Raw genomic sequence first — 225,740 nt, 5'->3', positions numbered from 1 at the left:
AGGAGCCGCCGGGAGGTGCCCGGGCAGAGGCGCGGGGCTCACCGCCGCCACCACAGCCACAGCCCGCCACCACAGCCACAGCCCGCCGCCGCGCTGCCCTGCCGGAGCCCGCGAGGCGCCCCCAGCCCTCCCGTGCAACGATCGCTCGCTCGCTCCCTCCCTTCCCCGCCCCCACAGCGACAGCGGCGACGGCCGCCGCGCGCGCGCCCCGCGTGATTGGGCGTGATTGGGCGTGATTGGCGTCGCTCCCCGCCAATCCGACTGCGAGGCCGCCGTCGTCCCCCCACCCAGGAGCCCTAGGGGCGGGGTGGGGCGGGGGCGGCTTCGCGGCGCCCCCTCCTCTACCTCTCCCCCCCCCCCCCCTCCCCGTCTCCCCATCGCCGCTCTCCTCTGTGGCGTGCCCCGGCGGCGGGGTGCGCGGTCCCGGCGGGCGAGGGGGGTCTGGCGAAGGGGGCGGCGGTGAAGCGGCTCCCGTGGGGGCTGATGGCAGGGGGGCTGTGCCCGCCGGCCTTTGTCTGCGGCGGCGGCTGCCAGCTGGGTTACGTAAGGGGGCCGGCGGGCCTCCGGGTGGCCGTTGGAGCGGCCGTTTGGGGCAGAGCCGGCGGGGGGCGGGGGAGGGGTGTCGGGGCCCGCACCTGTCAGCGCTGAGGTAAATGCGGTTCGTTTTAGTGTTAGGTGCCCGTGAGGAGCGGCGGTATCGGAGTAGCCCGTCGCTTGGCTGCGGGTGTGTAAGGCAAAGTCGAGGTTTCTTCCGTTCTTTCTTCCTGCGCCACCTCCCCCAGCAAAGCCCCCGCCGGGTTGCCCCAGCCGTGGCTTCGCACAAAACGCAGAGGTGCCGGGCCGGGGGGCTCCCTACCTCCGCCAGCCGTGGGGTGACAGGGGCCGGCCGGTGCCGAGTCACTGAGCGGTAACTCGGCCTGGCTGGTGTGAGGGAGGAGACGACAGCGGTCCATAGCATACACGGGGAGAAAAGCCAGGAGAGCAGCGCGGTTCTAGGTTGGCTGCGGTAATGAGAAGGAGCAAGACCGCAACTGCACTGTGGAGGTTATTCTGAATGGGTGCCTTCAGATCACCTCCCACGTGAACTCATATGCATTACACGCACAGGAACACGTGAAAAACTGTTTTACAATGTTTTCTAGAGTTTAACAATAGTCTGAATTTATATTGAACCTGCCAACTGTAAAGTTACGGGGCTTAGTTGTATTCCTATGCTGTTTGGGATTCAGAGGCTGCATGGTCCGCTGGCGTTAACAGCATAATTAATAGCATGTCTTTGCTGAAGAATTTCATCATTTCATGTTTCAAGTTTTTGGAGTTTCCTGGTCCAGCTATAAGTGCAATACTTTTAATTCAAAAGATGGAGGACTTCTTTGTAAAAAATTACATTTCCCATCCCTACAAGGCTGCAAGATAACATGCTTCCAGAAGTCTGTCAGGTCTGGTAGATGTTGAGAAGAAAAATCATCTGCTGAAAAGATCTGTGAAAAAAAGCAATGTTATTGGCAAATGAGAAATTAGTGCAACACGTCTATACAATTTTAGTATGACTGTATAGTTCACCACATGAACGTTATCCCTGTGTCTATTGTTAGAGAATTGTTAACGCTGTGTCTTTGCAAGACCATCCATGGGAAGAGGGGAATAATTAGTAATGCGTAGGTTCTGTACCAATGAGTAAAAGCACATCACCACTTACAGTAGGGTATGGTAATAATGTATTATATTAAGGTGCTGTTTTTACAAGTGGCTTCAAATATTGGTGACAACCTGTACAAACATTTATAATATTACTGTCATAACACCCTACTAACACCACGTGTTGGCACCCTTTAGCATTTTAATGCTTCACAGGCAAGAGGAAAATATTGCAGAGTAATATTTATAATGATAAATTCAGTAACAATCTCAGATGGTTTACCTATCAATCCATTCATTCCCAATCAACAACCTAAAAAGAAATGCAACCTACATCAACTATAGCATCATACTACATGACATCACTCGCTTTCTCAATCAAGAATAGCATTATCATTGTCAAGTGTCATTTTGAAGTCAAAAGCATTTCACATTGTCCTATCGTCTGATCAGCTTAAAGAGAACTTAGGACGTCTGGTGTTAATGGTTAGACTGCGCGTTTGAAGAGGGTATTGAACACAAAACCCTGCTCTTTTTTAATTCACTTTGTGTGTAGGGTTCCTGTGCAGCCTCAGAAATGAGCAACCAAACAGCAAAGGCAGCAGAACAGCTTTGATGTAGGTAATTGATCTTTCAGAATGCCAGCTGGAACAGAGTCCTCTGCACCTGCAGCAGCCTCTGATTTACAAACACATTTTGTCTCCCATCCTAAACAAACAGGGATAAAAAAACCCATCCTTTGGCTTTGTGCCATCTCTTGTGGATCGCTTCTTACATGCTTTGGCCACCTAGGTCTGGAAGCTCAGCAAGATGACTGACAGCACTTTAAATTCACTGTTAGTTACCAGTCAACACTGAGTTCCAGTGTGATGTTTTGGAACAAAAGCCTGAGGCAGTATTAAGCAGGAGCGATATTACCTTTTCTTGCAGTATGGCAAGACAGTTATTCAAATTCTGTTAGTTTATAATTCATCTGACTAGTCACAGGAGTACTAATGGACAGTATTTCAATGACAAAGCAATGTTTCTTGTAGCACCATGTTTCATAACACCAGGCAACGCTTTGATTTACTACCGACATCAGAGAAAAAGTCCCATCCGGATGATTAAATCTACTTCCTATCTCTAAGATGTAGATATCAGTGGACTTCCTCTGACCAAAGACTGGCAAAGTCTAATGCTAGTAAGTGCAGGAAGTTTGAGAAGTTTGTATCTTCAAACGGGCATAGTTGCAGACTCTGAAATTCTTACTTCCCACCAAGTAGAGAGCTCTCATCCCAATTCCTCAGTTCAATCATTTCTTAGATCCAGCACCTCTGTCTTTGTGTCAGCTCCTGGTTTTTGATCTATGAATTCTTTGACATTTTCCAGGGAAAAAAATGCAAGTCTGAGTGACTCAAGATGAGAAATGGCTAAGCAGCACATTGAAGACTGTAGTTCCATGAGTTATCGCGTTGCTAATCTCACCACGTGATACATTTAGTGAGATAAAGAGTTGTGGTCTAAGAAAAGTTCAAGATCTGTGTCCCTAAGTCTAGTTATTTTCTAGACACTTCATTTTAGTTGAAATTCATAAGATAGCAGTATTTTTCCATGGGGAAGCTGTAGAGCTTTCTGACACACAACAAGATTTATAGAGTCAGAGGTATTATCTACCTCAGAATATTTTCCAACCTAAATATCATACTAGCTTGTAATGCTATTTGTATTCAGTTGATGGGTTTGCAACCATGAAAACACTTTGTTTTCTGCTTAGCAAATGAGTGACCACTGATGAGGGGGCACTTTTTAGGTTTAAAAGGAGTTCTGAGATAAGAATTTCATAGGACCAAACTCAAGTGGTGATACAAGTTGTATTGGCCTTGGTGGAATTTCAAGCCGTGTCTCAGCTGTGAACACAACTTCAGCTTCCCACAAGAATAACACAAATATTTTCAGTTAATTCACAAGTGCAAGTACTGACTAATTACTGGTATGGCTAACACTGGTTAGTGACTTTCTGGTGAGTATTGAGCTGCTTTTTTAGTATGAAACTTAAGTCTCAATCCTGGGTAGTGATATCCTCTTGCAAGACCAACCCAACATCATTGTAATCTGATAGCAACAACATTGTTGTTAGGATGATTCACAAAGCATTAAGCTTGTCTATACATCTACAGTTAGAGGCCAGACTCTGAAGCTAAGGCGTACAAAATAATAACTGATAACCGATTGCATTATGTCTGATTTTACTTTCTCAAGATAATGTGTATCTGAGCCTTAATTTTCTTTCTGCAAATGCTGTACTTTCGGTGTAAGGATCCATTATTTCATGTGTTCTTAAAGTAAGGATAACTGTATAAAGAAACTGCAAGTTGTATTCATGCGAGTTCCCACCAGCATTTGGCAAGTTTTGGCACAAAGATGATGAGAGCTACTAACCGGGATGCAAATTACTTACAGAGAATTACCAAGTATCAGCAATAATGGTCACAAAGTCTACTCAGCCAAGTTCTACTGCTTGCAGTCTGCAAGCCGGTTTATTCAAGATGAGCCCGGACAAGTCTTGCAGCAGTCTAAGCAGATAGACATGAAAGCGCAGCCTCAGAAGTCCCTTTGGAGCAAACATATGCAAAATGAGATATGCAGACCGCTAGTGCCAGAATCGCTACTTTGAAACCGTAGGGAAGAATAACGCACCCTGCTATTTCTTTCCTGTGAGAGAAGGAAGAGGTATTTTTTGAGCCAAGCACCTCGAGCCAGGAGCTGCTACCTCTGCTGCTTGGGAGAGGAAGGGGTGGGAGCGGTGGCACACTTGCTCCCTCATGCTGTGCGGTCAAAGGCAAAGGAGCAGCTGGGGCTGCAGCTGCAACATGGTGGTGCTTGGGGCAAACATTCAGAAACACAATTCTGTCTCTATGGTGGAGTGCCTCAGCAAGCCTCTGTTCTGGAGATTCTTACAGAGCTCTTTCGTATTAATTCCCCTGACAAGTCTATACAATGGTGAAGCAGGAATAGTATGGCATACCATAGCTCACTGTCACACAGTGACTGCAGGTGTGGTTCCAAACGCTCTTGCATCCAAACTGGCTCCAAAATGCATTAACTATAAGGTACTTCTTACAACCATTTTATACACAGAACAGTGATGGGGCTTAATAAGATAAAACGTATGCATTATTCCACAAAAGAGACACAGATTTGCAGTCCTGAATTAGGGGTGGCCACAATCAGAATATGGGCAGTTGCCTCCCCTTTCATTACTGGTGCTACATGACCATGGTTGTTAATATGAATATAAACTCAGACTCCAGTGCCAGATTTATCCTTCTAACTTTGTATTGCTAAAGGCACTGGACAAACTCTGCAACTTTGGAAACTGTTCCCTTCCCAAACACAGACTATTGCTTGTGTATACTTGAAGGTTCTGTCTGGTATAATTCTTGACAATGCTCTGTCCAAAAGGGCAACCGATGTTTATCCTATGATGAAGCACCATATGATTTTCTCAATTTAAGGTCCATTAGGTTTTTCAAGGCCCTCTGAGTTCCTCTCAGCCATTCTTCATCAAATAACACAGGACACCCTCACTTCACAGCTCAGAGGTTTAACATATGGTGTTTGCTCTGTAAGAGCACTCAGGAGAGTGAGGATTTCTTCTGAGTGTGCTTTTAATGGTGATAAAATTTTCTGCAAATTCACCATTTTAAGTAATCTTTGAACATGTTTCCCTTCAAGGGTCTCCTTTACTCAGCCCTAAGCCACCTGAGCTTCCCCCATCCCCCCTCCTGGGCAGATTTTTGTTTTTTTCTGGGGTCCTGGATCAGAGTTGTCCACACAAACAATCCCTCAGGAATCACTCTGGCATGTCCTTCCAGGCAGATCTGTAAACCTGTCAGAAGGTCAGGGACTGGAAGCAGGAGGTAGGATGAGAGAGCACTAGACTGCAAATCTGGTTGTTGCAGGCTTTAAATGCAAGTTGCAGTCAGAGTGGTGGGAGGAGAGGCTAGCAGACCATTTCATCTCAGAGCCCAGCTTTTAGAAAAGCTTTCAGCCATGGCCTGGCCAAGAGTTGAGCTAAAGGGTGTTGGAGTAGATGTTTGGCCAGCCTGCTTGGGAGTTCAGCCCCCAGACCTCTGTGCAGGCAAGGCCTTAAATCATCTTGCTGAGAACAGAGTGGGAAAAGCCAATGTGCAACAAGCTCTCATTTTAAATCTAAGCAATGCTTTTTCCATTGTTTTTTGATGCAAATGGCTGTAGAGATGCTGTGACCTGAAGGGACTCTATGTCATTGCCTTCACAGCAGAGAGTTGATCCAAAACCCTCTGGGGAGGGTGATGAGGTGCTCAAGGGAGCCAGCACCTGCTGGAGAAGGCCCCAGATCTGCAGTGCAGTCCGGCAGCAGGGAGCCACCTCCTAACCTCTGGTAGGAACATGCTTGCTCATCTGAGCTATGGCAATAGCAGTGGCAAAAGGGCTGCCATCTCTGCTGTGACATCGGTGTCTTCTGTCTGTCAGACTACACGACAAAGCACATTCAGGGCCTCTAACAGTTTATTAGGACTGTACAAGAGTTCTGCAAGTGAGCTGATAAGCCCAAAGGAAGGTGGTTGGTATGTTCAACCTGATTTCCTCACAATTTTGTGCCTGGTTCTTCATACGTATCTTCTCTGTTCACATGTGACAACAGTTACCACATAGCAGGATCAAAGATACCAGAGTTTCCTTTACCTTTGGTATTGACACTTTTGATTTCTCAGATGTTACGCAAAGACAGCTGCCACAACAAACATAGCACTTTTAATAGCACCAGTGAACAGGTATTTTACAGCAATATTCTGTATTGTTTATATCGGTGGACCTACTTAGGAACAAGGTACATAAAACACATTTTTTAAACATTCCCCAAAGGCATAAAAAAGCAGTACTAGAGTCATTACAAAACCATGCTGTGTTGTTAGGGCTTTTTACTTCCCACGGTGTCATGGGAAGAATACACGATGCCTGTGGTAATGCTACATCTTTGGCAGATAGTCCTCTGTGCTCAGCAATAGCATGCCATTTGTGACAGGATCAAGTAGCAGAAGATAAGACTCAAGCTAGCCACACGATTCCTCTACTTACTTGGGAACTCCAGTATTTTGAAGAGTTCAAAGAGCAAGTAAACTGGGTCCAGACTTTGTTTCTGGTCTACTTCCAAGTGCAAGCTTACACTTCATAAATAACCTGCATATATTACCCTTCAGGCACCTTCAAAAGGATGGCACTTCAGAAAAATACACAATTTACTTGTTTGCAAGTACAGTAAGTGGAAATTCCCAAGCCTTTCTTACTCTCTCCTGTTATATTAACAAAACCAGAAACCTTCCTGCAGATGAGAACAGAGTAGCCGCCAATATTCTTGTTGGCTTGAGCAATTACTATTGAAGTCTGGTTTTTTTGGAGGCTTGTCATCTGCTGTATGCTTCACTACCCATGTTTCTCTGTGAGTTTGGATGGGTGGAGTTCATTTCAATTTCCTGCTCTTCTTCTACCACACTAATTATACCATCAGCTTTTTTTGCCGTCATAGTGCTTTAAGAAAATTGAACTGTGAATGACTGGTACCTGAGACAATATTTGGAAAAGAAAAGAAATCCCAGCCCAGACCTATTTCTAGATTCATCTCCATCTTACCATTTCATGTACCATCATCTTTAGGCACATCTTCAGCATATCACAAAGCTGTTAAAAGTGCCCTGAGATTTCCAGGTTTGATATTTTAGATTATACACCTTGGAGGCAGGGACTATGTCTCCTCCTTGTTCCTGCAAGTGGCAAGCACAAAACGCTTGTGTTGTGACAGCAAAACAACTAAAGTAATTTTAATTAAAAAGTGTACCTCTCTGTTGTTTTGAATTCAAGGATACAAATATATTTATAAACAAACAATGTGGACCGAGTAAATACAAATAATGGATCTGAAAATGTGAAATAAAGGCTGATAAGGGGAAAAAAAAGTGCTATCTTCAAGAAACAGATGCATACTTCATCTATTCCTCTTGTCTGCTTTCAGGCAGGAGACATCTGCCTTTTGAAGTAGGCCTCTTTGCTCTCTATAATATATCAGTCTGCAGTCATCAGGAAAGTTGACCTTTTTCACCTAGAAGTATTAACCTTTTTGAAGAGACTGGCCATAAGCAAAATATTTTTCTTAAAGGAAAGCTAATTTTGCTCAGGACAGACATTTCTGCCCCAAAAAACAGTGACATAAATATCTATATCTACAAGTTTTACAAATTTTACGCCACCAAATTCACCAGACCAAAATATGCAGCTGCTATGTCATGATTTCTCAGGACTTCATTATGCTATATCCCAGTCTGAGTGATGAACTCTTAAACGTGTCACACTTAGGCATACACCTGTGAAACAAAAGACCCAATGAAAGTTGTATTACATGTGTAATGGAATGGAAAAAGAACAGGAGTGGGGACCTTTCTTGTCTTGCAAAACATCTATCATTTTCTTAGATATTAGCAGAGGTCTTTCAGTATGTTTGAAAAGTTTGAACTATTCATCATAAAGGTAAATTTGCTAAAAGCATCAGCTGTTTAAAAATATTAAGCTATAAAGGGGGTGGGCAGAGAGCTTACAACGATTCCATTGTTCTGCTCTAAGCAGTGTCACTCTGAGCCGGGAACAAAACCGAGTCGGCTGGACAAAAAGGAGGACCAGCCATCTAGTGGCAAATTACGCTGATGTGCAGCTGCTGATGTCTGCCTTCCATGGGGATGTTCACAGGGCCTCCATGTGCTCTGCAGAGGGAGAAAGGGACATTTCCCAAATTTTGATAGGTGCAGGACTCAGCAGCAGTGAGACGTCTAGGGAGCAAGCTAAAGTGTGTAGGACCCTGCAGCCCAATTGGGAGAAAGGTTGGCAGGAGAAGTAACCATATCGAACACGAGGTCAGCTTTTGCTAGATTGACAAGAGCCTGCAGTCCGTGTTCTGCACTATAGAAGGACACCTCTCTACAGCTGCCTGCTTACAGCGCTTATTCAGTCTTTTTTTCACAATATATCTGTGTCCTTGTGAGCTTGCACTTGCCACCCTGCCTGCACCTGTACAGCAGTACTCAGGGAATATTTGGGGCAGTTTTCTGTAGTTCCATAGCAGAAAACAGCATGTCCAGAGGATACGAGCAACAGAATGGCGCAATGCACTCAGGTTCCACTTCACACAAGGAAAAGCGAGGTGTGAGCCAGATTGTCACAACTGAAACAAGAATGATGCAATCAAACAGCTATACAAAGCAAGCCATATGCTTAGTCCAAGCTAGGATAAAACACTTACCTACCAAATTTATTGAGAGTGAACTGTTTTATATTTTCTATATGATCACAAACTAATAGAAAAAGCTTAATTCTGGCAAGGCCTGAAGAGACATCAAAATAGTAAACCATGAAATGCTTCAAGGAAAGAATAAAAACCCGTACAATGTGTATGCCTGAATACCTCTTGGTATTCAGTCCAGTGTGCCAGAGCTCCCATTCCAAAAGTGATCTCAGTGCTTAGAAGCCCATGTCTCCTTGAAAGCAGTCAGATGCAAGTCCTGTGGGGCCTAGGATGCAATTTGTTTAGGCACAGAAAAGAGGTATCCAGTGGGATAGCCTAAGCAGTCTGGACATTAAATGACCATTAGTTTCAATGTGAATTGAACCTCAGTAAAAACATAAAACCGATTATCTGTTTACCCAACTATAGTTGTGAAAACTTTATTTACAACGACCAAGATTAAAGATACTGCCTCTCTTACATAGTGACAAGCAATTGATTTCCACTTAATGTTTGTTAACCTATGGAGTAAGTGTGATATTAAATTCCCTGTTGCTCCATTTTACTCCAAGCTATTTTGACTGCTACTGAACTCTTTTGAAATATCAATTTTTGTCCAAGGCACATCCCGTTCTTGGCTTAGATATACATGAAACTGCACTGCAGGTTGTACTCAGCTACCAAACACTAGCCAAAGTACAGTCATAGTTATATCGGGCATAGCCAGGTAAATATGGAATAATTCTGAGAAACTCCAAATAGTTACTTTGTGCTGTAAGTGAGAATTTTTGTATGTGAAAACAAGGTTTCGTTCCAAGTAGTTACTGCAGCATGAACTGATTTTAGCAGACACATTTGTTCTTTATCAGAAAACACAGTACTGGAGGGAGTACAGACGATAATGCTTCCCTTGAGGTAGAAGATATCCAAAGTCAGCTCAGTCAGTGTTACTTGCTGACAGCCACTAGTGTAGAAGAGAAATACAGCTGTTTCCTACTAGAGAGATATCAGCTACTATATCTCAAACTCTCACTTCTATTTGCATAATGTTTCTATTACCTACAGTGGATAGCTAAAAAAGCAGTGGGGACATACCTGGTTGCTACTTTGAAGTGGTATTTGCCATTGATTCTCCTACCAAAAACTGGAAAGTTGATAGGGATGCAAATTCATCATGAATGTTTTGTCAGAGTTCTGTTCTAAGGAGTGTTTGGCCATGGAGAGGTTGAATCTCCCAATGAGTGATTATGCTGATTTTTCATCTGGTCTTTACCAAACATGCTCTCTCACCTGGCTAACAGGAGAAATTAACTGCCCAGTGCCTGCAACACTGTGTTCCCCAGTGGGATGGTTGCCTCACGCCATCTGGCTTTGCCCCTTATTTCACTGATGGAACACACCAGATATTTATGTTAAATCCTACACCACAACACTTTCAGAGCAGTCTGAAACAACAGATATTAGAACGAAAATGAGCAGAAAAGCTGTGCTTTTTACTTCTCTGTTTTACCCACTGGGAAGTTGAAGCAACGGGTAAGCTGTAATGGACTTTCTTACAGCGTCTCAGTAAGTCAGTGGCCAGGTTTGCTGCTTGTTCCTGTACTCAGCAGTCAGTAAGAGAGTAGAGCAGAATGCTAGACATGAGCATCCTGCTTCAAAATCTCTCAGTCTGCTTTTCCTTTTTCCCAGGTGAACAGGGCCTCATCTTTGGAATGGAGTAGCATCCAAATCTGCATTCCTCTGCCATACGTTTTGGATATTCATTGTAACAGGGTTATTTTCTAAAGATTTGAAACTGGAATTTAAAAGCTGCTGACTTAAGAAAAAGGAGTCAGGAAGGAGTGCAACAGAGAAGGGATCAATGTTCTTGGGCAGTAAATATGGAAACAGCACCTCCTTCAATTTGTAAAACACCCACTGGGGTCAGGGTGGGGTGGTTTGGCAATGAGTACAAATGTACACAATCCTGTAGCCATTTGGGGCTGTCTACACTCAGAGCACCACTGCTGTCTTACTTTCTACTACTCTGCAGGTTGCCTGCTGAGCTCTGCAAACACAGTCCTCTCCTGTGGTTATTTTTGAAGCAGCTCCTTAAAACAGATGTCCTCATATGTGTCTCTTCCCTGCTACATAAATAACAGTTTGCCTCATGCTCCTGCCATGCTTTTGAACTAAATAAAAAAAAAAAAAAAAGAGAGAGGGAAAGAAGAGTATCCCTTCCCACTGGTGATTTCTGTTGTAGCTTTCATGGCACTGTCACTCTGGGGCATGCATTGCCTTCATGCCCTCCTTAGGGTAGGCTACAAACATTTTTTTCTTTCTGGCCTTCCTTGCCCTTCCCAGGACTCTTCCCTCTTAAGTCCCTTTCCAATTCTCTCCCACTTCTCCTTCCCTGACTTCTGGAAGAACTGCAAACACCACAAGTCTCACAGAAACTTCCTCTTGAGTAATACTACCAAGGAAGCATCCACACGTACCACTTACAATTTGTCCTCCTTGCCTAGTCTTCATTCAGCTAGCGATATCATTGCTTGCCACCCAGGCATGCCTGTTTTGGGCATCCTAGGCTCTTCCCTTTGGAATGAATCATTCTTCCTAAATACTTTGTCTTTCACTTCTCTTGGTGATACAAACATTAGTATATTCCTAAAGAAGAAAACAGAATGTGTACAGAATGGGCTAGTTTGAGATGCATGGATGCCAACATGTTCCTGTGAACCTGATAGAATCAAAACAGTAACACCCACAAAATCCAGCTGATCATGTCACTGGAAAGAGCTGAATCAAACTACCATGCTCCCTCTTGGTCTCTCTTTAGAAACCAAGCCTGGCACAGCGTTGCCAGCTCTCAGAGGATCCACTCTGCTCTCCCAGAAAGCAGCAAGTCCCAACTGAGACTTCTGGCTTCCAAAGAACATGCAGACTGCAGCCTTAGCTCTAAGATTATGTAACTTTTACACATTTATTTTTAGGTGTTGAATCTAGGGGAATCAGCCAAGCAATCAATCAGTCTGTCCATTCCAATGATTAAAGTATGTGCTGAGTTGTGGAAAAACATATGAAGTAAAATATCCCTGATAGAATATTTGGCCTGAATTTCATTATCTGGTACCTTTTATGCACACAGGGACTGATTCTGATAGCCTTGCTCACAGAGTAGCCAGGAAGTATTGTTATGGGTTTAAAGAGAACTGATCAATAAGGTACTTTTCATGAGCAGAGGAAGCAAGCACAAGCCAGCAGGGGTAGAGGAATTACATAGGCTTACCAACATTGAGCCCACACATGAAATCCCAGCTCCAAGCAAATCAACAGGAGTTTTGTGATTTTGGCTGGGGGTGGAGAGGTTTTACCACACAGCTTATTGGGTAATGTTCCTACCAAAGTGCAAAACAAAACCAATCTGCAGAGTCAAGGGCTTAGAACAAGAGAAGAATATTTTCCTCTGTAGCCAAGGCCCTGTGTACAATCACCAGTGACACCACTGGAAGCTAAAACAAGAGAGTACAGTCTATAAAATGCAACATCTCAGAGACAGTGCTGGTGGTGTAATAACATTCCTGAATGGCTGTTGTAGCACTGTTGTCAACAAGGCCTCTGGAATGCCAAACAAGGTTTCAACAATTGCTAATGCCACTCAGTTATATTTGCTTCTTTCTAGGTGACTGAAAAATTAGCAGACTGTTCAGTTCTACTCCTCCTTTTTGCCTGATGTCTCCAACAACAATGTCCTGCAATCCTGGGTGTCTGCAGAAGCTTTGTTACTGGTGGCATGGCGATTCTAAACAGATCATAATGTAGGGACAGGGTTTAAATTGGACTCATAAGGTTCAGAACTTCTTCTGTTTGTATCTTTTCTTTTTAACCAGGTAGTCTCTTTCTCTTGACAGCTGTGCTCCCCCTAATGCTAGGAAAGGAAAACAGCCTGCTACTATTCAGTGCTGTCTAAAAGGAGATTCAAAGATGCTTCACACACAAACAGGCCTTCCACACCCTGTGGAGGTTTTTAGCCTTACATTAGATCTCCCAGCATGACTTGGGCAACAGAAGAAACCGAGAATGCAAGTGTTGCCCGCTGGGCACAGCTCTGTGCTACACTGTAGGCTATTACACCATCGCTGTTTTAACATGGAAAATGGATCTCAGTTGTTCAGGAGGAGGTCACTGGCCCAACTGCTCCATAGTGGGAAAGGGAAAACTTTAGGTACTGTTCTGCCAAACAAAACAAAAAAAAAAAGAAAAGAAAAAGAAAAAAAGAAAAAGAAAAAAACCCCACAAATCCAAACCCAGTGTGACATGAGCCTGGAGATACGCACTAAAGGTACACTACAGGGTTCCACACAGTAGGTGTGTTAAACACCCACACTCAGACAACAAAATAAAACAATGTAATTAGAGGAGACAAAGTAAGATCAAACACCCTCAGCCCCACAGAGCAGCTGTGTTGGGGCACACACAGGCTCCATCCTCCTTTTGCTGGCATACAGAGCCCATGGGCAGTGATACAAATGTGGTTACACAGAGCTAAAAGGATGCAGTGACAAAGGGTCAAGTCCTGTAACAAGAACATGTTTCCTTTTCATGGCCTGTGGGGTAAGGGTGAGCTCATAGTGTAAGCCTTCAGAAGGACCAAGAAACACTCAGTCTAGCTACGGTACAGCATCCTCTGTCAGAAACATTGAAGCTCTTAGCACGTTAGCAGGGGAGTGAAGGAACAAAGACAGCAAAGGCCTCTCAGTGTCCTTACCCACTGCAATGGGCAGGGGCTTCAAATCTCCAACATACCTGCTTCACTTACCACTCAAAATAAATAGCTCACTGTCAGCGCAGTATAGGAAAGAGGAGAGTGCCAACAGGACATTCTCTTCAGGGGAATAGGTCGAGGATGGCAGACAGTAGCACAGGACACCTGCTGTTGCTGGTCCTCCACCAGCTCTAGGACATCCTTTCCCATCTCCACCAGGATGACACCTCTCCCTCCCTCCCTCCCACCACAGCCCAGATTTCACCTTTCCCATACAGCCATCCTGGCAGCCAGGAGGAGGGTGGACCCCATGCGTCCGGCAATGGAAAGAGCTTGCTGCAGGTACCCTGCCACAAAAGCCTGAGCCACCTCCTCCAGACACTTTCTGAGCCCTACTGCCACCAGCTGAGAGAAAAAAACCCCTAGTGCTGTTTTAGTTAATTTTAAACCAGTGAAAGCTGATTATTGCTTAGCAAGCCTAATCCATGCCTGCTTACTAAATACAAAGGGAAAGTATGTGTTTTCCTTTAGAGAGCAAAAGTAGACTAGGACAAGAATCTCTTCAGGAATTATGAATCAGAGGACTTGATGAGAGCTGTCCAGTTTGATCCTTTTTCTTTCAAACTACCATTGCAGCCAAGAGTTGAAATTCTGCTGTACTAAATCTCTCAGCACAGTGTGGTCAGCTGTGTGCTATCAACACTCCCATCCTGCAGGCTCATTCTCACATTGGAAAAAAAATAAATTCCTGCATTTCAGAAGCAGTAAATTTCAAAAGCAGCAGCAGCCAATGAAAAAAATCATGGAAACTTAGGTGCCCATGACAGCTGGAACAAAGGTTTAGCAATACACGTCATGCTGACTGCATCAAACCATGGGTAACAGATGTACTTTGACACCAAATCCTCTTTCTTCACATTTAGGTGTATTAACTGTTTGAGTAAGGGCTTCTCCCACGTACCTATGTTCTATCTCCCTTAACGCATGGCATTCTGCCACCCAGAGAGCAAAATTAGTTCACCACCTTCTTTTGGTCACAGAACTCCAGTCATGCTTGAAGCTAAGCCATTTCCCAGCTGCCGCCACTTGAGTCTCCCATCACATGAAGCTGATTTAAAGGCAGCAGACATCAAAGTCATGCCAAGCAAAACTGATCCATTTCTCCTCCAAAAATTACTCAGGGAAGGGCAGGGGCAGGCAATAACAGTCCACAGCTGTTCTACAAGAATTTGGTGTGAGGAGCAGGGCTGTACTGAAGTGAAAGCAATGCAAGGAGGGTGCTAGGTTGCCCACATCCCCTAGAGACAGGGCAAGGTGTAAGCTTCACCTGCAACCGTTACCTGTCTTGGCTCTCTAGCAATAAAGCCAGAGAGAAAAAAGCAATACCTGCACTCTAATTCCCCTTCTCTCTTTCTGCAGATGGCTAATACTCAAATTTTCAGACTGCTTTTATGCCTTCCCATGCTTCATCACAGCAAATATTTGCAGGACACGCAGTGCTTCTCTGTTTGACCCATTTTGAGCTGTCTCCTCCTGAGACCCAGATCCTCCCTTCAGCCTCTTCTGCTTTGTAGTCTTTGCTTTTCTATTTGCATGGTTTGCTGGGAGGATGAAGGTGTTGCTCTCCTTACCTCCCTGCAGTGATGAAACCTGACAGGTTTCTTCTAAAGCCATAGGTTCTCTATTGCTGTCATTGTAATGAGAAAACAGATCTCTGCTCTTCTCAGGGTTTTCATTATAGATGCATACCATATAAACTTGGCCTAGCTGTACAAGGTTGAATGACAGTCTTAAAATACTTGAGGCCCTTCAAATTTGATCTACAATACAATTTTTAAAGAGCAGGGGTACTAGCAAAATGGCACCAGCATGACCTTATAGTCTATATATTATATTAGTCCTGCAAGGCTTAAAAATCAGTTTCTGATACAGATGGAACAGAGTTAATGGAACCAGCAGCTCCATGGACGAAGCTGCACTCAGACCAGGTGCCTTGTACTAGGGACAGACACCTTTTCTTGTACAGGCAAGATCTATAGGAGTATCCCTTTGATAAGCATCACCCAGACTGGTCTGGAAGGAGCTTAGTATCATTCAGTTTGTTGCAAAGAGCCATGGAGAGTTTCTTGCAGGCTTGCAAACCAAAGCAGTGATTCTGATGAGAATGAAATAATGAGCATCTGGGGCTTGATAACATACAGTGACAGCAGAAAAACTGCAGATGAGTGCCATCATCAGTAACAAGATGTTGCAAATGTTCATAAGTTTGTAAGTGCTTTTCTTTAGGGGTAGTCATGTGCCAGAGCAGTGCTAGTCTGCCACTAAGAGCCTTGCTCCCCTACAGACATCAGCATCTTCTAATCATCTTCAGTGCAGTTGATTTATCATTATCAGCAGGGCCCACAAAATTGTTAGCAGAGGAGCAGGCTGGTCAGGTTATCTGGCAGCCTTAAAGACTGTCTCTTTCTGACAAGTACCACATGTTCTGCTGTAGCAAGGGGCTAACCCTTACTTGGAACAGTAAAACAAGCCTAGTGGTAAATAAAGCTGAAGTCAGATCCAATGAATATATCCAAAGAGAAGACTGGTAGTGTCAGGCAGCCAGGTGACTTTGAAACCTGGACTTTCACAAAATACTGACAGCAGCTGCAGATCAGATCCGTCATCTGCTGTACAGCTCCAGACTGGCAGGAGCCACGTGCACTGTAAAAGCAAGCCTTGTCTTTGGTTGTAAGAAAAGATGCAATCTTAGTTGATATCATCTCAGGCAAGATAACTAAAGCAAGGTAGGTGAGAGAGCAATCCAGCTGTACTTTTAACATAAGTTAACAGGATGAAACAAGTGATTAGCACCACGCAGTGCTTAGTCCCATGTGACTCATACCAAAGTGCAAACAGCTCTATCCTTGATAGGATATGAACTATCACACACTAACAACATCTTTTTTCCCTAACTAAATTGTGTCCATAAAGTCAGCGAACAGGAAGCACATCCTTCCTCCCTTGGGTAAACCCACATAAAGACATGGAACATCCGTCACTATGTAACTTTTTTTGTGGAGCCGTTTCCCATGGCAGATGTACATTTGCAGAAGGCCATCCTGTGACAGATACCACAAATGATTGGCTGGAGGAGAAAACACTTTTGTCTTGTGGTTTCATGTCCCTTTTCCATTGGCTTTCCATGAGCATGACTGAGTTTTAACCTGACTGGTTACAAGAAGAAAATAAGCTCATCCATTCGCAGTACACTCACGTTTTAGTAGTATACTATATGTGTTCCCAGAGTCCCTTAGCAGCAATGGCAGCCTCCAGTGCAAGAATGCCTAATCACTTTTAGGGAAAATTACAGAGCAACAACAAGCCATGCACTTTGGGCACAATCCCTGAAGACAATGAAAAATTGCTTACACCCTCAGTGATATCTGACAGCAAAGGAACTGTTCAGATTGTTTTAATAGTATGTTATGTGCAGAGTCAAAAAGCCAAAGCCCTAGTTACAGTACCAGAAACCTGAGGATCAGAAGCCAAATCCTTTCCCTTACTGTCAGCTCAGAGACTCACACAGCAGGTTCAGCAACAAGCACGACTGGGCACCAGCAGTGCCTGCAGGACTTCCTTGGTCTTCTCTCCATGCTCAAAAAGATGCCATGTTCCCCGCTGAACTTTCATTAAAGCTAACCAGGCTGAGCTGTCAGCATGACTCGGCAGCAGTCACATCCAGTTTTACATTTAGCTTTCAAATCTTGTGCACGGAGTTTACCGCTACATTACAGGTCTCTCAAGAAACTTTATGTAAGATAAAGACACTAGATGCAGCCTATGCAATTAGATCTAGGTCCATAAAACAAACACAGCTACTGCAGTTAAACCTGAGGACTGAAATAAAATGCAAACTTGGTGTATCTATAAATCTTACAATCTTCCCCCCCTACTTTTTTCAAAGGAAAGTAGATTATAGCTGAAATTTTCTGTTACTTGAGCTTGTCTTCTATCACTTCTTGAAAGATTTATGTCCCCCTTGCCCCTAGAATGTAAAAAATGTATATTAAAGAAGCTATTATGTGGCATGGCTGGCATTTTTGTAAGCTTAAGAAAATGTTTATTAATAAACTACAGTAGAGATGTATGAAAGGTAATTTTATGAAGGCAAGATGAGGGAAGTTAATTAAACTTCCCTTATCGGTAAAACTTGTGCACAAATAAAGCACAATCAGTTTTGGAAGTATTTCTATCTTAATCTAAATTTGTCTAGGAAGGAGTTAAGTTTTTCAGGAGGCAACTCAATATATTGAAGTCTGATACAACATTTCTTTGGCAGAGAACAATTAACAGCTCTACCTAGGAGAGTTGTAGCAATTACACCAGGGTCAGGCTTTTACTCCTTTGCAGACACAGACTGTCAAACACAGAAACTCTATGAACCTGAAACTCAGGCTCCAGTAACAGATCAGATTCCCTAAAAAGTAAATTGAATACCTACGAGAAAGTGAGGGGTTTGTATATATTGGTATTTATCAGTAACAGTAGTTCCTTCCTTTTTGCAAGCTTCACCATGAATTAATTTATTCTAGAACAATCACACACACAAAAAAAAAAAGGACCCTTCCCATCAAGCAGATCCAATTTTTACTCTTGTGAATTCACACTTCTGCTACATTTCCAGGCCTGCCATTCTGTAATCCAGGTTAGATAATATCTTAACTGGTGACATAAAGAGCAAGCAGAAAAGAAAAAAAATAAATCAGGACATCCTTAAACATCTCTCTCACTTCAGCCATTCTTCATATAGCACAAGGTAGACAAAACAGGATCCAGCTGACAGCATTTATTCCTTTGAAGGTCAGCTTTAAAAGAAAGAGCTACTGTAGCTACCCTAAAAGCCTGTGAAGCATTTTTTTATGGAGGAGGGAGCCTGACCCCTGGAAGAAGGCAGCATGAAGACACACGCATGCGCTCACCTGGAGAGCTGCCCCCGTGGAAACACACCTCACACTTCAAAGTGAACCTGCCCTGCACCCAGGGCCGTGCTGGTTGGGTTGGTGCAGTTCCCGGTCTGCAGAGCCCAGAGAGAGGGGAACATAAAGCTCCCTCAGCATGACAGAAAAAGATGAGTTTACATGATGAGTCATCTCTCTCCCAGTACCTCTTCTGTTTGACAACAGAGTTGAGCCAGCTAACACTGACTTTCCATGGCAAAATGCCTGACGTGAAGAAATTAAGCTGGCTTTGTTTATGGCTGTTTCATTTGTTAGGTCACAAGGTTCTTGAAGTAATCAAGAACCCATGGGGCTGTTTGAAAAGAGCTAACAACAGGCACAAGCACAATAGAGAAGGTTCCTTTGCAAGTGTACGCCATTTGAATTTGCTTATTTTTAACTGAAAGAGAACTTACAGCAGCAGCAAAGTGAAAAAGCACACAGTAACTATGGTCAGCTCTGCCAAATGAAATCTGGACTTCATGATTCAACTATTACTAGGGTCAAAAAGACAAGGCTTGCATTTGAAACAAACCTGGTCCTCTTTATGAGGTGAGGTGCACTTGGAGGGAGACAGCTGGTACTGTTTTGGAAAAGTGCTGCTAATTATCAGAAAGAGTTGCTTCTTCTAATTCAAAATCAGATTTTCTGCTTCTATAATTCCATTCTTAAGGCACAGTCTGCTAAATTGCAAGACTTGTTTACATACTGTAACTGTATGGTTTGCATTGCCCTAGGTGGAAGAAATTAAGTTGTTAACCAGATTTCCAGTACTCAGCAACTGAACAACCCAACAGAAGGGGAGATGCAAACTAAGCTGTGAAGAGGATTGGTAGAGAGCATAGTTAAAAAACAGAAAACCTAAAGAAAAGATCAGTATTCTCCACCTTTTGTGAAGTGGTAGTTCTGACATGTCTGCCACCAGACTGAATTGGGAGAGGAGGCTCAGTCTGAGACAGGTTTGTTTGTGGGAAGCTACTACAGAGGATGATATAGATGGAACTGCCTTCTCTCAATGCTTTGTTTATGCTGGAAATTCAATTGCTATGAGAACATCTAAGACCAATACTATAAATTTGTTCAGAAAGGGACTCGCCAATTAATGGAGACAGGTCAATCAGTAGCTATTAAACACAATGGTCTAGGTGCAGGCTTTTTTGCCAAAAGCTGACAAGGTGTCCCAGAGGAAAGATCACATTACAGATCTTAAATTTCTTAAGCTGTTTTCTAATCATCTGTCATTAGCCACTGTTGGAAACAAGGCACAAAGTTAGGTCAATATTTTAACAAAGTCAGGTCAGACACCTTTGCTGTCAGTTCCAAGTTTAAAATAAGCAGGGTCAAGAATATAGTATGTGCCAAAGGCAGGCAAACAGCAGAGCTCCTGGCTTCCAAGTGAGCCAGAAAAGCAATTTTCTGCATGGAATTCTCTAAGTAATAAAGTATCTTTTTTTGTAGCTCTACTAGCAGTAACCAAACCCCTGTGTTCTGGGGATTGTTTCTTTTTTAAACTGTCTCCAAAGAATAAACAGGCCCTGGATTTCACCAAATGGAAAAAAGCAAAGCACATCTCTTTAGTGACATTTTAGTCTATAGAACATGAGATTAACGAGAGAAAATTTCCATCAGCCCAGTCCAGTGTTATAGTTACACATAGTTAGTTTTTCCTATTTATACCACAACCCATAGTAATAGATAACAATTAACCATATGAACAAAAATACCAGGTTTTTGTCCTCCTAAACCGAAGGGAGAGCAACAGTCACGTCAAACTGAATACTGAAAACTGCTATCAACACTTCCAAAAACATCTACCATGGTTTAAGAGTTACCTTTCTAATCGGGACAGCTACAGAGAACTGCTGTAACTATGGCATTTCCTGCTTTGGACTGTGGCAAGGCACAAGAACATTTTCTGTAATAGTAATTTTCCTCTTGCACTTCTCATGCCACTAGATAAAAGAAACAAGCTCTCGAAAGGACTCAGTGCAAAAGCCACCTCATGCCACATCCCCCCGCAGCTGAAGTCTATTTATGTTTCCAAATGTGTTGTTTAAGTCCTCCTTGCTGGGGCAGATATGAACAGCTGTACAGGAAAACACAGTGAAGGTTTTATGTGATCCTAAACACATGACAGATAAACACAATACCAACTGTTGGGAAAAGGCAAGGCACTCTTGGTTTCTACCTTGCTTCGCCTGTGGTTTTTAGCGGAGTTCCATTTGGGACACGCTGCCTACTGCCCCAGTGCAAAGTGCCTACCTCAGCATGCGTTTACCACTTGAAGTGTTCTATGTTACTATTTTATTACTGTGTGAGCAGATGATAGCTGGAGGCCAGCACCTGGAAAATGCGCTCTTGCAAGCGCTGGAATTAGCATCCAATCATTTCAGTCAGGAAGGAGGTGGGAACAGGCCCAGCTGTTAAGCCTTTCCAGAGCATATCTGGAAATGATACACACACCTGGTGAAGCTCTCAAACCTCCTTTGTGTGTGATCCACAGCCCACTGCAGGGAAATACGTGGCCACATTCCCTCCGCAGCTCAGCTCTGCTTCGTGTGTGGAAGGGAGAATGCCCAAAAGCCAGGGATGGCAGTGGAGTCAGAGAGGGAGTTTGCAGCCCAGCTGGACTGGAGCTGTTCTAATCTATGCCACTGGCATACCATCTCCCTGAGGGAGCACATCGTCCTGCTGGATCTTCCTAATATCTGCCAGTTTTGTGCCACAGAGGAGCTCCTTTATCCAGGGCAAAATTCTTAATCCACACATTCCTATCCCTGCCCCTTTTTATAGCCTCTGCATCAAAATCTAGACCACAATACACTGTCCCCATGTTGCTTAATGACAAAGCACAAAAGAAACTTTGCTGAAAGGAAAAAACTCCAGTCGTCTAAGTTTAAGCTGTCAATGACTGTTTTCTGCATGGGTAACAACGTGGTAAGATCAGAACAGAGCAAATGAACTTGAAGCTATGGGGCTGATATTACTGGAAAACAAGAACTCCGTTGTCAGTGTTCACTGATATTTGCAAAAAAAAAAAAAGAAAGAAATCGTTATGTCTCACTAAACGACTGAAACAAAAGATTTAAGTAGCAGGTCATCTGAATTGTTTCTCCTCCTTCAAGATCTCAAATTCAGTTGCAATTCTCCCTTTGTAAAATACCAAGGGGCACAGACAGAAGACAAGTAGGGAAGCCCATGGATTGCATTTTCTACCCCAACACTCCCCACACAGATACCAAGACCTGGATGGGCTTAGGCAGACTATCGGGAAGTCACAGAAACTTTTTTCACTGCCTTTCCTACATTCACGTCACCCAAGAGCCACCTGCTAACACCTGAGGAACGCATTGGACAGAGCTTGCCCCAGCATTAGTCCAGAGACCGACAGCTTTTTCTTTCCTGGCTGAGTACTGACGTTTACTCAGGGACTTTGCTGCGCAGAACTGCAAGCTTATTTCCCCCTCCCCTATTTATTCTTCTGCAGATAGAAGGCCTTTACAGTTAATTGTCTCAAGCCCAAGGGAGAGCTCAGATTACAACCTGGAAAATATGAACTGCCCCGTCCAACAAAACCATTTGGCGAACTCTGTCAGCTTTAGTAAGGGAGCAGCATGGGGAAAATCAGAAAAACCTGAAACATTGCATTAAGGTAAGCAACTGATGAAACTGTTACATGCACAACAGTCACCTCACAGAGCAGCTGCTGTATCAAACGGATTTGATACCCGTTGAGGATGAGTTATAAAACTTGTCCAATCTCTATCATGTCTGATTCCAGGTTCAGCATCTGCCCAAGGACCAGGGAAATACTTTGGCTCAGCTGCCTTTGATTTGTCTTCATCACCATCACGAATACTTGTTTCCTCACTGGAGTTAATGTTGGGATGATAGTTGCTTGCTGAATACTCTGGCACAAAAACTACTGTATGAGTCATGCATCCCCTAATGCCATTACAAGGCATGGAACAGCTCACACATGCTATGCCTCTGAGCTGTTTTTAAACTTTACGTCCAGTAGAGAACTTTTTATTGCTTACAGCCCAGCAGCTGCATTTTAACTAAGCAAAAGACTACCTGAAAAGAAAATGGACAGCAAAGGCAGCTGGGAAAAGCCCAGTGCTTGAGGCACTCTGGCTGGCACGAACACGCTTTACACACAGCTCCCCTTGTACAAGACAGCACTGTGCTGCTGCCCATCTCACACAAACAGCTCTTTTGCTACGTTAGCAAAATAGTGCCAGTTGTAAAAGCACAGTTTATACCAGCCTCTGAAACATGCAGAGCAAGGTATGAAATGTTTCCTTGAAAGGTTAACATTCTGAGGTATTTAGGCTCAGACCTATAAAAAGGAGGAATTGCAATGTTTAGGACAAAACCTACAGATTTTAATAGTATTTTGGGTTGATCTCTTAGATTCAGCAGGGGCTGTTCCACTGCCCCAGCAGCTCAGTCACTGCTGAGTGATAGTTTCACTGTCCTGTGGCACGCTCCTGTGAGCCTCCTCCTCTGCCAGCTGCTGGCCATCGCCCCAAGAAGATATTCATGGGCACAACTGAAAAAACTACTGTAACTAACTATGTGTGTTCTCCATTTTAACATCATAGCTCAGTTTTGAAAAAAACCCCAAAACCTAAATGGATGCACCAGGCAGCGAGGAATCTCTTCTCTCTTCCTTTCCAAGCAAGCCAAGCCCAGCTACAGTGAGCCCAGCCTGCATGCAGGTGCATTAACCAACATGCTGTTCAAGAACTGTTCAAACATTTTAGTGCTCTGGTGTTGCCAATACAATTATTATTGAGCACAGCTCAACAACGCTGGGGAAATCCTTAGAAACCGTTATAAAACAGGCAAAAAATAAAGCCTCTCAGAACTGACACAACATGGGGAAGAAACCGTATTTCTTAAGCCAGAAGCATTACTCAAGCATAGTTAAACATCTGTACAAACCTCCTTACAAACTCTAGGCCCAGCACTGCAAGGCACAGCAGCCGGCAACAGGACAGCCAGCACATGATCGCATTGCAAACAGCTCACGCTGCCCAAGCGTTCTATTCCCTTCCTGCCACCTGCCAGGTCTGCTGCAAATTCCAGCAACTGCTTCCTTTGGGGGCAGGAGGGCAGACCTTGGCTATAGTTAAAACTTACCTATACTATAATGAAGGTCTATACAATACAGCATTTAAGAAAAGCCAAGTCTCTGTTGTTCAAACCTAGAAAAACTATAAAAAAAGACAAGTAGGAGGACTGAGTGGCCTCAAGGTAATTCTACTAGAGGTGGCCCTAAACTACGCACTTCAGCGCAATTAAGATGTAGCCTCAAGAGCACAAATGAGGAAAAGCTGTTGGGGTTGTGTTCAATTCAGAATTAATCATGTTCTGGCAGAACACCTAGAATTTCACATGAATACTCCTGCTGGATTGTACCACAGTATTAAAAACCATGCAAGTGACAGGGGTTAGCACAATAACACCAGGTGCACCAGAACTGGGAACGTGTTTTTACACTGCAATATGCCTATAGCTGGAGGAGATTACCTCAGAGGGCAGAAGTGAAAACCTCATCTCTCAATCCTGGGGCTTACTAAAGATGACCGATAGCACCCATAGCAAAACACAACCAGCTGCCAAGAGCTGTATCTCAGTCAGGGCATCCCCTCAGCAATGACCACCACTCCCGCTGCAGGAAGAGACCCACCGCACGCACTGCTGCACAACTGCAGAGGCATGTCTCAACAGCACTGCCAGCTACAAGGAAGCAACGGCCAAGGAAAAGCATCAAAACTGTTAGAAAAACCCAATTCTTCCTTTTCATCATTTTCACATTTCACACAAATGCGGAAGAACCGTCTGCTGCTTAAGAAGTCATCTATATCCAAACAGGATTTTTCTTCTGCAGTACGTTCCCAAAACAGTTCACTGCTCTCGCAGCTTATGACTCGTCTGCACCACTACTACAAACCCCCAAATCATTGGTAAATCCCCAGTTTAATGAAGGTAAAATGAGACAGATCCCTAAGAGCTAAAGTCACAGTCAGAAGCTTTATAAAACATTTATTTGAGGATTTGGGGCTACTTTTGCAATAGTTAAGGAATACCAATTCCTTGCAACGAAGGGAATTGACCTTAAAATTACATTGCTTCTCAGCTAAACCTGTTGGTGCTTGAATCTCACCTTCATTTCTCCCCAAAATACCTTTGAACAACCCTCATAGCCTGAGAAAATAAAATCTCAGTTCTGCCCTTTATCCCCACCTCCCTCCTACCCACCCCCATTTGTTGGTACAGAGAAGATACACCTCTACTGATGAATTAAGAAACATTTTCAGCTTTTTATTTTTTTACCCAACTAATCTGGAAGGCATATGTCCCCACATGGCAACCTGCAGATATTTCTCCCTTGCCTTTAGGAAATGAACTCAAGGATGAATTTTCCAGGTCCAGGGAAACTTTGAAGCAGCATCTCCACCTCTGGAAGTCAGTAGTCAGCATTTCCTCACCACGCAGGAACACTCCCATTCCAAAAGCACAAGATGAACTCAGGCCATGTAGTGAAATCAGTTTACAGCAGAGTTAAACATCTACTTTTGCATCCAAAAAACCTCCAGTATTAAGTGTACAGCTGTGCAATGACACACCTACAATTAAGTTTCTTTCTGGCTTTAAAGCCCGCAATGGGTAGCACAGACAGACTAAAACCCCTCCTGCAAATTCAAGGTACTGTCTCCAGCTGTTTTAACACCAATGGGGTGGCACAACTGCAACAGAAGAGGGCCTGTTCGGAGATCACCTGCAATTTTCTGCTAGCTGGTACCACTATACAAACATATTTAGACTACTCTTTCCGACTGGGGAAACTAGCAAACAAGGGAAGAGCAGTCAGTGGTATTTTGGAATCACGTGACATCAGTTTTGTTTAGAACACGGCTGATCTGTGGGTGAGCTGCAGAAGCCCTAGCTACACACAAACTCTAAACTGAAGAGTGAACACGCATTTCCAAGCAGTACCTTACTCATTTATCTTTAATTTGCATTTCTCTCCATCCCGTACAGAGTCAAGAAGCTGAGACGTTCAGTTCCTCAGAAGCTTTATTTTCATTCAAGCTACAGAAATATAGTACCTTCCAATTTCCCATTATACTTTCTGCATATTTGTACGGCTCAGGGCAAGATGCACTAGGATAACTACCCTGTACACGGAGGAAGATAAGGCTCAAAAACTAGCTTTACTTCAACGAGTGCCAAACCTTACCTATGAGGTTGGCTCCAATTCCTTGATAACATTAATAGGCACAACATAAGGAAAAAAAGATTGATCTAAACTACCTCTTGTAAAGCAAAATCCAATAATTCATTACAGAAAGTCATCCAAAGAAACCTTTTAGAAATAACAAGTTTTCTACTTTGAAAAAAATAGAAAAATGAGTCATTTTTGCTTTATATATGATATATTCACACACATACTTTCAAGTATCATTTTCACTATTATCATACTTACATGGCAAGAGATAAAGTAAAAAACCCATAAGCAGATTATTATGCCAAAGAAGTCACAGTCTTTATCTCGGTTTAGCAACACCTGGAATTCTCCATGGTATCACAGTGACCAAAAAAGCAGTGACTAGACTCAGAGCAATTTTTCCCTTTATTAAACATGTTTTAATAAGGCTTGAAAAGTATCAGGATTTAGAAAAATGTAGATGGGAAAAGTACAGACAGTCATAAACCCCCACAAATTCACAGCTAAGCTTGTTACAGGCTCAGTACTAGCAGGGAATAAAAAGATCTGAGTTACGTTCAGTTAGCACACAAACCGATACCAACAGACTGACTTCAGCTAGGATGTTTTTACATTTAAGGCATCACACAAAATAACAAGTTAATGCTAGGAAGCGTAACAATCATCCTGTGCTCAGCCACAACTCACATTTAGCTCTGGACATCAGAAGTTGCTTTATTTCAAAATAGGAAGGCTTAGCAGGGTATCCCATAGTCTTCTGGGAAAGTGCCAGGCAGCCACCAGGCCAGAGCAGAAATGACCATGGTTTTTATCACCAGGGAAGGAAGTTACATGCTTATTAAAGGCTTTCCTGCAGTGCCAGAGCTGGACACCTGAAAACAAATCCTGATGGAGTACAAAACTTTAAGAGCTAAAAGGCAGAAAGTCTGTTCAAGCAGCTATAGTGACAAGTGTCCTGCAGAGAGATCAAAATGGAAAGTCTTCAAGATTTAACAGCTTCTGGAGCTTTGAAATGATGATGGAGAGGTCCAGCAGGTGTATTCGATAGCCAGGACTGGGACTGGTTCCACGCTGCTTGCTAATACACTCTGTGCTCCTGCTCACCAAGTGTAGTTTGGATAGACAGATATGAAATGTCTCAAAGTGAAATAAGTATAAACTATTTCCTTACTTATGTCATTTTTCATTTGTTTGTTCCTTGCCGAATATGAAAAGGCACAAGTTTTGCATAAAAACTTTATTGTAGCACCTAACTAAAACCTACTCACAAAAAAAAATTTCCAGAAACCATTGACTCTTAAGAGGGCAAAGTCATCTAAAAGTTAAGTGCTAGGTAGTCTGAAAGCTCTATGGGTTTAACTATGAAGCTCAACTATTTGGTTTAGTACTTCAGTGCAGGATGTCCTTAAAATCTAGTTTTAAAACCATCAGGCCCAGACTCAAAAGTAAAGCTTCTTGGAAACAAGGGAGGTCACAAATATCAAAGGGAAGATCCATGTCACTTCACTAGGCTGAAGTGCAATTATTTTTGCTTTAGTAAGGGTCCCATGGAGTCCAGAATATTTTTTCCCCAAGCATTTCTGTAGGGAAATATTCCATTAGGTAGGATGGAAGTTTTGAGCTCAGTCCAAGCTTTGCTAAAAGCTACTATTCCAAGTTCCCAGAATTTGGGTAACATTAAGTTTCCTGAGCTAGAGACAGCCTGAAACACAAGACAGTGACAGTGCAGCAGGACAAAGAGAAAGTGACAGTGAAAAGCATTGCACAGCCCGAGACTTACAGTACACCCAGAAGCTGTTAATGCACAAATATTCCTCATCCGTTACCCCTTCTTCCCAGGCTATATTTTGGCACATTCTTACACCTCTTTGAACACAGCAAGTTTCTGCTTTCTTTCCTTGCTCTGCTGGTTTTATATCATATAAAACCACTTCTGAACAGATGCTTCAAACTTTTCTTTAGTCTTCTCAGGCTTACTAAAACTATGCATTGACAATGGCTACCCATTTAGCTGGAAGCTTAAAGACACTGAATATTTTATACCAAAACTAGATGTTTAAATTTAAACATTTACTGCCTTTTTTTCCCCTCTTACGAGCCTGTAGCTGTTTTATTAATACGCAGAATGGAGAGCTCTCAGCTTTCGCCCATACTATAAGAGCAGAAACAACACCATTATAATCAGAAGAACATTAGTATGCAGCACAAAGCGATTTGCAAGTTGGGAGAGACTGAGGTTCATGGTCACTTGCTTCTTCCAGCAATGACGTAAAGGCATAGGTTCCATATTTGATAAAACAAGTCTGCCATTTAATTTTCACTCAAGTCTTCTAGAAACATAGCAATTCTTATTTGAGCAGTGAAGAGCCTCAAACCAACCTACTTGAAGGTTTCATATTACAGTGCAAGTCAGTTGGCTGCTTAAATAGGCTCAGGCTCAAAAACGTGAGACCATACCAAAAAAATATCAATCACTTTTCTAGATAAACAAAATGCTGCTACCCTGAACAATATTTAAGTCAGTCTTGTAGTGAAATTAAAGAAAACCAATACTAAGTACTTCTCAAAACAGCACTCAGGTTAATCTCAACAGTCTTTACAAAAGAGCAGCAGTACCTATGTTTCTGAATTACACTCATTTTAGTGAGCCTTCCCCCAGTCCTCCTAAGTTCCATACACCTAGACAATCTAATGTTACCACTTGGGAAACTGATTCATCTTTACCTTCCCATCGTACAAGCATTACTGGTTTATTCAGAAATATCAAAGCCTTTATAAAGGCTACTCAGCTTGAGGCTGATAAGAGAACAGACAGTTTAGAGAAATTTAGTTCAAAAAAGTTTACTTTTAATTCCAAAGATGATTAGCTGAAGCAGTAAGCTGGAAAACAGGCAGGGACTGCTATATTCTACTATGAATGGTTCTCTATTAACCAAACCCGACTTGCTTTGCACACCTGCAGAATCAGGGCAGGCAACTAGTTACACCAGAATCCACAGAAACCAGCATACAAACAGCCTAATAGCTCTCTCCACATCCAACATCTATCCTGGTTAATGACCAATACTGAAGGCATAGTATCATTAGATATAGATGCCTACTGTAAGTGTTTCTATTAAACAGACATAAGAACAATCCAGAAGTTACTGTAGTACTTTTCGGTATAGTCTGATACACTATTTAAGACAAATTTCTGATAAAAATGTGCAAGAAAGTGTTCAAGTCTGTCTTAGCACATAGAAACACTTCAGTGCCTTAATCAGGCAGATTTAAAAGCCGATTCAACTGAAGCGTCACTGCCACAGTGACTAAACTTGCATTAAGGAGTTATCACAAAGATCAAAACCTCAATAAGCATCTGCCTTTAAGTTTAACTAAAGAAAGGCTATATAGCCCTAGCAAGATCTTAAAGTGCATCACACACTAAAAAATAAGAAATCAGTAATAAAGCATTGATTTTGCTGCATGCTCTCCAGTTAAAGAGTAGAAAGAAAAAGCCTCTCACATGGTGCTTAAAACAAGAAGTTAACTCAATGACCTTCAAATTCCCCCCTCCAATCCTGCGAGTCAAGCAAACTGACAGCTCCCACAGCAACTTCCAAGCCATTGAAAGCTTCATTTCATTATAAGACATAAATAATAGCAGACTATCTAGATCATCGTATACTTTTATTTTGTAGCCATGTCGCTAGTGCGCTTTACTTGTACTTCATACAGGAATTATATACTTAAAGTAGAATTACTCACTTAAGCGCTTTTAGTGTAGTTCCTACCTGAAACTAGATGGCTTTCTATGTACCCTTGAATTTCTTGGTTGGTATAAGCCAAAGTCAAAAGAGAAACAATGCAAACCATGATCAATTAGACCAACCACTAAGAAAAAACAGTAGCCACATGAATATAATTTCACTTTGATTTAGGGTGCTATCTAATAGATTTATTAAAAGTTTCAACAGACTATAGCTCCAGACTTTATCTTTCTCAGAAGACACTACAATAGAAGCCACAGTAGAGACTGCCTTGTCACAAGAGGTACAAATACTTGCTGTATAGATGGAGAAATAAAAGGACAAATCTAGTTGTCTAAAAGACAATTCACTGTACACATTTTATTTACAGTTTTGTACACTGTCTTAATATGAATGGGACCGCTTTTCTACTTGAGCCATTTTAACCAAAGCAAAATAACCTAAGTAATACAAAGTGTTAAAATACAGCATAAGATACAAAAACAGACATACTATTTCTAGTAAGGAATGTAAATTATGGTGTTACATTAAAAAAAATCCACAATTATGTTTAGGAAATCACACAAACAGATCACTGATTTGACTGAAATGCATAAGTTTGTAGCAAAGCTTTGATGTTACAAAAAACCAAAAAATTACCAAAGAATGCACAAAATTAATGTTTATTCCACCTTTGTCATATTCCCAGATTCTTCACCAAATGTTACATGAGCGAAAACAACTGAAATCAAAATATCACTAATGTTATCAAATAGGGAAAACAAATAAATTAATCTAGCAGCCATCAGCATAGGTTACAGCAAATATGATGCTGTATAAAAAAATTGCTAGAAAACTGTATGCACCATACTCTTTTCCAAACCAGCAATGTTACTGCATACAATGCAAATGTAAAACAGAGTAATTTCCTGCAGGTACAGAAATGCAACTTCTTTTCAGAATACTGTGGATAAACAATTTTTTTTTTTTTTTTGTAATAGTAATGTTTCTACCAAGCTATTACAGAGTGGGCCAGGAAAACATTTATGGATTCGGGGGGTGAAGTGTACTAAAATTCTGATTGGTAATGGTTACTTCAGCCAAAATAGAAAAAAATGAACACAGAAGTACAAGACAAAGGCGAATGAGACTTCTCACAAATCTTAGCAACACTTAGATGGAAATCAAATTTAAATGTAGTCCACTCTGCTTTTGAAGAGGCTTTGGTTCAGCTCCCAAATCTCGATTGCTTGACGCAGTCTCCTATGAAAGAATACTCACAAGGTGTCTTCTTAAACAACAAACCTATTTTTAGTGGTGGAGCCGCTCTTAGTAGCTGTGTCTGCATGGGACTGATAACCAATCACTATCTTTGGAGGAAGTCCTAATCTTTCCTTGTATACTCTCCTGGAGAAAAGAAACAGAATAGTTTAAGCAAAGCCCTTAGGAAGGAATTAGTAACAGGACAGCTGCTTTTAAGATGTGCTGACACCTTCATGAAAAATTGTTTCTAAATAGGCAACTATTTCTCAGGTATGAATAAAGGACTTGAAACAGGATTTTTCTAGCTTATTGCATCTAAAAATCAGCTTATAGTCCTGTATGAACAAGGACTTACCATACAAAATAAGACAAGCTCTTGCCAAAAAATAATTCACAGGTCTACAGAAATGTAGAACACAGGGATTCTACTGCATTCATGTGGTATATCATTAGTATCAGCAAGCTGTATTCCCACATATAGCAACAAAAGAGCTATGAAGAAGTCATGGTCCATGATTCCATAACTACTGAGATGATAAAGTCACCTGAACCAAACAAAACAGCAATTCCCTGGAACAGTTTTTATTCACCACACACATCTCAGTTGCAGAGACTTGCTGTCTTTTCTTTAACTACTGATGGAAAGCTGACCCCCATCCCCTCAATTCATTATGGTACTGGTCAGGCGCAGCTACCCAACAGCAGCTTTAAGAAAAAATCAGCTTGGATCTTATGCCTTAAGAAAAAGCAGCAGCAGTACCCACCTTACACAGAGTGTTCCTTAGGAGAGTGAGATGCAAGCCACTAATGGCACTAGGCTGTAAGCTCTGACTACACCACAGAACAAGCCTGATCAGCTGCAGATTGTTAACAAAACTACGTAAATTTTCTTTTTTTAACCCTACCCTAATCATAATGGAGCAGTTTACAGGACCATAGCTTACCCCAGTTTCAAGTGTTAAATAAAAGCTTGACATATTGTCTTTGGAGTTATGGCAATATGACAGCAGGTAGTCAGCATAACTTACCTTAGTCATTGTGTCAATCAGTTTGCAAAAATCTTAGCTTTTTTACAGTTACATCTGAGCTCCTTAGTTCATGTTAATACCATTCTGAAAATGCTCTCTGATGCCTACTAGGTTTGATATAAGGTTATTCTCTACTAGCGGAAAATGCGTACCACAGTTCTGTTTATCATTAAACACTTACCTTTCAAGTCTGAACATGATTGCATAATAAAGTTGTTAGTATAAGGCAGACCCCACCAGATTCTTAAAGGCCCAGATGAGGAATGGGTCAAGAGAGCCATCCAATAAGTGAAAAACATGAGCAAGCTACTATGCTTGACAGTTAAAAGTTTGGCCCAAGACAGATGGGCTAGGCTGGGAAGATAAATATTTTCATGGGTTCACACAGCTGAAGTGGCCTACAATGACTGAATTTAACAGCAAATAGTTTTGAAGCATCAATACTACCGCATAAGGAATCCACCAGCTTTAGCAATACTTGCTAAATAGCAGAGCACAACAGGCATTTTCCATAGTACAGACTCATGATCATCTGAGATGACTACTGTTGCTGACTGGAACGAAGACTATAACATACACATAAGTAATCCATGAAACTCAGCATTATTTTGTTTGATTTGTACTTAAACAGAGACAAAGAGGTAGGAAAACATCTGTAGAGTTTCACAGCACATCACTGTCCAGCTTTTTTCAAATATAAGGACATCCTTGTGAGCTTAAAATTTACAGCACCTTTCCTCTCTTATTCATAAGCATCACTTTCCTAAGAAAAATCTTACCAGTGCTCTGTTACTGACTACCCACCTTTACAAACTGGCATGTTGCAGGAGAATCTACACAATCTACAGGTATTAGTTACAATGCCTCATTGTGAAATGTAAAAACTTTTGGCAAGATTTGTGTTCAATTCTTCATAATTTCTAAACTACAAAGGTAGTACAGCAGTACAAAGTAGTAACTAACATAAGCCCATATAAAAACCTACACAATAACAGAAATAATTTGGCACTGAGTTACTTAAACTTGGGATACAGCTCTGCACAGCCTACATTTGCCTGAAGTGCATTATCCATCAAGTTAGCTGGCTTTAAATGCATTGTCACACTTCATATATTCAAGACACCAATCACATTACTTACCCTATATGCGTAACAGCATCCCTGTTTTCACATTCAGTTGTCCATATTGCTATTTTATCACCCTTAGTTCTAACATTAACAACAGCACCACATACATCATCACTGTAGTCATCAAACGACTCCCCAATAAGGCACAGCAGCTACAAAACAAAGATGAACTATTAAAAGTGGCAGTTCAAAGTCAGAATCCTGCTTTATAGGCAAACACTCAGTGCACACAAAGGACTGAATACTACATTTTACTGCTTATAGCCACTTGCCATACAGCGATCATTTTCTGTTTATTGCAGTATCTTCTTGAAGTTCCAAATGTTACAAGTGAACTTAAGCTCAGAGTTTTCCATCTCTGCTCCTGTCCCAACAGCTGCAAGTCCTAACACAGTTGATCATTTATGTAGTGTTGCCTCCCACCCCATCCTCCCAATCCAAACCCAGGTAAGAATTAAAGGAATTTATTCTTCTTTCTAAGGTATATTTAACACAGGTAGACAAGTCTGAAGTTTTAAGTGTTCACATTCATTATCTAGGAAGAACCTGTGAAGAACTATTTGGGCAATATGTCAGCTATGTAAGGCCCAACTTCAATTCTGAAGTATATTAATTCAGAGGCAAATCAGACTGCAACTTAGATGAAAAGTGCTATCTAATGAAGCGTTACTTCCTATCAACACACTCAGAAGCTTCAGAGTTCCCACAGACTGTAAAGTGGGAATCAGTCATCCTGAACGGCGTGTAATGCAAGGGCAACAATACAAGTAACACAAGATTTCTTCCCCTGCAGATTTCTAATGAAGATGGGAATTGGCAAAGGTGGTATACTTCAGGAACATCACTTTGACTTGGGTGACATCCTAAGCATGTACAACATGCTAACTGTAAATGTGATATTTAAAGTCTTCAACTTGCAACTTGTAAAACAAGCAATTTTCAGATATTCAGAACTGAGAACTTCTTGTGGTTAAGACAGATTAATCTAGTCCATGCTGAATTAAAAATCCTTCTGCACACTGAAGTATTAATCTCCAAATGAACACTTGTTTACTTCACTCGCACAGTACGTTAAATACACTGCCATTACATTAATTTTCCAGATTCACTTACAACATTTGGAAATTCAAAGCATTTGCAACTTTTTGAACAAAGCAGGTCTTTCAGTACTCATGAGAGCTGCAAGGGCTGACTTCATTAAGGAAATATAAAAAGGACAAAGTGTGCTACTGAGTAAATCAGGTATAACTACACATACTTTAAGTGTTACACCCAATTGCAGGCTGCACACATTCACTGAGTAATGAAAGCCACAAATGTTTAAGTTTAAACCACACACAAACATTCAAAATATTGAACAACAGGCTTAGTACATACACAAGCAAAGATGACTACCATGCTCAGTAAACACTACAGTCAAGTACATACTTCATGAACGCTGCACAAGAGGGGAAAAAAAGTCTTCTCAAATGAAGTTTAGTTTACAGTTAAGAACAGCAAAGATCATTAGATTACAATAAAAATTTGTTTCAAATGGGAGTGATAAAGGAAGTGGCTTTGATTTTTATTGGAGAAAGTCATTACTACAATTAGAAGCAACAGGGTTGTTTTAGAGCATATCCCAGTCACCTGGGTATTCAGGCTCTGTGCCATTGCTTGCTGCTAAACAAAAAACTGAGCCCTCTAGTCTTAAGTCTGCAAAGACTATCTACATGTTTCCAATCCATATATAATGGCTATTAAGAATCAGAAGGACTTATACAGGCATTTAGGTGGAAAAGCCAAATGCACCCAGCAAGACATTAATTTACTCATGCAGTTGTATTGCCTAGTAGTATAACACTCACAATCCTTTCTTCAAATCACTGCTACAGTGACTAGAAAGATCCTAATAGCTCTGGTATTTTGGACACCTCTGCTTTGATCCCGAAGGCTGTTTCTTGCTTTCAAAGGGGTGCAATACTTCTTGCCTCTCACACACAGAGATTTGGCAAGATCGCTTTGCATTGTACTGTCTGCAATCCACGCCCCTAAACCCCAGATCACACTAGACTGTTTTAGGCTATTGTGAGTCAGTTGCTAGACAGTACAGTTGTATCCTTTTCTACAACATGTTTACTGCAACCCATATAATCTCTAGAAGTATATATACCATTCAAAGAAATCTATTCCAAAGAGATAGAAGCAATGGAAAAAAGTATTTTTATAGTGTACATACAGGAAAGACTGCTATTACTTGCCTATCCTAGTGTTGAAATAAGTATAGAAAGAACAAAAATAAATCTGAAACTCCCTTGTTTCAGCAAGACCAAAACCTGAAAACTAGTCACTTGTAAGACTATTTGTAAAACAAATTGTTACATTTAAGCACTTAAATTTGGGAGTTGCATTCATGACAAAGTATTATTTTCCCAGTAGCTTCACAGCTATTCTGTACATTCCATAGGAAAAGGTTAATCTGTCCTGTAGAATTATCTCTATTGCTGCCCATTATAAGAAGGTATTCAACAGAATCCAACTATGTTGAGCATCACTATTGAAAAATGTTTCAAATACAGCCTGTCAAGAAAAACTTACAGGACACTGTGCTGCCAGGAAGTTAGAAGTCTAGTGTGGCACACAAAGAACAAACCAGTTAAAATACTAGATACGAATGCAAGATTCTTCAGTTGCAACTTGTAAGGCCATAGTGCTTACTGTCTCTAGCCAGAAGCGATCAAGGTCACTTCGTCTCTGCTGTTTGTTTAGTGTAATTAGCCATCGTCCTCCTCGCTTGTTTTTTTCATCTTCCCACATGGGTTCAATCCCATCCTGCAAAGGACAGTCAGAAGTTAAATCAGATTTCACAGAATCATAGAAAGGTTTGGGTTGGAAGGGACCTTAAAGATCATCTAGTTCCAACTCCCCTGCCCACTAGACCAGAAACGCTTCCACAACCTCTGTGCAACCTGTTTCAGTGCCTCATCACCCTCACAGTGAAGACTTGATCTGTATTTTTCCTAAAGAATAACCACCAGGCCAGTGATAACTGAAATAGCAACTTAAGAAGAAAGTGTATAGTTCAAGATACATACCTGTCCAGAAATAGTGTCTCATACCAATATCAAAGTTCCAAACCAGCTTAACAAATGCACTCGCTTTAATGAATTTTTATTTTTACAGAAGAATCACAGCCCAGGCCAAAGTCTTGGCTACACAACATTACATACAAAAAACTGTGGGAAGAGGCAAAGTCAACCACCCACTCTGCCCTGTATGAAACCAGATAAAATTAGCAGCTACATTCTGGAGTCCTTATTTTAAGTCTTGACTCAGTGCAACATTGGCCAAGTGCTTCACTTATGCATAAAGATTACTTCACTGAAACAGACACCCTTGGCAGTCTATCTCAGTGACTTCCTGCACACACAAGGTGAGAATAAGAGGGTTTCCATCTTCAGGGCCACAAAAATCAACACACTATTTAGAAGCAAGTTGCATTCTGATTCATGCTTTACCAATGGTCCTACGCTGAACTAAATTACTCCGGATGCGCTGATCCAGGAAAGCAGCCAGCTGCCACTCCCATATCCACCAGCTACATAGCACTTCAGAAAAGTCAGTCATTAAAAAAACCCAGGTAACTGTCTAGACAGAGAAATTCAGTTAAAAAACCTGTCTATTAAGAGTCAGACTACAGAACTTTGGCTGAAAACTAATTAAGTGTTCAACATACAAGATGGAGTGGTGTCAGCTCACGTTAAATTTAACACCCTCACTGGCAGCTGCAGAGCTCAAACTACTTCATCACCTTTAAGAGGCACTCTTACGAGGTCACAATTGAAGGACAACAGCAAGAGATTGCTCAGATGCCTGCAACAGTTGCCAATTCTGTACCTGTTCCATGCATGTAAATACTTAAATTATTGCTGATTGGTAATAGGCAAACATAGAATAGATACACAAAACACAAATTTAGGATTCATGCAAAAAATGAAAGCATGATCCATAGATAACCTAACCTCTGAAGGGCCTACAGCTTCTTAAAAGTTTACTAGTAAGGTTTCTCAGTCACCTAAAATATCATTACCTTCCCAAACCAAAGCATCACCACCTCAGGCTGCTGGGGTTTACAAACTACATCCACAGTCTACTGAGGAGCCCCAGCCAGTAGCTATGTTTTATAAGCAAAGGAGAAACCAGGCACCAGTAGTTAGGGGATTATTTAGGTATTTGAATCCAGAAAGGAAGCTGTATGTTAGAAGTACTTCAGAGAGGTTAGAATTTAATTTAGAGCTCCAGTTCTGATCTCCACTCCAGCCAAGGCAGGATCTCATGTACGCTTTCTCATCAGCATTTCCTTTTTGCTAGTTTGAACACTTCCTCAGCTAAGTGTCAGTGTTGGGTACAATCTTCAATTTTATACATAAGTAATACAGTATTTAACTGGTGGTATAAAAATTAATTGTAAGAACACTGTGCATCTGGCTAGTAGTGCTCATAAAGAATACTGGAGAACATTGTAGCCTCCCACAGAACCTGGACATTTTAACTCATTTCATGTCACACCAAGTGACAGAGCTGGAAAGTCTTTCATATTATAAAAATTGAGAATTATTTGCACACACATCTCAAACATGGAACAAAACCAAACATAGTAACATTAAAACACTGTCTGTGAAGGGTGTTAAAGCAAGTACTTGCATTTTCAGAACTAGTGACAGCCTGATTTTCAAAGGGCATGTGTCTGGGACTTCCTAAAAAAATTAACACCTTTAGAACATTCCCAATTATGTTCCTAAATATCTGAAGTGAAATATTTGGACAGTGTCTTGCTTAAGTCAGGAAACCATCCATCAACATCCGTAACTGAAGAAAAAAAGGTTAGCAAGCATACCTTAAAGAGCGAGTAGTCACAACCAGGCATTAAATTACTAGAGAGCTGGATATGGTTGTATAAACTATTGGAGGGAAAAAAGTAGGATTAAAAACTAAGCATTATTTTAAGGTACAAAATTCTTGAAGAATTTAAGACATATGACCAAACAACATACAAAAAATTAAAAAAGCATTAAAGTTATTTCAGAAGCAACCCTATTTAAGTATTTTTCAGCAGTATAAAAGCATTAGCTTTAAAATGTTCCGGGCTTAAAGCAGCAGAATGGAAACTGGTTTATGAACAATTGCTGGGTTCCTATACCAATGCTTCTTTTAAACCTATTTCTAACAAAGTTATTAGAAATATAACTCACTCAACTTTCATGGCAACAAGTTCTGTGTGCATGTGTATTCTGTACATATGCATACATGGAATAAGGATAATTGTTTATATTTAAGGCTACTCTCTCTGCAGAGAGAGGTTTTAGATTCAACTTTGCTATTTAATACAATACTCTGAAGGCTGTAGGCCTGATAATTCAAATTGAAATAAGGACTCAAAAGGCAAGAACAGCTGATTGAAACAGCAAAATATAAAATATATACTCTGAATTAATTTACAACTATGCAATTCAGCGAAAAAAAACCCAAAGCAGTACATACTGTCTCCTCCTCTAGCAAGAAGATAGATGCTTTTTTTCCCCTGTACTGTTAAGGTCAGACTTCAGAAAAAGACCTGCACATATCACAGTAACCTGCAGTCCAAGACCAACTAACATTCAGGCATGATCCAGCACCAAAAAGGAAATGAATTACTGCAGTGTTCTAACAATTAGATGTCAGGCATAGGAATTTACAAAGCCAGTTACAGATTTACCAGCTTCCCTCCTTTAAGTTTACCTTAACAATATTTTCTCCCCAGAACAACACACCTATTTCCCACTATGACCACAATGGAGGAATAACTTCTCAATTGCTTGGGACTTATTTTATACCTTCACTGCAGACATCTAGATCAAGCACTTCTTTGAATTACGCAGACTATCTTGGTTATAGGAGCTCAAAAAACTTACCCTTAAAAAACTTTTAATAGTGAGCTTCAAACAATTTAGCCACCCATCAGACAGCCCAAGACTGCAAACTACTGTTCACTCAACCGTTAGTCACCCCCATAGTAGGAATGGGAAAGCTGGTTACAAGCACAGAATCCTATTCCCCTCCCTCTGACAACTGCACTGATAAACACTTGTTCAACATTTTCAGTATCTTTATTTCTTCCCTGTCAGTGCTAATGGGTCACTGATGGGTCTTAGTATTCCACTAAGACACCATCTCTCCTTCACTGACCACATCCAAAAGAAGTTATGCAACAAAAACCTTAAGAACCCTACCACTCAATGTAGCATGAAACACTAAGAAAGATCAAATACATAATGCATTTTTTTTCCACCCTCAATTTCAGGCCACTTGCATTTTCCCTGTATTTCATCATTATGGCAGGCAAAATCTTCCAAGTAAGCCACCTGAATTTGACTGAAGCGAGTGTTCAGAAAGCACAGGCCTACCTTCAAATGCTTTGTTATTGCTATTTCAGTCTAACTGCTTTCACAGCCCTTCAATTTACAACAAAGGTAGTTTCTTCTGTAGCTTCTAACAAACTTCTTTCAGGGATGCCATTAACCTGCATCAACCTCCCAAGTACCATGCTCCAGATTCAGGCACTCTTGCACATTTGAAGCTGAGAATTTAATCAGCTAGCAAAATTTGGGGCCAAGGAAGTGACAAACAGTTGGCTACAAGAATTTACAAATTCATGTAACTGAGATAGCTACTGCATAGTTTTCTACATGTATGTCATGTACATATGAATATAAGCAGTGTTGCAGTATTAACAGCAAGACAAATTGCATTTAAAGTACGAAGAACTTCTCCAATCACATTTTCTACAAAGGTTACATTCTACCACATTCTGAAGAATTGGTTAGACCTCACCTTCAATTTTGCAGACATTTCATATTACACCCCAACTTTGCAGTTAGAGTACTTTATGGTTTTTTTTACTTTGGCATAAGCTTTTCCAACATATGCCAGGATTATTACACAGACTGAAGAATCTTTACTTACGCCCAAAAATCTTCAACAGTATCAAACTTTGAGATAAGACGAAGATTTGCTTGCCAAGTTTTGCTCTTGTCATTTTTAAAAAACCAGAGTGCCCATCTAAAGGAAAACAGAATAAAATAATATCATATAGAAATTAAAGTATATTAAAAATATAATTCATTATTTGTATTGTTATATCCAAACTAATTGCAAGCCTTAAGATCAGCATGGAAGTCAGTTTTCATCAATAAGTTACATGAGAAACTCAGTTCTCAAATATAACTCTTTGCAGATCAACAATATTTGTGTTCTCATTACAACAATCATGGCAGACTTGATGAACCCATTTAGGTAAATATTTTAAATAGTTTTGGAACATTTCTAAGACTCTTAACCACTAAGCCTCAGATGTTTCTGCTTGCTGCCCCAGCTAAACTGCAATCCCCTACTGCAAATAACTGATTACAGTCTAAACCACCAACAGCTATTCAAACTAGGAGCACAGCTCCCTTTCCAGTAATTTCCTTGTAAAGGTTACAAAAGCTAATTATATCACTCCAAAGCTATACGTGACATGAAAGTTCCCCAAGCACTCACATACTAGGAAAGCATAAATTTTAAAAGGGAAGCTGCATTAAGCTTACTAATGGCAACAATTTTAAACAAAACCCCACCAACTTTGTTTCAAGTTTTTAAATCTGCATATATAAAGACAAGACTAAATGACAAATTTTCCATCCAATTTTCTTCATCATCTCCACTGAGTAAAAATCTCAACACATAATATAAATTGAACCTTTCACACAAAAATGCTCTTTCTGGATCTAAAAAGCATCATTTAAAATTCTGGAACAGGATACCTGATGAGGAATTTAACAAAAGAGGCTTATTTTTAATTCTTATAGTTTCAGTAGTGTTGAAATCACTCAGGTTAGCACTAGGAGTAGATTTATCTTCTCACATCAGAGTACTCTAACTCACTAGGTGTCAATCTATTGTTTTGAGACCTTACCCAACATTTCAAACCTCATTTTAGACGTTTACTATTTTCTAGTAATAGCCCCACTACCACTTGTAAAGGAGTGTCAGCACCAATTTAATCAAAGTGTTTAAAGGAAAAAGAGGAAGGACAGAAGAAGTTGAGAGAAAGACAAGGGAAAGCAGGATGCACACAGCATACCACTACAGTGCAGAGTGGTTTTCCACACTTGCTCAAAACTTAGAAAAAACAGTAAGATGCCACTTGGTAAAAGGATTCCTTTGGGGCAGGACCTACCTACCAACATCAAGTACTGAGCATTCCACATCAGCTCTTCAGCTTACTTGGAGAAAATGACTTCCTAACTGCTGTTTTTGAAGTACATGTATGCTGCTGGAGTAACTTTTGTGCACATTTAAAGGAATTCAACCTATAAGCTTATAATACCTGTACTGCAGAAAAGTAGTTCAAGTTGAGGTTTTCAAGTACAAAGCTTCTTGTTAAAGTCCTCATTGTCTCTATAGCTCAGTAAAAACCTGAGCAGTAGCTTTTAAAGACATACCTGGTTTTGCACACTGGTTTTGAACACTGGTTTTGAACACAGAATTTAGTAGGAGGGCTTTGATTTTTCAGTAACTTTTCTTAACTATACTTTTAACTACTGCTCCATGTTTTTCTTGTTAAACAAGAAAATTTAAGTGCCATACAGTTGTGGGTTTTTTTTAGTGACAACATTGGCACAAATGTGTGCATTTGCACTTTACAGGGTTTCTTCTACTGTGCTTCCTACAGATAATGAAAACAGTATTACTGTAGACACCAACCACTCATATGACCAAGTCTAGTAAGCTCTTTGGCTGATCAGCACAGCTTCTACTACTTTCAGTTCCAAACAGGAGGAAAAGAAATGGTAAGGTATGAAGAAGTAAGACTCTGATAAGAAATAAGTCTTTGCCACTGGCACCTTAATTGCCCAAAGTACAAGGCAGAATGGAAGGTTTTCCAGTTCTGCTTGGCAGCAACTTCATCTCAGTGTCAGTCTCTTAAAATACACCAGACAAAAGCAACAAAAGCTCTGCTTGCCTCCAACTAAAAGCAAAGACATGCTCTTTCCAATTACCTGGCTGCATTATGAAAATCTGTAGAGATTTTCAGCTTCTGTAACAATCCTATATGAAAAGGCTTAAAATTACAACAGGATCAGATTCTATTTCCTCTGCAACCTCACTGCAAAAATCTTCAAAAAAAAAAGAGAACTTTCAAAATGCTGCTAGAAAACATCAGGTAAACAAGAGAGCTGTAAAGCCACAGGCATTCTTCTACCTTTGGTAAAGTCACAATCATGCTTCTGTACTATTTACCTGTTCTGTAGTGGATGCTTAATATACTGTTCAGGGCTGGCAACCTCCTGACTAGGTGCTGGCTCAGTTTTCTCCTCTTCTGAAGGCTGAGGGTTGGGAGTGGTTTCCTGTTTGAAGAAAGGAGTTATTAATAGATTCCTTCTCAATTTTTACTGAAGTAATTTAGTTCTCTGAAGTAACTTTAAGAAGGTTGAAGCTAAGAGTTCCTCTAATTCATCTTGGACTAGGGGCCCAAATCACATCATGGAAGCACAAGCCACTTCCCTTTATTCTTCAACATCTGAACAGGTCCTACAAGAAATACTAACTGCAGGAATTCACATTCTGCTGTTCAGCGATTTGCTTCCCATGTCATTTGTTTCCAGAATGGTTTACTTAACATACTTGTCTTATTTTGAAACAGTTCTGAGTTCAGAAATACACAACATGCTATGTTCTCTAGAATATGCATGTCTAAAAAATTAATTTCCAGAATAATAATTTCAGAAGGAAAACTTATCAGTTTCTGACAAAGCATCATTGGAAACGGATGTACAGGCCCTGTTTATTTAGAAAAATCTGTTACTACCACATGCCTACAACTCTCGGGTCCAAAATCAGCTATTACAAGCAGCTAGAAACCAAACCAGTAAGTAGTTATCTTCTTATTTGCAACATTACTACTAACAAAGCTTCAGGCACCAAACAGCAGAATTTAAACACATACCCGTTCAAGTTTCAAACTCAAATAAATGTAATTACACATTTAATACAGATTAGACTGATTCCAAGTATTATTTTTTCAAATCTCTAGAGACAGTGCTACAGATGTCAAATATACTTAACACAAAGCAGTGAAATAATATATTCAGAAGTAAAATAATATATTCCCTTTGCATCCAAACCCCCTCAAGCTTGTCATTCAGTTCTAGAAGCCACTGCGTCAGGTTTGAAATTCTAATGCCATTCCTTCAAACCAGGCAACACAAAGCTTCATTGTGAGGCCAAGTGTCCCCGCCAGTTACCACCATCTCTCCCTAATCTGCAATCCATGCTAGAATATTACAGAGACAAGGAATGAGGACTATAGCTCATTCCCTACAGCTAACACAAAAATGCCTGTACAACTGACCCTGTGAAAGAAAAAGCACTTCAGTAATATAAACAAATACTAACTACAACAGACCCAACGACTATACACATTCCTAATGCAGCAATACAAAACTAGTACTTAAATTAAACTTCGTGGTCTTCAGAGAACAAAGCAACGTAGGGGTGGATTAAATAACAGTAAGTAATCTAATTAATGGAACAGTTTACTTCAGTCTTCCATGCTACTCAGTTTATCATCACCAAAGCTGCTGAAAAGTGCAATGGATTTGAAGTGGTAACATAAACACTGTTTAACTGTTAACAGTCCCAGCTGGCAAACTCTTCTGATAACACCTAAAGATCCATCTTAATGGGGATTTTCTTTTCATTATCAATATATTTAGCATTATCAAGCATGATACTATGTTTTACTTCAGAGAAGTTACAACTTTATGCCTGAAAATAATTAAGTATGCTTTAGTTTAACAGCTCACCCAGAAAAAAAGACCCTCAGTTTGAAAGCTAATTTACATCACGTTTAAGAATGCTTTCATATGCTCCCACGTTCACAGGGAAAAGAACTGAAATGCAAAGGGGCAGTGACAACTACGCTAGTGCTTTGATTTACACAGTACAAGGGGAAGTTAGTACAGTTTCCTGCCCCTTAATAAAACTAAATGCTTTCTGAAGATTCCCTAATGTGGAACATTACTGACAAACCCACACAAGCAGTGTTGAACAATCTGTCAAATCTCCTTCAGTGTAATACTATAAAAAGCTAAACAGATCTTCAAAAAACCTATTAAGTGCTTCAAATTCTATGTAGAATAAAATTTCTAATGTTAGCCCCATTTATTTTTAAGTTGATGGTATCAAATATACACCTTTCCCCTTAGTCACATTCAAGAACCCCACAGAACAAATTAAGATGCTCAATGCACAGAGGCTGTAAAATACATTAAAGAAGCATTTCAATATTTCCTCCTCCAAGTTATCTTTTCTATTATACCACAAAAAACCAAGTACAGACAACTACAACTTAAGTGTTGCCCCCCTTCAGGGACTTCTAACTAGAATGAGTTAGAAATATTACATGTGCAAATACAATTAGCATACAAGAAAGATCTTGTTGATATTTTGGAATTAAACTAAGCACTATGTTTTGTGATAAAACTTGCTTTCATTCACAATGCTCTGCAGTAATGACATCTAGTACTTACAATTGATTTACAAATGCTATTACACTGAAGATTTTTACATCCAATAGACTCACTCTTGACAAATGCAGAGTATCTTCCAAAAATAATTTCATTTGAGTATCTCATTCACATTTGCTCAGCAAATAGCTTTCAGTATACAGAGAGCTAATCCTAAAGTCTCCCCGGTCAGTCTTCCAGAAGTATTGTAACTACACAAACTGGAAGAATCAATACAAAACTATTGAGCACATGCAGGGCTATGCCATTTCCTAACTTCTAATACAAGACAACATGAGGAAGGATTAAGGCAGCACCTCCAGACAATTAAAAAAAATAAAATGCAATGAGTCTCAATACCTGCCCAGTATACTGATGGCAACGCTTCACATAACTATGTGACAATCCGTTTCTGGACAAATGGAAGACACCTGACTCAGCACAAACATTTCAGTTAAGTCACCACAGTAACAAGTCCCTTAAGGTATTTTGAAAGCTACCTAGCATTAATGAAACTCAGACTAACCATTATTTCAAGCTCTTGCCCAAAACAGTACAGGACAACTCACCTCCAAGGCCCAGGTATGATCTTGACCCAGGGTTATGCCACTCCCCTCAAAAACTAACCCACACAGAATATTTTTTTTTTTTTTTTTCAGTACCAGGCTGCCCATCAAGGATGGGTACAGCTGTACACACCAGAATGAACCTGGAAAAAGGTGTAAAGTTGGAAGCAGAGCTTATTACCACAAAACAGTTTCCTGGCTGGTCTCAGACAGAAGCCTAAAGGAGCTTCTTTTCACTGCCTTTTATTTCCCACTGCCATCAGGGAAAACAGAAAAAGGCCATTTTCATTTTTGGCTGGTTAATCATATCAGCTCCCATTTCCTTTCATCTTACCTTTATCTCACTATTCTGACCACCAAGCTAAAGTATTTGCATACCAAAGCACTTTTCATTATTAGTCAAATACAAAGTATGTAAGTTCACTAATTGCCATTCAAAGTCCATTTCTTGTATCCAACCTCTTTCCAGCTACTGAAATTCTACCCCAAAGCACAAGCATGCAGGTTTTAAAAGTTCCTGTAAATGCAACATGAATTAAAGTTATATCGTCCCATTTTACCAGTTCACACCTTGAAATCTTGCAATTGTTACACTAACTTAGCAAAGTTAGACTGTCTCCACCAGCAGTTTCTAGACTACTAAATTTAAAATCCTTTGTAATAATTTACTATTGCTCATAACCAATGCATTCTTTAACCTAAAATAGACTTTGCGTCTACTATTAAACAAAGCCACCACTGGGTTTGCTGCTTTTAAAATAGATGTAATAAAAAAAGGGTAGTATTACCAGATAAACTGGAAAGCTTCACATGGCCAATCCTACTCCTCATACACAAGACAGCACATAATTAAAAGTGACATTTATTCAGTACACACGTGTTTTTTGATGTAGGAATCAGCTTGCAGAAGTCCACAAAACAATTGCCTACTCAGCATTTAATGACTGTGCATATCTGCACGTTACTTGGATTCTGACACTTGCAGATTTAATTAGCATTATTTATTCTTTCTCCACAGCACATAATGACCAATATATCAAAGGAAGGTGTGTATGTCACCAGGACAGGAAACAAATACCACTTACAGTAAAAACTGCTTAATCAGGTTTGACTATTGAAGAGAACAACTAACTAGCTTGACTAGGTTTCACAGAGTGCTGTCAGGTGCTGCCCAGACCACATCCATGTCATCTAATTGTCTACAGAAGTTGTTTAGGAGCTCCAGTTGAGAGAGCACAACATTTACGTCCCAAAAGGACATAATGTAGCACTGTTGTGCTTTTTAGGTGAAAGTAAAGAGAATTAACTAGTGGAAGAGGCTTCCAAAGTTTTCTTGCATTAAACCAAAATAAGTTCATTTTTGAGAGTTTCTACCTTCTTTTCTAGAGTTTCCAACAAAACGAGAAAACTGCATGTCCCAGTTATCAGATGTCTAAGGAAAAAGCATGTCAACTATCTGCTGGTCCTTATGCTTCTTGCAGATAACTGCTACTACACTACAGTTAGGGTAGCAATTCACAAGGCACAAAAGTAAAGAGCTATTTATTTCAAAATATTCTGGACAAAAAAAAGATTTGAGACCACCCACAAGCAAGTATTATGTGCTGTAAGAAAACAAACCAAGTGATGATCTGATATGCAACTCCGAGGAATGAATATACAGAGGTAAAAATCATACATAGTATATGTAATATCAACTGGAAGAGAGGTACCAAGAGCCACCTGTTATCAATTAAACAGTGTTAAATAGCTTTCGCAGACACCAGGACAGAAAAATTTTCTAGGCATGACATAACAAGGCCTAATGCAGAGCAACTATTCTCACTGCATACATTATTACTTAGAACACCACAGATTTTTAGAAAGGCATTCACTATTAGAACACAAACATGGGACATGATTTTAACTGAGTGACATCCCACCAAATTAGAACAGAAATGCAAAACATGTACAGGAACAAAAGACCGAAGTAGAAGAGTCACACGCTTCCTCCAGGGTCAGAGGGGCACACTGTTCTTTTAGGAAATAGAATCTCAGGTTTTAAAAGATGCAAAGAATATTTACAGCCCTTTTGACTTTTGAAAAATGGGTTACGTGAAAGTACCCTTCAGATTTTCAACATTTAACTTACAACCTTATGACTATAATTAGAAAACAAGTTACAAGGTCTATCAAAATACTTACAGTAACTTTGTGGTTTTTTTCTAGCTGCCTAAGCAGGCTGCCCTTGCACTAGCACTTCTCACCCCAGTCTAGATTCTGCTGCCTCCTTCACTACTGGAACATGAAACCTACCCATGGGATACAACGACTTTCACATTCAACATTGTTAGTTCTAAGGTATTCGGACAAGAAAACAAAAAAACTTCCCAAAACTGCTGAGGAGAACAGTTCAGATGACTGGAGGAACAAAACACCTCTGATCTCCCTGCACACTTATACACAATAGACACAAAATCACTGCAAATTACTGCAAGTATACTGAGCCACTCGTACAGCCAAGCATAGTATTTTACACCAGCTGAAAAATTAAGACACATTCAATCTTCAGAAGAGAATTAAAAAAAAAAGTTGTATAATGTATGGATGCTGAAGAAATCAGTCTTTAACCAAAAAGATAAAGTACTGGACATACTACCGGTATGCCTGATTATTGTCAAGCATGTGATGTACACGAGCTACTTTGATAAACAGCACTGAACATGAGAAAAACTGACCACAATTTAAAAGTTTATTTGTTTAAACAACTGCTTTGCACACTTAGGAGAAAAAGCCTTTTAAACAGTTAAATTTTTTCTGCCTTACTTTCACTACGTAAGAATCAAGGACAACTGCCACTTTCAGGCAGCTAACAGAACACTTGTATTACACAGCACACTTAGATGTGTGGATCACACGCTTAGTACCTTCATAACATGAACATTTTAAAGAGGAATAGGTTTTAGGACTTTAAGAAATGAGTGACTGCTTTAAGTTTCTATGTTAAAATAGTCTCTAAACTTATACTTAACCTTGACTTTAGAATATTTCAAGTGAAAGACAAATTTGAGGAAAAAGTCACATTAATCCACTTTTAAAACCTTTATTTCTCTTTCACAATGCAGGCTCTCTACCAGCATCCCTCATTTGATTCTCCCCTCTATCTGCTCAAAATTCACACTGATCTTTACAAAGCTGCCAAAAGGGTCACATTTTCTCATCAAAATTTCCCACATACCTCCACACCTGCGGGTAGTATCAGTAAATAAAACACAACTCAGTCTCATATGCTATTTTAATGCACTACCTCGAAATAAGCTTGACATTTTTTACACTGTGTGAAATGTAATTTTTTAAAATTGCTTTCAGAAAAATGTTTATCTCAAAAAAAATTTACAAGTTGTCCAACATCTTCCTCCTCTCAGAGGAAGCTTTGCATTCAGTCAGAAATGTAATTTACATTTCAAAAGTTTATGATGGGCATTCTCAATTACTAAACAGCATTCAAGATACATTTATCATATATCATTTCAGAAAAATGCAAAGAGCAAGCAACTGTGTACACAATACTACAGCTGAATACTATACTCATTTCAACCATAGCGGGTCACTGACTATATTACTACAGAAATACCTAGTAATAAGAGTTAAGTCCAAAGTTGAACACGGCCTGCACTGAATTTACATGTTAACTGCCTGTCAGTAACACAAAAGAAATACCTTTCAGCCTACCTTGAATCTTAGGAGCCATTTTGAACTTTTCCAGAATTTCAAGGCCCTACACCACTATGTTTGTAACCCTTTGAAATAATACCGTTTCATTTAAAGAAAGTTTAGAGTCCTATCTACTGATGATTAGCTGTTTAAACAAACATTTTTCACATTATACACAAGTGAAGTTTCACCCATGTATCTTAAAATGCGGAGTTAAATTCACAAGAACTACATTTGCGCAAGTGTAACAGTAACCATCATGAAGCAACAAATAAAAGAACGACAATGCCCATTTCCAATTTAAATGATGAGGGATCAGATGCTCACATGTAAGTTACTTCCACACGATTTAGACGCACCTAAAAGTTACAGGCTTTGTGTGGCTACATTTTAAAGTCACCTTTGGTAAACTACTGTTTACTAAAGCCTTACTATTGGTTTTGTTGTTGACTTTGTGGACTTTTGCACAGTGTTATCTGCTCACATTTAATCCTCAAAGGCTAAAATGTGAGCACACTCTAACAGGACACACTTCTGCATATTCTCACAAATTAATCTAGAACAGTCTTGAAAGTGAAACAATCTGGATAGCACAAGAAAAACCAAGAGTTTTCACCTGTCAATGTTGCAGAGGTTTAAGTTTTTACTGCAGTGGAGAAGTAAACCACTGCGCAACAGGTCTATATTTACTTAGAATAATCTTGCTTTTCTTAGCAACTTCCATGGGACTCTCTACAGTACCCTACACTCAAGTTTCAATATTCCTACAGTTTCAAACATTTTTTTCCGGCCTCTTAACAAGACTCAAAATGCATGTTATGTTTGACAGCATGGAAGCAGTAGACACATCACTGATTTTAGTAGGAACCTACATTAGAAAAAAAAAAAAGACACAGTCAGTCATGTTTTGCATTTTCACACCAGGGAAGCATCGCAGATGACGTCTCTACAAACCCAGGCCAGCAACAGAAAGGCTTCCCTGTGATCAAGAAGTAAGCCAATCCCTAACCACACATACAATTAAATTGTTCAATTGAAAAGCACGTAGTATTTCTACAACATTAAGCATCTATGACCTCAGTCACTATGAAAGTCTAACTTTAAGCTTTGGTAAGAGAAATGTGAGACACTTAAAAGAACAATAAACAAAAACTGTGTTATTTATATAAATTTGAAAAGCTGATATTTGTTTTCCTGAGCATACTTCAACTACGGCAGAACATTCAACAACAGCCCTACTTAAACTGTTTTAAGTGTTGCCCTATCGTCCACTTTTACTGGCTCAGCACAACTGTTTTGTCACTGCATGGTGAACTGGATCTGGGAAACCAATCTTGCTGGCAAATGGCACGGCAAAATCAATTGTTTATTTTTGCCTAAATTGGGCCCCAGATCTAGCTCAACGTACAACCTCAGGCTTATGTAAGAACAATGGAGAGAATGGTACAGAGACAGGCTTACGCCAGCACCCATGCCTTTAGAGTAATTTCAATTTCCAACGGCCATCAGTATTACAGATTATGTATCACAACCCCTGCTAAACTCCATGGTCATCACAAAACACTGAGCTGACAGGGTATATCTCATCTTCAGATATGTGGGCTACAGCTCGGAAAGATCAGCTTTTGGATGGGAAAACAAGTGTTTAACACTGTGGCCGGAGAACACGGAAATGGTGCTGCTGGTGGTCCAGCTCACTGCCTTAACCACTAACATTCTTCTTGTTCAGAACTGATAGTCATGCAATTTATAAATGCTGACCGATTTCAATCTCTTCCTTGTTAGTAAAGGTGAGGTGTTTTGTTTGGTTTTTTTTTTTTTTTTTTGTTCATGGAAGAAAATCGTAAGAGGACAATCAATGTCCCTTACACAAAAGGGTAAAATTAATATTTATTTAAACACAGCGAAGTGATTTTCAAACTTAAATACTTTTTGTCTAACCATTACAAAGCCTCTCCAAAGTACGCACTGGCTACTTATTCACAGTTGGCAAGCAGCAGCAATAAACTAGCCCTCCTCAATTTTCTCATTCCCTTGAAACCCTAATACACAGTCTTCTGCTGTCCACTCCTCACGATACACAAGCACGCGGGATCAGAATAACAACTACACTTGGCCCACTTCCAGCTGCTTCAGTTCTCCATGGAAGTGCAGGTTGGGATAAGGCTTATAAAACAGAGCACAATATCACAAACATAACTTAGTACCTAGAAAAAGAAGAAAAAAAAAAAAAAGTACTTGATTACCCTGAAAACGCCGAAAAAGCTCGAGCAGAGACACCCTTTCGATCCGGGAAGGCGACATAACCGGAAAAAGCCAATTCCGTTCGCAACACGCCTCGAGCCTTACCCGTCGCACCGTTTTCTCGCTTCAGCCGCCAAACCGCCGGGCAGCGCACCTCCTCCCTTACAGATCCTCGCCCCCGCGAAGCGACCCCGCAAGCCTCCCACTCGCCAGGCCCCTCTCCCCGCAGGCTCCCTGCTCTGCCGTCAGGCGAGACCTTCGCCGCTCCCCGGCGGCCGGGAGGGCGCTCGCCGGCCGGCCGGCCGCGAAGAGCCGCCCCCCCTCGGCGACCGGCCGGCGGGTCGAACCCACCCGGCCTCTCCGGGCGGAAAGCAACATGGCCACCCCCACCGCGCCACATGCGCCGAGCAGCCGCCCGCCAGGCGGCCGGGCCGCCTCCCGCCGCCGCCCAGGGCCGCCGCTCCCTCCTCGCCGCCGCGCCTTCCGGCCCCGGCGGCCCCGTTCCGCCGCCGTCCTGCTCCTTCCCCCCCCCCCCCCCCCACCTCGCCCCGCCGCGGGGGCGGCGGGGTCCGCGGGCGGGGCGCGGCACAATGGGCGCCGCCGGCCCGCAGGCCTCGCTCCCGCCCGCCCGGGATCGCCGCCGGCCCGGCCCGGCGCCCCCCGCGGCCGTGTGGCGGTGGCGGCGCGGCCCTCGGGCCGCCGCCTACCCCCTCTACCCACCCCCCCCCCCCCTGCGCAGGCCGGCGCCTCCCGCTCCCCCTCCCCCCGCTCCGTCCCCCTGCCCGCCCGCCTGCGTGCGCTCCTCGCCGGCCTCGCCGCCCGCGCCCCGCCGCCCATCCGCCTGCCGCCCGGCCGGGCGCCCCCCGCGGCCGGGGGAGCCGCCAGAGGAGGCGGCGACGGCGGCGGGAGGGCGAGGAAGGAGAGGGGCTGGGGGGAGAGAGAGAGGCGGGCGGGAGAAGGGAATGAAACACTCACCGGTTCCACCGTCGCCATCTTAGATCGATCTGATCGCAGAAGCGCTGCGGGGAGGGGGAAGGGGCGGATAAAAAAACCCAGCGTCAAACCCGGTTGGCCGCCCGGCGGTCACGTGAGCCCGGCGGCCGTTTGGGAAGGGGGAGGGGAGGCGCCGGCCTTCGGGCCCCCGGGCGGGGCGCGGTGCCTGCCGGGAGCTGTAGTCGCCGAGGGCGGCGGAGGCCTCCAACCCCTCCCCCTCCCCGGCCCGGCGCCGTCACGTGGGGAGGAAGAGGCGGGCGGCGGCGTGCCGCGGGGCACCGGTGTCAGCGGACGGGGGGCGCCCGGCGCCGGCACGGCCCGGCCCGGCTTGGTTACGGCCCGGCTTCCCCCGAACGCCGGGCCCGGGGACCGTTCAGTTCGTCCGCCCGGGGCGGGGGTGGGTGTCTGGTTCCAGCTGCCCCGCTGCTCCCCCGGGAAAATCTACCGGCGTCTGAGCGCCGATTTAAAGGCCTCACTCACCACAGAGGAGTCCAGTGTTTCAGATCACGGGCTTTATTCGTCTCGTTTAACTCGAGATTTCGCCGACTCCGCATTTAATTGACCCGGTACTCGGACCAGACCGAGACACGGCCGGTGCTTTAGCCTCACCAGGCAAAAATAAAAAAGGTAGCCAGCAAGAGGAACCCGCTCCTCCTCAAACCTGCCGGCCAGGAGGCAGCTGGGGCTTTGGCACGGGAAGGCCACCGCGTCCAAAGCACGAGGCTGCCGGCGTCCGGGCACCGCCAGGCTCCTGGCCGGGACGTACAGGGCAGCGGTGAACGAAGCCAGGAGGGGGGACGCCTTCCCCGCACGGGGAAATAGGAGTTCCGCAGGGCACGAGGAAAGCGGGAGGCACTTCCCATCCCTTCGCCTCGCTTTCCCAACTCTGCAGGAAGGCCCCTGTCAGCAGAGGTAGACCCAGCCCGACTAAGACCTCATTTTTCTTGTGAAAGGATGCAGGCGTGCTACCCTCAGCCACCATGTCCAGCTTCCCAGGCCCATCAGTGGAGCTCGTTTGAGGTGCGTGGGAGAAGAGAAGGGAGAGGTGCTCTCCAGCCAAGCAAAGATTAGACAGGTTCGACGATGAAGGGTGCTGAAGCTTTGAATGTTATGAGGAAATTGCCAAGCCCCGGACACCTGGTCCAGTCACCTACATCAGGAACTTGGTCAAAGTGTGCTGCAGATCCCTCTTAGCTCACGGGCCCCAATTTCCCTCTTGCACCACGGGGAGCCAAAGAAGGTAATACTTGGCCAGAACTCTTCCCAGCACAGAAACGCAACGCAGTCAGGCTGGGCAGGCACAGGCATACAGCACTACCAGCCGAGCGCTTCGGTTGTTGGCAAATGAGGCACAGAAGTTCACAACTGTCAGCCATGTCTCTCTTGTCTGGCACAAAACAGACTGTACCCAATAATTCAGAGTCCAGAATTGTACTTAGCTCTAAGGACATGCCTGTACAAGGGCTGCACGGGCACTGCATCTCTTCAGGACAGCTCCAGACACTGTCAGCTCCCACCCTCCTGAGCACACGGGACACTGTATTCCTAAACCCGTCTGGCAGTTTAAGGCACTGTGAGGCTCACCTGGGCACACTGTACTCTAGCCAAATGTCTACCGCTTGGCAGGCCACAGAACATTTTGGGTTTTATCTGCTGTCATGCCTGCACACAAACTGCCACGCGCACGTGTCGTCTTCCCTTGGTTGGGATGCATCTGAAAATAGAGGGGCAGGCTTACATTCAGCATGTGCGTGTCAGTAACAATTCTAAAGCTAGTTTACTAAAAAGCTGTTTCTGGGAGATCAATCATGTCTGTCCCTATTTGCTCAGAAGACAGTATCTCAAAATACAGAATCCTGAGAGGTGGAGCCCTCTCAAAGAGAGGAAGAGACAAAGAAAGAAGGGCTATCATTTTAAAACCAAGAGGCCTTAACACTTGAGACTGCTGATGTTTTGCTCCGCTGTTTCAACTGACTCGGTCTCTTTCCACCGCCAGTTAGAATTATATTTCTGACCACAATAACTACGGGGGTTGCAGCAGTTATATTTTCCCCAGCCCTTGGCCTTCGATTAAATGAATTAGAAGTTATGAGAAATTTATTCCAGCCACTATGGGAGAAAACTATCGCTTTGCTGTGTGCAAATAGCAGGGTGCAGCCCTGCAGAAATCAAGCACAAAATGAGACTTAACCACAGCTGAAATTTTTTATGGTTCCACAGACGATTGGAAGGCTGTAAAGGATATCTGAACTGCCACAGCATTCCAAATTTACAAAAGAGGTCTAAAAATTAAATGGCGCTATTTTAAGAAGGTCTTCAAGCAGTATAGCAGAGCCCCTATTTTAGACTGCTATTCATGAGCAAAAATGACACCCAATCAGAGGAACAGTAGAAATACAGTAGTACAAGAGGGACAACTACTTTTGAGCTGTAAGTTGGTTCCACGAGAAAAGGCTGTAGCATTCCTGTGAGCCTCTGGAGAGGCATTTCATTTTGCTTCTGTCACAGAAAGTCTGGTAGGGGATCTGCACGCACCCATTCTCCTTTACCTGCTAAAAAGTTCGTTGGCAAGGAGGGTATTTTCAGGCTTTGAGAGCAGGTTCATTCCTGCACGTTCATGCAGTATCACTTCTTCAGGGTGACCTAGAAATGGAGGCACAGCATGAGGAACAGAGCGTTTGTAATTATAGAGGTTAAAATGCTTTCAGTTCCCCCTAGAAATCTACACTTGAAAGTTCTCTCCCTTGAAATCACTTTCCAGAGTCAGGACAATATTGCTCATCTCATGACAGAAAGGAAAGAAGAAGTTACATTCCTAACAACAGAGGAAGTTAAGGGAGGTGACAGAGGGATTGGATGCACCTTATTCAGCACTAAGTCTTAAGGTATCTGAGGAAGTTGTTGGGAAGAGGTGAGAGAAACAGCTATTTCAGGCAGAAATGTGTGACTGGAAATAAATATTCCAGATGCTTCAGACAGGTATGCATTCCCTTATCTGCTCCAAGCGGATGACTTACCCCTTGGAAACGCAACTAAGACTCCTCAGGGAATTCAGTACATTTGTAAGGCAGAATTTCCCTCTACAAAAGTCATGTTGACTCTTCCAAGTAGATCATATGTGTCCACTAGTTCTATTGCCACCATATTTTCTACTGATTTGCAAGGGAGAGCAAGCAGGCTTCCTGCCCCAGCCCATCAGGCACCCTGTCTTCCATGGAACTCTTTTTAAAAACTGACATCCCATTTACCATCCTGCAGACACCAGGTATTGGTACACTTTTAAGACTGTAGTTACACACACCAGTTAGCAATTTCCATTTGGTCCTAGTGGTTTCTTATGGTTCATTTTATTGGTTTCATCCATTCTCTCTTCAAAATCTCTTCCATTTCCAGGATATCCACTGGTGAACACTGGCTCGAATATTTTATGAACTTCTCTGCAACAGCCTTGTTTCCTTTGAGTACTCCTGTTGATACCATGGTTATCAATTAGTCCAGCAGACTTCTGGAAGGCTTCCTTTCCCTAAAGGTTGAAGAAAGATTTATTAGCCTTGATTCCTTTGGGGGCAGACCCAATCTAACTATTTTCTTACATTTAATCTGCAGGAATATGTGGGTGTTTTCTATTCTTTTTCATTTCAGTATTACTACTTTTTTTTTTAAGAAAGCTTCTTGTTTCTAGTAGCCTCCTTTAGCCTGTTGTTCACCTGTGCCGTCTCCCTTTTGCCCATTCTCAAGCCTTCCTTAATAATCCAAGTGCATATAGACTGTACGTTTCTAAAATGTGCCTCTTAAAATAGCTTCCTTACTGCCTCTACGAATTTAATTTAGCAGCACTTTTACAGTCACTTTTTAACAATCTCTCTTAATTTTTACATAGTTCCTCTTTTTGAAACTGAGGACAAATTTGCTGAGTGTTTTGGCTGCTGCTGATCCTGTATGTGATACCGCATCACAGTATGCTAAGGCGGTTGTCACAGAATGGCTCTTCAAATATGAGTTTTCAAACCAGATCCTGAATGCTACTCAGGGTGAAGTCAAAAGCTGTCTATCTTCTCGTGGGCCTTCTAACAAGCTGTTCCATGGAAGAGACACTGAGAATGTCTAAAAAGTCTGTCAGCCTCTGTGTTACATCTAGGTGTAACATTTGTACAATCTACATAGAAGGAACAGTCTCCTGTTCCTGCTCTATTTTCTGCCCTTGCTGATCAACTTGATCCTCCTCGGCATTTCACTATTAGTAAACCAGACCCAATATTGGGTTGGTTAATTCTGGAAGAAGTCAGTAATTATTTGTACTCCTCTAAAATCTCCCTGTTTAGGCTTGACATACTAACCCATGCAGATATTATCTGATTTCTAGTAAGTTTGTTACTTTGATTTAAAGAGCAGCTTTTCCAAAACCAAAACAGTTTTAAAGGGAGGTGAACTTCCTATCACTCTGAAATCTGACCAACGCTTGACGAAAACGTTGCCTGGCTCAATAACTCCTACAGGGGCTGGGGTACTGTAAGACTGTTCCTGGAACAATGTTTATAGAGGTACAAGTAAATCCACATTCACAGATACACTGTGCCAGCAGAAAAAGTACCGGGAAGGGCTTATGGTACTCAGGCAAATGGTTTTGCTTCAGGACTTCAGGATTTTTATAGGGCTCCAGACAGGGGATGGATATGTGAATGTTTTAATGAAAAGTATCTATTACTGGCAGTATCAGTACACAATCCTGAAGAGAGGCCATAGTCTCCAAGCCAACAGGGTGGTGCAAGGTATCGTATTTGTTGTTTCTTTACTACTACGAGAGAGAATAAAGCTGCCTTGTACTATATTTGTTTGGAGATCACTGAATGGCCATTGGTTATAATGAAAATGTATTGGAACAGTAAATTTTCTGATGTATTTTTTCTGTCACAGAATTAATTTTAGTGTTATGATTTGATTTTTATTTAACAAAGGCAGAGGGTTGAATAAAATAATGTTTTATCTGCCACCTGACGTTTCTAGAGGAAAATACAAAAAAAAATTTATTTAAGTTCTTAACCTTTTATAATACTGTCTTATAAAATAAATACTGAAAAAGTTTTCAAAATAAAAGAACAGGGATAAAACAGAAATTAAGAAAATACTTCTCCCTATTCTGTATAATGTTAAACCATGTTGTGATGGCAAAATAAGAACATAATTATTAAATTTGTACATTCAGAAACTACGTCAATACCTGCAGAAGCATTATTTTTTGTCCAGTGACATACTCTTCATTTTATTGATTTTATAAAATTTGGTTCCTAGTAATTGTTTACAGACTGTTTAATGTGACTACAGTAATTAATAAGCCTTCCTAATTATTTGCCTAGTATGCTGCCAGATGGATCTGATATTCCATTTTACTTGTTTGGCAACCACGCGCATTCTTTGACTGCCTGTTTTAATCCTGCCTTTAAGTCTCTTAACATAAATAAAGACAATCCATCCAGAATCCTTCTCTTCTGTGATCATTTTATCTTCAGCTGCTTCTGCGTTTAACTTTGTATTTTTATGCTCAGTTAACCAATTGTACACATCTACATTTTATAGCTTTGAATGTCATTTTACTGAGAGCTGTGAATGAGTGTTAACCACCAAATGACTCTGAATGTCATATGGCATTTGGCTATTTCATTTTTCTTATGCAATACAGGGATAACAGCATAAAGTCCCCTACAAAACAGGTATGCTTACTAACAATGTTTAACAAGACAGACAAATAAAGTACATCTGAGTTCAGAACATGACCTACCTTTTTACCACACAAATAGGAAGTTAAGCATGTGTTGTGATTTGGTACATGTTTTTCTTTGATTTGTTGCGTTACAGAGGCACAAAGCCTCTAAAGATGACATCAGAAATTATCCAACAACTTATAATAGCAATGAGAGGATTATGAGCTACTGTAATCTTTTCTTCCAGTCATTGACACACATAAACAAGATCCTCGGAAGTGATGTGGCTGCTTTGCAAGTGATACCACCTTCAGACTAAAAGGAAAATCAAGATAGACGACAAAGAGGTATCATAGATAAGTCCAGAAAAATCACACCTTTTGAAGTTATACCAGAAAAAAAGAAGGGTCTGAAGTAAAGAAACGTTGAATATCTTTTCTTCAGTAACCCTCCCACACTTTAGGGCTCTATCAGTTTTCAGTGTGAATTTAAGTGATTGTTAGGAACATCTGTTTCATTCTGCAAAGTGTGGCATCAAAGTCAGAAGTGTGCAAGTATGAGCTCTAATTGATCTGCACACCTGTATCTCACTGATTTCAGTGGAAATGGAGCAGATCACTCACATCTGGGATATAACACTGTTAGAATCACTGTGTTTTATGTGATTAAAAATCTGATCATCTTAGTTCGATTTTGAAACCTGAAAATAAAAAGAATTTTTAATGCCTCATAGTATTGTCCATGATATCTAAAGTAGAAATAAAATACTGTTACTATTTTACTACTATTAAGTCTACTTTTTTTATGGCCTTGACTTTGATGACAAAAAATGGGTGAAATCCCTGTTGGTATCAGTAACATTCCCATTGAATTCAGTGGGCCAGAACTTTACTCCATGACTTTTACTGTGTTTCCATAGCAAAGAATAAAAATTTTTATCACCGCAAGACACATTCATGGATTCTTTCAAATATTACAAGTGGTGGAGTTTCTCTCTTCCAAGCTTGCAACCTATTGGTTAAATAGGAATGCTTTTTTATAAAATACCCTGTTGTTTAAAAAGATACAGCTTGTTTTCCTTTGTTCTTGTCCCATGATAAACCACCAGTTTCATATGCATATATTGGAAAATGCTCAGATTCTTGGATACTGGAAGAGCGTTCTTGAATTCAGAGGGAACCATTCTTATATCACAGCAGAAATTTTGATCCACTGTATTAATACATATGCTGCGAGAGGCAGTGAGGCTTGAACAAGCAAAACAATACAAAAGAATGTGCAGGATCTTCCTTTTCACCACAACTAGAGTATGCACGCTTGGAATTAGCTTTGAGTAAGCCTGCTCTAGTCTGAACTGTGTCTGTAGTGGGCCCTTCAGTAGTTTAGTTTTTATCTCCACCAGTGGAAGGAACAAGAGTGATGCAGGGGCTTACAATATATTGCAACCTCTTTTGACTTAGAGAATTAGACCGACTTTGAAATCCCACATCATTTTTCTTTGAAGAGGAAAAATGGAGAGAGGTATTTCTTTAACGCAACTCTGTTCATCTACAAAGGATGCTTATAAAGTCTCTTTTTCCTCTGGCCATAGTAACACTATTTTGCTTTGACCACAGGTTTGTTTTTTCTTCTGGGTACTGCTTCCTACAAGGGCTCTCTTTCACTCTTATTTTTTAAGATCATGCTACGTTGGGTTTTTTTTGTGGCCATTTTTGAGACATTTGTCTTTGTGCGCATTTGCGATGGCTTTGCAGTTTCTCTTTTCTACATGCACATACAGACACACACAACCTACATAACTGTTGCGTTTGGTATGAGAATCTCAGTAAGTGCTTGTACCATCTGGCCAAGCCATTATAGTGCACATTTGCATGTGGTCTAGCTCCTGGGTGGTATTTTTGCATTGTTTCAGTTATCGCTAAACAAAGAGGCATTTAATTGTGTCTTCAATGAGCCTGAACACAAGACAGCTACTATACCCAAGAGCTTTACTGGGAAAGCGCAACTGTTCAACCCCCACCACTGCAACACACTGAAGCAAAGTGAGGAGGGGGAACATGAGCTAAGGCACTCTCTTAATTAAGTAATGTCATATTCAGTGGCCATTTTCTTCCTAACCAGCAGCTGTCTTAGCTGCCAGCTGCTCTAGCATTTTTGCAGCAGCTATCTGACCCATGAGACATTGCTGACCTCTCCTTCTGCCCTTGTTTGCTAACCTCACACACTCCCAGCCTTGCATCACTTTGGAGAAGTTGGGAGGACAGCAGGAATACAGCATTGCCATAAATCAAGGATCATGAATGGGCTATAAAATTTCTGCCTCATGTGCCTCTGTGAGTGTTTGTCTGTGACAGAGGGGGACAGGCAGCTAGAAAGTGACATGAAAAGCCTGACAGAGACAAAAGAGCTCTACTCGGGGAAGGTCACAGCAAAGGTCAGTGAACTTCCCTGGTGAGAATGAGTGTGCCACCAGATAATGGGAAATGGCAGTGGACGGACTTCCAGGAGGCGTGAAGCGGTTCACTTACCAAATCAGAAAATCAAGGCCAAACTGGAAAAAAAAAAAAAAGCACTGAAATACCACAGAATCCGCATAATTTTTACTATGAGGATGATAATATAGGGCTGTTTAAAAACCATCATGACAACCATAAAAATGTTAGGTCAAATCTTTCAGAGTTAGTTATTCTAGGCTGGTCCGCAAATGCAGTCTGTGTTCTTTCCAAACAGTAAGGAGGACAAGTGAGCAAGTTTGTTAATTCCTCAGTTAGGGGGCTCGCTGTTCTTTAAATTACATATATTCTTAATTTTCTTAATTAATATATGCATCCTGAGCTTCTCCAAGTAAGCAGGAAACAGCATGCTTTTATTTTGCGCTACAGAAATGCAGCAAATAAAACTGAGTAACAGAAGGAACCCTATCTACTAGTTAGAATGGGAGTCCCCTTTTTTTTCCGACCTGCATCATTGTCAACCACTACAAAATGAGCACAAACATATACAGACATTGTCCCAATAAGGATACTGAAAGACACAACTAGGAATAAACTGTAAAGTTATACTCAGACATGAAATTAAACGTGAATTAAATACTCATAAAATTCAGTAAAGTATCCTAAATTATTCACGATGATTATACTGAAATCTCACGAAAAAGCACATGATGACATTTGAGCAAAAGATGCTGGATTAGATCAACCAGTATGCTTCAGGTTTTTTATACCATGTCAGTGACACCCAAGTACTTGTAAACCTTGCTTAACCAGGTAAATGAGGTCTACAGCTCCTCAGGTTTCTTTAAATGGCACAAAGCAGCAACTAAAGTGTATGAAGGTATCTGTCCTGCGTTGCTTGACAGCTTGATTTGCTGGTTACTTGGAAAAGGAACACTTGATTTTTCATGGGCTGTACATGGCACAATACTTGCTAGCGACATGGATCGTTTAAGAGTGAGTCTGCCCATTCAGTAACATTTCACTTTAAGAAGGTTAAACCAATCCTTTAATCATGATTTGGACTTGGAATACGTAAAATCACAGTCTGTGAATGTGTTCTTTAAAGATATTTCATGATGTTTGTTGGCAATTGATTGCCTGTTTTCAGAATTTGGGCTTAAATGCTGTCACAGCATGAGCTGCATGAATCAATATGTAACTATTTTGACTCATTGAAGAAAATAATAGTTGTAAGCGTTGCGTTTTACAAGCATCCTGCCTGGAAATGTTTCCTAATTCACAGTATTCTCTTTCTACGAACAATAGGCAGATACAATTATTATCAATACCAGAGAAATTAAGGTGAGAACTGTCAGAAAGGCAGGTGTCCACCTGCAATTACACTTCAGTAATAGCACGGCATCAAATTCCTTCAGTTGTTTGACCATGCTAGTGAAAGTGTTTATCAGACGACAAACCAGGATCAGATACTTTGCTATCTGTCGCCCTGGTCCCCTAATCAGCTGGGCTACTTAGCCACTTTTTACCAATTACATTGTCGTAAGATAGCAAGTATGTTCATATGAATACACTTATTCTGACAAAAGAACAGGATGTACGCTTCTCTGTTCTGGAGTCAGTAAGTGGAAATTTTCACTTAACCTCTAAGCCTAGGAGATACATATATATATAAATATTTTTTATTAAAGATGGGGCAAGAAGACCACACGGAATAGAACACAATTAGAGAAAATACTGAGATTATAGTCTGGATTTTGAATCGCACTTTCCGGGGAGTTATCTGGATGCCAGGAACTGAGGAGAATATTTTGAGTACTAAGATCAGAATAAGGATTGGTGTATTTTCATTGAAGTCAGTGACATCGAAGCAGGAAGAGAGAATCCGATCCTGCAAAGTTTTGACTGAAATCATAGGCTGTGCCTGCCAGCTAGCGGGAAGACAACAGAGATTTAAACCGGGAGTGGGATCCCAGCACTAATGGCTGGATCTAGCAAATACGTGCTCTGAAGTCTTTTGCAGCTGTTCTCCTGCTCAGTAGGCATCTCTCTCTCTCCACGTTTTTTTTAAAAAGCGACCTCCTCTTGACTTGTGAGCCAGTAAAAAGTGTCTTGCAGCGATATTGAGTTAGAGATGTCTTAGTACATGTTGGTAATAGCTTTGGCATCAATACTCAGAGAACATAAGCACAATTAGCTTTATAGGCACAGGCAGTACCTTTTTCGAGATCAACCCATGTAAATGGGAGAAACGTAGCGTACGTATTACTCACGCTTACTTTTGTGACAGATCATCGGTATCTAATCTTTCTCTTTCCAAGAAAAACAATTAGCATCCTTCCTGTGAGAATGCCAGCCTGACTCCGCAGCCTGTTTTTCTAATTTTAGTTACTGCCTTACCAAATATTGAACTTGCGATGGTTGTCGTCCCCCACCACCACCCGCTTCCACGCGAGAGCTACCAGCAGAGCGAAAAGACCGATTACAAACCACGCAGGCAGCCCGCCAGACCCACCGCTGCCCTCCATGATACAGAAGATGTGCTCGGAAGATCTGAGGTACAGCCTCCCTGGTGAGGGGGGAAATAAAAAAAGGGGGGGGGGGGGGGGGAACCAGGCGGGAAGACCGCGCCGAGCCGGGGCAACGCGACCACAAAACACCAAAACCCCACCTCTCGAACACCTTTTTACCAATTAAACGGTTGGTAGAAGCGGCCTGCCAAGCGGCTCGAAGCCGGGAAGGTGAGGAAGCATTCAAGGAACCATGGCGTTCTTCCCCTTACCTCCCTCTCAGCGGGCCCGCCGGGCGGGTTAGCCTTGTCGGCGGCGTCTACCAGCTCTCCTCACCGCTTTCTCCGGGAACTTACGGTTTCTCCCAGGGCACCTGCGGGGCCCGCCGTCGTTCGGCCGGCGTCTGCGCCGAGAGAAGGGCGGAGCGGGGAGAGTGAGGGGAGGGGAGGAGCGGCGCGGAGCGGCCCTGAGGGGCCGCTCCGCGCCGCTCCTCCCCTCCCCTCACTCTCCCCGCCCGCCTCAGCCGGCGGCACCTCCGGGCGGCGGCTCCTCCCCCGCCGCTCGCCGCGCCGCGCCTGTGGCAGCCCGGCAGCATGGCGGCGGTGGAGACCCGCGTCTGCGAGACGGCCGGCTGCAGTAGCGAGGCCAAGCTGCAGTGCCCGACCTGCCTCAAGCTGGGCATCCAGGGGTCCTACTTTTGTTCTCAGGTGAGGCGTCCCCGTCGTCGTCGTCCCCCGCTCCCGGCGGCCCGGCTTCCCTCCCTTTCCCCCACCCCGCGCCCCTGCGAGTCCGCCCGTCCCCACACGCTGCGGGCCGGGTTTTGGTTTTTTTTTTATTTTTTTTTTTTTTTTTTTTTTAATTTTTCTCTCGCCGGCTGCCGTCCTCCGGGGGAGAGCTCTCCTTTCTCAGAGGGGAAATATGGGGAGGGACGGGCGGTAATGAGATTTCCAGTCAGTAAATGGGACCCGCTGTGCGAGCGCGGGGCCGGGCTCCCGGCGTGAGGCGAGGCGGAGGAGCCAGCTCCCCTCGCCTGCCCCCGGCCGCCCGGGCCCGGCCCTTCGAGCCCGGCTTTCCCTCCCTGCCTGCCAGCTCCCTGCGAGCTTCGAGGAGGAGGAGGAGGAGGGGGCCCGGCGTTTGTCCCCGCAGAAAGTTCCCCCACACGGGGGTGTGTGTGTGGGGAGTTGGAGCCTGGGGGGGGTGCCGGGCCGGCGGTCACGGGTGGGGCGGGAGCCGCTCTGCTCCTCGTGGCTGGGGGTAATGCGGGATATCCTTGCTAAGGAGCAGCCGTAGCCGTCGTGAGAGGGTGCACGGGTTTGTTTGGTTTTTTTTTTTTCCCTCTCCCTGAAGGTTTAGGTGGCCCGTGCCACCACCCCCACCCCCACCCCCCCCCCCCCCCCCCAAAATAAGGGCTTAGTGGGACAAAATGAGACGTGCTCATCAAATTCCAGCGTGTGCATTTCTGTGTCTGCATCAGCTCTGGCTCTGGAGTTGCTTGGCTTTGATAAACACCGGGAGACTTGTTGCTCTGAAAACAGATTTTCTGTTTCCTTGAACTAAATTAAAAAAAAAAAAAAAAAAAAAAAAAGCAGCGCTTTTTGGGAAAATGATTTGGTGCTCTACTTTTTTTTTTTTTTAAATATCTTTGGATATTTTACTTTAAAAGTACCAAACCAGGGAGATTCAGGTTAGGCCAGTTGTCATACAACTCCTGTTAAACATATTCTGTAGGCCTCAGCTATCCTCACTTATTACCGCAGTGGAAATATAGCTTGGTCCTTAATTTAAATAGAAAGGACTCTCTGATAGCCGTTGAGTGGGGTTTGGTTTTTTTGTTTTTTAATAACTTTAAAATGCACAGTAAAATACATAGCCTAATCCTTCAAACTTTTTGCATGTGTAATTTCTGTCAACATCAGTGAGGAAGTAGGTGTTTAATTCGGAGATTAATGATCAACTTCATTGTCAGAATTATAATTCAGGGTAAAATCACTGAAGTTTTGTTGATAAGCTGAAAAAAATCATTCGGTCACATCAGCTAGATTAACTTACTAATTGGACAATTTTTTTTTTCTGAGTCAGGATGTAAACCGATAGTTACAGTTTACATAGGATAATGGGAAGACTTCCCACGTGCATGTAACGCTCCCACTGCACAGTTTCTGGTACCATCCCCTGAAGTCTCTGGTGCCAGGTGCTGGGAGTCAATGCTAAATTAGATCGATTGCACCTCAAAATTGTTCTGACCATTCTGTATCTCTGGTTCCCACGTGGTGCTTGTAGTTGGTTTGTAGGATTTGCTCTGCATTTTGCTAGCTGTTTTGATGTGTCTGATGTAAATCTAATCATAAATGCATCTTCAGCATATACAAATATTAGTTGGTGATGACAAAACCATTTGTTAACAGACCAAACAAGCCGATGTGAGGAGTTTTAGTAACATCTTCACTCCTCTCTGTCCCATCCCCAACTCAGCTGATTTTATATAGGATGCAGAGGTTCTTGTTATCTATGTATTAGGTTTAATTCTTTTGAAATATCTGCTACTGCTGTAAGGTAAAAGGGGAATTACCCAAAATATTTATTCGCTTGTTAAAATAGGCTGCTGGATAACTGACTACATGCTTGTAAAGCTGTCCTGCCTAGAAAATAAAATAGTGAACTGGGAATCCCAGTCATCTTACTACTGAGTGACCTTGGGTGTGTTGTTCCTCCTCGTTGTCCTGATCAGTAAAGTCGGTAAGCGTAGTTATTCCGCATATGAAAGATGCTTTGAAGGTTTTGGGGCAACACATGTTACAGAAGAGAGAAGGAAGGTAATGGCAGCCTGGTTTCAGGATGTGCGAAAAATGTCACACACTGAGAGAAGAGCCCCTGTGTTCAGCCTGCAGCAAGGACCTTCAGCCCCCTTAGTACCTTCTGTGGGACCCAGCATGGGGCTGCCCTGAGGTTCCAGCTCTCCCCGTCATCTGGTGTGTGCAATGGAGGAGACTGACTGCGGTTCTCCGCCGGTGTCTTGCGAGCACTGTCAGGACGGTAGGTGAGGTGTTGCTGACAACCTGACTGTCTGTTCAAGTAAGCACGTGACAGGCAAAGGAATTTTAAAGGCCAGGAAATTTTCTCTGAACTTCCGGCAAGTTTCAGCTGACAGTACTGGACTGGTTAACATTTGGGAAACTTTTCCAAAGTTCTCTCTTCGGTGGTTTTCTTTCCATTGTGGTATTGGATGCATAAATAACTGTTAGATAAGCTAGTGAGTGGACCTAGGATGTTATTCCACCTCACAGCGCAGCCTGCGTTACAGCTGGCGTGGTCCTATTCCCTCCTTCCAAGGATGCGCGTTTCTACCCTTTCCATTAAGCTGGCCCAGATTCCTTGGTGAGCCACTTCTGGGGTTTTTTAGGGTTTTCTTTTAATGAAGGAAAAGCAGTTGGATTAAATTTTTTGCTGGTTTAGCTCCTCAAAGCTGGGCACTGCAGGATCATAAAACACCAGTGCTTCAGGAGCATGCTGCCAAAGAGCAGGCTTGCCCGTTGTGGCCCGGTTTGGCATCACCGTAAAGTCAACCCATCCTTATTGAATGCAATGGTGTTAGCTACAGGTATGCAGACACTTACTCTGGGCTGAGTGGAGGATGGGAGTGACAAGCTACCTGGCATCTCTTTCAGGGGTAAGAGCATCTGTATGGACATGCACGCTAGGTTAATTAATGTGCTTGGAAGCCTACGATGACTCGTTCATACAGCCAAAACTTAGAGCTAAAACCAAGTTTGTAGGAGTTTATTTTCTCCAAGGCTAAGAATAAACAATAGAAAAGTGTGAACTACTGTAGAAAGGTAATTGGTACAAAGCAATGTGTTTGGATTATAAATAGTAACATATAGTTTGCTAAGAAAAAATAATTCGGGAGGTATAGGACTGAGAATCTTGGTGTAGTGAGGGGATTAATTAAACATTATTTTTCATCACTGCACAGAGAGAATTAAAGTGAACTTTTCAAGTAGATTGTATCAAGACAGTGATTTCCCCAGCGGATTTATCATTTGTGCTTCTCCTTTCCTTGAGAAAGGGCATTATTCCGGTCATTTATTTTTTTCCCCCCTTTCTGCATCAAAAAATATGCCTCAACAACATGCCCTGAAAATGCTTATTCTGAAGTAATACGACATCCTCTGAAATTCCTTTGAGCCAACCTTGTTTCATCTCTGGGTGTTGTGCACCTTGGAAACTGGGTACAGCTGTTGAATAACAGCTGTGCTTGTGGGTCGTGGGTGGAAAGGGGGCCAAGGCAGCCAAGTTCTGGCCTAGCGGAGAGGTTCTGAACTGGTAGTGGAGATGGGGTAAAGATGGCTTTTAGCAGTGAGGGAGCTCTGAGGTGGTGTGTTGAACCCCAGCATTATTTTTTTTCTTTCACTCCAAGGTGTAACGAGAGGGACTATTCTGCTGAGGGATTCTGCCTGCTGTTAACCTTTAACAATATCTTCATTTAGGCTAGTAAATCAGGTGCTGTCACTGCCAGCTACCTTCTTTCACTGTCTTGCTTTCTCTTTTGTAGAGATTTACTATGCATGTTTTATCATCTTACAGTGCGATACAGTAATTCAGTTGATCTTCTGAATGTGGAAATAACACAGATGCCCAGCATTGCAACTCAAGCATGTTGTTCCTCTTACTAAGATGAATTTGCTATTGTGAAACCTGCCTTTATAGATACACACATCACTTGTGTGTAAATGATATGTAGTATACATAAACAGTTTGTGTTTAAATACGCAAACAATTTACATTTTTTCTATGCCTTCTACAAGCTGCTGAATGATAAACAGAAAGTAGTAACTGTTTTTGAGATCTCTCTCTTTTATATGAGCCTTCTAATTGTAAATTGATCTCTTATTAATAATTTTCTGTTGCTTTCATGAAAACTTCCTCTCATACTATTTATATCTGTGTAAGTGTCTCAGACGAAACAGAGTAGTCTGAGGTTTTCTGTGATGTGGACTGGATGCTGGTGTGGGGGCATTTCTTCAGCCAAATTCAGAAATATTTATTTATAGCCATATACTGGAAACATTCTCTTATTATAAAGTCAGTGGCCTGTGCTGCATCTTTTTTCTCCAAAAGGTGGAGGCCACAGATTGCTATCAGAATAGTAGTCCTAACTTATTAAAGGAGAATGGTTGTCCCTTCCTGCTTTGTGTGCCCATGTGTTGTCAGTCCCGAAGAGGCCCAGGTATATCAAGAGATCTGGTTATAGAGTCAAAAATGAGGACTGTGGCATGCTGAAGCTGCCGCACGTGAGCAATGGTTGGACATGTGTTTTAGGTGTTTGAAGGGAAACTATTTCTCTGAATTGTACAGAGGCAGCAGCATCTCTCTCACAATGGTGGATACCCACCAACAGGGCTCTTTCCATTTGAGGTGGGGTATGACTTGTTGAATTCCAGTGATGGGAAAGAAATGCTGCTCTCTTTTCTCGGTGGGTTTGTATACTGATTTACTGCTTTCTGGGGGGCAGATTTTCACTGATACTCAGACCTGGGCCCTTGACAGCTTTGGATACGGAAGGTCACAGAAATTTGTGAAAAAGAAGAGGACAATGTTGTCCCATCCTCCACTTTGCTGTTTCGTTTCACCTTCAGTGCATTGGGGGCGGGGAGCAGGGAGCAGTGGACCTGGATGAAACTATTTTTTGTCCTCTCTCGTTTCAGACCATAGGACGCAAGTGCCATATTTCATTCTTGGTTCACTGTTCTTTGCTGTGCCTAAAATAGGCTAGAACCTGCTGCTTGGATCCAACTGCAATACGTACAGGTTTCTTTTGGTATAAATGGCACTCTGCACATACTGCCTTCTAGAAGATCTTTCGACAGATTCCCTTCACCAGGAAGCTGGCATTTTTAATTGCCTGTAAATCACCATAAATACCCGTGTCTGTGGTAAATGCCTGGTTATTGTTGAGGCACAAATGCTGAGCCCTCATAACTTTCTGAAAGTAAAACTTCAGGCTCCTATAGGCAGGCTTTCCGAGCCTGGTCTGAGGATGGTCCAGTTTGAATTTCTCTGGTCTGTTGTTCCTTTGCTACACTCAAAAATCACTTGTATATGTCTGTAAACCTGAAAAGTTGCAAAATGCAGTCCCTTCCTCAAAGGAAGGGCTCTGTCATGTGGGGGACTCGGGAGTCTGGGCAAAAATCAGGCTTTAGAGGAAGGAGAAAGCTAACATTGCTGATATCCAAAGGCAGCACCTACAAGCAGCACCTTGATTTGAATCTGAAAATGCATATTCAGCTCTTCTGAAAAACTGACTAGTCATGTATGCTGCTTAGGCTAGTTTGGGAATTTTGTACTCAGTTTTTCAAGCCAGAGGCTGTCTCTGTGTGCTTGTACCATGGCTAGAAGAATAGGGTTCAGCATGCTAAAAAGAGGCAACTGTTTTATTGTAACATCAAATGCATTAATAACTGTATTCCTCAACATACTTGTACTTACGGTTAATCTGATATTTTTCTTAAGCTAAATGCTGTACTCAGGCTTTTTTTGTCTCCTGTTTTGCATACCTTCAAGGTAGTTTTGCTTAAAAATAAGAACTCATTTTTAACCAAACTACATGATCTCAGATTAAGACAATTTTACATTCCAAAGGACATGTTTAAATTCTATTAAAAAAATTTGCTCAGAGTGTTTTTAAATACAGTGTACTGCTTGGCGCTGTTTCCTAGATGCTTGCCTATTACAATTGAGGGTATAATGACATGCAAAGAGACAGCCAGTCTGTCCCCACAGTCTCGATTCCAGCTGTCTTTTTTTTTTTAATGCTGTAGAATAGGTATTTTTGGAAATTCATCATAGTAGCTCTAAATAATGAGCAGAGTGGATAGAGAGGCGTAGTTTTGTGGAAGTTGGACATGAATTGGAGTTTTCAGTAACTGTACAGTGGAGCAGTTTTTGCATACCTGCTGATAGGTGTATTTACAGTGTCACATGCCAGGTTGTATAAAGCAGCAACACCTGAAGGTGAAGGGGAGCCTGAAGAAGAGTGTCAGCCTTAAGGCTGGAACTCACTGGTGGAGAGTTGGCAGGGCTAACTTTAAATGAGCTGCTACCCAGCAAAGGCAGTTCAGAAACACAGTCAATGAGTATGCTTTGAATTTGGTGTTGTGGTGCCTGCATAGCTTCCTGTACTTGGGTAGCTCATTTAAATCTAGTTTGGTTATGTCTGTGCTATACAAAGGTTGGCAGTGTAGTTATATCCTAATCTTGGTTGGCTTAGCACCCTTTTCTCCTCTGGAATTTGTAGTTGGCTGTGCTTTTCTACCTCTTAATCAGGTTGCATGGATACATGAACCGAAAGAATAAGAAGCTCCCTGTTATTACTGTAAAGATGACAATAAACATGGGGGGAGGAGGGGGGGAGCGGAATCCTTGCTAAGTAGCTCACTAACTGTTCTAAAGGGTTTGGTTTGGTTTTGTTCTTTCGATGGCTGATTTTAAAAAAAAGCCTAAGGTATTTGGTAGTGACCATTGCATTCATAGTGAAAATGCACTCTACTGTAAACCAAATTCTGCTATGCTGCATGATTCTGTCAATATTTCAACCCGTAAATAGATGTTGGACCAAGTCCTTAAGGTAAATATAATTTACAGAAATAACATGGCTTCCACAAGGTGATCCAAGAGGGATCTTTCTAGATTGTAATGCTGATTGTGCATTTGGTTACCTTTTGGTAAATGCACAGGTTCTGGTGAACACTGGGTTGAACTTGTCTCTAAACACAGAATCAGTGCGATTGGCTTAAGAATGGCTTGAAGCCAGAAATGTTGTTAAAGGTTTAAATGTTGACAGGCTCTGTTTAAAAATCACAATTGTATTTTTCTTGCTGATAGAACAGTTGTACCTAAGATTGCTCTAAACAAATTGAGGATTACCCCTCCACTCCCTGCCTTTTTTTTGTCATACATTTGACCTCTCTTCTCATACAGTCCTCTTCAGCGTTTCCAAGTCTGTCTTGATTGCTATATAAAAAACCGCATGCAATAAAAAGAAAAATGCTTTGGGTGAGAAGGGTGGGGATATTAATATCAGACATAGTAATGGATAATGTAGTGTTTGAAACGAAATCCAGGAAATCTTCCAAGAAACTTGAAGCCAAATTCATATTATTCCTGTGTACTTTCCCCCTGAAGCTAATTAATGTTTTCAAGTATAGCCATGCAAATTCATGTGTTCCTTTTTTAACTGTATCAGAAAAAAAATTCTTTAATTTCTTAATTTTAATATTAAAAATCACCCTGGATACCTTTTTTTTTCTGGATTTTGTTAATTTAATAATTGAAAATTTTCTATCCTGATCTGTATATGGCATAGGAACATGGAAGAATCAGTAGAGGCAGGAATGATAATAGGAAGATTGAAGTAAATGGCTCAGCAGAGAAGGCTCAGCGAAAAGCAGAATTTTCTCCAGAAAATTCTCCAGAAAGTGGCCCAGATGGAGAGAAAGAGTGGCTTTCTTCCATGGCTTGTCAGGAAGTCTGCTGTATAGAAGGTGAGGGTGTTTGCAATATGCAGTGGTACATTGGAAGTGCTTTGTCACCAGAGCTATGATTCTCCAACCTGTGAGATGACAGCTGCCATATTTTTATCTGGAATTGCCAAGGCAGAGCTCTGCAGGCATGTGCAATGTAGTGCTTGTGCAGTAAGTTGTTGAATATAAATAGTTTGTGTGTACCCGGTAAGTCCGGTGCTTACAGGAAGCATATGACTGATCCTACACAAAATACATGGATTGTAGGTGGATGTGCAGCATATCCTTTGAGTGCCTTCCAAAAGTGTCAGACCAAGACAGAGATATTCATTGATTGTATGCTGCATGTGTAATAATCTGTGCTTACAAAATGCTTTGGATTTGCTGTGTGTACTTGTTGCGGTTGATTGATGTGCTTATAGTGCAGGTGTGTGGGATGTCCTGGTGTGCAGTGGCTTGTTTGGAGCTATGCTGTAGTAGTTCTGATGGAGCTGCTGTTCCTCTGGAGACAGAGGGCAAGTAAAATCTGGGAAACATAATTGGGAAAACTCAGACATATGGCAGCCTTATGCAGGATCCTCTTAGGTTGTTTACAGCTGCAGGAAATAAAAAGCCAAAATGGAGCCTGTCAGGTTATGATACCGCCAGCAGTGAGGTGTTTGCCTGGTGTTTTCTGGCTGTGGGCTGGCAAAGAGGAAAGACTGTTAGTGTTGTGGAAAGGAATGGCATTGGAGAATACACCCCAAAATTTCACGGGGAAGGAGACAATCAACTACAGCAGTAATTACCACAGCTGATGTATGTCTTCATTCCTCGAATGCTCCTTTATATCCCAAGAAGGGGATTCTAGATTTGCAGACTGGGTAGCTGCTCTAAGTCCTTAGTTGTGTAATCCTCCTTCTTCTGCTTCAGAACAGAGGTCTGGTGTTTAAAAGGGGATTAAAACCACACTGGTGCTTCTAGTGTCCTTGAAATAAGGGTTTTAGCTTTTTTATTTTTTCTTAAAATAGGCCTCAGTTAAAACCTGCTCCTTTTCTCCCAGCTCTCCGACAGAAAACAGATAATGGTGCAGCGGGTTATACAAGTGTGACAGTAAAACCTTCTGCTGTTTGTTCAAAAAGATGTTCTCTCTGGTAATCTAAAGTGTTGGTTTCAAAGCTTCTTGTTGTCCAGACCATTATGTAGCACCACGGCATGGCAAGTGCCAGTCCGGAGAATATGGCCACTTCAAGGATATGGTGTAGGAGAAGACAACAAACAACTGGTTTTGGTAGTGAGGGAAATGGCACACACCAGGCTCTCTTTGAACGTAGGCATACTTGTGCACTACTTTAGTGTGGTTTTTGTGGATACAATTTGATAACTACTGGTTGTAAGACTAACGAGAAAATGGGGAGAAGGTGGCTCTACAGGAGCAGACAGTTAGGACTGTTCAATTGCAACCATGAAGCAGGGCTAGAATGTTATACACCGGGCTTAGTTTACAGATCTGTTGTCTTGGACTGGTTGAGTGTTGTATACATTAGGTTGAATCAGTTATTGGCTCTGGATGGTAGTTTAACAATGATGATTCAGCATTAGCATTGTCTTTCCTTATAAAGGAAAACAGTTTGCTTCCTGCCTCTTTCTTCAGAAATTCAGCTGTTATTGTAAATGATTGGAATTAGCTGTTTCCTAATGGTTGTTTTGAGTGCACATAGACATTGAGTTAGACTTTCTGCTACAAAACCAAGTAATTTCCTAATTAGCACCTTAAAGGATCACCTTTAATGCTGCCTTCTGCAGCTTTTCTACTTCAATCTCTCAATTTTTCATGTCTCTCCTTCATTTTAGTCTTTCTTTATTCTTCTCCAGCTGCCAGCCATTTCCATCTGCCCCTTTGCTGATTCATTGTTCGTCGCATGAACTGCTCTATTTGTGCTTGGGGAGAGGAGAAAAAGACAAACTCCTTCACAGTCACGCTTTTCTTGACTTCCATTTCAACTTTTCATTTCACTTTTTTAATTTCCTATTTCCATTCAGTAGCCCTCACTTCCTCCCCTCCCCCCCCCTTTAGTCTATTTAATTTGTTCCCCTGTGATCGTGCTGATTGGCCTCTGTTGCTTTCCAATGCCGGGGAAGGAGGCGAAGGACGCAGTTAGTAGGAGGAGATGGCTTCTTGTAGGAGCCAAGGGAGGACATCCTGCCTGCTGCAGTGCTGTAAGATCTGGTGTGGAGATAGGCTCTGTGTTTCGGCCAACCTGGAGCAACCATGGTGTTTAGTTACTCATTAAAATGATAAGGGGACAATACTTAGTATATAGGATTAGATCAGTGTATTTCACTGTGATGGGTGCGTCTGTTCAGCTATGCTTTCTGTCTATTCTGGCTCATAAGCTGTTGAATGTAGTATTTTCTATTGTTAAGACTAGCAGTTACAGTAGCATTTACTGCATGTTGCTACAAGGGTTAATAAAATCAGTCTTCAAGTTTTCTTTTAAAATACAGTTGCTTCTCTGTTTTGTGGGGACGGCATGTTTGTCCAGGATAATGCTACTTAAAACATACATATATATATATTGTTTGCAATTCTAGGAATGCTTTAAGGGAAGCTGGGCCACTCACAAGTTACTACACAAGAAAGCAAGTAAGTACATTTTTTTTATATCCATTTTAACATTGTTTTGAATTTGTTTTGTCCTGTGCAGCCAGCTCTACATGGCCCTGCTTCAGCAGGGGGTTGGACCAGATGACCTCCAGAGGTCCCTTCCAACCTTAGCTATTCTGTGATTCTGTGTTTAAGAATGGTATGGATTTTTCCAAGATATCTGGCACTGGTTTCTGCATATCTGAAATTTTGTCCAGTTCCTGGTAATCTAAAGATCTATGTAAAATTTCAGAGACAGTGGTGCGGAAATCTCTGTTTCTGTTCCCTTTTCTGTTTGTATGAAGTATTTCTTGAGCTACATTGCCAGGTATATGAACAGAGAAAGGGGGATGCTGAAGTAAAGGGCAAGGAGAATAATAAACCATTATTAAAAGGCATTGCCAGGCTTGTTCCATCCTAGGATTTTGATGTCTAATGTAGTAAAAGGCAGTAAATTGGGAAAGGTTCTTGTGAAGTCTTTGTGATTAGGCACTTGCTGGAATGCAAGGGAGCCAGTCAGAGTGCAGCTGTTCTGTACGTTTGGGGTGTACCCCTTTGGGAAAAAAAAAGGAATACTTTTGTGCCCTGATGCAGCCACTGATAGGAGGATTTTGCTGAGTTTAGTCAAAGGTAGTAAGAGTATCTGTATGTCTTAGTTACAGCTGGTAGCTCTGGTGCAGAAATACCAGTAGACTGGTAGATTCTCCCTTACCTGAGTAGTAAAAATAATCCATGAGTTTAAAACCAAATGAAAAGAGAGAGCAGGACCCAGTTCTGCCCTCCCTTGCCTCCTCCTCTCTATCCCCCTGCCTATCTTCATCAAGTCCTGCTTGAAAGGGAGGTGGGATTAAAAAGTAAGTGGCATGGCAGAGATCCAAAACGTCAAGTAATTTACCTCCTCCTTTTCTAAGACCCAGTAAAATTCCTTTTTCCATGATAAACATTGCATGGTTAATAGTTTGGGGTAGCACAGGCAATTACAAATGTTTTCCTTCTTTCTGCCTTCCCAGTGTAGGGGTCTCATAGTTCACACTTAACATTCTGTATCCTATTACTTTGTACCTGCGCAGATACACAACTGTCTTTGTTAGTAGTTCTAGTAATCCTCTGGTGCAGTCTTCTAATGCTCTTGTTTATTTGACAGCAAATTTTTTTTATGATTCCACTAAATCCGTGATCTTGTTGGCTTCCTGGATAACTGCTGAGCCCAAGCTGAGCTGGCTTGGATCTGATAGCCCTCAAGAACTCAATGCAACAAACTGCTGAAGCATGTCAAGGGAATCCAAAATATCGCTTTGTTAAAACTTTGGATTTTTAAAGTATTATTTCTCAGTGGTTCACCTAAACTGAATGTCATGTGAGCAGATGGCTTAGATGTCAGCCACAGAGGTTCTGAGGAGCTCACATTGGGGCTTCCTATGGCAGATCTTTTGCCATCGCTTCATTCTTGTGAGATATAAAAAGAGAAAACAAACTTATCAGGCTGCGAGTTAAAGATTAATGCTACTGTGCTCTTTCTTAACCCTTACCTCTTCTTTCTGAGTAAATATTTTTCCTTTTGATAGTGCTCACAATCTACTTGCTTCATTCCTTTATGTAAATGCCTTCAATCTGCCCTGTTAGGACTGTGTTATTTGTGAATGGAGTCAGTCACTGGACCTCATCAGACATGTATTTCACAAGGTTGAGAGAGCTGGGAACTTCCAGCAGATTGGGACCATCTTGTAAGGTGCATGCACTGCCCGTCCTGAAATGCAGAAGCGGCAGCACCTGCACACTCTCCATCACATCTGGAGGGGTAGCAGGCTCCATATATTGAAACTAAAAGTTGGATACCCTCCTTCCCACCCCAGGTCATTTCTGTCACTGAATGCTAAGAGAAATCACAGAAAAGGAATATTCATCTACAGTGCAAGACTGTTAATTGAAGGGATAATGAGTGTTTCTGTAGAAATATGCTTTTTCACAAGAATTAAAACAAGCACAGAACTATGTTTCAGAACTACAAATGAAGAGCAACTTAAATGATTACTACACTTCATTTGTGCATTCAGTACTTCTGTCCTGACATTCCCCAGTTTAATGTAGAATAAAGACAGAGTTGGCAGGATGTGAATTTTGAATGTGGAAAACTTAAGGGCAATACAAGATGATAACTGCTAAGGGCAATACAAGATGATAACTGCTAAGGGCAATACAAGATGATAACCGCTACTTACACTTTCATATACCAGTATCTAAAATGCCAGAAAGAGTCAAATCTAGACTTATGTACCTCTAAGTCACTTTCTGGACCCCACAGTTCTTATTCTTAGTAGGACTGATTTTGCTGCTGCAATTTCTTTTTCTTTTTCTTTTTTTTTTTGGTCTTTTTCAGAAGATGAAAAAGCTAAGCGTGAAGTTTCCTCTTGGAACCTGGAGGGTGACATTAACACAAATCCCTGGTCTGGTTATCGATACACTGGTAAACTCAGGCCACACTATCCACTGGTAAGCAATAGGTGCCACTCTGTACTCCAGCGCTGCTACATTCTGTAGCAACTAATGGCCCAGTCCTGACCTGATTACCTCCCACGTTTTAGCTGAGAGAGGAAAGCTTCTTCAACAATCGGAACCTGATGGCAAGGACATGTATGACTGTGTCCTTATTGTGGTTCATTTTGATTTAACTTGATCTATTTAAAATTAAGGAAGTGCCTGTGAGGTAACACGCATCAGTAACAGGCTTAAGCTCGTACCTTTTTGGCTGTACATTTTGACATTTATTCTGCAAAAAGCTGCTGCTAGTTCAGATGATGTCTTCTCCTAGCTGTTTACTGTTCTCATCAACAATGGAGCAGTCTGTTTCAGGAAAATTCAGGTAAATTAATTTAGAATTTAAATAAATGGGTTTATATTATTTTATGTAAATGGTTTGAAATAACCTGGTGAGTAAGCTGGTGAACAGCTCTGCTGAAGGAACAGTGGTTATAGTAATCTCCAGTATTGGAATGGTGAAGAGTAACTGAGGTCAATAACATATTCAGCTGTGAAAGGTGGGTTTAGAAGACGACCTCAGTATAGCTGTATTTTGAAATTGGTACAAGTTTGTACATGTAATAAGCCAAAGTTTTTACAGGAATAATGGCACTTTATTTACATGTGTCTTTTCTAATTGGCCTCTGCTAGAAATGCTGCCCCTGTGGCATCCTCTCTATAGTCTTCTCCATCTGTTACAGGCTCATCGGAGAACAGATTAGCAGAGCCTGAGCCCATGTGTGTTTGTTAGTGTCATTGGAGAAAGGGTGTTTTGGATATGTCACTGGCCAAGTAATTTGGTAGTGTTATTGCTGAACATTTGCTTTTTTGTCTTCTGACTGCTGTAGGATTGATGCAAATGAAACTATAATAAAAAGTGCTAATGACTAGGGTGATGATTAGAAATAACAATCTTGCTAATAATCGCTAATAACCAGAGAGAGGAAGGTTGTATTTGGAACCAGTGCATTTGCAGTCTGGAACGTAGCAGAATGAACACTACAATGTAACAGGGATAATACATTATAAAACCAATTTCGTTTACTTGACACATAAAAGTTTCATTTTTACAAAGCTGTGAAGTTGGCTATTAGATGTTGTATAATATGAAAACAATAAAGAGTAACAGGAGAATCTTTGAGAAAGGAAAACTGGAACTGTTCTGGAGTGTTTGCATACTTCACAACTTTTTTGAAGTGGAATTAGCTGTATTTCACTGTATTTAATTTTGCTGCATGAGTGTCTGTTTTTGTGACTATAGTAAGTACTCTTGTAACCTAACCAGCTTTGACTATGATTTATTTAGACGCCAACAAGACCCGTGCCAAGTTATATTCAGAGACCGGATTATGCTGATCACCCACTAGGTAATTTGAAACAAATCACAATTATGGAGTGTTAGGTTTGCTTTCTATTTTTCTTTTAATTGAAAAAGCCTTTAAAGCATGAAAGAGATACTGGGGAAGGGAACCTCTTCTTTTATCTGTTCTTCTCACTCACCCCCACATTATCATACTGATTTTTCAGAAATAATGGTTGCAAGTATTTTTTGGAAGTCCAAAGTTTGTAATACGATAGCTTTCAAAGGTGCTCAGGGAAGAAAAGATTTTTTAAATCTTCAGTCATTCCTTAGTTATTCTTTACAGAATGTAAATATTTAAACAACACAAATACTGTCTTCTAGGGGGTCATTCAACTATAAAACTGAGCTTCCACAGAATTTGATAGGATGTTTTCATCAGCTAATTATTGCAGTAGTATAACTAGAGATATTCACAAACTTATATAATCCTTTATGGCTCTTTTAGAATATTATTTATTACCTCAAAAGCAGCTAAAAAAAAAGAACAAAAAAAAGACTTTTCTATGAATAAAATAATTTCCCTGTAAACCTGATTTTTTAAGGCTGTGTTTTGACTAACTGGACATGATGATTTTATGCAGTAAGTGAACGGCCATCCTGAGCACATGTGGGCATTATGATTTTGTGGAAGGCTTATGAATTCAAATTAATCTGGATAATGACGATAATTCTATGACTTGGTGGTTGGTTACTTTCGTCTCTGGTGAGAAAGTACATACTTTTATTGCCATTGGTAAGCTAAGTAAGTTACTTGATTGAACATGTGTAGCAATCACTCCTCTGTATAACGGTTTTTTTCTTTCTTTTTTTTCTCCTCCCCCTTTTTTCTTTTCAGGAATGTCTGAATCAGAACAGGCTTTAAAAGGAACCTCTCAAATAAAAATACTCTCATCTGAGGATATAGACGGGATGCGAGTAGTGTGTAGGGTAAGGGCATTTTGGTTTTTGTTACAAAGTGCCTTGATTCTTGAAAAATCTATAGTGATTTACCAGTTTGTGACAGCACATTTGAGAGTACAAACTTTCAAACCACTTTTGAGCACTGAAAAATAGTTTAGGAAATTTGATATTTTCTTGCTTTTTCTCTTCTTGTGACTCCCAATTCACAGTATTTTGCAAGCAGAAAGAGGACTTTTATCTGTTTTCTGGCTTTGTTGTTACTAGCAAGATGACCTGTAGCTGAAACATTTTTACTCTTAAGAATGTATTTTATACTGCATAAATGAGAACAGAACGTTTTCCTCTCCTAGAGTTAGTACTAAATAAAAACTAAAAAGCAAAAGCAAAACAGAGCCTCATCCCTAACAATTTTTGGAAAAGAGCTGTTCAACTGTAATCACTTCCTTGTGCATAAAGTCAAACTTTGAAATGTATTTAAGTAGTCTGATTTAAGTTTATAATATTCAAGGAAATTGTGGTCCAAATCTTAATTGGGTTATTTTCAAATGTCACAGAGTTGGCTTAGTAATATAACCGGTGGACATATCGAAGTCTTTCTAGAGCCCAAGTACACCCAGCTTTCCTAGCAATCTCGGTGTTGCTATAGAAAATAGGTTGCTAGTCTTCTAGGGAGTAGTCCTGATCTTATTTTAAATCAGTACTTTTGTTTCATTTGCAGCTTGCTAGAGAAGTATTGGATGTTGCTGCCATGATGGTGAAGGCAGGTGTAACTACTGAAGAAATTGATCATGCTGTCCATTTAGTAAGGTTATTTTATTGTTCTTCTGGTTTTCATAAGTGCTTTCTTCTATCTCTTTATTTTTTAATGATTGTTGTGTGGTTTTCTTTGTTGTTGCATGAATTCCTTTTCTTTATTTTGAACTGTTTCCCAGTTTGAAGCTAGTGGGTAGTGCAGATGTTAGAAATATGTTACAGCGCAATGGTAGATTCAAAATGAGTTAGGAACTCCTGGGCCTTTCCAAGTTTCTTCACCTGTTTTCTCAGTTAACATCATAGAATTTTCTTTTTTCTAAACCCTTTTTGCTCCACAGATACCATTACATAAAGAACATCATATATAGGCCATGGACTTTTTGTGCTCTGTGTTGTTGGTTAAGACGTACAGAGGAGAAAGTTTAATTATTTAAGATTGGGAATCGGAACTGAGGAGCCTGAGAGAGAATTGAAACAAGATGTTTGATGCAGTCAGGCAAACTAAAGCCACAATCCAGTGAAGTATTTGAAGTACATGTTCAAGTATTTTCCTGGCTTAACTGTTCCTAGATACTTGAATTGTGTAATTTTTATTTTTCTTTGCTGCCTTCTGTATAAGACAAGTAAACTAATAATTGAGGATACTTGTGTGCACTGTGGGGAAGGCAATGGTTTTGGTATAGTTAAGTTCATTAGAAAGCTTTCTGGTTGCTGTTTTTTTAATCTGCATTTGCAGCTAAAGAACGAAGATTGTAAGGAACTTACTCTGGTTTGATTAGGCCGGAGGTTTCTGTTGAACTGCATTAAACACTAAATTATTTCCTTATGTATAATGTCTAATATGAACAGCTAGTAGTTAAAATGGTGTTATCCCTCCAGCAGTTTTTGGAAACTTTTTCACGGCAGGTTGTTGATGGCAACCGATATCCCTAATTGGTACTTTGCAGATTTAAAACAGCATTATTTCTTAAAATAAAAAAGGTTAACACAGTATTATTTTTCCACAATTGCCCAGTATGTCACATAGTGTGTATATGTATGTATATGTAAGTATACATAAAATGTATGTGTCAGTTTTGCAAAAATCCCCAAAAGGTTATTAGGGTGCAAAGGAAGCAGCTTAAGATTTTAAAGCTAGGGGTGAAAGAGTGGTGCTAAATGTTATTTTGTCTAGCTTGTGTGTTTTGCAAAAATACTTAAAGCCTTAGACCAGGTGCTTAAAAAAAGTCATTGAAAATGGCTGGGTTTTTAACTAAATAAATATTGTCATGCATTGTTTTAAACCTGAATATTTCAGCATTGGTAGTTGAACATAAAAATGAGTAGAAACGAAATTAAAGTAGCTTTACTTTCTTCCTGGTAAGAAACCCAAAGCATAACAAAATACCGTAATGCCAAAAAATGCTTGAAGAATCTTATTTTCAAGAGCCACTGCTTTTCAACCTATCATTCTTACTGTAAAGCTGTTGCACATACGTTTTTTCTTTGTACAAAACTTACTAATGTAAAGTGTAAATTGTATTTTCTGAAATAGGCTTGTATTGCGAGGAATTGCTATCCTTCCCCTCTGAATTATTATAATTTCCCTAAGTCATGTTGTACATCAGTGAATGAAGTGATCTGTCATGGAATTCCTGACAGGAGGCCATTGCAGGAGGGAGATATTGTTAATGGTAAGTGCTATGAAAATTAGCCCTCAATATTTCTACCTTCTATCCAGTTAAACCTTGCAGTAATGTGAGGTTTCACTAGCAGGCAACATGATTGGAATAGCTTCTTAAGAGAGGCTTTTGTTCTCGTTTACCAATTAACCTGTGCTATTTACATGCTTGAAGTAATGAGTTTATTTAATAAAATAATTTTAAAGTTTGGTCCACTTTAAGAGCTTTATAATTCTTCTACCTTGGTCTATGCATTAGTATAGTGCCTGAGTATTCCACTTGTGGGCTAGTTTCCAGTTGTTGCAGACTATGTAAACAGTGAATAAAATGTATATTGAATTATTCAACTGGATTACTTCTGTGTGAATTCTTAATTAGATGGCTCTAGATCCTTAAGATTTTGCTATGGGCATGATAATTATGATGACTATAAAGGATCCTAATGGTGAGGCATTGTATAGGTACATATTAGAAAACATACCCTTTTTTTGAGCATCTTGCAGCCTAACAGTACCAGCTGCTTCTTGTTCATGGTACTTGAGGTGCTTATGCCTTCTTGGGTGGTGAGGATACTTTTATAAATTACTTGACCATTTTTTGTTTGCTCATTCATTTCTTCTTAGTTTGGCAGTAAAAATTAATGACATGCGTTTTGTACAAACATTTGCACCTTTGTTTATTGCATTGGTTTCCTTTTCTCTTATCTGTAAATAAATTCCCAGCCTATCCTAAGGTTTGGCCTACCTCTAGAAGCAGGTTGGAATCCCTTTAGATTGTCAGGTATTTGATATACATTAACGTGCAGTAACAGCTACTAAGTCTACAGCTCAGTGCTGTGGGTACCAGCCTTTTGAGAACAAGCCTCACAATTGCTGCCCCGTTCTAGGTCAGGTTTGGTCTGGCCGATAGCTCTGAGCTGTAGCGTACATGTAACCATTTGGCCAAAGCTCCTTTATCTTAATTTCAAAGATGATGCCTTTGCACAACTCTACCGTTTCCAGCTTTCTGGCATTGCTGGAATCCAAACTAAGAAGCCCACTTGAGATTACTAGGTTGGCTTCATCTACATGGTGCCTTACCTCTTCACTATTTGCATGCCAAGTACCTCAGCACTAGAAAACGCCTTTTATAAGAGGGTTTAGTCATACCTTTGTTCACATCCCTGCCCTGACTGCACCTGCCCAAGGTTTGAGCCTTCTGCTTTGATTTGATGAGGAAGAACTAGTTTACTCTTTTGAGGCTGAGTAGGTCTTGTTACAAAATGGTCCACATTTTGTGGATTGAACATGCATTCCCCATGGGCTCAAAAGGCTTCCAAGTCTTGTAGGCTTCCTTTTGGTAAGGTAGTGGCTCAAAAGCCTCTTTAAAAGAATGAACAAAACAGGGTACAAAGGAGGAGATAGAAAAAGTACTTTGGAGGGAATGTGCCCAGCGAACAATAGAGGAAAGTGCCCATCTTTCTCTTTACTTAAACTTTTTAGCCTGCTGGAAGCAAAAGGTAGCCATGTCGGAGTCCAAAACAGGGTTTTAGAATGACAGGAAAACATCATCCAGAAGGTACTGGCAGGTGATGTCTAGTCCAACCCCCTGCTCCGAGCAGGTCATCATAACGTTTTGTTACCATAGTGTTCCCTGGGAGCAGATTCTTAAACAAAGCTGATCACTTTGCGAAGTGAGATGTTCTGGCCAAATCTGGCAGCATCAAGAGAAAGTCTTGTAATCACATGGCCTGCAGAGATAGCCTCTTTGTAGCAAGTAGTCTGGACACTGTGCTAAGGAGCTCTGGTACACAGTTCACAAGAAACTTATCTGGGTAAGGTACCAGGGTGCTGGTTTCTACACAGTCCTGTTGTTGTGTTACTAGATATGGACACTGGTCAAAATTCCAGTAGTCCCATGGAATCATGCAGTGACTATAGTATAACCCTGCACATGCATGCATCCACAACAGGCAGTATTGTTTTTGTGCATTGTTAATTTCATTCTTAAATGTCTGCCAGCAGTACAGATTTACTGTTGACACCAGGTTTTTTTTCCCTCATGTTTTCCTATCAACGTTGTACTGGTCTCTCTAAGTGGCTCATATACCATATTCCTAAAGTATTATTGCTTAGTACAATTTCCTTCATGGCTATTTACCTGTGAGGAGGTCTGTTGGTGGATTTCTTCATGAACATCAGTTCAATAACTATTCTAGCAGTTTTGGTACTCTCCAGCTATTAGACCTACCAGACTGCTGACAAAGTCTGTTAAACACAAAAGTACTGATTCTACCACAGGAAGTCAACTTGATATGCAAATCTAGAACATTTTGCATGTATTTACTATATATAATGACTATATGATGGCAGGTTTTCATTTTTTACGCATCTGCCATGAGAGACAGGATACTAGAATAGATGACAGCTATGTCTAAACTGGTAGGCCTGTTCCCATGTTTTGTAAAAAGACTGTTTTCAACAAGCATCTTGTATGGATGCTCCTAATCCAAAAAAGCTTTTTTTTTTTTTTTGAGTTAAGCTATTTTTCAAGAAAGAGTTGTATCACTTTTAGTTTACAACCAACTTTAAACACAAAGCAAATGAGTTTTACTGCAACAAAATTCTAAACTCTTATTATATGTTCCAATAACCTTGGTTCTTTAAGCACCCCCTTCTCATTCTTGCTCTTTGCCTGATACTGAACTTCTAAATTCTTAAATTTGAAAGAAAAAAGAAAAAGTTTTAAGTTATTTGGTGTATTTTTCTTAGTCAGTAATGCTATTGGAAAGTTGCTGTATATTTAATGTTCAATAGATGTTACCTTTTTGGCTGGAATTGACGGGTTTTGGCATTACATTTTTTGCAAAGTTGTGACTTACTGTTCTAAACATGCATAGAAATTACTGAAGTTAAAATATGGGTTGAAACATGATTACATACCTTTTTAAATTCAATTTCCCCGTATTAGTGCTGGAATTAATTCTAAGAAAATATTTTAACCAGGCAAATCACCATGGAGCAAAGAGCTTCTCTTTCCTGTTTTTATATTCACCTAGAAAACCAGTCATAAGCTTGCTGTGTCTGTCTTGCTTTGGTGTGGGTTTTTTTCTCTTCCTTTTTTTTTTTAATTAAATCAAAGTGTTGGCCAGTGAAACAATATCTTATTAATTAATTCTATAGAATCTACAGGATAAGCATGAGAGAACTGATTCTGCTGGAAGAGTTCACGTCTGGAATTCTTCCAAAGTAATCTTATAACTTCACAATTACAATACTACATTTTCACGTGTTTGTTGTCCTTTCACGAATCAAGAGACAAGAAGTGAGGAATACAGTGCTAATACTACAATATGTCTGGAATTCTTTGCAGTGGATATTACTGTTTATCGTAATGGCTACCATGGAGATCTGAACGAGACATTTTATGTTGGAGAAGTTGATGAGGGTGCAAGGAGGCTTGTCCAGACAACTTATGAGTGCCTAATGCAAGCCATTGATGCAGGTAAACCCTTTGGCTAGTACCTGAAGCATTATGGTTTTGGTTCTCAAACGTGAGTGCTCATACTTGCTATTACCCAGGGGTGACTTCTGTTGTGGAACACAGAAGCGTTAGTGTGTGTCACCAGCAGATGATGTATATTGTATAATACAGTGATTCTTCAAATGGCACAGTTCTGTGGGTGGAGGTTGCAACTTTTATTTGAAATGTGGGTTGACAAGGAAAATGTAATTGATGATGAGCTGATCCACATATGATGATATTTACATGGAAACAGCCTTTTCGGACTATTAGATGAATAGGGCATCCTTAATCTGAGTAGTTTAGAGAACATGAAGAACAAAGTGTGTTTTGGAAAACCAAATCATGGCTTCCTACTTTTATAATTTGTATGGCGTTGCACAATGAACCGATAAGGTAAAACTGTGTGAACACTTAAACATATCTCTTTACCCCGCCAAACCTGATGGTTATTTCATAAATCTAATTATGAGCTCCTGATTTTTTCAACTGTGGGAGTGTGCCAGAGAAGACAGATCCATATCCTTCAGTACCCACAGAACTTTTAATTATGTTGCTTAAATATAATTCAGGACAGCTTCATTGAGACATACAATGAGATAGAAAGGTAGCTAGAGAATGTCATGTTCAACTTCATTCACGAAGGAATATACTTAGTTCTCTTAGACAAACAGAGAAGACAAAAATCGCCCAAGTCCCTGGAAATATTTGTATTGTCTGTATCTTTTATACCCTGCAGCTTCTTAAAATCCCAAATAAAATTTACTTACTTCGTGGCCTCCAAAGACTGAAGTTTAAGGTGCTATACATGAAGGCTTTAACCTTGCATTGAATCAAAAGTAAATGGGGAAAAAAATTATAATGAACTTTGGTTAATAATTTGGAGACAGCTAAGCAAGCTGAAAAGACAAAAATCCATATGAACAATGTCTTGTGTATCCTTTGTGTGATTAAGAAAATACTGCAGAGTTGAGCTGTGAAGAAAATAGATTACCCATTTATGTGGGATTACTATTCTGAAATGACCACTTTGTTTTGCAGAGCTGAATCAGAATAATGTTTATCTTTGCTCCTGTACTTTGTAGCAAATGTTATATGTGCTGTCTCTTATCTTTCATATTCAGGCTTTGATGTATAAACTATGACAGAAATTCATCTTTGTGTTCATTATAATGAGATTTAAATTCTTAGTGTAACTTTTCTTTACCAACTTTTTAGATGCTGTAACAGGTTTTAATGGGTTTTAGACATTCCCTGCTAGTAGGAATTCTGGCAGCAAGTGTCTCGGCTGTTAAAAAGGGTTGCCTCTCCTCTGTTTAAATCATCTTAATTTCTTGGATTTGGACCAGCAGAGCTCTAACTAGGAGAGCTGTATGAGAGAGAGAAGCAGAGGGCTCCTTGATGCATTGAGATGAGTTGCTTGGTATTGTCAGGCCTGAAGGAGGTGGTACTACTTCACAACTACTTAGCACAAAACCAACAGATTAACTTTTCCTCTCTTCCCCACCTTGTCTGTTTTTTGTATTTTGGGAAAAGCATGCACTTTCCAGTAATCTAAATTTGTTGTTATTTTCTGTAAACTCAGCTTACTGATTTCAGTTGTAGTTGTTTATATTAGCAGAGAATTGAACTAAATGGCTTCACATAAAGTTTTAGCTATGTATGTGACCTCTGCTCAAGATGGCTCCACATAACCACACAACATCTGACTCCTGAAGGAACTGCATGTATTCAGGGAGTTGTGAATGATGAGGCATTGTTGCTTTTATGGTATTATTGCTCCCTTGTCCAAGTGCTTAAAGTGAATTTTTCACACCATTTTCATCTGTTTCAAACTCTGTCTTTTAGGGCTTCCTAAAAGGATCAACAAAAAAGTTAGTCCTGCATATGAACATTGTTATTTGGTGTAGCATTGCCACTAAAAATCTTGTCTAAGAGTAGAGATACCCATTTTGTCCGGTCCCGTCCCCCCCCCGTCCCCTCCCCCATCTTGGTCCTTCACATATAATCAGTTTCCTGTTGTAGTAGAGATAAATGTATATTAAAATACTGTTCATACATTCATTGAAAGAAGCACTGCAACTCTAGGTATGAGAAGTTACCCAGTACTTGGAAAGTCTTTTGTTGTCTTTAACTTCAAACTTCAACATCCTTTTAATATATGAGCACTTACTTCCATGGAAGGAAGGAAGTAGTGTTCTTGTGAAGAAGTTTTCTTCTTTCTCTCTTTTTCTTTTTTTATATGAGACTGTTTTCTCCCTCTCTCATGTTAGTGCGCTCACTTATATACTTGGTGGATTAAGTGATCATAAGAAGTTGTATACTAGAACAGATGGCCATACAGGCCATGAGTGCTACAGAGATAGCCTGAATGATGTTTGATGGTTAGTTATGTTGAAAGAAAGCTCTATAAATTTCCATTTGTATCTCCTTAATTTTGCAGTAAAACCTGGTGTTCGGTACAGAGAACTGGGAAACATTATTCAGAAACACGCTCAAGCAAATGGATTTTCAGTGGTTCGGAGCTACTGTGGGCATGGAATCCATAAACTTTTCCACACGGCCCCTAACGTGCCACATTATGCCAGTGAGTATTCATTCCCTTTGGGTTGTCCTGTAGACAAGAAGTGGTTTGCAATGAATGCACCCAATTTACTTCTTGCTTATATTCCAACAAAGTAGCATGTTGCCTGACAGCCATCAAGTTAGCATTTTTGCACTTGTGAAATAATTATTTTCTAAACTCTGGACCATAGCATGCTTTATGAACCTAAATAAGGTGAATATATTATATATTAGGACAGTCTGTGCCTACACTAATGGTTAGTGTTAGCTCTCATCTGTACTGGGTAAGTGCTCAATGTTTTTGCCTGAATTCCCAACTAATCTTTTAGACATACTTGTCTGACATGAGTGGGTAAACGTTTTTATCCTTAGAAGGCCTAAGCAAAAACTTACTGCCATTTCCAGATGTCTATACTATTCAGAAAGCCTTTTATTTATGAGTGTTGTGCCTGAATCTGGATCCTGTTATGTTTCACTTTTCTTCATTTGAGTCTTGTGATCTGATGTTCTTGGAAATTTCTTTGTAGTGTGTGGCAGAGGAGGAATGACCCTTCTCCCATTAGGGTCTTAGCTTTAGATTTTGGAAATGGCAATGTCCCCTTGCCAATTTTTGCCAGCAGGACTAAGAAACAGCATCCACAGAGGCAAAGGAGAGAAGCCAAAGTGCCAGTGGACAACTAAGGATAGAACAAGTATCAAGAAGCAGTGATGAATGGTTCACATCCACTTCACTTGCAAAGCTCCCCTGATAGGACATTTATTTCTTCAGACCTGACAGATGCCTCCATCTTCCCATCTCCTAACAAGCTTTAACACAGTTTATGGTTATAGATTATAATCTAGCAATCCCTGACTTTTCATGTCATCATTTCTCTTAAGTTACTTTTTCAGAGAACAGAGAAAATATATTAATCACAGGGTAGAAGGGTATAAGTTCCTGGTATTTACTTTTTGTCATGTAAAATGAAGAAAATCTGGATTCTTTGGAGATAGAGGGAATTTTATACCAATTAAAATGCAAGCCAAGAAAAGGAAAATTTCTGTCTTTCCTGGCTGTGGGGAACTTTGAACTTTTTTTTATTATTATTATTATTTTTTTTTAATTGAACCAAAATGTCTGTTCCCCAAAAAAAAATATGCTGGGGTTTTGTTCTGGTATTTTAAAATACAGATTCGCAGCAAAAGCAAAGTGTAAAGACCTGAGGGACTTAAAGCCTCTTGAAGGAAAAAAATTGAAAGCTCCTGCATATTTTTGGCTTACTATGAAAGGATTTTTAAAAGCAAAAAGCTCATTTTATAAGCCTTTAAATTATTTAGCAAAATCTTAAAAACTACAGGGAATAAAGGGCAAAATTTCTTCAGATGCAGAAGACCAGAAACTTAAATGTGAGAGTAAGAAATACCAGCAGATGATGGAGGTAGAGGCAAGACCCTTTAAGTAAAAGAAAAATGTTCTGGTTGCTGTTGTGTCATCTTGATGTCAGATTTTTAAAGCATCTAGATGATTTAGACAGTTCAATAAATCTACACAATTAGAGTGGGGGATGGGGAATCTGTATGTAAGAATTGATGCAAATTGTCTACAGCGGCAAAGTAGCTTGGAGCTAATGGTTCCTGTGCAATACTGGAGCTTGTTGCAGCTCTCGCCTGCTAGGCTGGGTCAGATCTAAGATGCACTGCCGTTCAAGGTGAAACACGGCAGAGGAAAAGGGCTGAAGCCTTTCTTCAGTCAAACTATGCTCCTAGAGACGTGCTGTGCATCAGTTCACGGGCTGCCACATAAACATTTTTGGTGTATATAACATCAAAAAGTTCTGGTATTATTGTCCTGGATGCCTTGAAATTCTCTGCCTTTTTATGTTAACTAAAGAAATACAGCATTATTACCCTGACACTACTATGACCCCGTTACCCAGAGTAATGACGGGGGGCAATGTGTCCTTCAGAAGTGGAATCATGGGATTACTTAACCGCTATCATATTTTGACAATTTATTGGAGCTAATGGTTCAATGGAAACAAATTAAATGGTTTCAAGCCTTCTCTGAATATCTTAAGTGCTTCTTATTTTTATTGATTTTTTTAAATGATGTTTTCCATTCCATCATAGAAGTCTGCAGAAATTCCTGTATTACATTCACTCAGTGTTTTTATAGAACTGGGGTTGAATTCCAGTTGTTGGAGAGAAAGACAGCAATTAATTTTAAGCTCCTTGAGTAAATATTGCAGTGTTGGGGGAGGGGAAGAAGGAAAGAACTAAGGGAAATCTTAACATAGCATTAAAAATGGACAAGTGAATGGCTCATATCTGAAGGGCTTTTCTAACTTTACCGTATTCCTGCTGTATTTGTCTAGGACAAAGAATCATTCATTTACTAAGATGGGATCACTTTTTCTAACTTGAATGTTTATTTTATTGCAGAAAATAAGGCAGTTGGAGTCATGAAGCCAGGTCATGTGTTTACAATTGAACCAATGATCTGTGAAGGTAAGCAATTTAGCAATAGAGTAAAATGGTTACTCTTGTTTACTATTAAGTAGTGATGGAATAGGATGCTGGTTCTATTCTGTATAGTTGATAGATTTTTTTCATTTCTCTTTGGGGAACTGATATCTGTTAGTTAAATGATGACTTTTTGACTGTTTTTATGTTTTTAGGTGGTTGGCAAGATGAAACATGGCCTGATGGTTGGACTGCGGTAACAAGAGATGGAAAGCGATCTGCCCAGTTTGAACACACGCTTCTGGTCACCGATACAGGCTGTGAGATCTTGACCCGGCGGCTGGATAGCATTCGTCCCCATTTCATGTCCCAGTGATAGATAGTCTAGACTGAGCAGGTGGATCAGAACGATACATATATTTTTTATTTTTTTTGTCTCTGTACTATGCATTTTTTTAAAGAGTACAGAATAGAGAGATTTCATCACTTGCTTTGTTCTCCGTGATTGTAGATACAAGGAGTATCTTGAAGAACCTGACCCAATGTCTGGAAAAGCAGAGAAGAATCTAAAGAATTTCCTGCTTTCCTCCTACCTACAACATTCATGCTATATTTTTCTTTTTTCGTCAATTATTTCTTTAGCACCTTTCTTCCAGTTAGACCCACAATTGCTTCTGTTACTGCTATGGTATTAGCTAGAAAAGTGTGGGTAACCTTTCCCACTGGGACTTGATATTTTGGCATCCAGGTTTTTTTCACCACTTCAGTGTGCACTGTCGCTCTTGATACATGAGTGGCACCTGAGATTTTAAGCATTTCTAGTTCCAAAGACTTGCTCCTGCTTCTGCAGATACTGTTCTAATAGGCTGGGCCTTGTTTGTTTATCAGTTGAGAAGGGGGCAGAAGGGAGAAAGACATGCATGTTGCCAAGAATAGGCTACCCTTACCTTTAATTCTGTCCCCATCTCTCTGCTGATGGGCTCTGTGGTGATTGCGACTGTATGTGACACACGGTGTTAATGGCAGGACTTGTTTCTCTTGCCGGAGATTTGATAGTATGGGCTTCCTACAGGGAAAATTAATAAATTCTGTCTTATATGCAACTCCCTGGAATAAGCTGCTTCTCGGTGAAGCAGTGTTTGCAGGTAGTCTCCTGCTCCAAAAGCTTGGTGAAGCTGATGTACCAGACTTGCCTAGGTAAAGGAATGAAACAAGAACCAAAAAAGATCCCATGATTCATGGGATCCCTGTGTGTGTTAACTGTGGGGCATTTTTTAAAGGTACATCCACGGTAGCTGGGGGGGGATTGGATTTGCAAGACTTGCAGTGGAATGAGTATATATCTCAAAACAAGTCTGAGTGTGAGAAAATGAAACACCTTCAATGCTGTATTCATTTTCTTCTGGTAATTTTTAAACAGGTCATTTCCCCCCCCCCCCCCCAGTTATGTGAGTTTCATGCTTTTGGAAAGTCTTAGTGGGGCAGCTATGAAAACTGATCTTTTTTCCTCAGACTGGGTATAGAGTCAGCAATGTTAGTATATATACCCATTTGTTTTCTGTTAATGGGTCACGATGATCTGGAAACTGTCATGTTAAGGAGTGTGGATTGATTAAGCCTCTCTACCCTTTTTTTTTTCCCATGCCCACTTCCTTTCCGTCATCCTTGGTGTCTCTGCTGAGGGGAATTTATTTTTTCTTCTGAGTTGTAATGAAAAATTTTTCACACCCCATTGCAGACTTAGTCTTACACCACTGTAATGCAAGTAAGAGTTAAACCAATGCAGACATTAAATCATACAATCATGGGCATAAAATACACCTTTTACAAGGTGTCTGGTGAATTTGTTGCTACATTAGACCCAAGCACATGAGGTACTGCAGACCCTTGGCTCCCCTTGGCACTGCAGAATTTAGGTGGGGGAAAGGGGTTAGTGCTTCATAGAACTGGACTTGTGTACTACCAAATACCAAATTTGCCAGAAAACGTCTTTTCTGCCCTGAGTGCCTCAGACCTCTGTTGCTCTAAGAGTATCATTGCGATGTTTTCATTACCTTTATTATTATTTTTAATTATGCAGTAAAGTGACCTGAAATGATGCATATAGAGCGTGTGTGCGTGCGTATGTGTGTGTGTATCGATTTTAACAGAACAGACTGTAGTACTTGAGTGGAATTACCTGTGTTGAATGAGATGTAATGTATTGAGGAGATGACTGTCCTGGAGGTTTGCCCACCATATCATTCACTTGAATGGTTACAACAGTCTTGCCTTTTCTATGTGTGTGTATGATGTGGGGTGGGGGCTTCATTTTTGGTCTATAAAATAAAAGTTGCAGCTGCTTTTAACAGAAGTAACAGGTTTTTTGTGATCCAAACCCAGACATAGCATTCTCAATTATATCCAGGTTTGCTTGCACTAGCGCTAGCCCTACTAGTAGATGCATACAACCATGTAAAAATCACCCTTAAACCTGCATGTGCCACTTGAATACCTCTTTGTCCTTGCACCAATACAACCACATTTAACACTGCACATTTTTAATATAGGTAATCTATGATGCTATGCATTGCTGCCCATAAGTTGAAATCACAGCATGAAAACTGTTCATACTGAGTTCATACTACCAGTATTTTTCAACAAGTGGGAAGCTTAGTCAGCATCTACACCAGTTCTTTCAACCTGAGATAGCACATCAGTCTGGAGAACAAAACTTATTTAATAAAAATACTGTGAAAGGCCATTTTTTCACCTATCTAGCCATAACTTTGCTTGCACATGACATATTAGACTTGTGCTGACTGGATTTGGGAAATTGTATTTTATTGTTACAGAAGTTGCTATCCACTTAAGCAACTTTTCTGTAACAGCCAGCAGAGTACATACATACACATTGCATGTACAGTCATTTGGTGGAAACTTTTTGTCCATGGAAGTCCTTACAGTTGTCAAGACTGTACGGTTCAGTACAGTACCTTGATCACCAAGAATGAGGTGCAAGCTCTTTTAAGCCCCTGTTAGCTGAGCAACTTCAAAGAGACTGTGTCAAACATGCTCCATTCAGTCAACTCCTTTGCAGGACAAAGGAGTCCGAAAACTCTGCTATGTAATGGCTAGGACATCAGTTCTTCAGGCTGGGAAAAAGCTGCAAGTCTTTGACCCGAGTGCTCTGGTATCACTAAATGTCTCATGGACTTACCCTGGTATTACAAAACTAGCTTTCCACAAATACTCTAAGGTGCAGATTCTCTAAAGTAATAATGTAATGCACACAACATGATAGTATGGTCTTGATTAGTCTGTGCAGCCTAGAGGAACAACTGTTAGAGTGTAAGTATTTTAAATCTGTTTGTTAGATCCAGTTCAGAGGTAGTTTTGCTAAGATGGTGAGCTAATATTCTATTGATACTGTCTTGTAGTTATGGAGTACTTTCTCTGGAACAGCTTGACAGCAAGTTTTCTACTGAATTCTCTAATATTCAGCCAGTGTTTCTGGAGCTACAAGGTGCTGAGAATCACATCACTGCTGTGTTGGAGGACTCATTTTCCTGGTACAAATTCACTTTTTATTTCTTCTGGGTACTTGAAATTGAATACTTATGACATTCACAGGAGCTAACTTTGTTGTTTACTCCATCTGAAATAAGTTAGAAAGGCAGCTACCTCAACTATTTTCAGAATGCCCTAGGGATATCTTTCCAATGACAAATGGAAAAGATGTAATTGTCCTCGTTGTATAGCAGTATCTTGGGGTAAGGTAGTTGTTAGTGGTGACAGGGAATTTCTTTTAATAAGACTATGTGCATTCAGAGTTCTCTGTAACAGTTGTTGTGACCAGGCTCCCTTAAAAATATTAAACTTCTCTCTTAATTAGTGTTCCTGGTTTACTGAAAAACACTGACTTTTTATGTATATAACTCTTAACTGGGTAGCCTTTCTGCCTTTGCTTTGCAGTTTGTTTTCTGCTGTTCCTGTGTTTTTTCTGGACCTGTAGACCTGCTTACAGGTTTCAATTCAAAGAAATTTTATACCATCAGATCACTTCAACTATAGTTAAGAAAAAAACCCCTGCAACTCCAAAATTAAGACTTAACCCCTCCCCCTCCAACAAACAAACAAAAAAATTCCCACAAAATGCTGAAGCCTTCATTACACAATGCTCTTTATTGTTGTTCCCCTGCACCCCTCAAGAGCAGACTTTTGTTCTAACAACAGTAACGTTCACTGCTTCAGTGGCATGACCCTGTTTCTGACTAAATAGAGGTAACAATCCCACCCTGTTCATTTTCGCAGCTTTGCCTGCAAAGGTTGTTTCAATTGCTAGCAAGTTCAAGGAAATGGCAAAACTGTGCCACTGATGTCTTGGAGGACACCACTCTGGCAAGTAACTGGAGTAAGCTACGCTATCATCTTTACAACAGGCTGCCTACTGCTACTGTAGTGATCCAAATAGGAAAGAAGGCAGAATATGGACTTCCCAAGTGAACATGGGTACACCTGGACACTTAGGTCATATATATACAACCCCACTCTGCTCTGCAGTTGTCTTCAAGGTCAAGCTGGACGCTACATCCTTTGTGGTCCTAGAATAGCCTCAGAAGCCTGACAGCTGTTGGAGTTCCTGCCACTCTCAGTACAGCTACAGCACCTCAATGCTGCTTCTCGACACACCTGTGCTTAGCAAACTGCCTAGTGTAATGAATCCCACACCATTCACTCTTCCTCTGTCACATACATACATACTGTAAAACCACTAGAGGAAAACAGTAAGACACAGCAATCGGTCACAGTCTTAATGCTCAATAATTCCAACACCGTGTTTAGAAATAAGCTTTTATTAAGTAGATTGAACTAGGCACTATTGAATTTGAAGAACAAGTACAGAAAAAGAAGTTCCACAACCAGTGCTAATTCTGTAACACTATTCAGTCGTTACCGATTTTTTGTTATTTAATATTCAGAATGCTCACCCTAAAATACATTGTCTTCCTAGTCCCAGTGAGTTTTCATTTGCTTGATTCTACCCTCTGTCAGAAATTCCATTATAAAAGGACAGTTACCCTGTTGCTGGCCAACTGGAAGGTCCACATTTGGCTCTAAAGCTTCAGGACAGTTCGAATGCTTAAAATGGAAAAGAAAAAAAAAGTTACCAATAAGCCCATTTTCTCCCCTTCTCTGCCCTCCCTTTCATTGCCAAGACATACTTTAACATCTCTTGTAGGAATGAAGTTATGCTTATGCCTGTAATATTAATTAAAAATCCTGGTTAAAAAGTAATGCTTGTTATAATTGGGGTTTTTTTAGTTTCTCCCCCAATAAGATATACTGAAAATGGAAGCTTTTTCAAACTACATGTTAGTTTTCTGTAGGTAGTCCAGAATATTGATCAGGAACATCAGTATTTACAGGCATTCCCTCTTTCAGCTGCTTGGAGAATCTTAAGCAACTTTTGCTATTAGTTTCACAGAACATGCTCATGTAGGAATAAAGCATTGAAATGATGCAGAAGTTTGTAACTGGGAAAGGGGATCAAGTGCTGAATGAAATTTGCATAGATGCAGTGTTTCCAATTGTAAAAAGTACAAATGCAGTTACTGTCAACTGACTCATCCAAAATAGGAATACATACGAGATAAAGCAGATAACGTTATTACTTTTGAGAAAGTTATATACTATACATCAATATGGATTGAGATAAAATAAAATACAAAGACCGTGCTGGTTTCTGAAGATAATGCTGGTAACTATTTATCCATCTGAAGATGAATCTAAATATGGATAAACAGAGTTGCCTGCATTAGTGCAAATATGCAGGAAAAGATTTTCTTTTTTGCTACAACACGTCTCCAATTTTTCCTCTTGTCCACCTGCTGATTCTTCTCTTCATTCAAAACACATTCTTAAAAAAGTATGTGACCTAGTCTGCTAAATAGGCTGGTTTCTACTCTTAGAGGCACTGGCAGCTATCTCATTAAGAGTCTCTGAATTTCCAACAACTTACAGAGTATCTCATTAAAACTCTCATTTAGAAGAGGCCTGCTCTTGAAAAGACACAGCAGGACAAGCTTTAGCACACCTCAGGCTAAAACTGTCTAATCTTTTCCCTTTTTGGCGTTAGATTTTAACCTGCAGATACCAAGTTCTGCCACAGTATCCCCATGTTGGTCCCCATTTTCCCTCAAGCACATCCATGCCCGTATCTGTACAGGGCTTTCTTTACAAGGATCAACCAATATATCCTCTGATAAGAATACCCTACCTTGCACTGCTGTTGCAGGCTGATCACTACTTGCAAAGTATACTGCTATAGGGGCAGCAAGGCTCATCACACATCCAGCAGGTTTTTTACCAGCATGTCAGGTCACTTCAATGTGCAGTGGAGTTGGGCCTCACTTAGGAAGTTAAATACAGCTATGGCCTAAGTCTGCAGCATGAACAGTCCAAACTGCCATTTATCTTAAGAAAGGCATAAACTGCTATACGTTAAGACGTACAAACCCATCATATGAATGTTTTACCCCAGTTCAAACTAGAGAAAAAAATATTTTAAAATGTAGCATATTAAAAGATCATTCCAAGTGACTGATTGTGCTGGTAATCTACCCTAGATAGTTTGAAAATATACTGAAATCTACTATTTAATTAAAATAGACTAATAGCTTAATGACTTGTAAAAATGTATTAATGTGAACTCCCCTTCGGTCTCTTTACATTTCTTTTTCTGAGGAAGAATGTGTTAGTGATGTCAGAAGCCTAAGACTGACTTGTCCCCTTTATCAGCTTTGTATACTTGTGTATTTCCCTTACACTTTGTTTCTTGCTTTTTACTCTCTGCTTGTGTTTTGGCACATGCCTAGAAGCTCAGAGAAAGTGTATTTGTTTATCTCAGAATGAATATGTGTGGTATATGTCAGCCTTTATCCTCCCTATTTAAAACATGACAGGGCATAAAACATGGGCAGGGAACTTATATTTTGACAGTGTCTCATCAAGAAATGTCTTCTACGCCTTTCGGTATTATGAACATTACCTCTTTCCTGTATGCATCAGCTCAAAAGCCTCATTAATTTTGTCAAAAGGCAGTGTGTGAGTCACAAATTCATCAACCTTGATCTTTTTGGACATGTAGTCAGTCACCAGTTTTGGTACATTGTCTACGCTCTTCCAGCCTGAAAGAAAGTATGCATTTGTTTTTCCCCTTTCCACCCACCTTGGAAAACAGAGAGAAAGAAAAAAATACAACCCTTACATGGGTACTTGTGGGGTAAATACAGAAAGGAACTGAGATCAGCGACATATTTGTCCCTCCTGCTCTAGGGAGGCAGTGAGTAAGGAATGCAAGAGGACAGCTAGGTCTGGCAAGAGCACACATTATTCAAACATGTAAGTGTGCTAACCTTTCACTAGGTATTTCAGCATTCAACATAACAGCAGCCCTCACCTAGGAAAGCATGCGTGAGGCGTCTCTATCAGCCCCTCTATCTCTGTAACAACTAAATTTTGTATTAGTTGCAAAAAGGACAGTGTAATAATAACATCAAGTTTGGATACTTCATGAACTTCAGCAATTACTGAATCCCAAGTTATCAGTAGCTGTAAAGTCTCAACAAGTTTTTAGTTTGACAGCAGAAAATGTGTATCAAGCACTTGTTGCTTTTTATTTTAAAGCTCTCCATAGCACGTTCCCATGTTAGCCCCAAAATTTGCTTAGTGATTAAGCAACACAAACATGTTTAAGTGAGTTCCCACCTCCCCAAAGACTAGGTCCTTTCACTGGACCGAACTGAACCAAACCTTCACTTGGTGATAGAGCACTCGCCCTATACCACTCCCTTAGTGCTGAATAGCATATAGTTATATTCTCTCTTCAAAATATGTGAGGTATCATACCAATGTGTTTATTTGTAGCCTGTCTGTAGGAATATTAGATTTTAAAAGTGTTTATCGTAAAAGTCAACACAGCATTTACAAATGGCCTGTCAGTAGTACATTTCTTGCACAAGCAAAAGCAAGGCAGTGTGTTCTTCCCAGCTTTAAGCCATAGTAAATTATTTTTAGACCCATACCAAAAGAGAGTTACCTCCAAATGCGGTCCCTTTCCATGTCCGCCCAGTTACTAGCTGGAATGGCCGCGTGGCAATCTCCTGACCAGCAGCAGCTACTCCGACTATGACACTGACTCCCCAGCCTTTGTGGCAGGCTTCCAAGGCAGCCCTCTTCACAGATGCATAGGACAAAGCAGAGCGTTTATTGTTAATGTTTATGCTGCCTAGACTGGCACAGGTTGCGCTTCCTTTCCCCCAGTTAACGAATCACCACATTAGTATTTAAGGAACAATAAATACACTGGAAATTACATTAAATTTCCCATTCGTTCAGGCTCCTTATACTGTTAAACTTTGCTCTTTCTATATCCCTTCTGGCTTCCAGAGAAGTCACTCTGAACTCCCTCTGGGAACTGGGATAAACTGTAATCAGAGACAATGTAGACCATGTTACCGACAGGTAGGAATGCTGTTGTAATTCCTGAAAACCTAGCGTTATATTCAGTAATACTTCTGCATTTCCAAAGGTTAAATTCATTATTTGAGGAATTAGGGAAATACTGAGTGGTCCTTGAGATTTTACTGTTCATCGCACAATATATTTCCTGTGGGCTTTGTGAATTTTTGAACTGTCAACATATGAAAACTCAGGATTTCAAACAACTCCCATTAATGAAAAAAGTTTGTAAATTATAAGTACCATTTTCAACCTCAGAAGTAGCATCTGCTTTCATTACATAATTAAGATTGGATGTAAATTGGCCTTTTTAGTCACAGCAGTTATCGTTACTATTTAAAAAAAATAAATAAATTAGTATGATGTGTTCTGTAACAAGAAAGCAGCTCATTTTGCTATTTAGCTAAACAACTAAGCGGCAGCTAGCTATCCCCTCCCTCTACATACTACTGTTACGCGAACACTCACCATGACTCCAACATTACCAATGCACTCAAATGAGTAGTCTACACCACCATCAGTCATCTCAACCAGCACCTCCTGTATGGGCTTCTTGAAGTCTTGAGGGCTAATGCACTCAGTGGCTCCAAACTCTTTGGCTTTGGCATACTTATCCTTGTTAAGGTCGATGCCAATGATGCGGGACGCTCCTGCTATTTTACAGCCCATAATAACTGCCAGCCCAACTCCTCCTAAACCAAAGACAGCACATGTAGAGCCAGGTTCCACCTAGGAATAAGAAAAGATCCATGAGCAACACAGAGAAAATTCATCCTTCCACATGAGTGGGAAACACAGGGTAAGTCGTCTGTAATGAAGGAAACATGGAAGCAAACATATATGGCTATGAGACTTTATCATGAGGGATGATACTTCCCTTTTAGATATGGGAAACTACACAGAAATTCCATCCAAAAGCTCTTTAGGTACTAAGCTTTTCTTTTTGCCCAAAGACAACTGCAGCTCTGTCTCACCCTGAGCTTCAAACTATCAGAACAACTTGCAGCAAGATTAAGACAACTTGGAAAAGTAATTTATATATGGCTGGTATCAAAAGGGATAGAGAACCTTCTACCTGGATTTCCTCTAAGGGGCATCAGGTTCCTTTAACCTGATCTGGCCTTTATGGAGAAGTTACAGTTTCTTAGCTAAACTTCACCAGTTGAAGAGGAAGAAGAAACAGAAATTTGGTTATCATGTTCACAGTCCTAATCTAGTCCCCAAGCTATCTGTGTACTTTGGTTCAGGTATAGTGACAGAGAAGAGCCAGAGGCAACCACAGCCTTTACCTTAGCAGTGTTAACAGCAGCCCCATAGCCAGTAGAGATGCCACAACCCAGAAGGCACACTTTATCGAGAGGTGCTGCAGCATCTATCTTGGCTACTGAGATATCAGCCACCACAGTATACTCGGAGAAGGTGCTAGTCCCCATGAAGTGGTAAATCTGCTTTCCTTTGCAGGTGAATCTGCTGGTACCATCAGGCATGAGTCCCTTCCCTTGAGTAATTCTTAAGGCAAAGACAGGAAAGTACAGTCAGAGTCTTAAGCAGTAAATACTCTCACCAGACACTACCCGTTAAGTAGCCCAGAGATGCTGTTGCATACTTGCACTGTTATTTTTAATCATACCAATAAACCCAGGAGTTCACAGAAATCAGATGCTAAACTCCTTAAACTTTATGTTGTTAATTCCTCCATGGAAGCACTGAAAGAAATGAAATTTATCAACATGCTGACCTTGTTAGCTACCAATGCTAACTGCTTGTGCCACAGTACCACACCCCCATCTTCACCTCCTTCACTACATTTCCCTTGAATAGCACCTGTCAACTATGTCACTGGGGTTTTTGTTTTGGTTTGGGAGACTTTTATTTCAGAATTTAGCTGGTAAGCAGGTGTTAAGGAAAAAAGAGCTTTCTGTATAATTCTGTACCACTTGACAGCTTTGGTGTTGACTCCCAACAGCTAAATTCCCTGAAGTGCTTCCCTTAAGTATGGATTAAATACAGAGTATTTATGTTTTCAAAGCTGTGGATACAAGCTAGCAGTTTACACCTTCACACACATGAAAACAGAGAAACAGGTTTATTTAAGAGAAGAAAAGAAAAGAAATTTTAAGGAAGAATGGAAAGTAGTGCATAACTGAGTCCCTAAAACATGTACTCTCCAAGTCATTAAATGATGCAACAAGAGATTTATTCTTCAAAGATAATGCCTGTAAATTACTTTTCATAACTAGAATAGGCATACACTGAACAAATACTATACTGTATGTGAAAATAAAAACCATACAGACCTTATCTTCTGGCACAGATTTGTTTTAGGATTCTTACAGAACTTGCACTCTCCACACTGGGGGATGTATAGAGGGATAACAGTATCCCCTAAGAAAAAATAAAAAATATTCTGTGGCTAGTTATCAAGTCAAGCAAGGCATTAGGTAAAAACCAAAGTTACTCAATTTTCATGGCTTTTATGTGAGCTTGTGCTCACTTAAAACCTTCTTTGTTTATTAAAAACTGTTTATGGCATAGAGTAGCATTGTTTATAGAGAGTGCTAGATAAAACACTTTTCTCATGTCTGAGCAGACAGCCCATCAGATGTTCATCATTCCAGAACAAATAGGAATGTTACTGTAAAACAAAACAACCCCAAATCAACAGTGAATAACACGACTAAACTTTTTAAGCCCGTAAATTAAACCAAGAGTTAACAACTGTAATTTGAGAAAAATCCCTCTTGTAACTATATTGATGCAATTTCAAGTAACAAGTTGGTACGCTGGGCTGTTTCAAGCATTAAACCAAGAGCACATTGAATTGATTAGTGTTGTATCTCACAGACAAGGAAAATCTACCCAGGCATACACCCCAGAATAAGACAATATATGAACTCTTGCAATATAGCATTTCAGTGGCCCAATTTGACAGTTGACCTTGTAGCAAAATAACACTTTCAAGGCAGGCAGAAAACTTGTAAGATATTTTCTTACCCGGCTTTACTTTTGTTACTCCTTCACCAACACTCTCTACAATTCCTGCTCCTTCATGACCCAAGATCACAGGGAAACATCCTTCAGGATCAGCACCACTCAGAGTATAGGCATCAGTATGACAGACAGCAGTGGCGACTATCTGTGAAGAAATACATAATCTGAGGCACCTTGGAGAACAGAATAGTGGCACAGACCTAATTATTTCCCTTTGGTTAGAAATTTAGAATAATTACCAGGACAAATTTGCCAATCCTGGCAGTGTTTGTGATATGGCCAACCTACTTTCACTCCTGGCAAGTCACAGGAGTGCCAAAGTAAGGCACTTTTTCTTACTTTGAAAAATTAAAGTAATGATAGTACATCTTTTCTCATTCTCATCAACTAAATTCTGATGTTGAAACAGGTAGATGACGACATCTGGTTTCCTAAAGCTAGAAATCAGTACTCCAAGTCATCTCAAAGTAGGTTGGTATCTCAAGATTTGAAATAGCTAGACTCTCAAAGGTAAAATGATCAGAGAGACCACACGGAACTCAGTACTGCATAAACCCAGTTTAAGTCTTAAGCACCATGCAGAGACCCTTTCCACAGACATAAATTTCACTTTAACGTATACTTTTTGGCAGATATGGGCTACTGGAAAGTCCTGATCAAATCAGAAACTTTGGTATGGGGAATCCAAGAGACCAGTCACAGCTCAGCACCCAGTAACTTATGGCCTGACTGAAGTAAAATCCAGCATGTTACACAGCTGCAACAGGTCACAAGCTGCTGCCCTTCAAACAAGATCAAAGGTGTTCCTAGCTCAGATGGTTTGTGGGAGCTTAGCCTGTAACAACTGAAATTGATCCCAAAGACTAGCCATAGTCTTTAGACTGGATTCTGAAGTGAGACCAGTAGAAATTAAGTGTTTTTCATAAACAGAACATCTAAATACCATAATTTTCTTCTTTGTAAAGCCAGCTGAGATACTAATGAACTGATGCTATCCATTCAACATTTCTTCTGTTGGTAAACAAACTGTTCAGCTTTAATACTTAGCCTCCCAAAATACAATACATACAGCTAACGATTGATTTAATTACCTTGATACGAACTTCATGAGCTTTTGGTGGAGCAACCTCCACCTCCTCAAGAGAGAGAGGTTTACCTGCCTCCCAGGCAACAGCAGCCTTGCATTTAATAACCTAAAAGACAACAACAAAAAAAGAGGACATCTGTTGTATGGTTCATTTAAAATAATTCTTGTTCAGCCAAGTGAGAAAATAAGAGAAACACTACTGGCTTTTGGAAATAATCCCAGATCTGAAATTCGTAATTTCAACACAAAGGTTTAGTTGCCCTACATTTGCTTTCAGGAAGCCAAATAATAATGAGTATGCCAAGATCTGAAATTTGGATGTCATTCTCTTATTGACAAAAAAAGGATAATAAACCCAGGAATGCTTAGGAGATACTTGAATACTGCAGTGAAATGAGCAATAGGAATGGAAAGACTGCATAATAAAAATGGTGGTTTAAAATAAGAGACTGGCATTCATTTGAGATGTGTTCCTTGAGCACAGAGTGTTCGAAGTTAAAAAAAATTCAGAAAGCAAACTGGAGGTCGCATAATGGTCCGAGACCCATATTGAGAGTGAATTTCTTGCTCCTTATCAGGATGGCTTCTGAGTACGATTTTGGCAAGGAGATGCACGTGCATACAGGTGACATGCAAAGCCCTCCAGTGATGCATAGGGACCAGAGAGATTTTGCTATACAGTTATTGTCAGCCAGTTGTTGTGCACCCACACCTCTGCAGAACCTGCGTGGGTTACTGTTAGCAAGTCTTCATTCACTGCTCTCAGCACCGTGACAAATCCTGCTCTGCAACCACCCCTATACATCCCAGGAAGCTTTTCAAGCCACATGGTGTAGAGCCTGGATGAAAGAGCAGGATTTGTGAATCTGTAAAACCAATCCTACCAACAGGTATGTATGCGCAACTGACTGAGGAAATCGGCAGGCATTACAGCTACACAATCACAGTAGCTTCAGGTGCTGCAAGGGTAAGCATCTGGAGTACCCTTAGATGTTAGTTTGTATTACAGAGCATGACTCCAGGTCTGTCCTTCAGGATAAAATGGGCAGGGTATCAAATAATCTGAATTTTGCTTTCTGACAGACACATCTTTCAGCAAATGTGATATGCAATAGCTTCCTGCAGGACACACAGATGAATTGTGAAATCAAATCAAGACCTTATCTACATAAAACCTGACGAGGAATGCTGTCGAAGACTTGACTGCTTTGGAACAGATCCCTTTGCAATCTACTCCAGAATAGCATCTGTCTATTTTGGAATAATTCAGTTATACTAAAAGACTTGCACTGATTTTCTTCCATGCAAACAAGGTCTAAGCCATTGCAATGGTAGTTGGAAGTATGAAGCATTTCATAGCATGCACTATAAAGCGATAGAAGAAAATGCCATTTTGTGCATGCAAACTATCTGTTTGTTCCTATGGCATCACTGAAAGAGGACTAATGCAAATTCCCAAGACCAGACACGCAGTCATCCAGCCTCTTTGAAATTTCACTGCCTGGAAGCAATAACAGCGCCAAGACCACCGATTGAGCTTGCTAGGTCTGATTCATCACCTGCACGTATAGGAGAAAATAATGGGCAGTTCGTGACTTTCTGTAATATTTTTGTTGTACAATAAACACTATCGGACTTTGCCAGAACCAGTTAACACCCTGCTGTACCTGTAGTAGCAGAACTGCAAATGTTTACCTTGGCTTAAACTTGCTAAAATAAATACTGCCAACCCTAAAAGGCCTGAAGCTTTGTAATACAAAACAGGTACCCATTCCTACAGCCGGTGGGGGCCTGGGTTGGACAGAAACACCCTTCACCTAGAACTGTGAATTCCCCTTACCCCGCTTTTTATTACCAGGGTAAATATTATAAAAATGCACTGAACGTGGCATAGTAACTAACTGTGGAATCACACTACAGGCATTCGGTCATAATCTCTAAATGTACCAAAGATTCTGCCAGAAAGTCTAAATTCAAGGCACGAAGTGCAAGAGAAGCCATCATTCAGTAAATAATTTACTGGTTTTCAACCCATCCCTCGTCCTCCCCTCATGAAGTCACTTGCTCTCGCGCAAAAGACTGCGCATTCCTAAAATCTGAATTTCCACAAGCTTAGTTAAGCACACAATTAAGACAAGTCTCCTTATGGGATAAATTCTGAACTAACATTATACATCTGGAAGCATATTTTGAAACAGTAACTTCCAATTCGGAAACTTTTTAAGCAGCTCGCTTTTGAAACTGCAGTCAGCGCATACAGCCATAGAGGCCCCTGGACTATTCAGAGTGGATATCAGAAAAGCCCCATCTCCTGACCTTTCGATATTCAAAGCTTTATGCCGTTGCTTTGCTGAAAACCTTGAAGCCAACAACTGGGGAAAAAAACCCCAACTTTCACCAGTTCTTCATTTTCTCTTATTAATATATTAGCACGGGAACACAGCTGCTGAGTTGCCTGTAGCTACACGCACGATCTACCTCACCCAAGACGAAATGGAGCTCTTGGCAGTGACAGAACCTGCCCTATCCACTCCGAAACCGCTGCTGGCCCCAACCCGCCTCCAGCGTCTAGACAAGCAAGACCACCCAGCCTGCTCAGAGCCGGGGCACTGAGCAGCCCCCAGAAATTAAAGTGGTATTAAGTAGGTTTGGACTATTGTGGTGTTTTGAAAGCAACGCAGTACGCTTGCCAGGCAATGGTTTTGAGAGCCAGCAGGCTCCAGCTGTACTGAAAACGGGCTGGCACCGCTGCTGGAGAGCGGCCTCGAGGATCGCTCTTGCTGCGAAGCGGCAACCTTCTAAGCACGCACCCGTTCTTTCTCCACGCTCGCAGGAAGAAAACACACAGCGTGAGCCCTGCTCACCGGTTTCCCCCAGCCCACCCACCTCAGCCGACGGTACGGGCAACCCAGCACCTTCCCGGCCCCCTGCGCAAAGCCAGCCGGTTTCCCCTTCCTCCGAACTCGTTAAGTCACCCCTGCCCAAAGCCCTCAGGAAACCGGGCCAGCTCAAGGCCTTCTGCTTGCTCTTCCATCACCGTGACTAACCAACGCTCCAAGCACCCGAGCGGAGCCCCCAGATCCAGAAAAGGCGCACGGGGCTCGACTACAACGCGCGGCGGGCAGCAACGCACGTACTTTCGTCCCTAATCCTGCAAATACTGCCGGCGGGAGCCTCCTCCCACGCGAAAATAACGGCACCGGTGGCCGCCGCATACCTCACACGCGTAGGGCAGGCGTAAGGAGACGCCAGGCCAACCCCCGCGCCCCGACTTTTCGCTAGCAGCGCCGCCGCCGCTCACTCGCTCGCTCGCTCGCACCGCCGCCGCCGCGTCCGGGCGGCAGCGAGCAAAACCGCCGGCGGCCCCGCAACCCCTTGCCTCCGGTCAGTCACCGGCGCGGCGGCGGGCGGGCCGCGGGGCTCGCCCGCCTCAGCCTCAGCCTCAGCCTCCGCCTCAGCCTCCGCCTCAGCCTCAGCCTCCCCCGGCGCGGGGGCTGCGGCTGCGGCGCGCGGGCCCCCTCCGCGCGCCCCGGGCAACGTCCCGCCCGCGCGCCCGCGCCCGCGCCCCCCCCCCCTCACCCCGCTCGCCATGGCTGCGGCGGGCCGACCGAAGGGAGCGGGGACGGGAAGGGAACGCCGCCTCGCCCGCCGGCGCGCATGCGCGCTGCGCGCCGCCGCCCTCCCCTCGCTCCGGCGCAGGGGTTCGCAGCCGCGGTGGAGGCGGAGGAGGGCGAGGCGGCGGGCGGGGAGCTCCGTGAGGGGGCCGGCGCCTTCGCTCACCTCGGTCCCCGCCGGGGTGGGGAGGCAGCAGCGCCCGGCGGGGGTTACGAGCCCCCCCGCGGCGCTTTTCTTCCGACAAGCCCCGGTACGGGCGGAGATCTGGCCGTTTCCTCGCGGTGTCCCGTCGCGTTGCGATGCGGCTGGTTTTGTGGCTTCCGACCGCTGCCTCAACGCCTTACGGCGCAGTCCCGGCAGCCCGGCAGGCAGATTCACGCTGTTCTGCCTGTGAGGGAAGAGACCCCTCGGCCTGGGTAGTGGGTCCCGCCGACACCGGGTTCCCCGGGTTCCCTGCCGAGCGGCGGGATGAAACTGACGCGGCCCCCGCCGCTCCCTGGAGGCCGCGGTGTGCGCGGCTACTGCGTTCCCTTGGCGGGGCGTGTGGGGGGAGTCCGCCTCTTGCAGCCGGCCTGGAGATACGCGGTGGCTCCTGCGTCTCACCTGGGCGCGGGTGGGAGCTGTCCTCACGTCTCCGGCGTGGGCCCTTGGCACCTGGATCCGCAGGCGGCGGGCTAAAGCGCCGCGGTGGAGGCTTTACCGGGCAGCAGCGTGCTTCAGCCGGGGAGAAGGCGGCCCCCTCCCCGCGTAGGCCAGGGGGTCTGGCGTAGTGAGAGGGACGTTTCGGCAGGCTTGGAAGCAAAGGGGCTGTTGCTACAAGGTGGGATCGTTAACCTGCTCACACTGTTCTTCCATTTCCTGAAGAACCGTCTTCCTCCAGGCAGGGTAGGAAGGGCTTCTCGAGAGGTCTGCAGACGAGGTTAAGATCAGGTGAACAGTTCTGCCGTGGGCTGTGGGACTTTACGTGAGAGGTGCTGGTGCCTGAGGAATTGCAGGGTGTAGCTAAGCCCCCCTCGGTAAGAAATGGAATTTTTATTTTCCAGTGACATGCTAACAAAGCTCAGCAAATACCACAGTTAGACAACAGCACCAGCTTCGGGAAAAATAACCTTTAATAGCGCAACATAAACAACTCTAGCATTTAATAAATTACGGAGCATTTAATAACATAAATGACAAATCTGTAGGTTCAGGAAAGCTGACACCTAGCTGGAAGGTAATTTGGGCAGTGAGAGTGCTATATGGGTTTCACGTACAGTGAAAGGTGTTGAGAAGGAATGAAAGGACGTGTGATCAGGCTGTCTGTTCCATGGCCTTCTCGAGGCTTTCCACTAGTTAATTCAGTTTGTGTTCACCGGCTACCGCTAAAACCTTCTTGTTGAGATCAAAGCAGGCCTTGTCCATTTCCTTGGTTAAATTCAGCTCTGCCCACCTCTCCCATGAATTTCATGCTCTTGGTCACTCCTTGTTTGTCAGTGCTTCCAAAAAAACCTCCAGACTTTTTATGTTTAGCTAAACTCTGCAGGTGCTCTGCTTTTGTTAGTATCTCTGACATTCTGGAAACTGCAGGTACTGATTCTGGTAGACCAAAGCACAGATACATAAATCATAACTCCTTAATGCTCATTGTCCAATTTCAGAGATTAAAGTGGTTCAGTTTTTTTTTTTTTTTCATTTTTCCTTCTCTTGCAGTTTTGTGATGCTGCCTCCAGTGTTGCTGTTGTACTATTGGAAGGCCCTAGACATGGTAAGTGGTTTCACAACTTTCTTTCTATTCTCAGTACCATGCAAGTAAATGAAGTTACCACACTGTGCTCTTGACTGAACTATCTATGCTTTGTCAGGTGTGTTTCAGGTTTATATGTATAAGTTCTGTAGGTGAGGGCTCCCAGTGCTACTGTGGCTTTTACATTGGGTTGGTTTTGGTGTTGTTCTAACAGATGTTACATGCTCATCAGGAACGTGAGTTTGGATTGAGAAAAGAGGAGGGCTTGGAAGCACTGTGAGCAGGTGGGAGAGAGGCCTCTCAATCATGTTTTTGCTTGGAGGATGTTCTCTGTTCTGTGTGGCGAGTAGGGGGAAAAGCCCAAAACAGCTAGGGATCTACATTACTTCCCCTCCCACCCCCCCTTTTTTTTTTTTAGATTGTACTGTTGTGCCCACGCTGGAGGCATTAGTTTTTAGCAAGGGTTTTCTGTATCTTAATTTGACTTTGAAGTACAAGAAGATGCAGGGCAAGAAGTCACTTGCAAGCTTGGCAGCCAGTATATGCTGAAAGAAGATGCAAGTGATCTGCTAGGGTGCTTGTCCCGGGGCAGCGTGAGTGCCAACAGCAGAAGCTGTCCGTATGCCACCATCAGAACTAGGAGGTGATGGTTAGGCACTGTAACTGCTAGCTGCAACCTCACACGCTGGTGAACAGATTGGCGAAGCATAGAGAGGCTGGAGGGCACTGACATGCCTACCCATATGCAAAACTGAAATGCATTCACACAAATGTTGCCTGGTTTATTTTCCCCAAAGAGAAATGGTGCTAGATTGACCCAGAGGTAGTTTTTCTCCCATTAATACAGTTTGCCAAATAAAGCCAGTGTAATTTAAGTGGTCTTAATAGATACATTTAATCAGAACAACCCCATTAAACCCGGGATAAGCTGTGCACAGGTTTCAGCTGTAGATGCTTCAGTGTAGCAGTCTTTTTGTGGGGCATTGCTCTCAAAGCCATCCTTTTGAATTCTGATTTAAGTTTCCTACATTTTTCTATGATGTACTGAAGGATAATACTTGCATAACATTCAAAAAAATGAGAAATTCTTGTCATTCTTCAAATCAGCATCAGTTTATTTTTGTAAAGTACAAATATAGCTGGTTGAAAAATGGAAACATTTAAAAAATCAAAATTGTTTTCATTTAAAATGTTCAAAGCTGGTTGATATTTCTTTGGATAATTCTTAGTTAATTAAAATATTCTGGTTTTGTAAATACAAATATAAATTTAAAATATTATCCAGTATTTCAAGAAATGGTTGGTTCCAAAGGAAAAACTTTAGGAATAATTTCACTAATTAATCCTTGTATAATACTAAAGTATACTAAAGTAAAATAACTTTTCAAAATGAAGGCCCAGGTTAATTAGATGTATTCAAAATAAGTATGAAAGTGACCGTGACAGTTTTGCAGCAGAGGTACATGAGGCTGAGGTACTGAAAGGTTTTAAATATTTTAGATTTGGAAATAAGTCATTTGGGGAGCTTGGTGATTAAATATTCTCTCTCAGGAATTTGCTTTCGATGAAAATCAAAACACAAAAACCTGGTCTTTTATGTGCTGATTCTAATACGTTAATATTAAACTAACTATGCAGGGGAAATTTTAAAGATAAAAGTGGAAGAAGGGTTATGCTGGCATGTCCTTGCTTGCACCTGACAGCATTTTCTTCTGGTGTGCATAAATGTCTTTGCTAGTCTTTCAAACGTAATTATTTGGTCAGCTGTGAAACCAGTGATGTTTTAGGAATCAAGCAGAATTTGAGGAGCTCTCTAATAACCTGCTGAAATTTGAAGTCCTGCCCAGTTAGTGGTGGCTATCAAAGAGGCAGGAGAATCTCCAAGTTACTGAAAAGTTAGCAGTAACGCATTTGCTGGCTCGAGGAAAGGGACCCCTGAACAGCTTCCCACTGGTGCTCGTCACGTCGCGGCTGGTAGCAGAGCTTAACCATGGGGGTGGCAGAACGTCCAGTGGAGCCGGCAGCTGCCCACGCGTCTGCCCACACACACCGCTCTGCGCAGGGCAAACCTCGGCCCCGGGTGTCTGATCTGGTCCAGGCAGGTGCCTGAGCTGTGCAGAAATCAAACTCTTCCAGCATGTTCAGAAGCTGGTGGGCAGCAGGGACAGGTAACCACCAGGTGGCACTGCTATAGTGACAGAGCTTGTCACTGTGCAGAAGTGCTTACACAATTTTTCAGGTACCGACAGTTCAAAATAATTGGTAAAGTGGAAGTTACAATGGACTTCAGGCAGAGTTATTTTATAGCAATCAAATTTTGTTTCATCTAGGTTTAGATCTTTCTCAACGAGGAAAATATTTTTTTTTGTTCCAATCGTGCACAAATCTATCTATGTGTTTTTATTTATGACAGAGTTACTAGGCTAATTGATTACTATTTTTGAGATTTGTCACTGGTATAAAATTAAGGCTGTGCAAACGCACATGCAGGATTAGGGAAACGTATTGTTTATTGGGAGGAACTTCTTTGTAGTGTTTTCTTGGTAGGGAAGTGTTAGAACTCAATTCAAACATTTAATGAGTTATTTTGGTGTTATCTCATTACCTGCAGTCTTATTGTTTTATGCCTAAAAAGTAGTTAAGAGAATTATAGGTAACCTTTATAGCAGGGCGAAGTGAGTTCTATGTGCAGAAGTTACTGTAAATTGGCAGACAAGATGGAATGTGTTAACCTTTGATGCCTCATTTGTGTGTTCATCATGTAATTGCTGATCACGCTGCTGAGGGGTTTCCAGAAGTTCAAAGGGCTATGGACTGGGATAAGAGTTGCTCAAAAGAGGTCGAAAGGCATTGTTGTGCTATGGGTCCAATGTTCAGCACCAAAAGCAGGGTCTGTTTAGCAGAATGACCTGCTCACAGTGGCAATCCTGTTCTCTGGGGAAGATTTTGCACAGTTGTGCTGTAATATTCTGTGGGACTTGGTGCTGCAAATATATTAAAAGTACAACAGCATTTGCAAAAATGAAACCACATCCATGTATGCATATATAAATGTTACATGATAGTAAGAAAGTTATCTACTGCTTTATACAATATGCTTCAAAAAATATAGTGCTAGCTACTGTACCTTATTACCATTCAATGCTAACCATTCCATATTTGTGTGAGCTGCACTTTTTAAAATACATATTAATTCTTAATATATATTTATCAAATATTAAATAGTAAATCAATTTGTTAAATAATGGACCAGCCAAAAATAAGGCTTAAGTTCAAGTGACAGTCTTCAAAAATTTGAGATCAATCCTTAGAAAAGAAGGACAGTTAGATTGCTGCAACAAAGAAAATCAACCATATAAAAGTTTGTTCTAAACTTAGGAAAAAAGCCCGGCCCACAAACACAAAACATTGGTATATGGAACTTGGATATGTATAGTATTCACTTATTGTCTTTAGATGTTCCTGTTCCATTAGGGCTTCAAACAATCCTGTTGCTGCAGGTTGTTCATCAGCTTAGTAGCATTGCTCTCCTTTGGCAGGCTGTGAAGGTGATAGTTTAATTGCTTGGCTCAGTAGCTTTTTTGTATCCCCGTAGAAACTGTCCTCATGCTGAAGAGAAATTTGGGGAAGTTTTCTTCCCTTGCTCTTCACTAAATTGTCCTTGACCCAGATAAAGTCACACTAAAGGAGAGTAAGACAAAAACATTTGTGAAGACAAAGTATTTTCAAACATCCTTCAATAGAGACCTCTGTGACCTGTTGAATGATTCTCCCACCCAATGCTTCTTGTGTCAGCTCCAATCCCACATATTTTCTATTATATAAGCTGAAAACCTTATTACTCTATCCTGTCAGTTTATGATGGTTATATAGTTCAGCAATGAAGCTTTTCCAGCAAGGTAGAAGTTCGCTCGAAGTTACTGCAGTCAGCTGGGGTGTAGATGTACAAAGCCCTAGGTTCTGTAGGCTAACTCCTCTTGAAACTCTCTTCCTGTTGCCTAAATGTCCAGACACATACTTCAGTTTGAAGGTGGAATACAGACTTCAGTGTGCTTTCCTCATAAAGACTCAGCACCAGCTACCTAAAGCTGTGGAAGTACATAGCCTCATTGACTGCATGTTAATTTTCCTTTTTAGATATGAATTAGCAGTGGGAATGAGGTTTTCTTGGAGCATTCGAAGATGTGTCTTTTTTTTTCTTTTTTCTTTTTAAATGCATCCAAGATGATAGGATAGGACAGCAAAATATTCAGCTTCTATGATTAAAATATGCCTCATGAACAGTGTAAGGTAGATTTGATTTCTTGATAACTTACCTCTTTCCTGCAATCATAAGGTCAAAAGCATCATTGATTTTTGTCAAGTGGCAATGCATATGACACCAAGGCATGCAAATAAAATTTCATTGCCATATAGTTAAACACCAGCTTTGGTACACTCTCTAAGCCCTTCCAACCTGCAACAATACCCCTGAAACCAAGTTCTGGTAACAGTGAACAAACTGAATTTAATTAATAAATCAGGTTACAAGAAAAAACAATTTGACCCAAGATTAGACACCTCCCTGATTTTTTGCCTGATTCCCTACTTTAGTTTTCAAGCCAGTGGTCACACTTTCTTTCCTGATGCTTTTCTTGCCTTATCAGCCACATAAATATTTCACAAAGGCTATTAAATCCAATTGATGAATGTTTCATGAGTACAGGAAATTCATTGAATATATAACATCTCTCAAGTGCCTAACTGATGCTGAGTATTCTGTATCTGTCCAGGTTACATACACCCACCACACTGAGCACTAGTATACTGACACAGTAGTATTAATAACCTGAATACTCTGAATACTGTATAAAACATGCCCCAACAATCCACTTTTTTTTTTGAGAGATACCTGCCGAACAGAAGAAAAGCACCAGACCTATTACTAGTTAAATGGCAGATCTATGCTAGTGGTGGGTTTTGGTTGTCTTTGCTGTGAGCTTTGGTTAAAAAGTAGTGTTTGGTCAGGGTACCTTCATTGCTGTGTTAGCAGTCAAGTGTTACTCCACAAATTGCTGATTTTTAAGGGGTCAACTAAATCACAAAACTTTGCATATTTTTTAATTTAAGTATCACATGGTTTAGTTTTTGCTTGATGAGATGACAACCCAAATGGCTTTAGTAATATCCTGGAAAGAGGATATTTGATACATTAAATGCTGTTACACATCCAGTTACACTCTGAAAATGAAAAATTTCTTTGTTGTTGTATGCAGGTGTGTGACTCCTAATAAACTGCAAGTCTGAATGCTTTATCGCATCTTTTTATATCCAGTGTTTTAAGAAACTGGGAGGCAAATGGGAGACCCTTATAATGGCCTTGTTCTGATAATCACTTCTAGAAATGTCAGGCCTCTACTAAATATACTAACTGCTGAAACACTGTTGTGAAGGAATCTACATTTTAAATAGAATACATATCCTTTTTTGTGTCTACTTTTTATTTTGTATTTTTCCAAGTTGTGTTTCTGTGTTTCTTTCTCCTGGATACCAAAGATTATTTAGAATTAGATTTAGATTCTTGAAGCATGTGTCATTTTGTTACTCTTGTTTTCTAGTACAAAATTTGCAGATTTTCTGAGTTGTAAGTTCAGTTTCTGAAGTTCCTGGGAGAAAAAAAAAAACACTTTTGGACTGAATTATAGTAAGGTCTTAAAGTAATTTAAAATGAAGGCTAGTTACAGTGCATCACTCTATACATTGCTGACAGAATATTTAAATAAACAACATATTTGGTAATGATCTACATGGAATGTGCTGTCCAGTATCCATAAGTCACTGGGTATTATATACCATCTTGGGTCCCTTTACATATGTTCCTTTACCAGGAACAGCCCTAATAATATCCTCAAAGGTTATTTCCACAAAACTGTAATGGGTTCTAAGTTTTGAATGTTTGTGAACGGCGAGAGCAAGCTTACCCAATTAATGAATGTGTGTGCTTATAGTTAATAAATCTAAGGGAAAAAAACCCAAAACAATCAGTGATGCAAAGGCAATCCCTTACCACCTCCCACCAGGAGACTGATGCCCAGCCAGTCTCTGAGCAACAGTTACCTTGGAAAGACTACCTCCCAGTTTTTATTGCTGAGCATGATGTTATATATGGCACAGAATATTCCTCAGGTCAATCTAGGTCAGCTGTCCCGGCAGTACTCCCTTCCAACCATTTGTCCACCCCAGCCTGCTTGCTGCAGGGAGCAGAGTGAGAAACAGAGAAGCCTCGTCACTGTGCAAGCACTGCGCAGCAATCGCTGAAACATTGGTGTCTTACCAACGGTGTTTTGGTCACAGCTGCAAAACACAGCAAGATATGGGCTGCGATGAAGAAAGCTAATTCCATCCCAGTACAACTCTGTAGGGCAGGGCATGCGTTTCTACTCTGTATTCAGAGTGCCTAGCATGATGTGCTTTTGGTCTTGGGCAAGGACTGGCGGTTCCTATGTAGGACTACTGAGTGACGTTGCATTGGTAGAGCAATGCTTTGTCAGTGTCAGTGGAAGAACCTGTGGAACTGGGGCAGTTCTGGTGAAAGGGCAAACCTGGGAACTGTCAGATCAAAACTGGAATAGGATATATTGAAGTTAGGTGCCTGCTCTTCCAGCCTGTTAGGGAGTAAAGGGGTTTTCTGGATGTTGCTTTTGAATGCAAGTATCTAAACTCCATGTATGTCCTGTTTTGGAGCTGAACTTAAGTTACTGATGGTTTGTGGCACTACTACTAAAACAAAACATTTAGTCTAAGCCCCTCGAAAATGCAAAAGCAATGACAATACACCAACTAAATTTCTGAAAATTGCTACTGCAAGCATTGGTATAACACTCTAACATGAGTAAGTTCTATTGTGTTCTTGATAAATTATTATTATAGTTATTGTTAATTCCTTCAGAACAGAGAAAAGGCTATTTTTTCTGCAAGTTAGGTGCCAGTTACAGTTTTCTCCATTTGAACTGAGTTTTTCAATAAGATTTCACCTGAGAAATTCAGACCGTGCCATTGTAACCCAGCTTTCTTTTATTGCAGTTTTTTTTAATCATCTAGGGATTTATAAAAATCTCCATGACTTCTTTAAGAATTAATGTTTGGGACATAAATGCCCTGGAAGCTTTCAAGAAACTTACTTAAGTCCACATAAAAGCTTTAGCACTGGTTCAGTAAATAAACACAGATGTAACATAATAATAGAAACATAAATTTTGCGTGTGAAAGCCAAAACACATTATCATCTGCTTATCACCATCTATACACGGATAAAGTACATCAATATAAGCCTCAGTGCTTAGTTGCTAAAGGGGATGAATTCTTGCTCAAAGCAAGAAAAGGAACTACAGAGATTTGAATAGCAAAATACTGGCTGACAAGAGATGCTGTTAATACTATTCTGGTGATAAAAAAGAGAAGAGGATAAAAATTATATGCATTTCTATTGAAACTCATGTGTTTACTAAAACAGACATTCTGATGTACAACAGAGGGCTTTCTCTGTCTTGCATTAGCATGCAAAGCCCAAAGGATGTGTAGAAAGCCAAAACAAAAATAAGTACTTTCCTAATTCTTACCAAAATTAAAACAAACTAAGACCCTTCCTGCATTTATTAAACCCCATAGAGCAGAAAATCTGTCAGCAGGTTTATTACAAAGAATGTTTTCAAGAGATAACCAGCCTTTATTGCAGATGTTTAATTAAGTTCAAAGAAAATTTGTGCTGTGTTTGTTCTGGAATATGGCTTCCATCTCAGTTTGTGCAAAGTTTGGGAAATACGACTTGGGTAATATTATCAGATTAGTACTGGCATAAAGCTACTAGTAGTGTTGTTACTGACACGTCTTTGAAACATTGACCCTTTCACTGAGAAAAAGGAATGTTGCCTCTAAGTAAAACAAAAATGAAGGTAACTGAGTATTTCTAAGGTACAGGTCAAAATATGAAATTGAGAATTCTGAAAAAAAAAAAATTAAAAAATTATCAGCCCAGGTCCTAATACTCGTGAGGAATTATATAAGAAAAGTAGGGAGTTTTGTACCTGCAAGTGTCAAATGCGTGTCATTTCCCACTGAAATTGGTGACCATTTTTATACGTCATGCAACTCGTGTATGAAGATAAAAGCATCCTTACATTTCTGCCATGTTTTAGCTGTGCTGTAAGACCATGTTGTACCATCACATGATATTGCTTTCCTTAAAGCCTTTCTTTTTTCCCAGCACATGGTGATAATTGATAAGTGCCAGTCTGATCAGGAATTTAATTGACACTGCCTTATCTTGTTCTGTAAACTACGTGATCCAGACTAGGACCATAACTGACTTCTTACTGTGTGTAACAATCAGTAGCAAGTATCTAAACCAAGCAGTCTTAAGTGTTGCAGCAGAAAATCCAATTCAAGTAAAAACATTACCAGGATTTCAGCTGTTACAATTTGACTTGTTTACTGCAGGTCAAAATCCAGATCAATGGCTTAGACATCGATCATTTAACAAGTGTATTTTTAAATACAAATTTTGGTGAGAGTATCTTAGTATAGCGAAGTAAGTCAGCGAGTAATTGCTCTTAGTGTTTTTAATTCTGTTCCTTATGAAGTGGTGTTGCTTGCATGGCAAGGTCCCAGGGTACTCTCAGTTAGAGCAACTGCCACCTCTGGAGAGAGAGCCATTTGCATTCAAGTGTTCATGCAAAGGGTTTATTCACAGATAAAAAACTTAAGTGGTTGTTGACAGAAGAGTTGCTTCTGCTGACTATCTAGATGGTTGCTAGGCTTCTCTTTACTTTAGGCTTTGTAAAACCTTAATCACACAGCAAACACAGAAGGAAGGAAAGGAAATTAGGAGAAATAAGTATGTGCTTAGTATATTTCCCCTCAGAACTCACAGGAACCGGCAAAGACCTTCACATATGCTTTAGAGATCTATCATCCTGCACAGCTCATTAGGCAGGACAGGATCAATGGAGCAGTGCCTGGAACAGCAGCAGATCTCTATGAGAGTGTTGTGCATGAAATGATGTGCCTGAGGGGCTGCTTATTTGAAATGCTCTGATTGAATGTAAGATGCACTTGCAATAAATCTGAGTCTATTCCTTTGCTACTGTAGGAACTGTATCATGTAGCCCTTATCAGAAACCTGTCATGTTCTGTGTTAAAAACAGGAGGGGTTACCGCCATTAAGATTATTTACAATAGTTTGATCTGATTAGTCTTCTTTTAATTTCTAGGCTACTTTCCCCCACTTGTTCCTGTGCAAGCAATGCCAGTTACTGCAAAAAGTTTTCCCCATGTTTAATGTTTATACCCTTAATTTATTTTTGGAAGGTAGCCGTATCCTTTTACCCTCCCTTTTGTTAATCTGGGTAAGCCACATGCTTATAGTTTCTTTTAGCATTGCAGCTTTCTTTTCTTTGACCCTGCTAGTAGCATGCCTTTGCATCTCTTCCAGTTTGAATTCATTGTCCTTGAACATGGTGATACAGAAGTTCTTTACTTGTTCATCCTGGTAACTTAGTCCCAAATAACTGAAAACTGAAGCTAACACATCTGTGCAAGAGATAAATTATTGAAACATTTTTGTTGTTTGGCTGTGTTATGTAGTAACTAACCTATTCCTAGCGAGCTGCTTTGTGTCATTTCTGTAGTCTGTGTATTTATCGTTATGAGCTGTAACTGGTTAATTTCTACAATACGCACCTTCACACCTCACTAAAACCATGGAAAAAGAGGTTTTGATACCAACAACTGTGGACCACAGTATGACCTCACACCAGGCTAATAGTATGGCTAAGGCTAGAATCTAGCATTTATAGGAAAAGAATAGTGTTTCAGTAAAACATTGTGGTTCACAGTTTTCCCAACTAATTGAAAAATATACTTGCAGTGTGAGTTTCTATTTATTTCCCTTGGACTCACCTCAAATACTGGATGCCAAAGCCTCTAAATAAAAACTAAAGGGAAATTTATATTTCTTAGATTTGAAAAGACATGCTGTCCTTTGTCTCATTGGGTTCAACAAAAGGAAGTGCAAAGTCCTGCACCTGGGGAGGAAGAACCCTATGCACCAGTGCATGCTGGGGGCCACCCAGCTGGAAAGCATCTTTGTAGAAAAAGACCTGGGAGTGCTGGTGGACATCAAGTCAAACATGAGCCAGCAGTGTGCCTTTATGGCAAAGGTGGCCAGTGGTGTCCTGGGCTGCATTAGACGAAGTATGGCCAGCAGGTGGAGGGAGGTGATCCTTACCCTCTGCTCAGCACTGCTGAGGGCACACCTGGAGTGCTGGGTCTAGTTCTGGGCTCCCCGGTACAAGAGGGACATGGAGGAAGGGCGCAAAGAGGACAGAGGCAGGCTTTTCTCAGTGGTGCCCAATGATGGGACCACAGGCAGTGGGCACAAACTTAAACACAGGAGGGTCCATCTGAACATGATATGGTTAAAGCCTTATCTGCAGTCCTGTCAGGAGCTACAACACAAGCCATCCATGCACAGTATAGGTGACTTTGATATAATTTGCTTCAGTTTCCATATTAATGTTGTTGTTAGTGCTGCCTGGTAATGGTGCTGGGTAAGGAAGGGAATTTTTTCTGTCTCTGGGAGGTGTTTTTCTTCCAGTTCACTTGGAACATGAAACCTGTGTTTCCAGCCAGGTTTCCCAAGTTGTGTATTTCATAATAGTCATGGTAAAGGGATTCTGCTGCGTGTTCTACAGGGGTAAATTGTGTTATATACAAATAAAATGTAAATGATGCTACTGAGAGCTGTACTCATTGAGGTGGGCAGTTCCAAGGATTTCCATTGTAAAACAGATGAGTTGGCTGTTTCTGTGGTAGTGTTCTATAAATAATTTCTGTGAAACAGAGATTCTGTGTACACCTGTAATTATTGACTTCTTGCTTATGACTTGGATGCCCTAAGCAGGCTTTTCTTCTCCTGTAGGAGACCTTGAAATGAATTTATGAGAACTAGGAGCTTTCAAAAACAGAGATGCTCCAAGCAGAGTTTTGAGGACACCTTGACTCTGATGTTGTGAGCAGTCCCTGGCTCTAAAGGCAGAGCAGGAGGAATGGGGGATAGAGGTGCTAGAAGTTCGTATTAAGAAAGAAAAGACAAGGTCAGGCAGCAGTGCTAACTATGAGGCATGGGAGGGGTGTCAACACTGAAAGGATTGGAGGGTAACTCCATTAGGTTTTCTCAACCAGATGCTGCTTCTGATGTGATTTTACTGTGGAAGGGTGTTTTCTACCCATCCATATGGGTATAAACAACTTGCATTCAGGCTGTGTACACAGTATACTCATAGCCAGGCATGCTTCCAAATCTGACAATGAAGTAACTAAATTGTTCCAGCCAATGTTTGCATCACTGTATATGATGGTGCAAAATCAAGACATGCTTTCTGCAAACTTCAATATAGATATACACAATATATATGTACTATACATGCATACATATAAAAATATATTCATGCTGCCACTTCACCAAAGTCCCTATTGGCTGCTCAGTCAACATAGTTACAATAAATCATTAAGGCTGAGCAACAGATTCCCTGAGAAGAGACTGACAATCTGCAGTGTTACTGTAGAACAGGCACCCAATGGGATGAGTGTTGTCTGCAATGAGGTTTTTTTTTCCCTGGTCTCACCCATAACTGCAGGCTCCTGATGGTCCCCCATGGGAGCCATGACAGAAGTCCTTCTGGAGAAATGCAGTTTGAATGCTCCACTGTCCAATCTTTATTGAATCTTTTGCCACTTATCACTAATCCAGTGAACTGGAAATTAAACACTGGAGAGAGGCTCACTGGATTTAGAAAGTACTGAGTGAGATACAATGGCCGTTTTCTCCAGCTGCTGAAGTTGATGCTGCTTCAGTGACATCTGGGGTTTTTTTTTTGCAGAGGGACTTTGGGATTGCAGCAAAGTATAGGTTTATGCTAGAAAATTTCATTGATCTTATATTTCCAGACAGTATTTTAGTGGCACTATTAAAAAAAATAACTTCAAGTATATTCCACAAGGGGATATAATATGGAACAATCTTTCCATTTAAGGTGTAAATAGAATAGTGCCTTTTGTATTTTACTAGGCAAATTTGAGAAGTTCAGTCCACAGTATATTGGCTAAAACAAAAAAAAATAGATCAACATTGTAATATGAAATGTATTTCATTTTTTCCTCTCCCTAAAGCTGTTGGGCACAGTCCATAGCAGAGTCAGCTCTACTATGTGACTTTCATGTTGGAGTAGAGTACACTCATTAAATGTGCAGATAGGAGGAGGGTTACAAGCACACTGAAAGAGAGGGTTAGAAAATGATCCTGACAGTCTGGGGGAATGCTTTTAAAGAACTGGGATGCAATTGAGTGTAGTGATCAGCATAGATGGCAAGTGACAAGTCAAAAAGCAGTTCTGCAGAAAAAAACAACCTGCAAACAATAGTGAATGACAAAGTGAACGTGAGTTAGCGATATCCTGCTATTTGGGAGCCGAGGAAAGGCAAACATAGTGGCTGTGGAAACAGGAACGCAGTTGACAAGATGGGAAGTAATGCTTCACGGTGGGAGGAGTGAGAGTAGACATAGCAACAGTCTTCAGGAACTTAAAAAGTATCTATATAGGTTGAGCAGGAGATTTAGTCTCTCTGAGGAGATTAACTTTGACAGTATGATACAGTTTGAAATGGTAATGGAATAGATCATCCTTGGAGGCCTCTGAGCACAAGTTATCCCTTAGGAATGATACAGAGATTTGATCCTGCACTGGGAAAAAAGCTCATCTACATGGTCTCTCAAGAACCATCCGAGCTCTGTTTTCAGATGAGTTCATTGCTTAAAATAGCCTTGTTTTGTTATTTTATGCACAGCAGATTGTGGTTTTTAAATAACTTGTAGGATGTTAAAAAACCTCACATTTGATCAGCATCGTAAGAGAGTTACTTGCTTACCATTTTGAGGATATGAATGATATTGCTAGAAGTGCACATCACCATCAGTTTCTCTAAAGTGGTGGTGTAAATGACAACAATCTTATGATGTATTGGATTTTTATGGGAAGTAGGTTGTATTTAAAAATATTGATATCCCCTGCTGGAGTATTTGGCGTGGCTATTGTAATATTTGTATAAGTCAAAGCTCAGAGTATTCAACTTAAAATAAATGCTAAAGGATTATTCAGATAATAAACTACATTTACATAGTGCTAGTTTACATGGTTCTAGAAGCAAAGCTTGATTGACATTTGTGTTTTTGTTAATTCTACAATGTGAAAGACCTGGAAGTGGGACACTTGATGAGAAATAGTGTATGATTGTCATCTCTCAAGTATAAGAAAACAGTACAGAGTCATAAATACTCAAACAGAAAATGAAAATATTTAAAGTGACAGTCTGTTCAGAGCTGGGTGCTGTCTACATTCATCTCTAACACTATGTAAGCATCAGTAGAGAACAATGTTTGATACTCCGATGCTCCATGTACATGTTATGGAGCAAACCCATTTGTTTCCTTTTCATTTTTGCTATCTCATATATGGGCTCATTGCCCATATAAACTCGTTGCTGGGACAGAGTAGTAAATATTTTTCTGGGTTAAAATATATCTTGCATAAATCTACTGGTGTTTTATTGATGGTAGTTTTAGACTGCTGAGTCTGCATTTATATTCTAGAAGAGATAGTCTTTTCGTTATTTCAAAGAAACTGAGCAGTGGAATTGATTAAAATACAATTGTAACTGAAACAGATAAGCTAAATAATGCAAACCACTCCAAAGAGCAATGTGTCCTACCCATTGCTACTCTGGAAAGAAATGCCACACATTCAAATATTGAATGCACGTGTTTGTTATGCGTGGTATGGAAAACAGCTAGAATTGTCTGACGAGAAGCTCAATGTGACCCAGCAATGTGTGTCTGCAGCCCAGAAAGCCAACCATATCCTGGGCTGCATCGAAAGAAGCGTGATCAACAGGTCAAGGGAGGTGATTCTGCTCCTCTACTCCACTTTCATGAGACCCCACCTGGAGTACTGGGTTCAGCTCTGGGGTCCCCAATATAAGAAGGACATGGACCTGTTGCATCAAGTCCAGAGAATGGCCACGAAGATGATCAGGTGACTGGAGCACCTCTCCTATGAAGACAGGCTGAGAGAGTAGGGGTTGTTCAGCCTGGTGAAGAGAAGGCTCTGGGGAGACCTTGTAGCAGCCTTCCAGTACCTAAAGGGGGCCTATAAGAAAGCAGGGAAGGGACTTTTTACAAGGGCTTGTAGTGATAGGACAAGGGGTAATGGCTTTAAACAGAAAGAGTGGAGATTTAGATTAGACATAAGGAAGAAGTTCTTTACTGTGAGGGTGGTGAGGCACTGGAACAGGTTACCCAAAGGTGTGGATGCCCCCTCGCTGGCAGTGTTCAAGGCCAGGTTGGATCAGACTTTGAGCAACCTGGTCTGGTGGAAGGTGTCCCTGCCCATGGCGGGGGGGTTGGAACTAGATGATCTTTAAGGTCCCTTCCAACCCAAACCACTCCATGATTGTATGAATCACTAGACTTACCATATACTCAACTTTAAGCTGCTGCCCAGGAGAGACTGATAAAGGAACAGAAAGATGGTGGATGAAGAGGTTGAAAATGGAGATGATATGGTCAAATGCCAGTAAAGAGAATCAGATTTTCCTAGTTGCACATGTGCACTTGACACCAGCATATCAGAAATGCCATATATTGATAATAGCTTTGAAATTGTGCATGTTCTTAGAAAAAGCAGTGAGAGCTCTTTTCAACTTAAAATAAAAATCTTTGCTCGGTGTTGAATCCTTCATCTCTTTAGACCTGTGTTCTCTCCCTACCTCTCTGCTCCATGCTTCCCTTTTTCTTCACCCTCAACTGCTTAGCCCAGCACTGTAAGCCAGTTCATCCTTCTGCCAGTCGCTCTCCCATTCCTAGGCCTGCTGTGCAAGAATTCTTATTGTCTGTGGTGAAAGTAAGTTTCCACATGCATAATTCAGCCTTGAGGACCTTCACGATCCCACCAGCTGTAGTCTAGAAGGAAATGATAGACTAGAAAAAGCCTGTCCACTAGAAAGGAATCCTCCCTCCGTGTGGCTGAAAGGACGTTTTTGTGTGCCTAAGGAATGGGATAATTTCCTAGAAGACTACCAATAGTGATGTAAAAACCCTTCTTGGATCAGGAACCATTTAGAATGCCATAGTGAGCAGAGCTCGACTCTTTAGCTGTTGAACAATATGATAGATTAATATTTCTAAAAAATCAAAAGACATCTGTTAACATTAGGATGCAAAAAAGATTAGTCCTGATCAGAAAAAAATGCAGCATTCATGAAGCAGGAAGGCATTGCTCTGTAGACTCATGCTTAAGACACTCAGCTCTATGGTTGATTCACACATCCTTCGTGGCTCTTACCCTGTCCGTTCACTCACTAGATCTGGTTGAGCAAAGATGTGGTTCTTCGCCAGGACTAGTTGCTTTCATGTGCTTTGCAATTTTTAGTCTGCTTTGAAAGTGGACTGATGTTTTAGTGCTTAGCTGGAAACAAAAATATTCTTTAAGCTGTTCAGACTGACCCACCTTACACAGCTTTTGAGCCTTATTTTAGTTGATTGTGATTACCATTTGATTTTCTACATTGTGCAAGAGTTGGAGAACAATTCCAGAGGACAAATGGTGTATGGCTGATATCCCATGTGGTTGCTAGTGTTTGAAGTTTAAAACAACAAATTTTACAAATACTGTGACAGATAATGAAAACATTCAACTGCTTCCTAGGTAACATTCCATTACATATGGCTTATGTTTTCATCTCACACATAAGGACATAAATGTGAACAGTGCTACATGTCCTGGTGTTTCATGCCTTTTAGGACATGTCCAGTCTCTGCTGTTGAGCTTATAGCCTACAAAATTGTTCTAAAAAGGTCTTTCAAATGTGTATATGATTTTTCCTTAAAACATCCATGCGATGCTCTCCTCCATCAAACTTGCAAACCAAACATTGATGTGAAGACAATATAGGTTTCAGAATTGCTGACTGCCCTGCTTGCAGTTGTGAAGTGCCATGGGTAGCTGGCATCTCCGCAAAACATTTGAAATGTATGTGAATATGGGGGGGAGTTGATACTGAGATCCTGTTGCTGTGCAGCTTTGTGCATATCTTAAGAGAAGAGGATGTTTTTTTTCTTATCCAATCAATAGATGGAGAATAAAATTAAACTTGTATGTCCGTAGGCATGGATTTAATGATTAACTTTTTAATGGAAGATACTGTGTATCTGCATTCAACAATATTTCATATCCTGACTTGCTATATGCATTCACGTATCAGACAGGTTTTAATAACTGACCTGTTAGGTCAGATGTTTGTACAGACAGGCGGAGGGCTCGAGGTCTTTGTCTTCATCTTGGTAGTCAGTGTTCCGGCCCCCTTTGTGTATTATGTTCATTTCCTGTCTGTATCAAAGTGGTGGGAAAATGGAAGACTATTTGACAGAAGTCACTTTGTGGAATAGACTCTGAAATGCACTTATGAGGGCTAAGTACAAATCTTATCTTCTCCCCTGCCTGCAATAGTTCAAACCCTTCAATAATTGTTAATTAGAAGACAAAGGCAGATATTAATGCCTTTACTAATACCGCAGCATTAAATTTTTGTCTTCAGTGTAACTGGGCACCAGTTTCAGAGACAATTTTTGCATTTCTACTATAAAGAACAAACTAGATCATATCCTAGCATGTATGGCTTTGCGTTTGTTAGCAAGATTGGTCATTCCCTATTCTTTAAGGTGCCCTGTTGCTTTAATTTCCATTAGGACAAAAATATTGTATCCCTCATAGAAATTGGAAGGGGGAGGAGGCAAATGAGGTAAGGAATGTGAGATTTAGATCTACCCTGAAATATTATACGTTGAAGAGATACAACAAAAATATTGATAAAGGTCTATTAAACATGTACAATTGATTCTATTCACCCTAGTGAAGGAGAAGGGTTGAGGGAGAAAAATGTGTTAAAATAGAGAACAGGAATCTCACAGCAGTTGCTCATTTTGAGTCTTGCTGTCATAGAATCCTAGGATATCTCAAGTTGGAAGGGACCCGTAAGGATCATATCCTTGCATTTCCTTTTGTGCACAGAACAAATTTAGTTGCCAGACCGGTTGTGATCCTGGTAGCTCCTACAGAATTGCACTCTTGCAATGTAAGGAGGAATTTTACTTTTTATTTTCTGGAAGTCTAGGTATAGTACCTCTAGCACCCACATTTACATATTGTGGGACAAAAATGCACTTGCAATTTCTCTTCCCAATTCCAGTCTGTAAAATTCTCTGAGTTTGTTATCAAGAACAAAACTAAATCAGGAGAAGAGCCACCAGAATGAGCTCAGGAGGCCAGAGGATCTAAAGAGGACAAATATGAACTGAAGAAGGAAAAATTAGGAGAGAATAGGACAAAGTAATGGGATAAGAAAACCTTATGTTTAAATGAAAGGTGCTGGAGTACAGGTTTTACCTGAGGATAACCTCACGTAGCAAAACACATTGTGGTCCTGCGAGTGAGACCAGAGAACAGCAGCAGCAGCAGCAGCTGTCATTTTGCTGCTGTACTTTGGATGAGGGTGCAGCATTCACCCAGCTGAGATAGGGCAGAGACACGTCGGTGTAAGCGTGTAAGGTGGGCGAAGGTGGGAAGCAGCAGCCACGGAGGGGGCAAAGGCAGCTGCTCGCTGCTGAGATGAGGGGTGTGATGGAAGGGCCCGCGGTATGAGGAAGAGCTCCTAGTGCCCCATGGGACCTCTGTTGATTGAGTGCACTGCACAGGACAAGTCTGACTGAAACCCTTTATTGGTAAAATCGTTGTCTTGGGAGAGGCGTCCTTCTGGGTCTCAGCCGGGCGCGGGAGTGCTGGCAGCGGCACCAGTGTTGGTGAGTTCCTTGTTCTTGTCTCCTTGCACCCCACAAAGCGAGGTGCGGGGCAAGAAGGGCCCGTGCCTGGAGAGCATCTCTGCGCTGGTCCCTCCGCTCCACCCGCAGTGGCTGCGTCCTTCAAAAGAGCAGGACGCAGCGAATACTGAAAAGTGGAAAGGAAGGGAGGAGTTACAAGTGCTGTGGCTGGGAGCATTCAGGAGCAGGCAGGTGTGCCTGAGGACCCGCCGCCTTCTTTCTCATCCAGCCTCTTCCTAACTCAGCTGCATGGGACATGCAGCAACAGGGCAGCCTTCAAAACCCTGCTGAAGGGAACCCCTCAGAGCTAAGGCACTATGTCCCTCCCCATAGCTCTTCTGCTGCTGCTGCTGTAAGATACCGTCTTCCTTTCTTTGGCTTTTATGCTCTTGTCACCAAAGATGCCCCTCGCTTCTCGTTCTCCATCACCTGTCCTGTGCTTTCAAACAGTGCCCCGAGATGTTGGCATCTGAGGGCCTGTGGTGGCTTCAGGGCAGCGCTGGGGCTGCGGGACCTCTGCTGAGCCAAACCGTGAGCAGGAGGGTTCCCTGTGCTGAGCGTGGGCTCTTCCCTCCGGGTTATGGCAGAGCTTCCCGACACACGGCTCTGGACCCTGCTTCCTCAAAAGGCTCAGATCCTTTTTGAGAAGGCAGTATTGCATGCTCTGCCTGCCAGAGCGTTTGGGCTGTTTGAATTTTAGGTGGAGGTGGCGTTTGCTGTACCTCGCTCCTGCTAGTCAGGGTCTCACCTTTTTCCTGCACGTAACAACTCAAACCCTTCATTCACTTTAGCGATCGGCAGCGTGTGCGAGATTAGCACGTCTGAGTTGAATTTCTTCTCCAAATAGCTGGAAACTAATGTAGCGATACAATCTCTCATCTTCCAACCTAGAAAAGTGAGAAGGAACCTGCAGTGAATAATCAGAGAAATGCTGTTTTGGTAAGGTAGTCTTGCTGTGAGGATCAGGACTGAGTGACCAGTTCTGGTGCCTTTATCTTGTGAGAAATTTCCCTCTCCTTGGGATGAGAGTGGGCTAGAGTAGACAGTTGTGTGCATTGGAACTGTATGAAACAGTTACAGGTTCATTAGCATGTTTCATGCCTATATATACAGTGGAAATGCAGCGCTCCTCTTTAGTTGGGTTTTTCTTGAAAACTCTTTCAAAGAGGCTTCCTGGGACATTGTCAAGCTTGAAATATTCTTTGTGACCAATAGCTTAGTGAATAATGTCTATGAGGAAAAATGTCTTTTGTCCTACAGCTGAGGACATTGCTGAGATAGGAAAACTCATTCTCAAGGGGAGAGTTACTCATGTGCCCTGAAGGGTACCTGTTCCACAGACATTTTGAAATTACCGTGAAAGGAAAAGTCTGAAATGTCTAAACTGTTTTCCTAAGTTTCATACCTCCGAGCAGAGTCCCCTTCCATGTACGCCCAGACAGCAGAAGCATAGGATCGATGGAAATCACTGAACCAGAAGCTGGTACCCCAACCATCACGCAGACGCCAGTGTTCATATTGCAGGAAGCCAGGGCAGCAGTCTGATGGGTCAGGCAGGTGAATTAGAGAATGCAGTGATGAGTTTGTCAGAAAAGCTTTCTTTCTGTGCAGTCATCTGCACCTCCCTGGTAATCTGAAAACACATGCTGTCTTGTGCAGCAGACGTGGAGAGCTCAGTGCCTGTGTCGTGGTTCAACCCCAGCCAGCAACTAAGCACCACGCAGCCGCTCACTCACTCCTCCCCCAACACAGTGGGATGGGGGAGAAAATCGGGAAAAAGAAGTAAAACTCGCGGGTTGAGATAAGAACGGTTTAATAGAACAGAAAAGAAGAAACTAATAATGATAATGATAACACTAATAAAATGACAACAGTAATAATAAAAGTATTGGAATGTACAAATGATGCGCAGGGCAATTGCTCACCACCCGCCGACTGACACCCAGCGAGTCCTCGAGTGGCGATTCCCCGCCCCCACTTCCCAGTTCCTATACTAGATGTAGCATCCCATGGTATGGAATACCCTGTTGGCCAGTTTGGGTCAGCTGCCCTGGCTGTGTCCTGTGCCAACTTCTTGTGCCCCTCCAGCTTTCTCGCTGGCTGGGGATGAAAATCTGAAAAATCCTTGACTTTAGTCTAAACACTACTTGGCAACAACTGAAAACATCAGTGCGTTATCAACATTCTTCTCCTACTGAAATCAAAACATAGCACTGTACCAGCTGCTAGGAAGACAATTAACTCTATCCCAGCTGAAACCAGGACAGCCTGTTTCAAGACTTGTACATAATTTTCTCCCAAAGCCAATAGACTGTCTTTCTGAGCAAAGATGTGCCCAGCAGTGCAGGCGCAGGCAAGGAACTGCCCACCGGGGTGAATTTTTACCCTGACAGGAGCCTGTGAATGAGCTGGCAGGGAGGAGACGTGCTGAAATGTCACTTACTAAGGTATCCACATGGCCGATGGCCTCAAAGGAGTAGTCCACGCCATGGCCGGTCATCTCAGTGAGCACCTCCTGGATGGGCTTCTTGAAGTCGTGAGGACTGATGCAGTCGGTGGCTCCCAGCTCCTTGGCCTTGGCAAATTTGTCCTTGTTGATATCAATGGCAATGATTCGGGAAGCTCCAGCTGCCTTGCAGCCCATGACAACAGAGAGGCCAACTCCTCCCAGGCCAAAGATGGCGCAGGTGGAGCCTGGTTTCACCTGCACGACATGGGGCCCTGTGAGTCTCCAGTGTGAAAAGGAGGGTTCTGTTGCACAGGGTTGGTGAGGGTGCGAGGGCAGCCATGGGCTGCTTGTGCTCTCCACACCTGAATACCAACCTTGGCGGTGTTGATGGCAGCCCCATAGCCTGTGGGAAACCCACAGCCGAGCAAGCAGACTTTGTCCAGAGGTGCAGCAGCATCTATCTTGGCAACGGCGTACTCCGGCATCACAGTGTATTCTGCAAAGGTGCTGACCCAGAGGAAGTGGTGGATCTGCTTCCCTTTGCAACTGAACCGGCTGGTCTTGTCAGGCAGCAGGTTTTGTGGTTCAGAGACACTGTTGGGAGGGACACGCATTTGTTTTGCATCAAGCAAAGCACCCGTGGGGTTGTCAGACTTGTTGAGAGACAGCTGACCCCATTTAGGTGTAGGGGAAGGAGAAGCAAACTCACTGGGACTTCAGGCAGTAGTTGGATTCGGGATTCAGGCAGAAGCTGCATTCCCCGCACTGTGGAAGGCAAAGTGGGATGACTTTGTCTCCTGCAACAAAGCGGATCCCTGTTAGGTGCCTCTCGCTCAGCAGGCCCTGAGGATGCTGCCTGTGGGAGGGTCTCTGCTGAGCTTTCCGATGGCAGCGTCCTACCACGAACGCTCTGCTTTCTCTTTCGGGAGGAGAGGCTCAGAGCCACGCTCGTGTGCGTGGGGAATGGACCAGGAAAGTGTATCATCTGACAGTCCAGTGCAATGAGTGTGCACTCAGGTTTTGAGCCACTGACATGGGAGCAGAGGGGAATTTCTGAGCTCTGGGCAGCCTCATCCACTTTGAGAGCTGACTCCTGGGCGTGTATTGGTGTGTGCGTCTTACCTGGTTTCACAGAGGTCACTCCTTCTCCAACGCTTTCCACAATCCCAGCTCCTTCGTGGCCCGGGATAACTGGGAAGACCACGTTAGGAAAGCAACCTTCCAAAACGTGGTCATCTGTGCGACAGATGCCCGTGGCCACAATCTGGAGAGGAAAGAGCAGATGATGAGCTTTAGAAATGATCTGGCCTCTGTTTATCTCAATTCGTGGAAGGATTTTTCACAGGGCTTCTCTGGACAGTTAAGGCCTATTGGCAGACACAGATCCCCGACAGGTATATTCAAGGTATAGCCATAAGAAGAGCAATTCCCACAAGGGAGAAGAAAAAAAATAATATTGAAACGTGTTTGTACCTTGACACGGACTTCACCCGCCTTTGGAGGTGAAACCTCCACCTCCTCAACAGAGAGTGGTTTGCCCACGGCCCAGGCAACAGCAGCTCTGCATCTGATAACCTGGAAGCAGCAGAGGAGGTTAAGCTGCATGGAGAAGTTTGCCTTTGGCACACAGTCAGGGACGGTCGTCCTACAATCACCTAAAATTACACGCACAGCGCGTGTCTCTGTGCACTGGAGCACGCGCTGCTGGAGCTACCCGACTGTCCTGTGCTCTTTCCCGGGCGACTTGCTGGGCGGGTGGGACGTGGTGGGAGAGCAGAAACGCGGGAGCGCTCAGCTGCACGCGAAACCAAGTGATGTTCAATAAACACTGCCTAGTGTGAAATGCAAAGATGAAGTGACCAGTCCGTAGAGGGTAAGGCTTGTGTTTTCCCTGGGTGCACTGAGCAGATCTGACAGCAGCACGTGCACTTCTGCATCTTCAGGCCAGAAGGACGGCACTTTTAGTACCGGTGGAAATGCCTGTTACGAGCTTTCCTGTCAGTCTTGTTAGACATTGGTAACTAAGGTAACTAAGAGGGGTTAAGGAATGGTCCCCGTCCGGCTGGCAACTGGATAATTTTTTCCCTTGCCAAAGGGATGACTTGTGTGTGGCATCTCCCAAACCCCGAGCTGACCAACCCAAAGCTAGTTTGACGTGAGTGAAATTCAGCTTGCAGCTTGAAAAGGGCGTTGCCAGGGACGAGGTTGAATGCAGGAGGTGAGCGGCTGCAAGCCTGCTCACAGCTCTAAGAGCTGTGCTTCCCTGCCAAAGCGGGAGCGTGGGGGGGGCTGCGCAGGAGGCTGTTTTTCAGAGCGGTACGATTCGGTATTTTCATTCCCAAGCTGCTGGGCAGAACAGGAGACGAACGCGCTACCTAACGCGGGTACCGACACGTGCAGTTGTATGAAAGCAGAAGCTCAAAGGGGTTTGGATGAGTTGGGAGAGTAAGGTTAGAGGGACGCGGGCACGCTTTGGTGCACAGGCTGAGCCATTTGCAGAGCATTTCCCCAGGAGCAGGGCACCTTGGAAAGGCAGACGGGAAACGCGTTGTCCTTACCTTTCCAGAAGTGGCCATGTGGTCTTAGCGGAGCTGCTGCCGTCGCCGCAGCAGGCTGCAGGGAAGCTGCCGCCCGTCTGGCTGAGGACCCGTGTTACGAAATGTCCGGGCCGTGGAGCCGGAGCACTGCTGGGCGCCTGCTGGCCTCAGCTGAAGGGAGAGGCAGGGAGCGTGGGGGGAGTGAGTCCTGGCGTGGGACCGTCACCCGAGAGCAGGGGGCTGTCTGTGGTTAATCTGCATCTGATGCCGGGCGCCGCTCGGCTCGTCAGCGCGAGTGTTGAGCGGAGGAGCTGGCTGGCGGCAGGGAGATGCCAATGGGTGTTAGTCAGGCTCCACGGGGAGTGGGCGGACATCCTCTGGGGAGGCTTTTATCGGTGGCTCTGCTGTCGGGCCATGCCCTGCCCTCACTGCCTGAAAGGCACAGAGAGCTCTGAGCGATTCTTCTCCTCCGGTTTCTTCTGGCAGGTGCGGGGGGAGGAGATCGGCGGCACCGCTGGGGCTTCCTCGGGGTCCCCTTGTTGCCAAGGGGTAGCGTTTGACCTGGCAGCGGTTCACGCCAAGGTATTTGCGAAAGGATTAGAAATTAAAAAAAGAAAAAGACGACAGTGAAAACTCGGTATGGTGGACAAACACGCGTGCCCTTTTGGAGCGAAGCTTAACAGTCTGTGGCGTTGCAGCTATTTTCACCTGGGTAGTAAGGGGAGAACGTGTTGAGGGGGGCAGTGTCCGAGGTCACATTTGGTTCACTGGCGTGTAACCAGGTTTGTGAGGGGGGGGGGTGTCACTCCCCCGGGCTCTCCTGCTTCCCACAGAGCTGTTTTCTGCTAAGGCATCGGGCGAGGTGATTTATAGGGGATTGGATGAGCGGGACGTTGCTGGAGGACCAGGCTGAGATGAACACCCTGTGTGTGATGGGACCCCCACAGTTACGTGTACAGGGGGCTGCCTGGAGAGGTTTGTGCTGGCACCCGCTACCGCATGTCCCAGCCCTGTTTCATGGGGCGAGAGGGGGCTCAGCACCAGCAGCAGCAGCACTTGCTGTTGGCAGGCGACCCCCCCCCACCTCTCAGATCCCCTGGGCCCACCTCTAGCTTCACCAATGCAGACCGGCAACGCTACCGCGCCCCAGCAGCCGGCTGCGTTATTGCCCGGGGCGCGGAGGCCCTGTGGTGTGACGGTGGCTCCAGCCCCTGGGCAGCCTGTTCCCCAGCCTTGCTGGTAGAGCCCAGCCTCTGGGTGATGACGGGCAGGTGCCGCCATGCTCCTGTCATGGAGGTGAGCACCTGGCACTGGAGTGGCCATGCACTTGTGGATCACTTTGATCTGTGTTTCAGGTGCACAGGGACGTTTAGCAGTTTTTCACAGGAAAATTCTGCGTCTTCATAGGTTTCTTTGCACACCTTTGGTAGCCTCCGTCAGACTGCGAATGCTGCTGATGTAGTCCTAGGAATGATTCCTAGGAATAAGGATTTTTAGAATGAAGTTTTTAAGGTTTTCAATATTCAGCCTGGTCTGCCTGCTGCATTAAAAAAAAAAAAATAAAATCTGTCACGACTTGTGGTATGATTTCTATGTCTTGCAAGAGAAAAATTTGTTTCACTTGTCCTTAGCGGCCAAAGATGTGACAGCCCTTGAACAAAACATCGGCCTGTCACCTCCCAATTATCTGTGTAGCACACTGTTTTCTACTACTGGGATCCGTGCCCTCCATCTGGTAACCTGGAAGCGATAGAGGGGATTATGCTGTGTGCGAACGATCATTTGCCTGTGGTGCACAGTCAGGGAGGGCGATCTTAGAAGCATGTAAAAACAGAGCTGCACAGCGCGTGTCTCTGCGCACCGGAGCACGCGCTGCTGGAGCTACCCGACTGTCCTGTGCTCTTTCTTGGGGGACTTGCTGGGCAGGTGGGACGTGGTGGGAGAGCAGAAACGCGGGAGCGCTCAGCTGCACGCGAAGCCAAGTGACGTTCAATAACCACTGGCCTAGTTTAAGGCCTGAGGAAACACCATTTGTGCTTTGTCAGACCAAGAGTTTGTCTCTTGGGAAATTACTGGATTTTTCATGGCTTTTGTGGATGTTTCATAGTGCCGTCATGCTAATGGACAGATTGTGCTCTGATCCGGAGCGCGGACCCTGCTCGTTCACAGCAAAGCTCCTAAATGGAGGCTCACAGGGCCGCTGCACGTGGCCCTGCACCCACCTGGAGTACCTCAGAGTCAGAAAGCCATTGGGAAGGTCTGTCAGAAATACGCTGTCCAGAGCGGCACAAACAAATCAATCTCCAGCTGAGTGTAGGTGGGGATCTGCAGGGAGAAATACTGCAGGACAGTATGAACTATTTGTCGTTCCCTAGTCAGAAGCCACTTTGTTCCTCCATGTGAAGACAGAACTAGATTGCTGCCTTATAAAATGTCCCTAATAAGAATGATTTCATGGCTCTATTGCTTTGGACCCCAGCAACTATCCTAAAAGATACTAACAGCAGGTGTTCACTATGCTTGGCAGATTGCAACAACAGGAATGGGCTTTGCATGATCCTGGAGAGGATGGAAGCAAGAAGGTTTGTTGTACTTTATTCCTTAGCTCTATTGTTTTTTTCCTTCTTCTTCTACTCTGAAGGCTGCTGTTACATTCTCTACCCTTCATGCTGTCCTGGTTTTGGCTGGGATAGAGTTAATTTTCTTCCTAGTAGGTGGTAGTGTTGTGTTTTGGATTTCATATGAGAAGAAGGTTGATAACACACTGATGTTTTCAGTTGTTGCCAAGTAGTGTTTAGACTAAAAGTCAAGGATTTTCCAGCTTCTCATCCCCAGCCAGCCAGAAGGCTGGAGGGGCACAAGAAGTTGGGAGGGGACACAGCCAGGGCAGCTGACCCAAAACGGCCAGAGGGGTATTCCATACCATGGGACATTACGTCCAGTATGGAAACTGGGGGGAGTGGGGGGCAGATCGCTGCTCGGGAACTAACTGGGCATTGGTTGGCAGGTGATGAGCAATTGCATTGTGCATCACTTGTATTTCTTGGGTTATATTTCCCTCTGTTTTTCTTATCTTCCTTTTCATTACAATTGTTAATATTATTAATATTGTTATTATATTTTTTACTTCAATTATTAAACTGTTCTTATATCAACCCATGAGTTCTACTTCTTTTTGATTCTCCTCCCCATCCCACCGGGGCCAGGGGGGGGAGTCAGCAAGTGGCTGCATGGTGCTCAGTTGCTGGTTGGGGTTAAACCACGACACATGCAATAGGGAACACCTTGCAAAAAACGTGTATCTGGCAGACAGAGGATACTTCACCTCTCCTTACTCCTTTCTGTCTCCACAAGCTAGGTTTAAACAGGCCTCCTTTGGCTTGTATTTAAGTAATGAGTTAAACTTGCCTTAGCTGGTACAATAAAATAGCTTGGGCTCCACAGAAAACATTTTGCTAGAATACTCTGAGAATTGACATATTATTATGCTCTTGTTTCTGCTGAATTCATGTTACTAGAGATGAGATCAATTAAGAAGAATTAAACCCCCTCTCCTTCTATTTTGAATAGTGATCCAGTTCACGCTGTTGGTTCACACACAACCTGCCTTGAAAGAGATCAGAATTCTTCAGCTGAACTGCCCCTGAAAAGAGTTATTTTACAGTCCAGAAAAAATCTTCAGACCTGACTGCACAGGTAACCCCACAGAAACACATGGCTGAAGTTTGGGTCTCAATTGCTGCGTAAACTGATATTATTATTATAAATGTGCATGTTTAAGGCTCTTCTTCCGTTAAAGTCTAATCTCTTGGTAAACTTACCCTCAAATCATTAACCTAGCTGGGCTGCTCAAGGACTCTTTCTGCTGACACAAACAAGTAAGTCATCGTTAGCACCCAGTCCCCTTACTTCACAGGCCCTTCTACCCAGCTACCATGCACACGGGTGCCTGCAAGCTCTGATTAGCACTTTCAAAAGATAAGTCAATGTTGACCATATTTGCCGAGATAGAAATTGCCTTTGTTCCTGTTTCCATGTTACAAGCGCAGAAAGCAGTAAGATGCTTTATGTTTGATTTCTTGCAAACTGTTACCAGTTACCTTTTTCTTCCCTCTTACTCTGTATTCACACTTAAAGGTTAAGAAACCTCCCCTTTATTTAATGGAAACAAATAACAATACTCAATGCACATTCATATTTCTTTACTTTGTTTCCTAAGCATCAGATGCACTTGTATAAATTGGCCAGAGATCTAAAACCATACTGATAAAACAACTAAAACACCTCCAAGAAAGGGGTACAAAGGTAAAAAAACCAATCCAACGACAGCACAGAACACCATCACAGCGGTTTTATATAAAATGCTTGCAAGTGTTAATTTGGTAAAATATCCAGTGGTGAGACATTCTCCAGTACCTATGTCTGTGATGTCCTTAAATATAATTTACCGAAATTATTAATTCAAACACATGGTCACCATAAATTTTAATCTCTGCAGTAATTTTCTTGCTATCAGGTAATGGAATGCTAAAATCATTCAGGATGGATACATAGTTCTGACCTAGAGTTTTACTGTGCTGACCTGCATGCACAAATCTGTTAAGCTTGCAGTATTATGAAGGCCCAAAGAAACAGTTTCCTTTGTTTTTCCTTTATTAAGAGACTGCATATTAAAGTCCATTTTAAAAATTCCAAACTTTTCATAACACCTGTGACAGCAGCAAGTCCTCTAATTCATAACTGGCTATCAAAAGAAAATTGCAGCACAATGCAGAGGACAAAGCAAGAATCAGGAAAAGGAGGTAGAAGGAAAAAGATTATTTCATTTATAACGCTGTGCTTGAAGTCTGGGGTTTGAGCTTGATCCTTTTATTCAAGGGTGGTGGTGGGAGACACTTCAGAAATGTCTTGGTTTGGATTTCGTATCAGTTGTCCTGGAGGATAATGAAGTTTGTAGTGGTGCTGAGCCATCGGCTGCTCAGCAATGGGGAATCCTAGAGCACCAGGACACTGCGAATACTGCAACATAAAATGACAAGTTAGTGACTGTAGAAAAGCCTCTGGGCTAACATCAGCAAAACACTACTGTTTTCTCTGAAAATCTAGGCTACTGCTGTCAACCAGGGCACTCCCTCCCTCCCTCCCACCCCCGCTTGCAGCAAAAGGACAGGGCAGATGTGCAAACCTTGCTGCAGATGCAGAGAACAAAACACATGCAAGACTGCAAAGCCTTCACTCACGAAGCCTAGGGCTCCTGGCAGTTAATCATGAAATACAGCCCAGGAAGTCCTTGGAGGGGGGCTTAGAGACATCTTTCCAGTTACAAATGGCTCTGAGGGTAACCTCTGAATGGTACAGGTTAGGCTGGGCTGAAACACTGAATTGTTTCACCTATTAAGAATGGTCAGCTGCAACATGCCTCTGCCTTCAGGCTGACTGTCAGTACTTTAGCAAAGTTGATGGCATCTGTGTCCTTACCACTTTCCCCTGTTTGCTACGCTAAAATCTAAAATGAACATTTACAGCACATCCAAAATAAGGACAGTCAAAAATGAAGTGTGTGCTGCATAGTTAGAACCTGAGAACAAACCTCAGGGGCTAAATTCTTCTGTTACATGCTTTTTGTATTTAGAGCAAGTAACACCTAAAATAACTGCTAGCAAATGACAATGAAAACATGAAAGTAATTCTCCAGACTAAGTTATACACAGCTAGAACGTTCAAAAAGGGTAGTCCCCACCCATACTAAGATATACAAAAGTATTTCCCACTTCTGCCAAGGAGAATTTTCAGATATTTGCATGGTGAATCTCGTTAAGTGTCTCTGGCAAACAATATTTCCGATTTCAGCACCCTATGTAAGCAGAGTCTGAGCTGAACTCTCACAATATTTGAGGAAAGCACGAGAGCTAATTTCTGAGTTTGCCATGTATATATACACCAAGTACTTTCCTTTTCAAAAAGCTCTGAAGTTCAAGGTAAACTACCCAGTGACATTAGGACTAATTGCACTGGGACTCTGCTCCCTAGCTCACAAGAGGAATGCTGAGTTGCTCTTCCAGTAAACATAGGCTGTTTCTATGTTCCTGCTCCTCATCCTAAAACATTTCTTGGAATGCGGTGTAGCTAACCCCTGGCACTCTACAGCTTGGCCTTCCCAAGCTCCCTTGGTTGTATGCTCTTTTCCAGTGGGCAGTGGGCAGAGACTTCCTCACTTGTGTGGTCTTTTCTCCCTCTGCCACCCAGACTCTTTGTTCAAACTAGAACCTGAAAGTTCCTCTGCAAGGAAAGACAGGGCGCACTGCATTTCAAAAGCTGAAGCTTTGCTGGCTTTATTACTACAGCTGCAACCCATGGACACACACTGGGTGAGATTAAGGGGCACAGCAGACTGCCTTCCCTATTCTCTGCTGTGAAATCATACCCTGCGTTACTGTACAGCTCCTTTAGGTTATTTATATAGAACCTTTACAAGTAAACAACATTTACCTCTTCCCAGTCCTTAGCAAATCAAATCCTTCATTGATTTTAGTGAAAGGAAGTGTGTGGGTTATTAATGGTTCCAGAACAAATTTTTTCTTCATGTAGTCAGCAACCAGTTTAGGGACTGAATCTTTACTCTTCCAGCCTGAAAAAAACCCACAGACAATGGATAATGAAACATTAAATGCTTGTGAAAATAGATAAAACCCATGGCAGCTTAAATTTTTAGATAAACTCTCTATAGCAGAATAGCATGATGAAATGTTGCAGCATGTCTTTACCTTTGTTAACACAGAGTGCCAGCGGGAAACATGGGATGAAGTGCAGCTATTGGTAAAAGACCAGGAAAAATTTGAATATTTACGGGATCCAAACTTCCCCCACATTAAATACTGTTTCGACTTGTCTATTAATACATAGTCCACTACATCACACATTATACAAAAGCCAGAGTGCTGACACCCATGTTGGTAATTGGAAACTTGACTGCGTGCTGAAAACTGGGGGGGGGGGGGGGGGGGGGGAGTGGATGTGTCTCTTTTTTCTTACAAGCAGTACTAGATAAAGCAGTCTCAAATAGCAGGATGCTCTTCCAGAGGAACCTAATTTGTCTCTGCTATTTTATTCAGGTGTCTATTGAATACATCAGAGGAACTGGTTGGCAGTGAGAAAACCTGTTGTTAGAATCAAGTTTTCTGTGGCCTTCAACGTTGTGTTGAGCAAGCTAGGGCTTGCTGAGTGTGGGACTGCTGGGAGAGCTCAGAAAAGAGAAAGAACTGGCAGGGACGGATGGCAGCTGGCAAGGGGCTGAGCTGGGGTCTGACCTATGTGGAAATCAGGTGGGTCTGACCCCTGATGTCCTTTAGGGTCCTGACTCTTCCGTCTCTCCCGCTCTCTCTTTTTCCTTCCCTCTTTTTCTAGCTTTCTATCCCTCTCATTCTCCTGCTCTTTTTATCCCCCTCCCTCTCTCCTCTCTCCCCCCTTACCTTTTCCTCATTTTCTCCCTTTGTCCTTTTCTCTTATCCTTCTCCTTTTCTTTCTCCTGATCTCTTCTCTTCTCCTCCCTCCCCTTCCCCTCCTTTTCTTTCTCTCTTCTACCTTTTTCTCTCTTTCTCTCTCCCTTTCTTTTTTCTCATTTTCCCCTCTTACATTTCTCCTCTTTTCTCTATTTTTTTCTTTTTATCTCTTCCTTTCTCTCCCTCTGCCTCTTCTTCTCTCCCCTTTCTTCCCCCTTCCCTCCCTCTTCTTCTCTCTCCTTCTCTTGCCATTAACTAACGGTTCCCATAATTAATTCCCTTTGTGCTTCTCTGTCAGCAAAATAGCTATCAATATAACTTCCAATAGGACAAACTAAGCAATGAATTTAGATATCTCCTATTTCATTCAAGATGATCTACAAGTTTCCCATGCCAGTTAAATCACCCCTTTCCAAGCCCTTACCTCCAAAGACGGACCCTTTCCAGGTGCGACCAGTGAAGAGGAGCATGGGGTCAAAAGTGATCTTTTGTGCTGCAGGGGGCACCCCCACAATCACACTGACTCCGTAGTTGTATTGGCAACAGGCCAAGGCTGCAGTCTGCATTTGAAACAGAGGGACACCCCAGAGTCATGCAAGATTTGCCGCTGGGGCACAAAAGTTTGAATTCCTTCTCCTCCTCTCAGGGCTCAGCTTACAATTCATTTTTTGTAACTGAAACCACATCAGACAACTTCCATTGGATCAGCTCACACCATGGTATCTGCTGTCACGGGTCAGGTATGTCCTAGCTTTGTTCTCCTTCCCCATTTTGTCTTAGTCACTAGTGATAAGCCACTGTTGGAAAGCAGACAGTGGGCTATGTGAAATTTAGCCACCCTGGTTAGGCCAGAGGACTACAATGAAGTTCCCTTTCCTAAGCTTTTGAATGCGCTTCTGTCCATGCATCTCAGTGGCAGACAGCTGGACTTAACAGGTTTGAAGTTTGCTTGACACTTTGCCAGTGGCTCTCAGCTCCTCCCCTTTGGTGCTTAGTGGGTTAGCGAAGAGAGAGCTAACAAGGTAATGCCTCATTTGACCACATCTTTTGGTTGCATACCATGGTTTCGGTACAGCCGATGACCTCAAAGGAGTAGTCCACACCATGGCTAGTCATTTCAATCAACACTTCATGAACAGGCTTCTTGAAATCTTTAGGGTTGACACAGTCGGTGGCTCCCAGCTCCTTGGCCTTGGCAAACTTGTCGCTATTGATATCAACGGCAATGATGCGGGAAGCTCCAGCTGCCTTGCAGCCCATGACAACAGAAAGGCCAACTCCTCCCAGGCCAAAGATGGCGCAGGTGGAGCCCGGTTCCACCTATAATAACCATATAAACATGGCATACTGTTACAGGTTAGGTAAAGTACAATGCATTTTCTTATTATCAACACGTTTTCACTGCAGCCATTTCTTGTAATTTAGAGATTACCTGCTGGGAACGAATTTGCACGTGCACACCTACTAGTGAAGTAGCCAGCTATACTGTTACAATTCTACGCGTGACTAAGATAAATTGTCCCAAAAATACATTTCTGAGACCAGGTTTTCATTACACATCTCAGCTTCAGGTTTAGAGACACATTTTTGATGCTTTATATTCCAGTGGTGTTAAGATCTGTAGTGTCACTCCCCTGGAGACAGTGCCAGCTCTAAAAGTCACATTCATGTATTGCTACAAATTATGAGTGTTGCATATATAGGCTTCCACATATTCCTAGACTTAAGTTACAGTAAACCAAATCAGCTCTGTTGTAACATTTTTCTAGGGGTGACAAAGCTATGAGAGAAAACTTAATAAGTGGTAATAAGTATTTTTCCTGGATTTTGAATTGAAGACTTCTGAGTACCTTAGAGATGGAGACACTGAAGTAGACGAAGAACTAGTATCTTCTTTCCACCCTGAACTCAACAGAGTCCATACCTCCTGGCTGCCATGCTGATGACCCGCTCACAGGCCACATAATCCTGAACAGGCCCCATGAGATACCAGAAACACCCACCAGGATCCTTACCTTGGCAGTCTGCACAGCAGCCCCATAACCAGTTGAAAATCCACAGCCAATTAGACAAACTTTTTCCAGAGGAGCAGCAGAATCGATTTTGGCTACAGCCGATTCATGCACTACTGTGTATTCAGTGAAGGTACTGGTACCGATAAAATGGTGAATTGCTTTTCCTTTACAGGTGAATCTAGTGGTGCCATCAGGCATTAATCCAGCACTTGAACCAATGCTGTTTGAAAGATGACCAGAAATAATGACAAGTGAAATCTGTTGAATGGGATCAGTTTTGTATAAATAAAAACCAAATAAGGTAACTCAGGAAAACTCACTCATTTTTACTGCACAGATTACCCTTGGTGTTTAAGCAACTGTTGCACTCCCCACACTGTGGAACAAAGAGTGGAATAACCTTGTCTCCTAGAAATAAAATAGTAATGACAGAGGATTAAAAAAGGCAAACAAGAAGCATGCAGGTAAAAACATGAAGCAAGTGTATTTAACCCCTAAGCAAATGTACACTGGGAGCGCAGTGCTGGTTTTATTTCCTTCTGCTGCCCTTGGAAGATAAAACATCTCTCTCTGTTATAAAGGACACTATTAGGGCAAAGTTATGACAACGAATTTCAATATGCAAAATTCTTGGTGTCTTTCATAGAACTGAGTCTGAGCTCTGTCATAAAACCATGTTAGCTACTGACATGCCTGAAGTACTTGTTCAGCAGTTTATTGCATCTTCTGCTTGAAGGGAAAATAGCAATTCATAGGTAAAGAAACATAAAAATTGACATCCACTAGGACAGCAGATTGGAGTGCCAAGGTAACAGGCCTGTAAACTGTGCACACAAAGAATGCGAAATTAAGCATTAATTTGCCAGGTCTCGAGTCTCTTTATTATTTGTACTCCTGTTACTGTCCCATTGGAGTAAAGGTCGGTAAAATATTTGTCAGAGAAACAGTGACACTCATAAGCTAAGACAACATCTCCAATTCTCTAGCACAGTTATATGATTAACAGAGCAGCACGTAGCTTCCCAGTGCAATTTTTTTACTGCTACGCATTTTTCACAGCAACATTGTATGGTAAATCCCTAATAATCTCTAAACAGGTATTCCCTAATACCGATCCGTTTGTGATTTGGCAGTTCTAAGATGTGGCTAATCCTTGAGATGTTGAAAGTCAAGTGAAAGTCAAGGGAAATCTTTTATTTCCACTAAAAATTGGAAAATGCCTACAGAACACGAAATGCCCCCACTACCCTAACCCTCAGTTAACTTAGAACTGTGACATGGGCTTAGTAATTGTTCTGCTAAAGAAACTTTGCATGTCTCGGAGCCTTTTTTAGAACGTGAAGGTGTAAATTAGGCAACATCTGAGAAATGTGATTTTGTGCGTGTTCAGGCCTGCTGTTTCAGCTCACCTGGAAACAGATGGCAGCTAGAATTAGACAACAGAGTGATTTATGAACGCAGACGTCAGAGAAAAAGCAGTTAGAGGAATCACTGAAATTTGCAATACACATATTTGTTTGGAGTTAAAGCAGAAATCTCTAATAAAACTTTTTCTTATCATACATACCAACCTGCTTTGGACAGATTTCATACTTGTTGCCAGTATGAACAAAGACACTATAAGTACAGAGATGTTAAAAGTGAACTAACCTAGGTATTGTAACAAACTGCCTGCATAAAATCGAGCATTTCTATGCAGATTTTGTTCACTGCATATTTTGTTTTAATACTTCATCCCTTGCTGGAATTTATTCAGTCTGGTAAAAATGTATGGAAATCCCATCTCGTTTTGCAGCCATTGGAAGAAAATCAGCATCTTTCACTAACTTCTCTATCTACCCACCGTGGTTCAAATTGTGTAGTGAGAGGAGCAGCTGGTCCGGATAAGTGTCCTCAGAGTGATCCAGCCCTCAGTGAGCAGTGCTGACTCACCTGCACTGGTGCTGCACACAAGCAAAGCCTGCAGCAGGGTGAGCACCCCAGTCATGCCCAGATGCTTTCAAAGTGAAATAATTGATCACACAGAACTAAGTTCTGGCCTACTGAAGTCAATGGGTTATTTAGCTGTTAGGAGAACTAAAAGAAGGTGCTTTGACATGTTGTCTAGTGCTTTGCTTTTCCTTATTCTTGGGAGAGATCGGCTGTGTAAACTGTGCTTAAAGAACCTGCAGCTAATACCTGACTTCCTATGAACAACAGCAAAGAATCTGTGTTCTTAAGTCCATGACAGGAAAAGTGCTATGTAGGTGGAAAGCAAGCTGCAGATGTTTTTGCCAAAATCAAAAGAAATTGAATAGAAAATCTGAAAATAAATCAAGATTGGGAACACAGAAAGATGTAAATAGCATGTAGTGTCCTTTAAGGTATGCCTGCAAAAACTCAAAAGCTGGAACATTTTCCTCTGCAATACAAGGACTCATGCATGTAATCATCTTTGACTTAAACAGGAGTCTGGAAACTCAGCACAGGGCTTGTGTTCAGTGCTGTTTCATACCTGGTTTGATCGAAGTTACTCCCTGCCCAACACTCTCCACAATACCAGCTGCTTCATGCCCAAGAATGATTGGAAAAGGCATAACCAGTCCACCAGTTATCACATGGTCATCAGAGCGACAGATCCCTGTGGCCACGATCTGATTTGGAGGAAAGATAAGAATATTTCAGCATTTAACTATGTCACGTCATATGTGGACATGAAATGATATCATATATTTGGAGAAGTCACTTGCTTCCCTCCAAAATCACATATGCACACAATAAATCTACGGGTCAAACACTTTTGGTTGTGTGATTCATGATTTTAATGGTTTGTATTAGTCTTTAATCTACAAAGCAAGGCTCCTTTGTGAATGCTTGCTATGCACTACTGAGGTCTGTAGGAGATCTCATTGATTATCTGGCAGAACCAATGTTCTAGCAATACAATTATATATGAAGAATAGAATAAAATAAATTATTCCTAATATTTATATATAAAGTAGAAGTTGTAAAATATTACAAAATTATGTAAATATAAATTATCACACATTATTTATAAGCATAGAAATAAGATATATATTTTATATTCCTTATATTTAGATTATATTGCAATATATTATACAATAGATAGGTTATATAAATATGTATTATAGAATGATATAAAGTTATATATAATTACATGATAATTATATATTATTTATATATTTAAAATATATGCATATGTTACATATACAAAAAATTAGGCTACACATAGTATTTTATATCACATTTTGCCTCTTCTTGCAGGTAGCACCTGCAGTATTTCTTTTGAAACATTCAGGTATGTCTTTACAGCTTCTGACAGATGGGGTTGTCAATCCCATGAGAGGGTTCTCCTCACTTGTGTAACACTTGAAACTGCTCTAAAATGAAAACAGCTGCTGAAATCCACTGAGAAAGTTCCTGAAATGTAACAGATACTCAGTACACAGTTAAAAAAGGAAGCTCCCAGCCCTACTGATCTATTTCCTAGCACAGATTCAAACAAAGTAAAAGAGAATTTCTTGCTCCATGCTATAGGAGATTCAGATTTTTGGCTTTTACTGTAATTTTTTCAGCCTGTTAGAGACACAGTTGTCTAGTAAATTAAAAAGCCAACCCTGAAAAACTTTTAAAACATTTTTTAAAGAACCTCATGATCAAATTTAGGACTTGAAGCATATTCCATAGGAGCTCACTGAATAGTAGATACTTACCTAGTGAATGTTTTCTGACTGGATCCTAAAAATCTATAGAAATAATTCTCATAAATAGTAAGATAGAATTCAAGTCACAATAGTTGTTTTAAAATTTTTTTTAGTACCTTTATGCGAACTTCATGTGCTTTTGGTGGGGCAACTTCTATTTCCTCAATAGAAAATGGTTTATTGGCTTCCCACATTACTGCTGCTTTGCATTTAATAACCTGCAAACAGAGCAAAGAAAAAGGGAATGGCACTTGCTTTTGCAAGTCACCACACAGACAGATTCTTACATTTCTGCATGTGAAACTCCTGCTCACATTTGGCGGGAGAGAGGGAAAACTACAGGAAAAAAAAACCCAAACCCAAGCTGCAACAAAAAAGCCAATACCAAAGCACAGTGTAAGCCCATTTTTTTCCCCCATCAAGATCATATCTGACTTTGTTTATATTTCTGTCATATGAAGTTTTCAGCAAGATGTATAAAAGTCTCCTAGAATAACTGGATACCTTATCCATCCTCATTGCTCCTTCTCTGTTTCTAACTTCCTTGGAGGATTATTTTTGCCATGTTGGATTACTGATGTACATGTGTCTCTTCTTGGAGATGCCACACTAAATGATGCCATGTATCAGGTTGTGATAAAGTCTGTATTGCCTAGAACTGCCTGTGTCAAGAACTGACAAAATTGCTAAAAATGGAATTCAGAGCTTAATACAGGTTTATAAACATTTTATTAGAGCCCATGTTCAGCCATGAGGTGATGACTGAGAGGACACCTATTTAAAATGACGTAGCACTGTGCAGAGGTAATCCTGAAGAAGCAACAGTCCCTTTAGTGCAAGATTATCTGTGCTACAGTACCTTGCTTCTCAAAAGGGTTCTTTAACTCAGGTGGGGTTACTCCCAATAGCCAAGACAGCTTTTTTTGTCTGTTAGGCTAAAGTTTGTCCGTTAGCTCCGCAGGCTTTGTCCAGCTGCTGACGGGCCTCTGGACTCCCCTGATCATCTGCCACTGACGGAGAAATGCACTCAGAAGAGAGAGGAGCGTTGTCCACTCCTCATCCCAGGCTCTCAGACAGAAGGTAGCACCAGTTTCCACCCTGCAAGCTCAGTCCTAGTGTATTTAAAGGTAGCGGGGCCTCTCTGCCCCCGTCTTCATTCCTGTTCTTCCTTGGTGGTTTCTGCCTACCCCAGAGCTTTAAACAACTCCAGGCCCTGCAATATGATTTTGCATGTCACCCTTATGGGTGACACTCTATTAAGTAAGTCCTCAGTCACTCTATTAAGTCCTACTGACTACAAGCATTCAGGTGGCATTGAGAGGGAAATTGAGGCCAATCGAGTCTATGATGCAAGAAGTTTAGCACGTGCATAAATATCCTGCATGACTGGGACCCTGGGACCAGGACAACTTAACACCAGTGTGCTGCAAAGCTCTCGGGGGGAAAAAAAATAAAGCAACTTTTTAGTATCAAAGCTTTTGAAGTAGAAGTAGAAATAACGTCTTAATTATCAACAAATTGTCAACTTGTAACAAAGAAAATTACTAGGAGACACTAAACATACAAAATTAAATAGCGCACTTTCAGCAGCCAGACCCAAAGTGGGAATGAGCACGACACTTTGAAAGACAGACTCAAGAGATATTTGCACTAAATTTAATGTTCTATGTGTCAAATGCAAGTGTGATTGATTAGTAAAAAATTCACAAGTGAGGCCAAAGATCACATTTTAAAGGGCTACATTTTCTTAGAAACTTACTTTAAAAAAAGGGCTTATCTATTTATACTGTATCCCACATAGCACAATAATGATTTCACAGCTTGCATGTGCAAAGCACACCTAGTGTTTATAAGAACAAAGGTAGCCAAGAACTGTGGACTGCTGAGAACAAATAAATCTCTCCTACAATTAGACACTGGTTAACTATGTATTGTTCTGATGGTTGAGTCCCTGCGAACTTTCACCGACTGTAACAGGATCCCACAGATGCACCACCCGCACACTATCTAAGGCAAACACTAGCTGGAGTCATAGGGGTTTTTCTGCTCATGTGTTCTACCAGCCTTACAAGTTACTGCAGCAGAGGGAGGGTAGGTGTAGAAACACACCCTTTTACAGAGCATAAGGATTATGCTGCTTGGTCATGTAAAGCACACAGTCACATGTTACTCCAAGATAAATACAGTGAAAAGAAGGCAGTTTAGTTACATCACAACACTTCATTTACTATGCTCAGTCCAAGGTTGAGGACTGAACTCGGTGAATTTACCTACAAGTGAACTACAATTAATTTTGCGCTTGTGGTATCTCAGAGTTAAAGAAAGCTTTTTTTTTTTTTTTCCCTCTTGTTTTGTTTGGTTTTAGAATAGTGAAGACAGCCAGCAATAACAGCAGACAATCCTGGTACTTTCTTAAGGCACAGTCTAGCAAGGTGCATACCTTCAGTTTCCATTTCTGGGTTTCTGTCTATCAACCTCTCTTGCATGTCTCTGGGTGTATGTTAGCATCATTCAGGTAGTGCAAGAAGCAGCATATGCTGTCTGTCTTCAGCAGTGGTATTAACTTACATCTCTCTTGTCACTTACTTTCTAGCAAAGATGTAAATACTCATTTCAGTCCCAGCTCAGTACTGCATTGCATGTGATACTTACTTTTAGTCTTCATTAACTTAAGCTCCAGACTTGTTATACGCATACTCAAATTTAATGACTGTCCTAACATCAGCACAATTACACCCTGAAATTTAACATAATATTAACTATGTCCTTTTTTTAGAAAAAAAATCTGATATGAATTATAAAGAAGCCAAAAATAGTATAAACCACTGTGGGATCTCAGAATGGAAACCCATAGAGCTGCTAAATACATTGATCGGAACACTTACTACATTGTATTATATTTTAAACTGTCCAATCAGAGAGTAAAAATAGTTCGCAAACCCTGGGGGGAGGTTATTCTTATTCTGGTGCTGTTACCTTATATTGCCTTCATGTTTAAAAAAATAAATAAATTATTGCCCTGAAGAGCATAACAACCATTTCCTAGCAGAGTACAGTGGCTTTCAAGTAAAGGCAGCTCTCCTGTACCAGCTTCCTCCCAAACTCTCACCTGTGCTATCCCACCAGGACTTACGGCATCCCTGCAAAGAAACTGCATTTAAAAATGCATTACTCGGCTGCAGCAAATAAACTTTTCTAACATAAACTTTTGCTTACTTTGCCTGCCGTACTCATGTTGACTGGTGTGTCTCTTTCGAGTCTTGCCACCACTGATTTCTCGGGCCAAGAATTCAGTCAGCTGCAAAGCAGTCAGGCTGCTGATACCACAAGTCCTGTCCAATACACTGGAAACCAGTCTTGTGAAGTGCTCCTGCAAGTGCACTGCTTTGACCTTTCAGCTGAGCCTCCCAGCTCAGAGTCCCACCCCTTAATCAGCCAAAGCACTAGAACGAAAATAAACCACCCACCTGCTGAAACATCACTCTCTACTGTGCTTCTGTCTTCCCAATTCCTTTGTCATGGCCTTCCCCACCCTTTTCACATCCCACCTGTGGTTGCCCTCAACATCACAGCAAGAAAGTAACAGCCCTGGCTGGAAGCTGTCCCCTCTTTCCCCCTGCCTGGAGGTTGCCCTCCAAACCCAGTGCTCTCAGTGGCACTTTAGGTGCAAAGAGAAAAGGGGAGAGTGGCTCTTGAATTTACAGCAGCAGGGACGTACTGAGAACACAAAGGCTTTGCTGAATTACTCCAGTGCTACTCGTAAGAGCCCAGCTGATACATTAAAACATGCTATTGTGCAAGCTGCTTAAGAAACGTACACTGTCTGGCTGCGGCTGTACCTGCTGCTGATTCCTTAGATTTACAGTCTGGCTACTCATTAATCTGTTGGAACGGCTGTCAGTGAACAGTGACCGAGGACAACAGGCCAATTGTGCTGATGGGAAAGCAAAAATCAGTAAGTCAGCAAGAAGTGCTGCAAGAGGATGCGCGTTTCTTACCACATGCAACACCCAGCTCGATTTGTAAGTGATTGCCTGAACTGTTGGTTCCATCGACGCCCGCAAGTGCAGACGCCATCACTGCTCATGCACCCACACGCTCACCCTCTCTCAGCACAACGTCCTGGTGCAAGGGACTGGCTGGAGCTCAGCACTGCATGCCTTTACTGTGGATTTCAAGCCTCATCGATTTTCAAATTATGCCCAGCATGCTGAAATCAAGATTTTTCCTTCAGAAACAAGCAAAGAAAGAGATAAAATACTGCATATAACCTGACTAGTAATTACTAAGTACGGCACTCTCTCAGGTTTACCTGTATGACTGTAATTAATTTAAGAAGTGGTACGGGAAGAGGAAGCAGGGAGAAACGCAGTAGATGTACGTAACCTCAGGCAGGTACTTCAGGGACAGGGTGGCATTCTAGTGGCCTCAGAGACACAACTCCAGCCTGCCAGGGACGTGAGCTGTGTTTGGCCAGGGCTAGAAGAATAGAGGTCAAGAGCCCCTGCTAAACAATTTCAAGGACCCGCAGAGCAAAAAGGAGAGTCTGGCCTGAGGCTTCCTTTGGAAAAAGGCTAACAGAGTCCACAGATGGTGACCTGTCTCCCATCTGTGGAATGGCACACCTCAGGGTATTCATCCATACAGTTTGCTCTGCTCTTTTTTGAAAATAAGCTCCTCTCCTCATCCCCCCAAGACTTTTCATAGAATCATAGAATCATTTAGGTTGGAAAAGACCTTTAAGATCATCGAGTCCAACTGTTAACCTAGCACTGCCAAGTCCACCACTAAACCATGTCCCTAAGCACCACATCTACATGTCTTTTAAATACCTCCAGGGATGGTGACTCAACCGCTTCCCTGGACAGCTGGTTCCAATGCTTGACAACCCTTTCGGTCAAGAATTGTTTCCTAATATCCAATCTAAACCTCCACTGGCGCAACTTGAGGCCATTTCCTCTCATCCTATCGCTTGTTACTTGGGAGAAGAGACTGACACCCACCTCACTACAAACTCCTTTCAGGTAGTTGTAGAGAGCAACAAGGTCTCCCCTCAGCCTCCTTTTCTCCAGGCTAAACAACCACCATTCCCTCAGCCACCTCTCATAAGACTTGTGCTCCAGGCCCTTCACCAGCTTCATTGCTCTTCTTTGGACATGCTCCAGCACCTCCATGTCTTTCCTGCAGTGAGGGGCCCAAAACTGAACAGAGGACTCGAGGTGCGGCCTCACCAGTGCTGAGTACAGGGGAACAACCACCTCCCTGCTCCTGCTGGCCACACTATTTCTGATACAAGCCAGGATGCTATTGGCCTTCTTGGCCACCTGGGCACACTGCTGGCTCATATTCAGCCGGCTGTCGACCAGCACACCCAGGTTCTTTTCCACCAGGTCGCTTTCTTCCCCAAGCCTGTAGCACTGCATGGGGTTGCTGTGACCGAAGTGCAGGACCCAGCACTGAGCCTTGTTGAACCTCATACAATTGGCTTCAGCCCATCGATCCAGCCTGTCCAGATCTCTCTGTAGAGCCTTCCTACCCTCAAGCTGATCAACCCTCCCACCCAACTTGGTGTCACCTGTAAACTTACTGAGGGTGCAGTACTCTATCCCCTCATCCAGGTCACTGATAAGGAGATTAAACAGAACTGGCCCCAATACTGAGCCCTGGGGAACACCACTTGTGACTGGCTGCCAACTGGATTTAACTCCATTCACCACAACTATTTGGGCCTGGCCAGCCAGCCAGTTTTTCACCCAGCAAAGGGTATGCCCATCCAAGCCATGAGCAGCCAGTTTCTCCAGGAGAATGCTGTGGGAAACGGTGTCAAAGGCTTTACTAAAGTCCAAGTAGACAACATCCACAGCCTCTCCCCCATCCACTAAGCTGGTCACCTTGTCATAGAAGGAGATCAGGTTGGTCAAGCAGGACCTGCGTTTCATAAACTCATGCTGACTGGGCCTGATCACCTGGTTGTCCTGTATGTGCCGTGTGATGGCACTCAAGATGATCTGCTCCATAACCTTCCCCAGCACCATGGTCAGAATGACAGGCCTGTAGTTCCCCGGATCGTCCTTCTGGCCCTTCTTGTAGGTGGGCGTCAAGTTTGCTAACCTCCAGTCAATTGGGACCTTCCCAGTTAGCCAGGACTGCTGATAAATGGTTGAAAATGGCTTGGTGAGCACTTTTCACCAGCTCCCTCAGTACCCTTGGGTGGATCCCATCCAGCCCCATAGACTTGAGTGTGTCTGTGTGGTGTAGCAGGTCACTAACCATTTCTCCTGGGATTATGGGGAGCAAAGAGTCACACCAGTCACACTCCTCTTTTTCCCCGCAAGTGTAAAAAAACCTCCCCACACTTCTTCCATTTATTGCTTTTCTCCAACTTCTTGTGGACAATGGCATATATTCCCACTTCTGCTGAGTACAAAAAGAAAGTGTGCCCCATTTTTCTGCAAAAGACCTTAAAATCATGTCGAGCAACTTAAATGTAATTTATTGATGAGCCAAAGTTTTTACCCTCCTCTTTGTTCCCAAGATGGCTTGCAAAACCTACAAAGCCAACAAAAAATTAAATGAGTAGCAGTCACTCACAGGTACAATGTCCTGAAATAGCTGCACCTGGAGACCACAAGCTAATGGACTGCTATGGTCCCCCTGTGCGACCAAAAGCACTGATTCTGGTCCACCATCACAGGGAGGGAAAAGTCATCTCTGGCAGCTGTGCTTTCTGGAATATGAGCAGTGGTAAGGAAATAGGAGCCTGTGAAACCCAGAGTCTACATAATAGTGCTTGTAAACTTGGAGGGTTTCTAAGGCGACCTGAAAAGTGTACTGGAGTTGCAACTTCAGTGTAGCAGGAATCTTGTTTTTGTGGACAAAGCACCATTGGAGAAATCTCTGGCAATAAACAGTGGCCACATTGCAATGTAGATTTCTAGATTTTCTTCCTGTTACTAGATTCAAACTGCAATTGCATGACTACATTTAAGATCCTTACTGGTCAATGCCTGAAAATACATTTTTATGCTTACTCGTTTAACCCCATTAACCCTACTTGATGATGACAATTTCACCTGTTGAAACTATGTAGCACTGCACTTGTACGCTAGAAAAAATCATCCCTAAAATCTTGTCCAAAAGCATGAATTTTCTTGAACACAAAACCCCACGGTCAGGTGATTTTATAGTCCTGTGCGAAGCCTTTTTTTGTGTGTCCACATGCAAATATTAATTCTCTACAGAAATCGGTTATTTCTGGTCACGAATATCCTCATGTTAAAGAGGAAGAGTGCTAAAAACATAAAGGATGAAGCGGAGGTACACAAGCTCTTCCCTCTGCTAACGTCAGGAAAAAGATGTGGCTGTGCTGCTGCCATGGTAGCGCACAGTTCAGAATTGCCAACAGAATCGGTTCTAGAACCTCCCCGGATCACCAGCCCTGCGCCCTGTCACAGCTGCTCAGCAGAGCAGACGAGCCAGGCTGCTGCTCGCTCAGCTGAAGACCCCTACCCAAGGAAAGACGTGAATCCTTGCTACAGGGTGAATGTTACCTGCTGCAGCAGGCAAAAGGGTACTGGCAACTTAGCATCCTGCCAAGGAGGACCTCTACTGCACGGTTCCTCAGGTAGTTAGACCTTTCTGTCCATTACATCACTTACACACTTTCCAGGTACAGACTGAGAACTAGTGAAAAAGCAATAAATGACCTAAGTTTCATTTTTTCTCAAGAACCCGTTAGCACAATCAGATATAAGACTACGCTAAATAACTGTTGTACACATCCTTTGTAAGGAAACAGGAAGCCTTTAAGTATTTTTGAATACTGCAATGATAATCAACATTTTGTGTGTGATTTTACCTACGATACAAAAATGACAGTGCTGGCTGGTAACATTGTTCTGTCAAACATCCAATTGTTCATAGTATTGCTGCATTTAATTCTACTAATTTAAATATTAACAATGTCGTAAGTTGCTATTTTGGTAAAGTAACACGCCTAAAATCCCCAAAACATATTGTACCAGCAATTATTGTATATAATACTCTGAGGTTGCTAAATAACTAGTGAGATTCTAAAAGTATGTTTCACAAGACAGTTTAGATTACCAAAGAAAACCCACCAAACAATTTATTAAAGAAGAAAACCCTCCCACATGAACTTCATTTTAAAAAACTTCAGTTAGATATAGTTAGTCCTTTATAGGTAGCCAACACAAAAATGTAAGTAGGATTAGGTAGAAAAACAGAAGGCCCAGAATAAAGAAAGTATTTTCTGCTCCTCCAAGTTACTTTATACACTATTTCGAACAAGCATTTAATCTTAAGCATATGGAGAGGATATTTTACGGTAAAAAAATTTATAAGGGTTTGGAAAAGCTAGTCTCCCAATTAGTTTTTTGGGTTTTTTAAGTTATAAAAGTTGGCTGAGAAATACAAATGCAATCAGGATGTTACACAAAATAGCCATTTTCATTACTTCATTGTTCAGTCAATCCACTACAACCAAAATCAGAAGATGTGTATTTTTACTTTTGATATCAGGAGATACAGGTATTTTAAATTAGAAAAAAAAAAAAGGATGAGCTTGCTGTAAGCTACAAACCATTTGCATGAACCGTAGCTTCCACCCTGCCTCCTCGTGCACTGAAATGTGATGACTCACAGGTGACTAACACTGACCTTGCCCCAGTTGGTTTGTCAGGGCATAGGATGACCTTAACACAAGACCTTCAACTATGGAATTTATACTTTTTGATTTCAGTTGGGCAAGCCTTCTCACGTCTGTTGACCTTCTATGCACATTGCAAAATCTGTCAGTTCACTTAAGTTTCTCCCCTGGTCAGATGTAGTTATGGAATAAAAATGTAACCATGAAAAACATTAAGACCTGCTTAAACAGATGTCCTGTCCTTTCCCAACCCTCTTTTCTCCACATATTCCTTAAAATATGCTGCTTCCTGACCCCAACAGATAACTGACAAATGCTTATTCCATTCTTAGCCCATCCAGGCTCTTACAATCAGCAGCCCTTACAGGTGAATTTCTTATATTTGAATCTTAGAATGAATCATAGAGTCACAGAATGAATCATAGAATGGTTTGGGTTGGAAGGGACCTTAAAGATCTTCTAGTTCCAACCCCCCCGCACCCCCCCCCCGGGCAGGGACACCTTCCACCAGACCAGGTTGCTCAAAGCCCCATCCAACCTGGCCTTGAACACTTCCAGGGATGGGGCATCCACAACTTCTCTGGTCAACCTGTTCCAGTGCCTCACCACCCTCACAGGGAAGAACTTCTTCCTTACATCTAATCTAAATCTACCCTCTTTCAGTTTAAAGCCATTACCCCTCATCCTATCACTACATGGCCTTGTAAAAAGTCCCTCTCCAGCTTTTCTGTAGGCCACCTTTAAGTACTGGAAGGCTGCTGTAAGGTCTCCCTGGAGCCTTCTCTTCAGGCTGAACAACCCCTACTCTCTCAGCCTGTCTTCACAGGAGAGGTGCTCCAGCCTCCTGATCATCTTTGTGGCCCTCCTCTGGACTCAATCCAACAGGTCCATGTCCTTCATATGTTGGGGGCCCCAGAGCTGAACACAGTACTCCAGGTGGGGTCTCACGAGAGTGGAGTAGAGCGGGAGAATGACCTCCCTCGATCTGCTGGTGACGCTTCTTTTGATGCAGCAAACACACATGGCTGGGTTATGTTGAGCTTCTCATCAACCAACACCCCCAAGTGCTTCTCCTCAGGGCTGCTCTCAATCCATTCTCTGCCCAGCCTGTATATGTGCTTGAGATCACCCCAACCCATGTGCAGGACCTTGCAATTGGCCTTATTGAACTTCATGAGGTTCGCACAGGCCCACCTCTCAAGCCTGTCAAGATCCCTCTGGATAGCATCCCTTTCCTCCAGTGTGTCGACCACACCACACAGGTTGGCGTCGTTGGCAAACTTGCTGAGGGTGCACTCAATCCCGCTGTCCATGTTGCCGACAAAGATGTTAAACAGTGCTGATCCCAATACCGACCCCTGAGGAATGCCACTCATCACTGGTCTCCACTTGGCCATTGAGACATTGACCACAACTCTTTGAGTGTGACCATCCAGCCAATTCCTTATCCAGCGAGTGGTCCATCCATCAAATCCATGTCTCTCCAATTTAGAGACAAGGACGTTGTGTGGGACAGTGTCAAATGCTTTGCACAAATCCAGGTTGCTATTCCCTTATCTGCCAACGCTGTAACCCTGTTCTAGAAGACCACCAAATTTGTTAGGCATGATTTGCCCTGAGTGAAGCCATGCTGGCTGTCACCAATCACCTCCTTATTTTCCATGTGCCGTAGCAGTTTCCAGAAGGATCTACTCCACGATCTTGCCATGCACAGAGGTGAGACTGACTGCCCTGTTGTTGCCTGGGTCTTCCTTTTTTCCCTTTTTAAAAATGGGGGGGTTATTTCCCCTTTTCCAGTCCGTGGGAACTTCCCCAGACTGCCAGGACTTCTCAAATATGATGGATAGTGGCTTAGCCACTTCAGCCACCAGTTCCCTCAGGACCCATGGAGGCATCTCATCAGGTCCCATGGACTTGTGCACCTTTAGGTTCCTTAGATAGTCTCGAACCTGATCTTCTGCCAACGGTTTTTCATTCTCCCACTCCCTGCCTTTGCCTTCTGTGACCCGGGCAGTGTGGCGGGAGCACTTGCCAGTGAAGACTGAGGCAAAAACATCATCAAGTACCTCAGCTTTCTCCATGTCCCAGGTAACCAGGCCTCCTATTTCCTTCCAGAGAGGGCCCACATTTTCCTTAGCCTTCCTTTTATCACCAATGTACCTATAGAAGCTTTTCTTGTTGCCGTTGATGGCCCTGGCCAGGTTAAATTCTATCAGGGCTTTAGCCTTCCTAACCTGATCCCTGGCTGCTCGGACAATTTCTCTGTATTCATCCCAGGCTACCTGTCCTTGCTTCTGCCCTCTGTAGGCTTCCTTTCTGTGTTTGAGTTTGTCCAGGGTCTCCTTGTTCATCCATGCAGGCCTCCTGGTGTTTTTGCTTGACTTCCTCTTTGTTGGGAGGCATCACTCCAGAGCTTGGAGGAGGTAACCCTGGAATACTAACCAGCTTGCTTGGGCCCCTCTTCCCTCCAGGGCTTTATCCCATGGTACTCTACCAAGCAGACCCCTGAAGAGGCCAAAGTCTGCTCTCCTGAAGTCCAGGGTAGCGAGCTTGCCGTGCGCTCTCCTTGCTGCCCTAAGGATCTTGAACTCCACCATTTCATGGTCACTGTAGCCAAGGCTGCCCTTGAGCTTCACATTCCCCACCAGCCCCTCCTTGTTGGGGAGAACAAGGTCCAGCATAGCACCTCTCCTTGTTGGCTCCTCTATCACTTGGAGAAGGAAGTTATCATCAACGCATTCCAGCAACCTCCTGGATTGCTTATGCCCTGCTGGGTTGTCTCTCAAACAGATATTGGGGTGGTTGAAGTCCCCCATGAGGTCCAGGGCTTGTGAACGTGAGGCTGCTCCTGAGGGACTCATCTCCTCCATCTTCCTGGTCGGGTGGCCTGTGGCAGACCCCCACTATAATGTCACCTGTCCCTGCCCTCCCTTTAATCCTGACCCATAAGCTCTTGGTCAGCTCCTCATCCATGCCCAGGCAGAGCTCCACGCACTCCACCTGGTCATTGACATAGAGGGTGACACCACCTCCTTGTGTCCCCTGCGTGTTGTTCCTAAGGAGCCTGTATCCTTCCATTCCAACACTCCAGTCATAGCAGCCATCCCACCATGTCTCCGTGATGCCAATAAGATCATTGCCTTGCAGGCATGCGCACGCGTCTAACTCCTCTTGCTTATTCCCCATGCTACGTTTGTTTGCATAGAGGCATTTAAGTTGGGTCCCCGATGAAGCTGACTTACTGGCTGGAGTGGCTGGAATTCCTTTGTGCTGCTCTTCAGGTGCTCTCCTGCTGACCTGTGATCCCTTTCTAGGCTCTGGGCATTCACTGCTGGCACTGGCATCAAACTGGTAGGAGTGGGATGGATTGAGGTTTCCCTTCCCCGGCAACTTTAAAGCTCTCTTCACCAGCTTTGGCAAGCCTATGACCGAAGATGCTTTTCCCCTTCTCTGACAGATGGACCCCATCAAGCCACCAGTAGGCCACATTTCTTAAACCGAGTCCCATGGTCTAACTCCTGGCTGTGGCACCAGTCCCATAACCATTTGTTGATTTGCCAGGTTTGACTGGCTCTTTCAAACCCCTTCCCTTTGACTGGGAGGACTGATGAAAAACTACCTGTGCTCCAGAGTCCCTCACTGCCGCTCCCAGGGCTCTGTAATCCTTCTTGATGCTCCTCAGACTGCTCCTGGTTGTATCACTGGTGCCCACATGAAACAACAGCAACTGTACAAGGCTTGGTGGTCTCTTGGTGACATCCCTGATACAAGCCCCCAGTAAGCAGCACGCCTCTCTAGAGAGTGTGTCAGCAGAATGGGTGCCTCTGTACCTCTCAGAAGAGTGTCGCCTACTACTATCACCTGTCACCTTTTCTTAGCTGCGCTGGTTGTTATACAGGGAGCAGACTGGGCTGCCTTACTTAGCTCCAGAGTCTCTCCTGATGTAACTCTTCTGTGTGACATCTGCAAGGTGCCTCCAATAAACTGCCATTCTTAGGATGTTCCCAATCTTAGACGTTATGGTACTGAGTATTCTAAGCAAGTGCCAGAGGCAAGGAACAGTGTGAACATTAATGACTGCTACTACAGGAAAGGAAAAAAACCAAACAAGTTAATGGTAATAAGCTACTAGTCTATTATTCAACCCCTAAAACCAAAATCTAGAACAGATATCAACTACTAAGAGACATGCGACTGTCCCTCTGCATACACAACCCTTAGTAAAGATAGAAACCAAAAAGGCCTTGATGTCTCCTTTGCTATCATCACTTGTCCCTGCAGTTCTTGTCACAAGACAGAAAGCAATCCACTCCCCCTCCTTCAATACAGTCTGTTACTACGAAAAGGTGTCTCAGATATGCACAGGAAGGAGCGGCATACACAAGCAGCGTTGGGTGCCCGAGGTAACTACCTGGGAGTGGAGCAGTAGGTAGCTTGCTTCCACCCTCCTGTGCTTCTCCAAATTGTATATGAAAGAGGTAGAAATAACAAGAAAAAGAGTAATTGAAGTTTCGACTACCTTTCAGTCTATGTGAGTTCATGTTCTTTACTTCACCTCCAGTGTTTGGCCTCAGGCAATCAGCAGAAGAGCCAACCTGCTCTGCAGAAAGACGCTCCGCAAAAGAATAAGAAAGTTTACACAACAAATACCGATTTCTTGTCAGTGTATGAACCTCAGTTCAACCACATGTGGAAGTATGACCGAAGTTACTCTCAGCCTAGCTGCTCAGGGAGAAAGTACTACTTTTCCAGGAACATTCCCCATCCTAGGATGGTCTGTCACATGCCAGGTAAGAGTTGTTGAGGGACCACACAGATAGCCTGGACAACTGCCCTGGCAAACACAAAGAGAAATGCGAGTGTAATGTGATTTTGTTCCAAAAGTACCCACAGCTCCTGTCTCCTGTTTCTAAGAGAAGCATTTAATCAACAAAAGCCATTACCTTAATTTTAATCCACTAAGCATCTTTACCTGTCCTCAGCAATGAATAATCTCAGGTTGGTAACGTAAAGGTTAGCAGTACTAAATTCTTTACAAGGTACAACTACAACTATTTTACCAAGACAACTGTCTGGGATTTCTTTTAAACTAAAATAATTTCCTTCAAGCTGAAATAATTTCTTCCTCTTTCCTTCTGTGCTCACAAGTGTACCATAAGTGCCAGAGACAGGTTGTCACAATTTTCTTCTCTATTTCACTCTCACCTAAATAATTCTTGTACTTTTCCAGGAGCAACATATTACACAATGCAGCATTTAATAAGAGTAACCTGGTACCCTAAAAACACCATGCTGCTCTGCTGTGTACTAGATCTAGCTGTGATTACTCTGCCTATACCTGAAAGGAAGTCAAAATCAGTGTGCCATTTGCATCAGCATACGAAATAGTACTTCTAGGGATTAGCTTTTGTTTCAGAAGCTGACCCTGTAGGTTTGCACAAAGACATCTTTCTGGCAGTGGCTGAAGGAAAATTGCTGATACAAGGCCAGATTTATACTGCAGAAGGAACAGAAGAGTCATGTAGGGGAAAAAAGGTCTCTGCTGAGTTTCTTGGGGACTGTTAGAATAAGTAGATACTTCATCCAGATTGGTATTGGTAGCTGATGAGTCTGTGATACAACTTCTGTAATAAGGGATGAAAGGTGATGCAGGACCAAATCAGTCTGGAATAAAATTGGATTTCTTGCGTCTTGGAAGGGGTGCCTTTGAAGGAACAAAGCAAGACTCCTCCTTTCAGATTGACCACCCAGCATATAATGTACACAACTCTGTGTACCTGTGTGTGCATATATATGTATATATAAAATCCACCTAATGTAAAAACATAGAACACATAAAAAATAAAGTATGTATTTGTGTGTGTATGTCTCTCTTTTTCTAGAACCTGGTAAAAGACAAGCTGACCACAGCCAGCAAAGACCAAAGTCTTAGACGGCTTAGCCAGATTAATTTGGTGGATACATTTGTACTCTCAGTAATGTTTAGCTGTAATTACTTTCTGCTTAAGATTTGCCTCATGTCAGATACTAAACAGAATCAAGGTTCTGAAAATCCTCATCAGCTACTTAATAGCGCGGCTTCTTTGTCATGTTAAATCCAGTTTGACTTACAATAATGATAAAAATAGTGGTTGTTTATAAAATTCCTTTTACCCTGGCTAAGAAAGGAGGGTTCTAGTTCTTCATTAAATGCTGCAACTCTCATTGAAAACTACAAGCTTTTTAAGAGAGGTAGAACAATGATTCTTATCTCCTGACTGGCATTGCTAAATGAGCATTCTTCACCCTACCTGGCCACTCTCCAGATTTTATCTGCAACGTCATCACTGTTCAGGTAGTTATTGATCACACCGTCCTCTGTAACAGACTGCTTACGGCCCTCTGCCATCTATTCAAGTATGCCAAGTTTATTCACTGTCTACACACCATTCCGTAAGCCCTGTATTATTACACACAAATTTCAGGTTTGATAGCCCTGTTTTCCATTCTTCCAGCCGAGACTCTCCTTGGAGATCACCTGCTAAGTTAACTGCGGGTGTTTATTGTAGTAAAGACTGTATCCTTCATTTTTTTGCACAGGATTAAACAATGCTCCGGTCTGTGTTGTAAGAAGCAGCTTTTCAAGAGAATTCCCATCTACTGGCAACAAAGTCATCCTCACGCAAGAAGCTGATCAAGAACATGCGCTAGCCACAAGCAACATGTCTGCCAACTGCTGCCTTCCAAAGCTCGAGGGCTTCACGCGAAGGGAGCTAGGCACTCCACAGTTCATGACACGTGAGTAGAGGCACCAAACTGCCCTACTATACAGCAGCGGAAGAGGAAACTGAGCTGTTAAAGATGCAACCAGGTCTCAGTCAGGGCACTGTGTCATCACAGCTCAGGTCCAGCTAAAGGGAACATAGGGCAATGAACGTACATTTAAAAGGCAAATATTTCTTCCCTTCTATGTGTGTTAGTCACCACATTTTACAAGATTTCTCCTTGCTAATTCCACTTGCATCTTCATAGCTTTTAGAGATTATATGCACGCTAGTTATCTAATAACTTCACAATTATCAGCTATTATGGCATCCGTAAGCAACACTCTGCAGTAGTAGTTACACAGCACTATAAGCATGTATCTATGAAATACACTTTCCAGGATATTCTTCAGATTTCTTAGGCATCTCAGCAAATAACTGCATTAATGTACTATGTGAGGTAGTAAAAGCAAGCAAAAAAGGAAAGAAATATACCCCCTTAAAGATATCTAAAATATGGCTTGTGCATTTTAGCGATTAAAAATGCCCCCTGCCCCAATATAACATAAGGTGTATCTTATGGCCTTTATTTCTTCAACTTGAGAAAACACTTTGCCTGTTGATTTCCAGAAGGATATGCAGATGTTCCTGGAAGGATTCAAAATAACCCTTCTTCACCTGAAAAGGTAAGGGAAAAAAAGACACAGCTCTTTATTTTGGCACTTTCTCTCTCACTTCTCAACACTGTAACCTGAATTGACAGTCTCAGACTGCTAAGGAGGACAGCGCAGAACCAAAAGGAGGGATGTGAGGATCCCATGTGTAGAACACGAGAGCTTGGAAGGGAGATGATGTCAAGTAGGGTGATAACTAAGCTATAACTGTATCACTTTCAGCTCTGTAATGTCACTGTGCTTTGCTAGCAAGAAAAATGGCCAAACCCAATGAAGACGGGAATAAAATTCACTTTGTTTCAAACTGCTGAGGAAAAAACGTCACACTATACAACAAACAAGCACAAGAAAAAACTTCCTCCCCTCACAACGCAAAGATTCTTTAGATTACTTACTGCCAACAGTTTTACTTTTGCTGACACTGTTTTGTAGAAGCAGCACACTGGGCTTTAGATCCAACTTTGCTGCTGTGTTCATAAATTCCAGTAAAAGATTCTTTCTGCAATAGCTCCTTAGTCTCAAGCTGCGGGCTATCTAATTACTCGTCTGCCCTATTGCTACTGTACGAGAGCTGAAGGCTAAGTCAGTATTCCATTACAAACAGCATCACAAGGAGGACTGCACACTCTTCAGAAAATGGGAATGCAAGTGTTTCTGCACTGCTACTGGACAGCAGAGGGCACTACGAAGATGTTTTGCAGTAAAGATGCTAAAAATAAGGACTCACTTTTCTCCTAACTTTTCTATTTTTAACTGGGGGTGGGGGTCTCTCTAAATGTTATGTGGTTCCTGAGCTGGGTATAGTAAAGACCATGCTTTATTTTTATTGTTCATTTATACATGCAAAACACAGTTCTTCAAACTGCATTTACTGTGGTTTGGCTGCAAAATAACTACATAATATGACAGATACTGTCATATAGCCTCACTCAGTAAACTAGTTTGTTAATAGCTGTTAGCTGCCTTTTGCTTTTCCTCTGCACTTACAAACAGAACCTTCTGCCAATCACATTTTAATTCCTCATCCTTTAATAGACCGGTGAAGCCTGCACACGGAGAAATGAAGAGTAGTGGCTCAGCAGCATGCTACAAACCCATGATGGAAAAGCAAACAGACCACAGGGGTCCAGATTTAATCCCTTTCTCATCTGATTTCCATCAGTAGTTATCTGCCATCACTTTCATTCTCCTCCAATGTTACGCATTATGCCACAGATATCTACTATTATTCTCAGTGACTGTATATTAGAAGCTGTAACAATTAACCTATCCAATTAACCTACAGGTGGTTATATTCAACCAAATAACAGTTTTAGATGTGTTTTCTGTTGCACAGCCTTGCTGGGGACTAGTGTTAGCCATACACTTCACGTTGCCTTTAATTGCTGCTTAAATGGAGTCAAGCCATTCCTTTACACATTGTTTTCTATTTTGGAAAAGCTTTTGAAAAAACAATTCCAAGCCTCTGCACAACCTGCAAACGGAGAGGGAAACCACGTCATGTCTCTCACCCAGCCCTCCACTCCACTCATCAACTTGGATTACAGTCCTTGCATCCAGAATAATGTGAATTCTGACTCGAGCTACCTGGATCAGAAAATAAAGGTAAGACAGGAGTGCTACAGTATATGGCTTCCTATGATGTTACACATTTTTATTTCTCCTGAGGATGGCATGAGACTTTATTGGTCAGATTCCCTTCCCCCACTGCCCCAATGAGGAGTCTACTGACTTTTGTATTTAGCATTTACTCTTGAGTTTCTTTCACCTGACCACAAGCTGCTATGGGCAGTCACTGGGGGAGCAATGCAGCTGGCACACGGGCTGAAACTTGTTCTCCAAAACCAGCCTGCAAATATTACATCACATGCAAGGGGTTTTATATGTAGTAAACACTGCTTAGGATTTCCTTCCTGTGTCTCTGAAGTGCTGTGTACATGGCACTCGCTCAACATCACCTTTTGCAGACTGCTGTCCTTAGCTCACACTGTGGCAAAACTGATGAGACATCTTAGGCTAGGCAATTTGCACAGCTGTAGAACTGCACACTCACACAGCTAGAGCTTAACTAAAACACATGCAAAAACTGTTGCGAATCAGCTTCTCTTCCTTCATGGTAACCATCCTGTACATCTTCCAGGTGCTGGAAAAACTGAGCGAAATTTTGCAGACAGATTCACTTACCGAGATCCAAAAATGGTTCGCAAGGGCAAGTAAAAAAGGTAACACATGCATCTGCATCCCTTTCTGAAAAATATGCACTCTTGTACATTTGCATAAAACCCTGAAATTCTCATAGACCTGAACTGGAGGGGGTTGCTGAGGTGGAAGGAATAGGATGCAGTGAAGTGTGCTTGGCCCAGTTGTGGCTGTGCTAAGCAGTAAGGTGACAGTACATAGAAATTAGTCACTCAGACCTCAGCGCACTCAGGTTTGGTGCAGGGTAGAAAAACGTGCTCTCCCAGTGGAGCTGTGGGCTGGGGGAAGGCAGAAAGCAAACAAAACATGTCTCTCTGATGTCCTTATGCCCTTTGAAAATGAGGTAAGGGAACTCCTGAATTCACCCCTAAACATCCAGATCAGCAAGTGGGAACTTTAATAACATTTCTACCTTCACATTTCAGAGAAAGACTTTGTGTCCAGTCTGATATATTCAGAACTGACTGACAAAGCTGTGCTGAATTCTAAGGAAGGTACAGCAGAGAACATGAATAGCCAGAGTCTGCTAACGCCTCTCCCTACTCTTCAGAAAGTTCCAGGAGGGGAAATGAATCAGTCCAGGTAAAATCTGATGAGAGGCTGCTAGGATTAGGGATAAACCAAACCTCATAACCAGAAATGTTTGTTTTCTCCTCCCATGAAAAATGCAACTTTGTGATTGAAGTTTATCATGCACAGCCTTAATCAAAAATGCTCCTAACTACAAACAACCCCACACTTTTGGATACAAATTTAGTTATTACAGGAACATCATAAAGTTTTAGGAGCACTTGAAACCCCTTTGAGAAAAACCTCCCATATATTGCAGTGCACATTGTAAAGTTAGACGTTCTTTCTTTTTCACTCAGGTCTTCGGCTAAAGAATCACTGGCAAGTCGAAATGTGAAACAGAGTAAGTAATGGAAATTATGAATGCGTCTAGGACGCTAGTCACCAAACAGTACAGGGACTGTGAATGTTCAGAAGCTCCAACTTTTGCCTTCGCAGCAGGATGCAAATTAGAATCACAGAATCATAGAATTCAGTGACAATATGAGAAATTACATTTAAAACCTGAATTTAAGTTCTTTAAGAGCTAGATACTCAAGACCCTCTATTCTTGCAGCCACTCAATTAGTTTCTCTTGATACAACATTCATGTAAATCTTCTAACTGGTGTAACTCAGAAATACAGCAAGGTGAGTGACATGCATACAATTGCACCTGCCTCTTGCTAGAAAGAGGCACTCAGACACACTTGTCTCAGAAAGAGGCATTAATTTAATCTCTTCACTAAAATCTGCTCCTGTAAGTTACATACAAGCTGAAACTCCTGCCAATGAACTTTGGGATTTGCCCTCATCTAACGTATCTCCCTCACTCTTTGCAGGCTAAATCAGGCTTTCTCAGACTTTTTCAGCTACCAAAGCCTACTTTTGCATCTTCTACCCAGTCAGGGCAAGCCAACAATACTGGCACTCAGAAGAAACACCACTATCACCTCTTTGTGTCCCTTCTGAAGCACACAGAGGCAACAAAAGTCAGTCCCATACTATGTTATCATTTTAATAAAGCCATTCATGACAGTTTGAATGCTACCAGCATTTACTATTGTTTGTAACTCTACTGGAGGAGTGGGTGGAGAGTAATCTTACATAAGAACGAGAAGAAAAAAGAAGAAACCTCCAAAGCAACCCTCTGCTTTTCGAAGTGGTGTCCAAGGAGGCTTCTTTGCTAATGAGTGGATGTGCTTCTCATCTGTGTATGGAACAAAGCCAAACCAGTCTAACATAATCCTAAGCCTATCCTGATAATATACAGCTTTCTTTTTCAAAATGTTTTCCAGAAAGGGAGAAAGAATGTCATTTGCTTTCAAGGCTGAGGAACAGAGGTCCAGCACAAGCAGACACACTGCTCCCAGGGAAGAACTCCAACTGAGAAGGTGCTATGGAAACAAGTGACCATCCTGCCTTCACACTCCACAGAAGTCTGACCTGTGCCACAGCCACTCCAAACAACAGATATCCCCCTTTCCAGTGGAGCCCCCCCTATTCAGAGCCACTGAAGCATCTCCCAGTCACCATCACATACAGAAATATGTATTCTTAGCAGTTGTATCAGAAAGATATCTGTTCAGACTCCTTGTTAAAATAATTTTATGCTCATTATATTTACTCCTCAAGCAATTCAACCAAACCATACTGCAGAGGTACATGAGAAGTGAGCTAAATCAAAAAAAGGACAGAGGCAACACCTTTTGGCACCAGATTCATTGTTTTGTGTGACTCAGCCAGGCTTGCACAAAGAGCTCTTGTGTGCAGACTTGACTCTACAGTCACAGACATACTGGGGTAAGAAGAGGGGCACACACACATTATCTGCAGAGATGCACATCAAGCCCTAGGCACTGGAAGAAAAAGACCCTGGATTTTCAAAATCTGGCCTGCAGACTGACTGCAGATGTCTGCCTCACAGTAAGCTAAAATTTGCTTCCATAGTTCTCATTATTAGTAGACAAGAATCACAAATTGTAGTATCCAATGGGGGGAGGAGGAGGGATGTGGGACACGAATGGGATAGGACGACACCAAACAAACATTAAAACCACCATGCAAAGCTCGAGCTATTGAAATAGAGGCCAACAATGACAGAAACGCATCTGGCCCTTTTTCAGGCCTTGTGAGTGAGCTGTGAAAGGAGAAAAATTGGGGTTTATCTGTTTTAAACATATCTCTGTCAATCTATTCTCACAAAACCAAAGAAAGGTGATAAAACGACCCTACTTCCATTTATTTTCCAGAGCAAGATTATTCAGTGCAGACAGGCTCATTCAAAACATCTGGCTGTTTGACAGGTAAGGAGAAAAATCCTGTTGGCACACCGTTAAGGAAAGAGGAGCTTAGCTCAGTGCGGAGCTCAGTATACTCTTTCCAAGAGCCCCTGCCTTCACTTCAAATCATGTCTACTGTAGTAACAACTACCACCTCCATTCCCACTTCCCACTGCAGAAGAGGGCTATGCTAAGACCTGGGGGACAATCTCAGCTCTGCTTTCCCCTGGTGCTCACTCACTGCTGCACATGCCTAGCCATGCTAGAGCACCAGCTGAAGCAGGCTGGGGGGCTTGAAGTAACCTGTAGCCGCAAATCAATGAATGGAGTATTTGTGAATGGCCAGCAGAAGGCTGGTCACCCAGAACAGTCATTACACAGGTCCACTTGCCAACTCAGATCACAGATGCAGAAACTCATTTCTACAAAATGATTTAATGGGTATCAATTTAGCAGATACGTAATTTCTATACAGCTGTGCAAGAGTATGAGCCTGCAAGCCATGGTAAATGGGAGCAGAGCTTCGAGCACGAGAGGAGCTGGCAGTGCTTTGAAACTTCCCTTGTGTCTTAGGTGTAAACATTACAAAGTCAGCTGGAAACTAAACTGGAAACCAAGTGAACTGGAAACCAAACAGCAGGGTTGACTGACTACACACTGACTGAGCTGTGGTAATGACTTAGTGAATGGGGCAGATACTTGACCAAATGCTTTTGGGCCATACTCAGATTGCCTTAATTCCATGTAAATCTCTGTCCCTTAGTGTTTCTTATCAGCTGTCTCCCAGCATCATGCTGCATTAGCTGAGCCTGAAAAACTTAATTATGCCTCAGAGGCTCACTGCTAAACAGAACCAAAATTAACGCAAACATGTTAACATAGTCTTCCAACAGCATGGTTGCATTTCCTTCATGAAGCTGATAGGTTACCGAGCAAACATGTTAGAGCCAGAAGGGTGACTGATAGTTTGCAAGGACAGTTACAATTGCATCTTCTCAGTCATTTCCCTTCCCAAAGCATCTGTTACTGTATTTGCTAGATGTCTGAAAATAAACCTTCCTCAAGGGCACTTCACCCATCCTAGTTGTGGTGGGTTGACCCCGGCTGGACACCAGTTGCCCACCAAAGCCGCTCTATCACTCCCCCCCACCAGCTGGACAGGGGAGAGAAAATATAACAACAAAAGGCTTGTGGGTTGAGATAAGGACAGGGAGATCACTCAGCAATTACTGTCACAGGCAAAACAGACTCAACTTGGGGAAAATTAATTTAATTTATTACCAGTCAAAATCAGAGCACGATAATGAGAAATAAAACCAAATCTTAAAACACCTTCCCCCCACCCCTCCCTTCTTCCCAGGCACAGTTTCACTCCTGAATTCTCTACCTCCTCCCCCCCAGAAGCACAGGGGGACAGGGAATGGAGGTTGGGGTCAGTTCATCACATGTGGTCTCTGCTGCTCCTTCCTCCTCAGGGGCAGGACTCCTCAACAGCCTCCCCCTGCTCCACTGTGGGGTCCCTCCCATGGGAGACAGTCCCCCACAAACTTCTCCAATAGGAATCCTTCCCATGGGGTGCAGTCCTTCTGGAACAGACTGCTCCAGCATGGGTCCCCCACAGGGTCACAAGTCCTGCCAGAAAACCTGCTCCAGCGCGGGCTTCTTGCTCCATGGGGCCACAGGTCCTGCCAGGAGCCTGCTCCAGCACAGGCTTCCCACGGGGTCACAGCCTCCTTCGGGCATCCACCTGCTCCAGCCTGGGGTCCTCCACAGGCTGCAGGTAGATATACACTCCACTGTGGACCTCGGTGGGCTGCAGGGCGACAACCTGCCTCACCATAGTCTTCACCACGGGCTGCAGGGGAATCTCTGCTCTGGCACCTGGAGCACCTCCTCCCCTCCTTCTTCACTGACCTGGGCGTCTGCAAAGTCATTTCTCTCACATATTCTCACTCCTCTTTCCCGGCTGCAACTGGTGTCGCGCAGGTTGGTTTTTCCTTTCCCCCTCTTAAATCTGTTCTCCCAGAGGTGCTACCGCTGTCACTAATGGGCTCAGCCTCGGCCAGCAGCGGGTCCATCTTGGAGCTGGCTGGCATTGGCCCTGTCAGACATAGAGGAAGCTTCTAGCAGCTTCTCACAGAAGCCACCTCTGTAGCCCATCCCGCTACCAAAACCTTGCCATGCAAACTCAATACACTAGTAGTAAAGGAAGAACAAGTTTACGTTCAATGTGTGAATCTCAAGATCAGAATTAAAGTCCTTTATGGTGGGAAGTGTCTCAGATACGTAGTAACCTGTCAACCCATCCTGAACTTTGCCATTCCCCAATACAAATGTTGCCCAGTCACGTTTTCACCCTAAGCTTAAGCTGTGTATGTGTCCTCCGACACCTTCCTTGATCCTACCTGCCTGCTTTATCAGTGACCTGGATTCTTTAGCAGGAGATACTGAAGCAGATGCTCACAATCATGTCAGGGTGCAGCAAGGATGGAGAAACTCTTCAGGCTACTCTGGCAAGGCAGCTGCATTTCTATGTCCTTTAATAAAATTAGATGCCCTATCTTCTGAACTATCACTTGTCCCTACCCCCAACAGCTGGGAGTCTGCTGTCTTTAGGATCTGTCTGCTGTTACTGAGAAGGTTCGGACAGTACACCAATTTAAATGGTCATGCACCCATGTCAAGTATTTCTAAATGTTTCATGAAGTGCTCAGCTTGCAAACCAATATTCCTCTGCAAGTATTTATTTCTATCCTTCTTCAGAGAGGTTATGCTGTCACTGCAGAACTGGCCTATTCAATAAATATGTAAAATCTTTGCATTGTGCAGTGAACACAGAAATGAGTTATGCACTTTATCATGATAACTAAATATGGGCAAGTCTTCAGAGCTCTCAGAAAAAAAATCAAAGAACTGAGCTCAGGCAGCTGTGCCACTATTTAAAACAATTTCATTAAGCAGTTAAGAAAAAGAATAAAACGCATTAAATTAACATCGACTATTACCAACTCTACTGTGTAACTTATTCACTGTAGGTAAGTAAAGTAACACTTCAGTTCTGACAATGGCGGGAAGCCAGGAGAAACAGTAACAGCATCCTCCAAAGAAAATAAATCACATCACACACCTGGGCTCCACAATTTAATCAGGGTGAACTGTCTTCCCCAACCGACCCTCACCAGTTTTATATTAAACAACAGGAAAAAATATATAACAGATACTCCCTGCATCAACATAAGAAGAGATTAGAAATACTGAAGAGTCAAATACCAGATGCAGAATACCTAGAGGCCCCCCACTAAAATTAAACGAGCTTGAAAGCCACACTCAGACTCCCATGACTTTTCACAAATCCCATGATACAGATTTCTGGTCATTTGACTGTTTTCAAACAGTTGCCCATTGCTACAGAAGTAGGAGGTGCTACTCAGGAAGTCCACGCCCTTCTTCAGAGGCAGCCAGGGACACTCAGGGGTTAAACCCAAAAGGACGCAGCATGTCTAATACATCAGAGTATGTATTTCAGGATCAGAGTGAAATATAGCACAAGACCAAGACCGCTCAGGATGCTCTTCCCAGGGATGTCATCAAATGACCACCCTACCAGTCTCCACTCTCACACTGCAAAGATACAGGAATGAAAGGACTACCACCTTCCTGGTCTGTCATGAGGAGCTGTGGTATCATGGCAGGGACTGGAGGTGTCACAAATAGCACAAGCCCTCTTGCTTTTACAAGCCGCTCTCTCAGACTCTCTCACAAACAGGTTTCAGTTTCTCACACTTGATCTGATGCTAGGGTGATTTTCATGTGCTCCAACCAATTCAACTGTTTTCATCAGTAACTTTACATTGAACTCACTGCAAGAGTGGCCCTCGGGGCTTCCTGAACCGTCCGTCACTTCTCCCTGAATGCTACTGCATAGCTGCAGCCTGAAAGCAGATCACCACCTCAGTATGATTGTGTCTAGTGCTGGTGATTCCACCAATGAACATCCAAGCGTCCAAAGCATTTAGAAAAGTGTTAGCAATCTCATCGGTGCAAGTCCAGGTCCACCAAGAACAGCCTTTTCTAGATGGCTGCAGAACCGTAGGACACTGACAGGCTGAGGACAGCAGCAGTAGTCAGAGGGCTGTGCCTACTGAAACCCCCCTCTGCTCTTGCTTACTGCTCCATCTCACCAATTAACACATCCTGAGGACAGCACCCTGTAGAGACAGCTCATGACAACAGGCATGAAAACTTCATCCGAGTATGACCCGATTAGGTTAGCACAGAGAAAGGTAAACAGCACAGAGAAAAGGTAAACAGCAGCAATGCCAACTACTGGCTAAGGCACCAGTGAGGACGGGAAAACCAGGTGATTGCGACAAGCAATGCATATCACCAGGCAACAGCTAGTCACCAAGCTGCTGTGATGTTGTGGAGTTAGCACTAGGCGCCTTCCAAGAGCAACATAGAGGACCATCTTTTTTCTTCGATTTCTCCATAAACAGGTACGCTTCAGATTTGCAAGTGATTGATCTAAAAACATGTGCATGGGTATGTGTGTTTATCTAATTTCACTGGTAAAGGTGAAGACAGGCTGTGTTTTAAGCCACAAAACAATTCCGTAAGATGCTTTTTAACCCTTTCAGAATGTCTCCAAAGACCCCACTTTGTCTATGCAATCTGCTCTTGCATTCTCAAGCCTGAGTAAATGAGGCACGTGTATGAAATGGTCTTAAGAAAACCTTAAGGAGACTGAAGAGTCTTAGGTTAGGTTTAATAGGTGCTATGTGCATTAACATGCAGAACCTCAGCTGTAAAGACGTTACTCCTTGTAATTTCACTGCTTTACACATTTATATCAGAGAATCAGTGTAATACATGGTGGGTATACTTATGCTGCACTTTTTGTTACAGAAGTAAAAACAGCAATGCTTTTATGAAAAAGTTGATCTAGTTTCTGGAACAAAAGCAACCACATTTTTGTAAAACCTAACAAAAAAAGCCACATTACTTGAGCAACAAACCACATTCCATACTTTTAACAGAAGAAACTTTCCTATGGTTATTTAAAAAGTATAGAGAGAAGTGCACTAAGCGTATAAAGCCATAACCAGCCAACCCTTTACAGACCATAGGGACCTATAGGAATTCCACTTCTAGTCTCCATGTGAAAGCAGTAACAACAGAGGGAGGAATAAAAACAGATACAAGCCAAGTCATACTTGGATCAGCTCTCTGATTCCAGCTCAGCAGAGATGAATAGTAACGAGGATGTGTTCTTACACCCTTCAGCTGACCTATATGAAAGCTGTAATCATTCAGAAACTGCAGCTGCCTGCCTAGCCCCTACAGAAGAAAGGGATGGGGCAGGCAGGCTCACAGGGGTGAAGTGAACCCACATTTCCAAGGTGTCCATTTCAGTACTTTGCAAAAGCACTTAAGTCAGTTAGAAATAAGTTGAATCAGAACATCAAGCCAAGACTGAGACTATAACTTTTTTTTTTAAAGGAAGAATACTGACAAACAATACGTACAGGATCATGTGATAAAACAGGTATACTGAAACTGAATAAATGACATGTACGAAAGAGTTCCTGTCTCCTGGTATTGTTCTGAGGATGTGTGATAAATTTTGCGAAGAAGATCAAGAAGTAATCAAAAGTGATTGTGTCATCTCAACTCAACATGCACCACATGCCAACCAAGGCACATGATTTGCACTCGTGCAGGCATCCATCCCACTGAAGCTGAAGTATAAAGCATTGGCTTAACTCCACACTCGTATTTCACCTACTGACCTCAGCTAACTAAACACAGTATATAAACCAGTGTGGCTCAGCTGATAAAGGCAGTTCAGTTGCTTGTGATTGTCTGTTGAGATTCTCAGGAAAATTAGAATTTTTGTTTGTTCGAGCGTTCACACACACTTTGCAACAGGCACTAGTGGTACAGGTTTTGAGGCCACAGCAACGCTTATCATTGACTGCTTTTAAGAAAACTTAGAGCAGAAATGGAGAATAATGCATACTTTAAAATAGTAACTACTAATGCTCTTGGGTAATACACCCTACTTGGTATGTAAAAAAAAATATTTTAAAAAAAATAAAATTAAATAGCTTCCTTGGGAAACAAAATAAAATTCTGCATTTGCCATTAATTTATTTTTTTTAAAAGCTATTAATATGGAAGTTTCAGGGTATAAAACTGCATTTATCTTTACCCTTCATGTCCAGAAACAACTCTGGGCCAACTATGGAACTACCAAGCATTGAGACAATTCAGTATCACAAGGGCAGCAGATGGTCTTTGGAGTGTAACTACTTCACGTCCCAGTTTTATCCCATGAACTGCATCTCTCATCTTTCCCATCGTCTCATTCTGAAGCCTAGTTGCTGTCTGAGTCATTGTGTTTATCTTCTTTTCCAGACAGAGCATGTTTGGACGAATCATTGGCTTCTCCCAAAGGAACAGCCCCTTTCCGCTGTGGCAAGACACTGAAAAAGGCCTCCTTCCAGTCTCTCTTCTCCAGGTATGCAAGGATGATCTCAAACACTGCAACATCAAGAAAGACCATCAGCTCTTTTACAGGGAGATAAATGAACTGCTGACAGGAACACACCCCCAAATCCATCTTTACAGAGGTTTACAGGCATTCAGTTGTGGCATCTTCAGAGTAAAGTTGATGAAGTACATGCAGAAGCAGACAAGGCAATTCTGCTACTGCTGCAGTCTAAAGCCAAGCACGCTTTGAGTCTCCAGTTGTAAGACAGTTACTACAGCAGTGCTTTTCTGCAGTGGCTCCAGTTTGTATTAATTTCTCTCAGGGATAGAAAGAAATGTCCCCACAGAACTTCAAGTCTCGCCCGTGCCATCTATACAGGCACTAATGCCTTCTCATGTTTGACAGTACTGCTGTGGATGCACTTTCACAATGACTTTGTCACCTCCCTAACACATGGACAGCCCAAAGTCTTCCTAAAACCTGCTATAATTAGCTTTCTCTTTCATTTCCATCTGAGCTTATGGCAAAAAACCTTATTAGCCTCCAATTCTGTGACCCTTTCTTGCTGCTTCTATTACACTCACCCGTCTACTCCCATTTCAGCTCCGAAAACTTTCCCTGATTGACAATAGCTCCAAATTGCATTATATACAAAATTCATCTGCAAATTCCTACTTAGAAAAATCCCAGGCTATCCAAAAAACTTCTCAACACAGATTGTGGCTCAGCAGCATCAGGGAAGGCCCTATGGCTGGTGAGTAAGCCAGACTTAGATAAGAAATCTGGGACAGAGCGGTGGCTCTTCAAGCTTGGGGCTACAGGAATAGTGCTAACACCACTGGAGAATGCTGACTTCAAAGAATGCTCCCAGCACAAGTACTCTCAATGCCAAGCAACAGCATATGAGAAAGGATCAAAGGAGCTGTGGAGGGAAAAAAACCAACCTTACAGAGTTAGGCAGGCATTCAGAAAGGGAGGAGCAGCATGGATCTCATACTCACTGAGAGTCAAGTTACAGAAAAGTGTCACATTTACTAGAGGTTTCCTGGATCCAGGTTTACTGGACAGCCAGCTGCTCTCTGTGACACTGATATTGAAGAGTTGACCATTTTACTAAGGAGGTTATTCACCTGAAATGTACTGTGAAGGTATGAGCACTCAAAACACTATATTAATATCACTGGTAAGTTACTGCAGAAAACATCTGAGGCAAAAATGCTGGCTTAAGAAACAATAAAAGTATCAAGAGCACATTTTTTCTCCCTAGCTTTGGAAATTCCTTTATCTGCATAGTAAAAACAGAACTGATGGAAAGAGAGTGGCTTCCATAGAAGAACAGAGGCTTCTATGATGGGCTGCAATAGCAACAAAAAAATTACACAAGGACAGAAAAAGGCAGTGGGAACAGTTGGTAGACATCACTGCAGACTGGAATGAAGCAGTATGGTCCTGTAACATATATTATATACATATATTACAAAGTATTAGCCTTGGGATACAAACCTGAACAGAAGAAAACAAACTCTCTCAGCCACACTTGCAGTTGTGTTTTGCAATACAGTGTTTTACATAGATCTCAAATCTTTCAAGTTTTGTAATTCCAGATGGACTTAAAAAAAAGTCTCATCTTATGCTGTGTCAGTTTTCTAGCATCAAATATTTCACACATACATGTGTTCCTCATGCCATTTTAACATGGCAATGCAGGCACTGAACTGCCTGTGGAAATATATGGAGACGCAATCCCAAGAGAGAAGGATTATAAATAAATAAGTAAAAAGGAAGCGAATTCCCCTGTTAACGACGCTGTCAACCTCCAACCACAAGAGGGCCCATTTAATTAAAGTGCTTCAAACACTGAGAAGGCAGTTCAGAAAGAGTTTCTTCTTCTACAGGACTTTCCAAATTCACACCTATCAAAAGTAGTTCCACAGGGACCAGGCAGGTCCCACAGTCTCATCTGGTGAGCCCTGTACTGTCCTCTGCTGCAACTTCGGCACCAAGGGGGGGAACTCAAGAGGCCAGAACAACCAAATCAAAAGAGGAAGGGTGAGCAATTACACAGTTACACAAAGCGGCGAGGTGGATGTACTCACAGCAAAATACAAACACCTCAGTGCAAATATCCTTCTCACACAAAATTTATAACACGAGATTTGAGAGGCAGCTTGATTCTGTCCACCTTACTCATGCCTTACTCCCTTGAAAGCTGTCTTTTTGGATTTAGGTTGTAAGCTATTAGGGTTACAATATATACCAGAGCCTTAATTACAACCGCTAAAGGTACCTTTACTTTTGGTGGTGGCAGAGTTGTGTTTATTTTCCTGCCCCAAAACCTTAACCAAAATACTGCTATAGTATAATCTTTACCTTAAAAAAGGAATGTGGGTTAAGAGCCTTTCAGCTGCAATTTGAAAATGTTTTCAAAGGGCAAGGGAAGACAAGCTCACACAAAATGAAATCTGGCCAACTAAACTGCAGTGAAATCAGGTGCCTAAAAGTCTGGCACAAGAAACAAGACCATTAAGCAGATAAATGAAAGCCCCAGTGTAAGTGACCCAGTTTTATAGCCAGTGCTCAGACATGTAGAAGACAGCCTCCAGAAACGTTGACGCTAGAGGTCAGTATAAGATTACTGCAGAAAAACTCCAGTAGAAAGCTACAGCTGTAACTTTTGATAAATAACACATGAAGTCCTCTTCTTGACTATATAAAGCAACACTTAAAGATCAAGTTTTAGAAACATGTAAGATCTACAAATACATGGGGTTTGACAATTTTTAATCCAGTGATATACTATATTCTCCTCCACATTTAAATAATCATTACTGTCATGCAAATACATATCTCCTCAATCAATAGCATTTTAAGAAAATAAAGTTATCATCGAGCAATATGTTACATAATAAAATAAACTTGAAACAAAGCAAGGTGAGATAAATAAAAGAACCTGAAGTGGGGCAAAATAAAGACTTGGACACCATGTCAAAAAAATTCCATAAAGGTCTGAGTAGGCTCCATTTTGCATGTACGTTTGTTTAATGACACTGAAATATAATCTAATAATAAAACTGAAAGTTCAAAAGGAGTGGGATTCAAGACTTGGTTAAGCAATTGTATACTTCAATCAGAATCAGGAAGCCAGGCAAAAATACAGTTACGAAAGCTCAGCAGATAAGAGTACTGCTGATACCAAATGAGGTGAGCCTACAGGTACCTAAGCAGTTACTGCTGAACACAGCTGTCCAAAGAGATGAAAACATCACAAACATTTATCCTCCCCTGGTATAAAATACACAGGATAGTTTCCAACTTTTTACTCACGTATACATAAGTCCGGAAACAAGACCAGGATGGTAAGGATGCCAAAATTACTCATGGGACAAGTCAACAGAATAGGAGGTGCACTTCTAAGTGGCTAAGACACCATCCTTTACATTTAACCATATCTAAAATATTTAAAGGTCAGAGCAATTACTGTATCCTAAAGGCAACTAGATTCAAGAAATAACAACATAATAAGATTTAGGTATCTGCACTACAGTGCACATTTTGAGGGTTCAAATTCTGAATATCGTGGGTATATTCTATAATAACGCCATTATTTTGTGATTTAAAACTTACCATGATTGACAGCTAACACTTTCCGACTATTCATCTTGACAAAGTTTCCAAGTGGAAGCTGTGCATGACCAATTCCCTGCTCTACAGCTTTTTTGTAAGTAATTCCCTGTGGGAAAGACACCAAAACAACTGGACTGAGAATCACCATTTCAGATCAGCCCATACAGATTACTACAAGTATCATTTTCTGGCAAGAGTTTTGCCAGTGCTGCCATGATCTTACTTTAGAAGATATTTACAAAAAGAAACTTACCTGGGTTAGACAGTACCTGCTTCAAGTGCTACCTTTGGAAACTTACTACTTTGAATATATGTCACACTGTGATGTTTGGTCAAAAGGATCGTAATTAAGATTTATTCATACACCTGCAGCTCTAGAAAGTGTCAGCCACAGCCTGTTTTAAAGGCAAGTTTATGCTTAAATACAAAGTTACTCAGATTGCAGTAACTGGTTATTTTTTCAGAGGAAGAGTAAAGGATAAAGAAATTTTGTTTGCTTTTTTAAACCTGGCAAGTCCTGTGCCCAAAATGGGAAAAAAACTCTAAACTTTAAAATTGTGTAAATACTTTATACCTTAATGGCTATATAAAGGATCTGCTTTAGCTCCCTCCTAGCCTTTAACTGTGGACTAACTGCTGAAGTATCATTTGGTAAGGCTTAAGATCCATCCCTTTTTTTAGCATCACACTGAAATATTAAACATGTCACCAGAAATTACACAGGAGTGTCTCTGAAGAAAAGCAGTTAACAGTGCTTTAATTTCCCAGCTGCATTCTCTATGACATTCCAGGTCCACAGAGCACGCTCCCATGTACAGGTATGGAACCAGATCCCTGAGGCATGTGTGTTACTTAGCCAAGTTCTCCTGACGTGCAAATTTATTAAAAAAGGACATCCAAGATTCAAGCACTGTTCTTCGTCTATATTTGGGCATGTGCACATACAAGTGTGCGCACAAACACACAAGTGCATGAACAGAAACCAAACCCTTCTGTCTGAAAATATGGCCCTCAGTAAGCTGAGCAGTGTTATTAATTCCATTCCTATATTTAAAATGAAAAGATAAAATCCTAAAAAGCTCAGCACGTCTGCACTCTGGAACACAAGCCACTGTTAGCACCACAAGTTTTTTTTCCCATTTCTTCAAAATTTTTTTGAAGTCTTTTTTAAAGATATTTTTTTGTTATTTATTTTTGTTAGTTTACATCTGAACAATATGAACAGCATTAATGTAAAATAAGGTGCCAAAAAAAAAAAAAAGGATCTGTAAAGAAACAGACCCACAGTTTACCTTGTGGTGATTGTGATCCACCAGTCCTCCAATCACATAGGCTTTCTTCTCATCAAGCTCACTGAGAATGTCCGGGGAATCTGACGTAAGATATACTAGGTCTTCTTTCTTTATTAGCTCACTATAGTGCTCTGTTCTAATTTGGATATCCTCAAAAAAAGGTATTTGAAAGAAGTTACAGTCAACTGCTGAATTGCTGGGCAAACTTTACAGACCCAAGATGGAACCAGCAAAAATAAATACAATAGCATGCAGTCATTCCATATCCCTTATCCATGTTTAAGTACGTAGCACAGCGCAGACTGATTTCTGCTTAAATCATCCACAGTCCCTACAGGACCGACTTGTAAAAATCATCAGGAAATTTTCTGAAACCCCCAAAAGACTTGACAAATCCTTAAGCTCTTGTGATTCCCTTCAAATGCTACCATATTTCTCCTATGGATCCAAATAATTTTCAAGTTTACCTTTCTAAAAAAAGTGAAACCAGAAGTAAACGCTTAGTTAACATTACTTGCTTGATACGAGAGGTTTATGCTATGCTTTTGCAAAGCAGCTATCACACAAGACATGCTGCAAGTAGAACTGTTTTTATTTTGCAAAGTGCTCTTCATTTGAAGTTGCTGGAATACTGGTTTAATAGGGAGTTGCAAGGAAAACCAACATGAGTTTGACCACAAGACAAGCTACTTCTTTAGAGAACACTTCAGTGTTGAGAGGCAATATAATGGATGAGAATCGCATCATGACTTCAAAGTCTTATTTTTCACCAAGAAAAAGAGAGCACTGTCAAGACAGATGACTCTCAGAACTGCCTAAACCAAGTAGTCTTGCTTAGTCTATCAGAAAATGGAATCTGTTCAATATAAACAGGTGAAAATGGATGTGTATGGAGTTTTTCAAGCAAAAAACCAAACTAATTCAAGACAAGCAGTCTTTGACTTATTCAAAAGCACAAAGAGCCACACTATTTCTAATATGCTATTACTCTGATGAAGCACGTGGAAAAAGCACAGGTCCTTCACAACTAACAACCTAGTTAGCAGCTATAATCAAGACTCCTTTTTCTCTTTTTACAGAAATAGCCTACTATTCACCTTCCAGTTCACCCATCCTTTGTCATTTTCATTCATGTTGCTCTTCAACTGTCCCCCATGGCTGGTCAAGTAAAACTTCAAAAAGAACAAACAAGAGGTACAAAATACTGAAATGTTAATAGGCCAATCTGTTTCCTCTCTGTACAAGACTTTTTCTACCCTTAACTATTAGCTAAAACTCTTAATTACTTTTTCACCAAAAGTGGTACTAAGACCTTACTCATACAGTTAGTGACATATTTAAAAGACAAATACACACTTACAGTCTCTTTTTTTTTTTTTTTTTTTTTTTTTTTTTTTTAAAATCTGTCACAGATAAAACTGAGCATCAACAGTATCTTAGCGGCATGCCAGTATCTGGCACTCTTCATCTGTTTGCACATACTTTTTCATATATACGGGGATTTTTAAAACATGTGGGTTGAAAACTAATCTATTACAATAGAAGTAATTTTCTTATTAAAAATAGGCAGTTTAAGTATTTTTTTTTCTACTACAGTTCTCAGGTTGTTAAACATACCTGCACAGGATGAAATGCTTTGCGGTTTTCTGCATAACATCTCTGAATTTGCTTGTGAAGCTTCTTAACATCCTGTATACAACACAATTTGTTTTTACATAGTCCTTCAGACAGACCACCACAAAATGCTTTATCATGAGCCAGTCAGAAGCTAAAGAGAGAAAAAGGAAGCTTTTAACTGGCAAAAGTGACTACTGAGAGAGTGTGGACATCAAACCCTGAGAGAAAAAACAGCCGTTGTGAAGGGATTATGCTGACAAGGAAACACACACATCTTCCACAAAAGTCTATTTAGACACCTCTACGCATGTGCTTGATTTGCATTATTCTAGGAAATAAACAAAACAAACATAAATCACTGGGATTCAATTATATGTAATAACATGGTCAAAATTAATCTGAGGAACCAAGCAGATTTATCACTGTGACAATACTCAGTCTTTCACCCATGGGAAAATCCTGAGAATATACAGTTTATATTTAAGAAAATTAAACATGCATAATTAACTTGAAGAACCACAGACCAATGCAAATAATTTAGTGGCTGGCTCCAGCATTTTGACCTGACAATTTGGACAACAGTTAACTAGTACTACTTAAAATGCATCAGACTTAATTTTTAGCCAATTATGTTCTTCGTAAGGTACATTATGTAGTTTTACTCTCAGTGCCCCAAAAGCATGGTTTTGTAAATATAACTGATTCCCATTTTAAAATGAAACATCATTATATTGCTTTGATTCATGTAGTGCTTTGAAAATGTTCTGGTATCTCCAAAAGATTTCAAGTAAACTAGACTTTATCACTACAATATTGCAATGCAAGTTTTTACAGGCACTAGAGAAAGCATCTAATTAACCCCATTGCTAAAGGCCACAACCATCTTCACTTACAACACTTCACCCTTCCTAAACACCTGCAGAAGTGCCAGTTTTTATACCAGGCCTAACAGGGGCTCTGCCTGACCAAGGAAGGAAATGTGTTTTATGAAGGACAAAGCTCAGCAGGAAACACCCAGCCAGCATCTCCAAAACTATCAAGGGGGTCCTCTTGTCTCTTCTGGGGCACTGCTGAGGGACTCCTCGGGGAACCAAGTGCCAAAATGCCAACTGGAGCTTCCCCAAAATTTTGTGGCGAGTGGCGCTAGTATCCATTAGTGCTATACGTGCTCTGCATTACACTCAGCAAGTAGCCAGATGGGCTTTGAGAAAGCTTGAATTCAAGCAGTCTTGCAGAGCAGTGAAGACCCTGGCAACAGCAGAAAGGCTCAGAGTAACAGGGAGGGAAGAGGTCTGCCTCAGAAACCAAAGGCTGCACTCTTACCGGCGGCTGCAGATTAACATACTTTCCTAGTAGACTTAAAGCTGTTTTGATCTCAAACACCACACCAAGCACCTTGACCAGTGGTTGGGTATCATATTGATCTTTCTCATATTTACAGTGCTGGTTTTGGCTGGGATAGAGTTAATGTTCTTCATAGTAGCTAGTATGGGGCTATGCTTTGGATTTGTGCTGGAAACAGTGTTGATAATGCCAAGATGTTTTCCTTACTGCTGAGCACTGCTTACACAGAGCCAAGGCCTCTTCTGCTTCTCACCCCACCCCACCAGCGAGGAGGCTGGGGGGACACAAGAAGTTGGGAGGGGACACAGCTGGGACCCAACTGACCCAAGGGATATCCCAGACCATATGACATTGTGCTCAGCATATAAAGCTGGGGAAAGAAGAAGGAAGGGGGGGACATTTGGAGTGATGGTGTTTGTCTTCCCAAGTAACCGTTCCGTGTGATGGAGCCCTGCTTTCCTGGAGATGGCTGAACACCTGCCTGCCAATGGGAAGTGGTGAATGAATTCCTTGTTTTGCTTTGCTTGTGTGTGTGGCTTTCACTTTACTTATTAGTCTGTCTTTATCTCAACCCATGAGTTTTCTCACTTCTACTCTTCGGATTCTCTCCCCCATCCCACTGGGGGGAGTGAGTGAGCGGCTGCGTGGTGCTTAGCTGCCAGCTGTGGTTAAACCACAACATTTACCTACCCTGTGACCATCTCACTCGTTCTTTCATCCATTCTAAAATTTTAGAGACAGGCTGAATAGCGTTCTCCTATCCCAACTACCTCTCATGTGACTGAGAGGAAAAGCTCAGTATCCTCCTAATACTCAAAATTCTTATTTCCACACATACTTACTAACATGGCTGGGAGCCTTAGGTCCACTTGAAAGAGAAAGTAACTTGATGGGCCATTTGCAGCCCCTCTAGCAAAACCATTTTGAGGCAGAACTGTGTGTAGCTTCATGGTGAACATACGGCACAAACTGTTTCTATATTCCTGTTTTTGGAATCAAACCAACTTACTGCATCTCCATGAAGGCAAACAAAAATCTTTGGCAAGCTTATATAAACGTACATTCCAAACCCTAAAAAATTCAGCAACTGACCTAAGCAGGTCTGGGAGTCACCACAATCTGAAACATGCTAACTGTCCTCCACAAGCTGCTCTCCAGTTTTTGTGCTCTGACATTGCATCAGCACTGTCACTGGAGAACCTTTCAATATTTGTATGTGAAGAGTAAGTTTCTTTTACCTTTAGCACCATCAGGTCATCAAAGCTGCAGTCCACAATGAGGCGAAGTGTACTAGGAACAACTTCCCTTCGCATACGCTTTCTGTCATTCACTTCACTACTGGAGTCCGATTTTGACTGACGTTCTAGTTTTCTCTTCTGGCGTTTTTCTTTTCGTTTCTGCCTAAATAGACAAACAAACAAATACATCTTCAAAAAGTGCCGCCAAATCTGCTGAGGCACGTGTTATGCACACAAATGCATACTTCTACAATCAAGGTGGTTGTCCCATGACTGTGGTAGTTTAAACTTATCCTGTTGCTTCCGTTTGTGCTAGGCTGATACCAGCATGAAACACACCCCCCATCTTTGTGAAGTTCTGTATATACCTACAAAGACAGACATCTGACACAAATTCAACGAAGGCAATAGTGGGAGTTTCATGGATTTACGGGTGCTCTGAGTCAGGTCTCATAACAGAAACAACCAAAAAGATTGCCAAAATTGCACTATCGGAATCAGAATGTGGAAGGCAATTTACCTCCTGTTTCAAGTTTTTCAGAAGACTTCTGAAACAATTGTTTCTTCCCTCTGTTCCCCCGATGGGAGCAGGCAGTTGGGAGATCAAATTTCGGAGACAGCAACTTTAACAGCCACTCTCTGGGGGAGGAACACTTTGCATTCAGCAGGACAAGGATAAACCACCATCAGCCCATTTGCAGATAATGTTTCTCTCAACAGAATAAAACAGAAGGTCATCATCTTCCAAAACTATTTTAACAGGTTATAAGTCAACATAACTTACAGCAGAGCATTTCATGTGTCAAAAGAAATTTTTTTTTATTCACTGACTTTGTAAGATTCACCAAGTCTGACAGCACTGGGGAAAGAGAGTGCAGCCCATTCAGAAAGGAACAAAGCCACATGTTACTTCTCCCTTCCGACAAACCAAAAACATGCAAGTTTGAATCCCTCCTGATATCCTCTTCAAGTTGAGGAACACTTCTAGTATGAAGAGAGAATGCTTACCTTTATAGCTTCTTCATATGCAGATGGAGTAGCCTGTGACTACCGCTTTAAACCTGGCATGGGAGAAAACTAGTTCAACTGCCTTGATTTGCTAAAGCAATCCACACACAAATTCTGCTGACACACCATTATTATTAGCACTAAATACTACACATGATCCTACAAAAGCTATTTTGCAAACCATACCTCCGTAGATCTTTCTGTTCTTCCCACTGTTTCTGCTTCAACAGCTTCTTCCTTTGCCTCTTGGACATGGGCTCAAGGTATTCTTCCTTGCCTGAGCCTGCCTCCTGTCTCTCTACTGGACTGTCACTTGACTTCACCTTTCCTTTCACATCAGGAACTTCAGGAGACATGGTATTTTCTGTTGGTACCTCTGGACTTTCTCTTGGCGTTTCTGATGACATTAGCTTTTGGCTGGGTTTCCTGACTTGTTCCTCAACACTTGATAAATATTTCATTGAAAGCAAGCTCTTCCCTCACCAATCCTGTAAGAAACAAAACAATAGTATGAGTGTTATTAACAAGAAGTGCAATTAGAAAAAATATTACTCTACACCTACTGTAAACCTGAATAAAGAAAAAAAATAATAAGTAAGAGATGGCCTTTTCTTGTTTAAAGCTAGGTTAGTGCCTCTGCAAACAGTAACATATAAAATACTAGAGAGATTATAATCTGTATTCAGATCACGTCTAAAAGTCTGCGTGATACATCTGCAGCTATTCAACAGTTTCCAATTAAAAACTTTGTGAAAACACAACTGCATAAAAGCAGGGAATCACACTGGATTAAACATAAAAGAAAAACCATTAGCAGTACTATTATGTGTACACAAACTATTTTCAAACACAGAAACAGAAAAAAATTAAAGTGGTATCTTGTGATATAGCTAAAGCCATTTTGGGGAAAAAAAAAATTTGTGAACGAGCTGTACACCTTCAAAATTAATTTTTATTTCTTCTGAGAACAAAAGACACTGGCCAACCACTGATGCTGGCCACTGTCAGTGGTCAAAACACAGCAAGTAAGGGGACGAACAGACTGAAGCGTTAACTCAGCAAAACGTCCTGCATTCAAATCAATTACAATTATACCCTCTCCTTCTCAATAACAAGTATTATTTTTTAATACTAGTAGCTCCCCTGTGCTCAGCAGCCGTGTAGTTTTCTACAGATAACTACTCCACTGGAGAAGGCTGCACTGACAGAGCCAACATGCAGAAAAAACAACCCCCTGGCTTCTTCAGTAACAGAAGAGCTGGAAAAACACACAAAACGCCGGAAAGCCAGAAGCGTTTCAGCTAACACGCCCCAGTTTCCCTCCCTGGGGGTGTTAAGACGTTAAGGCCCAGGGAGCCGAGATGGTTGTGGGGGCCAAACGGCACGGCCTGGCGCGGCACAGGTGCGCCCGCAGCCGCCACAGCGTGCACGCCCCGCGGATACCGAGCTCTATACGTACATCTGCGTACGTATATATAGACACATACATCTCTATATATACACGTATCTACGTATACGCGCGTTATATATATAGAAACACACGCGTTATTTTTGCTCGCGCGCCGAAGTACCTCATAACTCAACAGGACCGGCCACCTCCGCCCACAAGGGCCCGGGGAAGGGCCGTGACCCGCCACAGGCGGCAGCGACAGCCGGGAGCGGGGAGGGGGAGTCACGCTCCCCAGGCCGCCATTTTCCCCGCCTTCCCTCAGAGGAAATGCCGAGCCCCAACCCCAGCTCCCGCCCCACACCAAGGGGTAACGGACGCGGCGGGGGGGGGGGCGGGGGGGGGGGGGCTGTAACGTACCCGCGAGCCGCCCCACGCGCAGAACCCGGGCGGAGGAGGGGTGGGAAGGGGCGGGTGCTGGGAGGAGGGGGAGGAGCAACGGCCCGGCCCCGCCCCCGCCCCCCCGCGCGCGCGCGCGCGCACGCGCGCCTCCCCTCCCGCCACCGCTTCAGATCCCGGCGAGCAACGGGGCGGCGGTCACGTGGTGCTAACGGACAGCGCCCCGGCGCTGAGGGGAAGCGCCGCGTCGTGACGGGACGCGACACGCAGATAGCGAGTTTCGGCGAGTTTCCCCGAGTTTCTCCTCTCCTGCCCGCAGAGCGTCCGGGACCCGTCCCGGGACCTGTCCCGGGACCCGTCCCCGCCGGTTGCGCAGGCGGGGAGGGAGCTGGTCTCGCCCGTTTGCGCTGATCGCTCTGTTCTCAGTCGGCTCTGGCGTCAGCTGGAACAGCTTCCAGTCGAATAGGAAAGGAACAAACAACAACCGTAACAAAAGCACTTGAGGATCAGTCCTAGTTTGGGACGGTTTCTCGGTTTTGCATCACCCCTTACAACAGCGGCTGACAAGCCGAGGTTGGCTGCCCGTGGTGGCCACCGGCCCACGGCAGGGTGAGTGGACGTGGGTGCCGTGGCCAGGCTTTAGGGGCCTTTAGAGCCTGCCCTTGCAGGCAGGTGAGCGGGTTGCTCTGAAACCAGCCGGAGTATGCGCCGGCAGGCTCGAGGGGTGCGCTGATGCCCTTGCTGGGAATCGTGAGGAAAGCTGTGCTTCCCCCCGCGTGGTGCTGCGGTGGCTCGACGGGATCAAGAGGAGCTAAAAGTTAGAAAGCCTTATTTTTATCTGAATGGTTTTGATGACACTACTGAGTTCACACTGGGGCCAGTGAAGTATTTTTAAGTGGTGACATTCCTCAGAGCAGATTTCTAGCTCCAAAGGTCCCACAGCAATGCTGTCTTCCCTCTGCCCCCTAAAAAGGGGTATGCGCCTTCACGCTTCATATTTTTAAAGGCCACCGCCAATTAGCTTTTTAAACTCTAGTGTCAATACTCAATGAAGGGTGACATTCTTTCGCCTTCAGATGACTTCATGAAAGAATGCTGCCCTGGTACAGGAGTCAGTTCTGGAGACCGGGATTATATTATATGAGAAAAATATATTTTGGGCAGCCTAAATATGTGGATATCTCTTTGCCGCTGGTTAATGAGGCACACAAAGTTAGCAAACGTACGAGTGCATGCTACCATAATACCCTTTTCATCTGCATCAGTGTTTATCTCAAGTTTCATTGGTTCCAGATATACACACTCTTTCAGTTTTAGTGCTGGTTTCAGGTTCACTACAGCTATGTTGAAGTCACAAAACTGTATGGTGTCACTATAGTAAGACACTGACCTTAACTGCTGTTGGTATTTAATATTTGCTGTAATATTTGATTTAATTCGTGATTCCTATTCTCTGCATGACTTTCAAAATAGCTAGATTTGCATTTGGGTTTGCTAGCATCTATTTAAAACCTCACTCATGTTACTATTAATATTTAGCTTTACATGCCAGCACCACACAAGTCCAAATGCACCACTGTCCGTATGAAGAATCCTTCATTTTCTTTTGGTTGTTAAAAGACTGCAGATCAGTTACTGATAGAAGCCCATTTGCTTGCATGCTTTTTTAAAAAAGAAAAAAGGCATCTAACAAATTCACATAATATTCAGATGCCCTTTTTCTTAGAATGAAGAAACTGCTTACACATTTTGATTTATAAATCTGTTTTTCTCATATTGCACTTTCCAAAGCAGCAGTATGGCTAATCCAGACCCCTATGTCCTAAGACACCGGTACAGGGTAATGCAATGTTTTCTGAAGTCCACCAACTGCCAAGTGGTGACAAAGCAAAATGAAGACCTGAGCTGCTGCAAACATTGAGAAAGAGTTGTCTAACTGAATTTCATTACTTTGGTAGAGCCATAACATGACTTTTCAAGATGCTCATTCAAATGGTGAGTTGCCCCCAGCAACAGACCAAACCCCACAGTTTAAAAATGCATATTGAAGCATTTTGTACAAACAGCACTGCAGGTCAAGAGGCAGAGTATGGAGAGAGGAAAAAAGGTACTCGGTGGAGGCTCAGGTGTGGAGATAGACATCACTCTCTGTGGGCCAGGTCTGATTGCAGCACTCTTGAGGCGAGGCTTAGGACGCAAGTGACATGCACAACTCACCTTTAGCCAGTGGCTTGGCTGGGCATCTCCCTCCCCCTGTCCCCCATGGCAGAAACGGGGGGTCTTATTCACCCGAATGGTGGGAGCTGGGGCACACAGGCACCAGCTGAAGGTCAAAGGTGGACTTGGGTACTTTGGTGTACACAGCTGGAAGTTGGAGTTGAAAACTGAGATCTTCACACTGTCACTTGTGAAGAGAAGACAAAAACATTTTGTTGACCTCAGAAGATGTGAGGAAATCTCATTAGTTTTATTAGGTCATATAAAGATATGAGCCTTATAGTTTGGACTCTGGAGAATGTGCAGCAACAGTAATACTTTGACCCCGGTACATATGCCAGCATGGCGTGAAGCGTACATTAGGGGCTGATCCTGCAACCTCTGCGTGTAATGGACTTTGGTGGGCGCAACACTTCTTTCATTGGTGTAATTTGACTTCAGGGCAGTCACTGCTGATTTACTCTGGCCATAACTGAGGTGAGGCTCAGGCCTCCTGTTCTTAAGACATTTGAAGAATATACCAAGTATGTGTTATTGGTGTGTGTATAGGCACGTGGAAACATACATACACTATTTCTCTACATGATGGTTACATCCTTATTGGCACTACTACAGTGGTGTCCAAAGAGATACGCTGATTTACCTCAGCAGGGTATCTGGCCTCTGATATTCTAGTGTCTGAGAGGCCCTTTTTTTAAATAACTTTATTTCAAGGAAGAAATACATTTCCGGTGTCCCAAGAGCTTAAGAAGAGGACAGTTGTTCTTCTCCAGATTTCAGACCAGCATCAACTCCTCCTCCTGAGTGAAGTGTGAATATTGCATTTCCAAAGCAGGATCCATACCTCGGGTCTTTCCCTAGCCAGACTTGGTTTTGCACACAGGGAGTATCCTTATTTTTTTCAAAAAATCACAGAAAGCCTGGCAAGCTCCTTGTTTACCAAATGCAGAAAAAGGATCAGCTGGAGGCCTCTGCCTCAGTCCCTTGAATTCGGAAGCATGTCACAGCCTGTGCTGGAGAAGCAGCATAAATAACCACAAACTTGAGAGAAACAGTAGCAGTCCCCAGGGTTTCCTACCAATCTCCTCCCTCCCACATGCATGCACACACAACACACAAAGAGATCCTGGGGGGGGCTTCCACAAGGTGCAGAGAGTTGGGCGCGAGCAAGGAGCATTGGTGTGGACCTGCTGTTTCCCACTGCTGGGCAATGATTGACATCCACACTGCTCGGCTTGTCTTTTACCGTAAGGCAACAAAGGTGGCATTTATACCACTCAAGGCGAAGGCCGTTCTCACCTTAGGATCCCTTAGGAATACAGAGGAGCTGGTGGCAGAATTGGCTCGTTGGCAGCAGCTAAACACAGCCTGGGGCGGCATTGGTTCAGTTGGGGTGTTTGTAGCCCAGAATCTTGTTAAAGCAACCTCTGGATGTGGAACAAAAGAGCATGGTGATGGCTCACGGGTGTGCCTCCTCTACAAGCAGGACCAGATCCTCCCTCCTCACAGAGACAGGGATGGTTCGTATGACGGGGGAGAGCGTGCACCCTCGCGGGCTGTGACACCCAGGGTGTGCCAAGGAACATGGGGAGTGACCTACTGCCCCAAAATCACCTGAGGGACAAGGAGGTCCTTTAATGAGCCCTGTGGCCATAAGGCTTAGCATGAGATGGCCTGGGATTTACTCTCAGAGGAAACGGGGAAGCATGTGGGTTAGTCAGCTGGGGGCTTATCAGGGGAGGTGGTAAAGCGAGTGTGAAAAAGGGGGGAAATAGAGGTGAAAAGGAGGGCTTGGTTTGCCCTGCTGCCAGACCCAGCCAAGAGGTACTCTTCACCGAGAGGGGATGGAATAGCTGGTTTATCTCATCTTTTCAGCCTCTAACCTACTGCAATGATGTAAGATGGGGGCTGGGGCTGCTGAAAGAAAGAGAATTTATTTGGTATCATACAATATATAGCAGGAACTGACATCGCATCTAAGTCTCTGTAACAAAGTAGCATCACTTTTGGGGATGGCACTGATAAATCCCCTGTACTTCTGCTTGCAGGAAGACTCTTAAAAAGCATCTGCCTCCGGGGTTGCTCACAGAGTTGATACAAGAGAGTGGAGGCAGTGGTCAGGATCTGGCCCCTGGCAGCAACAGACCTGATTGCCCTTTCATTCAGACAGAGGAGGAGTGGCAGGATCTCCTGATCCTGCCAGGACTGGAGGTGGTCTCCCCCACTCAGAAATGTGGCTGTCTGGGCTCAGTATTAAAAAATGAAAGCCGAGGTGATCAATAAATGGGGCAGAAACCACAAGTTGCCTTAGTTCTTAATAATTAACTGGAAGTCCTTTGATGAACTTAGTACCTGAGTGTGGAATTTGGAATCTGACCTTTACTACATCTAGATAAACAGTGTGGCCAACCCGGCAGCTCTCTCTGCAAGCACCCCTCCACTCTCAGCAGCTCACTTCTTGGAGGCTCTCACACTTCATGCTGCAGTCAGGAGCTCCAGGGAGTACAGCATGATTCTTCTTACCGTGCTGTTCCTTTGCATCATTTCCACCTACTCAGCCTCTGTTAAAGGTAGGTCTGTACTGGGCTTGGTTCAGATTTTGACTCAGCAAAGGCATAACCAGTACGTGTATGCAGATCTGTTTTGCATCAAAAATTATCTTCTTTACTCGTCTGTCTTTGAGTAATACAAAATGCATTTAGTAATTACAAAGGTTTAAGTGCTTGTGGCATTCATGTCAGCAGAGGGGATGGAGGAGACAATTTTTTCAGGTGCACAGGGCCAGTGGTGTGAGCCAGGAGACTGGGGATCTTGACCTTGCTTAGTCAGGACATGCCATGGGAGCACCGACTTGAAAGGGACTATTCACACACTCCGAAGTTAAACACACAAAAGTGCTCTGGTGGAGCAGAGCCAGGAAGAGCTCGGGGCTCTCCAGGTTTCAGCTTCTGAGCAGTTGACTCAGCTACCACTGAAGTCAGTAACAAGCATCCCATTAATTTCATGGGGAGCTTGCTCTGCCATAAGTCATGAAAACCTGAATAGTCTGCACAAGCCCTGGGAGCAGGGTTTTACTTCGGTGTCCTGACAAAGGTCAAGGGTATGAAATCTGGAGACTGCCTGCTTCAGCAGCACCAGTCTACAAAGCAAGGAAAGGTGTCTTTAGTAGTGGCTCTTTGTGTACAACCTGACATTAAATTCAGAGGAGCAGCAACCTTAAAACATGAGCTGACACCTAGTTTTTAGTTAACGAGGATGTCCTCATTGTGATGAGGAGCGGGGGGGGGGCACGCCATCCTAGGTTAAAAAGGCTGTAGAAGGTGCTCTCATGGGTGCCTCCTCCTGCTCCCTGCAGGGGATCCAGAACACTCTATCTGTGTAAGCACAGAGCAGCAACGTTCCTCCGTCCCCCCTTACAACAGGAGTTATAAGAAAGAGAAGTTTGCAGGCAGTTCCTCTACCCATGAGTGTATTTCACGAGACTGCAAAGTAATGTTTATGACTAGATACCAACATGCCATGTTTCTGGTGGGTGTTCTTCCCAGCTTCTCAAGATAAATTAAGCAAAGCTCCTTCTTGATGTGAAGTAATATTTGCTTGTCATGTTACATCCTCAGGATACTGAGCAAGCTTTTTCTCATTAATTAGTCCTCCCTTCAGCTCTGTCAGGTCTCATCTCTCTCTTGTGCAGAGAGATTGAGAGCTAAATTACTGACCCAAAGGCCACTTAGTGCCTCAGTGACAGAGCTGGGATTAGGATGAGTCTTTTACCTTTCCACCAGGCTGTGCTGCCTTTTGGAAGTATTGAAGGAATATTCTTTTCTTTTAAGTCAGCTAGATCAGCATTCATGAAAATTTCCTGCTGCAGTTCAACTTGAAAAATGTTTTCAATGAAGCGGATGGGTTTTGCTTTTTAAAGCTATCCGGTATCAGAAGCAGTGGCAAATATAATTTATGAAGGTAGAGCCAGCAAGTAGAGACGCACATGCTGTGCATGCCATATGTATTAATAAAAGGCACAGGACTTGACAGCTGTCTCTACTCATGCAGTGTAACCTTCTGTATTATACAGTATCATGATTTAATTATAGACTTGGCATGTTACCCTTAATGACAGACACTTAACATTACTAGTCAAACTATGTGTTATGCACTCCACCTTGAAAGCAGGCACTTCTGACCCGAAGAGAGCACGGCTGATTGCAGTCTTTATGTCCATCTCTCCTCCCTTCTCAGTCAGTGGGACATTTGCCATCAGCTGAAATGGCAATGCCTGTATGGGCAGCAGGGATCCCAGTGCTGTGCTGAATACAAAAGAAAGAGCTTCTAAAGGCAGGGTTTTTTTTAAAGAAAATTTTCCATTACAAAGGTGTAGGAATATTCCTTTTTAAATAGTACTGGTGTTTTCTTCATGCAAGGTGGCATGAAAATTTAGTTAGGCTGTTTTGAGTACTGGTTCTGGACAGCAATACTGTGTGTCTCCCCCTCAGCCACCAATATCCCCCTTGCCTCTCAAACTGTCCATGCTATCCAATTGTCTCTCTTGGCTTCCCCACTTCCACTGGGGTTAAGTGCTAAGTCCTTGGGACTGCCTTCAATACTGCCTCATCCCTGCTGCTTCTCTTATCATGACTGACCGCTGGCTCACCCTTTTCCATCAGCGACACCAGTCTTGCAACTAAAGGTGTCTTCTGCCCTGGCTCCTGCAGTGTTTTCCACGTATGAAATGGTGAAAGCGTTCAGAACCTCATATTATTCTAGCTCCCAGAAACACTTTGCAATTATTCGTCTCTTCCATGACACTTGGAATAAGCTGCTGCATCATTTGCTCGTCTGTTTCCTTCAGGAGGGAACAGCTCTTTTGTATGTGGAGACAAGCAAGTGCTAAAAGGGAGGAAGAGGCAAAGGACTCTTGCAAAAGAGAAAACAAATCTATGGGTTGAGCTGTGGGAAAAGGAAGAGGATAGGTGAGAGGTGCTTTTAACTGAAAAGAGAGAGGGAGCAAACCCACAAACATCCACCTTAACTAATGAGACACATGTCTCTCAGCACCCAGATCATTTTTCTTGGACATGCTTTTCCCCCACCTTTTATCTTTAGCTGGGAGTGTGTCACCCTCTGTGTTTAGAAAGCACCTAGTGGGTGGCATTCGTAAAATCTCAGCCAACACTAAATCATTAGCACTGCCATTTCTGCTGCAAATGAAGGACATTTTGAACCAGGAAGCAACCAGCTCCGAGGTACTGGAAGGAACCAGGGGTGCCCCTGAAAGGCGCAACCATCTCTGGGCAGGCACTAAACACCCTCTGCTCTCAAGGGTAATGTAGCTTCAACGCTGACAGGAATGAGGGGAAGTGGGGAAGCGGCTAGGCAATTCACGGTAAACCTGAAGGAAGGGTTTTGAAGCAGACACACAAGACGTGCAAAACCAGAAGAGCCCCATCGTGCCGACATTAATGCTTCAGCCTTCTTGCAAGGAAATCGATAGTTACAGCTTTGAGCTCCCACATGCAAACAGGTTGCTCCCTCTGGGATTACCAAAGTTGCTGCACCACACCTCCAGGTGGCATAAAGCTTAAGTCAGTTTAGTTCTGTGTAGCTTTGCCAATTTACACAATTTGCAGACCAGACTTGGTGGGCTCGCCGTTTTCCTCAGGGAGAGGTTCTTTGAAGCTGACCGTAATCTACTGCTATGACGTCTGAGTGAACAGGGGAAGGAAGCGAGCAAAACCTTAAAAAAGGGGGGGTTTGACTCTTTGAGCATTGCATAATATATCCGTCCAGCCATGATGGAACTACACTGTACACCTACCTAATGGGGATCTAAAATCTGAAAGTGAAATAGGAAAAGACTTCGGTTTTCCTTTTTACCAATGCAGTGATTTGAAATTGATTTAGCAGAGCCAAATAAAACACTGAGGGACATGACATAAATTGAGAGAGCCTGTTGGTTCTCTGCAAGAGACTTTGAACACACTGATTACACTAGAGCATGCTTAAGAATTTGTCTGAGATACTTTGATAGATTTTTCTTCTCCCCCCCCCCCCCCCCCCGCACTTGTCATAAGACTGAGATGCATCTCCCTGAGGACAGCACATTGCTTTTCTTAGATTAACTCTGTTGTGAAGTTGTTGTTTCTGCTCTGTGCCTCCTGAACTCCATGAAGAAATTCCCAATGGATTCAGGGGTGCAGTGTTTGGGTCCGAGAGGCTAGTGCCATGCTGCTTACAGATAACACCTAAGGTCACTGTATTTGTATTTGCTTTGCAGATGTAAGAGCCCTTTGTGTACATCCAGCTTCTCCTCTGTTCGCTTCCCTCTACTAACTGACTTCATCACTTTTTCTTGTGTGGAAGAGACCTTTGTAGCCATCCACATCAGAGGAGGGAAGCCTTGAAAGCAGTGAAGAGGGATGTTACGTATACCATTTGTGACAAAATATTTAAAGGGTACTCAAGAAGAAGCTGATTTTCCTTAGCGACAGATTTTAGGGGCACAGTGTTAATTCCTGTGCCTGAGGCTGGGTAGAGAGTTGTGACACTGGTGCCACATGTTCCCCACAGGGCTGTGCATGGGAGAAAAGAGAGGATAGGAAAGGGTGTGGTAGTTAGCACCACATATAAAAAGTATAAAGGAAAAATAAGTGTCATTTGTATTCTACAGATTTCATTTACACTAAAATGAGTGCAACTGAATCCCTAGGGAACAGTCTGTTTGAGTTATTGTTAATGCGGATGGAAATGGGACCATAAATTGGGCATGCAAGTTGCATTTATGCTAGAATTTGGCTTTTATATCCCTTAAAATACATCAGTTAACAGCAGAGGCACAGCTAAAGGGACAATTATTTGGTTTAAAGAACAAGGACTTAATCATTCAATCAAAAAAATATTTTCCCAATGTCTTCATTACATTCATGTCACCTCTGGGCAAGGCTCTCAATGGAAAGATTCCCAATAAACATGCAAGAGATGCAGAGAACAATTTCTGTTGGCTCCAACAAATTACGTCAGTGCATTTCAAACTGCTAAGTACACAAATTGCGTGATCAATGACAGTATTTTGAGTTGCAAAAGATTTTGGATTAATTTCTAATGTGAACATACCCAAAGTAAAGAGTTCGACTCTCATTTATTTAAGTGTAGAGCTAGAACAAGGGATTTTGTGAACATTCTTATCTTAAATATATGAAATTAGTGTCAACTTAGTCTCAGAAGAACGCCAGCTGCTCCAGTGGGATGGCCTCTGTAATCCAGGGTAGCAGGATCAGTCCCATAAACTTTTGTTGGCAATTAAATGTTTAATTTTTCTAAAGGCGGTTTTTAGTGAAAATGACAGATTATGTAAGTTAGTCAATTCTAAAACACTTTGGTTTTGCTTTCCCAACAGGGCACACTACTGGACCAAGCTTAAATAATGACAAGCTGTATAAATTTGCTTACTCAGCTGAAGTGTATGTTGATCAGGTGAAAGCATCACTGCAGAAAAGTGCAGGATATCGGATTTCTTCTGGTGTGGACGTCAACCTCTTATGGAGAAATCCTGACAATGATGATGACCAGTTGATCAAAATTACGGTAATTAATGCCATCAGACAACTTATGACACGCCCAATCCTTTCTGCATTTATCTAACTGCTAATCTAACCTTGAAGAACTCATTTTCAGAAGATGAGCTAAATCTTTTATTCTTCTCTAGTCCTATCAACTAAAGCCAGCTTCTTCGATAAGCTGATTCCTATATAATAAGACTTCACAAGGATATATCTAACATCATGAGCCAGAACTTCAGAATATCTCCGATATTATTAAATTGCTTCATATAGCTTCAACAGCTTCAAACAACTGGTGTACAAGCACCTACCTGGCAGTAGGTTGTCTGAAGTCCTTGGTTCTAGCTGCAAATCATGACGTTTGCTAAATACAAACTGGGTATTTAGCTTTACAGTGAGTTTTTCTGCCACTTATTTCCCTAGTGGTGAGTGCCAGTTTCTTTTGAAAACATAGACATAGTAATCATGGAAGATTAATGATCAGAGCCAGAAATGAAGAAATAAAAAAGATGTATTATGTGATTTAGTCTCTCCAGCCTACCCCAGGCCAATGCTAGGCTGCTCTCTACACGGAATTTCTCTGCTTTTACTTTGCTAGGTAAGAGATGTTCAAGTTGAAAATGTGAATGAACGTCCAGCTGCTAAAAACATCTTCAAAGGAAAAAGCACAGAGAAGATCATCGGGAAAGAATATCTGGAAGCTTTACAGAGGCCCATAGTTCTTGAGCTAGTCCGTGGAAAAGTAAGACTCTCTCTTTTAAAATTCGGTCCCTGAGGAAACCTGAGACAAATCTTTTCTCAGAGGCTTGGAGAATTTACCAATTCACTGTCCTCTCGGTGTCCTTAATATGCCATCATGTCCTATCTTTCCATATGAAATATAATAGTTTAGCGCAGACTGTAATTTACCTGTACAAGGGGCCCTTGCATCCCAAGCTTCTTGCGCGTTGAGAACACCACGCAGCATGGAGGTGAACAGCAGATTAGCCACAAACAAATGGCTACACACGTAGATATACGCACAATTGCTGTGTAAGATCTGTGCTGTTGACTTCAGTGAGGCCAGGATTTTATCCAAGGTCTGAAGGCAGAAAAGGAGATACATTTTGTCGTGAGGGAGGTTATACAGAGTCTGTGAGGAGCAGTGTTAATCACTTCAGACCCTTCTCAAAGATCTTGGCATGACTGCTTTTCCCACCTCTCTGGCTTGCTTATTCACTTCAGCGTCACCCGCAGTTTCAGCAGTCCCACGTTAATGAGCTTGATGCTGAAAGAGCTACAGCCTTTCCTGTTGTTCCTCTACCGGGAACCTGTCTCCAAAAATCGGAAGAGAAGGGACAGGGAGCAGGTGCGTCTCAGTGCGTGCCTGCACTTCATAGCCTGCCCCGAGAGAGCACCAGGGCACTGTCGCGCCGCGGGAGCGCGCGTCCCCAAAGGCGGCTCTCAGGAGGGGATTCAACTAAATCCATCTCCCCCTCTTTTTCCCTGCCAGAGCTGCTCGCTTGTCCCCTTGCACACAGCCTACTGCTCTGCCCAGGGAGCCCCAAGGCTTGAGCCGTGGCCGCTCCTGCCTCCTCTCCGCCCTCCTCCACCCTCTCATCGCTCGTCGCACGAGGCCAACAGCCCCGCTCTCCCCGCTGCAGCCCCGGCGGCGCTCGGCAGGTGGGACGTGGGCGGTGAGAAAGGAGGAAGGTTGAAGGTCACGCTCCCTTTTCTCTTCTGCAGAGCGGCGTGAGGGCTGTGACACCCTACCCCAGCAGGATCTTTACCTCCTGCTGTAAATAGGCACTGAGCACATACCCTGGCCGCCAGCTCAGCCTACCGAATTGCAGCTGCTATCGAGCCCGCTCGGTAACTTTCAGACTCAGCCTTGTCATCGGTTTTACACAACATAAAAAGAAACAGGCCAGCACTGGCTGCCGGCTGTACGCATCCCTAAATGAGAACAGAGGTGTCGGAAGAACACAGTCAAAATACATCTGCTCCTAATACATTAAGCAGTTCACACACTAAGACTGAGATGTAGTACTAAAAACTCGGGCTTTTTCTCAGGTTATAGGGTCTGTACGCTCCTGTTATGATTTCTCTGTGGTGTAATACTTTCATCCCTGGTACAGTGATTTCACTTTCCAGGGTTGCTCCAAGATAACACGCTGATTGTACGGTTCCTGAAAAAAAAAGTGCACTTTTAAAGCACCTTGAATGCAAAGTGGAGGTGCAAAGTCTTGTTACCAGAGGAGAGGCTCAAGCACAACAGTTGACCCATGAAGTGCAAAGGTTGTGATGTGTTTGACACGTCATTTAAGTAATTTTAACTGTGATTTACCTATGATTCATTCTGGGGTTTTGTAACCTGTGATTAAAGTGCAACAGATATTATGCCCCTGTGGGGAGGGATTATCTGAGGATTATGCAGAAAAAATGAGTCACTTCTGAAATTATGTAAAATTTCTCATTTCCCTTCTAAAGTCTCTCTAATTAACAGGAGGAAAGATGCTCACTGCACTGAAACTGTACTTAGGTATATCTAAAGCCCGAAACGTGTTTGTACTGTTATCGACAGGCCCTGCAGCCCCTGGAGTTTGCTTAAATAAGGGCCAAAGGTCCAAATTCAGCTTCCCATTCAGAAAAAAGTAAAGGGAGTTTTCATAGAGAGGATTCTCACTATACTTTTCTCATTTAACCAGATTTGTTATACGCTTGTTTTGTTTTTTTCCTACAGGTCAAAACCTTCTACTCGTATCAAAATGAACCTGGTTTTACTCAAAATATTAAGAGAGGTCTGGCTAGCCTTTTCCAGCTACAGCTGCACTCTGGTGCTGCCCGTGAGGTATGGTGGTATATCCAGCAAGATAATCATCATCAGAGAAACAGCCGAAAGGCAGACCTGTGTCTCCTGCTGACTTCAGAAGGAATGAACTGTGACAGAAATCACACCTTTGATTGCATTTGAGGTTGCGGATGTAAAGACAGACTTCTGAATATTTGGTGACACAAATCAAGTTGCTGCAATTAACATAAAGAATTGCTGAAATCCATTTGATTTTAAATGCTTTTATCAGTTTAGTGGAATTTGGTAATAAACCAACTTAAACCAGGTCACTGTAAAACAGATTACACCGATGTTTAAAGTCGGTTGATTCCTGAGCTCAATTCAATGGATTAAGCTATTTTAAATCAGAGTATCCACACAAAGTTAGTAATGGTTTAGCTGCATCCGTTTAACCTGTGTTACATTGCTAAATTTCTACATTTGTCCACATGAGCAAAGCTGGAATTTAACTCGAATTCGTGACTACAGTGCCAGCTGCCAGGTGTCTTCTAAATTTTTTGTTTAAACAAACATTGTTACTTTCCTTCATAGCTATCTAATGAAAAGTACCCTTGCCTATCCAAAGCAGGTAGTTAGAAACACTCAAAACTGGTAAATAAACCCAAGCAGTGCAGCATCTCAGGTACAGGATTCCAACAGTGGAGAAAATGTTTCATCTTTGGAAGGTGTTCTGGGGTCCGAAAGATAAATTCAATAAATTGTCCTAATCTAACTCTTTTTTCCAAGGTGGACATATCTGGGAAATGCAATACTACTTACCATGTGCGGCAAGATCAAGTGACTAAAATAAAAGCCCTGGACTCCTGTGAAATAGAAAAAGAAGGATTTACCAGCCACAACCAGGTATGATTTCTTTAACAAAATAAAATCTGCTCTGCCTGTTTAAAATATATTCTTAGTAGCTATTATTCATTTTCTCAAGTCCTTTCTGCATTACAGAAAGCAAATTCTACATGTACATTTTGTAGTATTACTAGTACAAATTTCATATGGGGGGGATTCCCGTGGGGGGAACAGAGAACAGATTCTCCTCTTATGCAAACCACCTTGGCTCAGCTGACATTGAGTACAGCACACCAATTCATATAATTTTTTGATCTCATCCGTAACATATTTTAGTTTCTATGCAGATTTACAGCATTTTTGTCCTGGCTGTACTGAAGTTTCAATCGATGTGAGGCTTCTTTTTTCTTTGGAGCAAAACAGTAGATACAGCCACAGTCATAGTGACAATAGTAACCTTTTTCCCAGCTGCTAAGTTATAGCATTTAGCATAGACAATAAATTCCAGGCAAGACGCTGACTCCTGAATGGAGCCCAGTCAGGCTTGCCTGGAAGGTCAAAGGCTTCCCTAATGCACAGGTGTGATGTAGGAAATGTGCCATAGAGGTAACTGAAACCCTACTATGGCATTAATGGTCCTCCACTACTAGTAAACGCCTTTTTAAGCAGTTACTACTGAGTGCAAGCTGGACACATGCTGAAGGCAGTGGGATTCTCCACATCTGAAACTGACCTTTCGCAGCTCAGAGATGTACAAAGGTAGCACACGCTCTGTTAATAAACCCCCTTAACACTATGACTGAATTCTGGATCTTCACTCTTGCCACAAAGACTTCGACTTGTTTACAAACAGATCAAGCAAGGTGGCTGGCTTTGCTTCCCGGGTGTGAAACATGATGATCTTATTTACAAGACATTTCCCTGGAAAAGCTTCTCATCTTATTTAAAGTGTATTTTAACTAAATGTAGTACTGGGCATTTTCTCTGTTGCAGCCCGCTCCATAACTGCCACCCCTCCTTCCCTTTTATTTTCCCCTGGTACGTACTGAATTTGAAACACATGGTGCAGAAGTGAGTGGCTTCTGGTTGCAGAAGGCATTCTTGAGAACCTGATTTATAAGGTTAGCTTGAGATATTGTCAATCCACATGCACCTTCCTCATTTGGCTCTATTTCATTACGAGTTTTGCCCTGATTTGGAACTGTGAGCTTTTTTCCTATTCTGTTGTTTATTGATCAGCCTTTTTCTGGTTTATTTTTAAATTATTTTCAGATTTTAGATGTCAGTACAAAAGCCACATCTGCCACAATTTATGTGTTGGAAGACAGTTTCATTAAATCCATTAAGGCAGAAGAAAATTATGTTTTGCTTCTGAATTCCCGACGAAAAACAGGTGCCAAAATAGTTTCAAAGTAAGTTGGGCAGTTTGACTGTTGTTGATGGTAGCAGGACTAGTGGTTCAAGCCAGCTTTTATATGTATGTCTTATAGCATCAAGATCTAAAGCTGTAAACTCTCCAGGTGAGGATTTAGGTCTCTTTTGTATCCATATGGTACCTAGTCCAACTTTGATTAAGGGCTCTACCATAGTGCAAATAATAAAGAATGGCATTCAAAAAAAATTAAATCAAACCAGCTGGAATTGGCCAAAACATTTTAAGCAACACATTACTTCTGTGGGTGTTCTGTTTCTGTGTCCTCTCATTTCTTAAGAAATATTTCCAATGGATCTCCATTTCTAGTATGTGAAAGTTCAGAAGTATAGAAAACAAAATCTGCTGCATAGAAAGGAAACAACAGTGAAACCTAGATCTGTGTTAGACTCCAGACTCCAAAACACTGAAAGTTTGGAGAAACTCATACAAGACAAATGATTCAGGCATCTCCTTAGTATTATGATATTAAAAAAAAAATGTACATTCAAAATCTCACTTTCCATATCTTCTTATGAACAAATATATGAAAAATTTCAGAATGTAGATGGTTACTGAAGACTGTTTACCAGGTCCTATAAATCCATACTTTCGGAAGTCTATTATTAAGGTATTTTATGCCACATACCTCTAGCAGTAATTCTGCTGGTATCAGACACTTCTGTTACCTTAAAAAAGCCATAAACTTGCCATGTTCTGAACATTTTAAAATAAGACTTCAATGACTCTGTGTTCTATATTTTTGGTCTGTGGAGGGGTATTTTTTTTCCTCTTGCTGTGATTTCTGCATTTCTGCTCTAACGTCTGAGCTCTAACTGTGTCTTCACTGTATGGGTACACAGGCAGAGACTGGAATTGAAGTCAGTACAAGCTGGCCCTGGACTGATTGCTGGGAAGCAAGTTGCCAGTGTTATCAAGACCTTGGACTCCAGTTACGTTGCTGTGTCACTAGTAGCAGACCCAGTCAAATCCGAATGCAAGAAGTGTCCTTCAGTAAGTTAACACAGGCTTGTTGGATGTCAGGTGTGTTAGCTGAGCAGAAGAACTGTGAAAGAAGCTTCCATCCAAGCAGCCCACTTGGAGGGGTCTAACATAGCAATATAAAATACGCCCCAGAGTGGGGATCACGGTAGTGATGTAATGGTCCTCTACCACACATGGGTGTTTTAAGACCTACCTCTAAAAGTACCAACCTTTTTGGTCTCTTTCAGAGATTGAGTGCAGTATTTCTCAAGACCAGTAGAAAATACAACACCCTTTTGTTTTATTTCATCTTTGCCAACGTTGAGTTGGCAGAAGCGTATTTCCTCTGGGTAATGGAGTGGGAAATTACTTTTAAGATGGTTGGCCAGTGTTTATAAACAATTCTGTCATGAAGGTGCTGAACTGCTCCTAGAAATTGCAGGTAGTTAGCCGTTCCTTCGGCAGGCTAACCATTTGTTGGTAATACATCTAGCCTCTTCTTTCTGCCTGACCCTGAAGGGAAGCCTTTTATTTAAAAGACTTTATAGCTATTTTATAAGTGTAAAATGGGGCTTTAGTATTCTTGGCAAGTCTAGTACTGTTCTCATTTTTGCCCTGGAAATAAAAAATTACCTAGTTTTTTTATATTTAAGACATCTAAAGACTACTAAGATCCTGGTACCCTACATGCATCATCCTTTGTTTTACTGATGCTATTCATCATAAACTAATATAAATTTCTACGGTGATTGTTAGCAAACAGTTTTAATGCTATTACCATTGTGGAATGAATTTAGCAGTGAATAGGAACATTCTTTTCAAGATTATTATTCTCTGTCAGTTTTTGATAAGCAAGGTAAGGCTTCTATTCAGCACACATAATTTTAATCCTCCAGAGATACTTCTTATGAGCACAAATACCTTAGTATATTGGAACCTGTGCTAGTTATTTGGAAGTAGCATTGCACTGTAATAATTTATCTTGCCTAATGCTTGTTGAGCTGCAGAGAAGATAAAGAAATATGTTGCGGGAAATGAAACAGAAATGATGCTGCATGCGTGTTGGAGCAGTTCTGAGCAGGGAACGTCAAGGGATCCCAAACAGAGCAGGGACAGGTGCTTTTTCCCTGACTCTGCAAATTGGGGTTTGTGCTGACCAGTTTGTCACTTGGAACCGAGTTTATCATAATAGTTATAATTTCCAGACCAAGAGAACAAACATAGGGTATAATTCCAGAGCACTGCCTGGGGACTGAGCTATGTCATGATAAACCTAATGGCACGATGAGAATGAAGTCCTGCTTTCCCACTGTATTTTACAGTAACTGCTATGAAAAGATGGGGTCTATAAACAGAACACTGTATCCAAAGCAGCAACATAACATTTGGTACTTATATATCATAGTATACATTAATGCCATGCTGACATGGTATGCCCGACAGTTTTATGTTTTCAAAATCCTTTTAAAATCATAACAGGTCTTATATCTATCTTTATGAATTTGGTAAAATAACCATGACTATCCCCACTTCACAGATGGCAGCACTAGCTTCTGTGAGGTTATGGCCAACATTTACATTTAAATTTAGGCCTAGATTTCTATGTTTAGACATCATAAAGCATGCTTTTTTCAGAAGAGCTCGTGGTTCTTACTTTTTTTTATGCTCATGGTTCCTACAGGAACGGATGCTTGCCCCTTCTGAAATTGAGGTGGGTTTGGTCTGTCTTGTGCAGCCAACCTTTGTAGGTTGGTAAAACAGCTGTCAGGCACTGACATTCAAAACCAACTCCTGCTCAGTTTAGGACCTCTTGGTTTGGCTTGAGTTTTCCTAGAGTGCCCACAAGACCTCTGGTCTGATCTCTCTGTCAGAGAGGCAGAGATTCATGTCTGAGCTTGGCTGAGTTGCCATGTGGAAGTCCATGCATCTGTGCCTGAATCCTTGGGGTATTCAATCCAAACTGCCTGACATTCACATCAGGAGAACGAGGCCCCTCGCAGAAGTCAATTGTGAGTGCTGTTTTTGAAAGTCCTGGTCACTGCAGGAGAAAGCAGCTGCTCCTTGTAGCAGTTGTGTGGTTAAAGCACCTCCCCAAAGAGGAAGACTTGGTCTCCGCTCTTTTTTGCTTGAGATGGCTCCATCTCACATCTCCCGTCTTGCTTGTCTCTAAGGTATAGGCTGAGCTGACTAAGAGCAGCCCACGCAGCTGGGCTCTGCGCAGGAGAAAATACAGACTTAATGAGGTTAGAGATTTTTGCCAGGCTATGGTGCAACTTCAATACGGGGAATAGAAGGTGCCCCATATGTTTATCCAATTTCAGCTTATAATAGCCACACTGACCTTGGTGCTAAGCACTAATCACCAGTTGAGGTTAATAGACCCATCTGTGCCTCAGAACACGAGCTCCTCCCAGCTGGTCATTAATCCTCAGGAAATATCCTATGTCTCAATCATTGTTGCCTAATTATTGTTTGTTACAGTTGATGGAAGTTGCACTCTGTACTGCTGAATGATACTTCTATTTGCCGGCAGGTTTGAGTGTTATCGCCTAATACAAAACCCATGAAGAGGGGAAGTGTTTTAGTAAAGGTCAAATGGGTGCTAGTGTTATTTCCCACTTGGGAAAACTGCAGTAAACACTGCTGCAAAGAACAGCTGAGTTTTCACCAAGGAATGTTCTCGATAATTTGAGATAACAGAGGCAAAGGCAAGTGAGAGAGGAAAGGTCAAAATACCTGCACCAGTTTCTTATGGGATTTTATCTGGAAGGACAGATATAGGTGCTGTGGTACCACGTTAGCTCATTCAGGTAAAAAATGTGGTGGATCGAATAAATACAGCAACAACATATGAAGAAGCCAATACCTATTCTAATACCATCTTACCTGACATTTTGTACAATAACCACAAATCCCTCCCCATTTATGCAGGTTTATGAATGAGGAATTAATTATGGGACATTTACTCCTGTTCCACACTAACCACTTACAAAAATACCATCTTCTAAGAAAATATGATTAACTTGTGAATTGGGGATCTCTCACTTAAAAAAAAAAACTGACTTAGGAGAAAATGGAAACAGAAGGCAAACACTGTATTCACCAGAAAGCACGGCAAATTTGCAAGAGAAGAGAATTCACCTTATTCCAGTTACAGTATAAATAAACATGTTTTGTTCCAAAATAGATTGTATTTAAGGCAATGTACATTATCAGAAAATACTAAAGTGTTGGAAGAGAGCTAAGGAAAGGTTTCAAAGATATTTGTGCTGGGGTATCATCAATTAAATAATACTTAGCTAAAGGATCAGCAATCTATTGGATTTCAGCTAATTTGAGCAATAGCTGGCCCACATATCTGCATTTAGTAAGTCTGATTTTGAGAACTGAAACCACAATCTGAGATATTTGACATAACATGAATTATTCTGCAGCTTTCTGAACACTGGCAGAGCATCAGAGAACATATGTATCCTGAAAAACTTTCCAAAGCTGAAGCAGCGAGAAGCTTTTTGTCCTTCATTCAGAACATCAGAAAAGCTACAAAAGAGGAGATACTGCAGATTATTAGAAGTGAAAATAAAGAACTTCTGTAAGTCATCATGAAAAAGCTTTCAAAAGGTTTAAGTTACTTAAAACTGCAGACTGGCAAATTGCTTGCAAACAGATTCAGTTCTACTGGTGATGCCCTAGCAATGCAAAACCAGTATTCAGTACTGCCTGCAGGAAAAGGACTTTTTTTTAAAAGCTTGTTTGTTCTTGTAGTATAATATATTTGCAGCACACTGTTCAGCTACCAGGATTGTATCTACAATGCAAGGCAAAAATACTTTGTAGCTTACCCAAAGCTTCTCATCCCGACTGCTTGTTCTGAAAAACTCCATAACTTGTTCTTGACTTCCCCATTTGTTTCCTTCGAAAGGAAATACAGCAAAGAAGGAGATGTTTCATGCCTGGATATTGTCCTATTATTAGAGTTTGGGTGTGAACAGCAGGCACACTTAAACTTGGGAGTTGGAAAGCATTTCCGAGTCCCACCATGCAGCCAGGATCTTTCAAACAAATTATAACAGTTGTTAACAATAGAGATAAACCTGAGAGTAACTCAGGTAGCGTAGCTGCCATTGTGTTTTTAGAAATAAACCACTTTTTTCCATTTACAACCTTGTCCTGTAAACTTTGAGACGCTTTGGATAGTTCTGGTTTTTAAGACTTTTTTGGTCCCATATTTGCATAAATTCAAATATTATTATCCATGGATATGAATAATTTCTGGAGTTCATCTACCATTTTGAGGCCAAAGAATTCAGAGACACAGTTTTTTCCAATAAGAGTAAAAATTCTGTCTCTTACCTGCAATGAAGGTACATGAGCTTCTTTCCTTCTATAAGCAGCAAAGTCTTTTCAGTATTTTCTAGATCATTACAATGATATGTTCATTTCCACTTCTTCATAGTCCTCAGGTAGTGGATGCCGTAACCTCTGCTCAGACCCCAGCATCACTGGAGGCCATACTGGAGTTTCTTGACTTTAAGGATGCAAGCACTTCTACCCTGCAGGAGAGATTCCTGTATGCCTGTGGATTTGCTTCTCACCCCAGTGAAATGTTCCTGAAATCTTTAACTGTAAGTCAAAGGACAAAACAAATACAATGGAGTAAATACTCTTGAGCATTGTTCCTGTCAAAGGGGAAGGGAAGAAGAAATGCCTGTTGCTGTTTCCAATTTTCCTTTCTTTATCCCTTCCAGGGTGTCCTTTAAGTGTGCCAGTATCATAGAGCCTGGAAACAACAAAAATTCATAGGTCCAGACTGAAAGTCTATTTACTTTGTAAAATGTTATCAATATCTACTACTTGGAAAAGTAACATAATACTGAGTGTTAGCAAAACAACTTGAGGGTTCTTTGATTGTTGCTTTATCAAAGTCCTGTAACCATTTAATACTTTTTTTCTTTTTTTTTTAAACATAGCTTCAGAATGAATCTACTATTTGAGACACTGAATGTAACTCAAGGGGAAAATGGCAGTCAGTTATTATATGTAATGACAGAGCAGTGCTCTGCTTAGCCTGAGCCCAGGCCGTTGTGGTCATCACTGCCTTCGCATTGCACTAATGTTCACGTGAAATGAGGGAGGGTATTCAGCCCACTACAGACTGTGGTTCATCATATTTACACAGAGAGACTAACAGCATTGCTTTTGCGTAACAGGCTAAGTTCAAGGGTGATATCGCAAATGAAGAAATCAGAGAAACTCTTGTCATTGTCATGGGAGCGCTGATCAGAAAGCTGTGTGAGAAAGAAGACTGCAAGCTTCCAGTGAGTATCTGCTGTTCACTTCTGGCCAAATTCTGGTCTGCAACACATGTGAATGATCCCTGCTGATGTTACTGGGAGAGCATGAGAGACAGGGGGAAAAATAAGCCCATAAACTCCTACGTTTAATAGATAGAGGACTTTTTTTTTTCCTTTTATTATTTTTTTTTTTTTTTTAATAATGATACCTACTTTGTCAGCTTTAGGCTTTAATCTGGTCTCTTCCCATTTCTGTGGATTTGTCCCAGTTTGCCCTTGTTTGACAGAACTTTTTCTCACTGCCTAATCTGTCAGCAGAAGCAGTACTTGTGGTCCCTTGTCGAAAAGCTTTTTATGTCCTCAGAGAAACACTGGCAAACTCAGGATCTATTTAATATTTGCAATCACCTTAGGTTATTTCAGCTCTGTGAAGAAAATTCCTTTGTTCAAGTACTCAACTCTGCCCCAAACATGCATAGAACAACCCAGGAGGAAGGCTATCACCTTGACTATGGACTGAGTAGATGCTGGTGACAGAGGATGAGGATGATCAGACAAGGCACTGCTGCCTGCTGGATCTCTGCTGTTCGGGATTGCAGCACACTGCTGAGAAGACACAGAGCACCCGAACAGCCCTTAGGAATCCCTTTTTCCTTCCCCTGTTAATTGCCAAGCACTGTTATAACATTAAGTTATGAAGCACTAAAGAACAGTTCCCTTGCCTTTTTTTGTGGGAACATGTTGGCCCACAAGTAAGACCTGTGAAGTCCCTGAATCAGGGCAGGGGCAGCCAGCAAATGATCAAGCTATGGACCAGGTGTCCCTGTGGCTATAGCCACTTTGGTTATGCTTGAAGGAAGCCATCGACATACAGTTTACAAATGACACCTTTGCTAACCCTGTGCAATGATGCTTTGAAATGATAACAAGCTAGAACCCAGCCCTACCCCTCCTACTTCTGCAAGGGAAAAAGGTAGATTTATGATCACCATTTAAACATTCTGTTGATTTTCTTTAGGCTGTCGTGGAAGCCAAAAGGCTGATTCTAAGTCGACTCGAGAAGGCTAAGAAAGATGACAATGTGAGGATGTACCTGCTGGCACTGAAGAATGCACTCCTTCCTGAAGCAATTCCACTGCTTCTGAAGTACGCCGAGTCAGAAGAAGGGCCCATCAGCAATCTTGCTGCCACTGCCTTGCAGAGATATGATCCTTCTTTTCTCACCAAAGAGGTAAGAAAATATACGTCCAAGAAAAGACGTGCAAGAGACTGTATTAAAAATAAAGATTAACAGAGTTCATCTGTCAGTCCCACTCTTTTTAAAGATGCCCCACATACGGTTTTTTTACCTCCGGGAAATTATGATATACACTTCGGTTCCAGCCAGAAAACTGTACATTCCTGCTTGCCAAATCCCAGCTCCCAGTCTGCCAATGCTAGTCAGCCTTTGGTTCCAGAGTCACACACAGCCATTGAACGTGGCAGACAGGCTGCAGGGAAAACTGGGCTCCCTTCTCAAGAGCACTGCTTTGTCTGTGACGTACAGGAGACACTAGGAACACTTGGGCACCTGCTAACCCCTGTTCTTTCTTGTGCTTTCACACAGCCAGGGAGAATGCATGAAGTAAGAGGAGGGTAAAAGAGCTGCATCTTACCTTGCAGCCTCCAAGAATAAGAGACGACATACAAAATAGCAGAAGCCCTGCTTCTGCTGCATCCCATTTCATACCTACGGCTGACAGCGGTGACTGAGGCTGTCAGGGTGCTGCTCTGCAGTGAACACGCTGGAGGCCGTTCTGTCAGTGGGGCTACACGTCTCTCCACGGACTTACCTGTAACAAAGATGGGTCACAACCTGCTCAGGGACATGAGGCCACCACAGGCACTCTCTAGAAAATTAAAATCGCAAGATTCTTGATTTTTTTGAAGTACATATTCTTTTAGTAGTCAAGCAAATCTCTCTCTTGATCTTACAACTACCACCACAGTATTTTGATCTTAGTGCTCCTACTTATTTACAGCCCCGCTGTGAAAATCAGTGTGGAAGGCTGTATTTGGACTGTGGCTGAGAGAACATAACAGATGCCCCACTTGCCCGTGTGGTCGCTGAGCTATACATGTCTTGTACATTCCAAAAGGACCATGAAAAACAGGGTGCTGAAAATACATCCTTATGTATTAGCCTTAGCTATGGAGCTAGCTTAAGCTGATATTATAAATGAGATTCCAACCTGTACTTTGCCCAGTCATCTGTGAGCACTGACTGAATAATCTGTTTCCTGACCAGGTGAAGGAAACAATGAACAGGATATACCACCAGAATCGTAAAGTCCACGAAAAGACGGTGCGAACCACTGCAGCTGCTATCATCTTAAACAGTAACCCATCCTACATGGAAGTGAAAAACATCCTGCTCTCCATTGGTGAACTGCCTCTGGAAATGAACAAGTACATGCTCTCCATGATCCAAGATATACTTCACTTTGAAATGCCTTCAAGGTACATTAAGTTCAGCATAAATAAATACAACTCATCCTTACTTCTTTGCAGAAACCCAAAGAACACACAGGTTCTCATGAATTACTACTGTCAAATTTAAGGAGAGTATAAAAGGACACCTAATTTTTGTGTCACTTTTGTGTCACTGATATTTCAGAATAAATCTCTGCATTTCAATGACAGTCATTTAATAGCTATTCACATTTTCAGAGGTACAAATAAGAATTAGGCATCTAACTTGCATTACTGTAAGAAATGACATCTGTTGGTCTTAATTCTCTTGGTGAGGCACTTGCTTTTATATTTTAAGAGCCAGTGAACCAGAAAAATTGCAAACATCGCAGCACTAGAATGAAAATAATCAAAATATCTCTTCTTCTCAACAACATTAATTTTCAAGCAAGAGCTTTGCTTGCCTCTCTACCTATGGCTGCAGGAAGTAGCTGAAATTGGAAAAGAGACTCTGGGTTAGGGCAGATTTTTAGTGGGAAAATGTGAGGGTTTTGAAGACCCTCTTTCCTACAGAGAAATTCACCCTCTCTCAAATTTGATATTTCTACAGAACAGTAATACATTTGGTACTGTAACATTTTTGTGTCTCTGTGGTTTTGTTTGTTTGTTTGTTTTGAAATACTACAGCAAAACAGTTCGGCAAGTTCTGAAGGACATGCGTGCTCATAACTATGATCGCTTCTCCAAGATGGGCTCTTCCTCTGCCTACTCTGGCTATATTACACGTATGTAACCATGAAACTGCCTTTTAACCCTGTTTGTATTCCCGAACATTTGATTAATCCACTAGTTTAGTCACAGGTACCTTCTTTCTTTTTTAATTAAGGTGGTCCTGATGTATCATCCACATACAGCCTTGACATCCTCTATTCAGGCTCTGGCATTTTAAGGAGAAGTAACATGAACATTCATATTTTCAACAGAAATGCTGAACTTCATGCCAGCCAGGTAACTGCCACACTGTACATAAAAACGAAGCCAGTAGGTTGTCCTCTTCTTACAGCTTCTAAATCGATTTAGCTGAAGTCTGTGAGGTTTGCTGCACTGGGCAGAGAACAAGCCAGTAACAGGGGGAAAAGAAACTCACAACAGCCAATGAGGCACTTGTTTGCCCTAACCAAAAAGACAGGTGTTTTGCTCTGTATCATATATCAAGTTCTGGTTTTGGTTAAAGCCTACACTGTTTATCTGATATAATCAGTAAAAGCTTTGCGAGTTTGTAAAACCAAGTCCCGTGTTTCGGGTTTAACACAGAATGGAAATACAAGGAGTAGATCAAATGTACGAATCAAAGAGATTTAAATGAGATGCCTCAGTTTTGGACTTTTCTTAACATTGGCAAGTACCTTCAATATTATAATCCTCCTGAATTTCTGCAGGACAAAAATTGTGCAGTGGAACACCTTTGGGCTTTCCTCCCAACTATCTTTGGAAAATAGCTGTGTGAATAAAGGCAAATGTGTTTCAAAGAAACGTAGGCTCGGGGCTGTGATCTGCATGTGGGCAAATTCTGCCTGCATCTAAAGGGAAAATACATGCCATGAGATTATTTTATCTTCCATTTTTGTAGCTGCTCTACCTAGCTCCCTTAACCCCATACTTTTTCATCTACAACTACATAAATTAGAGTTAGGCTCTTAGACATTAAGAAAATGTGTAGAGTTGTTAACAGCCTAGGCCAGGCAGAGTTTTTTCATTGATTCTGTGTCACTGTTGCTTCTTAGGTGGTGATTGAAGCTCAAGGTCTGGAGTCCATAATAGCTGCAACTCCTGATGAAGGCGAGGAAAACCTGGACTCCTTTGCTGGCATGTCAGCCATTCTGTTCGATGTCCAACTCAGGCCAGTTACATTTTTCCAGGGGTACGGTGATTTAATGTCTAAAATGCTCTCAGCAACTGGAGATCCCATTAATGTGGTGAAAGGACTTATCCTCCTGACAGATTACTCACAGGTACTAATAGCACACTGTTTGCTTCTTTTTCTGTCTCTTAAGCACAGATGCTCCCTCCCCCACACCGTTATGTCGGACCTTTTTTTCTTTCTATTCAATGCTGATAAACCTGATCAATGTTACACAGGCTTCTCTTACTATGGGAGCAATAGAAAAGTAGTAGGTATTAAAAAACAGAATGAAATTACTTGAAAAGCAATCGAGAACAAAGGTGAGAACACATATCATTCTAGAAAGCAAAGTAACACTGAATAATAGCAAATCCAACTGAGTTTCCTGTAGAAAACTCATATTGCTATCAGCTACGGCCTCCCCTCCCACAGTTTCTTGTAATACAGTATTGTCCCATGTGACCACCTAAGTTTTCCTCTTCAGAAGTTGTCCAGAGACCTTACATCCAATTAGGCAATAACTGGCAGGTTCTGAATGAATGAATCACTGGTACTCAAACTTTCCCAGAGAACTAGCCTTCAAAGAACAATGCTAAGATGTCCAAATTTCAAATGCTTATTGCTAGGCAAAAATGAGGAATTAAAATGAGGATTACACAGTTTTTATGCAACTGTAACCCCAAATGCTCTGTTAATTTTATGCTCAAATTAGACTCATGTACAAATATAACCAGCTACATAATGTATTACTGGAGAACTGAAAATCTAGACATCTCTCTGAAAGTGCAGGGCCAGCATTTGCCTTGATATTTTTGTTCTTCCCAAGCAGGGATCTCCTTAGAACCTGTGGATTTAACAGCAGCACTCAGCACATGAAACATCTGGAGGCTCAAACTTTACTTTTTACTTGTCCCCTTTAATTCTTGGGAAAAGAAAATGCCAAAAGCAGATGATGAGAAAATCCACTCTGATCAAAAATTACACAGAACCCCTCCCCTGCACATGACAGCTGTCCCCATCCTGAACCCAGCTCAGCCCCTTTATAATGGTATTATAAGTCTAGAGGGCTTCCCATGTAGTGCACAAATTGGCTAACTAAAGCTCATTCCAGCAATGCTTTACAGTTCACACGCAGATTATGGGCAAAAACTTTACCATGACCTATTTAACAAACAGACTGCAGAGGTGAGAAAGATAATCATGTCCAGTCCTGAGCATACGAGCATGGTGTTTACAGAACTAAAATATTTCCAACTGCTGTGCATGCACCAAGCTCCATACATACCCTGGCTGAATCAGCTGGCCAGGCACCCTGAGAGCTCTGCCAGCCAGCAGATTCTCCACTCCTCGACTTTGGAGAACCTCACAAAAGTCTGGGGCACAGCAGGGCTGGGACTGCATGCCCTTTTTAACACCATCAGGGTATCACATTTTCGGTCAGTCACTGACTCTGGAAGCCTGAGCAGCAGTGTGATGAGATAGGATCCCTCTCTGCTTTCTCTCTTGGGTTGCCACTAGCACAGTTGCTGTCTAAGCTCTTTGGGACTCCAGCAGTGGGCACAAGCAAAAGCGTGTGTTCACAACCAAAAAGGCACTTGTTCTTACCTCTACACCCCACAAAGGCAAAAATTGTTTAAAGCACTGTTGAACGCAGGCTGAGCTGTGTTTTAAACACAACACACCTTTCTAAGAATGGTTTTACAGCTACGTTCCACGTCAACAGCAACATCAATATGGTTTGGGCACTTCCACGTAACCCAGTTAAGCTTCATTAGAAATGCTTTCACCTGTCAAGTCCCTGAACTGTGATTACAACTGTACCAGAAAACACTTGTCAGAATGGAAGTGTGAATGGCATAACACTGGAACTGAGGAAAAACAGTGCATGAGAGCCGTAATTAATCTAGCTTCCTGATAGTTGAGTACTACCTCCACTTTCCCTGGCCAGCATGGACAGGCCTTGCCCAGAACATAAGCCCCTTTACAAATTCAGACTGTAGACAGCCAAGCCAAATGTGGATTTATCTTCCTTCAAAGAAGGAAACCAGGCATGGGAAACAGTGCCCGTTCTATGATACCAAAACTCAGTGTGCCGCAGCCGGTCACAGCGTGATTTCAGAACAGGCGGAAACCAAACGTAAGATACAGACAGGGCAGTTGAGATTGAACATCAAAAGGACGGCTTGGAAGCCAAGACTGGAACCTAAAAATGGGGCAACTGAATTGTCAGGAAAGAACGTATGTAATATTTGGGTTGCAATTTTTGGATTGGCGCAGCCTGATTTTGAGAAAAGTGATTTTTAAATATTAGAAAAGTTCTGCTCCCCTATTGCTGTTTATAAGAATCATTTTGCACAGAAAGACCAAAACTGAGTTGTACTCAAAGTGCTGTCAAATCTACCAAATAACTGCCCCCCCGGCAAATAGCTTCCTTTCATTAACTTTACAACTGCAGTAATCACAATAGGCACATTTTGGAGAGGTGATTTCCAAGTTAATAATATTGCTTCTAAAGCTTACACTCCCACCCACCATCTGTAGTATCTTTTCTTACATAACTCCACAAACTGAAATCAGAGTGTATTTTACAGCCATTGCCAGTTCTCAGAGCGTCGTCTGAGGGCTAAGAATAACCATTCAGGAGTTATAATTTCCTCTATAAAATAAACAGCTCTGATAAAACTTTTTTTGAGACTCCTAAGTCACCTACGTTAAAGTTCAGTAGTGTTAATATTTCTCCTAGGCAACACACCTGCCAGAAGCACAGAGAAATTAAATACTGTATTAATAGGTCAGAGAAACCATATGAAAGCCAGACCCCAGTGGAAGATAGCCAGTTCCCAAAGAAGTGCCTGTTTCAGCCGTCTCTGCATTGCATTACAGTAGCACTGTCAGTGCAACACATAAAGAAACTATTTTTTTATTGAAACATAGCACGCTTCAGCATTTTAAACAGTAACAAACTACCGATTCTGATCTTTCGGATCACATTTTCCACTGCAAATGACACACAAAGCTTAAAATAGGAAGGGAAAGGAAAATACTGCTCCTGAGGAGGCTGGGTCCCTGTGATTTACATCTACCATCAGCCTAGATCGGATTTGCACATGAGGCGAAGTACAGGACTGAGTTCTAAATAAGGAAATAGATGAGCTAGTAAAACACAAGTGCTCCTTAGCTTCTCTGCAGGTGTCAGTGACAAACCTGACTTAATTCTAGGTAGCCTTTAAATCCTTAAACTGTGCAGCCATTGCAAACCAAGCCTACTCTAATATTATTAGGTGTAATTTGACAATGCATCTAAAAATATCTGCCCCACTGGTTGTGTGTACATGTCTCTGCCAGAACGTATACTGTTACCTCCTTGCTCATTAACAGCTACCCACCAATTCGGTCCCAATTAAAAGCATAGTAAAATAAAGTAAAACAAGCTTTATCTCCACACCTAAACAGACCAACAAGGTAAGTATTCCTTGCCCCATTGCAGTCAGTAGAAAAACTCCCGTTGATTTCAGATTTCCAATTCCAGACCACAATTCCAACCCATGATTTTTACTTGGGGAAAATAAGAAATCAGAGCACAATATGACCGCATTTGCTGGGGGTGTGCTGGATTTATAAGCCACAGCCAGCCCGCTGCATTCTTACGTTAAATCTCACACCCACTTCAGCAGCAACTGACTGCCAAGTTGGTTCTGCCAAGGAGATTGTTTCAGAGATTGTTTGTTTACCCTAAAAGGTGATGTAACCATATACAGCCACCATAATTATACAAGTCCTCGATTACAGCAGGAAAACTTTAATGCTCTGAATAAAAACCTCCCCAAATGTTGCTCCTTGCTATAGGGATTAGGAAGCTAGACTGTCTCCGCTTGCTTCTTTCTTAAATCTTGAGACAAAACTAGCTGGAACCACTGGGCTACTGAATAGACAGGAAGAGAAGAGAGACTTTTAAGGTCCCTGGACATCAAAAAGCACGGGGGGGGGGGGGGGGGGAATGCGGTATTCACATGCCCTACAAATGGCTGCAGCATTACAGGTGCTGAGAATACTGCAGGCACAGAAACCCAGGAGGAGGGAGAAAACCAGCTGGGAGAGAGGAAGAAGTGTCCTGGACACAAGGGATATGATCAAAATAAACTTTTCCCAAATTAATGGTTCCTTTAAAACAGTGAATTAATCCACCAGTTCTTAGGGAAGCAGGACAACTATATAAAGTGAGTTGGATTGGCAAGCTGAGTGAACCTTAAAATCTTGGCTGTGTGTCAAAACTTAAAAGTAATGAGCTGCCATGACCCTGAGCTATATTATCACTTCCGAAACGGACTCCACGTGATGCGTTTCCAGTCCAGCCACAGAGGTTTCAAGAAGCCATGAGCACGCTTAATGTTTGATGGAAAATGCATTAAATGCAAATTCACAGCGGCAATTAAGGCGCCTTAGCTTATGGGCTTGGCCACCCAGTACAAGAGGGAGTAAGGAAACCACGGAGGTCTGCAGTCGGTAACGGGGATCTACCTGTGCTTTCTGACGGCTCTAGGAGATTCAGCTGCAGTCCGGGCCGAGGGCCAGCGCGGAGTTCCTGGGTGGCCTGGCCATCGACATCTCGGGAGGGATGGAGTTCAGCCTGTGGTACAGGGAATCCAAAACCAACGTCAAGAACCGGTGAGATACTCCCAGCACGCGCTATAGCTGTAGAGAGCTCAGGATCCTGAGCCCCGGTAGTCCCAATGAGAATTTAAATGTAAAAAGACCTTGCAGCTAAAATTAAACAACAGTTACGTGCATGGGAGAACATTTGTACTTCTCTTTTCCTTTCCACGTGGGTAATACCAGTTCCTACTGGTCTCATCTGAATTTATATACCGTTACCTGAAGAACAGGCTCCTTTGAGGGCAGTTTTTATGTATCGATAGTAGGACTGTTTGCAATTTAGTTTTCTTTTTCTTAATGTGTTTTGAATTAATTGTAATGCCTGAATTTATTTGCAGGGTAGCCATGTTTATAGCCGGTAACACTGAGGTGGATTCCTTCTTTGTAAAAACTGGTATGGAAACCACTTTGGAAGCAGAAACAACATTAGACTTCATCTCCACGGTGCAGTTTTCACAGTACCCATTTTTAGTCTGTATGCAGATGGACAGAGTCGAGTCTCCGTTCAGGTAAGAACTAAGAGCACACAATTTCTGAGGCATCCTTCCAGCCAGCTGCTGAATCTGGAACTTTTGGTGTTCGCAGCCACGAGAGATGAACAACAAAGGCCAAATTTCAGCCTAACACCATCAGGTGCCATGTAGGCTGTTACACACACCAGCCTCTCTGCTAACCCATTCTTCCATGTCCCTCACCCCTAAGCTTCAGAAAGGACCTTTTTGAAGATCACGACTTGCTCTGAATGTGCACTTCAGTCCAATTTTCTAATTTGGTTTTGCAAGTAAACTAACTCAAGTGGAAGGACACTGGTCCCCTTGCATACAGCCAGTTCTGATGGTGACCTGAAAGTCTGCCAGCAGTAGTTCTGTATTACACTGTTGAGAGAGGAACTGCATAGCCATTAACTAGCTGAAGCGGAAAGTTTTCTTCATCATCTGCTATTTACTAGTGTCAACAAAAGTACCTGGTGTGTTAAGCTCTTGAAACCGTTGAGTTCTATCATATTTTATTAAGGCACCAACTTTCCTGAAAGCTAAACAACTGCACAATAAGGTAAAAAAAAAGACGCTTTCCAGTAGCCAAAGAGTAGTAATTGCATTGCCATGTGAGAAGCTGGGCTTACTACTCCCTCCTAATCCCTAAGGGTGATAACATTCGCAAAGCCTGTGCCAGATTTCCATTTGGGCTTTTCTGATCCAAAAGATGCTAAGCCTGAAAGAAGTTAAAGGACTTGAGGATCTCCAGGAAATCCTAAAAAAAGCAGTATGTGTTATTCTGCAGATACTAAACCATCTTCTGATTATATCTACACATTGTGGAAGTGTAATCTCATCTGTATGTAAAGTGTTTCTCTCTAGCCTCACCTACAGGGTACAGCTTTTGTATAAATTTGCTAATGCCAGACCACCGTGCTGTGTCTTTACAGGCGTTACGTGACGAAGTACGAAAGTCTACCATGTGGCAGACGGTACGTTGCAAGGAGAGGGAAAGCAGAACTGTTGGCAGGTAATGAATACCCTCTCCATCAAGAGAATTCCAACATGTGCAGGAAGGTTTTCGGCGCGGTGTCTGATTCCTCCAGCAGCTGGTTTTGAAACGAGCACCTGAGCTTTTGCTTTCCTGAATCCATGGCTCCCTCAATGACTTAGGCTTGTACGTACCGAACTAACTCGGAGCTTGATCTTGCACTACTGCAGTTAATGGGAAATTTGCCATTGATTTCAACAGGCCAGGATCAAACTCGCAGTGCGTGCACAGTGTTTACATATTAACCTATATTTAAGACTTTTGTAAAAAAAAAGCTAAGGCAAATAAAGACCAATTTGGTAGTATTCCATGCACTCCCTCAAGGGTGGTGCTAGTTCTTTATTTTTACTTTTTTGTGCCAAAAGCAAAAACAATCCCTCATTTTTCTTTCTTGGGGAATACCGAAGTCCATGTTTTTGACATGCAGTAAGAACAATTATGATGTATAAAGAATGATTATTTATGAATATATTTTAAAGTATTTAGGTGTTTTAGGCCTATGACCAATCCTCCTTCAAATATTCAAGTACAATTCACATCCAAATGGGACCATGAATTCCTGCTTACTTAGTATTGCCTGTTTACAAAAAAGCAGGTTTTCTTTTACATGATTTTAAAGGGCTTTCCCTTTTTTTTTAAGCAGTCAGAGCTTGATTATTATTATTATTATTATTTATCTTTTGGGGTTTTTTTTATTAACTGCTATAGTTGAATTGATTAAAAATGTGGGGTGACAGTTCCACACGGTTGCCTTAATTCTGTTCCCATTGAAATCAATGCTATAATTTCTGTAGTTATCACCAGGAGCAGAATTAAGCCAATAGTGGTTGCCCTTCAAGGTTGCCTCCTGAAAATCTGTGTCCCTGTGTGTAATCAAGGCAAGTGTATTTAAAAAAATGAGCACCTACTAAGGCAATTCTGAACTATGATGAAGGAAAAGGTCCTGAAAGAAATCCATTTTGAATGCACAGTCCAGCAAAGCCTGTGCAGAGCCAGAACATTTTCTTCTAGGTAAGTTAGACTCATATTTCAATACAATAAAGTAATCACTAGTCATACAAGTCCTCCGATTAAAATGACTTATACCTCCTTGCTCGTTCAAGCAATGTCCTCATAGGAACTGTGTAAAAAACCCCAACATTTTACCTTTACAGCAGTGCAGATTAAGAAAGAATATACCTCATTCCAGCTCAACTGATCTCTGACATGATCCATCTGATTTAATTTATATAGGTGGGTGAGTGCTGGTCACAAAAAAGTAAAATAAAAAGCCAGGAACAACTGTTTTTCAAAAAAACCAAAACCATGCAGGAAAAACTCATAGATTTTCATGAAAAAAATGTATTACAAGAATAAAAAAAAAAATATCCAAATTCTTTTGTGCTGTAAAAAAACCAAAAGTACAGAAATCTGCAAAAATCACTCTGCTTGTTGTTTTTCCTGAAAATGCTGACACACTTCTAGTCAAAGCACAAATAAAACAGGTAAAAATACACTGTGAAAAAATTGTTTGGTTTTCAGTCTTGGTTTTTGCCCATTACCTTCTGGGTTGGGAAAGCCTCTCGTTAGGGAGGCAACGGTGTTGATAAGGGCAAGAGGAACCATTTAATTCACCACCACCACACAGGAACCAGTAATATACGTCGGACAGCCACTTGTCCTGGGCTCCCCCTCTAGTCAGGAGACGGAGGTATCTCCAGAAGGTGGTGTAGACCCCAAGCAGGATGCACCACATGCGGGAGGTGCCTGCCCAAATCCTCTGCCCAGAGGAGAGGCAAGACCTAGGCGCCCTTCTTCAGCGTGGACGCTTACCAGAAGTGAGTTAAGGCCAAAGCGATACCAACGCTGCTGGCAGTGGCACCACCCAGTGAAATAACATGGCCAGCGCTGCCAGCAAAACTGTTCCTGATCCTCAGCCTGAAACACCCTCTCACTCCTCTGCCAAAGATTTTACACAACGCTCCGTCCCCAGGCATTCCTCCTCCCTCAGTGAGGGGCTCTTTCTCCTTCCTCCCTTCCAAACCTCCTCTCCTTCTCCCCAAACACAGTCCTCCTTCTTTCAGGCAGGCTCCCACAACGCTGTCTCTTCCCCTCAATATCCACACTCAAAGTCTGCACCCTCTATTTTGTAGACACTGTCTGCTACCTCCGCTACTGTTTTAGGACCTGAAAACAAAGACAAGCTTTTACATTTGTTATTACTACTTGCTATTTGTGTCATATAAACCAAAAATAAGTTCAGAGCTAAGTATTCACGCACCTAGAAAGAGGCAGTCTCCTCCTGCAGTGATCTGACACCCTGAATATAGAAGGTGGACAAAGACGGCACAAAGCAATAGCTATCATCATCAGTATTTCACTTGTAGAGAATTGAAATGTCAACAGATGACAACCTCGACTCCACGTCCTAACTTGCATCAAGTCTGCCAGGCTCACGCATGACTTCACAACCCAAAATCAGTATAAAAAGGTTCTAGATAATGCAGTTTGTATCTGTATAATCTGTGTCTGGTATCAGCAATCCCACTGCAAGGCTTACCCCCTCTCAAATTTATCAAATATTAAGAACCTTCTCAATGTGTGCCAGTACAGTGGGGCCCTTTGGCACATAAAAAAAAAGTAACATCAGTGCTCGCTTTTAAAAAAAAGCGTAACATAAAATATTTTCTGATTACAAAAAGATTCCAAAAAGACAATCTGGCTATTGCCAAGTATCTGGCCACCAACATCAGGTGCACTTCTCTTTCAAGTGAAATGTGCAGGTCTGTTTAATATAAAATGTCAAGTCTCCCGGAGATCCTGTTCTGTGTCTTTTGCTTTTTTGTTTACTCATCAAGCCCTGGCATAGCTTGTTGAGGCAAACTGTGTGCCCATCTGCACTATTGAAAACCGGTCTTTCAGAATGGGACAACCAGCCTGTAAGGGCAATTTTGGGTCTTCCACAGCTTTGACGACATCCCGTGAAACTAAATCACACAGAGCCTCTGAGGCCCACGCTGCTCCTTCAGAACTGATACGTGTCCTCGTGGATACCCCCGGTATCGCAGCAATACACTCGCTTCTGAAGCTATCTGACCCTAACAGCTGGACATAATGGGGATTCCAGAAGGGGTTTAGACCAACAGCTGGGCAATGGAAGGCCACGGCTTCCTTACGTGGGCTCCATAGCTACGGAAAAAAACAAAACTGACAATCTGCTAAAAATAAGGTGAAATCAATACATCGCTTAAGCCTGCATTTGAAGTGAAAACACACTTAGGGTTACAACCAAAGCAAACACTATGAGCGTTTATCAAATCAGTGGGGATTAATCACAAATACGCAACATACGTCTTTAATAGTGGCTACTATGCATACTTTTAAATAAGCAGCAATGGTAGCAATTAAACAATCATTCATACGTGAAGTTTAGAGAAACAAACAAATGCTCGGTCCTTTCTAATCAGAAGCCACAGAAAGAACAGTGCAATGATAATTCTGCTAAGCCCAAAAATCAACCCACTTGCAAAAGAGATTTTGAAACTTTCCCCTTAAACTTTCAAGGAGTGCTAATTTTTAAAGAGTATTTTTCATATTCTCTTCAAAAAATATTCGAATTTCAAGATTCAGTTTCTCACTCCACTCCTAAACGTATTCTGGTGCAGAAAGCACAGGGAAATATAAAGACCAATGGTTGGAAGGCAGACCTCCTCATGAGGTTATGAATTAAGCCATCACTGCAGTAGAGGTTAGCAGATACGGAGACTAAACATCATTATTTTTGTAACACTTGACCATAAATAACTGCTGGTAAAATGCATTCTTTCCTACCAATAATGGATACCAGCCAGAGCTGCATGGGTGTAAACCAGCATGATCTCAGAACAGCCTGCAATCACGCTGACAGCATCTTCCTTTCCCTTTGTTAGTGGGAATAAGATCATAATTGTAATTATTTTACTTTTAATAAAATTAATTGATACTTGCTGAAAGGCGCTAGGGTTAACACACATGCAACAACTTGTAAAATACTTAGCCCAGATTTCCAGTGAATACATGTTAACTTAAAAAGTCAACTCTGACTTATTGGGAGCATCTGGTAGAGAATTTGACTGGCTACACTGTGTAGAAGGAACTGCAGTCCTTAAGCACGCATATGTTCTAGGAGTTACAAGCCCATATAATGCATGCTGCAATTTTAACTTGGAACACGGGAGGATTTGTCAAAAATAACAAAATAAACAGAAGTCCTGGTTGAGCACGGTTTTTAGCCACACTTTCAACTTGGAACTGTGTGCCTTGTCCAGCAGAGGTCAACGGAAAGTGGGTCAGTGGCAGAGCTGGGCTGGCAGGCACTATTCTGCAGCATCAGGTTCAAATTTGGTAACTAGATGATAGGTCCCTCAAAAATAAAACAGCTGGATAGACTAGGGATACAGTTTGGATTTGGCAAGCAGGTTACTTGTTCTCAATAGCAACAATCCAAGATGACGGCAATTCTAAAATAGGTGCTTTTTCTTTTTTTTTTTTTTTTTTAAGTGCTTTCTTTTATCCGGGATAGCTTGCTTAGATCTGACATCAGGAGAGCATCTGCTTCTCATTTTGCTTTCTTCCCACTCCTTACAAAAAGTGCTGCATTTCTACCTTTTGGTCTTGTCATTCCTACCAGTGATGTTTTAAAGACTATTCAGAAACTCCTAAGATTTTTCTCCACCAATCCTTGAAAACCCCAGACATATTTCATCTGACTTTTCAGTTTAATTTAAGGTATCATAAGAAACCCTCTCACTTCAATTTCGGTGGATTCTTTTAGCATGATGCGATTTGCTGTTTGGACAAACACTGGCTGTGAGACTGGGCCCCTTAGGGAAAGGTTAGAGTTCATGTCTCTCAGCGTATTTACTTTTGACCTCTCTTTTGTAGAGGTTTCAGCTTAATATGTCCATCTGTCATGAGAAACCAGCAGTGCTGTCAAGAGCTCGTTACAGGGGTCCACTGAAATCAGGCTCCAGGAGTTCTCCTTGGAGAAAAGTAAAGGAGCAGTTCCCACATGTGCCTGTTGACAACCCCAGGTCCCTTTGCAATTTCAGACTCCTCTAGTTCGAACAAAGTGATCCAAGGCCTTTCGCTCTGCTCTACACACCCACTATTGATTTGGTTCTGGTTTGGTCATCCTTTGATCTCCTGTGGTCACCCAGCTTGCTCCTGTTGAGCTAAGCCTGTGTGGCTGCACTCTCCCCAGTTCGTTCCTCCTTTTCCCAATTCTTCCTTTCGCCATCTATTCTCAGGCCTCTCTTAAGTCTTTTGGGTCTGCCACTTCATCCATTTGTATCTGTGTATCAGAATCACTAACCATAAACTGGCAGTGACATCACTGATGACAACCATTCTAAATGCAACGCTAAGGGATACGTTTCAAAGAATCCAGAGAGAGAATGTCACAAACACCAAACCACTGTTTTACCGGCAAACTTGTGCTTCCAGCAAAGTAGGAAGACTGTCTTGGAATGATACGGCAAATTCACAGTAGATGTCTTCATACTGTATTACTTGCAGATAAATAACGAGGTGGAAATCTCTTTTCCTTTAAACACCTAGGGCACATGACTAAAAGGAAGATCATTATAATGTGCCCCTTACATACTGAAAACTGAGAAGTGAAAGAGTTATTTAAAACTGCAAAATTAATCTTTTCGTTTTCAAGTCCATTTTGTGATTTTTTCCGTGTTTGACTCGTGCTTTTTTAAACATTTGGACTTAACATCAGAAAGCTACTCAATCTCCATTAGGATAGAAGGAACACATGAAAGCAGCAAAAGGTTTTTCCTAGTAATAAATCAAGCATTACTGCTATCCACTAATAAAGCGATCCTATTTTTGATTGTATCACGATATTGGACAATGAAAATAACATAGAGAATGAACAGAAAAAAGTTATTCACCCCACCAATTGCTCTCTCTGAACACATTACAACAGACAAAGACGCAGTTCTTTGGATACCCAAACCCATCTACCAGCCAAAGTCAGTCCACTGAAACTGGGGAGTTCTTTTTTCATTTATGTTATATCGGGGGGGGGGGGGGGATCAAAGAGAGTCAAATGAAGCAATGCCTCCAACTTCCCCTTTGTCCTAAGAGGGCAGAATAAATGGTGAGATCAAGTCAGAAAGAGATTTACAACACTGGGAGAAACTCGGGGAGACTCTGAGTGCGGGGTTTTGGATCTGCTCTCCAGTGAAATCTTTTCTTCTATTACCATTTACATGTTGAACCAAGTAATGCCTCTGTTATCCCCTGTTCTGCATAACGGCAAAGGTAACTTCGCAAACATATGACCAAGCAGGGAACTGCAGGCTTACTTGCAGTGTGTCTTTTACTGAAAAATACATTTTATTTATCATAACATTCAAAAAAACCCCAACATAATACAAATGCTAACTCACTTCAGTTATGAACTTTGGTACTCAGTGGTTTCAGACAGTCCGTTCTCGCGTGGTCGTGACATACTGAAGCGTTCCCGACGTGCAACACGCTGCTAGTGCAATTCTCGGAGCAACTCCGCTGTCCTTCAATCCCAGGCTCATGGCATCCTGCAGCGGGATCATTTTGGGCTTCGGCTCCGCACTTGCCACAGTGTCATCTACGTTGAGAGCAGCTCAAAGAGTCCATTTTTCTCCAGTTATATATCTTCTTTTTTTATTTTTTTCCCCCCACAGGCAACAATCACCAACACAATGCGTTCACGGCATTTTCCCCTTTGCCTAATAGCCCACTGCTCTCTCATCAGACATACCACCCACATCCTCTTAACAATCATTATCCTTACTTCACATTTGCACTTTTAAATATCTTTGCACTGATAACCCATCCCTTTAAAAAAGGGAGGAAAAAGAAAAGAGAAAAAAAAGAAAACAAAAACAGAAAAAGGGGAAAAAAACCCACAAGCGTTTTTAAAGTATGTGTTCTCAGGTAGCCACAAGTTACCGGTAATTTGTAAGCATAAGGAATGACACTTTGGCCATCAACACTAGAGAGTAAAGGTAGCTTTGAATGCAGACAAGGGATAAAAAAAAAAAAAGAAAACCCACACAACCCATAAATACATTTTAAATCATTCACCAAGTGATTCACCAAGGATTAAATGTAACTGAGTGAAGCCAACCCTGCTGCAAAAGACCAGAACAACATTCGTGCATCACTCCAGCCCCGCTCAAACTTTTACTTGGATCCTGACCTAAAACGCGCGGAAGTGGCTGGCCGGCTCTTGCAGACCCCGAACCCTGACGGCAGGGCTGGGAGGGTACTCGAGTGCTGCACGGGATTTTGCCCTGCTTTGCACACAGGGTGAATTTCAGCTGTAACATACTTATGACTGCACCGTGAAACATATAATACTAGCAGCTTGTGAACCCTGACACGGAGGGCTTGACTCTAATCCAAGATATGTGGTTACACATCACCCCATCGGCTGGAGAAATTCACCACTGGGTATTCATGGAGGAGCACCATATTACTGGATTTTTTTTCTGGCAACCTTTTGTTGTATTATCTGCTGGGTCCGGCTAGACTCAAGCCCGGAGCTCCAGTTTAATACATATAAAGTGACGAACCCAGGACTCGGGTCTGCAAGGCACTCAGTGCTCTGAGCCAAGTTCAACAAAGCGTTACGTCGATGGGTGAAAAAAAGTAATGATTGTGCTTCCACCGAGGTTCCATGGAATCTGCTTAGATATTTGGAGATGCAAGTGAAGGCTTTGCTGGACTGGATCTGCGAAGCTCAGCTCCTTGCAAAACTGACCCCTTGATGCAAACATGGAGCCTCTTTAGTAATAGACAAAATTAAGCAAACACTGTTTGACATTAGGATTGACACATTCCACTGAAGAAATCTCCCCTGAGAAAATAAATAGCTACTGGTATTTCCTCATTTCATTGCATTCGCCTCCACAGGCAGTTAAAAAAAACCCTGTAAAATTTTCCTCCAACAAATACATGTTGAAATCCTGGGCACTTGTTTTCTACACATTTTTTTCCTTTCAAGTACACCGGGTGAAACTATAAACCCTGAGTTTGTGTGTGCAAACCTGTATCTTGTAAACTGCAACGTGAAACTTCGCTCTAAGCACCGACATAGGAAAAGAGAGGACAGAAACATTTTTAAACACGGATGCTAGTATTATAATGTACGTACCGTACACATGTATGTCACAGTGGACGATCTACTCTGGTACCTGCACTGTCCTGCAGTCCGAAGTACTGTTAGGTTTAACACCGATACTCCAGTCGAAACGTCTACAGACTTATCAGTCATGAAAATGGTGAAAAAGCATTCATTTTCTTTAAGAGGCATTCAGCCCTAATCCTGGTAGGAAGTTCAAGCTTTTAACAGTAGAGCGTACAACCAAAGAGCATGGGCGTTAATCTTACATGCTACATGCTCTAGCTGGGCATGCCAAGCTCTTTAAAAAGGGTTAGAATAATATTTTTTCATTGGATTTCCACAACGATGAAGATAATTGAGAAGATACATGTTAAATCACTCACTATCTGTATACTTGCAGTGCATTTCATCCTGAGGGCATTTTCAATTTGTGCCTGTAAACGAGTAAATTGCATTGAAATACAATCTCACATGTATGGTTAAAGACAGTTGTAGCTGAGTTTTCTGTATCTTGTGAGTTAGGAAGATGAAAACCTGGGGCTTTCTTCAAGGATAGAAAACACTGAAACTTCCTTGGCAGCGGGAAGTCTTGCGAACAGGCGCAGGAAAATCCTGCCTGTGGGAAAATGCTCAAGTACAGACTTTTGGGTTTTGCATTTGGATTTTAAATTTCCAACCTGTTACGTCAAGAAAGCTTTATGCTAAATAATTTAGGCTTGATCTTACATTTATTGGCTTCCCAAAGCGCTTCGCTGAACTAAAATTTCGGGCAGGGAACACGCTACTGTGATTTAGTTTTACTGTCATGATAACAATTCTCTTTTGCTGAGACAAACTGGTTGCTGGCAACAAAAGAATCAGTTTAAGCAGAGTTCGACATACAGACAGATATATATATATCACTGCATTTTGAGTAATCTTATTTTATATTTTCTTGTTCAAAAGAGAAATGTTTTCTTAGCAAATACAGATAGCGTGGATGTAGCCCTCAGATAAACCTGCCAAACAATAGCTAAAGAAATGACTACATACTATTGGGACTGTAACATTAAAAAGGTCCTCTCACAGGGGAATCACTAGGATTATGTTTTCAGAATTGTTGCAATTTAAGGAAGAACAGACTGCAGTCAAAGAAAAATAAATGCTGTCCTCTCCTTTAGAACCAGGATCTAAAAATACTACATTCAATTTCTGGCTTTCCAGTACTTAAACACTGTCATAACTAAGGCAGCTTGTGATGTTCAACACCGTACAGAGGAGCAAACAAAAATTGAAAGCAATCAAATGTGTTTTCTGACATTTACACAATCTGTTTTGAACCATGCCAAAAAATGAACACTAAAATCCGAACGCTACAGACCTCTCCGCTTGCAATTCCAAGTGCAGAAGTACAGAGTACAAAATAGACATCTGATCGCGAATTCTCACCAAAACCTACGGGGAAGACCCTCATTTACTGCAATGGGAGAGAGCCGAGTGCTTTGGTTTCTTTTAAAGAGTTGCAGGGCTGCACTGGATCATCACAACACGTTCCAGGGACCTGGACGAAGCTGTGCATCGATCTACACCGAAACACCCTGCGTTTCACAAACAGCTGTAGTGGCACTGCTGCTGCTAGCCACGAGCACAGAGGCAACACCTAAAGCCTGCAGGTTGGCTTCAAAACAAAAGCAACTTTGCAGAAAATGATGCAGTAATTTAGTGTTGCTTGCATAATTAGATGTACGCGTACTCCAAAACTGGGGGGTATTTAGGAGAAAACAAGGAACTTACACACTTGTTTTGTATGAGGAAGCAAAAAAATGAGAAAACTGTAGAAGCAGTTTTTAGGATGAATGTTGAGAGTTACCAAGTGTTTTTCAGATTAAAGGAACATGGTTCTTCTTCCTTATCCCTGTAAAAAAAAAAAAAAAAAAAAAAAAAAAAAAAAAAAAAAAGCATCATTAATAAAAAGTATATTGTTAGAGAGCTGCCACAAGCCTTTGAGCAATCTTTACTACTCCAGAGAAATGCATAGTATCTCCTTCGTTGCCACGCTATTCTTGCTACTAATTTCCTAAGCTAGTGCTAAGAATCAGACAACAGCACCTGACTTTTTAAACCCAGTCAGTGGTTGGGCAGCCTTATTTTTTTGAGCAGAACTGAACTTTGCTGCTCAAGGTGTGAAACGTGTGGTGCCTTACAACCCCACGGTTCCCTGTGGACTGGTCCTGGGGAACTCCACGCACACAGGTAGAAAGAGGGCAAAGCGATCCATCCGGGATTTAAGCGATCCACCTGCTTAAGTTAAAGACCTGAGCACTTTACTTACCAACACAGCATCCAGCATGGCATACGTAAGCAAAAGTGAAACAACCCGTAACCATGTGCTCCAAGATTTGTGGAGTTAAGACTTAAATACTCGCTCGGGAAAGCATCCTGGGCAAGAAGAGTCATTAAGCCTACCCTTAACTTTTACTGGTATCAAGGTCAAGCACTGTTTAAATGTTTCCTAAGTAGCTATGGATTTGAGCACCAGCTCATGCTTATTTCCCTTGTAGACTGATTTACTAGATCAAATGCTGAAGCCCTTTTAGTGCTTGGAATATTCCTCCTGTATTTCCCACTAAAATTGGATGGATGCTTTACTAAATTCTCAGCGAAGGCATCAGCATAAGTAAATCCTATGTACTGTATATTTCACTGTAAGTTGACTTCTTGACTTAAGAGACTATACATTCTGCTGAATAGGGCACAACTAAAACAGAGTTTAAAAATATCAAGTCATGAGCC

General features: G+C 42.1%; 8 protein-coding genes and 2 long non-coding RNA genes across 15 annotated transcripts; 5 read left to right on the top strand and 5 right to left on the bottom strand.

Moving 5' to 3' along the window:
• Positions 1-25,726: 25,726 nt before the first annotated feature.
• EIF4E (eukaryotic translation initiation factor 4E) lies at positions 25,727-52,194 on the bottom strand. Its single transcript, XM_049815504.1, has 7 exons — positions 52,087-52,194; positions 42,342-42,448; positions 40,023-40,118; positions 37,918-37,981; positions 35,739-35,852; positions 33,054-33,193; positions 25,727-31,030 (listed from the first exon to the last, which is right to left on the bottom strand). Exons 1-7 carry the CDS (start codon positions 52,102-52,104, stop codon positions 30,916-30,918), a joined length of 654 nt encoding a protein of 217 aa, XP_049671461.1. The 5' UTR covers positions 52,105-52,194; the 3' UTR covers positions 25,727-30,915.
• An 11,107-nt stretch (positions 52,195-63,301) lies between these two features.
• METAP1 (methionyl aminopeptidase 1) lies at positions 63,302-92,485 on the top strand. 2 transcript variants are annotated; one of them, XM_049814909.1, is made up of 11 exons: positions 63,302-63,473; positions 73,860-73,911; positions 76,289-76,401; positions 77,735-77,795; positions 78,627-78,718; positions 79,410-79,493; positions 80,979-81,117; positions 84,457-84,588; positions 87,050-87,193; positions 89,593-89,658; positions 89,829-92,485. In XM_049814909.1, the coding sequence occupies exons 1-11, from the start codon at positions 63,360-63,362 to the stop codon at positions 89,987-89,989; spliced, it is 1,158 nt and encodes a 385-aa protein (XP_049670866.1). In that variant the 5' UTR covers positions 63,302-63,359; the 3' UTR covers positions 89,990-92,485. The 2 variants fall into 2 exon arrangements, with proteins under 2 accessions (XP_049670866.1, XP_049670867.1); XM_049814910.1 differs by lacking the exons at positions 73,860-73,911; positions 76,289-76,401.
• Positions 92,486-94,432: 1,947 nt separating this feature from the next.
• LOC126044759 (alcohol dehydrogenase class-3) lies at positions 94,433-105,871 on the bottom strand. The gene is made up of 9 exons (XM_049814916.1): positions 105,773-105,871; positions 102,198-102,299; positions 101,110-101,251; positions 100,413-100,500; positions 99,405-99,624; positions 98,584-98,844; positions 97,694-97,829; positions 96,644-96,782; positions 94,433-94,734 (listed from the first exon to the last, which is right to left on the bottom strand). Exons 1-9 carry the CDS (start codon positions 105,782-105,784, stop codon positions 94,710-94,712), a joined length of 1,125 nt encoding a protein of 374 aa, XP_049670873.1. The 5' UTR covers positions 105,785-105,871; the 3' UTR covers positions 94,433-94,709.
• Positions 105,872-106,734: 863 nt separating this feature from the next.
• On the top strand, positions 106,735-133,443 carry LOC126044768 (uncharacterized). The gene is made up of 3 exons (XR_007507774.1): positions 106,735-106,824; positions 107,501-107,555; positions 133,013-133,443. It is a non-coding gene; the product is annotated as an uncharacterized LOC126044768 (long non-coding RNA).
• Positions 125,361-130,930, bottom strand: LOC126044758 (alcohol dehydrogenase 1). The gene is made up of 9 exons (XM_049814914.1): positions 130,507-130,930; positions 129,422-129,523; positions 129,071-129,212; positions 128,658-128,745; positions 128,323-128,542; positions 127,943-128,203; positions 126,905-127,040; positions 126,248-126,386; positions 125,361-125,626 (listed from the first exon to the last, which is right to left on the bottom strand). Exons 1-9 carry the CDS (start codon positions 130,522-130,524, stop codon positions 125,602-125,604), a joined length of 1,131 nt encoding a protein of 376 aa, XP_049670871.1. The 5' UTR covers positions 130,525-130,930; the 3' UTR covers positions 125,361-125,601.
• A 603-nt stretch (positions 133,444-134,046) lies between the features above and the next one.
• Positions 134,047-142,559, top strand: LOC126044769 (uncharacterized). Its single transcript, XR_007507775.1, has 5 exons — positions 134,047-134,181; positions 137,598-137,807; positions 138,631-138,724; positions 140,172-140,300; positions 142,447-142,559. It is a non-coding gene; the product is annotated as an uncharacterized LOC126044769 (long non-coding RNA).
• On the bottom strand, positions 134,673-175,023 carry LOC126044754 (alcohol dehydrogenase 1). Of its 4 annotated transcripts, XM_049814908.1 has the most exons (10): positions 146,920-146,943; positions 146,144-146,292; positions 143,820-143,921; positions 142,494-142,632; positions 140,320-140,407; positions 140,000-140,219; positions 139,044-139,304; positions 138,409-138,544; positions 136,975-137,113; positions 134,673-135,504 (listed from the first exon to the last, which is right to left on the bottom strand). In XM_049814908.1, exons 3-10 carry the CDS (start codon positions 143,895-143,897, stop codon positions 135,480-135,482), a joined length of 1,086 nt encoding a protein of 361 aa, XP_049670865.1. In that variant the 5' UTR covers positions 143,898-143,921; positions 146,144-146,292; positions 146,920-146,943; the 3' UTR covers positions 134,673-135,479. The 4 variants fall into 4 exon arrangements, with proteins under 4 accessions (XP_049670865.1, XP_049670864.1, XP_049670862.1 ...); XM_049814907.1 differs by lacking the exons at positions 146,144-146,292; positions 146,920-146,943 and adding an exon at positions 174,935-175,023; XM_049814905.1 differs by lacking the exons at positions 146,144-146,292; positions 146,920-146,943 and adding an exon at positions 147,702-147,781.
• On the top strand, positions 157,059-164,180 carry C12H4orf17 (chromosome 12 C4orf17 homolog). Its single transcript, XM_049814926.1, has 8 exons — positions 157,059-157,161; positions 158,951-159,148; positions 159,745-159,800; positions 161,229-161,393; positions 161,929-162,010; positions 162,413-162,569; positions 162,857-162,900; positions 163,834-164,180. Exons 1-8 carry the CDS (start codon positions 157,059-157,061, stop codon positions 163,923-163,925), a joined length of 897 nt encoding a protein of 298 aa, XP_049670883.1. The 3' UTR covers positions 163,926-164,180.
• Positions 169,566-183,327, bottom strand: TRMT10A (tRNA methyltransferase 10A). 2 transcript variants are annotated; one of them, XM_049814918.1, is made up of 8 exons: positions 183,241-183,327; positions 181,620-181,921; positions 180,426-180,588; positions 177,844-177,915; positions 177,324-177,398; positions 176,227-176,376; positions 174,935-175,040; positions 169,566-171,360 (listed from the first exon to the last, which is right to left on the bottom strand). In XM_049814918.1, the coding sequence occupies exons 2-8, from the start codon at positions 181,892-181,894 to the stop codon at positions 171,194-171,196; spliced, it is 1,008 nt and encodes a 335-aa protein (XP_049670875.1). In that variant the 5' UTR covers positions 181,895-181,921; positions 183,241-183,327; the 3' UTR covers positions 169,566-171,193. The 2 variants fall into 2 exon arrangements, with proteins under 2 accessions (XP_049670875.1, XP_049670874.1); XM_049814917.1 differs by lacking the exon at positions 183,241-183,327 and adding an exon at positions 183,005-183,174.
• A 4,521-nt stretch (positions 183,328-187,848) lies between these two features.
• Positions 187,849-215,142, top strand: MTTP (microsomal triglyceride transfer protein). The gene is made up of 18 exons (XM_049814930.1): positions 187,849-188,006; positions 192,827-193,014; positions 193,588-193,731; positions 195,712-195,819; positions 196,549-196,665; positions 197,878-198,017; positions 198,880-199,030; positions 202,435-202,592; positions 203,457-203,625; positions 204,211-204,318; positions 205,313-205,525; positions 206,582-206,793; positions 207,433-207,530; positions 207,632-207,753; positions 208,530-208,757; positions 213,189-213,313; positions 213,640-213,810; positions 214,728-215,142. The coding sequence occupies exons 1-18, from the start codon at positions 187,946-187,948 to the stop codon at positions 214,894-214,896; spliced, it is 2,682 nt and encodes an 893-aa protein (XP_049670887.1). The 5' UTR covers positions 187,849-187,945; the 3' UTR covers positions 214,897-215,142.
• The last annotated feature ends 10,598 nt before the right edge of the window (positions 215,143-225,740 follow it).

Source organism: Accipiter gentilis, chromosome 12, assembly GCF_929443795.1.
Source record: "Accipiter gentilis chromosome 12, bAccGen1.1, whole genome shotgun sequence".
NCBI classification, from domain to species: domain Eukaryota; kingdom Metazoa; phylum Chordata; class Aves; order Accipitriformes; family Accipitridae; genus Astur; species Astur gentilis.
This window is presented reverse-complemented; position numbering and strand designations above follow the sequence as displayed.

Excerpts from the sequence above, each read along its gene's own strand:
- LOC126044758 (XM_049814914.1), bottom strand. Across the intron at positions 129,213-129,421 it reads CGGGTGAAGTCCGTGTCAAG|ATTGTGGCCACGGGCATCTG; the intron begins GTACAAACACGT and ends TTTCCTCTCCAG. Across the intron at positions 125,627-126,247 it reads TTGTTACGTGCAGGAAAAAG|TATTCGCTGCGTCCTGCTCT; the intron begins GTGAGACCCTGA and ends TCCACTTTTCAG.
- MTTP (XM_049814930.1), top strand. The coding sequence starts at position 187,946 with ATGATTCTTCTTACCGTGCTGTTCCTTTGCATCATTTCCACCTACTCA. Across the intron at positions 196,666-197,877 it reads GATTTACCAGCCACAACCAG|ATTTTAGATGTCAGTACAAA; the intron begins GTATGATTTCTT and ends AATTATTTTCAG. Across the intron at positions 207,754-208,529 it reads CTGAACTTCATGCCAGCCAG|GTGGTGATTGAAGCTCAAGG; the intron begins GTAACTGCCACA and ends GTTGCTTCTTAG.
- C12H4orf17 (XM_049814926.1), top strand. The coding sequence starts at position 157,059 with ATGTGGAAGTATGACCGAAGTTACTCTCAGCCTAGCTGCTCAGGGAGA. Across the intron at positions 159,149-159,744 it reads CACTCCACAGTTCATGACAC|AAGGATATGCAGATGTTCCT; the intron begins GTGAGTAGAGGC and ends GTTGATTTCCAG. Across the intron at positions 162,570-162,856 it reads GGGGAAATGAATCAGTCCAG|GTCTTCGGCTAAAGAATCAC; the intron begins GTAAAATCTGAT and ends TTTTTCACTCAG.
- LOC126044754 (XM_049814905.1), bottom strand. The coding sequence starts at position 147,755 with ATGGAACCAACAGTTCAGGCAATCACTTACAAATCGAGCTGGGTGTTG. Across the intron at positions 139,305-139,999 it reads CTGCTGTGCAGACTGCCAAG|GTGGAACCGGGCTCCACCTG; the intron begins GTAAGGATCCTG and ends TGGTTATTATAG. Across the intron at positions 135,505-136,974 it reads TTGCTAAGGACTGGGAAGAG|TATTCGCAGTGTCCTGGTGC; the intron begins GTAAATGTTGTT and ends TTTATGTTGCAG.
- LOC126044759 (XM_049814916.1), bottom strand. Across the intron at positions 101,252-102,197 it reads CTCATGAAGTTCGTATCAAG|ATAGTCGCCACTGCTGTCTG; the intron begins GTAATTAAATCA and ends ATTTCTTCACAG. Across the intron at positions 94,735-96,643 it reads CTGATGCATACAGGAAAGAG|CATTCGAACTGTCCTGAAGC; the intron begins GTAATGTTCATA and ends TTCCATTTTAAG.
- METAP1 (XM_049814909.1), top strand. The coding sequence starts at position 63,360 with ATGGCGGCGGTGGAGACCCGCGTCTGCGAGACGGCCGGCTGCAGTAGC. Across the intron at positions 78,719-79,409 it reads GGATGCGAGTAGTGTGTAGG|CTTGCTAGAGAAGTATTGGA; the intron begins GTAAGGGCATTT and ends TTTCATTTGCAG. Across the intron at positions 79,494-80,978 it reads TTGATCATGCTGTCCATTTA|GCTTGTATTGCGAGGAATTG; the intron begins GTAAGGTTATTT and ends TTTCTGAAATAG.
- TRMT10A (XM_049814918.1), bottom strand. The coding sequence starts at position 181,894 with ATGAAATATTTATCAAGTGTTGAGGAACAAGTCAGGAAACCCAGCCAA. Across the intron at positions 175,041-176,226 it reads TGGATCACAATCACCACAAG|GGAATTACTTACAAAAAAGC; the intron begins GTAAACTGTGGG and ends TCTTTCCCACAG. Across the intron at positions 171,361-174,934 it reads AGTGTTAGCTGTCAATCATG|TGTTTGAGATCATCCTTGCA; the intron begins GTAAGTTTTAAA and ends TTGATGTTGCAG.
- EIF4E (XM_049815504.1), bottom strand. Across the intron at positions 40,119-42,341 it reads AAGCATCCACTACAGAACAG|ATGGGCACTCTGGTTTTTTA; the intron begins GTAAATAGTACA and ends GTTTTCCTTTAG. Across the intron at positions 33,194-35,738 it reads ATCGCTTCTGGCTAGAGACA|CTGCTGTGCCTTATTGGGGA; the intron begins GTAAGCACTATG and ends TTTGTTTTGTAG.